Source organism: Musca autumnalis, unplaced genomic scaffold (assembly GCF_047663935.1).
Source record: "Musca autumnalis isolate F117 unplaced genomic scaffold, ASM4766393v1 scaffold_4, whole genome shotgun sequence".
Lineage (NCBI taxonomy): Eukaryota > Metazoa > Arthropoda > Insecta > Diptera > Muscidae > Musca > Musca autumnalis.
The window spans coordinates 71204370-71475702 of record NW_027411977.1 but is presented as its reverse complement, the minus strand read 5'-3'; the positions used below and the strand labels follow the sequence as shown (position 1 = coordinate 71475702).

The 271333-nt window shown below is 37.3% G+C and overlaps 2 protein-coding genes across 41 annotated transcripts; one reads left to right on the top strand and one right to left on the bottom strand.

Moving 5' to 3' along the window:
• Positions 1 to 15715: 15715 nt before the first annotated feature.
• On the bottom strand, positions 15716 to 114999 carry LOC141402870 (adipose-secreted signaling protein). Its single transcript, XM_073984956.1, has 2 exons — positions 114145 to 114999; positions 15716 to 16944 (listed from the first exon to the last, which is right to left on the bottom strand). Exons 1-2 carry the CDS (start codon positions 114176 to 114178, stop codon positions 16448 to 16450), a joined length of 531 nt encoding a protein of 176 aa, XP_073841057.1. The 5' UTR covers positions 114179 to 114999; the 3' UTR covers positions 15716 to 16447.
• Positions 115000 to 125236: 10237 nt separating this feature from the next.
• Gug (arginine-glutamic acid dipeptide repeats grunge) lies at positions 125237 to 268315 on the top strand. 40 transcript variants are annotated; one of them, XR_012412743.1, is made up of 18 exons: positions 125237 to 125385; positions 140361 to 141094; positions 141197 to 141359; positions 218049 to 218204; positions 229013 to 229199; positions 229279 to 229355; positions 236722 to 241972; positions 242056 to 242179; positions 242268 to 242412; positions 242489 to 242646; positions 249011 to 249070; positions 249497 to 249583; positions 249650 to 249767; positions 250635 to 250740; positions 259724 to 259818; positions 259872 to 259924; positions 260336 to 260916; positions 267804 to 268315. XR_012412743.1 is itself a non-coding variant. In XM_073984947.1 (17 exons), exons 3-16 carry the CDS (start codon positions 218142 to 218144, stop codon positions 260349 to 260351), a joined length of 6459 nt encoding a protein of 2152 aa, XP_073841048.1. In that variant the 5' UTR covers positions 125237 to 125385; positions 140361 to 141094; positions 218049 to 218141; the 3' UTR covers positions 260352 to 260383; positions 267804 to 268315. The 40 variants fall into 40 exon arrangements, 13 of the variants coding, with proteins under 13 accessions (XP_073841048.1, XP_073841046.1, XP_073841043.1 ...); XR_012412744.1 differs by lacking the exon at positions 141197 to 141359 and having other exon boundaries at positions 140361 to 140384; XR_012412750.1 differs by lacking the exon at positions 141197 to 141359 and having other exon boundaries at positions 218049 to 218189; positions 229013 to 229169.
• Positions 268316 to 271333: the final 3018 nt, after the last annotated feature.

Sequence of the window (271333 nt, the reverse complement as noted above, 5' to 3'; positions counted from 1 at the left end):
GTCCAATGCTGCTTTATAATCGACAAAAAGGTGGTAGGTGTCGATCTACATCTCTTGGGTCTTCTCCAGGATTTGCCGCAGGGTAAATATCTGGTCAATGGTGGACTTGCCAGGTCTAAAGCCGCATTGGTATGGTCCAATTATCTCGTTGACCATAGGCTTTAGTCGTTCGCACAATATCCCTGACACGATCTTGTAGGCAATAGGGAGTAGACTTATGCCCCTATAGTTAGAGCATACCGTCTTATCTCCCTTCTTGTGGACGGGGCACAGGATACTCAGGTTCCAATCGTCGGGTACTCGTTCTTCCTGCCAGATGGTGCTAACTAGCTGATGCATGCACCTTATCAGCGTGTCGCCTCCGGTTTTAAACAGCTCGGCTGGTAAGCCATCGGCTCCTGCTGCCTTATTATTCTTCAGCCGGTTTATTGCTGTCTTTACCTCATCTTGGCTGGGCGGTATACATTCAATACCATCTTCTAGGATTGGGACTGTGGTATCTTCGTCGTCTTCGCTGCTATTGGATACCAACAGATTTGAAAAATGTTCTTTCCATATCCTGAGTACAGTATCTGTATCAGTTACCAAATTACCTTGCTGGCCTCTACAGGAGGATGTGCCTGTTCCAAAGCCATCAGTTTGATGCTTGACTCTTTGGTAGAATTTTCGGACCTCATTCTGGCTCCTGTACATCTCGATTTTTTCACACCCCCGCTTTTCCATCTCTCTCTTTTTCCTGCGGAAAAGACGTTTCTCCTCTCTCCTTTTCTCCCTGTATCTCTCTCGTGCGCTACGCGTTGCTACGGATTGTAAAGTAGCCCTGAATGCCGCATTTTTCTCTTCGTTGGCAGCACGACACTCCTGATCATACCATGGATTCCTTGGTGGAGGTCTCTGGTATCCAAGTATGGATTTTGCGGCTGTTTGCATGGAGTGGGCAATGCTTTGCCATTGCGCTGATATGTTATCGGGATTAGGAGCGCTTTGATTAAGCAATTGGGCTAGTTGAGTGGAATATGCTGTGGCTATCTGCTGTTATTGCAGCTTACAGATGTCTAACATTCGTGTTGTGTCTGTTCGTACTTTTTTTGCTACGTTTAAGCGGTGCGTACCTTTGCTGCAAGAAGGTAGTTGTCCGAATCAATGTTTGCGCCTCGGAACGATCGTACATCCAACACGCTAGATGAATGTCTTCCATCTAACACAACGTGATCAATTTGATTACTTGTTCTTTGATCTGGAGACAGCCAGGTGCCCATATAAATATCGATATGATTAAATCTGGTACTGCTAACTACCATGTTTTTGCAGCTGCAAAGTCTATCAGCCTCATACCATTGGCAGATGTTTCACTGGGGAGACTGAATTTCCCAACTGTTGGGCCAAAGATATTCTCCTTTCCAGTTTGGCATTAAAATCGCCTAGAATGATTTTATTGTCATGGGCAGGGCAACGGTCATATGTTTATTCTAAGCGCCCGTAAAATATATCTTTGGTCAGTTCGTCCTTTTCTTCAGTGGGAGCATGAGCGCAAATAAAGCTGATGTTAAAGAATGTAGCTTTTATTCAAATTGCAGGAAGTCTTTCATTCACTGGAGTGAAGCTGGATACCAGATGTTTTAACCGCCGACCAACTACAAATCCGCAACCAAACTCTTGCTTTACGTCATGGCAGCTATAATACAGTGCGTCACCTTTAGGTGTTGTTGTGACGCCTTTCCCAATCCATCGTATTTCCTGTATGGCAGTAATATCGGCCTTGTACTTTTCAAGTACGTCTACCAATGCGAAGACTGCACCTTCTCTATGAAGAGTGCGAACATTCCAGGTGCAGATTCGCAGATCAAGGTCCTTAAAACGTTTGCGGGGTTCGTCAACTTTAGTGGGGTTTGTTTTTCTTTTCTTTCGTTTTTTCATAGTAAGCTTGTTTTTTTTCTAGGGGAGGGTTACTAACCCGACGCCCAAACCCAAGTTTTTAACGTTCTTATGGGTGAACGCGCGGCACATGTTAGCTCACTACCTTTAACGGGTGTAAAAGGCAGTTCCCCAGGTGACACCACGGGGAGGTCAGTGTCCACTTGAGATGAAAGAGGGACCAAGATAAATCCTGGGCTTTGCCATGTTAAAACCGGGCAGGACCGTTCCTTGGTATCTTCCATCCCCTACGTCAGGTTGTGCTGCTACTAAAGAAAAAAATGCAGCACACAAAGCAACCTTAGAATCAGTCTGGAAAAAGAGCAGGGTGGTCCCGCTACTGAAGCCAGGCAAAAATGAATCGTACAGACCGATTTCGCGCTTGCCGCCCGATTTCGCGCAATGACCCTTGGCATTAGTCCTCCCCAGCTTCAGAAATTGCTATCTCGTTGCCTATCATCAGCGCTGCACGCCATCTCCACACATATTAGTCGAGGCCTCATCCAGTGCAATCCGTATGATACAACAGTGATGGAGGTACTTGAGGCCGGCAAAGCTGACTGGTACTTTTTTTACCAGCTGGTCTAACTGGATGACCTTACAGGTGCGTTCGGCCTAAACATGTTGACAATAAACAAATTCATATTGAAAACGGGGAATTTTCTTTCAGAATAACAACTTATTACTTTTACCCTGATTATTATAAATCTTCTTTTATTATAGTTTGGATTTACCGAACAACGTTCCGGTTAATTAAAGTTAAAGTGATAATTAAATTTTAAGGAGGAGGTTCTTGGCACTAATTTTGAATGTAAAAATGACACGTTTAATGCCTCCAAATTGGTTTATTTTGCATTTTTAAATCCATTCGATAGTAAAAGTAAACATATAATAATGGCTCTTAGTTTGTTAATAAAATCCTATATATATATACAAATAAAACAAACATCGGTGTTAAGAAGTTGATGAGACAGTGGTTTATTTATCCAGACAAGTAAAAATAATATTTACAGTGGTTTTACTCTTAAATATTAATAAGAGCTGTTATATTTGCTTATGAATTTTGCATATATCTGGGTAATGTATGTATATTATATAACTTACATTTAATGTATATCAGGTGCAATAAATTTTGTAGTTCATATTAAGGATAAGGATACCATTCCTAGTGTATGTTTGCAAAAAAATATATAATCATTGGTCTGTTAATTTACTTTTGAAAATGGTAAAGCCGGCAAAAGTAGTAAAAGTTGTAAACTGCTCCCATATGAATTGCATGGTGTAAGAAGTAAAGGAACGCTTTTCGAGTAAAAAGTGGTAAAACTTGAAGATTCTTGAACGTAAAGGAACAGAGCCTATGTCATCCATAAGTTGTGTTTCATAACTAAATGGTTTCTAAATTTTCATCAGAGCAGGGCCCTATTCCACGAAACAACTTATCAACTTTTCATTTTGCACTTAGCTATATTTTTGACAATTCGCAAATTTTACCAGAGAACCTTTTTTTTTTTTTGATAAATGATAAGTTGAGTTTGCTAAGTTTTCAAAAAAATTATTGCTCTCCTTTTCATTTTTGTTCCACAAACGTCATCTTCTGCTAAGTGAAAAGTTGTTACTGCAAACTATATTTTGCTAAGATTTTGCAAAAAATTGTGCTCTTTCGTTCCACAGAAAACTTTGCATTTTGTTTTTGCAGGCCGAATTTTGATAAGTTTGCCTAAAATTTGCGGGGTAAACGTCCTCTTTGCCAATGTACACTGTTAAAACAAGTAAAGTTTTTAAAACGTTATGACGGGAGATCTTGTTCGGAAATACTGATAATACGGTAATGACAGGAAATTATAAGGATGGAATTAATTTTTGCGAACTTCCACTCTCCGAACCACCTCCTCTGAACTTCCACCCAAAAAACCATCGCCCTCAGAACTTCCACCCTGCGAACCACACACTTCTGAACTTCCACCCTGCGAACAACCCCATTCCAAACTTCCACCGTTCGAACTTCGACCCTGCGAACTTCCAACCTCCGAACAACCCCCTCCAAACCAACCCACAAGTCGATGTTTTTCGGTTTTACACTAAGACTAAACCCTCTTTATATTTTATTTGTATTTATTATACCCTCAGCCTTTAGGCTAAAGAGGGTATTTACACTTTGATACGACCAAAAATGTGCCTCATCGAAATAATGGTTTTAGACCCCAAGTATGTTTGTACGATATCCGTTTCAGACAATTTTGAGTAGATCTAGCAATGTCCGTCCGTCTGTCTGTCTGGCTGGCTGGTGCGCACGATAACTCTCGAACGGATCAATCGATTCGGTTCAAATTTTGGGTATCGAATTATTTTGTCCAGATTCGATTTAAGTTCGAAGATGGGCCATATAGGTCCACTCCTTCAGGTACCTCCCCCACAAATGTTCAAAAATTGTCGCAAAACTTGTGCGCACGACAACTCTTGTAGGGAATAACCGATTTGATCCATACTTTGCACATCGTGTAATTTATACCAAACTTAGATGAGGTTTCAATATGGACTCAATCGGTCCACTCCTTCGGGTACCTCCCACACAAAATTTCGGAAAAGTTCAGTTTAGGACCTGCTCTCGAATCGCTTTGATTTTTGTTTACGCAAGTTGTATTCGCTGCCCTCTATACGACGCTGTAAGTTTCATTAGGGGCAAGCCCATACTTCCTGAGGAAATAGCCTGAAAGTTACAAAAAACCCTCTGACACCGTGTGTAGTGGTTGGAGCGCAAGATAACTCTCGAACGAATCTGCCGATTCGGTCCAAAATTTGGCTTTCTTAATATTTTGTCCAAACTTAGTTCAAGTTCAAAGATGGATTATATCGGTCCACTCCTTCCGGTACCTCCCCCACAAAAGTTCGAAAATGTTCGGAAAATTTGTGCGTACGATAACTCTTGAAGGAAGTAACCGATTTGGTCATTTCTTTTGCACATTATGAAATTTCTACCAGACTTAGATGAGGTTCGAATATGGACTCAATCGGTAAACTCCTTCGAGTACCTCCCACACAAAATTTCGGAAAAGTTCAGTTTAGGACCTGCTCACGAATCGCCTTGGTTTTTGTTGTAACATCTTGTATTCACTGTCCCCTATACGAAGGTACAAGTTTCCTCAGGGGCAAGTCCATACTTCCTGAAAAATAGCATGAAAGTTGAAAAACAAACCCTATGACACCATGTTTACGGGTGGAAGCGCAAAATAATTCTCGAACGGAAATGCCGATTCCGGCCAAAATTTGGCCTTCGTAATATTGTTTCCAAACTTTGTTTAAGATCGTAGATAAGCCATATCGGTACACTCCTTCAGGTATCTACCCCACAAAAGTTAAAAAATATTCGGAAAAATTGTGCGCACGATAACTCTTGATGGGAGTGACCGATTTGGTCCATTCTTTACACATTCTCATAATATCTACCAGATATAGATCAGGTTCGAATATGGACTATATTTGTCCACTTCATCCCGTACCTCCCACACAAAATTTTGGATAAGTTCACTTTAAGACCTGCTATTGAATCACTTTGATTTTTGTTGAAGCAACTTACATTCGCTGCCTCAATTACGATGGTAAAAGTTATTTCAGGGGCAAGTCCATACTTCTTGAGAAAACAGCCCGAAGGGTGTAAAAACCCCCTATGGCACCCCCATGGTCTATGTCGGTCCATTCCTTTAGGTACCTTTTCCGCAAAAATTTTGAACTTTAATCCTAATCAACATTTTTGTCGGTTCATACGACCAAAATTTTGAAACCCCCTAAATACATAAGTTTTTTGTGAAAAAAGTGTTTCAATTTGCCCAGGCTGAGGGTATATCTCTTTCGGCAAAGCCGACTGATACTTTTTTACTTGTTTTTATTTTACTTTTATTTTAATTTATTTAATTTTTATTTTATTTTTATCTTATTTTAATTTATTTTGTTTTATTTTTTTCATTACTTATTGTTAATAGCACCAGTTTCTTTTAATTTTTGTTCTCGCGTCCCATTTTTACGTGTTTTATTTATCATTGCCAAGTAGAAAATAATGCGGAACAAATAGCATCCACACTTTGCAAGAGAACGGAGAGACTTAGCAAGATGGCGGAAAAAAGAAGTAAGAGAGTACAAAAACTTTGCGAAAGAGAACAGTAATACTGCTAAGAACAAAGAGAAACTGAAAAGTAATTTTGTGGAACAAAAAAAAAAAATATCACTTTTCAAAATAGCTACTTTTTGATAAGTGCAAAGTGAAAAGCGATAAGTTGTTTCTTGGAATAGGGCCCAGGTCGCCCCAGAAATAAAGCTCTATCTCGCTTGATCTAGGATCTAATGAAGTGCTTAATTTATACATTCCGCCGATTAATAGCTGTACTCCAGTTTATAGACCTAACATTAGACCGTTATTCACCATGAATTGTGTCATTCCGTACTAAGTAATCCCCCTTGTCAGTCCTATCTACTATATGGTGGTTAGGATGACACTTGCGGTAAGAAGTGCACCGAAAGCATGCCATTGTGTTGCTTTACCGGAAGAATATTTGTCTCCTCATGCAGATGATCCACAGAAAATATGAGGAGGCAACCTGTTACAGTTCTCAGGTCGGCATTCTGACAGGTTTGAATATTTTACTGTCGCGTTGCACTTATATTGTTGTCCACTTGATAGAGGACAAACTGTGCCAAAATTGGATCGTTTCGAAGTTGACGAAGGAGGAAAGAAGACAAAATAAAAATCATTTTTATTCAAAATCGAAATTCCCTGGTATAGTCGGCTGTATAGATGAACACATGTGCGCCTTGAATTTGCACTCAATTTATCAATTAATATTTCAAACTGTTGTTTTGTCGTTACTTTCACCACAATTGATACAAAAAATTTATGATGCAAAGAAAATTTTTATTTTCCTTTTTATTTTACTTCTTGTTTCTTCGAAAATTTTCACTGCAACTAAAAATAGGTGGTTGCTGAAAAATAGCCGTCAACTGAGATTCGCAACTTCAGTTGAAAGTTGCCACACATAATGTAATTTTGGCAACTGACAACGCCACTCAAAGATAATTGCTGTCGATAATCGACCCCTTAGTGCCGGATATTTGCAAAAAGGTGATAAGATCAGTCGTATGACTTCAACGAAGGTACCTGACGCCAAGATCGTACAATCATCCGCATTCGTTACGATCACAATGCCGTCTGAAAGGAACAGGTATTTGACAATATCAAAGATAAGTCAACCGCCACCATTACTGATCTATCACACCGGTTGTTCTGGTTGAGTCCTGGACTAATATGAAAATGGCGTGCAGCGCTGTTGCCGTGCTGTGCTGCTTACGGAAACCATGCTGATGTTCGGCAACTGGATAGATATTTTTGACTACGGGTGACAAAATTGAAATTGGTCTGTAACCTTTGCTGACATCCTTCGCTGGCTTCAGCAACGGGACCACGCTGCCAATTTTCCAGACTTCGCGAACGATGTGAGTGGCTAGCGACAGGTTGATAACTTTAGTGGGATACTCGACTCCCGGTTCATCCAGCTGTTTCAGCATTACCGTGGAGATTCGATCAGGACCAAAAGCTTTGGATAATTTAGCATTCTTGATGACATTCGCAGCATCATCCATTATAAATTGTGGAGGTTCATCTTCGGCAGGAAGTGATCTAATGCGACGTAGTACTGTTCTCTTCTACCACTCCCGACAAACTGTCGATTGAAATAACTTGCGCACCGTCGCCAAACGCGATTGAGGTTTTTTCTTTCTTTACTCCAAAGTTCGAGAGCGACTTAACCGTTGTCCACAATTCACTTATTCCGGCTCCAACGTTGTAACTCTTCACACGATTTAAACACTTCTTCTGCTCAATCTCACCAACCAACCTGTTAACTTCCGGTGTCAGCTCCTGTCTCAGGGGTCACTGGAGTTGTCAGGACGAAACTCATTTGCTAATCCTGTCGCCTCTGCTGGAAGTCTCGTCTCACTTCGGGTTTTCGACCAGCAGATGTATGGCGAGCGGCTGCAACAGTGATGATGTCTCGGAAAGTCCTTTATGCTACCCGAACATCAGAAAAGTTGGGCAGATTTCTGAAGCGGTGATTAGTGAACTCTATGACACTATACCAATTTGCTTTAATATGATTGATGAAAGTATGCGCCGTTCGGGAATTGATGAAGGCGGGTGGTTTGCTAATGGAGACGATTATGGCGAGATGGTCTGACCCAGGAGAAACGATGGTTCGGGATGTCCTTATTGACCTGCAAAACGTAGAGCTGTCAATCTGCTCAGCCAACACTATACCCATCTGTTCGTTTCCGAGGACCGAAGACCACAATTCACGATGAGCATTAAAGTCCTCCAAGGTCTATAACCCAGAGTACAGCTATTTATCAAAGGGATGTATACGTACAGCATACGAAAGCTGTAGTTGTTGTTGAGCTTGATTTACTGCACCGCCGCAACCTGGATATTCTTCCGACTCATGAATCCACTATTTCCTCGATCTTACCTCGTAGTCCAGTGCAATTAAATTGCAAAAATTATGCATTTTTAGGGATTGGAACAACAATGGCAGGTGTAAAGTGCTGCGTGAACGCTGCTGTTGTGAGAACAAAGGGGAGTTGCGTATTCTGATAATGACGACGACTCACTGGGGGCTGTGTTCTCGCAGCAACATCGACGAGTCCAGAAAAATCCCTGAAATGCACCCACTCCCAACATCTATTACATCTCACCGAAGTTTAAGAGCGGTGGATGTCCCGGCTCGGACCGAAAAGAATCTGGAGCAGTCATTTGGGATATGTTGCTCCCAACACAGAAAAAACGATACAAAGATGTGTACATTGAGCGGCAGACACGCAGGCCGGCACACTGGTGTTCTGTGGTCCCAGATCAATCCGGTACGAAAGAATCCGCTGACGTGGGATTGGATGTTGTAGCGAAGTAGAGGATCGGTATAGTTCATGAGTATCAAAACAATTCTAATACCAACAATTGTTATATGGAGATTAACTGTGCAGGGAGAATTCAAAACTAAAAAAAAAAACAGTATAAAAATGATGTTCCAATCTCTACAACTGATCAAAATGTCGGTGTCGTTAGGTGTGTATTAATTGAAATTACTACCTGCCAGTGCGAAAACTGCACCTATTTTATTCATCAACCACAATTTTAAGGTTTATATTCACAGATCGGGGTCCTTAAAACATTTTTGACGGTCAACCCATGGGTTGGTTACTACATGGAGAATATATTTAGAACAATATAAACAGGTAAAAAGTCGTTAAGTTCGGCCGGGCCGAACTTTTTATACTCTCCACCATAAAATAGTCTTAATTAAAATGGGATACGCAAAATGTTCGATCATGGATACGCCAAATGCCCAAATTATCTAATCTAAAAAATGTGTTCAACCAGGTGAAAGGTACCACCTATGGGACTATATCAAAGTGTCGGCCTATGTTTACAATTTTTGGTGGAAAAGTTTTATAACTGCAGGGAACTTCAAAAGTCAAATTACGGTTACAATGTAGCTAAGACAGTCAAAATACTGAAAGTCGGGAGGTACAGTTATATGAGAGCTATACCAAAACTTCGACCTATGTTTGTTGACGATTTTTAGTGAAGAAGTTTCATGGCTATTGAAAATTTTAATGTCAAATTACAGCTAGTTCGATGGTTGCCGGAGAAGTTTCGTGACCACGGTTAAAAATTGTAGCTAAAATCCTCAAAAGACCAAAAATCAGGCGGTATCGTTATATGGGGGCTACCCCAAAACGTAAACCTATGTTGACGATTTTTGGTGGAGAAGTTTCGAGACCACTGAGAACCTCAAATTTGAAATTACAGATAGTTCGGTTTAAAACTGTAGCTAAAATCCCCAAAATACCGAAAATCGGGAGGTACTGTTATATGGGGGCTATACCAAAACATGGATATATATTGACGATTTTTGATGGAGAAGTTTCGTGGCCACTGAGAACCTCAAATGTCAAATAACAGCTAGTTCGGTTAAAAATTGTAGCTAAAATCCTCGAAATACCGAAAATCGGGAGGTACCGTTATATGGGGGCTATACCAAAACGTGGACCTGTGTTGACAATTTTTGGTGGAGAAGTTTCGTGACTACAGAGAACCTCAAAAGTCAAATTACAGCTAGTTCGGTTGAAAATTGTAGTTAAACTTCTCAAAATACCGAAAATCGGGAGGTGCCGTTGTATGGGGGCCATACCAAAACATGGACCTATGTCCATAATTTTGGAATACAAGTTTGTTGATCAATATGAACCCTAAATGTCATAATATAGCTAATTCGGTTTGAAAATGTGATTAAAACGCCAAAATACCTGAAATCGGGAGGTACCGTTATATAGCCCATTATCGAACTTGAATAAACACAGTTTACAATGAATGATGTTGCGAATGCCATCAGGAACGCTAAATACTCTAAAGCGTTGGGCCCTGATGAAATCTCCATGGTAAAGCTGAAACAGCTGGATGTGCCGGGAGTGGAACATCTCACTAAAGTTCTCAAATTGTCGCTAGCCACGCTCATTGTTCCCGAAGTCTGGAAAGTGGGATGGGTGGTCCCCCTACGGATGCCAGCAAAAGTGAATCGTACAGGCCGATTTCGCTTTTGTCGCCCTTAGCACAGACCCTTGAGGCCTTAGTCCTCCCCAGTATCAGGATAAGCTAGCAAGTTGCTGATCGTCAGCATGCATTCCGTAAGCAGCACAGCACGACAGCAGCGTTGCACGCAATCTCCACATATATTTGTCAAGGACTCGACCAGAGACCGCCGTGTAATAGAACAGTGATGGTGGCGCTTGACTTATCAAAAGCCTTTGATACAGTCAGACACTCCACGCTGTTTAAGGGCACTGTGCAGACAACCCTCCGGCCAAGCCTGAAACGCCGGATAGTCAACTATATGTGTGGACGCCAGTCGTATGTGGAATTCAGGTACAAGAAGTCCAAACCCCGTAGAATGAAACAGGGGGTTCCCCAAGGTGGGGTGATATCTCCGGAACTGTTTAACCTATACCTCTCCTGTATTCCGCCCCCTCCAGACGGCATCGAGATCGTAACGTATGCGGATGATTGCACGATCCTGGCGTCAGGTACCTTCCTGAATGACATCTGTGAGAGACTAAACTCCTATTTAACCGATCTTATCAATTTTTTCCACGCGAGGAAAATGCAGATTTCAGCCACAAAATCTACAGCCACACTGTTCACCACATGGGCAGCGCAGTTTGGAGTAAAATTGAATGTCGTGGTCAACGGTAGCAGAATTCCGACCACAAACTGCTCGAAAATTTTAGGGGTCACATACGACCTATCAAAATGCCGCCCTGAGGACAGAAACAGGGAGGAGGCAAAGATTCTTCCAGTACAGCAACACCATGAGATGTTTTCGTTGCAGTACTTGCTCGGGTGTTACCGTGAAAGCCATCCAAATCACCATTTGGAGGGTAGGCCCGACACATTCAGGCTCATCAGGAAGGATATCGACGCTCTAGAGGGAGGGAGAGAACCCCTAGATGCATAGTGCGAATAAAGTCCTCGAAGTACATCCCCCATCTATCGCAGCTGAGGAGCATCAGCTACCACGACAAACCAGAGTAGTTTTTGCTCAATTACGCTCAGGATATTGCCTAAAATCTTATTGGGCGGAAATCGAACGCGCCAGTGGATCTGTGGTTACATCCCATCGAAGTAGCCACTTTCCTGGAACTGGAGATAGACCCAGAGCGAGATTGAACAGAAGAACGAACATACAAACATAATCGGGTATGTTCTGAGACACACTTCATCTCTCACTTCACGCCTCAAGCATTTTGTTCAACCTATTTACGCTGATTTTTCGAGTATTTTATGGACGGACTAGGGTGTACTCTTCTTTTTAAATACCCTAATGAATCTAAGCCCAAAAACTCGCAAAAAATAGGAGTTAACTGGGTGAACAAAATGCTTTAGGCGTGAAGTGAAAGGTGAAGTGAGTCTCAGAACATACCCGTTTAATAAACACTGTTACAACAACAACGGGTCACGTAGGGGATGAGAAATACCAAGGAACGGTCCTGACCGGCTTTAACCTGGCAAAGTCCAGGATTTATCTTGGTCCCTCTCTCATCTCAAGTGGACACTGACATCCCCGTGGTGTCACCTGGGGAGCGGCCTTTAACACCCGTTAAAGGTAGTGAGCTAACATGTGCCGCGCGTTCACCCATAAGAACGTTAAAAACTTGGGTTAGGGCGCCGGGTTAGTAACCCTCCCCTTGCAAAAGCAGCCTACTATGAAAAAAACAAAAGAAATGAAAAACAAATCCCTCTAAAGTTGACGACCACCGCAAACCTTTTAAGGACCATGATCTGCGAATCTGCACCTGGAATGTTCGCACACTTTATAGAGAAGGTGCAGTTTACGCATTGGCAGATGTACTTGAAAAGTACAAGGCCGACATTACTGCCATACAGGAAATACGATGGAACGGGAAAGGCGTCACAACAACATCTAAAGGTGACGCACTGTTTTATAGCTGCCATGACATAAAGCATGAGTTTGGTTGCGGATTTGTAGTTGGTCGGAGGTTAAAACACCTGGTCTCCAGTTTCACACCAGTGAATGAAAGATTTGCTACAATTCGAATAAAAGCAAAATTCTTAAACATTAGCTTTATATGTGCTCATGCTCCCACTGAAGACAAGGACGAACAGACCAAAGATATATTTTATGAGCGCTTAGAAGAAACATATGACCGTTGTCCAGTCCCCATAATGAAACATCGGACAATGGCATGAGGCTTATAGACTTTGCAGCGACAAAAATATGGTAGTTAGCAGCACCAGATTTAAACATCTCGACATCCATAAGGGCACCTGGCTGTCTCCAGATCAGAAAACAGGAAATCAAATTGTTCACGTTGTTATAGATGGAATACATTCATCGAGCGTGTTGGATGTGCGCTCGGAGCAAACATTGACTCGGACCATTGCCTAGTTGCAGCAAAGGTACGCACCCGGTTAAACGTAGCAAACAAAGTACGAACAGACACAAAACGCAAGTTAGAGATCGGTAAGCTGCAATCACAACAGATATCCACAGCATATTCCACTCAACTAGCCCAACTGCTTAATTAAAGCACTCCTCATCCCGATAATATATCAGCGCAATGGCAAAAGATTACCCAATCCATGCAAACAGCCGCAAAGTCCATACTTGGATTCCAGAGACCTCCACCAAGGAATCCATGGAATGTCGTGCTGCTACCGAAGAGAAAAATGCTGCATATGGGGCTACTTTACAATCCGTAGCAACGCGTAGCACACGAGAGAGATATTGGGAGAAAAGGAGAGAGGAGAAACGTCTTTTCTGCAGGAAAAAGAGAGACGATGATATCACAGATTCAATCTCAGAAGATGGAAGATGAATGTATACCGCCCAGCCAAGATGAGGTAAAGACAGCAATAAATGGGCTGAAGAATAATAAGGCAGCAGGAGCTGATGGCCTACCGGAGGCCACGCTGATAAGGTGTATGCATCAGCTAGTTAGCTCCATCTGGCAGGAAGAACGAGTACCCTGTGCCCATAAGAAAGGAGATAAGACTATATGCTCTAACTAAAGGGGCATAAGTCTACTCCCGATTGCCTACAAGATCGTGTCAGGGATATTGTGCGAACGACCAAAGCCTATGGTCAACGAGATAATTGGGCTATACCAATGCGGCTTTAGACCTGGCAAGTCCACCATTGACCAGATATTTACCCTGCGGCAAATCCTGGAGAAGACCCAAGAGATGCAGATCGAAACCTACCATCTTTTTGTCGATTATAAAGCAGCCTTCGACGGCCCACTGCATTCAAAGGTATTACAACCCATGTCTGAATTTGGTATCCCCGCTTTGTAAAATGACTCTAACTGACACAAGATCTTCAGTTAAAATAGGAAGGAACCTCTCCGAAGAGTTTTGTACCAAAAGAGGTTTCAGGCAAGGAGACAGCCTTTCGTGTGATCTCTTCAACATCCTGCTGGAAAAGGTTATTCGAGAGGCAAACGTCAAAAGAAGTGGTACAATCTACACCAATAGCCACATGTTACTTGCTTAGGCTGATGATATAGACATCATGGGACGATCAGTAAAAGAAGTAACTGATACCTTTATGAAGGTGAAGTGGGTCTGGCGGTAAACGGCGGGAAGACTAGTTGATGGTGTCGACGCGCAATGCGTCCATAGAGATCGGGCCAACTGTTGACGTTGGTTTCTATAATTTTGAGGTAGTAAAAGACTTCGTCTACCTCGGCACCGCCGTAAACACAACTAACGTTATCAGTTGTGAAATAAAAAGAAGAATTGTATTGGCTAACATATGCTACTTTGGCCTAAGTAAGCAGTTTAAAACCAAAGCCACATCTCGTCAAACAAAAATAACGGTTTACAAAACACTGATACTACCCATGCTGATGTATGGTTCCGAAGCCTGGGTACTTGCGCAAGGAGATAAGGCAGTGCTTGGTGTGTTTGAGAGAAAAATTCTTCGAAAGATCTACGGACCAATCTACGTTGACGGTGAATGTCGACGTCGCATGAACCACGAGCTGTATCAGCTATACAATGACATCATTATAGATAAACGTATGGAGATGCAGCGATTGCGTTGGCTAGGCCATATCATAAGAATGAGCGATGATGAACCCGCTAAAAAGGCGTATAAATATGAGCCGCTTGGCGGTGCACGCAGAATTGGCAGGCCAAAGAATAGATGGCGCAAACAAGTGGATGAAGAAATGACAAGGCGCGGTATTCCAGAAAGAGAAGCAATAGACAGAGATAAATGGAGATCTTTTCTTAGTTCGGCCTATAGAACAAATGTTCTGTAATGGGCCAGCTAAGGGGTAGTTTACACTATATGTAAATGTCATATGACACGAAATAAAAACATTCCATATGTACCCACGCAAGCAATGTGGAGACGTAATTTTATTACATTTTTGCTGGTGTGGACGCACAAAGTAAATGGCGTAAGGAAAATGCCCAATATTGCACATATTAGCGACTATATAACGATGGAAAATTTCATGTCATATGACCTTTACATATAGTGTAAACTACCCCTAAGTAAGTAAGTAAGTTACAACATCATCGAACTTAACCTGACTTTATAGGTTAGCAAATGAGTATTTCAATGCGTTACAAACAGAAAAACAAATTTAATATATCCTCCATATTATGTTGGAGGTAATAAAAAGATTTAATTTAGCTAAGATGTGATTCCCATTGCCATAAATATATGTCTGTTTCTCAAATGTATGTATGTATATCGACACCTCCAAATAATAGTATGCTAAGTCTAAAAAGTGAGTTTTGCAGGAGAAGCTCTCTAAGTTTGGAAATTTTTTTGAACTTCAGTACTATGCTAAGTCAATATTTGTTCATAACTCGGATTGACCGATCATTACCAAAATTAGACGGAATTTAAGTTAAAGGACGTTCGACATCTCCAAATAATAGTTTGCTAATTCTGAAAAGCGAGTTTTGCAGGACAAGCTCTAAAAGTTTGGAAATTTCTTTGACCTTCAGTACTATGCTAAGTAAATATTTGTTTATAACTTCTGTTCGGATTGTCCGATCATTACCAAAATTTGACAGAATTTAAGTTAAAGGACGTTAAATATAAAAATTTAAAAAACTTGAAAACATGCTAAGTCGAATTAGCATACTATTGTTTGGAGGCGTCGATATGTGTATGCAAAAATCGTGTTTAATATGTTGTTTTTTTGAATTGACGACTTGTGTATATTTTATTTAAGCAGCTTTAATTTATTTCTAATTTTAACAATGAAAAAACAGCTTACAAAGTTTAAATGTCATTTAATTTAAAATTAAAAAAAGAAATAAACATAAAATTTTTTGTTATAATTTTATTTAACAGACTATATTTATTCCATACATTTAAATGTTCAGTTGTTCCCATTAGCGTCTTGATTTAGTCGGTATTTAAAATATGTGTTTTTTTTTACAGTAAACGAATTAGTTTTATTGTTAATAAATACATTCATTTGTAATAATGAATGACATTTATTTTGTTTTGAATGACAGATTTAGAGTGAGAAAAATACATTTAAGAAAATGCTTAAGTTATAAATGTCTGGCATATTGAATTTGGTCGGATACTTATTGGGATTATTTTGTATAGATCATTATAATGAGGGTTATTTGGGAACTAAAAATTTTCTGTTTTTTAATTGTTTAGAATAAAATTTAATATTATATATATTTTTTTAATTTTGAACATAGGCACAATTGAGTTTTAGTTAAAGAAATGCCTCTTTAAAAAGGGTGACTTACGAACTAAGCAAAAAAAAAAAACAAAAAAATATTATTTAATTCATATTTATGTATATATTGTTTAATACATAATTAATTTATTAATAAAAGCTTTTGCATTCTCTGCGAATGCAGACAAAAATGGCCTTCTCTCTCCTCTCTGTCTCTCAGTTTCCTTGAATTTCAATCACAACACTTATGAATTTATGAGCTCTTGCTGAAACCGGGAAAATCTGATGCCTCCGATTCTTCATCCTGCTCAACACCTATGCAATGTATACCAGTACGCAGCATGGGAGTTCCTTTGCCCTTGCCCAGTACTCGGGCAGCAATTACCAGCTTCAGCATCTCCTTGTCATCATTGGAATTGACAATGTGCAGTGTTTCGCGTAACAGTTTCTCTTTGTAGGCAAAGAATTCAATTTTCATTTCATAGAAATCGTGTTCATCGTCTTTCACACCGGAGAAATCTGTTATCCGACAATGCAGGCTAGGAATTGTGTTGACGTCAGGCTTAAATTGTATATTGCTGAGGTCACCAAACAGGTTGCTGGGCAACTTTAGATCTATTGTATACCGGTGATTTATCTGTAGGAAGCCAAGACTGACAACTATCGTATCCCCGGCACGCTGATATGTGACACAGCTGTCATTTTCGAAATCATCCTTTAGGCTGGTGACATCGAAGTGGACGTGATGATCTGAAAAAAAGGAGAAAAACGGAAAATATTTACTTTGCGAAAATTATGAAAAAAATAAAATACAGTTATCAATTTTATTTTAGCCGTTACAGAAACAGAGGGGTTAATTTTTCCGCTGATAGATCCAAACTCTCTGTGCCATGTGGGTGCCACCGTGGTGCAATGGTGTGCACACCCGCCTTGCACGCTGAAGGTGGTGCGTTCGATTCCCCGACCAGTCAACATCAAATTTTCAACGGTGGCAAAATACCCCTCAGTAATGTTGGCGACATTTCCTAAGTATTTCAGCCATGTTAAACTTCTCTACAAGTGGTATCTTAAGACACGCCGTTCGGACTAGGCGATAAACAGTAGGTCTCAGTAGCCCGTTGAGCTAATATGAATCGGGGTGCACTCATTGATATGAGAGAAGTCTCCCTTGTCCCGTATGGGATGCTTGTGGAACAATTATATATAGATCCAAACTCTCTAGTCAATATTTAGTTGAGAATGGCGAATGAAATTATATCGCTGTAATAGAGGCCACAAAGAATACCCGCAATAGATAAATTGGACTTAACTGAACATAAGTGGACAAATTTGAACTTAGGTTCGGGTAAAATCGCAGTTGCATAGGTTACTATACACTCTTCGCGACTATAATAATAAAATTGAAATTGTCTCCTTTTCAAAAAAGAGATTACCATTGTGGGATGGTGCCAAAAGGGGTTTTGACGGACGTCATATATCGTATGGATTTGCCACCGAAATAGACCATTGTAATCGGCACAAAAAGGACTATCTTTTGAAAAAAAAAATCAAAACAATCTTCGAACAGCCCTAAACTGTACTTATGAGAAAGTTTTTGACCTTTTTTAGGAGACGTAGTTCAAGGAATTGTCGGATATAGTCCATCTTCGAATTTTATATGGCACGGACGCACTTTTTGCAGGGTTGCATGGGTGTCACCTCTTCATCCGGGCATGGCAGAGGTTTTGAAGTTGCTCCGCAAGCAGAATCGCAGTCTTTAGACCAGTAGTTTGAAATTTGTCAACACCTTCCAGGAAGATTGAAGAAGTGTCATTAAGTTCACGATGTATCGCGAGAGCGCGAATTGATATTAAATCTCTCTTCTTATTCTATTTTAAAGAACCCGCAAGCTCGATTAAAAAACTAGAAGTGCCTTAAATGGATATGGGATTCGACTAATTTCTTCTCCATCCTTACCCGTCCTTTGATTCTTAGCCTCTCCACCTTCCTATTCCTTCTGTCTCAGAGAGAAGTAGCTGTCTACAACAATTGCAGCTGTGTATCCTATAACGTAACCTAATCGGTACCTCAAGGACTACCTTCGTTAATATTTTCAACCCGAACAACCCTTTAATTGCACTTACGGAAAATGAATGTGGGAAAGGTACCAGAGTGGACCGATATAGAACATCTTAAAACGTTGTGTATATTTGGAAGAAATATTAAGATTTGTGAAATGGATACTCAATTCGAGAGTTATCGCTTAGTCTTTGGTCTAATGAGGGTCAAAAGATATATAATGGCTTTAGACCCAAGTATGTTTGAACGAAATCCGTCAGTCTGGATTTGGTCCAAACTATGGTTCTTGTAACATTTTTACCAAACTTCGTATGTAGACCGTTTCATAGATTCCTATACTCTGTCATTACCATCAACGCACACTAAACTCAACACCGGTCGGTAGGCATAGTGAACAAATTTAACTTCGATGTAATGAACAACAATCACTTGTCCGCCATAATTCTCATTCGCTTCTTCTTCTTTTCCGCTTAACTCCTTGAGGAGCACAAGGCCTCTAGAGATCTCTGAAACACAGTCTGAACATAAAATGCTCTCTCCCAGATACGTGGATCTTGCATCCTTGAACTCCTGCGAGAATTACATTTCTTTCGGTTCTTTCTTTGATGTTTCGGTAACAAAATTTGTCAGGATTTCTTCTTTGCTTCTGAGCACAAGGAAGAGCTTAGAGAGCTTGGCACTCAACAACAGCGGCTAAGCACGAGCGTAAACTTCTTGGATGCCTGTGGGCTCCACCGTTGACCTATAAACCCTATACTCCAAGTACTTTGAGTTGGTTCTTACAGATATTTTGGTAGTGCTACAGGTATTTCTTCCATGATGCGAGTTAGGGTTATACCGCCTACGATCGCTTCGCATTACTGCCCTGGTTTTATTTACCGCAGGTGTCGATCAATAGCCGACAAATTACGAATAGACGTGTGGCTCGTCCGCGGTCTCGATAATACTTAGCACGTTTCCAGTTCTTAGCAAGCTCCCAGCGCTCAGTACGCTCTATGCTTTTAGTAAGCTCCCTGTGCATAGCACGCTCCAAGGTCACAACCAGGTCAACGTTCTTAGCCACCTCCCACTAACCGATCTCATCCCCGACAGCAACCCGAATTGCTCAGAGCTGAGTCACACACCCAAAGATTGCCAATGGCTCGACAGCATCCGGATACTACCGCACCAAGCGATACACCCGACGATTGTCAACGAGCTAACAGTCACAGGAATAGCACAGAACCAAACCCGATTACCACCGAGATGACAGCAGCCAAATACTTCAGAGCCGAGGTACACATAAAACGATTACCACCGAGCTGTCAGCAGCCGAATACATCAGCGCCGATGCACACATACGATTACCATGTGTACACTGAGTTGTCGTCGTCCCCCAGCAGCAATGCACACGCAGCATTTAACACCAGCCGTTGTTGTTCCAATTCCTCAAAATGCTTCCTCTTTGCAATTTAATAGCAATGGACTCCGAGGCAAGATCGAGAAAACTTCATGTCAGATGAAATCATGGTCGCGGTGGTGCAGGAAACCAAGCTCAACAACAACTGCAGCATTGTTACAACGTACTGAGGAAGGATCGCAGCACCAAAAGTGGAGGCGCGGGATAAGCTTTCCTATTGCACCAGTCTGTTCAATACAGACCTATGTATCTCGCTTGAACCTGGCTCTTATGACCCGTACATGGAATGTATGCGGGTAACAGTCAGGTGTGGAACTGCCGAGGTAGAGTTGCTGAACGTATATATCCGGCCGAAAGATAGCTGTACCTCAGGTTATAGGCCCGACTGGACTTGGGGGACTTTAATGCTCATAATGAGTTGTGGCATTCGGTCCTCGCAAACGATCAGAGGGGTATAGTGTTGCCCGAGCAGATTGATAGCTCTACGTTTTGCACGTTCAATAAGGACGCCCCCGCCAGAATTAGCGGAGAGGGTCACAGTTCGCCTGAGATAACCCTCGTGTCACCTGGTTTGACAAATGACTTCACTTTGGATCAAACTAACTTCCCATAATTGCCTCCATCAGCAGTTCGTCCGATTTCATCACCTATGAATGCCGCAGTTTCGTTAATTATGGGACAGCTAATTGGCCGAATTTTTAGAGAGTTTACTAATCATCGTTTCAGAGATTAGCTAAATCCTTCTTATGTTCGTGTAGCAGAAATGACGTTCCGAGACATCATCACGGTTGCAGCCGCTCGCCATATACCTGCTGGTCGAATATCCTAAGTTGGACATAACTAGTCAGCGGAATTTTATGCACGTAGGGGATGGAAGATACCAAGCAACGGTCCTGACCGGTTTTAACATGGCAAAGCCCAGGATTTATCTTGGTCCCTCTTTCATCTCAAGTGGACACTGACCTCCCCGTGGTGTCACCTGGGGAACTGCCTTTAACACCCGTTAAAGGTAGTGAGTTAACATGTGCCGCGCGTTCACCCATAAGAACGTTAAAAACTTGGGTTTGGGCGTCGAGTTAGTAACCCTCCCCTAGAAAAAACAGCCTACTATGAAAAAACAAAAGAAAAGAAGAACAAATCCCTCTAAAGTTGACGAACCCCGCAAACGTTTTAAGGACCATGATCTGCGAATCTGCACCTGGAATGTTCGCACTCTTTATAGAGAAGGTGCAGTCTTCGCATTGGCAGACGTACTTGAAAAGTACAAGACCGATATTACTGCCATACAGGAAATACGATGGATTGGGAAAGGCGTCACAACAACACCTAAAGGAGACGCACTGTATTATAGCTGCCATGACGTAAAGCATGAGTTTGGTTGTGGATTCATAGTTAGTCGGAGACTAAAACATCTGGTATCCAGCTTCACCCCAGTGAATGAAAGACTTGCTGCAATTCGAATAAAAGCTAAATTCTTCAACATCAGCTTTATTTGCGCTCATGCTCCCACTGAAGAAAAGGACGAACAGACCAAAGATATATTTTACGAGCGCTTAGAAGAAACATATGACCGTTGCCCTGACCATGACATTAAAATCATTCTAGGCGATTTTAATGCCAAAATTGGTAAGGAGAATATCTTTGGCCCAACAGTCGGGAAATTCAGTCTCCAAAGTGAAACATCTGACAATGGTATGAGGCTGATAGACTTTGCAGCTGCAAAAAAACATGGTAGTTAGCAGTACCAGATTTAATCATCTCGATATTCATAAGGGCACCTGGCTGTCTCCAGATCAGAAAACAAGAAACCAAATTGATCATGTTGTGATAGATGGAAGACATTCATCGAGCGTGTTGGATGTACGATCGTTCCGAGGCGCAAACATTGATTCGGACCACTACCTTGTTGCAGCAAAAGTACGCACCCGGTTAAACGTAGCAAACAAAGTACGAACAGACACAACACGAAAGCTAGACATCGGTAAGCTGCAATCACAACAGATAGCCACAGCATATTCCCCTCAACTAGCCCAATTGCTTAATCAAAGCACTACTCATCCCGATAACATATCAGCGCAATGGCAAAGCATTGCTTACGCCATGCAAACAGCCGCAAAATCCATACTTGGATACCAGAGACCTCCACCAATGAATCCATGGTATGATGAGGAGTGTCGTGCTGCCACCGAAGAGAAAAATGCGGCATATAAGGCTACTTTACAATCCGTAGCAACGCGTAGCGCACGAGAGAGATACAGGGAGAAAAGGAGAGAGGAGAAACGTCTTTTCCGCAGGAAAAAGAGAGAGATGGAAAAGCGGGAGTGTGAAAAAGTCGAGATGTACAGGAGCCAGAATGAAATCCGAAAATTCTACCGAAGAGTCAAGCATCAAACTGATGGCTTTGGTACAGACACATCCTCCTGTAGAGACCAGCAAGGTAATTTGGTAACTGATACAGATGGTGTACTCAGGATATGGAAAGAACATTTTTCAAATCTGTTGGCATCCAATAGCAGCGAAGACGACGAAGATACCACAGTCCCAATCCCAGAAGATGGCATTGAATGTATACCGCCCAGCCAAGATGAGGTAAAGACAGCAATAAATCGGCTGAAGAATAATAAGGCAGCAGGGGCCGATGGCTTACCAGCCGAGCTGTTCAAAACCGGAGGCGACACGCTGATAAGGTGTATTCATCAGCTAGTTAGCACCATCTGGCAGGAAAAACGAGTACCCGAAGATTGGAACCTGAGTATCCTGTGCCCCGTCCACAAGAAGGGAGATAAGACTGTATGCTCTAACTATAGGCGCATAAGTCTACTCCCTATTGCCTACAAGATCGTGTCAGGGATATTGTGCGAACGACTAAAGCCTATGGTCAACGAGATAATTGGACCATACCAATGCGGCTTTAGACCTGGCAAGTCCACCATTGACCAGATATTTACCCTGCGGCAAATCCTGGAGAAGACCCAAGAGATGCAGATCGACACCTACCACCTTTTTGTCGATTATAAAGCAGCCTTCGACAGCCCGCTGCGTTCAAAGGTATTCCAAGCCATGTCTGAATTTGGTATTCCCGCAAAGCTCATCCGGCTTTGTAAAATGACTTTAACTGACACGAGGTCCTCAGTTAAAATAGGAAAGAACCTCTCCGAAGAGTTTGGTACCAAAAGAGGTTTCAGACAAGGAGACAGCGTTTCGTGTGACCTCTTCAACATCCTGCTAGAAAAGGTTATACGAGAGGCAAACGTCAAAAGAAGTGGCACAATCTACACCAATAGTCACATGTTACTTGCTTACGCTGATGATATAGACAACATGGGACGATCAGTAAAAGAAGTAACTGATACCGAAGGAGAATCGGCTAAAGTGGGTCTGGCAGTAAACGGTGAGAATTCCAAGTTGATGGTGTCGACGCGCAATGCGTCCATTGAGCTCGTACCAACTGTGGAAGTTGGTTCCTATAATTTTGAGGTAGTAAAAGACTTCGTCTACCTCGGCACCTCCGTAAACACAACAAACGACATCAGTTGTGAAATAAAAAGAAGAATTGTATTGGCCAACAGATGCTACTTTGGTTTAAGTAAGCAGTTTAAAAACAAAGCCACATCTCGTCAAACAAAAATAACGCTCTACAAAACACTGATACTACCCGTGAACCTATACTGACAAATTTCAAGTGGAAAGTTATATGCTTCCAACGAAGGTTTTATACAAAGTGTCACCCATTTAAGTGTGATGTTGAGGCCACAACCCTCAACATATCGGAAATCGGTAGGTACCGTTCTATGGAGGCTATATGAAGACGTGGACCCATGCGGACAAATTTCAGGTGTAAAGTTTCATACCCCTAACGAAGACTTAATACCACATTTCAGCCATTTCGGTGGGATTTTTAGGCCACAAATCCTTGTATATATTTTTGCATATGGTTTTGCATATGTTCATTTTATGCAAATATATAAAAATATGTCAAAATATGCACGATATGCAAAAATTTCTGGGCATAATTCGTTTTATTTTGTGATAAAACGAGTTTCTGTCTAAGCAGATTTTCTCTACGACCATCCTAACCATATATGCATTTGTATAGGATTCCGCTGTCTAGACATAACATAACAGCAACGGGACTAGCAAATGGGCGTGATGAGCTTTCCACCAAATGAGCTGACACTGGAAGTTAACAGGTTGGCCGATGAGCATAAGTGGAACAAGTGGTTAAATCATCTGAAGAGTTGCAACATTGAAGCCAGAATATGTGAATTGTGGGCAACCCTGGAAAGAAGGATAATAGGACTTCAGTCACGTTTGGCAAAGTTATGCTGGCTGATCCGATGAGGTGCCCAAGTTACTTCAATCGACAGTTTGTCGAGCACCCCGGGAGGGACAGGGCGAAGAGAAGAGTACTATGTCGCATTAGATATCTTCCTGTCGAGTATGAATCATCACAGTTTATAATACGAATGGAACCTCCGTGCTAATGCTGAAACAGCCCAGCATTAGAAACAGCTATTCAGTTGCCGATCATCAGGATGATGGTGGCCTTTGACTTATCAAAAACCTTAATGCTGTTTGAGGAGGACATCGGGCAGACAACTCTCTTGCCAAGTTTGAAACTTTTCATAATCAATTATATGTCCGCACGCCCGTCGTACGTGGGTTTCAGGAGCAAGAAGTCTAAGCCCAGTAGACTGAAACAGGGAGTTCCCCAAGGTGAGGTGATATCTCCAGAACAGTTTAACCTCTACCTCTCCTGTATTTCGCCCTCAGACGGCATTGATATAGTAATGTATGCGGATGATTGAACAATATTGGAGTATTGAAGAATTCAGCCGACCTCGTTAAAACCGCATGCAACACACTGATAAGGAGTATGCAACACATAGTTAGCACCATCTGCCATCAGGAAGAAACAAAACGAAAGCGAAACTCTGCCAAAGTCCCTTCTTGAACATAACCTTACCCCATCCCTTCAATAAATGAACACGATGACAACATGTGAAAACAATATGAAATTTTTGTAATAATTTATCAATTGGTTGGGACAAATTGGTTCTTAATCAATGTTAATATATTCACATGTCCAATTGCCCAACGTTCCCCTACCATTTTCTTTTCTCCAGCCCATGGTGTCAATAAACAATACATATGAATGAATGTTTGCTTGTATTTATTTTCATTCATATTGATTAAACAAATGGAAATATTTTCCCAACGATTGCAATATGGTCATGACAGACAAGCAGGCAGGCGGTCGGCCGGCCGGCCGGCAGTAGGGAGACAAGATTGTTTATTTGAGAAAATTGTATCGATTCGATTCGATTGTATTCGACGAAAATGAAAATGACCCACTTCCCTGCTGTTATGAATGAATTTACTCGCAGTGAGCTAATTGTTTATAGCATTGTGTAAATAAACAATTGAATAAAAATATACATACATATATAATATTTACATATGTATAAATACGACCGACAAATGGAGTACGGAAGTATTTTGAATATTTGAGTAGAAATTATTTAAGCAGCAATTGCCAACATTCAAAATAATAATAAATATAACAATTCTCCGTTAAAAAACGTTTTGAAAAGTATATTTTAAGCACTCTACTACTAAAAATTAAAACAATATTAGTTTTATTTTTTTTTTTCAAGCCAAATAAGAAAAATCCCAAAATGAACTTTTCACCATCATTAAAGTATGAAACTTTGAAATTAATGCAAATATGTATGACATTTAATGAAATACAATGTGAATAAAGTTTCAAATGCTCACTTTAACTTCAAGAATTGTGTGTGTGTTTTACTCTACGATAGCTGTGGCAAGAGCATCATCTGGTAGGTGATAAATGCCAATTACAAATGTATATATTCGTCGCCTTTCATGTGACTCAAAAGAAGGGTAATGACAGACACAGTGGCTATAAATAAAAGGAAATAAAATACCGTCATTAAACTCTTAGTCACTTACATGGCCTATAAATGTTCTCTATGGCCCAAGGGTGAATAAGAATATTTAACATTTTTATACAAACCGCTTGGGTTTCTATCCACAGAACAGAATTAGTGGATAATGACAAGCGAGGAACCCAAAATCCGCCAAATAACAAGAAGCAAGTGGAAATGGATAGACCATACGCTACGAAAGCCGCAGCATAGTATTGCTAGAATGGCTCTAGAATGGAACAATCAAGGTAGCAGACGCCTGGATGACCATGAAACACGTGGCGAAGAACGGTTCTGCAAGAAATAGAAAGGCTAACCGCAAACTTTGAAAATTTAAAAAAATATTTGTTACAATAAAGTAAGATGGTATTCTCTTGTAGAAGCTCTACGTTCCCACGCGGAATAAATAAATGAACGAGTAAAAAAGTATCAGTCGGCTATGCCGACAGCCTATGTGAACTGAAACTTTCATATACGGAGAGATCGAATGTATTTAGGGTATTTTCAGAATTTTGTTAGGGTCTTTTCAGAATTAAAATTAAAGTTCAAAAGTGTTGCGGAAGTGGATCTTATTTCGAGAGTCATATATTTATACCCTCAGCATTTATGCTAACGAGGGTATATACACTTTCATAGGGCAAAATGTGCCTCATCGAAATAATGGTTTTAGACCCCAAGTATGTTTGGACGACATGTGTTTCAGACAATTTGGAGTCGATTGGGCAATGTCCGTCCGTCTGTCTGTCTGGCTGGTGCGCACGATAACTCTCGAACGGTTGAACCGATTTGGTCCAAAAGTTGGCTATCGCAATATTTTGTCCAAACTTAGTTTAAGTTCGAAGATGGGTTATATCGGCCCACTCCTTCCGGTACCTCCCCCACAAAAGTTCGAAAATGTTTGGAAAATTTGTGCGCACAATAACTCTTGAAGGGAATAACCGACTTGGTCCATACTTAGCACATCGTGATATTTCTACCAAACTTAGATGAGGTTCCAATATGGACCAAATCGGTCCACACCTTCGGGTACCTCCCCCACAAAAGTTCAAAATTTTTCGGAAAAATTGTTCGTACGGTAACTCTTGAAGGGAGTGGCCGAATTGGTCCATACTTTACACATCCTAATATATCTACCACATATAAATAAGGTTCGAATATGGACTATATTTGTCTCCTCCTTCTGGTACCTCTCACACAAAATTTCGATATGTTCACATTAAGACCTGCTCTCGAATCACTTTGATTTCTGTTGAAGCGATTTGCATTCGCTACCTCCATTAGACGGTAAAACAGCCCGAAAGGTGTAAAAACCCCCTATGTCACCATATGTGGCTGTCGGAGAGAACGATAACTCTCGAAGTGTTCAACCGGTTTGGCCCAACATTTGGTCTTCGTCATATTATATCCAAACTTAGTTTCATGGGTCAATACCGGTCCACAACTTCCGGTACTTCTCCCCAATATTTAAAAAATGTCACTAAAATGCTAGGACGATGTCACTTGAATGGGGCAACCAATTTGGTTCAAACTTTGGACCTCCTAACATTTTGTCAAAATTTAGTTTAACTTCTAAAATGGCCCATATCGGACCTCCCTAAGGGTACCTCCCCCACAAGAGTTCAACATTTGTGTCTTAGTGCAGTTCATTTCTAATCCACATTTTTGTCGGCATGTTCAAAAAGGGCCACAAAATTCAGAAGAGACCTTAAATACATTCGATCTGTCCGTAGGTGAAAGTTTCACTTCACATTGGCTGAGGGTATATATCTGTCGGCAAAGCCGACTGACACTTTTTTACTTGTTTTGATAGATATCATTTCAGTGAGTCATCGTATAACTTTTGGAACAGTATGCCAGGAAGCATGAATTGTCCACGAAAACATAATATCGCTTTAAACAGGACCACGACGAACAGCACCGGTATACATTTCCAAAGGATCTTCGAACATACACTCAACTGCGCTTAGACACAAATGTTCAACCTACCCTAAGGAGAGGACAGATATAGGCCATTTTAGAATTTAAACTAAAGTTTTGGACCAAATTGGTTCCCCTTTCAAGAGATATCGTGCATACCATTTTAGTGACATTTTTAAATATTGGGGAGAAGTACCGGAAAGTTGTGGACCGGTATTACCCATTTTGGACCAAATCGGTAGTGGCTCTCCAGCCACTACATATGGCGCCATAGGTGTTTTTTGATCCCTTTCGGCCTTTTTTCTTTTTTTCAAGAAGTATGGACTTCGGCCTGAAAAAAACTTTGCCGACGTCAACAAATCGATCATCAACAAATCTATTCGAGAGCAGGTCTAAAAGTGAACTTATTCGAAATTTTATGTGGAGTGAACAAATATAGTTCATATTCGTACCTGATCTATATCTGGTAGATATATTAGGATGTGTAAAGAATGGACCAAATCAGTCACACCTTTCAAGAGTTATCATGCGCAGAATTTTTACGAACATTTTCGAAATTTTGTGGAGAGGTACCTGAATGAGTGGACAGATATGGTTTATCTTCGAACAAATTTTGGACCGAATCGGCAGATCCATTCGAGAGTTATCTGGGGCTCCAACCATTACACACGGTGTCATAGAGGTTTTTTGCACCTTTCAGGCGGTTTTCTCAAGAAGTATGAAGTTGGAACCTCATCTAAGTTTGGTAGAAATTTCACGATGTGCACGATGTATGAACCAAATAGGTTACTTCCTTCAAGAGTTATCATGGGCAAAAATTTTCCGAACATTTTCGAACTTTTGTGGGAGAGGTACCGGAAGAGGTACCGAAATTAAACTAAGCTTAGACAAAATATTACGTAAGCCAAATTTTGGACCGAATCGGTTCATCCGTTCGAGAGTTATCGTGGCCAGCCAGCCAGAAAGACATGGACAGACGGACGGACATTGCTAAATCAACTCCAAATTGTCTGAAACGGATTTCGTCCATAAATACTTGGGGTCTATCTAAAACCATTATTTCGATGAGACACATTTTGTCCGTATGAAAGTGCATATACCCTCGTTAGCAAAAATGCTGAGGGTATAATAAAAAAAATTGCGTTTCTCCTGATCAAGTCACAAGAAGACCAAATGAGCTTGTGATAGGTGTAAGACACTCATCAAGTGTTTTGGATGTACGATCGCTTTGAGTATCGACCCGTATCACAACTTTGTTGCAGCAATGGTTTTGCATCAAATTGAATGCCACAGCGGCGGGTTCTTCGCTACCGAATTGACCCGGAACCAACCACAGCGGATGCCACCTCAGTGTACACATGTTTGTATTTGTATCGTTTTTCTGTGTTGGGAGCAGGTTATCCTGAAATGCCTGCTCCGAATTCTTTTGGACCGTGCCGGGACGGACCCATGACCAATTTATTTGTTCTCAGTTTGTTACATCCGCATCCACCACACTAAAATTTCGGTGAGCCGCACACGCAGTACTTACCACCGTTGTTGTTAGAATCCCTAAAAATGCATCCTTTTTTGCAATTAAGTTGCAATAGACTCTGAGGTAAGATCGAGGAAATAGTGGATTTTATGAGTCGGTCATGGAGGTGCAGGAAGCCAAGTTCAACAACAACTATAGCTTACAGCGTTGTGAATGCTCATCATGTGTTATGGCACTCGGTCCTCGGAAATGACCAGAGGTATAGTGCTGCCTGAGCAGATTTATAGCTCTACGTTTTACACTGCCCTACTAGAATTATCTGATACTCCCACACTTCGCATGACATAACTATCGCATCACCTGATCTGACCAATGCACAGTGGATCCACCCATTGGCCAAAAATAAAAAAATTAATGTCAAAATTTTGGTACAACATCTGGCAACTCTGACAGCTATGACATGGACCTTTTTAAAAATATATTAGTTTGTGTTTCATTCGAACGCGATCTTCTTAAGAATAGCTTCAAACGTCGGAACATTTGACTAATATTTTTTGTTGTGAGTACAACTTATTTTTTAAGCGCAAGTAAATACATTCAAAATTTCGCGAAACTAATGCGTATAGCAAAATATTATAGTGGATTTTGAAGGAGAAAGTAAAAGCTTCATTTTCATTAAAAAATAGTGTTTTAGCGTGTTGTGGTATTCTAGTTATCTGCATATTTTCTTAGTGTATTTTGTAATGCCATTTCGATCATATACTTAAATTTGACCTAAGGTTTTAGTCGTGATGCCCACCAGTGCCCACCTCGGGCATAATTTTCCAAAGTAGGTCATAGGTTTAAGATTATTCAGTATTAAAATCAGCTGCCATCTAGTGTCAGACTATAAATGGTGGGTCGCTGACAAAAGTTGCCCTAGAATAGTGTTTCTATGGATATATTAGCGTATAACTCTGTTATCTAACCACGCACATTACCATAATTGGCGTCAGTGGCAAGATGAAGAAATTTTCTTCCAAATTTGTCTTACGTTGGCGGTACGTGCCTTCCGCTAAAGAACGCTAAAAGATATATATTAACAATTTTACCAATTTTCAGACAAAAATTTTGATTTTTAATCCGCTAAATTGGTTGGATTTTATGTTGTTTTGAAGATTGTTATGTTTGCTCAAGCCTATTTTTGCATCATAAGATAATCGGGACCTTTGTTCATGTCATTTTGTATTAACAGCATAAAACAATTCTCATCGTATACCCCTTCCAGAGGGGAAAGGGGGGAGAATGTTACGCTCGTGGTTTCTTAAAACACTCTACGCAGCAGCATAAAGCTGTAACCGGCGCATTGGCTTGATTTTTACACTCTAAATATTTTTGGCCACTTTCTCCATACAAGTGGATCTACTGTGCAATGACGTCAACTGGCAATCCCTACAATTGTCTCCATCAGCAGACCGCCAGATTTGATCACCTCTGAATGTCGCACGTTTATCAATCATGGGAAAGTTAATTGCCCAACCCTTGTGATGCAGAAAAGATGTTTCGGGACATCATCACAGCTGAAGCAGCTCGCTATACACCTGCTGGTCGAATACCCGAAGTGAGACTAAAAGAGAGAGAGACCAAATTGCCCAAGTGCGACCAAATTGCCCAGCAGAGCGTGATGATCTTTGTCGTGCCATCCCCAGTGACTCCAGATTAAGCCAGCTGACACTGGAAATTAACAGGTTGATCGGTGATCACTAGCGGAATAAATGGATCGTAAGTAATACACAACAGTTAAATCTTTCTCCAACCCTGGGAAGAAGGAAGATAGGATCATCAGAATTCATTTTCCCTGAACGCCTCACTTTTATGGTAATTGGCCTAGTTTCAGAGAGTTCACCAATCACCGTTTCAGAGAACTGACCAATCCTTTTGAACAGAAACAATGTTCCTGGACCAAACGAAATCTCCATGATAATGATGGGAAGTAGGCATGGTGGTGTCGCTACTGAATCCAAAGGAATAAGGATGTCAGCAACGATGAATCGTACAAACTGATCTCGATGTTGTCGTCCGTAGCAAGGACTGCCGAGGTTTTAATCCTGCCCAGTGTCAAAAATAGCTATCCGTTTTTCGATCAGTTTCCGGCATGAGTTTCGTAAGCAGTTCTGCACTACAACAGCGCTGCACGCTATCTCCACTAATACTTATTAGTCGAGGATGCAACCAGAACAACCCGTGTGATAGGATAATGACATTGGCAATCGACTTATCAAAAGCCTTTGATACTTTCAAGCACTTCACACTGTTTGAGGACGTCGAATTGATAACTCTTCGGTCAAGTTTGAAACGTTGGATTATCAAGTATGTGTATGTGTGGATGAGCAGTCGCAAGTGGAATTTAGGAACAAGAAGTCGAAGCCCTGTAGAATGAAACAGGGAGTGGGCTTATACCTCCGGAACTACGTAGCCTCCACTTTCCCTGTATTTAATACCCTCCAGACGCTATTGAGATCTTTTGCATAATATTCCATCTCATTGCGTCGAATTGCTTACCACAAGCCGACCTATCGTGTTATATGTGGTCATGATCTAGAGATAGGTCCAACCTTAGAAGACAGAACCTCTAGATCAGCAAGCCTATTAGTCATGTTTAAATAGCATTCGCAGATGCCATAAACAACTATCGTGTGGATGTGGTGCTCGGACTACATTCCACATCTATTGCAGCTGAAAATCATCAAACCAGAGTAGTTTTGACTGAACTACGTTCGGGATGGTACAGATGCATTAATTTCTGTAGGACGCATCAAATTCGATATAAGTAATTTCCAACCCACAGTGTTTGTATGAAATTACATTAAGAAAACATTATATTTCTATGGCGGCAGCAGCAGCAAACACGCTTCAAAATACGTTTTCCATCAAATGAACACGCACACAGACATACAGTATAATTTCCTATAGTAGAAGCTCTACGTAGCTGTTTAACACGTGTGAACGCATCGCAAGTTCTCATTAAACAACAACCAACAGCAAAAGAAAAACATCGTTAACAGATGTTCTATCTCAGTTCCGGCTTAGGAATGGATCGGGGATTTGTACACCATTCGTGTTAATTAATTTCGGTATTATTTATGTTTACACAGCCACTTAAAAAAACAGCAACGGAATCACAAACACGAAGATGAACATGAAATAAATCAGAATATGGCTACAGACACGTTCCATTATTTGAAAAAAAAACATCGTTGAGTGTGGGGGAATTTTTTTTTTTTTTTTTGGTCGGTAGGAAATAAGAATTAACAGTGAAATAAATTACAACAATAATTACTATTTACAATTTCAATAATTACAATTAAATATTTAAATCGTCTTAATTTGTCTGTAATTTACACTTGAGAAATTTAATGTGTGAAATGAATATAAGCGGTTTGGACATAGGCATTGGAATTCCCAGAATGTGAAGGAAGTAAAAGAGCAATTGGTGTGCTGCGAACATTTTGACCGCTACTTAAGGTACTGCAATAATAGTACCACTATTAAAAAATTTCTTTAATAAATCCAGGCATAAAGATCATATAGTGTCCTCAAAAAAATTCTGTAAAAAAATCCAGACATACAGACCTCAAAAAATTCTTTAGTAAATCCACGCCTCTAGACCTCTTAGAGTCCTCAAAAATTCTTTAATAAATCCATATGTAGAGACCTCTTAGGGTCCTCAAAAATTCTTTAATAAATCCATATGTAGAGACCTCTTAGGGTCCTCAAAAATTCTTTAGTAAATCCACGCTGAGATACCCCTTAAAATTTTTACATAATTCTTTAATAAATCCACGCTTAGAGACATCTTATAGTCCTCAAAATTTTTTTTTTTTTTAAATCAATGCTTAGAGACCTCTTATAGTCCTCAACATTTTTTTTTTTTAAATCAATGCTTAGAGACCTCTTATAGTCCTCAACATTTTTTTTTTTAAATCAATGCTTAGAGACCTCTTATAGTCCTCAACATTTTTTGTTTTTAAATCAATGCTTAGAGACCTCTTATAGTCCTCAACATTTTTTTTTTAAATCAATGCTTAGAGACCTCTTATAGTCCTCAACAATTTTTTTTTTTTAAATCCATGCTTAGAGACCTCTTAGAGTCCTCAAATAATTCTTTAATAAATCCACGCTTAGAGACCTCTTAGAGTCCTCAAATAATTCTTTAATAAATCCACGCTTAGAGACCTCTTAGAGTCCTCAAATAATTCTTTAATAAATCCACGCTTAGAAACCTCTTAGAGTCCTCAAATAATTCTTTAATAAATCCACGCTTAGAAACCTCTTAGAGTCCTCAAATAATTCTTTAATAAATCCACGCTTAGAGACCTCTTAGAGTCCTCAAATAATTCTTTAATAAATCCACGATTAGAGACCTCTTAGAGTCCTCAAATAATTCTTTAATAAATCCACGCTTAGAGACCTCTTAGAGTCCTCAAATAATTCTTTAATAAATCCACGCTTAGAGACCTCATAGAGTCCTCAAAAAATTCTTTAATAAATCCACGCTTAGAGACCTCTTAGAGTCCTCAAATAATTCTTTAATAAATCCACGCTTAGAGACCTCATAGAGTCCTCAAATAATTCTTTAATAAATCCACGCTTAGAGACCTCATAGAGTCCTCAAAAAATTCTTTAATAAATCCACGCTTAGAGACCTCTTAGAGTCCTCAAATAATTCTTTAATAAATCCACGCTTAGAGACCTCATAGAGTCCTCAAATAATTCTTTAATAAATCCACGCTTAGAGACCTCATAGAGTCCTCAAAAAATTCTTTAATAAATCCACGCTTAGAGACCTCTTAGAGTCCTCAAATAATTCTTTAATAAATCCACGCTTAGAGACCTCTTAGAGTCCTCAAATAATTCTTTAATAAATCCACGCTTAGAGACCTCTTAGAGTCCTCAAATAATTCTTTAATAAATCCACGCTTAGAGACCTCTTAGAGTCCTCAAATAATTCTTTAATAAATCCACGCTTAGAGACCTCTTAGAGTCCTCAAATAATTCTTTAATAAATCCACGCTTAGAGACCTCTTAGAGTCCTCAAATAATTCTTTAATAAATCCACGCTTAGAGACCTCTTAGAGTCCTCAAATAATTCTTTAATAAATCCACGCTTAGAGACCTCTTAGAGTCCTCAAATAATTCTTTAATAAATCCACGCTTAGAGACCTCTTAGAGTCTTCAAATAATTCTTTAATAAATCCACGCTTAGAGACCTCTTAGAGTCCTCAAATAATTCTTTAATAAATCCACGCTTAGAGACCTCTTAGAGTCCTCAAATAATTCTTTAATAAATCCACGCTTAGAGACCTCTTAGAGTCCTCAAATAATTCTTTAATAAATCCACGCTTAGAGACCTCTTAGAGTCCTCAAATAATTCTTTAATAAATCCACGCTTAGAGACCTCTTAGAGTCCTCAAATAATTCTTTAATAAATCCACGCTTAGAGACCTCATAGAGTCCTCAAAAAATTCTTTAATAAATCCACGCTTAGAGACCTCTTAGAGTCCTCAAATAATTCTTTAATAAATCCACGCTTAGAGACCTCTTAGAGTCCTCAAATAATTCTTTAATAAATCCACGCTTAGAGACCTCTTAGAGTCCTCAAATAATTCTTTAATAAATCCACGCTTAGAGACCTCTTAGAGTCCTCAAATAATTCTTTAATAAATCCACGCTTAGAGACCTCTTAGAGTCCTCAAATAATTCTTTAATAAATCCACGCTTAGAGACCTCTTAGAGTCCTCAAATAATTCTTTAATAAATCCACGCTTAGAGACCTCATAGAGTCCTCAAAAAATTCTTTAATAAATCCACGCTTAGAGACCTCTTAGAGTCCTCAAATAATTCTTTAATAAATCCACGCTTAGAGACCTCATAGAGTCCTCAAATAATTCTTTAATAAATCCACGCTTAGAGACCTCATAGAGTCCTCAAAAAATTCTTTAATAAATCCACGCTTAGAGACCTCTTAGAGTCCTCAAATAATTCTTTAATAAATCCACGCTTAGAGACCTCTTAGAGTCCTCAAATAATTCTTTAATAAATCCACGCTTAGAGACCTCTTAGAGCCCTCAAATAATTCTTTAATAAATCCACGCTTAGAGACCTCTTAGAGTCCTCAAATAATTCTTTAATAAATCCACGCTTAGAGACCTCTTAGAGTCCTCAAATAATTCTTTAATAAATCCACGCTTAGAGTCCTCATATTTATCTTTAAAAAATTCACGCTTAGAGACCTCTTAGAGTCCTCAAATAATTCTTTGATAAATCCACGCTTAGAGACCTCTTCGAGCCATCAAAAAATTCTTTAATAAATCCACGCTTAGAGACCTCTTCGAGCCATCAGAAAATTCTTTAATAAATCCACGCTTAAAGACCTTTTAGAGTCCTCACATTATTCTTTAATAAATCCACGCTTAGAGACCTTTTAGAGTCCTCACATTATTCTTTAATAAATCCACGCTTAGAGACCTCTTCGAGCCATCAAAAAATTCTTTAATAAATCCACGCTTAAAGACCTTTTAGAGTCCTCACATTATTCTTTAATAAATCCACGCTTAGAGACCTTTTAGAGTCCTCACATTATTCTTTAATAAATCCACGCTTAGAGAGAGACCTCTTCGAGCCCTCAAAAAATTCTTTAATAAATCCACGCTTAGAGAGAGAGACCTCTTCGAGCCCTCAAAAAATTCTTTAATAAATCCACGCTTAGAGAGAGACCTCTTCGAGCCCTCAAAAAATTCTTTAATAAATCCACGCTTAGAGAGAGACCTCTTCGAGCCCTCAAAAAATTCTTTAATAAATCCACGCTTAGAGAGAGACCTCTTCGAGCCCTCAAAAAATTCTTTAATAAATCCACGCTTAGAGAGACCTCTTCGAGCCCTCAAAAAATTCTTTAATAAATCCACGCTTAGAGAGAGACCTCTTCGAGCCCTCAAAAAATTCTTTAATAAATCCACGCTTAGAGAGAGACCTCTTCGAGCCCTCAAAAAATTCTTTAATAAATCCACGCTTAGAGAGAGACCTCTTCGAGCCCTCAAAAAATTCTTTAATAAATCCACGCTTAGAGAGAGACCTCTTCGAGCCCTCAAAAAATTCTTTAATAAATCCACGCTTAGAGAGAGACCTCTTCGAGCCCTCAAAAAATTCTTTAATAAATCCACGCTTAGAGAGAGACCTCTTCGAGCCCTCAAAAATTCTTTAATAAATCCACGCTTAGAGAGAGACCTCTTCGAGCCCTCAAAAAATTCTTTAATAAATCCACGCTTAGAGAGAGACCTCTTCGAGCCCTCAAAAAATTCTTTAATAAATCCACGCTTAGAGAGAGACCTCTTCGAGCCCTCAAAAAATTCTTTAATAAATCCACGCTTAGAGAGAGACCTCTTCGAGCCCTCAAAAAATTCTTTAATAAATCCACGCTTAGAGAGAGACCTCTTCGAGCCCTCAAAAAATTCTTTAACAAATCCACGCTTAGAGAGAGACCACCTCTTCGAGCCCTCAAAAAATTCTTTAATAAATCCACGCTTAGAGAGAGACCTCTTCGAGCCCTCAAAAAATTCTTTAATAAATCCACGCTTAGAGAGAGACCTCTTCGAGCCCTCAAAAAATTCTTTAACAAATCCACGCTTAGAGAGAGACCTCTTCGAGCCCTCAAAAAATTCTTTAATAAATCCACGCTTAGAGAGAGACCTCTTCGAGCCCTCAAAAAATTCTTTAATAAATCCACGCTTAGAGAGAGACCTCTTCGAGCCCTCAAAAAATTCTTTAATAAATCCACGCTTAGAGAGAGACCTCTTCGAGCCCTCAAAAAATTCTTTAACAAATCCACGCTTAGAGAGAGACCTCTTCGAGCCCTCAAAAAATTCTTTAATAAATCCACGCTTAGAGAGAGACCTCTTCGAGCCCTCAAAAAATTCTTTAATAAATCCACGCTTAGAGAGAGACCTCTTCGAGCCCTCAAAAAATTCTTTAATAAATCCACGCTTAGAGAGAGACCTCTTCGAGCCCTCAAAAAATTCTTTAATAAATCCACGCTTAGAGAGAGGCCTCTTCGAGCCCTCAAAAAATTCTTTAATAAATCCACGCTTAGAGAGAGACCTCTTCGAGCCCTCAAAAAATTCTTTAATAAATCCACGCTTAGAGAGAGACCTCTTCGAGCCCTCAAAAAATTCTTTAATAAATCCACGCTTAGAGAGAGGCCTCTTCGAGCCTTAAATAATTCTTTAATAAATCCACGCTTAGAGAACTCAAATAATTCTTTAATGAATCCACGCTTAGAGACCTCTTAGAGTCCTCAAATAATTCTTTAATGAATCCACGCTTAGAGACCTCTTAGAGTCCTCAAATAATTCTTTAATGAATCCACGCTTAGAGACCTCTTAGAGTCCTCAAATAATTCTTTAATGAATCCACGCTTAGAGACCTCTTAGAGTCCTCAAATAATTCTTTAATGAATCCACGCTTAGAGACCTCTTAGAGTCCTCAAATAATTCTTTAATAAATCCACGCTTAGAGACCTCAAATAATTCTTTAATAAATCCACGCTTAGAGACCTCAAATAATTCTTTAATGAATCCACGCTTAGAGACCTCTTAGAGTCCTCAAATAATTCTTTAATAAATCCACGCTTAGAGACCTCTTAGAGTCCTCAAATAATTCTTTAATAAATCCACGCTTAGAGACCTCAAATAATTCTTTAATAAATCCACGCTTAGAGACCTCAAATAATTCTTTAATAAATCCACGCTTAGAGACCTCAAATAATTCTTTAATAAATCCACGCTTAGAGACCTCAAATAATTCTTTAATAAATCCACGCTTAGAGACCTCAAATAATTCTTTAATAAATCCACGCTTAGAGACCTCAAATAATTCTTTAATAAATCCACGCTTAGAGACCTCAAATAATTCTTTAATAAATCCACGCTTAGAGACCTCTTAGAGTCCTCAAATAATTCTTTAATAAATCCACGCTTAGAGACCTCAAATAATTCTTTAATGAATCCACGCTTAGAGACCTCTTAGAGTCCTCAAATAATTCTTTAATGAATCCACGCTTAGAGACCTCTTAGAGTCCTCAAATAATTCTTTAATGAATCCACGCTTAGAGACCTCTTAGAGTCCTCAAATAATTCTTTAATAAATCCACGCTTAGAGACCTCTTAGAGTCCTCAAATAATTCTTTAATAAATCCACGCTTAGAGACCTCTTAGAGTCCTCAAATAATTCTTTAATAAATCCACGCTTAGAGACCTCAAATAATTCTTTAATGAATCCACGCTTAGAGACCTCTTAGAGTCCTCAAATAATTCTTTAATAAATCCACGCTTAGAGACCTCAAATAATTCTTTAATGAATCCACGCTTAGAGACCTCTTAGAGTCCTCAAATAATTCTTTAATGAATCCACGCTTAGAGACCTCTTAGAGTCCTCAAATAATTCTTTAATAAATCCACGCTTAGAGACCTCAAATAATTCTTTAATGAATCCACGCTTAGAGACCTCTTAGAGTCCTCAAATAATTCTTTAATAAATCCACGCTTAGAGACCTCTTAGAGTCCTGAAATAATTCTTTAGTAAATCAACGTTTTGAGGCCTCTTGAGACCTCACTGTTTCATTCTACGGGGGCTTCGACTACTTGTTCCTGAATTTCACGTTCTTCTGGCCTTCACACATATTGCTCCAATGTATATGGTGATGGCGTGCTGTGCTACGTACCGGAACCAATCGGCAACTGGATAGTTATCCCTGATGTTCGGGAGGAGTAAAGCCTTAAGCGTGTTTGCTTGCGAAATCGGTCTGTACGATTCACTTTTGCTGGCATCATTGCCTGACTTCAGTAGGAGGACCAACCTGTCCGTTTTCCAGACTTCGGGCGAGGTATGGATGGCTAGCAAGAGGCTGAAAAGTTTCGTAAGATACTCAAATCCCGGCTCATCCAGCTGTTTCAGCATTACAATGGAGATACCTTAAGTCCCTAACGCTTTGGATGATTTTGTGTTCCTAATGGAATTCTCCACGGCTGGTAGATATCCAATGTGACGTAGTACACTTCTCTTCGCCCTGTCAATCTCGGGGCGCTGGAAAAATTTTCGATTGAAATAAGTTGCTCGCCTCTTTGGATCAGTCGGTGTAGCGCCGGTAAACATGACTGAAGTCCTATATTCTATCTTCTATTGTTCGAGAGTAACTTATCCCTTACCCACAATTCACAACTCTTCAGATGATCTAGCCCCTTGTTCCGCTTATGCTCACCGACCATCCTGTTAACTTCCAGTGTCAGCTCCCTAACTCTAGGGTCACTAGGTTTGGCTCATCGCGATCATTATTAACTCTTCCGACTCGCACTTCGGGTAATCGAAAAGCAGAAATCGCCACCAAACCTGACTGAGGTCCTATCTTCGTTCTTTCCAGGTTTCGAGAGTTGCCCACAATTCCCTAATTTCGGCTCCAGTGTTGCTGGTGCTCATCGACCAACCTGTTATCTACCAGTACAGGTCCCTAACTCTGGGGTCACTAGGGATAGCTCGACAATGCTAGGATAGCTCCGGCCGTTTCTGTTGGGAATTTGTCTCACTTCGGGTAAATTTGGTCTCCTTTCTGCTTCTCGAAAATCAGATGGGTTGGACAGTTCTCTAAAGCGGTGATTTATGAAGTCGATTAGAATTGATGAAAAAGTGACGTTCAGAGGTTATGAAGTCAGGCTGTCTGCTGATGGAGACGATAATAGGGAGATGGTCTGATCCAGAGAAACGACAGGTGACGTCATTTGTCAGACCAGGTGACGAACTATGTCACTCTACGCTAATTATGGTAGGGCGTCCTCATTGACTGTGCAGAAAGTACAGCTATAAACTGCTCAGCCAGCACTATAATCCTCCGGTCGTTTTCGAGGACCAAATCCGCAACTCAAGATGAGCATTTAAATCTACTAAGACCAGACGGTTATGACCTCATAAAAGCGGTTAATGTTGGGTGTAAAGTATTGAGTACAGCTATTGATAGCCCAGTGGAGGGGGGTAGGGGAGTGTGTTCATAGAGCTTTTGGGTCACTATCTATCAGGTACCGTTGCAAAATGCGGCCGCGAGGACCATCTGCTGAACAAAGTTTTTTTGGAATTGGACCAGTGTAGTCAATATTGATCCGTTTTTATACCCTCAGCCTTTAGGCTAAAGTCGTACCTTCTCGAAATAATGGTCGTAGTCCCCAAGTATGTTTGGACAAAATCCGTTTCATTTGGTGTGGATTTATTCATGTCCGCTCTTCTGTCTGGCTGGCTGGTCTGTCTGATCGAACGGATCAACCGATTTGTTTCAAACTTATTGGTTCGAAGATAGGTCCAAAACTTCCGGTACAAAACCTACAAAAGTTCAAACTTTTTCGCTAAAATGGTGTGAACGATAACACTCGAAGTGAGTAACCGAATTGGTCATAACTTTGCATTTGGTAATATTACTTTCAGACATAGATCATGTTTGAATATGGACTAAATCGGTATACTCCTTCGTATACCACAAAAAAAAGTTAGAAAGAGTACGTTTAACAGCTCCATACTTCCGGAGATAATGTCCAAAAAGTTCCAAAAAAGCCTGCCTGCACCAACTAAACTGGTTAGTGCGTAAGATAACTCTCGAAGGGAGAAACCGATTTGGTCTAAACGTTGTAAATCGTAGTATTTCTTACGGACTGGGATTATGTTCGAATATTGGCCACATCGGACCACTTTTTCGTGTACCTTTCACACAAAGTTTGGAAAGAGTACAGGTTAACAGCTCATCTCGGATATTTTTGAAATGTTTTGCAACAATTCTTCTTGTGCGTCCTGTTACGACTGTGCAATTTTTCGTGGGCAAGTCCATACTTGCTGAGATAATGGGCAAAAAGTTCCAAAAAAGCCTGCCTGCACCAAAAAAACTGGTTAGTAAGTAAGATAACTCTCTATGGGAGAAACCGATTTGATGCAACAGTTTTACATCGTATTATTTTTTACAGTCTCGGATTATGTCCGAATATTGGCCACATCGGACCACTTTTTCGTGTACCTCTCAAACAAGAGAAAGAGTACAGCTGTTAAGCTCGTCTCGGATCGTTTTGATTTGTTTCGCCCCAATTTAAAACGGCGCAATTTTTTTGGGGGTCAGTCCATACTTCCTGAGATGATGGACCAGCAGCTCGAAAAAAAGCCTGCCGGCACATACTTTCTGCGATAATGGACCAACCGCTCCAAAAAAAAGCCAATACTTCCTTTATATTATGGACCGGCAAGTGTTATTGAATCTCGAAATGTATGTGAAATGTATTGTATACAAACACGGTGCTCTTGAAACAATTTTAAATGGAAGGTGCTTACACCTTGGAAGTTTTTGCGGATAATACACAGTGTTCATAGATGAGGATAAACTACAGTGTTCATAGATGAGAAAATGTTGTAGCTGTGAAAATTCTCCAGAGGATGGACGTTTATCATTTGTTCCCAGCCTGTACCATTTTTGTGATAAAGAAGCTCAGTTTACATTTTTAGGTTTTTTTTGTTAGGGTTTCGATATGGGACCTGACAAAATCTCAAAGCTGTGAAAATTCTCTACAAGACTGGCTTAAGTAACTTATCCTGAGTTATAACTTTTTTTATTAGATATATAAGTTTAACTTGGGAATTTTCAGTCATGACATTGTTTTATAAAGGGGCGATACAGAATTGAATTGAATTTGAATTGTCCCAATTTGAACTTCTATATCTCAAAAACGGTAAAGTCGACGAGAATACCATAAAGGTCGATCTTGTAGAGAATTTTCATAGCTACAACATTTTCTTTAGTCCCATTTTGATAGGACTTGCGGTTTCTAAGCAATAAACATTGTAGTTTCAGAATCCGCAAAAACTTCCGAGGTGTAAGCACCTCCCATTTAAAATTTTTTCAAGAGCACCGTGCAAATTTATATCTACAAATGTACGAGTATGTACATAAATTCTCAATATTCATATGAGTTATGGCTAGGTAACGAAATCGTTAATGATTTGTTGAAGTAGCGATAAACAGCTGCTGAAGTGTATGAAAAATTGGCAACAATCCAATTGGACAGAAGAACAATACAATACCCAAACACACAAATATAAATACAAATACCGACATACGAGTATGGACGTAGTTTGTTCAACATAAACAAATCAATTTTGACGAAGATGAATTCTTTTGATATATGTACGTATGTATGTCTTTTCTTTGCAAATATTTGCAGACACATGTTGAATGTTGAACGAAATGTTCCGCTCTTCCTCTATGTTCTCACACCATTTTGTTGTTTTTTTTTTTTGGCATGAAATGCTGAGGAATTGTCCGTTATCTAAATTAAGCAACAATTAAATAAAGCTGCGAACACAATATGACTTTATTTTTATTCACCTAATAAACCAAATTCAATGGGTCAATAGAAGAAGTCAATGGTAATGCTTTCAGACTTATGTACATGTGTTCTCAATGTCTACCCTTGAGAATAGATTTAGATTAATATGACCTGTTGGGGGAGCAAAAGCACGCAACAACAACAGTGTCATGTTATTTTTAAGGCGTCACGCGATTTTTGTTTTCAAATGTTTTTTTATTGGAAATAAAAGTCTTTCAAATGAATCAATTCAATATTATGTTTGTTAGTGGGCATATATGGCGGCTGTTTCAATTATAGACGGAGACCGAGTATTTGTTTGCCATAAAATATTATCATTCAGAAGTCTACACTTCCCATTGCTAGGAAACCGCAATACCTATCGAAATGAATCTGTAGAAAATGTTGTAGAGAATTATCACAGCTACAACATTTTCTTTAGTCCCATTTCGATAGGGATTACATTTTCCAAGCAAAATCCTGAAAACCTATAAAAAATCTAAAAATGTGACCTTTGTGATCGATTTATTCAAAAATCGCTTCGGCCTATTTTTTGTTTTTTGATTTTTCGCATTTATGAACATAGTAGTTTCAGAATCCGCCAAAACTTTGTCCCAATTTGAACTTCTATATCTCAAAAATGGTAAAACCTAGGAAAAAGCCATAAGGCTCAATCTTGTAGAGAATATTTACAGCTACAACATTTTCTCCTATCCCATTTCGATAGGGCTTGGGGTTTCCCAACAAAATCCTTAAAACCTAAAAAACCATAAAAATTTAACCTTTGACCGCGATTTATATAAAAATCAATCCGGCGATTTTTTTGTTTGTTATTTTTCTCATCTATGAATCCCCAAAAACTCCCCAGGTGTACGCTCCTTTCATTTAAAAAATGTAGCGAAATGTACCTAATGGAAATAATGGTTTAAGACCTCAAGTACGTTTGGACGAAGCCATGTCCGTACGGCCGACTGTCTGTTTGGCTGGCTGTAGTCCAAGAAGTTCGAAGAAGGGCCATATCGGTTCATTCGTTCACTAACCCCAAAAACTCCCCAGGTGTACGCTCCTTTCATTTAAAAAATGTACCAAAATGTACCTCATGGAAAAAATGGTTTAAGACCTCAAGTACTTTTGGACGACGTCATGTCCGTACGCCCGACTGCCTGTCTGGCTGGCTGAATGAAGTCCAAGAAGTTTGAAGATGGACCACATCGGTTCACTCCTTCGGGTACCTTCCCCACAAAATTTCATAAAAGTTGTGTGCTCACAAGAACTCTTGAAGGCAGTAACCGATTTGGTCCATACTTTGTACATCGAAGCAGTGTCCGTCCACCCGTCTGTCTGTCTGGCTAGCTGAAGTCCAACAAGTTCGAAGATTGGCCATATCGGTCCACTCCTTCGGGTACCTTCCCCACAAAAGTTCAAAACTTTTCGCTAAAATGGTGCTCACAATAACTCTCGAAAGCAGTGACCGACTCGGTCCATACTTTGCACATTGTAATATTTCTTGCAGATATCAGGTTCAAATATGTACAATATCGGTACGACGGTACAACTTTTTTGAGGGACAGGTTCAAACTTTCTGACGTCATTTGTCAGACCAGGTGACGAACTATGTCACTCTACGCTATTTATGGTAGGGCTTCCTCATTGACTGAGCAAAAAGTGCAGCTATAAATCTGCTTAGCCAGCACTATAACCCTCTGGTCGTTTTCGAGGACCAAATCTGCATCTCAAGATGAGCATTTAAATCTATCAAGACCACACGGTTATGACCTCACAAAAGCGGCTAATATTGGGTGTAAAGTCTGAGTACAGCTATTGATAGCCCAGTGAAGGGGGTAGGGGAGTGTGTTCTTAGAGCTTTGGTTCACTATCTATCAGGTACCGTTGCAAAATGGGGCCGCGGGGACCACCTGCTGAACAAAGTTTGTTTGGAATGGACCAATGTAGTCAATATTGCTCCGTTTTTATACCCTTTCTGAGAAAATTACCTGAAAGCTGTAAAAACCCTTACAACTTTCAAATTGTATACTGGGTTTGTTTCAAACTTTGCATATCGTAATATTTCTGCTAATCTTAGACAAAGTTCGAAGATGGTACTTATCGGTCCGCTCCTTCAAGTACCTCCCCCACTAAAGTTAAAAAAAATATTCGCTAACAAGGTACGCACGATATCTCATAAACAAGCAACCGATTTTGTCCAACATTCGTAGTATTTTATACAAAACTAAGTTTAATTTCGAAAATGGGTCATATCGGTCCACTCCTTAGGGTACCTCCCTCACAAAAGTTCAACATTTTTCTTTATGTGCAATTTAAGGTCCGATCAAGAATCCTTTGCAAAATTTTACCGAAGGAACTCGATGGTACGATGGTGTGGTCCAGCGATATTATGTTTTTTCGTGGACAAATCCATGCATCCTGATATATTGGTCCAAAAGATCTAAATTATACACTGACCAACTGAAATGACTGGGAGATGCATTCGACCATGACTCCAGAGTTCGTAACGTTTTTGTGTTTTGGACATATCCCTGAATGTCTTTTCCGAATTTCATTGGTCCTCCCTCCGGGAAACCCCAGGAGCAATTTGGATGTCCCCAGTTTGTCTCATTCGTATCCAACACATTCAAACTTCAGTAAAATGCAATGCTCTGGAGTCGTCAATGTGAGGACTACTACAGGGACTATGTTGCTTGCATGCCGTGAGAACTCAGCCACAAGTGAGTCCTCGTCATCAGAATACAAGACTCACTTTCCTTCCCCCAATGGCAACCGATCAAGTAGTACTTAACACCGGTCGTTGCTGTGTCAATACCTGGAAATGCATACTTTTTGTAATGCCGAGGTAAGATCGAAGATATAGTTGACTATATGAGTTGGAGGAATATAATGGATTCAATACGGACCTATCTCGCATTAGCCTGGTTCTAATGTACTGTAAGTATGGTGGTAACAGTCAGGAGTGCCTGGGGGTAAAGTTGCTTAAAGTATACAACCCCTCGATTAATAGCGGCACTAATAACATTAGTCCGCTTTTAAAACGTGATATTGGAATGTTCTTAGGGGACTTTAATGCTCCTCATAAGTTGTGGTGTTCGGTCCTTAGTATAGAGCTCGCTAAGCAAATTGTTAGCTCTTGGTTTTGCAATGAGGTCAATAAGGATGCTTCTACCACAATTAGCGAAGAGCCAAGTTCTCCAGACTAACTATGATGTAAAGTAAACTGACTCAACACGAGCGTTATACATATATACAGATGTAACCATTGTGTCACCTTGTCTGACAAGTGACGTCACCTTGCAATTCGTTGTTTTTCATGGGTCAGACTATCTCCCTATAATTATCTCCATTAGCATATCGCTTCACTTCATAATCTGAGATTTCTTGACCACAACGAGTGGGAGGGCGAAGTGAAGAGTACCATGTTGTATTAGATATCTTCCCGTCGAGGAGGAACCACCACAATTTACAAAGGATAAGGTTGCAAATGCCATCAGGAACGCTAAATCATCCAAAGTGTTAGGCCCTGAGAGTAGATCCATTGCAAAGCTAAAACAGCTGGATTAGCCGAGAGATCTTACGAAAGTTCTCAACCTGTCGCTCTAGCTACCCACATCATCGCCGAGGTCTAGACAGGTGTTCCCGCTACTGCAGGGTACTCCCGCTACTGCAGCCAGGCAATGATACCAGCAAAGGAGAATCGTACAGTACAAGTCGTGAGATAGGACAGTGTTGGTGGCGTTCCTTTGAGTGCTTGACAGTAACTCCACGCTGTTTAAGGACATCGAGCAGATTACTACTCTACGGCCAAGTTTAAAACGTTGAATAGTCAATTATATGTGGGGACGCCGGACATACGTGGTATTCAGGAATAATAAGTCGAAGCCCCAAGTTTGGTAAAATATCCCTAAATTTTTAACCTCTACCTTTCCTACATTCCACCCCCTTCAGATGCTATTATTATCTTTACGTATGCGTATGATTGTATAATCTTGGTGTCAGCTACCTTCTCTAATGTTATTTGTAAAAGGCTGAATTCCTATTTGATCGATCTTACCGCATGAGGAATATGCAAATATTCGCAACTAAGTCTACAGCTACTCTGTTCACCACATCGACTGTGGAGATGAGCACAATGTTGAAGATTGTAACTTCCGCAAACATAAATGCAACATGATGGAACAGTATTCAAACTACTGAGAACTACCTCCTCATGTCATCAGTAAATCATGCGTGTCAGGAGGGACCTTCATTATCTAATAAGAGAGCTCCAACGATATAAGAGAAAAAATCAGTATGCCTATCAGGCAGGTTTGAATAGCACACAATAGTTGTTTCTGCACCTGATGTCTTCGGCGTACATCTCCCATATACCATAGCTGAAGATGTCAACTGCAACGACAAACCCGGACAAACCCGAACAGTTTTGACTCAACGTCCAGAATGGTGCATCCGTCTAAATGTCTATAGGACAAGGATTGAAGACACCAGCGAACTCCAGACCTCGATGTAGGGCCAGTTTGGACATCTTTCGCGAGCGAAACCCAATGGCGGAACTTGTAAGTGGTTTAAAACAGGGTGCTTCGGGTTACTACAGGATGTGTGAAGATGTCGAGTGTGTATCATTAACATGAGGAGTCTAGGATACTGTCAGTAAGCTAACATAATTTATTGTCGGTACGCTATATCTAGGTACTGTCGGTACGCTAACATAACTTATTGCTTCTTAGACATTTTCTACTGCCAAGCCATGCCAATCATTACATTGTGATGCAGGATCCTACTCCACACCACATCTGAAAGAATATTTGGCTCTACCGACCAGGCATCCAAGCAGACAACTGACATCTCCCCTAGAAATGTTAGTTTTTGTGGTGCAGTATTTCATTCTCGCTGAAAACACTTCGGTTTGGCAGAAGATTGTCGGAGATTGAATCGTGTCATGATTGTCGAGCATTGGACAGCGCCGTGGTAAGTGCTCGATTGTTACAGTATCCTCTTCACCTGCAGTAGTCAAGTTTTGTTTTTTTGTTTTCATTTGCAAGACATTGCTATTATTCTGCAGTGACCTGTGATTATTCCCACCGTTAATTTCAGCTCGGATTTCTTCATGGAAAGCAGAGATGTTGTTCTTCGATTGGAGAGGATGGGCCAGATTGCCTTAAATATTTTACAGCTAGGTTCGTTGTTCCAAATTTGGCTATTCTTGTCTCGATATCTTAGTTCCAACTTCCACATGAAATTACACAAGGGTGACTTGATTGAGTTGTCGACTTCAATATCGGTTGACTTCAATTAGAAACGCTCCAATTCATCCGCTATTTCATTACACTTCATGTTGCAATGACCCGGGACCCCACACAAAGTGCGAATGACTTTAGAGCTTCCAAGGTATTCTTACAGTCCAAAACTGCTGCAGATTTGATAGGGCCACATAAGTCATCGTTGTACAGTGATAAAAACGTCCGCCTTGCACTCAGAAGGTGCGGCAATATTGTGGTGTGCCCCTGGAGTCAGACTTCCGAATGGAACTCTCACCAATATTTTAGCTTGGTTGTCCTGCTGCTGAGCTTTCCGTCAATCCAATAGAGCCAATGTGTTCTTCGTAGGCACGGTGGTGCCGAAGATTTTCGGCAATTTACAAACACACGACCCGAACGCAATGAAAGGCTGTACAAACAAGTAAAAAAGTATCAGTCGGCTTTGCCGACAGAGATGTACCCTCACCAATGTGAAGTGAAACTTTCACCTATTCGATCTGTCCGAATGTATTTAAAGTCTCTTCAGAATTTTGTGGCCCTTTTTGGACATTTGAACTTGGCGACAAAAATGTGGATTAGGAATTAACTGCACTAAGACACAAATGTTGAACTTTTGTGGGGGAGGTACCCTTAGAGAGGACCGATATGGGCCATTTTAAAAGATAAACTATATTTTGACAAATATTAGGAGATCCAAAGTTTGGACCAAATTGGTTACCCCATTCAAGTGATATCGTCCTAGCATTTTAGTGAAATTTTTTAAATATTGTGGAGAAGTACCGGAAGTTGTGGACCTGTATTGCCCCATGAAACTAAGTTTGGATATAATATGACGAAGACCAAATGTTGGACCAAATCGGTTGAACAGTTCGAGAGTTATCGTGCTCTCCGACCGCCACATATGGTGACATAGGGCTGTTTTCCCAAGAAATACGGACTTGCCCCTGAAAAAACTTTTACCGTCGTAATGGAGGTAGCGAATGCAAATCGCTTCAACAAAAATCAAAGTGATTCAAGAGCAGGTCTTAAAGTGAACTTATCCGAAATTTTGTGTGAGAGGTACCAGAAGGAGTAGACAAATATAGCCCATATTCAAAGCCGATCTATATCTGGTAGATATATTAGGATGTGCAAAGTATGGATTACATCGGTCACTCCCTTCAAGAGTTATGGTGCGCACAATTTTTCCGAAAATTTTTGAACTTTTGTGGGGGAGGTACCTGAAGGATTTAAATTTAAACTATGTTTGGACAAAATAATACGAAGGCCAAATTGTGAACCTAATCGGCAGATCCGTTCGAGAGTTATCTTGCGCTCCAACAACTACACACGGTGTCATAAGGGCTTTTTGCATATTTCAGGCTATTTTTTCAGGAAGTATGGACTTCCCCCTGATGAAACTTGTACCATCGTATAGGGGGCAGTGAATACAAGTTGCTACAGCAAAATTGAAAGCGAGTCGAGAGCAGCTCCTAAACTGAACTTTTCCGAAATTTTGTGTGGGAGGTACCCGAAGGAGTGGGCCGATTGAGTCTATATTGACAAATTATCTAAGTCTGGTACACATTTTACGATGGGCAAAGTATGGACCAAATCGGTTACACCCTTCAAAAGTTATCGTGCGTACAAATTTTCCGAACATTTTCGAACTTTTGTGGGGGAGGTACCGGAAGGAGTGGACCGATATAGCTCATCTTCGAACTTAAACTAAGTTTGGACAAAATATTACGAAAGCCAAAATTTGAACCGAATCGGTTCATCCCTTCGAGAGTTATCGTGCGCTCCAGCCAGCCAGACAGACAGACAGACGGACGGACATTGCTCAATCGACTCCAAATTGTCTGAAACACATTTCGTCCAAACATACTTGGGGTCTAAAACCATTATTTCGATGAGGCCCATTTTGCCCGTATGAAAGTGTATATACTCTTCATAGCCTAAAGGCTGAGGGTATAATGATCTTCGCCTAAGGGGAAAAATTTTCAAATAAAGTTAAATTTCGAAAATGGGTCATATTAGTCCACTACTTAGGGTACCTCCCTCACAAAAGTTCAACATTTTTGTTTAAGTGCAGTTTAAGGTCTGTTCGAGGATTCTTTTGGAAATTTTTACCGAAAGTACTCTTTGTGGTCCTTTTTACAGCGATATTATGTTTTTTCGTGGGCAAATCCATGCGTCCTGATCTAAATTATATGTTAACCAACTGAAAAGATTGGGAGATGCATTCGGCCATGACTCCAGAGTTCCTATCGATTTTCTGTGTTTTGAACATATCCTGGAATGTCAGTTCCGAATTCCATTGGTCCGTGCGGGGTGAAAGGTAACCCCAGGACGAATTTTGATGTGACCGGCTTGTCACATTCGCTTCCAACACACTCAAACTTCAGTAAAATGCAATATATGTCGGGAGTGAGTGCATCTCAGGGTTTGCTCTGGAGTCGTCAATGTGAGGACTACTACAGGGACTATTTTGCTTTCATGCCGAATTAGCCTGGTTCTAATGTACCGTACATGAAAAGTATGGTGGTAATAGACAGGTGTGGAACTGCCAGGGTTTAGTTTTGCTTAACGTATACAACCCGTCGATTAATAGTTGTACTCACAACATTAACCATCGTGTCACATTGTCTGACAAGTGACGTCGCCAGACAATTCGCTGTTTTTCATAGGTCACACTATCTCCCTATAATTGTCTCCATTAGGAGATCGCTTCACTTTATAATCTGAAATTTGTTGAACACACCGGGAGTGAGAGGGCGAAGTTAAGAGTACCATGTTGTATTAGATATGTTCCCGCCGATGAGGAACCACCACAATTTACAAAGGATAAGGTTGCAAATGCCATCAGGAACGCTAAATCATTCAAAGCGTTATGCCCTGAGAGTATATCAATTGCAAAGCTAAAGCAGCTGGATCTTACGAAAGTTCTCAACTTGTCGCTCTAGCTACCCACATCATTAATCTCTACCCTTCCTACATTCCACCCCATTCAGATGCTATTATCATCTTTACGTATGCGTATGATGATATAATCTTGGTGTCAGCTACCTTCTCCGCATGAGGAATGTGCAAATATTCGCCACTAAGGCTACTCTGTTCACCACATGGACTGTGGAGATGTTGAAGATTGTGAGTTCCGCAAACATAAATGCAACAAGATGAAGAGTATTCTAACTCCGCCCTGAGAACTGCAATTGTGTGCCTCCTCATGTCATCAGTGAATCATGCTTGTCAGGAGGGACCTTCATGATATATCGAGAGAGAGGTCCAACGATATAAGAGATATCTATCGGGTAGATATCTTAACGAAAGTTGTATGAAGTGGTTGACATAATTTCGGAACGAAATGTCTTAGCGACATCGGATCGATTTCGGTCCGATTTCGTAACGAAATCTGAAGAAAATCCTTGGGAAATTCCGAAAGGAAATTTCTTTCCGACATTCGTTCCGAAATCGGAACGAAATCGGTACAAAATCTGAACTATTTCCCTTCCGAAAAATCTTTTAGATATCGGAACGAAATCTGAACGACTTTGCTTCCGAAATTGTTCAGACGTGTCGGACATCAGACATTTAGTTTGCTGGGAAAACTAGTTTTGATTTGTTTTTGTTTTGAAGCTTGGGCACTAACGCACTAACTCACTGACACACTTTTATACGCCTGGACAATTTTGAAAGGAAATAGTTCAGATTTTGTACCAATTTCGTTCCAATATCGGAGCGAATGTCGGAAATAAATGTAAATTCCGAATTTCCCAATTTCTTCAGATCGATTTCGCTTCGACATTTCGCTACGAAATTATGTCAACCACTTCATACAACTTCCGTTAAAATATCATACGATTTCGGATCCCGCATCCAACGTAGCGTCGAAATTTTCTTCCGATTTCGTTACGATGTCGGTATGATTGGTTTGCTGGGAAGTTTCCAATAGTTTGAATACATTCAATTTTTGGCCTGCTCTTTTCTTGGTCAACCATGGTATCGAGCAAATTAAGGCAAAGTGACTCACGTGAGCGTAAATTTACTCTCGATCACCACCAATTAGAGTCTACACAAATTGCGATCGATAGTGAATTTACGCTCACGTGAGCCACATTGCCTTACTCTGTTGAAGTGGAAACGCCTAAGTTAGTGGGGCATTATGGATGGATTCAAGCTTAACTTTATTAAAGGCACATTCTATGTCAATAAAGGCTGTTAACGTATAGTTTGAGCCTTCCATATTTCTCTCGATAAAATCCACGACGTTATTCAGTGCAGTCTACCTCGATTTACCTTTGATATAGGCATGTTGGGCAGAATAGACACAGACAAGCTTTGAAAATGTGTTCCAGATGTGGGATCAATATCTAAACTGCAGGACCGGAAAGCTGGTGGCATCATCGACTGATTATTTTTTTCCTTTCGTTCATTCTTTTCGAAATATCGCCTTTTAATTTCTAACGATTTCGGCTATTAACTTAGAACAGTTACAGCATTATACCAGTGATGGCCACCAACAACAACTTTCCTATGCCCGCGGGCATACGACACACACGTACACTGTAAACACATTCGTTGGGTTAACGCATTGTTTATGTTTTCACTCACACTAGCGCAAGTTATAATCTGCAAATGTGTGTTCTTGGCCATCACTGCATTATACTAATGAGGTAACCTTCAAAATTTTGTATAGAATTTTTTTTTCGTTTTACGTTTCCCTGTACCCAAACGTGAAATTATTGAATCCCTTGTCGATGTCACCATTTTACCTCTGTGTGCTCCCATATCGTCATTTTACTTTGGTTATTCGCATTATCGGCATTATTCATGTTAGAAGCAAATGTTAATTTCCCGTTATTTGGTTTCTTCCATCTCTTCTTCCGAATAATTTCGTAACAAATTTGAGTAACCTTTCAACTAACTGAAATGTTCTTATGACGCCTTTATAGCCATTCGAAAAGAAAAACGAAATAACAAAATAGGTTTTGCAGTTCTTAACAAATAAACCGAAAAGGAAAAGTGTGTAGTTTTCTTGCTTAGGTTAAGCGGGGCCAAGGTTAAACACATTTTGAATGGCTCTTTACATTCGATTTGCAATTAAAATGTTGTGGTTATTTTGTGGTAACACTTTTTTTCAAACACACACATTCACACGTTTTGTTGCTTACAAATCAATTTACAAAACTAAGTGTATTATCGAATGCGAATCTGTCTTGCGGTTAGGCAAATAATGGGAAATTAAAGGATGGGAATATATTGTTGTGGAAATAAGTCAACTATTTTTATTGCGAGCTAATACTTCAACCTTCTATAGATGTTTTCGAAGAATATTCAAGTAGGCACAAGAATGACAACTTCTGGGAAGGCGTACCAAAGAGAAAGAGAATATTTTTCAAACTAAGAAAGCTAATTATATTCTCAGTCTTAACGTTAACTAGGGTATATACACTTTGGACCCGAAGTATGTTTGGATGAAATCCGTTTCAGGTAGACTGCCCCGCAGTCCTGCCAACAGCAATCGTTGCTGTTCCAATTCTATAAAATGCACCATTTTTAAATTTAATTGCAATTGTATCCGAAGTAAGATCGAGAAATAGTTGGTTATAGGCCAAACAATGGTTATAGGCCGTTTTTGGAAGGTTATAAACGACTTGTCTTAGGGGACTCATACACAGAGGCTTTACCACGGCTGTTGTCATTTTTTTTTAATCTTACCACTAATGGTGTCCATATGAGCACATACGTGCTCAATTTTTAATATTTCGACACAAAGGTACTTACTTTGACCACTGTACGTTGTCAATTCTGGAAACCGTTGACATCATCTCGTTGTCAAATTGACAACGGCTTGCTAATTTTGACCACAAGCGGGGTTGATACACTGTCGACAACGGATGTGGTCAGTTTGACCACGTATGGTGTAATTTTTTCTCTGGGTGTAATGAGTTGTGGGCCTACCTACCCTAACACAATTGGAAGCAAGTACCATAATTCGCCAGACATTACCTTCGTGTCACCTGGTCTGAAAAATAACATCACATGACAATCCGTTGTTTCTCTTCGGTAAGACCATCGCCTTAACTAAAATCGTTTCCATGAGAAGACCGCTTGACTTCATCACCTCTGAACCCCGCACTTTCATCAATCAAATTGTCCTGCATTTACAGAGTTCACCAATCACCGCTTCAGAAAGCTGTCCTAACCTTCTAATGTTCGGATAACACAGGATGTTCCGCGACATCATTACAGCTGCAGCTGCTCGCAATATAACTGCTGGTCGAATACCCGAATCGAGATCAAAGTTCCCAGCATAGACGGTGGGACTAGTAAATGTGTGTGCTAAGCTTCACCGAGCCAATCCTAGTGACCCCAGAGTTAGGAAGCTTTTACTGGAAGTTAATAGGATTGTCGCTGATCCCAGGCCGAACAAGTGGCTTGATCATTTATAGAGTTGCAATATTGTAGCCTGGATTAGTTAATTGTGGGCAACGGTTAAGTGACTCCCGAACCCTCAGAGAGTTCACCAATCACCGCTTCAGAGAACTGCCCAATCCTTCTGATGTTCGGGTAGCGGAAAGGACGTTCTGAAACTTCATCGCTGCTGCAGCCGCTCGCCATATACCTGCTGGTTGAATACCCCAAATAAGACCGAACTTCCCAGCAGAGGCGACGGGACAAGCAAATGAGCGTGATGAGCTTCGACGAGCCAATCCCAGTGAACCCAGAGTCAGGGAGCTGTCACTAGAAATTAACAAGCTGGTCGGCGAGCATAAGCGGAACAAGTGGTTGAATCATCTGAAGAGTTGCAACATTGGTGCCGGTTTAAGTGAATTGTGGGCAACGGTTATGTCACTCTCGAACCCCGGAAGAAGGGAAGATAGGACCTCAGTTACGTTTGGCGATGTTACGCTGACTGATATGAAGAGGTGCCCAATTATTTTAATCGACAATTTGTCGAGGGGATTGACAGGGCGAAGAGAAGAGTACTACGTCCCCTTCGATATCTTCCAGCGGAGGAGAAACCACCACAATTTGCAATGGATTAGGAAAGCTAAATCATCCAAAGCGTTAGGCCCTCGCTGTATATCAATGGTTATGCTGAAAAAGCTGGATGAGCCGGGAGATGAGTATATTATGACAGTTGAACATGATTTATATCTCGTAGAAATATTACAATGGATGTATGGTCCAAATCGGTTACTGATTTCGATAGTTATCGTACGCACCATTTTATTGAAAAGTTTTGTACTTTTGTGAGGAAGGTACCTGAAGGAGTAGACCGATATGGCTTATCTTCGAATTTCATCAATCATGGGAAAGCTAGATTCAGAGAGTTTACTAATCACCGCTTCACAGATCTCCCCAATGCGCAATTTATTTTAATCGACAGTTTGTCTTGCGCCAAGAACTATCACAATTTGCAATGGATGATAAGCCGAGTCGCTAGCCAACCACATCATTCCGGGAGTCTAGAAAATAGCCAGAGTGGTTCCGCTATTGAAGCCAGGCAAGGATGCCAGTAAAGGTGAATCGACAGACCGATTTCGCTTTTGTCGCCCGCAGCAAAGACCCTTAAAGCTTTAGTCCTCCCCAGTGTCAGAAATAGCTATCCAGTTGCCGATCATCATCATGGGTTCAGTAAGAAGCATAGCGCTACACAAGCGCTGCATTGCAGAAACACGAGCGATAAGACAGTGTTGGTTGCTCTCGACCTATAAAAAGCCTTTAATCGTGTCAAACACTCCACGCTGTTTGAGGACATCGAGCGGGTAGTCTGCTCAAGTCCGGTCAAGTGTAAAATGTTGGATAATCAATTATAAGTGTAGACGACAGTCCTAAGTGAAATTCAGGAACAAGAAGTCCAAGTACCGTGAAGTGAAATAGGGAATTCCCCAAGACGGGGTGAACTCCTCTACCTCTTCTGTATTCCACACTCTTCAGACGGCATTTAAATCGTAACATATGCGGATGATTGTACGATCTTGACGCCAGGTACCGTCTCTGATGTCATTTGTGAAAGGCTGAAGTCCTAATTTGACTTGTCTTAGCACCTTTCTCCACGCGAGGTGTATGCAAATATGAACCACTAAATATACCTCCACTCTGTTCACCACATGGACGGCAGAAGTGAAAACACTGTTGAATGTCATGGTCGATGAAAGCAGAATTTCGACCTCAAACTCTCCCACAAGTCTAGGGGTCACATTCGACAGCATGTTCATGTCGTCCACGCATGCCACGAGGTCTTCTTATAGAAAAGCAGGACGTCTTCTCATAGAAGAGCAGAAGGTCCTCTCATAGAAGGGCAGGATGTCTTCTCATAAAAGGGCAAGATGTCTTCGCATAGAAGAGCAGGAGGTCGTCTCATAGAAGATCAGGACGTTTGCATATAGAAGGGCAGGAGGTCTTGTTATACAAGAGCAGGAGGTCTTCCCATAAAAGAGCAGAAGGTCATCTCATAGAGGTGCCGTAAGTTTGTATATAGAAGGACAGGAGGTCTTCTTATAGAAGAATATTCTTATGCAAGAGCAAGACGTCTTCTCATTCTTATGCAAGAGCAAGACGTCTTCTCCGTCCGTCTGTCTGTCTGTCTGGCTGGCTGGAGCGCACGATAACTCTCGAACGGATGAACCGATTCGGTTCAAATTTTGGCTTTCGTAATATTTTGCCCAAACTTAGTTTAAGTTCGAAGACGAGCTATATCGGTTCACTCCTTCCGGTACCTACCCCACAAAAGTTCGAAAATATTCGGAAAATTTGTGCGCACGATAACTCTTGAAGGGAGTAACCGATTTGGTCCATACTTTGCCCATCGCGGAGCGTGTACCAGACTTAGATTAGGTTTTAATATGGACTCAATCGGTCCACTCCGTCGGGTACCTCCCACACAAAAATTTGGAAAAGTTCACTTTAGGACCATCTCTCGAATCGCTTTGATTTTTGCTTTAGCAACTTCTATTCACTGCCCTCCATACGACGGTATAAGTTTCATCAGGGGCAAGTCCATACTTCCTGAGAAAATAGCCTGAAAGTTGCAAAAAACACCTATGACACCGTGTGAGGAGGTTGGAGGGCAAAATAACTCTCGAACAGTTCTGCCGATTCGTTCCAAGTTTGGCCTTAGTAATATTTTGTCCAAACATAGTTTAAGTTCGAAGATATGCCATATCGGTCCACTCCTTCAGGTACGTCCCCCACAAAAGTTCAAAAATGTTCGGAAAAATTGTGCGTACGATAACTCTTGAAGAGAGTGGCCGAATTGGACCATACTTTACACATCCTAATATATCTACCAGATATAGATCAGGTTCAAATATGGACTATATTTGTCCACTCCATCCGGTACCTCCCACACAAAATTCGGATACATGTTCACTTTAAGACCTGCTTTCGAATCACTTTGATTTTTGTTGAAGCAACTTGCATTCGCTGCCTCAATTGCGATGGTAAAAGTTGTTTCAGGGGCAAGTCCATACTTCCTGAGCAAACATCCCTGAAGTTGTAAAAAACCCCTCTGGTACCATATGTAGTGGCTGCAGATCCATTCTTTTTAGTATCTCCTCCGCAAAACTTTTGATCTTTAATCCTAATCAACATTTTTATCAGTTCAAATGCCCAACATTTTTAAAACTCCCTAAATACATGCGTTTTTTGTGAAAAAATTGTTTCAATATACACAGGCTGAGGGTATATCTCTGTCGGCAAAGCCGACTGATACTTTTTTACTTGTTAGATAACACTTCAGGGAAAAATACAAAAATTATTAAAAAAGGGTACCCATAGGTATTTTGCCTTAAAACGGGCTTCAAAAACTGCCTATGCCCTATGACATAGAATCACCGAAAGGTTTAATAGTTCCAGGCTTAGAGCCCTTAAATACTTCTTGAATAAAAACACGCTTTGAGACCTCTTAGAATCTTCAAATAATTCTTCAATAATTCCACTTTTATAGCCCTCAATTATTTCTTGAAAAAAAAAACATTTTGAGACCTCTTAAGAGTCTTCAGATAATTCTCAAATATTTCTTGAATAAAAACACGCTGTGAAACATCTTAGAGTCCTCAGATAATTCGTTAATAATTCTGCGCTTAAAGCCCTCAAACAATTGTTGAATAATAACACCTATGAAAATAATATTTACTTTAGAAATAGGGATATGTTCGTAGTCTGCACCACTTCAGATATTGTTTTTTTTTACAGTCATAGGCTCGGGTTATTTTAGACTAACTTTAAGCGACAAACACGTTTAACTCTGTTGAACGGGTATTTATCAAAGCATTATTTACACAGAAAAAATGTTTGCCATTTGATAAAAAAAAAAATTCAAAGATTCAATAAAAAATTTATCGATTTTCCGGCGATAAAAAATTGTCATATTGACAAAATTCGATAAAATTATTTGATCACAAAGTAAAAATAAAACTGATAAAATATTTCACATATTGACAAAAATATTTATCAAAATATTCCACATATTCCATTTTATCAGTTCAATATAAAAAAATCGATAAATATTTTAGTCAATATGTGAAATATTTTATCAGTTGTATTTTTACTTTGTGATCAAATAATTTTATTGAATTTCGTCAATATGATAATTTTTTTCATTATTTAGTCATTATTTAGGTTAGGGGGAGGTCAAAATTCTTTGGAAATCTAAGTCGAAAAAATGTTCATCTTTGGCACAACCTAGATTGTGCCAAAGACCGAGGAACATTGAAACATATTATGAGCCATAGTTACCCAATTAATGTACCCTCTTGTAATACATAGTATTTGTAACCTGTTTTCGCCGTCCAATCAAATAAAATAAAACATTTTTGGAATGCCCTCAAACTGCAAATCCGAAAATATATTTTCTGTACGTGAATTTTATACAAAATTATATTTTGCATTGCAAAACATTCCAGACGGCCTTTCGATGTGGATGTCATAAATTCTAATGACTTTGTAGCGCCAGACTTCAAATTTATTGTTTATTGCGTTCACGAAAGTGTGCTTCGAACTAATTTGCTACAACAAACAAACAATTAAATTCAGATTTATTTTAAATGTTATATTTAATTCTCATGCATCTGCAATAAAACAAGGGGTGGAAATATGGTTGGCAGGTAGGTAGGTAGGTTGATAATGGATGGAAGAATATCAACTGAATGAATACGGCTTTGCTTTCATTCATTCACATTGATGCCATGAATGGTTGGTAGTATTCGCATGTAGTTCCAATGGAAGGGAGGAAACAAAATTTTCATATAAAATGAACAACATTAAAAATAATATAATATACTTTATACTTGGTTATTTGCCGCAGGTTTTGGTTGTTTTGTTTTTTTTTTTTTTTTGGTTCCTTGCTCTGGGCATTATGCCAATGAGGCAAGTGACAGGAGTGTACTTGTGTTAATATAAAATAAATAAAAACGTAGTGTACTTTTATTTGTTTTTAAAATGAAACTTATTAATAGAATATGCGGAACGGATTCTGACATTTGTTTTTCTTGCCAAATTGTTTTTTTTTTTTTTTTGTTTTTTGTTTTTACAATAACCATTTAAACATTTACATAGAAAAAACATGAATTTTAATAATTTTAAGTAATTTTAAGTACAAACCTCAAAAACACGCTGTGAGACATCTTAGAATCCTTAAACAATTCTTTATTTTTTCCACGCTTATATTCCTCAAATAATTCTTGAATAAAAACAAGCTTTGATGCCTCACAGAATCCTCTTATAATTCTTTAATAATTCTACACTTAAGCCCATAAATAATAACACGCTTTGAGACCTCTTAAAGTCCTGCGATAATTCCACGATTGGCCTTCAAATAATTCTTGAATAAAACACGCTACGCTGTAAGCCCTCTTTGATTCTTCAAATAATTTTTAATAAATTCACGTTTAGAGCCACTAAATAATTCTTCAATTCAAACATGTTGTAAGATCTCTCAGAGTTCTCAAATATTTCTTTAATAAAAATACGCTTTGAGACCTCTCAGAGTCTTCAAATAATTCTTTAATAAATCCATGCTTAGAGCTCTCAAAAATTCTTGAATAAAAACACACATGGATACAGCTAAAAGTCCTCAAGAATTCTTGAATAAAAACACGCTTTGAGACCATAAATAATTCCACGCTTAGAGCTCTCAAAAATTTCTTAAATAAAAACAACCTTAAGACAATCTTAAAATCCTCAAATAATTCTTTATTCGTTCCAAAATAAAAACTCTCCTCAAAAGGGTCCTCAATTCTTAAATAATTCCAGGGTTGGAGCCCTCAAATACGTTTTGAATAAAACCACGCTTTAAGACCTGATAGAGCCATCAAATAAGTTTTGAATAAAACCACGCTTTGAGACCTGATAGAGCCATCAAATAAGTTTTGAATAAAACCACGCTTTGAGACCTGATAGAGCCATCAAATAAGTTTTGAATAAAACCACGCTTTGAGACCTGATAGAGCCATCAAATAATTTTTGAATAAAACCAGGCTTTGAGACCTGATAGAGCCATCAAATAATTTTTGAATAAAACCACGCTTTGAGACCTGATAGAGCCATCAAATAATTTTTGAATAAAACCACGCTTTGAGACCTGATAGAGCCATCAAATAAGTCTTTAATAATTCCACGCTTGGATCCCTCAAATAATTCTTTTAAGAAATCTTAGAGCCTCAAATATTTTGTTTAAATAAATCCTCGCTTAGATACCTCTAACAGTCCTCAAACAATTCCTTAATAAATCAACTCTAAGATACCTCTAATAGTCCTCAACAAATTCTGGAATAAAAGTACACTTTGACACCTCTTAGATTCCTCAAATAATTATTTTATCAATTCACGCTAAGATACCTCTTGGAGTCCTCAAATAATTCTTTTATAAATCCACGATACCTCTTAGAATCCTCAAATGATTCTTCTATAAAACCACGCTATGATACCTCTAATAGACCTCAAAAACTTCTGGAATAAAAACACACTTCAATTCCTCTTAGAGGCTTGAATAAACACACGCTTTGAGGCCTCTTAGAGTTCTCAAATAATTCTTTAATAAATCCAAGCTTAGGCACCTCTAATATTCCTCAAAAAATTATTGAATTATTCCACGCTTTGAGATTTCTTAGAGTCCTCAAATACTTATTTAATAAATCCAGGCTTTAAGCCATCAAATAATTCTTGAATAATTACACACACATTGAGACCTCTTAGAGCCCTCAAATCATTCTTGAATAAAAACAAGATTTTAGTTTTCTTAGAGTCCGCAAATAATTCTTGAATAAAAACACGCTAAGATACCTCTAATAGCCCCCAAAAACAAGTTTAATAATTCTCCACTTAGTGACATCTAAGAAGTACCCAAAAATTATAGAATAAAAATAATGTTTGAGTCTTCTTAGACTTCTCCAATAATTCTTTAATAAATCCACGCTTATAGCCAGCAAATAATTCTTGAATATATAGAGTCCTCAAATCATTCTTAAGATCTCTTAGAGTCCTCAACTAATTCTTTAATAATTCCTCGTTTATGGCCCTCAAATAATTCTCCAATAATAACACGCTTTGAGACCTCTTAAATTCCTCCAATAACACTGTGCAACATTTTTATGGCGACTTTGTGCAAACAATTCGAATTCTTAACACTTTGGATCACTCCTCCAAATATACTTCGGTTCTAAACTTCCTTACAAACATTCTTGGGTTCCAAAACCAAGGTGTATACACCCTCGTTAGCCTGAAGGCTACCTATAATGATAAATATTGGATTTTGTATTAAAATCTTTCAGAATATTAATTTGAAACATCTTTGTTTATATAGACAAAAACCTCAATTAATTGAAGCATGGAATAAATAATATGGCGCAGATACAATTTCATGTTTTTTTAAAAACCTCCCATTAAAAAGATGTACAATGGAATATAAAAAGGTTAATATAATTACATTTATCGACCCAGCATTAAACAATATCTATTATAAATTCATTAACTGTTAATAACATTGACAGAGGCCAACCTGACAACAACTAATTACAGCTTTAAAGCAATTACTTAAATAATATTTATTTTTTAATATTAATTATAATGAAGTTTTTTTTGGTATTTTAATTAAGTTATAACAGAATAATTAATGAGTATCGCAGTGGCATGTAGAAAACGTGATAGCAATTTGATATGAAAGCAACATCAATAGGGTACAGGTACTGCAATACATGAGAGTCTGATTTCGGTCCACGCCACTACCAACTACAAATATCAATTACTTTAACCGAAGAAGAGAAAATTTACACAAGCAATATCAACATTAATTCAATAAATGTACGTATGTGAAACATCCGCCGCTAAAGGATTAAAAATAACTCGGAAATTTTATTACCTCTCAATAACTGACTGTCAAATGTCTGTTCCCAAAGTCAATCATGTCAAAACAATGTATGTATATTAGGGATATAACCAAAAAAATACCACGCCAGTACCATGTGCGGTATATTGTCCTGGTAACGAAAACGCGTGTTTTACTTCGATTTGGTGAAAAAAAGTTTCCGCACCGACTACGATTTCTAAAGCCCTCATGATTTTGCAAAAAAGTTATAACCCTAATGTATATATGTTATACCTACGTTCAAACCTTATTTTTAATAGTTTATGATAGTGATGGGTGGACTGTGGAGGGTGGATTCTGAGGCATAACATACTTAAATGATGCTGTCAACAGTGGGGGGCTGATATATAAATATGAAACATATCAATATTAAAAAATGAGGGAAATGCACTTGCCAGAAAAAAACATGGTTTGCAAATTACATTGTTGTTGGGGGGGATGTGTTTCAATATCACTTTGCAAAACCCCTTTCAGATGACGTAGAAAACTGAGTAATCTGACACTATGCAGAAATGTTAAATATACATTACAACATTGTAAAATATAATGAGAGAGTGCAAACACATTGCATTACATCAATGGGGTTGGACCAGCAGATGTGTTGCTGCTAAACAAACATGTCAGCAGGCAAGGTGTTTAGTTCAGATTTATTAAATTGTTTCGGTGTCACTTTACAATTTACAACCAATATATTTAATACATTTTTATGAGAGATTATAAATGTAATGAAACACAATTTGGTTTTAAAGAAGCAAAAGGAACCAGAGAAGCACTATTCTGCGTACAAGTGTTGGTCCAAAAATGTAGAAGTGTCCATAAAGACGTTTTTATGTGCTTCATCGACTACGAGAAGGCATTTGACACCGTACAACATGACAAGCTCATTGATATTTTGGCGTCAATTGGAATAGGGGGAAAAGAAATTAGATGCATTAAAAGTCTGTATTGGCACCAAACCGCACATGTTAATATCAACGGAGAAATGACGGAAGAAATATCTATATCCAAAGGAGTAAGACAGGGTTGTACTCTGTCCCCACTACTGTTTAATATATACTCGGAAAAAATATTCAAAGAAGCAATAAATAACACTAAAGAAGGAATCCTCATAAATAATGCTTATATAAACAATATTAGATACGCTGACGATACTACACTAATAGCAGACAGCCTATCAGGTTTACAAAATCTTGTCAACAGACTAACTGCGTGTAGTGAAAGATATGGATTAAAATTAAACATCAAGAAAACTAAATATATGATAATAAGCAGAAAAAACAATTACGAAAACATTAATATAATAATTCACAACACTCCACTCGAGAGAGTGTCGAGCTTCAAATATCTCGGGTTCTCAATAAATGATCAGTGGGATAACTCCAAAGAAATTAAATGCCGGATAGAAATGGCAAGAGACGCCTTTCACAAATATAGAAAAGTTTTGACAAGTCATGATATTAACATCACAACAAAGACAAGGTTCATAAAAGCCTACATATGGCCAGTACTGTTATACGCAACGGAAGTATGGACTATAAAAGCAGTAGACGTCAAGCGATTAGAAGCATTCGAAATGTGGATATATCGGAGAATTCTTAAAATCCCATGGATAGCTCACGTGCCAAATGACGAGGTCCTACGCAGATTAAACAGAACAAGAGAACTCTTCAATCATATAAAAAGGAGAAAAATTGCATATCTTGGGCATATAATGCGAAACTCAAAATACCACATTCTACAATCAATTCTACAAGCCAGTATAGAAGGAAAGCGTAGCAGAGGAAGACAAGAGATGTCCTGGCTCCAAAATATTCAACAATGGACAGAATTCCGAAATGCAGAAAATTTAATAAGTGTCGCAAGAAATAGAGAATTATTTTCATATTTTGTCAATGATATATAAAATATTATACATGAAATGTAATATGGTCGCTAACATTCGAATATCGAATATGCAATAAAGAAGAAGAAGATAAATGTAAGAGCATGTAAACATGACAATAGTTGGGTGGGCCGCTAGTAGTCAACTGGGTAAATTGATAAAGCGTTTAGGGGCCAAATTGTCCTTTAAAATAAAGTAAATTATTATCGAGGCTTCAGAGTCCTCAAATAATTCTTTAATAAATTGAGAGATCTCAAATAATTCTTTAATAGTTCCACGCCTAGAGATCTCAAATAATTCTTTAATAATTCCACGCCTAGAGATCTCAAATAATTCTTTAATAATTCCACGCCTGGAGACCTCAAATAAATCTTTAATAGATCCCTACCTAGATACCTCTTGCAGTCCTTAAATAATTCCTTAACAAATCCACGCTTAGAGACCTCTTAGAGTCCTAAAATAATTCCTTAACACATCCACACTTAGAGACCTCTTAGAATCCACAAATAATTCTTTAATAATTCCACGTCTAGACACTTCAAATGATTCGTTAATAATCCCACGCCTAGATATCTTTAGTAAATCCCCGCTAAGAGACCTCTTAAAATCCCAAAATATTTCTTTAATAATTCCACGCCTAGATATCTGTAATAATTCTTTAGTAAATCCCCTCTTAGAGACCTCTTAAAATCCCAAAATATTTCTTTAATAATTCCACGCCTAGAGTCTTCAAATAACTCTTTAATAGGTCCCCACATAGAGGCCTCTTGCAGTCCTAAAATAATTCCTTAACTAATCCACGCTTAGAGACCTCTTAGGGTCCTAAAATAATTCCTTAACTAATCCACGCTTAGAGACCTCTTAGGGTCCTAAAATAATTCCTTAACTAATCCACGCTTAGAGACCTCTTAGGGTCCTAAAATAATTCCTTAACTAATCCACGCTTAGAGACCTCTTAGGGTCCTAAAATAATTCCTTAACTAATCCACACTTAGAGACCTCTTAGGGTCCTAAATAATTCCTTAACTAATCCACGCTTAGAGACCTCTTAGGGTTCTAAAATAATTCCTTAACTAATCCTGGGGAGCTGCCTTTAACACCCTTTAAAGGTAGTGAGCTAACATGTGCCGCGCGTTCACTCATAAGAACGTCAAAAACTTGGGTTTGGGCGTCGGGCTAGTAACCCCTCCCCTATAAAAAAGCAGCCTACTACGAAAAAACGAAAGAAAAGGAAAACAAATCCCTCTAAAGTTGACGACCCCCGCAAACGTTATAAGGACCATGATCTGCGAATCTGCACCTGGAATGTTCGCACTCTTTATAGAGAAGGTGCAGTTTACGCGCTGGCAGATGTACTTGAAAAGTACAAGGCCGACATTACTGCCATACAGGAAATACGATGGACTGGGAAAGATGCCACAACAACACCTAAAGGTGGAGCACTGTATTATAGCTGCCATGACACAAAGCATGAGTTTGGTTGCGGTTTTGTAGTTGGTCAGAGGTTAAAACATCTGGTCTCCAGCTTCACCCCAGTGAATGAAAGACTTGCTACAATTCGATTAAAAGCAAAATTCTTCAACATCAGCTTTATCTGCGCTCATGCTCCAATCGAAGACAGGGACGAACAGACCAAAGATATATTCTACGCGAGCGCTTAGAAGAAACATATGACCGTTGTTCTGGCCATGACATTAAAATTGTTCTAGGCGATTTTAATGCCAAAATTGGAAAGGAGAATATCTTTGGACAAACAGTCGGAAAATTCAGTCTATATAGTCAAACATCAGACAATGGAATGAGGCTGATAGACTTCGCAGCGGCAAAAAACATGGTAGTTAGCAGTACCAGATTTAAGCATCTCGATATTCATAAGGGCACATGGCTGTCTCCAGACCAAAGAACAATAAATCAAATTAATCACGTTGTGATAGATGGAAGACATTCATCGAGCGTGTTGGATGTACGATCGTTCCGGGGAGCAAACATAGATTCGGACCACTACCTTGTTGCCGCAAAGGTACGCACCCGCTTAAACATAGCAAACAAAGTACGAACAGACACAACACGAAAGTTGGACATCGCTAAGCTGCAAACACAACAGATAGCCACAGCATATTCCACTCAACTGACCCAATTGCTTAATGAAAGCGCTTCTCGTCCCGATAACATATCAGCACAATGGCAAAATATTGCCCACTCCATGCAAACAGCCGCAAAATCAGTACTTGGATACCAGAGACCTCCACAAAGGAATTCATGGTATGACCAGGAGTGCCGTGCTGCTACCGAAGAAAAAAAATACGGCACATAGGGCTACTTTACAATCAGTAGCAACGCGTAGCGCACGAGAGAGGTATCGGGAGAAAAGGAGAGAGGAGAAACGTCTTTTCCGCTGGAAAAAGAGAGAGATGGAAAAGAGGGAGTGTGAACAAATAGAGATATACAGGAGACAGAACGAAGTCCGAAAATTCTACCAAAGAGTCAAGCATCAGGCATATCCTTCTGTAGAGAATAATAAGGCGGCAGGAGCAGATGGCCTACCAGACGAGCTGTTCAAAACCGGAGGCGACACGCTGATAAGGTGTATGCATCAGCTAGTTAGCACCATCTGGCAGGAAGAACGCGTACCCGACGATTGGAACATGAGAATCCTATGTCCAGTCCACAAGAAGGGTGATAAGACTGTGTGCTCCAATTACAGGGGCATAAGTCTGCTCCCTATTGCATATAAGATAGTATCTGGCATATTGTGTGAGAGACGAAAGCCTATGGTCAATGAAATTATTGGACCCTATCAGTGCGGCTTTAGACCTGGCAAATCCACCATTGACCAGATATTTACCTTGAGACAGATCCTGAAAAAGACCCAAGAAATGCAGATCGACACCTTCCATCTTTTCGTCGATTATAAAGCAGCATTCGACAGCCCTATACGTTCAAAGGTGTTCCAAGCCATGTCAGATTTTGGTATTCCTGCAAAGCTCATTCGGCTTAGTAGAATGACATTAACTGAGACGAGATCCTCAGTTAAAATAGGAAAGAACCTCTCCGAAGAGTTTGGTACGAAAAGAGGTTTCAGACAAGGAGACGGCCTGTCGTGTGATCTATTCAACATCCTGCTGGAAAGGTCATACGAGACGCGAAGGTCAAAGGAAATGGAACGATATACACGAACAGCCATATGTTACTGGTTTATGCCGACGACATTGACATCATGGGTCGATCGGTAAAGGAAGTAACTGACACCTTTGCAAAAGTCGAAAGAGAATCTGCTTAAGTTGGTCTGGCAGTAAACGGCGAAAAAAACCAAGTTGATGGTATCGACGCGTAATATGTCCACAAACCCCGCACTATCTGTGAATTTTGGTACCTACAATTTTGAGGTAGTAAAGGACTTCGTCTACCTCGGCACCTCGGCATAAACACAACAAATAACATCAGTTGTGAAATACGAAGAAGAATAGTGTTGGCTAACAGATGCTACTTTGGGCTGAGTAAGCAGTTTAGGAATAAAGCCACCTCTCGTCAAACAAAAATAACACTTTACAAAACACTGATACTACCCATGCTAATGTATGGTTCCGAAGCATGGGTACTTGCTCAAGCAGATAAGGCAGTGCTTGGTGTGTTCGAGAGAAAAATTCTTCGAAAGATCTACGGGCCAATCTGTGTTGATGGCGAATATCGGCGTCGTATGAACAACGAGCTGTATCAACTATACAATGACATCAATGTAGTTGAACGAATCGAGATACAACGATTGCGATGGCTAAGCCATGTTATAAGAATGAGTGATGATGAAAAGGCGTACAAATACGGGCCGCATGGAGGTTCTCACAGATATGGAAGGCCAAAGTTTCCTTGGAGCGAACAAGTGAAACGAGATATCAGAAAGCTACATATCCCAGATTGGGAAAATACAGCAGCAAACAGAGAGGAGTGGAGATTTTTTCTTAGTTCGGCTTATGGAACAAATGTTCTGTAAAAGGCCAGCTAAGTAAGTAAGTAAGTAAGATACCTCAAATAATTCTTTGATAATTCCACGCCTGGAGATCTAAAAGAATTCCACGCCTAGAGATCTCAAATAATTCTTTAATAATTCCAAGCCTAGAGACCTCAATAATTCTACGCCTGGAGACCTTAAATAATTCTTTAATATTTCTACGCCTGGAGACCTTAAATAATTCTTTAATATTTCTACGCCTGGAGACCTTAAATAATTCTTTAATAATTCCACGCCTAGAGACCTCAAATAATTCTTTAATAATTCCACGCCTAGAGACCTCAAGTCAACCTTTAATAATTCCACGCCTAGAGACCTCAAGTCAACCTTTAATAATTCCACGCCTAGAGACCTCAAATAATTCTTTGATAATTACACGCCTAGAGACCTCAAGTCAACCTTTAATAATTCCACGCCTAGAGATCTCAAATAATTCTTTAATAATTCCACGCCTAGAGATCTCAAATAATTCTTTAATAGTTCCACGCCTAGAGATCTCAAATAATTATTTAATAATTCCACGTCTAGATACCTTAAATAATCACGGTGCGCCTTAACTAATTTTAAATGAAAGGTGCTTACACCTGGGAAGTTTTTGCAGATTCTGAAACTACAGTGCTCATAGATGAGAAATATCAAGAAACAAAAAAAATCGCCGGAGGGATTTTCAAATAAATCGCGATTTAAGTTCACATTTTTAGGGGTTCTTTAGGTTTTCACGATTTTCACCGCGAGCCCTATGTAAATGAGCCTAAAGAAGATCTTGTAGCTGTGAAAATTCTCCACAAGATTGACCTTTATGATACTTTCGTAGGTTTCACCGTTTTTGAGTTATAGAAGTCCAAATTGAGACAATGCACTGACTGTATCGCCTCCTTATAAAACAATGTCATTACTGCAATTTCCCAAATAAAACTTTTATATCTTGAAAATGGTACAACCTAGGAATAAATAAATCATCCAGTCTTGTAGAGAATTTTCACAGCTTCAACATTTTCTTTAGTCCCATTTTGATATGACTTGCGGTTTCCAAGCAAAATCTTGAAGACTTAAGATAAAAACCTAAAAATTGGAAGTGAACCTCTATATCTCAAAAATGGTAAAACCTACGAAAAAACCTAAAGGTCAGTCTTGTAGAGAATTTTCACAGCTACAACATTTTCTTTAGACTTATTTCGATACGACCTGCGGTTTCCAAGCAAAATCGTGAAAACCTAAAAAAACTCTAAAATTGTGAATTTTGATCGCGATTTATTTAAAAATCCCTTTCTCGATTTTTTCTGTTTTCTTTATTTTTCTTATCCATGAACATTGCTGTTTCAGAATCCGCAAAATCTTCCCATGTGTAAGCGGTTCTCATCAAAAGTTAGTTAAGGCGCACTGAGCATGATATTGTTTTATAAGGAGGCGATACAGTCAGTGCATTGTCTCAATTTGAACTTCTATATCTCAAAAACGGTAAAACCTACGAAAATATCGTAAAGGGCAATCTTGAGGCGAATTTACACGGCTACAAGATCTTCTTTAGGCCCATTTACATACGACTCGCGGTTTCCAAGCAAAATCGTGAAAACCTAAAGAACCCCTAAAAATGTGAACTTAAATCGCGATTTATTTGAAAATCCCTCCGGCGATTTTTTTGCTTCTTGATATTTCTCATCTATGAGCATTGTAGTTTCAGAATCTGCAAAAACTTCCCAGGTGTAAGCACCTTTCATTTAAATTTGGTTAAGGCACAGCGTGTAATTCATTAATAATTCCACGCCTAGAGACCTCAAATAATTCTTTAATAATTCCACGCCTAGAGACCTCAAATAATTCTTTAATAATTCCACGCCTAGAGACCGCAAATAATTCTTTAATATATCCCCACGTAGAGACCCCTTAGAGTCCTAAAATAATTTTTTAATAAATCAGCGCGTAGAGAACTCTTAGAATCCACAAATAATATTTGAATAATTCCACGCCTAGACACCTCAAATAATTCTTTAAAAACTCCACGCCTAGAGTCCTCAAATATTTTTTTCAATCCAAGCTTACGGACCTCTTAGAGTCATCAAATAATTTTTTAAAAAATCCAAGATTAGAGATCTTAAGGAGTCCTCAAATAATTCTTTAATAAATCCCCGCTTAGAGTCCTAAAATAATTCTTTAATAAATTCCACTTAGAGAACTCTTAGAGTCCTCAAATAATTCCTTAACAAATCCACGCTTAGAGTCCCCAAATATTAAAAAAACAAGTAAAAAAGTATCAGTCGGCTTTGCCGACAGAGATATACCCTCAGCATGTGTATATTGAAACAATTTTTTCCCAAAAACGTATGTATTTAGGGGGTTTTTAAAATTTTGGGCGTTTGAACCGACAAAAATGTTGATTAGGATTAAAGATCAAAAGTTTTGCGGAGGATATACTAAAAGGAAAGGATCGACATTGACCATTATGGAAGTGGATCTCCAGCCACTACATATGGTGCCATAGGGGGTTTTTACACCCTTCGAGCTGTTTGCTCAAGAAGTATGGACTTGCCCCTGAAAAACGTTTACCATAGTAATTGAGGCAGCGAATGTAAGTTGCTTCTACAAAAATCAAAGTGATTCGATAGCAGGTCTTAAAGTGAACTTATCCGAAATTTTGTGTGGGATGTGCCGGATGGATTGGACAAATATAGTCCATATTTGAACCTTATTTATATCTAGTAAATATATTAGGATGTGTAAAGTATGGACCAATTCGGCCACTCCCTTTAAGAGTTACCGTATGAACAAATTTTCCGAACATTTTTGAACTTTTGTGGGGGAGGTACATGAAGGAGGGGACCGATATGGCTTATCTTCAAACTTAGACTATGGTTGGACAAAATATTACTAAGGCCAAATTTTGGACCGAATCGGCAGATCCGTTCTAGAGTTATTTTGCGCTCCAACCACCTCACACGGTGTCATAGGGGTTTTTTACAACTTTCAGGCTATTTTCTCAGGAAGTATGGACTTGCCCCTAATGAAACTTGTACCGTCGTATGGAGGGCAGTGAATACAAGTTGCTAAAACAAAAATCACGGTGATTCGAGAGATGGCCCTAAACTGAACTTTTCCGAAATTCTGTGTGGGAGGTACTCGAAGGAGTGGGCCGTTTAAGACCATATTGGAACCTCATCTTCCTCTTGTAGAATGTTTACGATATACAAAGTATGGACCAAATCGGTTACTCCCTTCAAGAGTTATCGTGCGGACAATTTTTCCGAAAATTTTTGAACTTTTGTGGGGGAGGTACCTGAAGGAGTGGGCCGATATGGCCCATCTTCGAACTTAAATCAAATCTGGACAAAATATTTCGATACCCAAAATTTGAACCGAATCGATTGATCCGTTCGAGAGTTATCGTGCGCACCAGCCAGCCAGCCAGCCAGCCAGACAGACAGACGGACAGACAGACAGACGGACGGACGTTGCTAGATCGACTCAAAATTGTCTAAAACGGATATCGTACAAACATACTTGGGGTCTAAAAAAATTATTTCGATGAGGCACATTTTTGGTCGTATCAAAGTGTAAATACCCTCTTTAGCCTAAAGGCTGAGGGTATATAAACCGCTAGAACCTTCTTAGAGCCCTCTTTAATAAATCCGCGCTTAGAAACTTCTTCGAGTCCTCAAATAATTCTTTAATAAATCCACGCAGAAAATTCCTCGATTTCAGATCTTTTTCCGCTTTTTATACCCTCAGCATTTGTGCTAACGAGGGTGTATACACTTTCATACGGGCAAAATGTGCCTCATCGAAATAATGGTTTTAGACCCCAAGTATGTTTGGACGAAATGTGTTTGAGACAATTTGGAGTCGATTTAGCAATGTCCGTCCGTCTGTCGGTCTGGCTGGTGCGCACGATAACTCACGAACGGCCTTCGTAATATTTTGTCCAAACTTAATTTAAGTTCGAAGATGGGCCATATCGGTCCACTCCTTCCGGTACCTCCCCCACAAAAGTTCGAAAATGTTCGGAAAATTTGTGAGCACGATAACTCTTGAAGGAAGTAACAAATTTGGCCCATACTTTGAACATCGTAAAATTTCGACAATACTTAGACGAGGTTCCAATATGAACTCAATCGGTCCACTCCTTCGGGTACCTCCCACACAAAATTTCGGAAAAGGTCAGTTTAGGACCTGTTCTCGACTCACTTTGATTTTTGTTGCAGCAACTTGTATTCACTGCCCCCCATACGACGGTACAAGTTTCATAAGGGACAAGTCCATACTTCTGAGAAAATAGCCTGAAAGGTACAAATAACCCCTATGACACCGGGTGTAGTGGTTGGTGCGCAAGATAACTCTCGAACGGATCTGCAGATTCGGTCCAAAATGTGGCCTTCTTAATATTTTGTGCAAACTTAGCTTAAGTTCGAAGATAAGCCATATAGGTCCACTCCTTCAGGTACCTCCGCCACAAAAGTTCAAAAATGTTCGGAAAAATTGTGCGCACGATAATTCTTGATGGGAGTGACCGATTTGGTCCATAGTTTACACATCCTAATAAATCTACCAGGTATAGATCAGTTTCGAATATGGACTATATTTGCTCAATGCTTCGGGTACCTCCCACACAAAATTTTGGATAAATTCACTTTAAGAACTGCTCTCGAATCACTTTGATTTTTGTTGCAGCAACTTGTATTCGTTGCCTCAATTACGATAGTAAAATTTTTTTAGGGGCAAGTCCATACTTCTTGAGAAAATAGCCCGAAAGTTGTAAAAAACCCTATGGCACCATATGTAGTGGCTGGAGAGCTCGAACCGAATACTGCGTTCGTCCACACTTTGGATATTTTAATATTTCTTTGAATATTAGATGAAATTCGAATGTGGTGCTAATAGGTCTACTCCTTCCTGTACCTCCCCCACAAAAGTTCGAAAATATTCGCTAAAATGGTACGCACGAAGTCTCATAGACTTTGCAACCGATTTGTCAAAACTTAGTTTACGTTCAAATGTGGGCCCTATCGGTCCAATCCTTGTGGTACCACCCACAAAAATGTTCAACATTTTTGTGTGGTTAAGGGTGTGTTCGTGGATCCTTTGGACATTTTACCAAAGGTTATCCTAGTTGCCCTGTCATAAAAAAGCCCTATCTATCGATATCCCCGCAAATGTTTGAGCTTTAATCCTATTTATACTTTTGTCGGTTCATACGCCCAAAAATTTTGAAAACCCCCCTAAATACATACGATTTTTGGGAAAAAAGTACTTCAATCCACACAGGCTGAGGGTATATCTCTGTCGGCAAAGCCGACTGATACTTCTTTACTTGTTTTTAATGATTGTTCATTATCTTTTATGTGGACCCTGTGGCGTATGATAAGTATTTATTAGCTAATATTAATTAGTAGCGTATGATTGGTGTCGTTACTTATACGTTAAGGAGTCTAACAGTTTACTATTGATAGTAATGACACATCGGGCCATATTATTGTCTCATTCATAACATGCCAACATTACTAACTCAGCATAATTAACTAGAATATATTATGTTAGTTCCTTCAAAGGCTTTAAACTGATGTTCTGAGTACTAATACCGTCTTGTGAAATTATTTTATAATGAGGTTTACATTTTAAGTTTTTTCCAAGAAAATTTCATTTACAATATTTACACCAGGTTTTTTCTCACTTTTTCTTTGGGAAATGCGGAAACATGCATTTCTCCTCTCTACCCTTCCCCCAATGCCTTTATGCATATTAAACAATTTCAAAGTGAAAGAAATTGACACACATGCATGCTGTAAATGACGTTTGCCTAAATCCTATTTATCTTTTGTAGCCAGAGGACAACATGCACAAATAAGCTGCACTTTATTCTCTGCATTCTGTTGTAGACAATAAACAAGTGTTTGCTTTGATATCAAAAGGTTTACATGGGTTCAATGAGATGCCATTTGACCTTTAAAGAGGTGAGAACAAGGTTGATGGATAAACAATGCATTGTAATATGCGACTGACACAATACATATATTTATACATATGCAAAATGTGCTAAATAATGAAGAAAAATGTAAAAAATCTGAATTTAAATTAAATCTCAAACAAACACACATTTTCTATTCTCTAAATATTTTGTAGTTCATCTTAAATATTTGATGCTCTTTCAATTTTAAAGATTATATAACTTGAATATATTAATATAATAAAAAGGATTATGATTCCTAACTAATTACATTTGGTATTGTTATGGACATTTTCAATTATTTTCTCCTTTTTTGTTTCCTCCTTTTCTTCGGAAGGGAGGTATTTAAAAGATGTATTGATTACTATGAATTTCCTAAGAGTTCTTTACAACAAAATCTCAAGTATTTCCTTATAATGTGATAAAAATCATTTGCTTGCGCTTGCTTAAACAAAAGTCAAGTATGCCTTTGCATCGTATTTTAAAGAAAAGTTCAGTAAACTTTTAACAACAACAACTACTTCAAAGCAATTTATTCAGTTTGTATATTAAAGAAAGACAGCTCGCAAAAAAATTCTTAAAAAAAAGAATGTGTCACAGTGATGTTAAAAGAAATCCACACAGAAATCGGATGTATTAACCATTAACCTTATACCCAAAAAGGGTGTATGCACTTTGATAAGAAAAATACCTCAGTTAGATCGCAACTGTTGATTTAGGCTGACTTCATAAATGTAAGCAAAGCAAAAGAAAGATGTTTGCCCACACTGACTTGTCGAAAAATGACAGGTCATTATACTGCATTTATGAGCGCTCACAATTGCATTCAGAAAATTACAAATAATTTTGAAATTAATATTTATGAACACTCCTCACTCATCCGACATTTTTAATATATATCACACCTGTTCAACAAACTTTTTATTAAACAAGTAAGAAAAGCGTTATGATCGGCCGGGTCGAACTTTTTATACCCTCCACCACGAACTGTATTGAAGTGAATAGGAACAATTAGGTTAATTTCGTTTAGGAAAGTACTAAACTCTTTTATTGCAGGAATAGTACATATGTCTCAACTGATAATACTGCTTTCAAAACAGCTCATGTGGGGGCGACATTTTTGTTCTTTCCAAAACATGAACCAATATTTAAAATTTTCTGAATTGAGCGAAATACATAAAATTGGCCGGGTGCCACCGTGGTGCAATGGTATGCACACCCGCCTTGCACACATAAGGTCGTGGGTTCGATTCCCCGGCCAGGCAACATCAAAACACTTTTCAACGGTGGCAAAATACCCTTCGGCGACATTTCCTGAGTATTTCAGCCATGTAAAACTTCTCTACAAAAGTGGTGTCTTAGACACGCCGTTCGGACTCGGCGATAAACTGTAGGTCCCATATCATTGAGCTTAATATGAATCGGGGTGCACTCATTGATATGAGACAAGTCTCCCTTGTCCCTTATGGGATGTTTGTGGAACAATTATTATTATTATACATAAAATTGGCCAATATCGACTAGATCTAAACCTGGATATTCTGGATTTGGATAGTTAACAACATCGGGAGCACCGTTCGATGTAGGCAGTATAAAACGTTGACCTTTACCGACGAAATTCTTGAGAAAAGTTTCGTAACTCCAGCGAATACTAAATACCAAAATTTCCACAACCTTCAAAATACAGAAAATAGGGAATTATCGTTCTATGGATGCTATACTAAGGCGTGGACCTGTACCGACAATTTTCTGGGGGAAAGATTTATACCCCCAACGAAATTAGTCTTCTACCAGTTAGTTAGTCTACCACAACCTTGGAAAAACCGAAAATCGGGAGGTAAGTTCTATGGGGGCTATATAATGGTGTGGACTTATAGCAACATATTTTATATGGAACGTTTAATGCCCGAAATGGAGAGCAAATTCCAAATTTCAGCCATTTCGGTGGATTAATGTGGCCACAACCTTCAAAATACCGAAAATCGGGAGGAACCGTTCTATGGGGGCTATATGAAGGCGTAGACCTATACCTATAAATTTCTGGGGGAAAGTTTTATGCCCCCAACGAAGAGTTAATACCAAATTTCAGCCATTTTGGTGTGATAATGAGGCTAAAACCTTCAAGATACCGAAAATCGGGAGATATCGTCCTATGGGGGCTATATCGAAACGTGGTCGAAATATTGCATATAGTTTTTACAGAATGTGACTTTTTCAAGGCGCGATATCTCTGGAGCCGTTGGTCGAAAAAAATTCTGAAAATATACTGAAATGTTTTGTTGATGAGAAGCATCAGCACAGCAAAAAATAAAGGAAATCAAAAACCTTATATTAAAACTGTGGCCGATTTCACTCAGAAATCCCCATATATAGTTTGGGGGGTCTACAATGATTATTTCGAGTAGATACAAACGGAATGACAAACTTAAAAACGATACATCAATAATCATCAACTCCAGCTACTGTAGAAATCTCCCATTGTTTTGTCTACTTTTTCGTCAAAAAGTACCGTTATGTTTCTCTCTTCATGTCTTCAAAGTAACTACGTTGTATCAACGAAATATACTTATTTCTAGTTGCATCAACACGTGTTTCAGGCATTTAGATCGCAATTTATATACCCCCAGCCTTTATGCTAATGTTACTTTTTGGCATAGATCGGGTTCGAACATGGACTATATCGGTCCACTCTTTCGGTTACCTCCCACACAGCATATTATCATCCTTGCGGACCACAGTGTCACGACAGCGGTCAAAAATGGTTAAAACGATGATGAGAGTCGATAGAAAACATCCCAATTAGAAGGATTTTCAATTTTGGCATTGATACCTCAAATAATCCTTTAATAATTGCACGCCTAGAGGCGTCAAATAATATTTAATAATTCCAGGCCTAAAGACCTCAAATAATTCCTTAATAATTCCACGCCTAGAGACCTCAAAAAATTCTTTAAAAATTCCACGCCTAGAGACCACAAGTAATTTTTTAATAATTCCACGCCTAGAGGCCTCAAATAATCTTTAATAATTCCAAGCCTAGCGTCATTAACCCACTTAGCGCCGCGATTTTTTTTTTGCTAGAAAACTTAAATTTTTTTATGAAAATGATATTTTTGCGACTTTTGAGACGTATAGTTTTCCTGCAATCGTGCCTTCTTTTCAAAGTCCCGAAAACTTTGAAGGGTAATATGGGAGTATTCTTCCATGCCAATCCCTTCACGCAGAAAAATATATGTTAGAAATATGTTTGGATCCAAACAAATATTTGTTTGGGACTGTTTGGAGACAAACATAATTTGTTTGTGCCCAAACAAATATATGTTTGCAACATTCTGTAACATATCTCAATTTTATATGTTTGGGTACCAACATATTTTTTATGTTAGAACATATTTTTTATGGGTGGAGAGGATTTTTGTCAAAGAGAATAACAACAGGGCTCTCGCAGCTGCGGAATGCTGGTTTATAATAAAGACCTGTGTGCGGTGACGCGGGCGTTTCGTGATGTGTATGCGTAAAACACGTGTGTTTCGTGCTTCGTTGTTGTTAACCAACGTAGCAAGCGAAGAGGAAATGAAAAAAATGGTATTAATTATGTTGGTCTTTTTTCATCAGTGTTCTAGAGAACATCGTTGAGTAAAGACGGTAAAGTGAGTGAATAAATCAGTGTTTTGTCTTTTCTTAAAGAAATTGTGTTTATTAGTGAATTAAATGTCCAATACATTTTATAATTGAATCAAAAAGGTGAATGGAAATATTTTATTGGACAAGAAAGAAATCGCATTTAATATTGGTAATTACATCAATACATTTTTTATATACATACATACATATGTATATTTTAAATATGGATGTACCTATTTATTACATTATATAATCATTTGACTCCAGATGCCGATTTCCCGCTGATGATTGCAACTTTGAAGAAAATGTGTTTCATTTCACAACTAAGGAGAAGCGTTCAACGATGTTTCTATATAATTTTTTCTTTTTAAAAGTGCAACTTTTTATAAGTTATTTCATTCAGTTTTTCTTTTATTAAAGTGTGTTATGTATTTCTTTGGAATTTTGTATGTACCTATGTGTCTTTGTTGTTATTCCTTTTTTCTATGCCCTTCAATAAAAAACACCACCATTTATAAATGTGTATATATGTTAGAAACAACCAGCGAGCGCTTGCTGAGAGCAAGTGAGCATACATTTCAATGTGTTTCACATTGACATTTACGCTCCCTTGCTCTCAGAAAGCGCCCACTGGTGCATGTGTTTGCTTTTTTTGTGGCTTTTCGGTTTGTATTTGTTTGCACCCAAACATATATTTGTTTGCAGGACCCAAACATATGTTATGTTTGGGACTGCTTGCAAACAAATATATGTTTGCTGCAAAATATGTTTGGGACATATACGTGCTGAGTCGACATGACTATGTGTGTCCGTCCGTCCGTCTGTCCATCTAAACCAGTACCGACCAAGAAGAGAGAAGACAAAAATGTGAATGTATTAAAAACATTGGCAATTTATGACAGTGTGTTAGTAAGTTTGTATGCCCACTAGCTATAAAACCAAAACAAATCAAAACATTTGTTCTCTCATGCACGCTCTTTCTTTGCGTTCGGCATGGATCTAAACCACAGCCGACCAAGAAGAGGGCACAAAAAATTCTCAATATTTGCAACATTTGACAGTGTGTTAGTAACGTTGTATGCACGCATGCCGCAAAACAAAAACAAATCAAAACATTTGTGTGCTCTTTCTTTGCGTTCGGGTCTTGTGTGTGTGATTTGCCGAAAAACTTCGTAATCTCAACAATACCAACGAACGGCATGGATCTAAACCTTGCAATCACACTACAGGTCGCAATTTTAATCCGATCGTCACCAAATTTAGGGTGTTGATGAAGGTCCCGGAGGGAAAGAAGCCTATTGATTTTGGTGATGATCGGATAATATTCAGGGGTCGGAGTGGGCAAAAAACTTATTTGGAGAAAAAGTCAACATTTTATTTCAAAGCGAAAATCTGCGCCTCTATATGGGGTATATCAAAGCTAATGAAAGTAGAAAATATCACCTTTGCAACGATGTGACGTAGATTGTCGTAGGTGGTCAAACATCGAAGATATCGCAATAACCGCTAATAAAACCCATCTTTACATTTTAGCGATTTTAATAATAATTAGGAATATCACAGCTTTGGTTGGGGCCCTTCCAAAAACAAAGACTGACTCTGAAAGTAGAAAATACCATCTTTAAAATGATGCAAAGTAGGTTGTCATAGGTGGTCAAACAACAGAGATATAGCAATAGTCGGTAATGCATCCTTTTTTCTATTTTTTGTGCAATTACACTACAGGTCGGAATTTTGATCGGATCCTCAAGAAATTTTGGGGGTTGATGGGGTCTGACAGAAAAAGAAGCATACTGATGGTTGCCGTACATCCCACTTTTCCATTTTTTTATTTGATTTGTACTGACGATGCGCAATTTGAGTTGAGGATTTTTTGAAAGTACGGATCGATTTTGATGCCCTATATGGAGTTTTACTTATGTGGTCTGCTTAAAAGATAAGGTCTGCTAGTTTAGGGCTACAATATTGCCAAAGGCGCTAAGCTATCCCAATTTTCATATTTTGAATTTTACCAGTCAAAAGCTTATGCACAGGGGTAGTGGTGTAGGGTATCACATAGTCGGCCCCGACCCGACTATAGCCTTGGCTCACTTGTTATATTTGTTGCTAGGGGAAGCCAGAACGTCCTGAATTACCTCTCGCACTATTATTAGTAGTCTTTGAGGTCTGTGTTACAATGATATAAATTCCACCCAAGGATTATTATGGCGTAGACTGTGTTTATTGCCTCTGTCAGTGGAATCTACTTATGCCAACTACTACCCTATAAAAATTTACACTGGAAATTTCCAAAAACTTATTTTCCCACTACTTTTACCACCACTATTTTTTATAGTTCTGTTTAAAAAAATAACTTTAGGTCCACAAATCCTGTACAGCCTTAAGCTGAGGTTATTTAGCTGTCTATAAAGATGTAAGATTCTGTTTTCATTTGTTTTATGTAAAAAATTCCAAAAAAAAATCCTTTGAAATGTTGCTGCTCCTTAGCATAAATTTTGAAATTCTCAAAACAAAACAAAACATTGAGTTTATACTGAAACTGATTTTGTGCAGGACATAATTTACTCTTTCAACAAACATTCTCGCCATTGTGACCAAAAACTAGCAGCATTCATGTGAAATTTGTCATTCACCAAAAAAAGAAAACAATTCCCTTCATCACTGTGCCAAGGCAATGCATGCATGAATACTAGTAATGATGGTTAGTGGTGGTGATGCTATTGCGCTGCTATTCATAACTATTGCATCAAAGATGCAAGAAGAAGAACCAGAAGTAAATGCAATTTTTTTTTTTTGAATTGCACTCGAAAGTGTATTTGTACACTGTACCGACTCACTTACATGCTCGCTCATTCATTCAGTCACTCACTTATTCATTGGCATGTATCTTCTTTGTTTGGTTTAAGTTGCAGCAGAAGCACAACAATAACAACACAAAGGGATTCAAATTATCTCCAAACCATGAAATACGTGATGACTCGGCTGCTCTGGGGGATTTTATTCAAACATGTTTCGTTTTTCTCTAGAACAATGAAGGTAACTACTTCACCGGACGCCAAACGTTAGTAAATCATTTTCCATTTGAATAAAAATTGACAGTGAAATTAACTCTCGTTGCATTGAAATAACAACTGAAGCTTAAATATGAATATGCATTTAAATAAATAGTAATTGGAATTTCAGTAAATTCTACTGAAGAAATAATGTTCAGCATTCAGTATAAAACTGAATAAAAGAATTAATTAATGTATTTTCTTTTTTATACAAACCTGGTTGCAAGGTATCTAAAGCAATCTGGCCTGTGGTCTCTCGTCGTAGAACGACCTCCCTCCTCTAACTTGATAAATTAGGAATAAAAATCGCGGTGGGACTTATAATAGGTCGTCGTAGAACGACCTCCCTCCTCTCACTTGAAAAGTTAGGGATAAAAATCGCGGTGGCACTTATAATAGGTCACTACTGAGTGAGATCCCTAACTTCGAAATGGGATGACAGAGGCATTAACTACTGCAGACTTTGCGAAGATTCGGAGGAGATAGAAACTGTCGAACATCTACTCTGCAGGTGTTCCATGTTGCAAACAAGAAGACACCGAATACTGGGTAGATGTGAGATAGATACTCTGGCCCTTCCTATCTAACATAGATCCCATTTTCCTACTCAACTTTGCCAAGCACCTATCGTGACTTGGCAAGGTTCCTAACTAACATAATTATATGCTAATTCTGTTCTATCTCTTATCCAATCAATCCACCCTCATATAGCCAGGCTGGCTTTTATTGATTTGTTTGCATTGTCTAACATTCTTTGTGCAAACATTAAAAGTGAAGTGTCATCCGATGTGTTAAAAGAAAATCCCAAACAAAGAGAAACATGTGCATATTTCAATAAACCACCAGCGGCGCGGCAAGCGAACGAATGATAGAACCTACCCATTTCTACTGGCGGTTGGTGGAAACCACTTGTTTTGTTTCATTTTTGTGCATTCAACGTTGGTAAACTAAATCTTTTTTTTTCATTTTTTGCACACAAATTGTATCATATTCGTGTGAAATCAATTTACTCGAATTCTGATATTGAATTTCCATTGCCATGGGTGGTAACATTTTCAATGTTCACACACCGATAATCCGCAATATTTTTGGGGTATTGAATGAATGAATGTTGTGGGATGCAATTTCTTCTCTGGGAGCAGTAAATGTGGCTGCAGGCTATGTATAAGTACATTGTGGACAACGGTTAAGTCACTCTCGAACCCCGGAAGGAGGTATGGCAGGATCTCAGTCACGTTTGGCGACGTTAGGTTGACTGACCCGAAGAGGTGCGCAAGTTATTTCAATCGACAGTTTGTCGAGCACCTCGAGAGTGACAGGGCGAAGGAACCACCACAGTTTACAATGGATGATGTTGCCAATGCCATCGGGAACGCTAAATCATCCAAAGCGTTGGGCGCTGATGGAATCTCCATGGTAATGCTGAAGCAGCTAGATGAGCCGGGAGCGGAGTATCTCACTAAAGTTCTCAACTTATCGCTATCCACCCTCATTGTTTCCGAAGTCTGGAAAATGGGCAGGGTGGTCCCACTACGGAAGCTCGGCAAGGATGCCAGCAAAAGTGAATCGTACAGGCCGATTTCGCTTTTGTCGCCCGTACCAAAGACCCTTGAGGCCTAAGTCCTGCCCAGTATCAGAAATAGCTATCAAGTTGCCGATCATCAGCATGGATTCCGTAAGCAGCACAGCACGACAACTGCGCTGCACGCCATTACCACACATATTTGTCAAGGACTCAACCAGAGACGGCCGTGCGATAGAACAGTGATGGTGGCGCTTGACTTATAAAAAGCCTTTGATACAGTCAGGCACTCCACGCTTTTTAAGGACATTAAGCAGGCAGCCCTCCGGCCAAGCTTGAAACGTTGGATAGTCAATTATATGTGTGGACGCCATTCTGGAACAAGAAGTCCAAACCTCGTAGAGTGAAACAGGGAGTTCCCCAAATGTGGGGTGATATCTCCGGAACTGTTTAACCTCTACCTTTCCTGTATTCCGCCCACTTCAGAGGGCATCGATATCGTAACGTATGCGGATGATTGCACGATCCTGGCGTCGGGTACCTATCCTGATGGCATCTGTGAGAGACTGAACAGCTATTTAACCGATCTTACCACCTTTTTCCATTCGAGGAATATGCAGATTTCCGCCAAAAAATCAACAACCACTCTGTTCACCACATGGACAGCGCAGATTGGATGAGAACTGAATGTCGTGGTCGACGGTAGCAGAATTCCGACCACAAACTGCCCCCCAGCTATCTGCTACAAACTGAAAAGTAGGAACAAGGTCCTCAAGTTCCTAGCCGGCAGCACTTGGGGTGTAAATAAAGAAACCCTGTTGACCACATATAACGCAATAGGTCGGTCTGTGGTAAGCTATGCGGCGCCAGTCTGGTCCCCGAGATTATGGGATACGAATTGGAAAAAGATTCAAACTTGCCAGAATGCCGCCCTGAGAACAGCAACAGGGTGGCTCCTCAAATCTTCAATGGACCATTTACATGAGGAGGCAAAGATTCTTCCAGTAAAGCAACACAATGAGATGCTTTCGTTGCAGTACCTGCTTGGATGTTACCGTGTGAGCCATTCCAATCAGCATCTTGTGGGTAGGCCCGACACATTCAGGTAGATCAGGAAGGATATCCATGCTCTAGAGGTAGAGGTCCAACGATACAGGAGAGAACCCCTAGATCAATCAAACATAGCAAGCAGATTTAAATAGTATTCACACGGATGCAGTTACCAAGGCCTTAAGGAATTATAGTGTGATTAAAGTCCTCGAAATACATCCCCCATCTATTGCAGCTGAGGAGCGTAAGCTGCCACGACAAACCAGAGTAGTTTTAGCTCAACTACACTCGGGATGTTGCAGTCGCCTAAATTCTTATTGGGCGGAAATCGACCGCGCCGTGCATGGCATGGGCCCGCACGACACAAAACACCTTTTCAACTGCCCAGCCAAACTTACTCATCTAACTCCAGTGGATTTGTGGTTACATCCCATCGAAGCAGCCACTTTCCTGGAACTGGAGATAGACCCAGAGCCAGATTGGACAGAAGAACGAACACACAAACATAATAACAAACACTGTTACAACAACCACAACAACTACTTTTAGGAAAATTCTACCAGGACATGATGGGTATCATTGGAGGTAGCTGTCTCGATAAGCTTTCCAATGGTACCTATGTTGTCCTGGCAGAATTTTCCTTAAAGGATTTGTGGTCAAAACAGGTATCCTCATTGCAGGGTCATTCCCAAAAACAGTAAATATCGCGACATCGCGCTAAGTTTTTTTTTTAAGATTTTATTAGCTCGGGTGATTGCTGTCTCGATAAGCTTTCCAATGTTGTCGCGGCAGAATTTTTCTTTAAAGATCTAAAAAGGGATTTTTTTATAAAGAAAATCATTTTTGAATAGTTCTGTTAACTATAACACTGCTCTGCTAACGCGCTGTTAACATAGGCGTTAACAGAGCGCTTTGTGTCTCCGCTAGAGTGGTTTGTGTCGTCGCTAATTAAATACGAATTTACATTAATGAACATGAAAACCAAGCCACTGTGCACCAACGGACTATAGACCAATTAGCCTATCTTCCTTTCTACTAAAGACTCTTGAAACATTATCGGACCTTCAACTTAGATCTAGCTTTTGCAGGGCCAAGATTTTCAAAGCACAACATGCCTACACCAAAGAGAGGTCTATCAAAACCGCATTACACGACGTAGTGGGGTACATCGATAAAATCATGATGAGATAGAACTTCACACTCTCTGCCTCGATATTGAGGGAACGTTTAACAACGCTCCTTGATCCTGATCCATGGGTATCTCCTCTACCCTGACGGGGTGATTCGATGAGATCCTTAAAGGCAGAATCATTAACTCAAGATTAGGAGAGAGTTCCATTAGGAAATCGATTACTAGGGGAATAAAATGGGCGATAGACAGCTTCCAGCCCTATAAATCTCCTGGACCGGATGGCATCATAACGGCTATGCTGCAAAACGCGGCTTTTTCGGAACTGGCAACCATAAAGGAGATCTACAGGGCCTGCCTGCGTTTATCGTACATACCTAACCCATGGAAGGAGGTAACGGTGACTTACATTCCCAAAGCTGGGAAACCAAGTCACACACTACCTAACGACTATAGACCTATTAGTCGTTCTTCCTTCCTCCTCAAAGCTCTAGAGAGACTACTCGACTACGACATCCGGTCTCATCTAGATGCCAATATTATAAGCAACTCGCAGCACGCCTATATTAAAGGCAAGTCAGTGGACACCGCCTTACGCGAGGTGGTTGGATATATTGAGAGGAATATGGAGGGTTCGTGCTTCACACTTGCAGCCTTCCTCGATATAGAGGGAGCCATCAACAATGTGAATCTGGAATCCATCCATAATTCACTCACTAACGCAGGAGTTTCCTCTATCCTTGTTAAGTGGGTTGATGAGATGCTGAAAAGCAGAATCACCCCTTCTCTGGCTCCTTGTAATAAACGAATTTCTTGCGAAATTCAACCAGCTAATGACCAAGGTGGTAGCCTACGCTGACGATGTTGTTATCCTCATAAGCGGCAAATTCTTGCCGACCATATAAGTGCTTATGCAACGTGCTTTAGTGCAGCTGTCTCGCTGGGCTCGCGCCAATGGACTTGGTGTGAATCCAGCAAAAACAAAGCTCGTACTCTACACGAAGAAGCGCAAAATTCCCGATTTATCTTTACCAAAGCTGGACGGTGTTGCCCTAAAACTTTCATCGGCAGCCAAATAACTCGGCGTTATCCTGGACCAACGTCTAAATTGGAAAAGGAACACTGAGGAGAGGGCTAAGAGGGATTTTATGGTACTCTATTCCTCCAAGAACTCCATTGGTAAAAGTTGGGGTCTCAGACCAAAGATCATACACTGGTTGTATGATACGGTGGTTCTCCCCATTCTTACCTATGGCGGGCTTGTCTGGTGGCATGCTCTCGGGAACAGTGCACTTCTGTCCAAACTATCTAGTGTTCAAAGAACCGCATCTCTGCTAATCTCTGGTGCCATCAGAAGCACACCTCAAGCCGCCCTGAATGTGATACTTGATCTCCAACCTCTGGACATCACTATCCACTTTCAGGCGGCGAGGACGGACGGCTTTCAGGCTTAGAGAGTCAGGTGTGTGGCAGTGTTCACGATCTGGACATGCAAAGGTCCTCTCCCCTTTCATCGAATTACTTGAGTTTAGTGGATCCAATCGCGTCAGTGATTATATACCAACTGTACTTAACTTCAACCAAATTAACGTAACATTTCCAAGCAGAGATGCCTGGTCTAGTGGTAGACCTCCTCTTGGCGGTCTGGCCATCTATACAGACGGCTCCAAGATGGAGGATGGCACAGGTGCCGGGGTCTTCTGCGAAACCCCACAAATTAAGCAATCCTTCAAACTCAACGATAACTGCAGCGTTTTTCAGGCAGAGATTTTTGCAATAAAGAAAGCAGTGGAGTTGGTCAAAGAACTTGGGAGCAGCCTCAAAGGGCCGGTGACTATTTTTGTCGATAGTCAAGCGGCCCTTAAGGCCCTCAAGTCGTGGACCATAAATTCAAAAGCTATCCTCGAATGCAAAAACGCTCTGCTTGAAGTACGTGATATCGTTGGACTTTGCTGGGTTCCAGGACACAGTGATATAGAGGGAAACGAAGAGGTGGATTAACTAGCACGGGGTGGCTATCAGTCGATTGACTTACCAGTTGAGTCATCTACCAGACCACCAAAGTGCTACTACATCCGAAAACTTCGCGGTTTCTTTCTTGAGAAGGCAGGGCAAACGGAACTGGTTGCAAGGTATCCAAGGCAATCTGGCCCAGCTTCTCCCAACATAGAACCAACTCTCTCTTCTCACTAAACAAGTTAGGGATAAATACCACTGTAGGACTTATTACCGGTCATAACATGGTCAGGTCCCTAACTTCTAGATGGGACAACAGTAGTGTAGACTACTTTAGGCTATGTCAAGATCCAGAAGAAAGAGAGACTGTCGAACATCTACTATGTAGGTGCCCCTCGCTATTCACGAGGAGACATCGAATCTTCGGTAGATGTGAGATAAATACTCTGACTTTCTTCTCCGGCATAGACCCCATCTACATATACCAGTTTGCCAAAAATCTCACTTTGCTTGGCAAACAAAACTAATCAATTACGTTTCTATTCTTCTTCACACAGGGGGATAGAAATCGGTTCAACTATGAACTACACCTTCAGCGGGCACACGCCCACATCCACAGTACATCACTCCACTACATCAACATCTTCACCACAACCCCAGCAGCCACACACCCATATCCAGTATTCATCACATACATCACACCAAACCACACCAGCAAAACCAGTAATAGACCAACCACCGTATTTTCACCAGTAAACACATATTACGCATAACATCAACCACAATAAAACACTCTACTTCAACAAACCTGCAATTAACCACCTCAAATAGACCAGTCACCACACACAACAATTTGATTATAAACTGGCATCTATCATCATCACAACCTAATCAACAATACACCAACAACTCTACAATAGACCAACCACAACACACAACCTTTCTAAGGATGATCACAATGGACCTCAAGGTCTCCGAGTGAAGTAGCTGCCAACAACGGTAGCTGCGCGTCCTAAAACCAAACCAAACTAGGGGAAGTACTTTCACCGCTGCTTTGGCTCTTTGTAATAAATTCAGTACTGAAGGATTTCAAAAATTTGGGAACTAAGATCATTGCATATGTCGACGATGTAATAATCTTTATAAGCGGCAAATTGGTTTCGGTTTTGGATGCTATGGAATTAAGTCTGTCGACGGAAGCAAAATATCTGGGGGTAATCCTTGATCACCAATTGCGTTGGAAGAGGAACATTGAAGTGCGCACAAAGAAAGGTTACTCGTGGAAGATTTCAATAGGTAAAAGTTGGGGCTTAATACCTCGGGTTATACATTGGATATATAAAACTGTGGTCTGTCCCGTCTTATCCTTCTATTTCCTCCTTCTCTTTCTTAACTACCAATCTTCTACTTATAGCACCTTTCAATCTATATTTTATTGTCTACTTACAGGATGAACACAATGGACCTTTGACCACCTTAAACCTAACCTTTTCTTTTTTGGGGAACTGCAAAATACCGTCCTCCCGTAAAAGAGTGTGAAATAATCAACAACTTATTTATTATTATTTTATTAGGTATACTAAAGCAAATTTTTCCAACTAAATTTCCGAGTGTTAACAATTTAATTGCTACCCCAACAGATTTCTAAATGGAATTGATTAAAAGTTTCCATTGACCATCACTATTAACTGGCAATCTTATCTACATTCGCATAAAGGCGGAATGTGTATATCTTAGAAACGTCGAATGTTTCGTGATTTCCATGTCGACATTCATTAAAATGTTGTTGTGTTTTGTTTTTTGTTTGTGTTTCCTTTTATTTGTTAACAACTGCATTAAATAAAACGTAAAAATAAACAGAAAACAACAACGAATAGAATATTTTTTTCCATTTCAGTGACCGACCACTTGAAGAAACAAGCGCACGTGATACAAAACAACATACCGTGAATATTTATTTTTAAATGTATCGATCGGAGGGTTGGCATCGAACAAAAAAACCCCCTGCTGCATTGTTAAATAACCCAGCTATGGGAATAAAATGAATTTCAGTTTGAAATGTAGAAAATTGTAATCGTGCCGCACCACACAAAGTTTTCAAATTGACTGTCGTTGTTGAACTACCGACGACCACAGAGTGTTTTGACAGGTGACGATTTAGAATTTCTACGGATTGCATTCGGGGGGAAGAGAAAAATTATTACATTAATTATAGCCCAACACAAATATCATTGCCCATTAATCCTCTGCATTGCTATAGAATCCATACAGAGTACACACATCCACGAAGGGACAAGGGAGATTGTTCTCATATCAATGAGTGCACGCCGATTCATCTTGGCTCAATGATATGGGACCTAATTTTTAACACCGAGTCCAAACGGCGTGTCTTATGACATCACTTGTAGAAAAGATTTTTCATGGCTGATATACTCAGTAAACGTAAATCAGCTTTACACTGAGAGGATTAGTCACCACAGAAAATGTTGATGTTCTGGTCAGGGATTGAACTGCAGACATTCTGAGTGCAGGGCGGATCGCACCACGGTGGAGGTTCATAAGCAATAGCTTGCTGATAATGACCTACATAATAAATAAATCCCACACCTGGCTGGTTCTATGCACTGTATTGGCTAGGAGGAATCTTCTACCGTTACCAGTATTGGTCGTATATTTTTTCGCCATGTGAGCGGCATTGCCTTTTTTGAGCTCATTTCATCTGTGACGAAATAGAGCAAAAAAAACACCAGGCCATTTTATTGATTCGGCTCTGACTCCAGCTCCAAGTTCAGAAAGGACGCCAGCTGAATAGGATCACTCCAAAGTGAGAATGGAGTCAGGTTAGTCCGGTTGGCTGGGCAGTAAAAAGGTGCTGCATAGTATGCGTTCCGGTGCCGCATGCTGGGCAGAGGCGTCTGCACCAACCAGATCTTAGTTGTGCCAACACGACTCCCGTTTGCCTTGGCAGCTGTTGATCTACCGCTGCCACGGGTGGTGGATGATCTTCGAGGACGATATTCGCACTATTGGCTTCTAAAGCCTCAGCAAGCGCATCCGTGTGAATATCTCTCAAACCTGCCTGATAAGAAAGTTAATCTAGGGGTTATCTTTTATATCTCTGGACCTCCCTTTCCAGATCACGATAATCCTCCCTGAAGACATGAGGTGACACCCAGTACCTGTTGTTCTCAGGGCAGCATTCTGGCAGATTTGTAAGTTATCCCATTGCGTGTCACTTACGTTAGCAAACCACGCTGGCGCCGCATATCTTCCCAGCAACCCATTCGTACCGACATCTTAACGAAATCGGAACAAAATTCGGACGATACGTCCGATGTCTGATCCGAAATCGTAACGATATCTTAACGAAAGTTGTATGAAGTGGTTAACATAATTTCGGAACGAAATGTCGGTGCGGCATCGTATCGATTTCGATCCGATTTCGTAACGAAATCTGAAGAAAATCCTTTGGAAATTCGGAAAGGAAATTTCTTTCCGACATTCGTTCCGAAATCGGTACAAAATCTGAACTATTTCCGCTCCGAAAAATCGTTTAGAAATCGGAACGAAATCTGAACGACGTTGCTTCCGAAATTGTTCAGACGTGTCGGAACTGCGACATTTGGTTTGCTGGGATACCACAAGCCGACCTATCGCGTTGTATGTGGTTAACAAGGTTTCTCTGTCCGCATCCCAAGTGCTGCCGGCTAATCATCCGCGTTCGCAATCAATGCCGTCGGGAGGGCGTGGAATTGCAGAAAGGTAGAGGGTAAACAGTTCCGGAGATATCACTCCTCCTTGGGGAACTCCCTGCTTCACTCTACGGGGTTTGGACTTCCTGTCTCTGAATTCCACGTATGACTGGCGACCACACAAATAGTTGATGACCCAGCGTTTCAGACAAGATCGGAGGGTAGTATTCTCGATATCCTCGAACAGCCTAGCATGGCTGGCCGTATCAAACGCTTTGGTCAGGTACAATGTTGCCATCACTGTTTTGTGGCATGGTTTGTCCTGGTTGAGACTTCGGCCAATATACATATGTGGAATTGGCATGCAGTGCTCTTGTGGTGAGTAGTTCTTGTTGTTGTAGCAACACAAATATGTTCCAGATTCAAAAATTGTTCAATCTGGACTGGCTGCGTCCATAAAGAATCAGGAGATAGGTTAGTCGGGTTAATTGGGCTGCTAATCATATGCAGCGTGTCGTGTGTCCCAAATCCACATACCGGGTGTCGTGGCTTCAATTCTTGCCCAATATGAATTGAGGCGGCTAAATCGTCAAAATCTTAACTGGACTAAAAACCTTTTTGTTTGCCTTAACAGCTGGCGTTCTTCTGCTGCGATGATCTGATTTATGTACTGCCTGCGCAACTGCATCAATGTGAATGTGATCAAAGCCTGCCTGATAGTTTTATTGGCCTAGATGTTCCCGTTTATACATACCTTTGGGCCTCTATTCCTAAATCATGAAAATTTCTCCTGACCTGCCAGGGTGGGGAAAGCCTGTCCATTGAATCGTGACAGGGATGCTCACTGCAATTTTGTGCTGATGCACCGGTAAAACCTTCGTCTTCTCATGAAGATAGTCCACTACCTTCATTCTGGCAGGTTTGAATATTCTCCCACTGTATAGCGCAAACATTTGCACTGACCAATATGTTCAGGGGGACGCAGAATAAGCTTAGTAGAGGAGACTTGTCTTCCTTATACACCAGGCTGAGCAGTACAGACATATCTAGCTTGAACTTGATTGTAGTGACCTAATGCATGACATATATCTGTAAAGTGTGAGAATGTCGAGGTAGAGTAACCTAGTGTTGCTCACCATGACAATTGCCATTCCGTCCTAGGCAATCACCATTGGACCGCTCACCGAGCAAATTTATGGGTCCACTTTTTACACAGTGAATGAAGACGCTACCACGAGTATATGAGAAGATTGCCCACAGCTCCCCAAACATCACCATTGCATCACCCAGTCTAATAATTCACGTGTCCTGGTAACCCGCCATTTCTCTTGGATCAGACTATTTGCCAATCATTGTGTCCGTTAACAGACCACCCGACGTAATAACCAGTGACCGCGGTACTTTTCTGAAGCATGGAAAAGCTTATTGGTAAGAGTTCAAAGAAGAGAGCTGCCCATTTCCCCAAATCCTCGACTAGCGAAGAGAATTTTCCGGAATATAATCACTGGTCGAATGCCCGAAATCAGACCAAATTTCCCAGCAGAGGCCGTGGGGCCAACAAATGAGAGTTATGAGCTTCGTTGTACGAAACCTGAAGGCCCAAAAGTTAGAAAACGTAGTCTTGAAGTCAAGTGACCCGTAGGCGAACATAAGCGGAAAAAGTGGCTAGACCACCTGAAGCAATGAGACACTGGTATGGGATTAAGTAAATATTAGGTAAAGGTTAAATCACTCTCGAATCCGGGAAAGAAGATTGATAGAACGGCTGCTAGTTTCAAGCAGAGCTCCGATTTACTCGCGAGTGAATAGTGGGAGGGAGGTGGTAGGTTTTTTGGGTGCAATTTTTTTGGCGAGAGTGGGGCAAGTTTATTTGGGAGTGGGGTAAGTTTCTCTTTGATGGAGGGGATGGGGCAAGTTGCCCCCACCAAACTGCTCGAATTCGAGAAGAGTTTCACTCGCGAGTGGAATTCGAGCGAGTATTCGGATCTCTGGTTTCAACGGCATGACAGCGAGAGATCCGAAGAGGTGCGTGTTTTATTTTCACCAGCAGATAGATAGCCCAACAGTGATTGGGTGAAGAGTAGTGTGCTACGCCCTACCAGCCGAGAAGGTATCACTACAATTGACGATAAGCGATGATGCAATGGTCATCCGAAACGCAAAATCACCCAAAGCGTTGGGTCCAATGCCCAACTTTAAGAAACCGGGCAAGGATGCAAGCAGAGGAGAATCGTACAGGCCGATCTCCATCTTGTTGTCAGTAGCAAATATTTTAGAGGTACTACTCCTCTCCATTATGAGAACATGGATTCCGGAATATGTCCAATAGCAGCATTACACTCCGTATCCACACAGGCTGTGCGACCGAACAGTTATGGCGGCGCTTGACTTATGGTAGGCCTTCGACACCGTCAACCATGCCAAGCTGTTCGAGACATATACATATAAGTCTTTCCAGCCGTATTAGTCCATTCAAAATAGACATGCGTATAACTTGTGCTAACGAAGTTATTCAGGGTCAAAGGTCACTTTTTGAATTCCTTATTCAGTTTTTTTTTTTCTCAAAAACGCCTCAATTCACCTGAATATCTACCACCACAACTACTTTGGTCAATAAAACATTTCTTCGATTCGAAAGAAAAATCAATGAAACAATGTTACCTAAGAAAGTGTTACAAAAAAGACATTTTTCTTATGACACATTCATTCTACTTAGAGTGTGCTTAGCACACTCACTACATATCTCAATGCGTGTCTTGCAATGTGCCTCTTTAATTTAATTGATGAGATTATTTAAATTTAACACTAATCTCAATTGTCTTAGAAACAAAGAAAAGAAAACATAACATTTTGTGATTAGATAAATAACATTTTGACATGCTGGCGCATTCGAGCAACGCATGTTGGTTGGTTGGTTGGTACACACTACGAGGTATGCTTATCAACATGTGATATTCATAAATAAACAAAAACCATGTATGAGTCTTTCCAGGTAGAATACGATTTTTTGGTGTAGACTGTGCGACCCAAATATACTCGTTCGTGTATCAGTTTCAGTAACCTGGTTCTGGATACCTGTAGCTTGTGAGGACGACTTAATCATACTATCTAAATTTATATACACCCAATATATTGGGGTAGTTAGGGGGTCGTCCCCACAAGCGCATAGCGATGGAAACTTGATCACAAGCTAGCGAAATCGCCTGTGACATTACCTGTTCGGTACCGAAAAGAGTGATCAGTGATCAATATTCCCGGCGGACAAAAAACTGACTACAACAAGTAAAAAAATATCAGTCGACTTGGCCGACAGAGATATACCTTCAGCCTGTGTATATTGAAACAATTTTTCCCAAAAAAAAACGTATGTATACAGGGGGTTTTAAAATTTTTCGGCGTATAAACCGACAAAAATGTTGATTAGGATTAAAGAGCAAAAGTTTTGCGGAGGAGATACTTAAAGAAATGGATCGACATTGACCATTATGGAAGTGGATCTCCAGCCACTACATATGGTGTCATAGGGGGTTTTTACAACCTTCGGGCTGTTTACTCACGAAGTGTGGACTTGCCCCTGAAAAAAAACTTTTAACATCGTAATTGAGGCAGCGAATGCAAGTTGCTCCAACAAAAATCAAAGTGATTCGATAGCAGGTCTTAAAGTGAACTTGTCCGAAATTTTGTGTGGGAGGTGCCGGATGGAGTGGACAAATATAGCCCGTATTTGAACCTGATCTATATCTGGTAGATATATTAGGATGTGTAAAGTATGGACAAATTCGGCTACTCCCTTCAAGAGTTAACGTACGAACAATTTTTTCGAACAGTTTTGAACTTTTGTGGAGTGAAGGAGTGGACCGATATGGCTTATCTTCGAACTTAAACTATCTTTGGACAAAATAATTCTAAAGCCAAATTTTGGACCCATTCGGCAGATCCGTTCGAGAGTTATCTCGCGCTCCAACCACCTCGCACGGTGTCATAGGGGTTTTGTACAACTTTCAGGCTATTTTCTCAGGAAGTATGGGCTTGCCCCCGATGAAACTTGTACCGTTGTATGGGGGGCAGTGAATACAAGTTTATAAAATAAAAATCAAAGCTATTCGAGAGCAGTTACTAAACTGAACTTATCCGAAATTTTGTGTGGGAGGTACCGGAAGGAGTGGACCGATATAACCCATCTTCGAACTTAAACTAAGTTTGGACAAAATATTACGAAAGCCAAATTTTGGACCGAATCGGTTGATCCGTTCGAGAGTTATCGTGCGCACCAGCCAGCCAGACAGACGGACAGACAGACAGACGGACGGACATTGCTCAATCGACTCCAAATTGTCTGAAACACATTTCGTCCAAACATACTTGGGGTCTAAAACCATTATTTCGATGAGTTACATTTTGCCCGTATGAAAGTGTTCCAGAAAAATGGCTGCTTCGATGGGATGTAGCCACAGATCCACTGGAGTTAGATGGGTAGGTTTGGCGGGGCAGTCGAAAAGATGTTCTGTGTCGTGCGGGCCCATGCCGCATACTGGGCAGATCTCTTGCACGGCGCAATCGATTTCCGCCCAATAAGAATTTAGGCGACTGTAATATCCCTCCAGCTAACGCTCCTCAGCTGCGATTGATGGGGGATGTACTCCGAGTACTTTATTCACACTATAATTGCTTAAGGCCTTGGCAACTGCGTCCGTGTGAATGTTATTCAAACCTGCTTGATATGCTTGTTGATCTAGGGGTTCTCTCCTGTATCGTTGGACCTCTCCCTCTAGAGCATGAATATCCTTCCTGATCTGCCTGAATGTGTCGGGCCTACCCACAAGATGGTGATTGGGATGGCTTACATGGTAACATCCAAGCAGGTACTGCGACGAAAGCATCTCATTGTGTTGCTTTACTGGAAGAATCTTTGCCTCCTCATGTATATGGTCCACTGAAGATTTGAGGAGGCACCCTGTTGCTGTTCTCAGGGCGGCATTCTGGCAAGTTTGAATCTTTTTCCAATTCGTATCACATAATCTCGGGGACCAGACTTACCACAGACAGACCTATCGCGTTATATGTGGTCAACAAGGTTTCTTTATCTGCACCCCAAGTGCTGCCGGCCTTGTTCCTACTTTTCAACTTGTCGCAGAATGTAGGTGTAGTATCGAATGTGACCCCTAAAATTTTAGGGCAGTTTGTGGTCGGAAGTCTACTAACGTCGACCACGACATTCAACTCACGTCCAAACTGCGCTGTCCATGAGATGAACAGAGTGGCTGTAAATTTTTTGGCGGGAATCTGCATATTCTGCATATTGTTCAGTCTCTCACAGATGTCATCAGGATAGGTACCCGACGGCAGGATCGTGCAATCATCCGCATACGTTACGATATCGATGCCGTCTGGAGGGGGCGGAATACAGGAGATGTAGAGGTTAAACAGTTCCGGAGATATCACCCCACCATGGGGGACTCCCTGTTTCACTCTACGGGGTTTGGACTTCTTATTCCTGAATTCCACGTACGGCTGGCGTCCACACAACGTTTCAAGCTTGGCCGGAGGGTTGTCTGCTCAATGTCCTCAAACAGCGTGGAGTGCCTGACTGTATCAAAGGCTGTGCTGCTTACGGAATCCATGCTGATGGTCGGCAACTTGATAGCTATTTCTGATACGGGGGAGGAGTAAGACCTCATGTGTCTTTGCTACGGGCGACAAAAGCGAAATCGGCCTGTACGATTCACTTTTGCTGGCATCCTTGCCTGCCCATTTTCCAGACTTCGGGAACAACGAGGGTGGTTGAGAACTTTAGTGAGATACTCCAATTCCGGCTCATCCAGCTGCTTCAGCATTACCATGGAGATTCCATCAGGGCCCAACGCTTTGGATGATTTAGCGTTTTTGATGCCGTTGACAACATCATCCATTGTAAATTGTGGTGGTTCATCCTCGGCAGGAAGAGATCTGATGCGACGTAATACTCTTCTCTTCGCCCTGTCACTCTCGGGGTGCTCGACAAGCAGTCGATTGAAATTATTTGCGCACCTCTTCGGGTCAGTCAACGTAACGTCGCCAAACGTGACTGAGGTCCTATCTTCCTTTCTTCCAGGGTTCGAGAGTGACTTAACCGTTGCCCACAATTCACCTATGCCGGCTCCAATGTTGCAACTCTTCACATGATTTAACCATTTGTTCCGCTTATGCTCGCCGACCAGTCTGTTAACTTCCAGTGTCAGCTCCCTGACTCTGGGGTCATTGGGGTTGGCACGACGAAGCTCATCACGCTCATTTGCTAATCTTGTCGCCTCTGCTGGTTTGGTCTTACTTTGGGTATTCGACCAGCAGGGATATGGCGAGCGGCTGCAGCAGTAATGATTTCTCGGTACGTCCTTTCCGTTACCCGAACATCAGAAGGATTGGGCAATTCTCTGAAGCGGTGATTGGTGAACTCGCTGAAACTCGGGCAATCAGCTTTCTAGTGATTGACAAATGTGCGGCTTTCAGAGGTGATGAAGTTGTGTGGTCTGCTAACGGAGACAATTATGGGGAGATGGTCTGATCCAAGGGAAATGACGGGTTGCCAGGTAACGTCATTTGTCAGACCAGGTGACATGATGGTTATGTCTGGCGAGGTGTGACACTCTCCACTAATTCTGGTAGGGGCGTCCTCATTGACCGTGCAAAACGTAGAGCTATCAATCTTCTCAGCCAGCGCTGTACCTCTCTGGTCGTTTCCGAGGGCCGAATGCCACATCTCATGATGATGATGAGTCCACCAGGACCAGACGATTATGACCTTCCAAAAGCGGGCTAATGTTAGGCACGTAATCTGAGATACAGCTATTTCTCGGCGGGATGTAGCTATTTCTCGGCAACTCTCTCTCGGCAGTTCCACACCTGACTGCTACCCACATACATTCCATGTACGGGTCATTAGAGACAGGCTCAAGCGAGATAGGTCTGTATTGGACAGACTGGTGCAATATGAAAGCTAATCCCTTAGCACATTGTAACCATCACAATGCTCTAAGCTGTGGTTGTCGTTCAGCTTGGTTTCTTGCACCATCGCGACCTTGATGTTCTTCCGACTCATGAAATCTACTATTTCCTCGATCTTACCTCGGAGTCCATTGCAATTAAATTGCAAAAAGGATGCATTCTCTGGGATTGGGACAACAAGGGCTGTCGAGGGGACTGCTAGGGAGTTTCGTAGTCAGATGACGAGGGAGTTTCGTAATCCGACGACGACGACTCACTGGGGACTGTGTTCACGCAGCATGAAGCAACATAGTCCCTGTCGTAGTCCCTCACGTGGACAAGTCCAGAGCAACCCCTTAGATGCACCCACTCCTGACATCTATTGCATCTCACCGAAGGTTGGATGTGGGTGAAGATGCGGATGTGACAAACTGAGCACAGATATATTGGTCCTGGGTTTTCCTCCGTCCCGGCACGGACCAAAAGAATTCGGAGCAGGCATTCCGGGATATGCTGCTCCCAACACAGAAAAACGAAACAAATACAAACATATGTACACTGAGGTGGCAGCCGCTGGCTAGAACGATGATCTCGTGTTGTTCCGGGTCAATCCGGTACGAAAAAATCCGCTGCCGTGGGATTGACCGATTGTCAACATGTTTTGGATCCAACGAGAACAAAGCTTTTTTTAACGGACAGGTGTTCATGCAATATCGATTGTATGCTGGTGGAAAAAATACCTAAGGATGCCTCTATCTCACGGTATGTCACATGTCGGTTTTGCATTATCAGTTCACGCACGGCATCAATTTTTTCTGGCACAAAGACAAGTTTAAGGACGACCTTCGTTTTTGAGCGAGCGCCTTCCACCACTTTTTGCAAAATTGATTTTTTCACGTTATTTTTCAATAAATGTTCGTAAGTGAAACCGTACTGGGTACGTTTGATAATTTATTTTATGTGCGACCCAAAAACTCCCCTTCCATAGAATTTATTATTTAAGTTTATTTAAAATTGCCACAAAATTGCAAAACACTTTTCAACGGTAATACTCAGGAAATGTCGCCAACATTACTGAGGGGTATATTGCCCTCAGTAATGTTGGCGACATTTCCTGAGTATTTCAGCCATGTAAAACTTCTCTACAAAAGTGGTGTCTTAGACAAGCCGTTCGGACTCGGCGATAAACTGTAGGTCCCATATCATTGAGCTAAATATGAATCGGGGTGCACTCATTAATATGAGGGAAGTCTCCCTTGTCCCTTATGGGATGTTTGTGGAACAATTATATATATTATAAAATGTAAATGACCAAATGAGGCAAGTTATTTCTTTTACCGAAGTTAAATGGCTCTACGCGAAATACATTTTATACCGAAAATTGGTTACAATCCCTACCCTAACAAACACTTTTCGTTTAAGCCAATTATCGAATAAATTCTCATAAATTATAAAACCTTCCAGAATAGCGGTTGTATCACATTTTCTTATACATTACGTGCCTCATTTTTTTCCATCTTCCCTATTTTATTTGGAATGATACGTATTTTTTAATAATCATAACACAGTTGCATAATAATCATGTTCATGTTAAACCCATATCAAGGAGGACGAGAAGAAGAAGAAAAAAGAATGAAAATGAATTTAACGTTGATGGTTATGAGAATGACACAAACTTCAAAAACATAATATGAAGAATAATAAAAATCCAGGGTTCGTCCAGGGAACTAGAACGTCGTCACAACATACGACACCAGCACTCATTCACAGACCAACCAACTAACCAACTGATGTGAATAAACATTGGTTATTATGGAATGAACAAAAAATGCTTAGGATCTCCATGAAAGACGGGTGGGTGGTGAAATGGGCGAGCACATGTTGCAAAGAATATTTGAAATATGGTTAAAGCGTAAATAACAGGTAAAACGGAAACCAAAAGAATAACAAAGAAAAAACAACAACTAAAGCGAAAACGATAAAACGATGGGTGTTACGACAAGTCAATGCGGAAGTTCAAAACATAATCAAGGCGAAAAATACATTTCCTTGTTGAAACGTGTCTAAGGACACTTAGTGTCAGACACAACAGGGTGTAGTGACAGCATCGAGTGTGTGTGTGTGTGTGTGTGGATTTGGGTGAGAGGACAAAAGCACAAAAGTTAAGGGTTCTTATTTATTTTTATTGGCTAGTTGTTGCATTTGTTGCTGTCGTTGTTGACGTTTAATTGTTACAATTAAAATAACTTGTTGTTTGTGAGGCAATTTCATTTTGTGTTATTAGCAGTTAACACGAGGAGGTCACAATACCATCTGGGAAATAACATGGCTTGATTGGTTGCCACCGTGATGCAAGAGATAGCATGTCCTACTTATGTGGAAAAGTTCATGAGTTCAAGCATTCCAATAAACAGTCTTTCATTTTGTAGAATGTAATAGCAATAGATGTCGGAAGTCCAGAGATATCCCTTTGATGTACGATCTATCTAAGGGATAGCTCTGGGCTCGTAGATGGAAGGGACTACGTTGTTCTGCATGCTGCGTAATCACAGCCCTCAGTGATACGAGACTCCTCCGCAGCCGGTGGTCGTTGATGTTTCAATCCCTGAAAATACATTTTTTTAATGGTCTCGGAAGTAAGATCGAAGGAAATAACGTAAGAGTATCACGATCGCGGCGGTGTGGGAAACTAATCTCAACAGCAACTGCTGCTTACAGCGTTGTGGAGGTTACTATGTACTTAGGAAAGATCGCACCCCCACAAGTGTAAGTGAGGGACCAGCATCCCTTTTGCACCAGTCTGTTCAATACAGATCTATCTAGCTTGAACCTGACTTTGATAACACCTACACGTACTGTATGGGGTAGCAATCAGGTGTGGAACTGCCGAGATATAGTTGCTTAACGTATACATCCCGCCGATTAATAGCTGTACTTCAGGTTATAGACCCAACATTAGCCCACTCTTAGAAGGTCATAACCGACCCGTAGTACATGGACTGTATGGGGTAGCAGACAGGTGAGGAACTGCCGAGGTATAGTTGCTTAATGCCGATTAATAGCTGTACTTCAGGTTATAAACCCAACATTAGCCCACTCTTAGAAGGTCATAACTGACCCGTAGTACATGGACTGTATGGGGTAGCAGTCAGGTGTGAAACTGCAAATGTGGTGTAGCTTAACGTACAGGGTGTTTTTTAGGCTAGATAGAACTTTAAATTGTAAAAAGTAACACAAAAAATTAAATTTTGATGAAACTTTTTTTTATTTGTTTCAGTATACTCTGACAAATCATCATGAATAGACTCACGCTTGAACAACGCTACGAAATTATCCAAATTTACTTTGAAAATCAGTCGTCGATTCGCGCAACTTATAGACGACTTCGTCATTTGTATTGTGTTCAGCGATAAGGCGCATTTTTGGCTTAACGGGTTTGTTAATAAGCAAAATTGCCGCATATGGAGTGAGATCAATCCACAAGAGACCCTACAGACTCCATTACATCCAGAAAAATGCACCGTATGGTGCGGTTTTCACGCTGGTGGCATCATCGGACTTTATTTCTTCAAAAATGAGGCCGGAGCTCGCGTTACGGTCAATGGAGATCGTTACCGCACCATGATCAATGATTTTTTGTTTGAAAATATGGATGACATTGATCCGGAGGAGATGTGGTTTCAACAGGATGGCGCTACGTGCCATACGGCGAACGCAACCATCGACTTATTGAAATCAAAATTTGGCGATAAGTTGATTTCGAGAAGTGGACCTGTCAATTGGCCTCCAAGGTCGTGCGATTTGACACCTCTCGATTATTTCCTGTGGGGCTACGTGAAGTCACTGGTTTATGCTGATAAACCAGCAACAATTGATGCCTTGGAGGCCAGCATTGTTCGTGTTATTCGTGACATACGGCCAGCAGTGCTCGAAAAAGTGGCCAAAAATTGGACGTCCAGAATGCACTTCGTCAAGAACAGCCGCGGAAATCATTTTCAAATGTTAATGTCACGTATTGATCTTTCGAATAAAAAAAAATTTGATTACAATTTAATTTTTTGTGTTATTTTTTACAATTTCAAGTTTTATCGGGCTTAATAAAACACCCTTTATATATCCATGAAAAGCTGTACTCCAGAGTCGCGACAGGTTTTAGGTGATTTTAATGCTCGACATGAGTTGAGGCATTCGGTCCTAGGTAATGACCAGAGGGTGGTTTCGCTGGCTGAGGAGATTGATTGCTCTACGTGTTGATGTTTTTTGAAATATCATAACAGTCTGTTCGTTTTTCTGCTTAATCCAGCTCTAGGAATGTGGCTGCTTTCATTGGTTGTAAAAACAAAGCTACTGGAATTCCGACCACAAACTGCCACAAAATTCTAGGGGTCATATTCGACACTTCGTTCACGTCGTCCGTGAATGCTGCAGCTATATGCGACAAACTGATATCTACGAACAAGGTTCTCAAGTCCCTAGCCGGCAGCACTTGGGGTGTAGATAAAGCAACCTATTGACCACATATAACGCGATAGGTCAGTCTGTTGTAAGCAATGCGGCGCCAGTTTGGTCCCTGAATTTATGCGATTCAAGATTGTCAGAATGCCGGCCTGAGAACAGCAACAGGGTGCCTCCTTAAGTCTTCAGTGGACCATCTACATGAGGAGGCAAAGATTCTTCCAGTAAAGCAACACAATGAGATGCTCTCATTGTAGTACTTGCTCGGATGTTATCGTGAGAGTCATCCCAATCACCATCTGGTGGGTAGGCCCGACACATTCAAGCAAATCAAGGAGAATATCCACGATCTAGAGGCAGAGGTCCAACGATACAGGAGAGAACCCCTAGATCAACTGGCATATCAAGCAGGCTCAAATAAAAGAAGCAAATATGGTGTGAATAAAGTCCTCGGAATATATCCCCCATCTATCGCAACACCGTTCAGGATATTGCAGTCGCTTAAATACCTATTGGACAAGTATCGATAGCACCGTGCAAAACATATGCCTAGTACACAACACACAGCATCTTTTCAACTGTCCATGTTTTGTCAGACCATCGTGTTATCTCGTCTGACAAATAACACTACCTAGCAACCCGTCCTTACTCTTGTGTCAGTCCATCTCACTATAATTACCTCCATCAACTAATCGCCCTTTTACGTCACCTCTGAACGCTGCACTTTCATCGATCATGGGAAAGCTAATTGGCCTAGTTTCAGAGAGTTCACTAATCACCGCTTCAGAGATCTGCCCAACTCTTCTGATGTTTGCGTAACAGAAAGGACGTTCCGACCCATCATCACTGCTGCAGCCGCTCGCCATATACCTGACTGGTTGAATACCCGTAAGATGTAACTTCACAGCAAAGGCGACGGGACTAGCAAATTAGCGTCATGAGCTTCGTTGTGCCAACCCCAGTGACCACAGAGTCAGGGAGCTGACACATGAAGTTAAGGCTGATCGGCAAGCATAAGCGGAATAAATTAATAAATCATCAGAAGAGTTGCAACATTGTTGCCGGAATAAGTGAATTGTGGGCAAGGTTTAAGTCACTCTCTAACCCTGGAAAGAAGAAAAATAGCATCACAATCACGTTTGGAGACGTTACCCTGGCTAATCCATAGAGATGCGCAAGTTATTTTTATCGACAATTTGTCGAGCACACCAGGAGACAATGCGAAGAAAAGAGTACATGATCCCATCTTGCCGAGAAGGACCCTTCAATACCGTTGACCATGCCAAGCTTTTCGAGAACACGGAGAAGACCTTCCTCCGATCCTATTTGTATAATGAAGGAAGTCAGAAATAAGTATTCGAAGATCCGTAGCTTGAAAAGAGAATTCCCGAAGACGAGTTGATACCTCCGGAACTGTTCAACATCTAACTATCTGAAATTCCACACCCTACAGACGGCATATAGATTGTGATAGATGCGAAGAATGTACGATCTTGGTGTCGGGTCCTATCGTCGGTGACATATGTGATAGGATAAATATTTACCTAACTGACTTAGTTGTTGAAGTTGGTTCCTATAATTTTGAGGTAGTAAAAGATTTCGTATACCTCGGCACCGCCGTAAACACAACAAACGACATCAGTTGTGAAATAAAAAGAAGAATTGTATTGGCCAACAGATGCTACTTTGGCTTAAGTAAGCAGTTGAAAAACAAAGCCACTTCTCGTCAAACAAAAATAACGCTTTACAAAACACTGATACTACCCGTGCTGATATATGGTTCCGAAGTCTGGGTATTTGCGCAAGCAGATAAGGTAGTGTTTGGCGTGTTTGAGAGAAAAATTCTTCGAAAGATCTGACCAATCTGCGTTGACGGTGAATATCGACGTCGTATGAACCACGAGCTGTATCTGCTATTCAACGACATCAATATAGTTAAACTTATCGAGATGCAGCGATTGCGTTGGCTAGGCCATATAAGAATGAGCGATGATGAACCCGCTAAAAAGGCGTATAAATTCGGGCCACATGGCTTGCACGCTGAATTGGCAGGCCAAAGAAAAGATGGCGCAAACAAGTGGATGAAGAGATGACAAAGCGCGGTATTCCAGAAAGCGAAGCACTAAACAGAGATAATTGGAGATTTTTTTTAGTTCGGCCTATGGAACAAATGTTCTGTAATGGGCCAGCTAAGTAAGTAATTAACTGACTTAGTAGAGTTCCCCACCTGAACACGTGAGACTTCTCACATATCAATGAGTGACACTGACATTCAGAGTCCAAGGAGAGTGTGAATACAATTGCACCCTATCACCTGATCTCCTGAACACCTTCAAAAAGGCTCCTTCTGAACATGTTGAGGGAAGGTGTCCTGATTCCGACCACTAAGTCGTCCGAACAAGCAACTGATATTTTCGATAAGACCAGAAATGGGGATAAGTTACGCGATTCGCCGGTTGGCAGCTGAAAGCTACTGAAAAAGAAACCTTGTTGACCTTCGCCTCTTTTAAAGCAATGTGGTATGCCAGTGTGGTATGCAAATGTTAACGCTACTCAGTGGAAGTATATATAAACCTCCTGATGACACCAGTGGGCCATTTGCAATGGGTCGTGTAAAAATTTTGTTTAAAAAGTCCACGTTTTATGGTCAATGGGTCGTGTAAAAATTTTGTTTAAAAAGTCCACGTTTTATGGTCAATGGGTCGTGTAAAAATTTTGTTTAAAAAGTCCACGTTTTATGGTCTATGGGTCGGGGAAAAATTTTGTTTAAAAAGTCCACGTTTTTTGGTCAATGGGTCGTGTAAAAATTTTGTTTAAAAAATCCACGTTTTATGGTCTATGGGTCGTGAAAAAATTTGTTTTAAAAATGCACGTTTTAAGGTCTACGGGTCGTGTACAAATTTTGTTTAAAAAATCCAGGTTTTATGGTCTATGGGTCGAGCAAAAATTTTGTTTAAAAATCCACGTTTTATGGTCTATGAGTCGTGGAAAATTTTTGTTTAAAAAATCCATGTTTTATGATCTATGGGTCGAGGAATTTTTTTGTTTAAAAAATTCACGTTTTATGGTCATAGGGTCGTAGAAAAATTTTGTTTAAAAAGTCCACGTTTATGGTCAATGGGTCGAGGAAATATTTTATTTAAAATTCCCTAACATAATGTTGTGTACAAACGGGAACTTCAACGAGCCTATCAAGCAGTTTAAAAATATTGTGTGAATGCCATACTCGGAGACAGACTACACCCTTCATGCATCAACAAAAAAAAAAAACTATTGACATACGTTCCGTTGAACGGCATCAATTTGTATTGGGCCCGAATTGACAGTACGATACTCAATACATGGCCTCATGAGGACTTGGGCAGAACGATACGCTGTAACTGCCCAGCTAAACCAACCAACCTGTCCAACTATTATCCAAGTTGCCGAATATTTAAACTTGGCCACATAAAAAGCAGAACCAGATAACTGAAAACCATGCACGAATGAACGTTATTACTTTGGTAAAAGGATAACAACAATACGACTTTAGATCTGACAAGGCCATCGTCGATCATCTACGTACATACATACATATATACTACATTTAACATTTGATGTATACTACATTTGAAGAAGTAACTGCTACTGTCTGTAGATCCAACCGTACTGTAACGGGCGTCCAACAGGTGTTGGATCTGTCTATTAACTATTTATGTCCAACGTTTTCAGGAATTTCCCACAAAAACGCTCAAAATTTTACACCTACTTTATCCAGTTTAAGGTCTGTATTTGTATAGTTTTCTTTCCAAGAAGTCCATACTTTCCGATATAAAGATAAACCCCAACACTAAATGTATTCTTTCAAATTTCAAGAATGAGGTTTTTGTTTACGGATATGCTCATAGATTGTGAAAATTGGTCTCGTTTGAATGCATCCGGAAAAACTGCAAACTTTCCACTACACCTAGCCACAAACAAGCTTTTCGACGCTTTAAAGGCAATTGGTGCAGGAGCCTGACATTTTATTTTATTTTAAGAATTTAAATCTTCGCAAAGTCAATTAGTTTTCAGATGCTATCCTAGTGCTATGTTATTTTGTTTACACACATGCATACACTCTGTCATGAATACTGAGGAAACTATTATGCACTACAAAACAAAACAACAACACACACATTTACCGAAAGAAAGGAGGCAAAATAACCAACCGGTGACCTTTTAAGACAAACACTCTGCCACAAAACAAACAAACAAACCAACCGACCAATATTGTGGTCTAACGCGATGATATTGGAAAATATTTTGCTGAAATTTGAGGGAAACCAAAGAAAGAAAAGAAAACTCTGCAATATGCAACGTCAAAAACAACGATGAAATTATACATACATACATACTCGTGCATGTATTATGTAGTTGACCTTGTGGGTCTTAAACTTGTCAATAAGCAGTTATTTTGTAATGGTAATGACAACACATATCGGCACACGCCTCCATGTACTTGGAAATGACTGTGAAAGACGTAAGAATATAATAATAATAATTGTTATAACAATTTAAGGTCATTTTATTAAATTATTCCTTGAAATCTTCACTAAGGTTCTTGATTGCCCATAAGTGAGAACGTTTCGTCTGTCAAACTACATGTTGGGGTTTATCTATTTCTCTACTTTAGGGACGGCATGTGCCACAATAATGCTAGGAATTGTTTTGAATTCGTGCTGGAAATGAGATGATTTTGGGGCAATGGGGTGCCTTGGTTGCTCCATCATAGAAAACTTAACAACCTAATGATAACACAAAGTAGGCGTCTGCAACATCAGAGCATAACACTCAATCGCAATCTCCTCCACAGACACAAATATTGATGTTTACATTAGCCATCAATGTCATATGACCCGAAATAAAAACATTCAATATCTACCCACACAGACAATGTGGAGACGTAATTTCACTGCATTTTTGGTGGTGTGGACGCAAAAAGTAAATGGCGTAAGGAAAATCCCCAATATTGTACACCTTAGCGACTGTTTAACGATGGAAAATTTCAGGTCATATGACATTGATGGCTAGTGTATACACCCCTTTAACAGGCTTCAACAAAATACCCAACCATTTTGACATTTGGGTAACATGAGGAGTATAAGAAGAGGCATCCAAGCCGAGGAGGTACCACCACAATTTACGATGGGCGATGTTGCAGATGTCATCCGAAACGCGAGATTATCCAAAGCATGGGCCCATACCGAATATCCCGAAATTGAATATTTAACAAGTGTCATCAACCTATCGTTAGCCACCCATATTGTACCAGAAGCCTGAAAAGTTGACAGGGTGGTCCCGCTACTGAAGCCTGGCAAGGATGCCGGCAGAGGTGAGTCGTACAGGCCGATTTCACTCCTTTCGCCATTAGCAAATATTCTAGAGGCACTACTCCTCCTCATGATGAGTAGCAGTTTTCAAGTTGGCCAATATTAACATGGATTCCGCAAATGCATGGAGTGTATGCACACATATCAGTAGAGGACTGAACCCGAACAAGTCGTGCGACAGGACAGCCATGGTGCCACTTAACCTATCGAAGGCCTTCGGTACCGTCCACCATGGACGCCAGTCGTTTGTGGATCTCAACAACAAGAAGTCAAAAACCCGTAGAGTGAAACAGTGAGTTCTACAAGACGAGGTGATATCTCGGGAACTGTTTGACTTCTACCTTTCTAAAATTCAACACATATGTGATAGCTTAAATGTCTACATAGCTGACATAATGCAGAGGAATATGAAAATATCCGCCGCTAAATCCACTGGGCATATCTTTCCTTTACCGATAGTATTCGGAAAAATGTGAAATATTTACCACAGATAGTGCTTTTTATGCAGATTCCAACGCTGTATAATTTTTGTTGGGGAAATGTATACTACCCCAGATATGGGCCTCTGAAGTTCCCGAAAATCCATTGTTAAAGGTCGTCTACCTAGAGAAAAAATTTAATTTAAAAGAAAATTTTGTTCCCGTTCCTGAGATTGGCTCCTGTCCATAGGAGAAAGTCTCAAATTCCCGGCCGAAGGCCGGCTATTATATGAAACTTACGATTTAAGAAAAAAATTGCAAACTGTCGTTAAAGGAAATTTGTTCCATCCACTGTCAGTCTCTTCAAAAATGCCGTTCTGAGGTCTGCAACAGGGTGCCTCCTCATGACACCAGTGGACCATCTTCATGAGGAGACGATGCAGTGCCTTATTGAATGTTATCGCAGTGAGCATCCTTGTCACGCTTTAATGGTCAGTCTTCGCCCACTCAGGCACTTCAGGAGAGATCTTCATGATCTAGAGAGAGAGGTTCAAAGGTATAAAAAAGACTAACGAGCCTATTAGGCAGACTTAAAAAGTATTCACACTGATATAGTCGTGAAGGCACTACAGAGATACGCCAGCTGCTAAGGCAAACGCGACTACTTTAAGCCCAGTTACGATCCGAATGAGGCTGCCGCCTCAATTCGTAATGGACCCGAATTAATACCACGAAACCCAACACATACCCTTCATGTGAATTGGGACCACACGACACGCTGCATTTGCTTATCTGCCCAGCTAACTCAGCCAGTCCAGGTTGCTGAATTTTTGAGTCTGCATGCAGAGGAACCAGAAACTTATAACTGAAATAATATACCGATATCGTCCGAAAAAAACGAAACAAAACATTTTCTGTCCTTTGAAAAAGTTCCCTGCTCTGTTTCTCTAAACTACTATCTATACGATACAGAGGAATCAGAAATAATACACGAACATATTTGCCACCGTGGTGCAATGGTATGCACGCCCGCCTTGCACGCAGAAGGTCGGGGGTTCGATTCCCCGGCCAAACAACATCAAACATTTCAGCCTTGAAAAACTTCTCCACAAGTGGTGTCTTAAGACACGCTGTTCGGACTCGGCGATAAACAGTAGGTCCCATATCATTGAGCTAAATACGAATCGGGGTGCACTCATTGATATGAGAGAAGTCTCCCTTGTCTCGTATGGGATGTTGTGGAACAATGTTTTGTTTTTTTGTTTTTTTTTTTTATATTTGCGTTGCTACAACAACAGCGACTGTCGTGTGAATGCGGTCTCGAAGAACATCCCCATCCAATACAGCTGTGGAGCGCAAGCTGTCACTACCTACCAGGGTAGTTTTGGCTCAAAAAAATCCTATAGGGCAAGGATCAATGACACCGTACACAACATCTACACACTGCACCCGTTCACCTTTGAATAACTATGGCTGACTTCCGTATAGTCAGATGCTTGGCAAATGTCTGAAGTATTGTGTTTCATAACGCCGTAATACTTAACAAATGGTAGCTATGTGTTTCAAAACGTCACAATTGCGCATTTATAACGCAGGTAAAAAGCAATATGTATAATTTTTATTTCTGATGCATTTAATTGTATTTTCGAGGAACAATGTATGAGTGTGCAACTGAAATATTTTGACGAAGTTTAAAAAATACAAAGAATCTGACGATACGGAAGTCAGCCTATCTGTTGCACTGAGTTACGGCTAAAGCATTAGGCTCGGTTCGGGACCAAATTTTTCCAACAAGTAGCTCTTGTAACCCTGATCACAAATGTGTACAACATTTATGGGGGAAGCCCATACTTCCCGAGATATGTGCCTCTGAAGTCCCCTTCCATTCCAGAGATTTGCACCTGTCCATAGAAGAAAGTCTTAAATCCCCGGGCAAAGGCCGGCTACTTAGAGAAAAATGTATAATTTAAAAGAAATGTTTGTTCCCGTTCCGGAGATTTGCACCTGTCCATAGGAGATAGTCTTAAATCCCCGGACGAATACTGGCAATTTAGAAAAAAATAGTTAAAGAAAAGTTTACTATTATTCCATAAGATTCACAATGGTACCCATATTATCATTATCCGTTAAAAATGGCAAAGTTATATACAAAGGATTGTTCGGAACTTCAGAGGCCCATATCTCGGCAAGTATAGACTTCCGCAATAAGTTTTATATAGATTCGTGATCAGGGTTACGAGACCTAACTGTGGAAAAAAAATTTGAACACTATCCGAGCTTGATGCTTAAACTCAACTCACTCCCCAGTGATATGAATGTGTGATCAAAGTTAAGCAAGACTTACGCAACTCCCGCCGCTAGGAAAACGTCCAGATTGAGGTTGGTTCTGGGCCAATCCATGGGATTGCATCGTAATAATTGTTTTAGACTCCACATATTTATACCCTACACCGCTATGTGGGGAGGGTATTATATGTTGGTTTTGGCCAAAAAGTTTGTAACGCATCGAAATAATGGTCGTAGACCCATACTTATATATACCAAAATGAATGTCTCGACGAGCTGAGTCGATCTGGCTATGTGTGTCCGTCCATCCGTCCGTCCGTCTGTCCATCTAAACCTTGTAATCACGCTACAGGTCGCAATTTTGATCGGATCGTCACGAAATTTTGGATGTTGATGGTGGTCCCGGAGGGGAAGAAGCCTATTGATTTTGGTGATGGTCGGATAATATTTAGGGGTCGGAATGGGCAAAAAATGTATGTGGATAAAAAGACAACGTTTTTTTCCAAAGCGAATATCTCAGCTTCTATACGGGGTATACCAAAAGCAAAACCTGGCAAGGAAAGTAGAAAATATCACCTTTACAACGATGTGAAGTAGGTTGTCAAACAACAGAGATATCGCAATAGTCCGTAATGCATCTCTTTTTCCATTTTTGTGCAATCACACTACGAAATTTTGATCGGATCCTCACGAAATTTTGGGGGTTGATGGGGGTCTAACAGAGAAAGAAGCCTATTTATTGATGGTTGGCATACAACCCACTTTTCCATTTTTTATTTGAGTTATTCTGACGATGCACTTAAATGCGTTTCAAAAAAATTTACCTGTGTTAATGAAGACATTCAGAGCAAAGGCGCTAAGCTATCCCAATTTTAATATTTTGAATTTTATTAGTCAAAAGCTTATGAACGGGGGTAGTGGTGTAGGGTATTACATAGTCGGCCCCGACCCGACTATAGCCTTGGCTCACTTGTTTTTATTATATTATTATGTATTTAATATATGGCCTGTTCCCATACTTTATAAAGTGGTAAAAGTCGTAAAAGTTGTAAAAGTCGTAAACGATTTTCATATAAATTTTGTGTACGGGAACGCAAAATGTGTAAAAGTGGTAAAAATTGTAAAAACTTTTTAGTTCTGGAACAGAGCTATAATTTTAATAGACTTTATTATAAGTCAGGATTTTTGTCTTGAGATACGCTTATTTGGCATAATACTATTATGAATGAATCTTGAAATAAATAAATATTTCAACCGTATGTCTGGTTGAAGGGCATGATAACTCTTGAACGGATTAAACCATTTGGTTCAAACATAGTACAGCCTTATGTTTCATTTTGGAATTTTTACCACTGAAAAAAGTACTGGAACAGAGCTGCTATTATTTCTTTTCCAGTTAATATTTGGTCTGTTCCAGAACTGCAAGAACCTACTAATTTTTACTACTTTTTCCGATAACATAAAGGAAAAAATGTTATCGTAGCAAAAAATAGTAGCTTCTTGCAGGTTCTTCTGGAACAGAGCATTTTTCTTATATGGTCTTAATTAGAGCTGGCAAATTATCGATATTCCTAACATTACATATTTTCGATATTTAATTTCAAAAAATCGATAGCTATCGATATTATCGTTAATTTGCCATCACCACTAATTTGGAAATAAAAATGGCGGGTAATTTCTATGTTTGTCCCGGGCCACACTAGAGTAGTTTCATTGAAATTTTGACATGAAATTATGCGTCTATAGATCGAGTTCCATAGTAGAGTAAAATCATGAAATTGCTGTAGTGGGGAATTCAACCTAAGAACACCTAATTTCATGAAAATTTTTAATGAAATTCACTCTAGTGTGGACCGGAACTTTATACCCTCGGCATTTATGCTAACGGGGGTATATACACTTTCATACGGGCAAAATGTGCCTCATCGAAATAATGGTTTTAGACCCAAAGTATGTTTGGACGAAATGTGTTTCAGACAATTTGGAGTTGATTTAGCCATTTCCGTCCGTATGTCTGTCTGGCTGGCTGGTGCGCACGATAGCTCTCGAACGGACCAACCGATCCGGTCCAAAATTTGGCTTTCGTAATATTTTGTTCAAACTTAGTTTAAGTTCGAAGATGGGTTATATCGGTCCACTCCTTCCGGTACCTCCCCCACAATAGTTCGAAAATGTTCGGAAAATTTATGGGCATGATATGGACTCAATCGGTCCACTCCTTCGGGTACCTCCCACACAAAATTTCGGAAAAGTTCAGTTTAGGACCTGCTCTCGAATCGCTTTGATTTTTGTTGTAACAACTTGTATTCACTGTCCGCCATCCGACGGTACAAGTTTCATCAGGCGCAAGTCCATACTTCCTGAGCAAATAGCCTGAAAGGTGCAAACAAAACCTCTATGACACCGTGTGTAGTGGTTGGAGCGCAAGATAAATCTCGAAGGGATCTGCCAATTCGGTCCAAAATTTGGCCTTCTTAATATTTTGTCCAAACATATGTCCTTCAGGTACCTCCCTCACAAAAGTTCAAAAATGGAACAAGCTGAGTTGATGCACTATGCTCAAAAAAATTTTTTTTAATTGTATTTTTTTAAGTAGCCGGCCTTCGGCCGTGATTTTAAGACTTTCTCCTGTGGACAGGTGCAAATCTAGGGCACGGGAACAACTTTTTTTAATTTAAAATTTTTCTCTTATCAGCTGGCGTTTAACAAAGGTATTTTTGGAACTTCAAAGGCCCATATCTCGGGAAGTATGGACTTCCGCAACAAATGTTATATATATTTGTGATCAGGGTGACGAGATCTACCTGTGATAAAATTTCATTTCGATCCGAGCATAGTTGGCCAGCTCATTTTATGCCCAAAAATGTTCGGAAATATTGTACGCACGATAACTCTTGAAGGGAGTGACCGATGTAATCCACACTCTGCACATCCTATTATATCTACCAGACATAGATCAGGTTCAAATATGGACCGTATTTGTCTACTCCTTCTGGTACCTCCCACACAAAAATTTCGGATAAGTTCACTTTAAGACCTGCTCTCGAATCACTATGATTTTTGTTGAAGCGATTTGCATTCGCTACCTCCATAACGACGGTAAAAGTTATTTCAGGGGCAATTCCATATTTCTTGGGAAAACTGCCCGAAAGGTGTTAAAAACCCTATGCCACGATAACTGTTCAACCGATTTGGTCCAACATTTGGTCTTCGTCATATGTTATCCAAACTTAGTTTCATGGGGCAATACCGGACCACAACTTCCGATACTTCTTCCCCAATAAAATGTCACTAAAATCCTAGGACGATATCCTTTGAATTGGTCAACCAATTTGGTCCAAACTTTGGTTCTCCTAATATTTTGTCAAAATTTAGTTTAACTTCTAAAAAGGCCTATATCGGTCCTCCCTAAGGGTACCTCCCCCACCACAAAAGTTCAACATTTGTGTCTAAGTGCAGTTAGTTCCTAATCCACATTTTTTGTCGGCAAGTTCAAATGTTCAAAAAGGGCCACAAAATTCTGAAAAGACCATAAACACCTTCGATCTGTCCGTAGATGAAAGTTCCAATTCACATAGGCTAAGGGTATATCTCTGTCGGCAAAGCCGACTGACACTTTTTTACTTCTTTTGTTGACATTTTGCACAAGTGCTGCACAGAAATATAAAGGAGAAAAAACAATTGCTTTTATTTAATAAAAATACACAAAAATACAAATGAGTTTTCCGAAAAATGTTTACGTGTGACTTCGGACTTACTTTCTAGGTCCGCTAATATCAATGGACAAAACTAGGTATGATTTTTTTCTTTATTCAAATATAACATGCCGACTACTGGATCATATCATGCAGACTATTGGGTAATGGTGCCGACTACTGGTGAAAAAACAGTATTTCACTAAAATTTTAATTTTTGCATGTTGAACAGAAATAATCAAAACAATTGTTTATATAATCTAAAACTGCACAAAATAACGAATCATAACAACTTAAATTCAATTTGATTGGACGGAATGACATACGGCTAAAGATACGAGAATCCTTAAAGTGCCGACTACTGGTGCACTTACCCTATCTATATTAAATTTTTAAAAAATAACCGATACTATCGATAGTGCCATCGATTTTTTGCCAGCTCTAGTCTAAATGCACAATCATCGACTAGCTTAACCAACCTTCGGATGCAGACAGTTTCCAAAAATTGATCAACATTTTTTAATTAGTATGTTTTCCAATAAGACACATGCTAAATGGGTCTAATTATCAAACAATGATATTTCTACATGGTTTCATACTTAGAAAATATCTTTTAAGCAAATCAATACCATCTACAATAAATTATTGTTGTCATGTTGATTTGTTATGGCCTATATTAGTATCCCCCTCCCTTTTCCAGATATTTTTTCCGAGATAATACTTGAGATATATATTACTTGAGAAAAGGTCGTTTAAGATGGATTCAATAAGATATTTTAACATTATCATTGTTATATATATCAACCGTATTCTATTCATTCTGTAAAAAGGCTAAGCTGGCAGAAAAGTCGTTAGTTTATTGAACTATAAAGTCGGATACAGCTTAGCACCAACTACTACTGTAGTTTATTTCTGTTTCTTTATATACCAAATACGTAGTTATGCAAATAAAAGCAATCAATATCAGTTAATCCCTCAATATTTTGTTTATTTATGAATGGCGTCACGTGAAAAACAATAATACAAATATACACATGTACCAGCAAATATTTTCAAAGCTAAAAAAAGATATTTGTAGTAGCTTCTTTTTTCTACACTTACCTCCAGCCTGATCTAATGTTGCTCCTTGTGACATTTTTTTTATTCTGCTCTTATCTCCGCTTTCAAAAATTAATTCCAAAGGTAAATTTAACAAGCTACACCGCGCCGAGTGTAATGTGGATTTAGTTTGGCTTTTAAATATGAAATTCTTTGTTTATTTTGTTAATTAGAAAGAACTATAACAACTGTTGTTTGTTGTTATAGTTTTTTGTTTATTTATGATTGTAACCAAAAATAAATCAGCACCAAAGTCTTGGAAACTGGGAACCATAAAATAATATAGGCAAACTCAAACGTCGTATAATGAAACACACACACGTTATGACAAACTCAAATAACTGGAGTATGTGTAGTATAGAGTTGGACCAGCCCAGCCGGTAACTAGAATTCTTGCGTAGTGTATTATTTGCTTAAAATGTCCTTGAAAGGGAGAGATTTGATTTTTTCTCTAAACAGCGATGACACAATCGTCTTAACACAGATAAAATCACTCCAATTTATTTTTTTCTTTCACTTCCGATATTTTTGATTGGAGCCAACGCGAAGTTCAAGGTCGTTGCACTTTGCCGTTTGTTATTTTTTGTTGTTGTTATAGCCCCCGCTTATAAAAGGTATGCAAAATGATGTGCAATTATTTTTCTTAACTCATACACAGCAAATATGAGCACATTTTTTTTCCTTCTATATTATTTGATTCATTCAACCTTCACGAATAATGTAATTCTTTTGTTATTTTAATATTATTTGACAATTTATTTTTAAATGCCACACTACTAAATCGCACGAACAAAACAAAACGCATCCAACACCTTCGCTGATTTGTTCACATAGAAAGTTAAAAGTCGACTATTTAGTTAAAGGTAAAAATCGGAAGATCGAAAAGGAAAAGTCGACTTTTCATTTCGATATGTATCAAATTATCGAAATTCTACGTTATCCAATAAGATGCTAGAGAGAGAAGAAGAATGGTAGGGATCTGTAATCAGGAAAAGAGTTATTGCAAATCAACGGCGTTTAATATCGTTTTATATAAATATGTGTCACCTTGTGTGTACAGTACAAAGTTCGTTATTTCTTTTGTAACCCCAGCAAAAAATTTTGGAAGTTGTGCAATTGGAGTTAGGATTTCACAACATCTTTCGATGTAGTTCAACAGAGTTATGAAAATGCACTCCGTTCGATACATTTTATAAGCATTTGCTGTAGCGATCCCTACAGAAAAAAACAGTTGGTTGATCCCTACACATTTCCTCAAAAGATAAACAAGTGTGTATACATTTCGAAGAATTTGTTATAAAATAAAGAAATAACAAGTTAGCTCTGTTCCTTTACGTGCAAGAATCTTCAAGCTTTGCAACTTTTTAATCGAAAAGCGTTCCTTTACTTCAGACACCATACAATTCATATGGAAGTAGATTACAACTTTTGCTACTTTTGCCAGTTTTACCATTTTCAAAAGTAAAGGAACAGACCACTTAAGTTGCGAACATTTTTGCGGTAATTCACGAGACGGAAATTTTTAATGGAGTGGAGTTGGAGTCCATGTCGAAAGCTGAACTAGTGATGGGAAGGCAACATACAAAAACTTTAGGATGATGAAAGAAAATCAGATGCGCTTGGATTAAATCGAGAACGGAGGAAGTAAGCTCAAATGTGATTGAATTTAATGGAAACTTTTTTAATTTGTGTTTATATAATAAAGTTCTTGTTTTACACAAATAATAAATGCATTTTATTTATTTTGGGATATTTCGCAATGGCTTGCATTGTAATTGCATCTTTAGACTGATTAAAAATGCAATCCAAAGAATGCATATAAATTATATCCAAAGCACTGCATCTTAAACCGTGATTTGGATCGAAAATGGAGTGCATCCTATCTGTGTGCTGTGGAAGCAAAATGGAGTGCATCCTAGCTGCGCTCTCTCTTGTAAAATTCATAAGTGAATTCATAGGAAAAGATGTACTCCAACGGCAAATGTACCGTACACTTGTAATGTAATGTACAAGTGTACAGTACATTTGCCGTTGGAGTACATCTTTTCCTACCCAGCAAAAAATTTTGGAAGTTGTGCAATTGGAGTTATGATTTCACAACATCTTTCAATGTAGTCCAACAGAGTTATGAAAAATGCACTCCGTTCGATACATTTTATAAGTAGTTGCTGTAGAGATCCCTACACAAAAAAACAGTTGGTTGATCTGTACACATTTCCCCAAAAGATAAACAAGAGTGTATACATTTCGAAGAATTTGTTATAAAATAAAGATATAACGACTTAAGTTGCGAACATTTTTGCGGTAATTCAAGAGATGGAAATTTTTATTCGAGTGGAGTTGGAGTCCATGTCGAAAGCTGAACTAGTGATGGGAAGGCAACATAAAAAAACTTTAGGATGATGAAAGAAATCAGAGGCACTTGGATTAAATCGAGAACAGAGGAAGTAAGCTCAAATGTGATTGAATTAAATGGAAACTTTTCTTATTTGCGTTTAGTCCCGGTCCACACTAGCGTGAGTTTCATTAAAAAATTTCATAAATTTAGGTGTTCTTAGAGCGAATTCCCCACTACAGCAATTTTATGATTTTACTCTACCATGGAGGTCGATCTAGAGACGCACAATTTAATGCATTTTTTTCAATGAAATCACTCTAGTGTGGACCGGGACTTATATAATAAAGTTCTTTGTGTTCTTGTTTTACACAAATAATAAATGCATTTTATTTATTTTGGGATATTTCGCAATGGCTTGCATTTTAAATGCATCTTTATGCTAATGTTTGGTTTACATTCGGCGTCGTTTCGTGATTTCGAAGGCGTTTCGTGATTTCGCGCGGAATCAAGCTAAATTTATCATGATTTCGCATACAAAAATGAAATCTCATTTCGTGATTTCAGCGAAATCAACATCGAAATCACAGTACACATGATATACAACCCTGGTTTTGTCTAAAAAAGTACCAAAAGTTGCAACACTTTTCTCGTATCATAATAAATAAGAAGATGGTCAATTGCTGCAACAAAAAATTTTAGTATCAAAATTTGTAAACCATGTGACAAAATTATTAAATTACTTTGTTACAATCATGGCAGAATTACCAGGTAGTGGTATCACACCAGCTGATCGAATATGAAAAGTCAAATCCCTTTATAAAAAAAATTATTTTTGTTGTAATTTCCCCAACAACATCATGGTAGAACAAATACAAGGTAAAGTTAATACTACAACAAATACAACTCGAACAACAACCACAAAGGAATTTATTTTTGTTTGTAACGTTACTGCCAGATGTATTTGTAAACAAAACAAGGAAATGTCTATAAATTATTGGAATTTAAAAAACTAATAATTTTTCACATTTGGTTGAATATTTTGGAAAACATGAATGAAAATTCGTTACATTTTCAATTTTTATGGTTCCACATCATTCCACTAAATGCATAAATTCTCGCAGAAAGTAGAATTCTTGCAGAAAAGTTTGGGGTCGCTGGAAATTCATAGAAAAAGGAGAAGCTGTTTCAATGTTTTGTTTTAGAAATCAAAGAAGCACATGTTTATTAGGGCTTTATTTTTTTAAATTTTAACAAAATACCTCACATATTATCAAACGTTGTATCGCCTCTACAAGCGGTGATTTACTGCGCGGCTTATCGTTCGAACTTGGAGGAGGTTACATATCATTGATATGAAGAAGTCTTTCTGGGAAATGTTTTTTTCCGAATGATATATTTTTTTTCCCAAAAAATATATACCCCTAATGTACATCGAAATAGAAATGAATGTATAACATGTCATATGAAATTTGAAACTAACACTACAACCCAGTTCAGTCAGCTGGGTAAAGTTGAGCAATCTAGTTCCCGGAGCGGATCGATCTTTCTAGTTCCTTTTCCCAAAAGAAACTAGTTCCTTAAAGTAGTTCCATAGTTCCAAATAGTTCCGACATCGATATAGTTCAACGAATTTTTCTCTTTCTTCGCTCTTTTCATTCCAAATAGTTCCGAGACCGAAATTGTTCAACGAATCTTTCTCGTTCATCGATCTTTTCGTTCCAAATAGTTCCGAGACCGAAACAGTTCCACGAATCTTTCTCTTTCGTCGCTCTTTTTGTTTTTTTGTTTCGTTCCAAATAGTTCCGAGACCGAAATGTTTTCATTGTTTGGTGGATGAATTGACATAAGAATAAATAAATTGAAGCGAACAAACAGCAACAACGAAAGATCGACGTAGGCGTTAAATTGAAGGAACGAGAAAACGAAAGGAACTATAGTAACTATAGGAACTATATAAACGCAAGAGCTGGATATAGTTCCAATAGTTCCTTGTCCGGAATAGTTCCTTGGAACTAGTTCGTTCCGGAACTACACAACTCTACAGCTGGGCATTGCTGCTACCTTTTCTTGTTCTACCATGCAACAACATAAAGAAATTTTTGACATAACATATTCAAAATTTTACGATGCCACTACCTGGGTAATTGTTTCATGGTTACAATGCTATTTTTTATTGTGTTCCCGTACTTTTCTAATGGCGAGCGAATTGTCAAAAATTGCTTCCTCATACAAATTTCTTAAAAAATTCGGGAATGGAAAAATGACGAAAATTGCAGAAACTCCTGCATAAATGTCAAAATCAACGTATCAGCTATCATATTAGATGCCAATGAAAATACTTGCTGCTAGTTTCTACTAGGCCAAAATTGTAGGGCTGAAAACAGGAGAAGAAGGTGTTATTCGGCGCTATTTTTGTTTAAAGAAAAGTGCATGTCTTACTAGATTTCGGAGTACGGGAACGCATTTTTAGCACTAAACGGGAAAACTACTGCATAAGAACAAGAATAATGTATTTGGAAACATAATGAACACAATAATCCCATTTATTGGTTCTGAGCACAACATTTATCTATCAAAATTTATTATTATGATGTATCAACGATAAAATCATTTTTTTATTTTTCATTTGTTAGAATTAATACAATATATAGATAATTTTACGATCATTTTCCAAATAAAGTTGTAAAGTTCTATATTTTTATATTTTTGATGATTAATTCAATTTACAACAACTTGTTAAAATTCATGTTCGATCAGCAGCGCATATGCATCTACCTTGATCATTGTGATATGTTTGAAATCAACAAAAAATGAGTGTGAACACCGGGGTGTATTTCAGGATTTCGTGAAATCCAGTGGATTTTGGAGCGCTAGTGTAAACTTGGCATAAGTTTACATTTACGAAATCCACTCGATTTCAACTGTCAATTCCATAGATCAAACGTCAAATTATTAAAAATGCAATCCGAAGAATGCATATAAATTCAATCCAAAGAACTGCATCTTAAGTTGTGATTTGGATCGAAAATGGAGTGCATCCTAGCTGTGTGCTCTGGAAGCGAAAGGAGTGCATCATAGCTGCGCGCTCCCTTGTAAAATTTATAAGTAAATTCACAGGAAAAATGTACTCCAACGGCAAATGTACCGTACACTCGTAAGCCCTCGGCACATACGGTCCGTCTATTGACACGTTGGGACACGCGTTGTCCCAAAACAGTTTAATTATGTTTAACTTTAATGCGTCAGCCATATTGTTGTTTTTCAAAAAACTTGGCGTCACTTACACATTTTTCATGTGGTTGTTGTAGCGCGACGCTCAACGCACCGTATGTGCCGAGCGCTGTAGTGATTCAACTGCATCCGTGGATTCAAACTTTTTGCTGGGTAGGAAAAGATGTAATCCAAGTCCCAATTTACATTAGGCGAGTTTACTTGCGGCAATTGTCAGTTTGTAGGTGAGAGAGGGTGCTGAGAGGTAAAGGGTTACCATATGCCTCACCTCTCTCTCCTACAAAATGAGAATTGCCGCAAGTAAACTCGCCCAATGTAAATTGGGACCAACGGCAAATGTACTGTACACTTGCAGTGATTCAACTGCATCCGTGGATACAAACTTTTTGCTGGGTGATTCAACTGCATCCGCGGATGCAGTATCCACGGATGCAAACTTTTTCCTGGGAACTTTCAACTGCATCCGCGGATGCAGTATCCACGGATGCAAACTTTTTCCTGGGAAATTACTCTACAGCCACACGTTGAAACTTTCATACGAAACTTTCATAGTTTTTGGGAGAGCGGAGATGAAGGAGCTCCTTCACCACCGCTATCTACAAAAACCTGTGAAAGTTTCAACGTGTGTCTTTAGAGATATTTACCAAGTCCCGGTCCACACTAGCGTGAATTTCATTAAAAAATTTCATGAAATTAGGAGTTCTTAATTCGAATTCCCCACTACAGCAATTTTATGATTTTACTCATGGTAGAATAAGAAAAGGTAGCAGCAATACACAGCTGACTGAACTGGGTTGTAACGTTAGTGTCAAATTTCATATGACATTTTATACATTTATTTCTATTTCGATGTACATTAGGGACATATATTTTTTGAGAAAAAATACATCTTCTTCTTTGATTTCCAAAACAAACATTGAAACAGCTTCTCCTTTTTCTATGACTTTCCAGCGACCCCAAACTTTTCTGCAAGAATTCTACTTTCTGCGAGAATTTATGCATTTAGTGGAATGATGTGGAAACATAAAAATTTAAAATGTAACGAATTTTCATTCATGTTTTCCAAAATATTCAACCAAATGTGAAAAACTATTAGTTTTTTAAATTCCAATAATTTATAGACATTTCCTTGTTTTGTTTACAAATACAACTGGCAGTAACGTTACAAACAAAAAAAAAATCCTTTGTGGTTGTTGTTCGAGATGTATTTGTTGTAGTATTAACTTTACCTTATATTTGTTCTACCATAGATTTTACTCTACAAATAAATTTTACTTTACAAATAAATCCTCTGGAAGTGGGTTAACATATCAATATTTCAGTGAAATTGTTGTTTGCGTGGACTGGGACTAATGGTCCCGGCACATACGGGAATAAAAGATTAAAAAAGTGCTGCCAGGTTTCAGTTTTTTTTATTCTTCTACCAGAAATAAGACAAAACTTTACTCAAACGTTGGCTGTATTTTTAAGTTTTATTCAGCTCATTAGACATATCAGATTTGGTGCATGACACAATTATGCCCTAAACACATCTAACGTTTGAGTAAAGTTTTGTGTCATTTCTGGTAGATGAATAAAAGGGAAAGTGCTGCCAAGTTTCAACTTTTCTTTATTCTTCAACAAGAAATGACACAAAACTTTACTCTAAAGCGCTCGGCACATACAGTGCGTTGAGCGTCGCGCTACAACAACCACATGAAAAATGTGTAAGTGATGCCAAGTTTTTTTGAAAAACAACAACATGGCTGACGCATTAAAGTTAAACATAATTTAACTGTTTTGGGACAACGCGTGTCCCAACGTGTCACTAAACGGACCGTATGTGCCGAGGGCTTAAAGCCCTCGGCACATACGGTCCGTTTAGTGACACGTTGGGACACGCGTTGTCCCAAAACAGTTTAATTATGTTTAACTTTAATGCGTCAGTCATATTGTTGTTTTTCAAAAAACTTGGCATCACTTACACTTTTTTCATGTGGTTGTTGTAACGCAACGCTCAACGCACCGTATGTGCCGAGCGCTTAACGTTGGATGTGTTTTCAGCTAAACTCCTTAGTCCCGTTCTACACTAGAGTGATTTCATTGAAAAAACTGCATGAAATTATGCGTCTCTAGATCGACTTCCATAGTAGAGTAAAATCATAAAATTGCTGTAGTGGGGAATTCGATTTAAGAACGCCTAATTTCATGAAATTTTTTAATGAAATTAACGCTAGTGTGGACCGGGACTTAAAGGCCTGGATACATAAGAAGCGTGGCATTCTTGCTTAAGTCATATCTGATAAAAGACTAAATACCAAGTTCGACCTAATAAAAAGATTTTAGAATAACATTTGAAATAGGTCGAACTTGTGCCAAGTTTACCCTTGCGCTCTAAAACTCAATGGATTTCACGAAATCCTGAAATACACCCCGGTGTTTACACTTATTTTTGCTTGATTTCAAACATATCACAATAATCAAGGTAGATGCATAGGCGCAGCTGATCGAACAAGAATTTTCAAAACAAGTTGTTGTAAATTGAATTAGTCATCAAAAATATACGACAATATAGAACTTTACAATTTTTTTCGAAAATTATCGTGTTAATTGTGAATGAAAATATAATAAAAAAAATGATTTTATCGTTGAGACATTATAATATTAAATTATGATAGATAAATGTTGTGTTTATAATTTGCAAAATACTACTCTCTGGAAGTAGTTTTCCCGTTTAGTGCTAAAATGCGTTACCGTACGAAGAAATCTAGCATGACTTGCACTTCTCTTTAAACAAAAATGGCACCGAATAACACCCTATTCTCCTGTTGTCTGCCATACATGGCATAGTAGAAACTAGCAACATCATCTAAATACGATAGCTGATACGTTGATTTTGAAATTTTTACTGCAGTTTTAGCAATTTCCGCCATTTTTCCGTTCCCGTATTTTTTTAGAAATTTTTATGGGGAAGCAATTTTTGACAATTCGCGATTTTTTTCTAACATTACCATTAAAAAAGTACGGGAACACAATGAAAAATAGCATTGTAACAAATTAATTTAATATTTTTTCACATTGTTTACAAATTTTGATACTAAAATTTTTTGTTGCACCAACTGACCATCTACCTTGTTTATTGTGATACGTGAAAAGTGTTGCAACTTTTGGTACTTTTTGAGGCAAAAACAGGGTTGTATACCTGTGTACTGTGATTTCGTTGAAATCACGAAATGAGATGATTTCATTTTTGTATGCGAAATCATGATACATTTTGCTTGATTCCGTGCGAAATCATGAAAAGACGACGAATGTAAACCAAACATTGGTCTTTAGTCATTTACCAGATATGACTTATAGCACGGATACACTACAGCTTTTTGCCGGTCAAATCTGACCAGATTTGCCATACAAAAATTAAATCCTCTCACGGCTGGGTTTATTTTAAATCCAGCACAAATCCACCAAAAATGCAGTGTTGTATTCGATGTATGTGCAAAAAATTCAACTATGCTTAAAAAGTACGAAAAGTTGCAAATGTTTTTACAACAGAGTTTGACGTGTTTTACACTTTTACGATTAGTCGTATAAGATATTATGGCCTTTATAAATCTAAAGTTATTTGAAAATCATAAAATTATTTATTTTTTTACATTAGACACTTTTTTAACAAAAAGTACCATGGTACAAAAATGTATCCCTGCGTGTAAAATATACGAATATGAGCAAAGAGGGAGACGATATCTCATACGAGAAATCGTACAGGTGTAAAACACGACTTTATTACTTTTTCGGTAAATGTTTTCTTTGCTCACTATTTATGCATTTTGTCCCATATTTTTTGTTTTCCAATCAGTACTGTTTAAATGCTTGTTGTAATGCATCAATAGTTACCATTTTAATTTTTGGAAACTATTTTTTTGATATTTATGTGTTATTTTGTATGTATACGTAAACAAACATCAGCTGACAGTTTATATCCTCGAAAAGCTAAGTGTAACCAGCAAAGATTAACCAACTGGATCTATTAAACCCAGTGGGTTAACCTTCAATAGTGTAACCGGAGTTTTAAGCAAGAATGCCATGCTTCCGTCTTTAAGTGAAAAGTCAAAGCATACGAAAATCGTATTTCAGCACACATTAAGCCGCGTAGAAAACTTTCACAAACAAATGACCTTCGTCCTAATAAGACAACAATAAATAGGAGCTTATTTTAATTTTTTTCGTAATACTTGGTTTACATTTACGAAATCCACTCGATTTCAACTGCCTATTCCATTGCATAAACGTCAAATGAAATCATATGGATTTCAGATGTGATTTCATTTGACGTAAACACAAAGGAATTGCCAGTTGAAATCGACTGGATTTCGTAAATGTAAACCAAGTAACATGTGTAAACATAGTACATTTACGAAATCCACTCGATTTCAACTGTCAATTCCATTGCTCAAACGTCAAATGAAATCCCATCGATTTCAGATGAGTTTTCATTTGACGTATACACAAAGGAATTGACAGATGAAATCGAGTGGATTTCGTAAATGTAAACATAGTATTACTATAAGCCTTATAACCTATCATTAAATTTAACGTGTTACCATGTCGCCTAAGATTTGTCGTACAATATGTCGATCATGCCATATTTCCACTAAAATACATTTCATTAGAATAATTTGTGGTTTTCGTTAACATTCTCTAGAGTACATCTTATAAAACAATTGTTGGGCCATTGACAACAATTTTTTAAACATATATTTTGTGAATTTTTTAATAATTCTCTTTTTTGCTGTTTATTGCTTTTGCCTTCGATTCCTTGCTTTAAGTTGGCACCATTTATTTTCGTTTTGTTTTAAAATCTTCTTCGGCATTGGCAGCACTTTCCGTAGAGTAGCTACACTACTAATTTTTGCAACCGTGTATAATACAAAATGGTTGCCAGTTTTTTCGTGCGCGGAGAAAAAAATTAGCTCTTTTGGGAAAGGAAAAATTTGGCAAAATTTGTGTTTAAATATAACAAATTTTTAAAAAACAATAAGCAGACAAGTGCCAAGTGTTCCATATTCATAAAATTAAAACAAAATTGCAAGACGTAAACGCAAATTACAAGGCAATTGATCAGTGAAATGAAATAGATTACTACAGCAAGAAGCACGAAGGAAGAAAAAATCTTGCACAAAAAAAGTCATTAAAACAAAAAAAGAATGAGAGTATAGAAGCAGGAAAAAAATAAATGAAAAATATATATGCAAAACATAAAAATAAAGTGATGAAATGAAAACCCAAGCAATAATACAATAGAATAGAGAATGTACAAAAAGTGAAGTGTGTGTGTCGTATGTTTGGGCGAGTGTTAAGCCCTCGGCACATACGGTCCGTTTAGTGACACGTTGGGACACGCGTTGTCCCAAAACAGTTAAATTATGTTTAACTTTAATGCGTCAGCCATGTTGTTGTTTTTCAAAAAAACTTGGCATCACTTACACATTTTTCATGTGGTTGTTGTAGCGCGACGCTCAACGCACTGTATGTGCCGAGCGCTTAAAACTGCAAAATAAAAAGTTTTGGCAAATTATGATTTTCTTGTAGTGGAAGTCGGTGGCCAAACAACAATTTAGTGGTATATTTTATTGTTGTACGATTATGCACTAATGAAAAGCAAATAAGGAATAACAAAGGAAAATCTTTGGCAAAAGGTTAGAAGAGAATAAATTAAGAGGCGCTTAAAAATTAAGCTATTTATACCAAAAAATACAATACAAAAAGCACGCACTACACCGAACCTCTTCTGTCGCATTTAACCACAATACACTCACACATACAGCTGCATGAAGTTCATCATTTTCGTTTTGTACAAACAAAAACGCACGGACGGCAACGCACACCATTAAACAAAACGAAACGTCATGGTTGGAGAAGGTTGTGGGAACATGGTTTGGATGCGGTGCGGCGTAACAAAGTGTGCTTTGTTCTATTTTGCTTAATTTTTTTAGACCATTAAGATATTTATTACAAATTAATATAGGGAGCAGATTGATTGATTGCTAGTGATGTGTGAATAAAAAGGGAGGGAGATACTCTCCAGTAAATTAAAAAATCGGAAACTATTGTAAAAATCATTAAGTCACTGCAATCTTGGCGATTTCATAAGTGTGGTACTTCTAAAGATTTACCCAAAAGAAAATAGACATTTCTCTCCCTATTGGATTGGCAGCACTGGTTGGTCGGTCGGGCAAAACTCTGAACAATCATGTTGTAGGGTGTTATGCATGCATAACGACGACGAGACGCTGGTGATGATGAAAACATATGCAAGTACTTTCAAATGAAATGGATGGATAGATTGATGTGTGTTCAAATAATTTTTAAGTGCCTCCTAAGTCATAAAAATACAAAAACAACAACAAACTCAATTGCAATAACTAAAACCAAAAACAACAACAATGGCTGCGGGAATAAAAGCCACTTCAATACAAAAAACATTTATTTCTTCGTACTTTTTCGTTGTTGTTTGGATCACTCATTGGTCTGTCGGCCACCATTGTCGGTCGGTCGTTTGTTTGTTGTAAGTGAAAAATCCGGAAAAATACAAAACCTACATCTTCTTCCATCACCTCTTTTTTATTTTTTTTTAGAATTCTTGGCTATATTGTTGCTTCTTCTTATTCTATTTACGAGAAAGCATAAGAGGAAGAAAAAAGAAGCAGAAGTACACATCTCTGTTAACAACGATGAAATCTGCCGTTTTTAACAAGAAAATTCATCAAAACAACTCCAACAAAAACAATAGCTAGCCGGGAGGAAGTAAAGTAACTGGCATAGAGAGCCAGCTATTTTTTGCTGTTGTGCTCCTTCAATGCTTTGTGCCAGCATCATCCCAACAAGAAGACCCATCCATCCATAGTTGGTTGGTGTCGTCCATACAAATTTTCGTCTTCGTTAGTTGAGTTCTTTTCATAACCACTGTGTGTGAGAATGTGTGTGTGTGTGTGCATGACTGTGAGTGAAGTGTATTAAGAGAGAAAGCCAAAGAACAAAAGAAAAACAATTTCTTTTTCTGCTTATTTCCAAGTTGTTGTTGCTTTTGGTTTTTCGTTAATAACAATGAAATGAAAAAAAGATGATAAAAATGAATCCTGTTTTCAGATGAGATGATGTGCACTGCTTTTAGTGCTGCAACAAACACATCATTGCTTTTATCATCATGAGGAGCATAGATAGCAAGCAAGCTAGAGTTCTTCTTTGGTTCCTTGCTGTTGTTGTATAGTTTTTAGTCCTTACCTAACTACCACCACCCCACCCTCTTCCTGTTGTATACAAATAGTAGCCATAGCTGTTCGCCAGTTGTTGTTTCCTTTGATTTCAGTGGTGGCGATGGTGGTGGTGGCACTGCCAACCATTCTCATTGTTGGGGTGAATCCAAAAGCCGAAGCGATCAACGAGCAAACGATAGACTCACTACTCACCATTCGACCAAACGAAACAACACCAACCGACCGACAACCGTCATTTGTTTAGGCGGCCATACATCGCTCGCAGTAGTAGTACGTCACACGTTCGTCTTCTCCATTCTACACTTACTTTAGCCTCGCTAATGATTATGATGATGGTTGAAGTTGATGAATGAAATGCCATAAAACACATAAAAAAGATTCTCATATTAATTTGTTAAACAACAAATTGTAATGTTCTTCCATTCTTCGGCGTTCACTGGCTTTCTTTACTTCTGGCCGACATTTGTGTCGTGTCGTTGTTGTTGTTTGTATTCACAAAAAAAAAAAAAAAAAAAACAATACACACTGCATGGGGTAGCATGAACAAATGTATACGAGGGGGAGAGGTGTGTGTTGTATGGTATGGAAAGCATTTGTTGTTGTTGCTTTTTGGCTAAACATTTTAAGAAGACCAATTAGAAAACGTTACGCGTAATTCTGTAATTCTTTATGAACCACTTGTCCCAATTTTTTAAATTGTGTGTCCATTTTCCATACTCAGAATAATTTGAACATAAATATCTTTTAAAATTTTTACCATAGTACCTAGTCCTTGTTATGCTGATCATTTATCTAACTAACCAACTTATGTGAGCTTACAAAGAAAGTTTGGAGCAAGTGTCGTTTAGGGGCACCTCTCGGATCGGTCCGAAATGTTTACCATAGGTAGCCCTTGGGGCCCTGATTCCCTGATGGGGGAAGCCCATACTTCCTGAGATATGGGTCTTGACATTTGGGAGATTTCGTACTTGTAAAACCTTTATGTTGTGTATGGGCAGCTCTGGGATCGGGCTGAAATTTACGATAGCCCGAGATATGGGTCTTGACTTTTTACTTTTATCACCATTATTTTTAAAACCTATGCAATATGGGACTCGTTTTAAAGCTCACGAAGAGTACTTTCCAATGCCGCCAATAATTATTAACGGCAATTAGATTATCTAATAATAATTTATTAAATTATTATTGGGCTACACGATCAAAACTCTCCTTTAAATTGAAAGTGTTTTTAAGTAGCCAGCCTTTGGCCGGGGATTTAAGACTTTCTCCTATGGACAGGGACAAAAGTGGGCTACGCGATCAAAACTCTCTCTTAAATTGAAAGTGTTCTTAAGTAGCCGGCCTACTCTACCATTGTATTGCACTTGTACTCGCACTAGGTGCCATTGCAAAATAACCTATCTGCACTGTCGGAACCTTATTCCTATTTCTCAGTTTTATACAAATAGCTGTGGGGTTAGCAATTGAGTTAAACATACTTCAAATATGACCCCAATGACGTTGGGGTAGTTCGTGGTCGGAATTGTTTTGCCTGTATAGGTTGACCTACATACACTGCTGCTCAAAATAATAGATAGGGTAAGTGCACCAATAGTCGGCACTTTAAGGATTTGCCTAACATCAATCCTTCGCCATTCCGAGAAAAATTTGGCCAATTGCAATGAAATAAACCTTATTTGAAATCTTACCAATACCACTTTCCTAACAAAATTTGGAATACAGGACTTTAATACTTAAATTATCTCAGGTGATATTTCGTAGCATACATTCATTGTTTTTACCAATAACTATTTACCACAATGCACAGTGGTCCCACTTGTGTGGAAAGGAGCGTCAAGAATAGTTCTAATCGAGCTATCGCCTCGAAAACATAGTTTAATGACGAGCCCAAAAGAGAGAAAAAAAATTTTGTGGTTGTATGTCCACATTTGGCTGTAGCCTTCATATAAAGTCACCGCCCGATTTTTTATATTTCGACGATTTAGCCAAATTTTCCAATCGGTTTGGCTGTAATTTTTCATTTTGTGTCCTTAGGGGACAACATACCTCCTTGCAACAAATGTTTATTATAAGTCCAAGTTTAGATATAGGTCCCATATAAACGTACCTTCCGATATTCGTTATTTCGACAATTTTAGCCAGATCTTCTAACCGAGTTAGCTTAGCTGTAATTTTGCATTTTGAGTTTTGAGGGAGCAACATATCGTCGGTGTCATGCTTAAGTGTTCCATACGCCATTTTTGACATTTTGGGTTACAGGTACCTTTCAAAGTCGGTTTTCCTCTATCTCTTATAGTTCTCGAGATATAGAAATGTCAATATGTTCCATATCCACTTTGGACGCTGCTTTTTTGTTCCATATCCATAAAGTCTGCCGTATGGAACAAAAGAACTTTGAACTTTTTTGTTCCATATCCATACCGTTTGGCGTATGGAACAAAAAAGACAAAAACGAATTGTTCCTCACAAAAAATGATGGCGTTTGGAACAAAAAATTACCCAATTTTTCAAGTTGCGGACAATGTGGCGTATGGAACAAATTGTTTTAAACGACTAGGTTTAAAAACTGAAGAAGAATATTTCTTAAATCAAGATATTTTAAAATATTGTATTGTTATTTGAAACTAAAATTTATTTTTGCTTAAATTTAACGCCTCCCGCTTAATAAAATACATGTAAGATAATTAAAATTTCAGAAAATGAATTAAAATATAATTTTATTGCAATTATGAATAGCTCAAGGAACGATTATTGATTTTTTCGAAATAATTAAACGATGAAATAAGACAATAAAAAAAGCTAATAAAAAGTATACTTTTCAAATGTGGAGGAGCCCACTCCTTAAATAAATCACGGTGTGCCTTAACCAAATTTAAATGGAAGGTGCTTACACATGGGAAGTTTTTGCAGATTCTGAAACTACAGTGCTCATAGATCAGAAATATCAAGAAACAAAAAATCGCCGGAGGGATTTTCAAATAAATCGCGATTTAAGTTCACATTTTAGGGGTTCTTTAAGTTTTCACAATTTTGCTTGGAAACCGCGAGTTCTATGTAAATTGGCCTAAAGAAAATGTTGTAGCTGTGAAAATTCACCACAAGATTGACCTTTATGATAATTTCGTAGATTTTACCGTTTTTGAGATATAGAAGTTCAAATTGAGACAATGCACTATCAAAATTCACAATTTTAGGGTTTTTTTAAGTTTTCACGATTTTGATTGGAAACCGCAAGTCGTATCGAAATGATTCTAAAGAAAATGATGTAGCTTTGAAAATTTTCTACAAGACTGACCTTTAGGTTTTTTCGTAGGTTTTACAATTTTTGAGATATAGAGGTTCAGTTCAAATTTTTAGGTTTTTATCTTAAGTCTTCAAGATTTAGCTTGGAAACCGCACGTCATATCAAAATGGGACTAAAGAAAATGTTGAAGCTGTTAAAATTCTCTACAAGATTGGATGATTTATTTTTTCTTAGGTGGTACCATTTTCAAGATATATGAGTTTAATTTGGGAAATTGCAGTAATGACATTGTTTTATAGAGAGGCTATACAGTCAGTGCATTGTCTCAATTTGAACTTCTATATCTCAAAAACGATAAATCTTACGAAAATATCACAATGGTCAATCTTGTGGAAAATTTTCACAGCTACAACATTTTCCTTAGGCCCATTTACGTAGGACTCGCGGTTTCCAAGCAAAATTGTGAAAACCTAAAGGAACCCTAAAAATCTCTTAAATCGCGATTTATTTGAAAATCCCTCCGGCGATTTTTTTGTTTCTTGATATTTCTCATCTATGAGCATTGTAGTTTCAGAGTCTGCAAAAACTTCCCAGGTGTAAGCACTTTTCATTTAAAATTAGTTAAGGCGCACCGTGAAATGCAAAGGAAACATAAAACAATGGTCCCTAAAGCATTTATTTTCTACTGCTACTGTGTTATTGAAGCCCTCGAATTTTCAGCTCTACTTCACATAACGGAGGTGGAACAAAATTGATCAAAAGTTTGTTAAAATGTGACATAAAGTGTTCCATGTGACACAAATTGTCAAAAACATGAAAAAAGGATCCTATGGAACAAATCAACAACCTTTTGCATTTATAAAAATTGACCATAACTTCTAGACAATAACAGATATCTGACTAAAATAAACTCCCAATATATTCTTTGAGTTTATTAAAATAGAACTAAAGACCTGTATTTAAAAAAAATATGGACTTGCCCTTACTGGGCAAACATTAGTAAAACTCAACATAAATTTATAGTAATGATATTAAAAATAGCATAAAAAGTCATTTACAAAGAATTTATTTATAAAAATTGACCATAACTTCTAGACAATAACAGATATCTGACTAAAATAAACTCCCAATATATTCTTTGAGTTTATTAAAATAGAACTAAAGACCTGTATTTAAAAAAAATATGGACTTGCCCTTACTGGGCAAACATTAGTAAAACTCAACATAAATTTATAGTAATGATATTAAAAATAGCATAAAAAGTCATTTACAAAGAATTTATTTTTAAGGAAGTTGGGAAACGATTTATGAATTTGTTTAATTTTGGAAATGTTACTTTTACCTTTTCAATTTTTTATAATTTCACTCATAAGCTACGATTTTTTTTGCAGATCTATTTTTCGTTTTTAAGGCAACACATACAAATCTCAACTACTTCGACTTAGCTTGAAAAATAATACTGGATATTAAAAATTTAATGTGTTTAGAGGATATTTATTTATTTGAAAATTTTGCCTTTTTTAAACGAAGATCATTTTTGTATTAATTTTTTTTAATTCTTTTTTTTAATTCTTTAATCGAGCTTTTATGATCTATAATGCAAGTGAAAAAGGAAAGCCGACGATTCGAACGCACACACCCACCACTATGTGACATGCATGTTTCGCCTTCGGTAAAGGCTCTTCAGACATATCGGATGTGGAGCGGCTTCGCTATCCTCGAACTTTTCTTATTTTCAAATGCAATTATTTCAATCGCAATCAAATTTGTCGCCATAATTCTTTCGATTTCCGTCCACGGGCGGAACCACAGTGCAATGTTATCATTCTAGAGGGAAATAATATCAAACGCAATAAAAGTCAACAGACATAAGAATCCAAATGCGAAATCATGAAATATTTGGAAAATGTTAGGAATGACTTTTAACGAAAATTTTTGGTGAAAAATGTTCTCAAAAGACTTCACATCCTTTTCCCTATTAAAGTAGCATAAACCGACTTTTAATGGAAGATTTATTGATTAACAATAATTTCAAAGGGTAAATGGGCCCAACGGATTCATATTTTCCATTGTACGGATGAATCTACATGGGTGAAACAAGGTTTCTTCAATAGCGTACTGGAACCTTCATTGGCTCGAGTACGATGACGACATTTATTGGAGAGAAATTTACGATAGTGATTTTGTTTGAAAGAAAATGGTTAGATGTACTATATAAAGATTTAACCATTAAAAGCAAGTCCAGTTTAAGGCCCACGCTGTTATTTGAAAACAAGGTGACCCCCCCATGACTTTCACCATTGCAGGTATCCTTCTAGTTCACTTCAAGCTATAGACTTCAGTGTTGTTTCACTTTTGAAAATAGCCAGAATATTATCCGAGTCCATGGTTGTTGTATCGAGTTCCAGGGTTATTTACCTAAGAAAATAAGTCAAATCCCTGCAGTGAAGTGGCTAGATTCTAAGACACAATATAAAGAAAACATTTAATATTGCTTTCTTGGCCATTAACAACATCTTACGAATATGTAGTAAACTCTATGTATGGAATGATTATCAAGGCAACTAACCTAACATTATTTTTCAAAATTTTATTTCATTCGTGTTTCAAATATCACTACCAAAAATCTATACATTTACAGAGTTTATACTTGCGTTTATTTATTTAACAGCGATAAAACAATGGCTGCGTGCGTGCAATGAATAAAAATACAGGAATTAACACCTCAACCCCTGTAGCGAAAACATACCCTTGGCTTTGCACAGCTGTTCTATCGTTTTGAGATTACATATTTCCATCAATTACATGTTGTACATCGCCTTATTCGTTGATGTGCTGAACGAATTGTTTTGTTGCGGTTAGAATTTGAAAAGAAGGGTGCCTTAGATAATTGAGTACTTTAAGCGCCATTGATAGTGTAAACCATGTGTTTGCTATATTGTTTTCATTTATAATAATAATGTTGGAAAATCTATAGTTGGATACGGTAGTTGAGTTAGAAATTTGGAATGCAAATAATTTTGGGATACTGTAATGGAGGACATGCTAATGCCGGAGAGAAAAAACGTTTTGTCTACAATTTCATGATGAAGCAATTACCGAAAATTGAATGCAAGCCAAAATTTGTCAATCTATCGAAGACAAGGACGATCACGCCAAGGATCACTTTCCTGACCACGCCATAAAATATGTTATATGAGGTTGCTATAATTAAAAGGTAGAATTTCAACGATTATATGCGTAAATTCCCACACAAAATTAAAAAAAATCAAAAGTTCAGATTAAGCACATGTATTGGTTCGTTTTGAATTTTTTTAACTGGTTGTCCTCGGGCCGCTGTAACGGTAACATAATTTTTGGGTAAGTCCATACTGCCTGACATAACAACCGAAACGCTCTGAAAACCCCTGTCGGCTGCAACTAAAATAACTGATAAACTGATCAATTCCAACCGCTAACTACTCCAAAGCGCTGGTGGTCACATTCCGCAGCTTATACAGGTTGTCCGCTCATGCCACAGCTATCAGCTATCCTTAGCCGCAGCACTTGCGAAGCAGATAAAGAAACATTGTTAACCACATACAACAAATAGGTTGGTCTATGGTAAGCTATTCTGCGCCAGTGTAGTTTGGTCAGCGTAAGTGATGGAATGACTTGCGAACTTGCCAGTGCAGTTGCAGCAATGAAAACCGCAACAGGGTGTCTCCTCATTTATTCCGTGGACCATTTACATGAGGAGACTAAGATCTTGGTGGTGCGTCGAGACACCAGATATTGCAATATTTGCTTGCATGCTATAGGCAATTGTCCAGGAATGTCAGGAAAGATTTTCATGATCTAAAGAGAGAGGTCCAACGATACAAGAGAGAACTCCTCATCAACAGTCTTACCAGGTAGGTTTGAGGGATATAAAAGGCTTTCGCATGAATACCACAACTGAAATCCGGTTGGTGTAGGCAACTTTATTCTTACTGGGCCTGGACTGATGGCACAACTCTGAACATCTGTCCAACATGTAATACCAACAGTCCGCATCATACGCTGCACCTTTTCAAATGCTCATCCAAACCAACTCACCTAACTCCACTCTTATAAAACAGCAATAACTTTGTTTTTGCCTATGGCCAAATTTATTGCCATGCGGCCCGAATTTATACGCCTTTTTAGAGGGTTCATCATCACTCATTCTTATTATATGGCCTAGCCAACGCAATCGCTGCATCTCGATACGTTTAACTATATTGATGTCGTTGTATAGCAGATACAGCTTGTGGTGCATACGACGTTGATATTCACCGTCAACTCAGATTTGCCCGTAGATATTTCGAAGAATTTTTCTCTCAAACACGCCAAGCACTGCCTTATCTGCTTGAGCAAGTACCCAGCTTCGGAACCATACATCAGCACGGGTAGTATCAGTGTTTTGTAAAGCGTTATTTTTGTTTGACGAGTAGTGGCTTTGTTTTTAAACTGCTTACATAAGCCAATGTAGCATCTAATACTTCTTTCTATTTCACATCTGATGTTATTTGTTGTGTTTACGGCGGTGCCGAGGTAGAACAAGTCTGTTACTACCCCACAATTATTGGAACCATCTTCAACAGTTGGTCCGAGCTCAATGGACGCATTGGCTTACTGTTAGAACTATATAAATAAACATGTGGCTTTTGGCCTCCTTCTTAACATCAGACTAAATTGCTTAGGATCAGACTAAATTGCTGCAGGAATACTGCTAGCACCTGTCTAATTGATCATAATTGTTTAACAATAGAACTGTGTGCATGTAGACTATATCGGTCCCGTCCTTCCGGTACTTCCCACACAAAATTTGGGAAAATATCAGTCTAACAGCTCATCTCGGATTTAAATTTTGTTTAGTTTGCATTTCTTGCAGCCGCTGTTACGACCGCGCAATTTTTTTTCGGGGGCAAGTCCATACTTCCTGAGATAATGGCCCAAAATTTCCAAAAGCCTGCCGGCACCATCTAATCTGCGTAGCAGGAAAGACAGCCTTCGAAGGGAGAAACCGATTTGGTCCAAATGTTTTACGCCGTATTATTTCTTACAGGCTAGAATTATGCCCAAATATTGACTACATCGGACCATCCTTTCGGGTACCTCCCACACAAAGATTGGAAAGAGTGCAGTATGTGATAGTTTTTTTTTTTTAATTTTTGGTAACATGCTGTGTATGCGGCCCTAGTTAAGTAGGTACAATTTGTTTCGGAGGCAAATCCATACTTCTTGAGAAATTTGCCGAAAAACTCAAAAAACCTCTATAGACGTCAGATATATTCTGTTTCTTACTTGTACTCTCCATACTTCTCTCGTTAAAAACCCGCCATAGCTGATGTCTGTGAAAAGTAAATTCATAAACAACTATAGCGTCTCTAACCATTTTTATACCCTCAGCATTTATGCTAACGACGAGGGTATATACACTTTCATACGGGCAAAATGTGCCTCATCGAAATAATGGTTTTAGACCCCAAGTATGTTTGGACGAAATGTGTTTCAGACAATTTGGAGTCGATTGAGCAATGTCCGTCCGTCTGTCTGTCTGTCTGGCTGGAGCGCACGATAACTCTCGAACGGATAAACCGATTCGGTTCAAATTTTGGCTTTCGTAATATTTTACCCAAACTTAGTTTAAGTTCGAAGCTGGGCTATGGTACCACTCCTTTCGGTACCTCCCCACAAAAGTTCTACAATGTTCGGAAAATTTGTGCGTACGATAACTCTTGAAGGGAGTAACCGATTTGGTCCATACTTTTCCCACCGTGAAATGTGTACCAGTCTTAGATAAGACGAGGACGAGGAGGAGTTAGAGACGATCGAGCACATCTTGTGTCGTTGTCCAGCAATGGCTGGTAGACGGCATAGGTTAGTAGGTGCTCACTTCCCACCGTGTCTAACTTTCTACTCAACTGTGGAGCCTGCTGTGATCTACAACATCATCAAAAATCTGAAGTGGCTGGGACAGCGCAACCTGAACGCGTAAATAAATTCAACTATTCTGCCTACCATTAAAAATAAATTTTTCTCCTACACTAAAACTTTCACTCCACTCTTAAACATTCTTGTAATCTACTCGTTCTTTCACTGCGCTAACAACTTTCTCTTTTTATTTTTTTCCCCTATCCTCCCTTTTTTCACCTCCTTTTCTCCTGTAGCTCTTTTCTACTGGATGATCACAATGGACCGGAAGGTCTCCGAGTGACGCAGTCACAATTAGTGACTGCACATCCCCTAATCTACCTAACCTAGACTCAATTGGTCCACTCCTTCGGGTACCTCCCCCACAAAATTTTGGAAAAGTTCAGTTTAGGGCCATCTCTCGAATCGCTTTGATTTTTGTTTTAGAAACTTGTATTTACTGCCCTTCATACGACGGTACAAGTTTCATCAGGAGCAAGTCCATTATTCCTGAGAAAATAGCCTTAAAGTTGCAAAAAAACCCTATGACACCGTGGGAGGTGGTTGGAACGCAAGATAACTCTCGAACGGATCTGCAGATTCGGTCCAAAATTTGCCATTCGTAATATTTTGTCCAAACATAGTTTAAATTCGAAGATACGCCATATCGGTCCACTCCTTCAGGTACCTTCCCCACAAAAGTTCAAAAATGTTCGAAAAAATTGTGCGCACGATAACTCTTGAAGGGAGTGACCGATGTAATACATACTTTGCACATCCTAATATATCTACCAGATATAGATCAGGTTCGAATATGGACTATATTTGTTTTGTTCACTCCTTCGGGTACCTCCCACACAAAATTTTGGATAAATTCGCTTTAAAACCTGTTCTTGAATCACTTTGATTTGTATTAAAGCGATTTGCATTCACTACCTCCATTAGACGGTAAACGTTTTTTCAGGGGCGAGTCCGTATTTCTTGGGAAAACGGCCCGAAAGGTGTAAAAACCCCCTATGTCACCATATGTGGCGGTCGGAGACCACGATAACTCTCGAACTGTTCAACCGATTTGGTCCAACATTTGGTCTTCGTCATATTATATCCAAACTTAGTTCCATGGGGCAATACCGGTCCACAACTTCCGGTACTTCTCCCCAATATTTGGGCAACCAATTTGGTTCAAACTTTGGATCTCCTAATATTTGTCAACATTTAGTTTAACTTCTAAATTGGCCCATATCGGTCCTTTTAGAGTTTCAGAATGTTCTAAAGAATTGTTGAGAACTTTATTTGGAAGATGTTTGTAAAAGGTTACTTGTCTCAACTCCCCATAGTTTAGCCGATACTGACCAGAATTTCAGCAATTATGTAACATTTTCTATATTTTATAGATTTTGATGCTCTAGATGGAGTTTTTCTTATGTGGTTTTTAAAAAGATAAGTTCTACTAGTTTTGGGATACAATATTGCTTAAGACAGCAAGGCCAAATTCCTATTCATTTCTGAGATAAAGGCCTGATAAATGCAAAAAAGTGTAAATTTAGCCCGGTTTAGATGAGGCCATAAAATCCGAACTGGATCTGCCAGGACAAAACCCTACTAGGGTTTTTGTAGTCTAAGTATGTACTTTCAAAAAATGCATACTAGAAGTCGATTGCATTATCAGTGTTGCATAGTGTAATCAAAATGCCTATCTTCTTGGAGCCGAGATATCGGCAATTATATATATGCCGAAGGGACCCAAATAGTAAATGATCCATTTATTTTATTTAGTTTTTGTCATAATTTAATGTGATTTTTTACTTAAATTTGTGTTTTTATCGTACAACGATTTTCAGTGTTGGTAAGCGTCTAAATAAAAATGGGTAGAGGCGCTATAGTTGATTACGAATTTATTTTCACAGACATCTATAGCGGTATTCTCGCTATAATAAAAAAGTATGTCTTTTGTTTAGTCTGTTTCATGGAAAATTTAGTCTCACTGTTTGTGATAACTATTAACAATATATAATAGTTTCACAAACGTCCCAGACGGAAAAGGGAGACTTCTTTCATATCATATTAGCTCAATGGTATGGGACCTACACTTTATCGCCGAGTCCGAAGGGCGTGTCTTAAGACACCACTTGAACAGAAGTTTTACATGGCTGAAATATTCAGAAAATGTCGCCAACATTTCTGTGGGGTATGTTTATGATAACTACCGCCCCCAAACACATAATAATAAATGTTAAACCAGTAAGGAAAGGCTCAAAGTCGGGCGGGGCCGACTATATAATACCCTACACCACTGTGAATATGTAAAATATGTATATATGGAAGCTAAATCCAAATCAGAACAGATTTTGATATAATTTTTCACATTTATTTGTAGACCAAATTCCGTCACATAGTCCAAATTTCATCAAAATTGGACATATATAGCGTGTTTCGTGCATCAAATACCTCAAATCCGTCGAAAATATATATGGGAGCTATATCCAAATCTGAACCGATTTCGATATGATTCGCCACAGTTATTTCTAGACTAACCACCGTCACGTTATCAGCATAAACCAGTGACTTCACGTAGCCCCACAGGAAATAATCGAGAGGTGTCAAATCGCACGACCTTGGAGGCCAATTGACAGGTCCACTTCTCGAAATCAACTTATCGCCAAATTTTGATTTCAATAAGTCGATGGTTGCGTTCGCCGTATGGCACGTAGCGCCATCCAGTTGAAACCACATCTCCTCCGGATCAATGTCATCCATATTTTCAAGCAAAAAATCATTGATCATGGTGCGGTAACGATCTCCATTGACCGTAGAAATAAGGTCCGATGATGCCACCAGCGTGAAAACCGCACCATACGGTGCATTTTTCTGGATGTAATGGAGTCTGTAGGGTCTCTTGTGGATTGGTCTCACTCCATATGCGGCAATTTTGCTTATTAACAAACCCGTTAAGCCAAAAACGCGCCTCATCGCTGAACACAATTTTGCGATAAAACAACGGGTCATTTGCCAACTGCTCTAGAGCGAATCGACGACTGATTTTCAAAGTAAATTTGGATAATTTCGTAGCATTGTTCAAGCGTGAGTCTATTCATGATGATTTGTCAGAGTATACTGAAACAAATAAAAAAAAGTTTCATCAAAATTTAATTTTTTGTGTTACTTTTTACAATTTAAAGTTCTATCTAGCTTAAAAAAACACCCTGTATGAAAGCTATATCCAAATCTTAACCGATTTCGATATAATTTGGCACACTTATTTCTATGCCAAATCCCGGCAAACATTCCAAATTTTATTGAAATCGTAGATATACTGAACCGATTTCTATATAATTTGACACACTTATTTCTAGACTAAATACCGCCGCACATTCCAAATATAATTGAACTCGGACATATATAGCGTGTTTCGTGCACCAAATTCCTTAAATCGGGCGAAAATATATATGGGGGCTATATCCAAATCTAAACCGATTTTTATATAATTTGGCACACTTATTTCTAGACTAAATTCCGTCGCACATTACAAATATCATAGAAATCGGACATATATAGCGTATTTTGTGCACCAAATGCCTTAAATCGGGCGAAGATATATATGGGGGCTATATCCAAATCTGAACCGATTTTTACCAAAATAAATAGCTTTCGTCCTTTGGCCAAAAAACTATCTTCCCCAATTTTCATGGGAATCGGACAATAATGCGACCTGTACTTTGTTTACAAAAGTACATGGACAGACGGACAGACAGACGGACATGCGTAAATCGACTCAGAAAGTGATTCTATGTATATCCCTAAAAGGAACTATGGGTCTATCTCGTTTCCTTTTGCATGTTACAAACTAATGCACAAATACATAATATCCCTTACCACAAAGTGGTGTAGGGTATAAAAAAGATGATTTAAATATAGCATATTACGTTTGATTATGGCTTCATTAAAACAAAAGCTGTGACTAATTCAAGATTTAAATCGACTTTAAGATCGGTATATCTATCAAATACTTAACTGCTGGAAACAATCATTTAAATTGTAATGCTCATCACTTTTAATAAAAATGATTATATCTACACTAAGTTATGTACTTTTAAACGACTAATAAATAATGCATTGATTTTCAATTAACTTTATACCGGAATTTGCATTAAAAGTTTTAATTTCAAATTTACATTAATTAATAATGACGTACTATATAATTAATTTAATTTCTTATTGTCGTCTCTTCTTCTTTCAGATTTATTATTAAACACACAACACAGTAAGAGAGAAAATTAAACATTGTTAAACAATCGAAGAAAGCACAAAAATGGAGTCGCGTTAATTATGGATTACAGTGAATATAAAAATAGGTTTAATGTTCAGGATTTATCTACGCAATTAATGGAATTTCTTAAAATACCACCACCCACAACGTATTCTTCCCCCTCATCCATACAGACAAGGGCTGATGTCATCTCTTTAACATCTCATCAACAAGCCATATATCCCACTAACCGGTAATCTTAAATAACTGACCGGATTAGTAGATTGTCAGTGTAATTTTTATTATTGGCAAACGTTATCATCGAAATCATCATCATCATAAACGGCAACGACGACGACAACGGCATCGTTATTACAATTACTCGACACATTTTCCTCTTTTTCCGGAATTGATTTTCTTGAAACGTGAAACTTAATCGTCAACAGTCGTCTGGCAGCTGCTTGCCTGGCAACTTTTTTCGACGACAACAAACCATTGGATTTATCAATTGCCCAGCATATCCTTTGGCGTTTTGTGGGTGTACACGACGACAGCTATCGAAGACGAAGACGAGTGAACGACCCTGTGTCTGACTAATTCGTCGTGTTTCCTTTTTTCTTTAAAACGAATTGTTTGCCAGAAATATAAAGAAGGTCCATTAAATAAGCATCAGTATCAACGTTTTGCAACGCTTTGTATTTCCTTCTTTTACTCTTTGTTATATGGTAAGTTGAGTTTCCTTTCCTTTTCGTTTCGTTTTGTTTGCTTTTTTTATTTGTTTTTGTGTGTTTCTTTTTTGTTCTTCTTCTTCTTTGTTGTATTTCAAGGAATTTCATAATATGGCTTTTGTGTATAAAGTTTGCCTTTGCAATTCTCAATGAACACACAAGAAAGACAGCTAGGCGAAGGAGGGGACGAGGCATGCAAGAGGAGTGTTGGCTGAGCAATAAAAGTCTTTTGACAAGGCAGCTGACTACACTTTTTTTGAGGGTGGGTTTGGGCGAAAACAATTTAATTCACAAAGTTTTGCTTTGATTCAATTCACTTGGGTTGTGTTACTGTTTTCACATCCTTTTTCATCCGTTTAATATGTTTCAAGTGGTGGCCTTTTAACATTCTATAATCTTTTAATTAGTGTTTTATTTTATGGACATAATTTTATTATAACGAACACACACACACAGAGAGATATAGAGAAAGAGAGAGAAAGGTACCACTTAATTATAGTTTTTATTTATGCATGTTGTTGTATACGGGTATAATATAAATTTGTTGCTGTAGCTAGCTGTGGTTTAGTCTATTAAAATAAGTTGGGCATAAAGTTTTGCCACATGCCAGAAATATTTTATTCATATTTTTCCATTGGAACAATACGTAGAGGAGCTATGGCAGTTTAGTTATGGTACATACCACATTTCCTTTTTGCTTTTCATGGGAAATCCTTAGTGTATCCATAATGAATTCAAAGTTGTATTCCGATAAATTGCTCGTGATTATTCGTATTACTAATTTCAGAACGGATTTCGGAGCAAGTTGAGTTTAAGCATTAAGCTCGGAAAAAATTATAATTTTTTTTATATAGCCGGCCTTCGGCCGGGGATTTAAGACTTTCTGCTATGGACAGGAGCCAATCTAGGGAACGGGAGCAACATTTTCTTTTAAATTAAAATTTTTCTCTAAGTAGCCGACATTTAACAAGGGAATTTTCGGAACTTCGGAGGCCCATATATCGAGAAGTATGGACTTCCGCAAAAATTGTTATATATATTTGTGATCAGGGTAACGAGACCTACCTGTGGAAAAAATTTGGTATCGATCCGAGCTTAATGCTTAAACTCATCTTAAGCCCGGATTTCTTCAAAGAAAGTATGGAGGGAAGTGGTTCTTCGTTTGAAGAGGATTGGCCAGATTGCCATGGAAACCTTGCAGATGTGTTCGTTGTGACAAATTTGACTAGCTTTATTCCGATAGCTTTGTTCTCGCAGCAGCATGATGTTAGGTTAGGTTATAGGATGCGCAGCTGCTGTAAGTAGCAGCCACTCCACTCGCAGACCTTGTGGTCCATTGTGATCATCCTGGGTGTTGAGTAGTGTTGAAAGTTGGTATGTAGTTGATGGTTGTAGGTGAAGTAAGTAGTTGCAGATCCGGTTGTGGTGATGATAGATACTGGTGAGATGGAGATGGAGATTAGTTTTGGATAGGAGAAAGTAGATAGAAAGTGAAGAGACAGGGAAGAAGTAGAATGGTAATAAGAGAGTGAAGGAGATGAAACAGATGATATTAAGAAGGTAGATTAACTAATATACTTAAGTTAACCCGCTCCATAGTCATTTAAGGCCTCTGCAGTATGTTAGCAAGGCTGTGGGGTCGGAAGAGGAGAAGTGAGACAGGGATTCCGTCGTGTGAACGCCAAAAAGTGCCTGTGCCTTTTGGCCCTAAATCTGGGACACAGACAGAGAAGATGTTCAATTGTCTCCGTCTCCTCCACGTCCTCACACAGTCTACAGTAGTCACTGCTGCTGTTATCCCATTTGCAAGTCATAGATCTAATATTGCAGTGACCAGTAATGATCCCAACAACAACTCTGATCTCCGACTTGCACAACGACAGAAGGGAAACAGTTCTACGCGCCGAGATTACCGGCCAGATTGACTTTGCAACCCGACATCCAGGAGCATCTCGCCAAATTCTTTTGGTTTTATCAACGTAGAACCTGGTGAGTTTGTCTATGATATGACAAAGCGGAGGTTTCACACCAACCTCTACTTGCATGTTGGTTGATTGTGATCCCCGCCTCGCCGCCAGTTCATCCACAATCTCATTTCCCTCAACACCACAGTGACCAGGTACGCAACAAAATCTTACTGACATACCACAGGTTTTCAAGATAGACCTACAATATCGAACGATCCTAGACTTTATAGTGAAAGACCCTACTGCTTTTAGCGCTGCCTGGCTGTCTACATATATAGTGACTGCCCTGTTTGCTAAGTCCGTCCTTCCCTTCCCGGCCTTCAATATTGCAAAGACCTCTGCCTGGAAAACACAACAGTTGTCATTAAACGAGTACCTAATGTTCAGTTCATCAGAGTACAGACCAGCACCAGTGCCATCTTCCATCTTCGACCCATCAATGAAGATAGATAGATAGGCTATCAGGAATTGGTCTGCACTGAACCCATTCATCCCTATCGGGTATTAAAACGTCAGGTATAGTGAAGTCAAGAGTTGGTAAAATGTAATCGGTCTCACCCCCTCTGTTTCCAAGCACTAGCTGACTACTCAACCTTTTCCAACCTTTCCTTTCCTTTTTCCATTCGAGGAATATGCAGATTTCCCCCACAAAATCTACAGTCACTCTGTTCACCACATGGACAGCGCAGTTTGGACGTGAGTTGAATGTCGTGGTCGACGGTAGCAGAATTCCGACCACAAACTGCCCTAAAATTTTAGGGGTCACATTCGACACTACATTCACGTCGTGCGCACACGCCACAGCTATCTGCGACAAGTTGAAAAGTAGGAACAAGGTCCTCAAGTCCCTGGCCGGCAGCACTTGGGGTGCAGATAAAGAAACCTTGTTGGCCACGTATAACGCGATAGGTCGGTCTGTGGTAAGCTATGCGGCTCCAGTCTGGTCCCCGAGATTGTGTGATTCGAACTGGAAAAAGATTCAAACTTGCCAGAATGCCGCCCTGAGAACAGCGACAGGGTGCCTCCTCAAATCTTCAGTGGACCATCTACATGAGGAGGCAAAAATTCTTCCTGTAAAGCAACACAATGAGATGCTTTCGTTGCAGTACCTGCTTGGATGTTATCGTGTGAGCCATCCCAATCACCATCTTATGGGTAGGCCCGACCCATCTAACTCCAGTGGATCTGTGGCTACATCCCATCGAAGCAGCCACTTTTCTGGAACTGGAAATAGACCCAGAGCCAGATTGAACAGAGGAACGAACAAATAAACATAACAAAAACACTGTTACAACAACAACAACTCAACCGCTGTAGAACCTTTGCATGACCAAGCAATGAGCAACGCCACATGTCAACTTCCCTAAGCCTCAAGGCACACCTGGAGGCCTGATACTGTACCAAAATGTCCAGAGGTTGGATATTTAAAACAGCATTCAGCGCCGCCTGGGGTGCGCTTTTAATAGCTCCAGTAATAAGAATTGGCGCGGCACGTTGTACACTACTTGGCTTAGAAAGGTTTGATTTATTGCTGAGTGCGTGCCACCAAATAAGACAACCATAGGTTAGGATAGGACAAACCACAGTCCTATACAGCCAGTGTATTACGTGTGGTTTGAGAGCCCAGCTCTTACCTATGGTATTCTTGCAAGGATATAGTGCAATTAAACCTCTGTTTGTTCGCTCCTCGGTATTCCTCTTCCAACAAAGCTTGTGGTCGAGGACCACACCAAGATACTTTCCTTCCGTGGAGAGGCTTAGTTGCACGTGGAACGAAAGCAGCAATCTTTCTCTTCCTGGTGAAAAGTACCAGCTCTGTTTTCGTCGGATTCACACCAAGTCCATAATGGTGGGCCAAACGTGAGAGCTTCACTAGAGCACCTTGCATAAGTTCAGACAGCGTAGATAAGAATTTCCCGCTAATTAGAATGACTACGTCATCCGCATACGCAACCACCTTGGTTTTTAGCTTGTCAACCTCCGTAAGTATCCCGTTCAGTACCAGAAGCCACAGCAGGGGTGATAAAACTCCTCCCTGTGCCGTTCCCCTGGTGATCGACTTCTTTATAGAACTCTCTCCTAGGCTTGAATTGATTAGCCTAATATCAAGCATTCTATCGATCCAATTTATTAGAATTGAGGGGACACCTAGTGATTCTAGAGCAGAGTGAATTGATTCAAGTTTCACGTTATTAAACGCGCCTTCTATTTCTAAGAAAGCAACTAAGGTGAAACTTGAATCATCCATATTCTTCTCTATACAACCCACAACCTCGTGTAGCGCAGTGTCTGTCGATTTCCCTTTTATGTAAGCATGTTGAGAGTTGCTTACAAGGTCATGATTTATATATGATCTGATTTCCAGCATGAAGTTGCTTGATCGAGTTTTCGATTGCAACATTGAATCAAGACCCAACATAAAGTTACGATTTATTTTATGGTACCCAAGGCGTAATTACAATCCAAAACTGCTACAGACTTAATAGAGCTCGACTTGAGGGATTTAAGGACCGCTTAACTATCGATGTATATAGTCACAGGTCTAATCATTTCCCTTTTCATAACGCTTATTAGTCCATATTTACATTAGGCAATTTTCCTTGCGGCAATTGTCAGTTTGATGGTGAGAGAGGTGAGGCATATGGTAATCCTTTGCCTCTAAAACCATCTCTTATCAAACTGACAATTGCCCCAAGGAAAATTGCCTAATGTAAAAAGATTTGGTCTTGGAAGACACTACAAATTTCGATTAATTTATATAAGAGTCGTAGGTTGAGGGTATCCTATAGCCCTCTTCTGTTCATGTTTGCAAGTTTGTTTTTTCCGCTTAATCTGGCTCTCGATCTATCTCCAGGTCTGGGAATATGATTGCTTTGGTTGGTTGTAACCGGTGGACCACACTGGTGGTCAATAAGGTTTCTTTGTCGACACCCCGGGTGCTGTAGGCTAGGGATTCGAGGACCTTGATTCTACATCTTAACTTGTCGAATCTTCGTTGTAGCGCAGACGAGGTGAACATGCTATCGAATGTTACCCCTGGGACCTTGGGGCAGTTAGTGGTCCACATATTTACCAGGACATTGAACTCTGTTTTCACCTCTGCTGTCCATGGGGTGAACAACAGAGTTGCCGTAGATTTAGTGGAGGATATTTGCATATTCCTCGCGTGGGAAATTGTGGTAAGATAGACCAATTAGGAGTTTAGCCTTACACAAATGACATCATGGAAGGTACCCGACGCCAAGATCGTACAATCATCAGCGTAGGTAACAATACCAATGTTAGCTGGAGTGGGCGGAATATGGAAAAGATAGAGGTTAAACCTTTACGGAAATATTACCCCACCTTGGGGGAACTCCCCGTTTCACTCTACGGGGCTTTGACTTCTTGTTTTTTGTTTCAAACTTGTAGTGATGTGCTGCTTACGGAACCCATGATGATGATTGGCAACTGGATAGATATTTCTGATGCTGGAGAGTATTTAAGCCTCAAATCAAAGCAAAATCGGCATGAACGACTTACCTTTGTTTGCATCCTTGCCTGGCTCAGTAGCGGCGGGACCACACTGCCCATTTTCCAGACTTCGGTGGTTAGAGACAAGTTGAGATCTTTTGTAAAATACTCAGCTCCCCCCGACTCATCCAGATGTTTCAGTATTACAACTGAGATACTGATTTTTGGATGATTTAGTGTTCCTGATGGCATTTGAAACATCATCAATTGTAAATTGTGGTAGTTCCTTCTGCTACACAGTACGCTTCTTTTCAATCAGCAACTCAGGGCGTGCACGAAAAATTTTCGATTAAAAAACTTGCGCACTTATCCGGGCCAGTCAGCTTAACGTCGCCGAACGTTACACGTCCTATTTTCTTTCTTTCTGGCCCAAAAATCACTAATTACGGCTCGAATGTTGCAAATCTAGCCGCTTCTTCCGCTTGTGCTCACCGACCAACCTAACTTAACTTCCAATGCCAGCACCCTAGCTCTGGAATCACTGGTATGGACTTGGCGAAAGCTCATCACGCTTACTTGTTAGTCCCGCTACTTATGCTGGGTATAACAAGTCGTTGCAGCTGTGATGATGTCCCAAAAGAACCTTTCTGCTATCCGAACATCAAAAGAGTTGGGCACTTCCCATGATTGCTGAAAGTGCACCGTTCAGAGGTTGGACGGTCTGCTAATGGAAAGAACATTAAGAGAAACGACGCCACCTGGCATCACTTGTCAGACCAGGTGATACAATGGTTGTGTCTGACGAACTATGGCGCTCTCCGCTAATTCTGGCACGGGTGTCCTCATTGACCGTGCAAAACGTAGAGCTATCAATCTGCTCAGTCAAGACCGAATGCCACAACTCATAATGAGAATTAATGTCCCCTAAGACCAGTCGGTTATAATTTTCCAAAAGCCTGCGAATGTTGGGCCTATAACCTAAAGTAGAGCTATTAATCGGCGGGAGGTATATATTAAGCAACTCTACCTCAGCAGTACCACTCCTGGTTAATATATTCCACTTATGGGTCATTGTGATAGGGGTGTGTTGTACAGACTGGTGGATCAGGAATACTAGTATTATATCTTCGGACCTAAACAATCCGGCGTAGACATTTCGGGATTGGCTGCTCCCAACACGGAGAAACGATACAAATACATACAAAAGTACAATGAGGTGATTGCCGCTGGCCGGAACGCTGATGTAGTTTGGATTCGGGTCAATCCGGTGTCCAAGAACGTGCCGTCGAGGTCCGGTATGGTGGCAGAGCCTTCTGATAAAGAAGGTGGTAAGGCCACAAGGCATGAATCACCCATGGGAAGTTGAGCCAAATCAATATCGCTTCCGATGTGTCCTATAACCTAAAGTACAGCTATTAATCGGCTGGATGTATGCGTTAAGCAACTCTATCTCGGCAGTTCCACTCCTGATACCCACCCCCATATATTCCATTTATGGGTCATTGTGATAGGGGTGTATTGTACAGACTGGCGGATCAGGAATGCTAGTATTATACCTCCGGACCTAAAGAATCCGGCGTAGACATTTCGATTTTGGCCGCTCCCAACACGGAGAAACGATACAAATACATACAAAAGTACACTGAGGTGACGGCCGCTGGCCGGAACTCTGATGTACTGTGTTTTCGGGTCAATCCGGAGTCGAAGACCCTGCCGTCGAGGGCCGGTACGATGGCTGATAAAGAAGATGGTAAGGCCACACGGCATGAATCACCCATGGGAAGTTCAGCCAAATCAATATCGCTTCTGATGTGGCCTTTAGGCGCTATAGTTGTTGATGATGAACTCAATTTGCCCTCTAAGGACATCGGGATGAAATAGCATTTGTTGAGATCAGGAGTTCTCTTGTTGAGATCGGGATTATTCCTTACACCCTCTCTCGATCAACTTCCTGAGTTAGCACTCTTTTCATTAACCATCTGATTTACGACACTACACCATTTTCATATGTACTTCCAAGAATTTGAGTTGTGTTTGGATTATTGGCATACCGATTGCAATAATTAGTTGCCCTTCCGTATAATTTTTTGTCTCATGCTTCCTTGGCTTTGGCAGAGTTGGAGGTCTGTGGATTCAGCGAATCGTCCATATTATCGATAGGTTCTTCGGGATTATCCGACACCAAAGCATCACCGGATGGAGGGTTATTAGCTAGACTAGAAGTAGGGACATGGATCACTGTGGTGTCCATATCTTCCTTCTCCTCAGTCAGCGATAATTTTTCACAAATTTCATCCGGTATGCTTTCCTCCTTGAGTGTCAAGAGGACGCTTTCCTCAATTAAATTGAGGAGTACTAGGCTCTGTCTGTTCAAACTGTAATTTATATGGTCTAGTTCCGGAGTGTCGTCCCCGTCCATATTTTCAGTCCGCTTTGTAGCAGAGTTAGAGCTGCTGGCCGTAACATTAGGGGAATCGTTGTCAATGTCCATATTCGTAAGTGTCAGGGATAGTGAGGAGGTTGCACTTGTGAGTGTAAAGACTGAGGGTGCCAAGGCATCCACACCTACATCAGTTGAAGATTCATCTTGAGGTTTTTTGGTTTTTGGTTTTTTGTTTAAATTTTGAATGTCCATGGGATATTGAGTTGTGGAGGAGCTGAGGTCTACCGCGGCATATCCTCCTTACCACGGCAAGGGCATGATAATTACTCGTTGAGTCGCCCAGGTATCAACGAGACTCCATTCAAATACAGTTGGTACCCTAACTGCAAACCTTGAGAACACCAATGGGCACGTGGTCGCTTAACACCCCGGTGTTAGGGGATCTCAGCAATTTTTTATTTGGTAGTAGATCGCTAGATACACTATGGGTTTTCAGTGCACTGTTTGGTTTGTGACAGTGGAGATGGATAACCTTTGGTCGGAAGATTGTGGCGTCTAGCTCCCGCATCGCGTCAAGACCGTTATCCCGGCGGTAAAATGCCAAATAATACTAAACAAAAACAACATGATACCATGACAAGACTCACACGAGATCAGTCAAAAAAAGGTCATTTAAAAAAGTACCTCTAATTGGATCACCCTTTATATTTGGGTTTTCGAATTACAAAGAAAATGTTTCGAATTAACTGCATCCGGCCTCGGAAGTCTAAATCTGTCGACTCCGGCCGATGGACAGTCCTCTTGGATTTGCGGCGGTCCTAACTACATATCATTAGTGTTTTCTACTGTTTTAAAATTTTCTGCTATGCACTTCAATAGGTCGACAAATAAGAATCCAATTCTAGCGGAAACAAATTTCAAATCAAAACTTGTAATTCAATTCAAGTATAATAAAAAAATAAATAAAAAATACTTTCGCTTTTGAGTTTCTTCCGTTATGCAAATTTCAAATATTCATTTGTTGCTTTCTTTGTTGTCGTTATTTTTATTAACTGACAGTTTATATTATTTTTAACAATTAAGCAAAATGCAGCAGTCACTACCCGACTTGACTCTACCCACTAAACACTCTTTAATATAGTATGAACATGAGCTTTTGCTGTATGTTTTTTGTTGTTTATGGATTTTGCCATTAAAGTTTGTTAGAAATTAATTACTACAAAACAACAAGAACAACAACACAATTGAGACTAACCGTGGATAAACTAAACGACCGATAATGATTGGCAGTGGCAAATTGCACAATTATAAATTTACATAGCTAACCAATCGACTATCAAATAATGTTATTAAAGCAACAACAACAACAGCAACTACACACACACACACACTTAATCTACTTAGAGTTGCTCTTAGCCATGTCACCATATCGCGCCGCTAAGCAGTAGCGATTGTTTGAACGAAATAAAATGCATGTTTTTGTAATTCAATATTGTTATTTTATTCATATCGTGGCGGCCGTGGCGCTCCTGCTGTTTATTTTACTAAGGCGGTTAATTTGAAATGTATTCATTAAGTCAAACAGTCTGCCTGTCAATCGTTGACGTTGCCATCATCATCGCGGTGTATGTGCGTTTTTAGTTACATTTTGCAAGTTTTTACTATCATCCGAAAAGAAAGCGGCAAAGGCACAGTGGGAAGATTTTAACAACAAAAATATTGGAAAAAAAAACAAACAACGAACGATATATGTCGGCGGCTCAGAACCAATCCTTGAAGGTGGTATTGGATGTACACCAGCAAGCCGGGTCTAGGTCAAGGCAGCCAACTGTAGAATAGCAAGGCAACAGAAGCCAATGCATTACCTGATTAGCTGAAGGCATTCTGATAAAGGGGTATGCTTCATTTAATAAAACGGCTACAACGTATGATGTATGAAAAAATTTGGCCATATCAATGCGATCTTTACTTGGCAAATCCAAAATCTACCAGATCATTACCTTACGCTAAAACAAATCGATAAACATAACATTTTCGTCGATATTTTTAATCCTACGTGGTCAAAGGTATTCCCATCTATAACTTTGTAGCAAGCTACATTAACACGTGACAGTCTATTATGGAACCTTGCTAGAGATGATAATATCACAAAACAGCAAATGTCAATTATACTGTCACTAACTAGTCTTGAACACATGTTGAATGTTAGATACTCCAAGTTTGAGGTTTTGAGCAATTTTTTTCTGCATACTTCGAAACCGTAATTGGCAATAAAAGGATAGGACTGGTCATTAGATGCTACTTTGGACTGAAAAAAACTTTCTCGCCAGCCAAAACTTTGATGAAATGCTCATGAAAGTCGACATTCATCTCAAAATCTAACATCCGTTGCCTGAACCGCCAGCTCACACTCTCGCCCACTCATATATTTGTGCAACTTTGTACTTCGGAAAGGAAACTCCCGTTCACTTTTTAGAAACTGGTACAGCTTTAGGCACTCCTGATTTAACAAAATTCGATTTCTTAACTTAACTCCTTTGAAGAGAAAGGCACTGTCTGTCGCCCTGGTTTAACGTTGAAAAACCAATGATAGTCCTGAGTCCACCCAGCTTTGACTTGCAACCAATAGCTGCCGCTACTTCCCACTTCTGCCTCAATTCTATTCTAAATATCTCCCTTTCTTCTACAACATCATATTCTATTTCTCTCCTTTCAGCAATCTCTTCAGCTAATAACACCCCCCCAGGATGAACACAATGGACCATAAGGTCTCCGAGTGGAGTGACCGTCGATTACGTTGACGGTTACGCGTCCTTTAACCTAACCTAACCTAATAGCTGCCGCTGGTTTGCACATGATTGTTTTTCGCACATGTCCATGAGCTTTGAAAATTGCCTCTCTTGAGTCGGCGTTAATCTTTTCAGTGCTACGTTGTTTCTCATAAGATTTTTAGCCAAGAGCGACTGCGTAGGATGTAGATGGGGTAATAGTCTGCGAGACCATAGTCTTCTTAGATGAAGGCTGTATGAACACTCGGAAGACTAAACCCGTTCCACAGGTTTTGACTGTGGCCACTGATTCGCCTTCTTATCACAATACACTGGTTTCCCTGACAGGTCGGGATATGTTCTTACCTCCGTTTGCTTTTCCTTTAATTTTGCGTCACCTTTATGGATCGCATTTGGTTTCTGGTGTGCTCTTTTCATCTCATCTCCTGGGTTTGTCTTAAGATTTCAAACTGTCTGAGGCAACACCCTTCGCCGTTTCCACCATTTTGCTCAAGGCCGACTTCTCCTGGGAAACATTGGAGAGTTAGCGGATCGATTTACCGGAAGGAAGATTTTGTTCAACGTGGATTTCGCAACTAGGCTTATCCTGACATAGTAAATTTGCTTCTCGAAATTTGGATCTCTATCCAGGAATTTGCGGACCATCGATTTGACTAACGTTGGGTCGTCCTTGATCTCTACACCTGATGTCAAAGCCTCTGTGACATATTACCTTGGAAGTCGTTTTTTACATTTAGGTAGCGATATAGGACTAGCTGGAATCAGGGTTTCTGCAAGTCGTGCTCCCAAGTACATTTTCCCAGCTTCCATGTTAAACTGGTCTTCCTCACTGGACTTGGCCGGAAACACCATGGTGTTCAACTCATCGTCCGGCTAGGGTAAGACTGAGTAACCTATCTTCTGGCAAATTGTTTTGTTTTCTCTCTTCTGGTCGAGGAGTTCCCTGCTCTGTTTCTTTTACCCGGAGATGGATATTCTTTTAAGGCTATAGAGGATAGGGCGGAATGAATGTCGTCCCTGCCCAAGACTTAGTTGCTTTCTGCCGAAGATTGGTTTTCATCACTCTTGGCTCTATCATTGGGCATATCATTGTCGCAGGTGCAGTTGTAGGTGCCAATGCATAAAATGAACTCCACGGAAATCCCGACGGCTAAGGGAGACGACGGCAACTCGGGAAAACGGGCCAAGTAGGAGTATAGCAACTACCTTATACCCGTCTACCAATACTCCCTTGTGGTCAATAAAGAGTTCGTTCAGTTCTTCCACAAAGAATCACTCAAGTTCGTCTATAATGACTCACTTCAGCTCGTCAAAAAGGACTCACCTTAGTTCGCCAAAAAAATCTCTTCAGCTCGTCTATAAAGACACCCTTCAGTTCGTCTATAAAGACTTCCTTCAGCTCGCCTATAAAGACTCGCTTCAGCTTGTCTATAAAGACTCCCTTCAGCTCGCCTATAAAGACTCGCTTCAGCTTGTCTATAAACACTCCCTTCAGCTCGTCTATAAAGACTCCCTACCGCCTAGACTCCCTTCAGCTCGTCTATAAAGACTCCCTTCAGCTCGTCTATAAAGACTCCCTTCAGCTCGTCTATAAAGACTCCCTTCAGCTCGTCTATAAAGACTCCCTTCAGCTCGTCTATAAAGACTCCCTTCAGCTCGTCTATAAAGACTCCCTTCAGCTTGTCTATAAAGACTTCCTTCAGCTCGTCTATAAAGACTCCCTTCAGCTCGTCTATAAAAACTCCCTTCAGCTCGTCAATAAAGACTCCCTACCGCTCGTCTATAAAGACTCCCTACCGTTCGTCTATAAAGACTCCCTTCAGCTCGTCTATAAAGACTCCCTTCAGCTCGTCTATAAAGACTCCCTTCAGCTCGTCTATAAAGACTCTCTTCAGCTCGTCTATAAAGACTCCCTTCAGCTTGTCTATAAAGACTTCCTTCAGCTCGTCTATAAAGACTCCCTTCAGCTCGTCTATAAAAACTCCCTTCAGCTCGTCAATAAAGACTCCCTACCGCTCGTCTATAAAGACTCCCTACCGTTCGTCTATAAAGACTCCCTTCAGCTCGTCTATAAAGACTCCCTTCAGCTCGTCTATAAAGACTCCCTTCAGCTCGTCTATAAAGACTCCCTTCAGCTCGTCTATAAAGACTCCCTTCAGCTCGTCTATAAAGACTCCCTTCAGCTCGTCTATAAAGACTCCCTTCAGCTCGTCTATAAAGATTCCCTTCAGCTCGTCTATAAAGACTCCCTACCGCTCGTCTATAAAGACTCCCTACCGCTCGTCTATAAAGACTCCCTACCGCTCGTCTATAAAGACTCCCTACCGCTCGTCTATAAAGACTCCCCACCGCTAGTCTATAAAGACTCCCTACCGCTCGTCTATAAAGACTCCCTACCGCTCGTCTATAAAGACTCCCTACCGCTCGTCTATAAAGACTCCCTACCGCTCGTCTATAAAGACTCCCTACCGCTCGTCTATAAAGACTCCCTACCGCTCGTCTATAAAGACTCCCTACCGCTCGTCTATAAAGACTCCCTACCGCTCGTCTATAAAGACTCCCTACCGCTCGTCTATAAAGACTCTCTTCAGCTCGTCTATAAAGACTCCCTTCATCTCGTCTATAAAGACTCCCTTCAGCTCGTCTATAAAGACTCCATTCAGCTCGTATATAAAGACTCCCTTCAGCTTGTCTATAAAGGCTCCCTCCTGCTCGTCTATAAAGTCTCCCTACCGCTCGTTTATAAAGACTCCCTACCGCTCGTCTATAAAGACTCCCTACCGCTCGTTTATAAAGACTCCCTACCGCTCGTCTATAAAGACTCCCTACCGCTCGTCTATAAAGACTCCCTACCGCTCGTCTATAAAGACTGCCTTCAGCTCGTCTATAAAGACTGCCTTCAGCTCGTCTATAAAGACTGCCTTCAGCTCGTCTATAAAGACTCACTTCAGCTCGTCTATAAAGACTCACTTCAGCTCGTCTATAAAGACTCACTTCAGCTCGTCTATAAAGACTCCCTTCAGCTCGTCTATAAAGACTCCCTTTAGCTCGTCTATAAAGACACCCTTTAGCTCGTCTATAAAGACTCCCTTTAGCTCGTCTATATAGACTCCCTTCAGCTCGCCTATAAAGACTCCCTTCAGCTCGTCCATAAAGACTCCCTTCAGCTCGTCTATAAAGACTCCCTTCAGCTCGTCTATAAAGACTCCCTTCAGCTCGTCTATAAAGACTCCCTTCAGCTCGCCTATAAAGACTCCCTTTAGCTCGTCTATAAAGACTCCCTTCAGCTCGTCTATAAAGACTCCCTTCAGCTCGTCTATAAAGACTCCCTTCAGCTCGTCTATAAAGACTCCCTTCAGCTCGTCTATAAAGACTCCCTTCAGCTCGTCTATAAAGACTCCCTTCAGCTCGTCTATAAAGACTCACTTCAGCTCGTCTATAAAGATTGCCTTCAGCTCGTCTATAAAGACTCACTTCAGCTCGTCTATAAAGACTGCCTTCAGCTCGTATATAAAGACTGCCTTCAGCTCGTATATAAAGACTGCCTTCAGCTCGTCTATAAAGACTCACTTCAGCTCGTATATAAAGACTGCCTTCAGCTCGTCTATAAAGACTCCCTTCAGCTCGTCTATAAAGACTGCCTTCAGCTCGTCTATAAAGACTCCCTTCAGCTCGTCTATAAAGACTCCCTTCAGCTCGTCTATAAAGACTTCCTTCAGCTCGTCTATAAAGACTCCCTTCAGCTCGTCTATAAAGACTTCCTTCAGCTCGTCTATAAAGACTCCCTTCAGCTCGTCTATAAAGACTCCCTTCAGCTCGTCTATAAAGACTCCCTTCAGCTCGTCTATAAAGACTCCTCTTGAATCTTCTATTAACACTCCATTCAGCTCGTCTCGTAACATTTCATTTGTAATTCGATTATTCTATTTATAATTCATAAAATTTTATTTGTAATTCCAATTTTTCCATTTGTAATTCGAATTATTCTACACCTTCTTCAGATGTAATTCGAATGTTTTTAATTGTAATTCGAGAATTATACTTCTAATTCGTAAAATTTAATTTGTAATTCTTGAATTTCATTTGTATTTCGGATTATTTCACTTGTAATTCAAATTAATCAATTTGTTATTCGTATTATTCCTTTTGTAATTCGAATTATTTCATTTGTAATTCGAATTATTCTATTTGTAATTCGAAATATTCTATTTGCGATTCGAATTATTCAATTTGTAATTCGAATTATTCCATTTGTAATTCGAATTATTCCATTTGTTATTCGAATTCTATTCGTAATTCGAATTATTTTATTTGAAATTCGATGTATTCCATTTGTAATTCGAATCATTTTATTTGTAATTCGAAAAAGCCAGATATAAAATCAATACAAAAAATATTTAGTAACTTTTTTTGTTTCGAATTACAAATTGAATACGTCAAATTTCAAATGTAATAATTCGATTTATTCCATTTGTAATTCGAATTATTTTATTTGAAATTCGAAGTTTTCAATTTGTAATTCGAATTATTTTATTTGAAAGTTGAAGTTTTCAATTTGTAATTCGAATCATTTTATTTGTATGTAATTCAAAAAAGTCAGATATAAAATCCATACAAAAAATATTTTGTAATTTTTTGTTTCGAATTAAAAACAAAATGATTCGAATTACAAATGGAATAATTCGAATAACAAATTGAATCATTCGAACTACAAGTGAAATAATCCGAATTACAAATGGATTTCTCGAATTACAAATGAAATGTTACGAATTACAACTAAAATAGGTTTCGAATTATATCTGAAAAAGGTGTATTTGTAGTTCGAATTATTCCATTTGAAATTCGAATTATTCCATTTGTGTTTGTAATTCGAATTGTTCTATTTGTAATTCGAATTAATTTGTTTGTAATTCGAATTATTTTATTTTGTATAGGTACGAATTTTTCCATTTGTAAATGGAATGATTCAAATTACAATATAAATGTAAATGTACAAATGGAATCCTCAAATTACAAATAAAATGTTACGAATTACAAAAAGGATCCTGGAATAGTTGTAATTCCAATGATTCGAATAACATCTGAAAAATGTGTATAAAGATTCCCTTCAGTCCTCATGTTGCGTGTCACGCGGGTACATTATTTTTATCATGTAAGTGGCCGTCATAACATGGCCGCATCACGCGTGACACGTTACGTTTTTTTTAAGTAATTACATTTATTTTCATGCCACTGTGTTTTGGCCCTTCAACCCCCCATTCTCCCCTTGGCCAGATTATTGACAGCACTGTGGTTGCTGTTGTTGTTGTTATTATTGCTAATGTTATTTTTGCATCACTTTACACACTTTATTAATTTACAGTATTTTGTTTTGTTTGCGATTCGTTTGATGTCTGTCCGTTTGTGTGTAGTATTATTTTTGTTGTTGTTGTTGGTTTTTAACACAAGACTACATTGTGTTGTTGTGTATTGCCGTCTGTCTGTGTTGTGTTTTTCAATGGGCGTGAAAAAAGTAATAACATAAATGGATTATAAAATAAATAAAGCGTAGCCAGGCAGCCAGCCACAAACTGTCTGGGTATCACTGTCTTATTTGGGGCTTTACACGTTCCTAGCTCTGAATTTTTGTTTTAATATCAACTGCACACGGTAGAATGAATGTGCCATAAAGTATGGGTAGATGATTTGTTTTCAAAAATATTGTCGAAATGTGTGGAAAATTTTGATTATACTTGGGGATCAATTTGAAATTTGTCTATGACATCAGAAAATATGGAATTGTTTTTTGTAAAAAGTGTTGGGTATTATCAAGAATATTGTGAATATCTTTATCAGAATTACATTTTTCATTTAAGTAATCCCCTTAAAATATTTGAAATTTTAGGGAATACACGTCATTGGTAAATAGGTTCTTTTTATTGTTCTAAATTTTTTCCCCTTTTCTCTCTTCCTCCCTAATAAATATAAACATATTGGGATTTGATTTATTAAAAGCTGCTTTTATAAATGACCAATAAATGAGTATTAATTACTAAGCCATAATTTAATTTGTCATAAATGCCATATATGGATGAGTATTTACATAAATATGTTTGTACAAACAATATGTATGTTATTATTATGGGATAAATGGCAGTTTAATTCCAAAAGCGGGATTAAACTATTATCGAATTTATTCTCCATGACTAGAGAACTATAAATTAAAAGGAAGAGTATGTACAATTATTATCACACAAATTGGACATTTAGGATGATTACACTTTGGTATTTTTGGATTGAATGTAAATTGTTCCTTATACTTTAGTGGCAATTTCCGAGAATAACCTAAGTATGTTTGTGTTTTTTTCATTCAATTTTTCAGTTAATTAAAAACAAAATAAATTTATTTAACAAATGATTCACACATACAAACACACCCCAATCAAGTTAAGTGCACAATCTAAGTAGCACCCCATCAACAAAAATACTTATCACACCAAAGTCAGTCATTTAATGAATTATGAATTTCATTCTTGATTGTAAAACTTGAATATCAACAACATTAATTGTTTGCCAATCAAGTGGTGGCGGAGTTTTGTTGCGTCACACTGAACACAATATTTCATATTAATTTCAAATTTATTCATTGCTGTTGAAAAAAAAAATCGTCATAAAAAAAGACAAATATCATAATTAAAATGTTATTAAAAACAATTTGCAATAACAAATATTTTAACACTTGTAGTACATATTTTTGAAGGGGGAGAAGTAATTTTGGACGGAGATATATTTATTTCTATGTCAAACCGTGGCAAAAATTAAACACCTGATTTTATGCAATATATTTGTACAGTAGGGTTATGAATTTTTTACATCTGTATATCCCTGTATCATGGCGTGATAAGTTTCTACATAAGATTACATAAAATCTTTATTATAAGGTGATTCGGTGAAAAAACCTCACAAATATGAGGGCATATGAGCAATTTGAAAAATGAAGTCACTGTAAGTAGATATGTGGGTGAATATTGCGAAAAGACTTGTTTTTGGGGGTCGAAAACGGCAAAGGGCGAAAATGGGTTTAAATAAGTATTTTTCGGCTTATACTGTCGATCTCCGGCTAGGCAACATCAAATTTTCAACGGTGGCAAAATACCCCTCAGTAATGTTGCGACATTTCCTGAGTATTTCAGCCATGTAAAGCTTCTCTGCAAGTGGTGTCTTAGGACATGCCGTTCAGACTCGGTGATAAACTGTAGGTCCCATATCATTGAGCTAATGTGAAAAGGGGTGCACTCATTGGTATGAGAGAAGTCTCCCTTGTCCCCCCTGGGATGTTTGTGGAACTATTATTATAACCCAGCAAAAATTTGGATCAGATAGTAACCCTTTACAAAGTAATGTAAACAAGCTTCTTTTCGCATTACAAGTAATCTAAAAAATTTACAAGGTAAACCTACTTACTTTACTCGTCACTAAGTAATGAGGACGGTGGCACAGTGTGTCTGTGTCCGACTATAAATCCTAGGGTTGTGTGTTCAACGCTCACCGTCGGCACGCGCGTTTTTGACAAAAACAAAAACTTTTTGTTAATTAAAAAATTTAAGTTCTTAAGCAAGCCTTAATGTTCGTGTGCGTGGCACAGTGTGTAGTGCGTTCGACTAGAAATCAGAGGGTTCGTGTGTTCAACTCGGGCAGGGAGCGAAATGAAATAAAGTAAAATAAAAGTAAAAAGTGTGCTTTTCAACTTCTACTGGCCACAGAATAACTAGTTATTCTAGTGTACATAAAATAACTAGAAACTGAGTGCGGCATGCCCTTGTAAAAATAATGTGGAAGAAAAGAGGTTTGAGAGTAGTTACGGCTGGCAAAAGTCCCTTACGAAACCCATGATTTTGGGAGGACTTTTTTTCCTGGGTATATACACTTTCATACGGGCAAAATGTGCCTCATCGAAATAATGGTTTTAGACCCCAAGTATGTTTGGACGAAGTGTGTTTCAGACAATTTGGAGTCGATTGAGCAATGACCGGCCGTCCGTCCGTTTGTCTGGCTGGAGCGCACGATAACTCTCGAACGGATGAACCGATTCGGTCCAAAATTTGGCTTTCATAATATTTTGTCCAAACTTAGTTTAAGTTCGAAGACGGGTTATATCGGTCCACTCCTTCCGGTACCTCCCCCACAAAAGTTCGAAAATGTTCGTAAAATTTGTACGTACGATAACTCTTGAAGGGAGTAACCGACTTGGTCCATACTTTACACATCGTGAAACTGCTACCAGACTTAGATTAGGTTCCAATATGGACTCAATCGGTCCACTCCTTCGGGAACCTTCCACACAAAATTTCGGATAAGTTCACTTTAGGACCTGCTCTCGAATCGCTTTGATTTTTATTGCAGCAACTTGTATTCACTGCCCCCGTTCGACGGTACAAGTTTCATCAGGGGCAAGTCCATACTTCCTGAGAAAATAGCCCGAAAGTTGCAAAAAAACCCCTATGACACCGTGGGTGTGTTTGGAGCGCAAGATAACTCTCGAACGGATCTGCCGATTCTGTCCAAAATTTGGCCTTAGTAATATTTTGTACAACCATAGTTTATGTTCGAAAATAAAGCCATATCGGTACACTCCTTCAGGTACCTCCCCCACAAAAGTTCAAAAATGTTCGGAAAAATCGTTCGTACGGTAACTCTTGAAAGGAGTGGCCGATTTGGTCCATACTTTACACATCCTAATATATCTACCAGATATAGATCAGTTTCTAATATGGACTATATTTGTCCACTCCATCCGGTACCTCCCACACAAAATATCGGACAAGTTCATTTTAAGACCTGCTATCGAATCACTTTGATTTTTGTTGAAGCAACTTGCATTCGATGCCTCAATTACGACGGTAAAAGTTTTGTTCAGGGGCAAGTCCATACTTCTTGAGAAAACAGTCCGAAGAGTGTAAAAAATCCCTTTGGCATCAAATGTAGTGGCTTGAGATCCACTTCCATAATGGTCTATGTCGATCCATTCCTTTAAGTATCTCCTCCGCAAAACTTTCGATCTTTAATCCTAATCAAAATGTCTGTCGGTTCATATGCCCAAAATTTTTACATATGTTTGTGGGAAAAAAATTGTTTCAATATAGACAGGCTAAGGGTATACATCTGTCGGCAAAACCGACTGATGTTTTTTACTTGTCTACTTTTAGAATGCCTCTGCTGTAGAAAAATGTAAAAATAACGATAATTTTATTAAAAATTTTGCGAATGCAAATTGCTTCAACAAAAATCAAAGCGATTCGAGACAGGTCTTAAAGTGAACTTATCCGAAATTTTGTGTTGGAGATACCCGAAGGAGTGAACAAATATATACCATATTCGAACCTGATCTATATCTGGTAGGAATATTAGGATGTGTAAAGAATGGATCAAATCGGTCACACCCTTCAAGAGTTTATCGTGCGCACAATTTTTCCGAACATTTTTTGAACTTTTGTGGGGGAGGTACCTGAGCTAGTGGGCCGATATGTCTTATCTTCGAACTTAAACTAAGTTTGCACAAAATATTACGTTGGCCAAGTTTGGGACCGAATCAGCAGATCCGTTCGAGATTTATCTGGCGCTCCAACCACTACACACGGTGTCGTAGGGATTTTTTGCAGCTTTCAGGCTATTTTCTCAGGAAGTATGGACTTGCCCTTGATGAAGCTTGTACCACCGTATTGGGTGAATGAATACAAGATGTTACAACAAAAGTCAAAGCGATTAGTGAACAGGTCCTAAACTGAACTTTTCCGAAATTTTGTGTGGGAGGTAACCGAAGGAGTGGGCCGATAGAGTCCATATTTCAACCTCATCTACGTCTGGTGGAAATTTCCCCATGTGCAAAGTATGAACTATATCGGTTAAACGCTTCAGGAGTTATCGCGCACAAAATTTCCGAACATTCTGGAAATTTTGGGGGGAGGTACCGGAAGGAGTTGGCCGATATAACCCATCTTCGAACTTAAGCTATGTTTGGCCATCATATTTCGAAGTGGAAAATTTGGTTCGAATCGGTTGATCCGTTCGAGAGTTATCGTGCGCACCAGCCACACAGACGGACAAATCAACTCCAAATTGTCTGAAAGGAATGTCGTCCAAACATACTTGAGGTGTCAACCATTATTTCGATGAGGCACATTTTGCCCGTATGAACCCAGCAAAATGTTCGATGCCAAAGATGCCATTCAATCATTGGTGCAAGTGATCTGGCATGTCATCTTTTTAGCATCTTCAGCGATGAAATTTATATGAGCGTGGACTATTCATTTTTGGATCCAAAGCATGTCATTTACACCAATGCCTGGACATGTAATTTTAACCAATGCTTTGGCATATCATTGCCACCAATGCTTTGGCATGTCATATCCACCAATGCTTTGGCATGTCATCTTCGCCAACCCTTTGCAATGACACTATCATTACGCCGAGAGTTTTAACAACTTTGGTTGTGATTTCGAGTCTCCGACAACATCAAGCCTAGAAAAATGTGTATACATAAATAAAAACAAAAAATTCATAACTATTGGATCGATGGAATGGGTTCAAATGCTATTGAAAAGATAGGATCTTTCACGACTTCCTTTGCATGGGTTCAAATGCTGATGAAAACATCGGATCTTTCACTACTTCCTTTGCATTGGTTCAAATGCGAATGAAAAGATCGGATCTTTCACTACTTCGTTTGAACTAATGCAAAAGATGCCATGAAATCACGTCATCGCATGGAACCCCTTCCTTAAAATTTTGCTGTAAAAGAGTGTATACCCTTGTTAGCATAGATGCTGAGGGTATAATCATCGAGATATTCGGAAGCGAAATCTATTTCCGACATTTCGCTCCGAATTCGGAACGAAATATGAACCAAATGGTTAAAAAAATCCCTTACGAAAAACAAAGAGAAATTGAAAAAAAATTTTTTGGAAAGTGTTTCGGAATTGGTCCAGACATGTTGTACATCCGACATTTGGTTTTTTTGCGTGGAAATGGCGGAGTTTGCAGTTAACGTGGTCACGGTATATGTAAATCGTTAAATGTAAAATCTAAAATGTTTTTCAATCCAGTTATCATTGTTTTGGCACCGGGCACAGCAATATTGAAGGCAAGGAGACAGTTCGTCGGTGTCATGCTTAAGTGTTCCATACGCCATTTTTGACTTTTTGAGATACAGGTGGTTTCTAGGGGGTTTCGGTCTGCTCTTTGTGAATTTTTTATTGGTTTTCTCCTATTTGCACTAGTTTCCGAGATATTCACGCTTCGACGTGAAAGCTTAAACTTATTTCAGTTATGTAATTAATATTTTAAAACCTTACAAGTTTAAAAAGACATTTCAACAAGTAAAAAAGTATCAGTCGGCTTTGCCGACAGAGATATACCCTCAGCCTGTGTGAAGTGAAACACTTTTTTTCCAAAAACGTATATATTTAAGGGGTTTTGAAGATTTTAAGCGTATAAACCGACAAATATCTCGTGTACTATTTTAGCTAATATTATCGAACTTTAGTGGGGGAGGTACCGGAAGGAGTGGACCTACAAACACCACCTTCGAATTGTCGTGCTCTCCAGAAACTACATGGTGCCATAGAGGGTTTTTACATTTTTAGGGTTGTTTTCTCAAGAAGTATGGACTTGCCCCTGAAAAGATTTTTACCGTCGTAACTGAGGCAGTGAATGAAAGTTGCTTCAACAAAAATCAAATTGATTCCAGAGCAGTTCTTAAAGTGAACTTATCCAAAATTTTGTGTGCGAGGTACCCGAAGGAGTGGACAAATGTAGTCCATATTCGAGCCTGATATATATTTGGTAGATATACTGGGATGGGTAAAGCATGGACCAAATCGGTCACTACCATCAAAAGTTATCATGCGCAGAATTTTTCCGAACATTTTTGAACTCTTGGGGGGAGGTACCTGAAGGAGTAGACTGATATGGCTTATCTCCGAACTTAAACTAAGTTTGGACAAAATTTTACGAAGTCCAAATTTTGGACCGAATCGGCAGATCTGTTCAAGAGTTATCTTGCGCTCCAACTACTACACACGGTGTCATAGGGGTTCCTCGTAACTTTCAGGCTATTTTCTCAGGAAGTATGGACTTGACCCTGATGAAAGTTGTACTGTCGTATAGAGGACAGTGAATAGATGTTACTACAACAAAAATCAAAGCGATTCGTGAACAGGTCCTGAACTGAACTTTTCCGAAATTTGGTGTGGGAGATACCCGAAGGAGTGGACCGATTGAGTCCATATTGTAACTTCATCTAAGTCTTGTAGAAAATTCATGATGAGCAAAGTATGGACCAAATCGGTTATTTCATTCAAGAGTTATCGTGCGCACAAACTTTCCGAACATTTTCGAACTTTTGTGGGGGAGGTACCGGAAGGAGTGGACCTATGTAGCTCATCTTCGAACTTAAACTAAGTCTCTACAGGATCAAAGGCCTCAGTTTGATGTTTCACCCTTTGATAAATCTTTCTGAGTTTATTCAGACTTTTCTGTACACGCCGATTCTTTAACACCCTATTAAAAGGCGAGAGATGTCGGGAAAATTAGATACGATATATCTTTTTCTCGATATCTACGGCCGATGTCGATATATTCGTATGGGTTCCTTTCTTACAATTTTTTACAGCTGCCATAACCTAGCCATTGGTCATATAAGTTTTCGGGAGGAAAATTCCTTTTGTGAATAAATCATCCCCAATGCCACACTAAATTTGAAAAATTGCATTACAAAACATTTCTAATTCAAGTTCAAATATTTTTCAATATTACCTTAATCGTATTTACCAATTTATCTGTCTCTGGAAACATAATCCCTTAACATTTCTTTTACTGAATACTTTAAATACTTCATAAATATTACCAAGAACTAATCGTATGAATAATGAAAACAATAACAAACAACCAAACACTGTAAAAAAGTAGAAAAAAAAAACATAACATAACAAAATGAATATGCTGAAAAGAGAAACCCAAAGCAGAAGGAAAACAAATGATGAAGGTATCTTAACCGACAATCTGTTTAACAACTTTATGAGCAAATCCAACATAAATCGGATGGAATGCCAGTGGCATTTGTGTGTAGATGTATGTACTTTAGTTGGTTTCCATCACTTCCATTGACTTGGCTTCTCTTGCTTGCTAACACTTTATTAAATCCCTCCATTTTTGTTGTTGTCGTTGTTGCTATTTTATGTTATGAACGATTCACTGAGTGAGTGACTGGCTTGGCTGTCTGACGAACACAACGAATGGTTAGTTGGTCGACTGACTGCTTGCTATTGCACGAGTTACTCCCGAATCCAGTCAACATCATTGTAGTCGTCTTCATCATCGACTTATACCGAATAATGTGTGGCTATCAACAGCAGCAAAAAGGGGGGAACAAGAAAAATGAAGTGAAAAAAATCTCCACACTTCTCAAAACAAATCACTTCATTTTCTCTGTTAGCAATAAAAACTTTCATCATAAATTCTGTTTTCGGTTTGCATGATATTCGTTTTGTTGTCGTCGTTTTAGTTGCAACTACATTTACTCTTCTTGCCAATATTTTGGAAGGAATTTTTTGTTATTTGTTTTTTTTTCTGTATTCGTTAGTATTCCCCAACAAAATAGATTTCTCAATTTTTTCTGTCTCTCTCTTCCTTTAATCTTGGCCAAAGTATTTTTTCCTTTTCCTCTGCTCTCCATCACATTCTAAGTTGTTGGTTTTGGAGAAGCATTTTCGTCCATTCAACACACCACCATCTGCCAGCCATTTGTTGTAATTCTCCATAACTCCATTAAAGCGACTCGAATGCCTGCCTTCTTGGCCAAAGTATTTTTTCCTTTTCCTCTGCTCTCCATCACATTCTAAGTTGTTGGTTTTGGAGAAGCATTTTCGTCCATTCAACACACCACCATCTGCCAGCCATTTGTTGTAATTCTCCATAACTCCATTAAAGCGACTCGAATGTATATGTTTAATATCAACAATTTTCGTTGTTGTTTTTTTTTCCTCTGAGGGACGTGTTGTATACTGTCGGCATGAATGGTAGGATATCATAATTTTCCTATTAGATGACAATATTGAGAATAATTTCATGACAAACAAACTAAGCGTATCATTTCAAAGTGTTGCGGAAAACATTTGGTGTTGATGGTGGGAGGGAAAGCATTTTTGTTGAGCATAAAAATGGTAATTAATTGATATTTTGTCACCAATAAAAGTAACATTTGGGAAGTTGTAAAAGTAAATGATTGGAGCAAAATTTAGTGAGATGATTGAAAGTTAGGTCAGGAGTTGGTTAGATTGAAGAGAAGGGCGAGGAATCTCGTCACTAAAGAACGATTCCTATGGAAGCGTATTACCTATATGGAAAGATTACCATGTAGTATCCGATCGAATTGCAATTTTCGAATTTCGAAAAAAACTGAGTTGTGCTGAATTATGTTAGGTTTGTGCACATTTGTGCCGAAATTTTCCAAATTCGAAAAAATGCAATTTTCGAACATCAAAAGAAAAACAAAAATTGTGCTCAGTTTATGCTCATTTGTGCTGCAAAAATTTGTTTGATATCTCATACCATTTTCAAAAAAAAAAAAAAAATCGTTAGTTTCGAAAATATGACAAAATTGCAATTTTCGAATTTCGATGGCTTTCGTAATATTTTGTCCAAACTTAGTTTAATTTCGAAGATGGGTTATATCGGTCCACTCTTTCCGGTACCTCCCCCACAAATGTTCGGAAATGTTCGAAAAATTTGTTCGCACGATAACTCTTAAAGGAAGTAACCGATTTGGTCCATACTTTGCACATCATGAATTTTCTACAAGACTTAGATGAAGTTACAATATGGACTCAATCGGTCCACTTCTTCGGGTACCTCCCACACAAAATTTCGGAATAGTTCAGTTTTGGACCAGCTCTTGAATCGCTTCGATTTTTGGTGTAGCAACTTGTATTCACTGCCCCCATACGACGCTATAAATTTCATCAGGGGCAAGTCCATACTTTCTGAGAAAATAGCCTGAAAGGTACAAAAACCCCTATGACGCCGTGTGTAGTGGTTGGAGCCCAAGATAATTCCCGAACGGATCTGCCCATTCGGTCCAAAATTTGGTCTTCGTAATATTTTGTTCAAACTTAGTTTAAGTTCGAAGAAAAACCATATCGGTCCACTCCTTCAGGTACCTCCCCCACAAAAGTTCAAAAATGTTCGGAAAGACTGTGCGCACGATAACTTTTGAAGGAAGTAACCGGTTTGGGCCATACTTTGCACATCGTGAAATTTCTACCAAACTTAGATGAGGTTCCAATATGGACTCTATCGGTAAACTCCTTCCGGTACCTCCCACACAAAATTTCGGAAAAGTTCAGTTTAGGATCTGCTCTCGCATCGCCTTGGTTTTTGTTGTAGCAACTTGTATTCACTGTCCCCCATACGAAGGTACAAGTTGCATCAGAGGCAAGTCCACACTTCTTGAGAAAATAGCATTAAAGGTTCAAAAAACCCCTATGACGCCGTGTGTAGTGGTTGGAGCCCAAGATAATTCCCGAATGGATCTGCCGATTCGGTCCAAAATTTGGTCTTCGTAATATTTTGTTCAAACTTAGTTTAAGTTCGAAGAAAAACCATATCGGTCCACTCCTTCAGGTACCTCCCCCACAAAAGTTCAAAAATGTTCGGAAAGACTGTGTGCACCATTTGGTCCATACTTTGCACATCCTAATATGTCTGCCAAATATAGATCAGGTTCGAATATGGACTATATTAGTCCACTCCTTCGGGTACTTCCCACACAAAATTTCGGTTAAATTCACTTTAAGACCTACTCTCGAATCAATTTGATTTTTGTTGAAGCATCTTGCATTCGCTGCCTCAATTACGGCAGTAAAAGTTTCTTCAGAGGCAAATTCATACTTCTTGAGAAAATAGCCCGAAACCGTATGCAGTGGCTGGTGAGCTTGAACCGCTTTCGTGCACACTTTGGATATCGTAATATTTCTTCGAATATTAGATGAAATTCGAAGGTGGTGCTTATAAGTCCACTCCTTCCGGTACCTCCCCCACAAAAGCTCGAAAATATTCCCTAAAATAGTACGCGCGATTTCTCATAGACATAGCAAACGATTTGGTCCAAACTTTTGATCTCTAAATATTGCCGAAACTTAGTTTACGTTCAAATTTGGCCCTATTTGTCCAATCCATGTGGTACCACCCACCCACACAAATGTTCAACATTTTTAAGTGGTTAAGGATCTGTTCGAGGATCCTTTGGAAATTTTTACCGAAGGTTTACAACGATATTATGTTTTTCGTAGGCCCCCGTAGATATCCCCGCACATTTTTGAGCTTTAATCCTATCCATAGTTTTGTCGGTTCATACGTCTAAAATTTTGTATTTTATATTTTTATATTTTATATTTTATATTTTATATTTTATATTTTATATTTTATATTTTATATTTTATATTTTATATTTTATATTTTATATTTTTATATTTTATATTTTATATTTTATATTTTATATTTTATATTTTATATTTTATATTTTATATTTTATATTTTTATATTTTATATTTTATATTTTATATTTTATATTTTATATTTTATATTTTATATTTTATATTTTATATTTTATATTTTATATTTTATATTTTATATTTTATATTTTATATTTTATATTTTATATTTTATATTTTATATTTTATATTTTATATTTTATATTTTATATTTTATATTTTATATTTTATATTTTATATTTTATATTTTATATTTTATATTTTATATTTTATATTTTATATTTTATATTTTATATTTTATATTTTATATTTTATATTTTATATTTTATATTTTATATTTTATATTTTATATTTTATATTTTATATTTTATATTTTATATTTTATATTTTATATTTTATATTTTATATTTTATATTTTATATTTTATATTTTATATTTTATATTTTATATTTTATATTTTATATTTTATATTTTATATTTTATATTTTATATTTTATATTTTATATTTTATATTTTATATTTTATATTTTATATTTTATATTTTATATTTTATATTTTATATTTAATATTTTATATTTTATATTTTATATTTTATATTTTATATTTTATATTTTATATTTTATATTTTATATTTTATATTTTATATTTTATATTTTATATTTTATATTTTATATTTTATATTTTATATTTTATATTTTATATTTTATATTTTATATTTCATATTTTATATTTTATATTTTATATTTTATATTTTATATTTTATATTTTATATTTTATATTTTATATTTTATATTTTATATTTTATATTTTATATTTTATATTTTATATTTTATATTTTATATTTTATATTTTATATTTTATATTTTATATTTTATATTTTATATTTTATATTTTATATTTTATATTTTATATTTTATATTTTATATTTTATATTTTATATTTTATATTTTATATTTTATATTTTATATTTTATATTTTATATTTTATATTTTATATTTTATATTTTATATTTTATATTTTATATTTTATATTTTATATTTTATATTTTATATTTTATATTTTATATTTTATATTTTATATTTTATATTTTATATTTTATATTTTATATTTTATATTTTATATTTTATATTTTATATTTTATATTTTATATTTTATATTTTATATTTTATATTTTATATTTTATATTTTATATTTTATATTTTATATTTTATATTTTATATTTTATATTTTATATTTTATATTTTATATTTTATATTTTATATTTTATATTTTATATTTTATATTTTATATTTTATATTTTATATTTTATATTTTATATTTTATATTTTATATTTTATATTTTATATTTTATATTTTATATTTTATATTTTATATTTTATATTTTATATTTTATATTTTATATTTTATATTTTATATTTTATATTTTATATTTTATATTTTATATTTTATATTTTATATTTTATATTTTATATTTTATATTTTATATTTTATATTTTATATTTTATATTTTATATTTTATATTTTATATTTTATATTTTATATTTTATATTTTATATTTTATATTTTATATTTTATATTTTATATTTTATATTTTATATTTTATATTTTATATTTTATATTTTATATTTTATATTTTATATTTTATATTTTATATTTTATATTTTATATTTTATATTTTATATTTTATATTTTATATTTTATATTTTATATTTTATATTTTATATTTTATATTTTATATTTTATATTTTATATTTTATATTTTATATTTTATATTTTATATTTTATATTTTATATTTTATATTTTATATTTTATATTTTATATTTTATATTTTATATTTTATATTTTATATTTTATATTTTATATTTTATATTTTATATTTTATATTTTATATTTTATATTTTATATTTTATATTTTATATTTTATATTTTATATTTTATATTTTATATTTTATATTTTATATTTTATATTTTATATTTTATATTTTATATTTTATATTTTATATTTTATATTTTATATTTTATATTTTATATTTTATATTTTATATTTTATATTTTATATTTTATATTTTATATTTTATATTTTATATTTTATATTTTATATTTTATATTTTATATTTTATATTTTATATTTTATATTTTATATTTTATATTTTATTTTTATATTTTATATTTTATATTTTATATTTTATATTTTATATTTTATATTTTATATTTTATATTTTATATTTTATATTTTATATTTTATATTTTATATTTTATATTTTATATTTTATATTTTATATTTTATATTTTATATTTTATATTTTATATTTTATATTTTATATTTTATATTTTATATTTTATATTTTATATTTTATATTTTATATTTTATATTTTATATTTTATATTTTATATTTTATATTTTATATTTTATATTTTATATTTTATATTTTATATTTTATATTTTATATTTTATATTTTATATTTTATATTTTATATTTTATATTTTATATTTTATATTTTATATTTTATATTTTATATTTTATATTTTATATTTTATATTTTATATTTTATATTTTATATTTTATATTTTATATTTTATATTTTATATTTTATATTTTATATTTTATATTTTATATTTTATATTTTATATTTTATATTTTATATTTTATATTTTATATTTTATATTTTATATTTTATATTTTATATTTTATATTTTATATTTTATATTTTATATTTTATATTTTATATTTTATATTTTATATTTTATATTTTATATTTTATATTTTATATTTTATATTTTATATTTTATATTTTATATTTTATATTTTATATTTTATATTTTATATTTTATATTTTATATTTTATATTTTATATTTTATATTTTATATTTTATTATTTTATATTTTATATTTTATATTTTATATTTTATATTTTATATTTTATATTTTATATTTTATATTTTATATTTTATATTTTATATTTTATATTTTATATTTTATATTTTATATTTTATATTTTATATTTTATATTTTATATTTTATATTTTATATTTTATATTTTATATTTTATATTTTATATTTTATATTTTATATTTTATATTTTATATTTTATATTTTATATTTTATATTTTATATTTTATATTTTATATTTTATATTTTATATTTTATATTTTATATTTTATATTTTATATTTTATATTTTATATTTTATATTTTATATTTTATATTTTATATTTTATATTTTATATTTTATATTTTATATTTTATATTTTATATTTTATATTTTATATTTTTATATTTTATATTTTATATTTTATATTTTATATTTTATATTTTATATTTTATATTTTATATTTTATATTTTATATTTTATATTTTATATTTTATATTTTATATTTTATATTTTATATTTTATATTTTATATTTTTATATTTTATATTTTATATTTTATATTTTTATATTTTATATTTTATATTTTATATTTTATATTTTATATTTTATATTTTATATTTTATATTTTATATTTTATATTTTATATTTTATATTTTATATTTTATATTTTATATTTTATATTTTATATTTTATATTTTATATTTTATATTTTATATTTTATATTTTATATTTTATATTTTATATTTTATATTTTATATTTTATATTTTATATTTTATATTTTATATTTTATATTTTATATTTTATATTTTATATTTTATATTTTATATTTTATATTTTATATTTTATATTTTATATTTTATATTTTATATTTTATATTTTATATTTTATATTTTATATTTTATATTTTATATTTTATATTTTATATTTTATATTTTATATTTTATATTTTATATTTTATATTTTATATTTTATATTTTATATTTTATATTTTATATTTTATATTTTATATTTTATATTTTATATTTTATATTTTATATTTTATATTTTATATTTTATATTTTATATTTTATATTTTATATTTTATATTTTATATTTTATATTTTATATTTTATATTTTATATTTTATATTTTATATTTTATATTTTATATTTTATATTTTATATTTTATATTTTATATTTTATATTTTATATTTTATATTTTATATTTTATATTTTATATTTTATATTTTATATTTTATATTTTATATTTTATATTTTATATTTTATATTTTATATTTTATATTTTATATTTTATATTTTATATTTTATATTTTATATTTTATATTTTATATTTTATATTTTATATTTTATATTTTATATTTTATATTTTATATTTTATATTTTATATTTTATATTTTATATTTTATATTTTATATTTTATATTTTATATTTTATATTTTATATTTTATATTTTATATTTTATATTTTATATTTTATATTTTATATTTTATATTTTATATTTTATATTTTATATTTTATATTTTATATTTTATATTTTATATTTTATATTTTATATTTTATATTTTATATTTTATATTTTATATTTTATATTTTATATTTTATATTTTATATTTTATATTTTATATTTTATATTTTATATTTTATATTTTATATTTTATATTTTTATATTTTATATTTTATATTTTATATTTTATATTTTATATTTTATATTTTATATTTTATATTTTATATTTTATATTTTATATTTTATATTTTATATTTTATATTTTATATTTTATATTTTATATTTTATATTTTATATTTTATATTTTATATTTTATATTTTATATTTTATATTTTATATTTTATATTTTATATTTTATATTTTATATTTTATATTTTATATTTTATATTTTATATTTTATATTTTATATTTTATATTTTATATTTTATATTTTATATTTTATATTTTATATTTTATATTTTATATTTTATATTTTATATTTTATATTTTATATTTTATATTTTATATTTTATATTTTATATTTTATATTTTATATTTTATATTTTATATTTTATATTTTATATTTTATATTTTATATTTTTAATTTTATATTTTATATTTTATATTTTATATTTTATATTTTATATTTTATATTTTATATTTTATATTTTATATTTTATATTTTTATATTTTATATTTTATATTTTATATTTTATATTTTATATTTTATATTTTATATTTTATATTTTATATTTTATATTTTATATTTTATATTTTATATTTTATATTTTATATTTTATATTTTATATTTTATATTTTATATTTTATATTTTATATTTTATATTTTATATTTTATATTTTATATTTTATATTTTATATTTTATATTTTATATTTTATATTTTATATTTTATATTTTATATTTTATATTTTATATTTTATATTTTATATTTTATATTTTATATTTTATATTTTATATTTTATATTTTATATTTTATATTTTATATTTTATATTTTATATTTTATATTTTATATTTTATATTTTATATTTTATATTTTATATTTTATATTTTTATATTTTATATTTTATATTTTATATTTTATATTTTATATTTTATATTTTATATTTTATATTTTATATTTTATATTTTATATTTTATATTTTATATTTTATATTTTATATTTTATATTTTATATTTTATATTTTATATTTTATATTTTATATTTTATATTTTATATTTTATATTTTATATTTTATATTTTATATTTTATATTTTATATTTTATATTTTATATTTTATATTTTATATTTTATATTTTATATTTTATATTTTATATTTTATATTTTATATTTTATATTTTATATTTTATATTTTATATTTTATATTTTATATTTTATATTTTATATTTTATATTTTATATTTTATATTTTATATTTTATATTTTATATTTTATATTTTATATTTTATATTTTATATTTTATATTTTATATTTTATATTTTATATTTTATATTTTATATTTTATATTTTATATTTTATATTTTATATTTTATATTTTATATTTTATATTTTATATTTTATATTTTATATTTTATATTTTATATTTTATATTTTATATTTTATATTTTATATTTTATATTTTATATTTTATATTTTATATTTTATATTTTATATTTTATATTTTATATTTTATATTTTATATTTTATATTTTATATTTTATATTTTATATTTTATATTTTATATTTTATATTTTATATTTTATATTTTATATTTTATATTTTATATTTTATATTTTATATTTTATATTTTATATTTTATATTTTATATTTTATATTTTATATTTTATATTTTATATTTTATATTTTATATTTTATATTTTATATTTTATATTTTATATTTTATATTTTATATTTTATATTTTATATTTTATATTTTATATTTTATATTTTATATTTTATATTTTATATTTTATATTTTATATTTTATATTTTATATTTTATATTTTATATTTTATATTTTATATTTTATATTTTATATTTTATATTTTATATTTTATATTTTATATTTTATATTTTATATTTTATATTTTATATTTTATATTTTATATTTTATATTTTATATTTTATATTTTATATTTTATATTTTATATTTTATATTTTATATTTTATATTTTATATTTTATATTTTATATTTTATATTTTATATTTTATATTTTATATTTTATATTTTATATTTTATATTTTATATTTTATATTTTATATTTTATATTTTATATTTTATATTTTATATTTTATATTTTATATTTTATATTTTATATTTTATATTTTATATTTTATATTTTATATTTTATATTTTATATTTTATATTTTATATTTTATATTTTATATTTTATATTTTATATTTTATATTTTATATTTTATATTTTATATTTTATATTTTATATTTTATATTTTATATTTTATATTTTATATTTTATATTTTATATTTTATATTTTATATTTTATATTTTATATTTTATATTTTATATTTTATATTTTATATTTTATATTTTATATTTTATATTTTATATTTTATATTTTATATTTTATATTTTATATTTTATATTTTATATTTTATATTTTATATTTTATATTTTATATTTTATATTTTATATTTTATATTTTATATTTTATATTTTATATTTTATATTTTATATTTTATATTTTATATTTTATATTTTATATTTTATATTTTATATTTTATATTTTATATTTTATATTTTATATTTTATATTTTATATTTTATATTTTATATTTTATATTTTATATTTTATATTTTATATTTTATATTTTATATTTTATATTTTATATTTTATATTTTATATTTTATATTTTATATTTTATATTTTATATTTTATATTTTATATTTTATATTTTATATTTTATATTTTATATTTTATATTTTATATTTTATATTTTATATTTTATATTTTATATTTTATATTTTATATTTTATATTTTATATTTTATATTTTATATTTTATATTTTATATTTTATATTTTATATTTTATATTTTATATTTTATATTTTATATTTTATATTTTATATTTTATATTTTATATTTTATATTTTATATTTTATATTTTATATTTTATATTTTATATTTTATATTTTATATTTTATATTTTATATTTTATATTTTATATTTTATATTTTATATTTTATATTTTATATTTTATATTTTATATTTTATATTTTATATTTTATATTTTATATTTTATATTTTATATTTTATATTTTATATTTTATATTTTATATTTTATATTTTATATTTTATATTTTATATTTTTATATTTTTATATTTTTATATTTTATATTTTATATTTTATATTTTATATTTTATATTTTATATTTTATATTTTATATTTTATATTTTATATTTTATATTTTATATTTTATATTTTATATTTTATATTTTATATTTTATATTTTATATTTTATATTTTATATTTTTATATTTTTATATTTTATATTTTATATTTTATATTTTATATTTTATATTTTATATTTTATATTTTATATTTTATATTTTATATTTTATATTTTATATTTTATATTTTATATTTTATATTTTATATTTTATATTTTATATTTTATATTTTATATTTTATATTTTATATTTTATATTTTATATTTTATATTTTATATTTTATATTTTATATTTTATATTTTATATTTTATATTTTATATTTTATATTTTATATTTTATATTTTATATTTTATATTTTATATTTTATATTTTATATTTTATATTTTATATTTTATATTTTATATTTTATATTTTATATTTTATATTTTATATTTTATATTTTATATTTTATATTTTATATTTTATATTTTATATTTTATATTTTATATTTTATATTTTATATTTTATATTTTATATTTTATATTTTATATTTTATATTTTATATTTTATATTTTATATTTTATATTTTATATTTTATATTTTATATTTTATATTTTATATTTTATATTTTATATTTTATATTTTATATTTTATATTTTATATTTTATATTTTATATTTTATATTTTATATTTTATATTTTATATTTTATATTTTATATTTTATATTTTATATTTTATATTTTATATTTTATATTTTATATTTTATATTTTATATTTTATATTTTATATTTTATATTTTATATTTTATATTTTATATTTTATATTTTATATTTTATATTTTATATTTTATATTTTATATTTTATATTTTATATTTTATATTTTATATTTTATATTTTATATTTTATATTTTATATTTTATATTTTATATTTTATATTTTATATTTTATATTTTATATTTTATATTTTATATTTTATATTTTATATTTTATATTTTATATTTTATATTTTATATTTTATATTTTATATTTTATATTTTATATTTTATATTTTATATTTTATATTTTATATTTTATATTTTATATTTTATATTTTATATTTTATATTTTATATTTTATATTTTATATTTTATATTTTATATTTTATATTTTATATTTTATATTTTATATTTTATATTTTATATTTTATATTTTATATTTTATATTTTATATTTTATATTTTATATTTTATATTTTATATTTTATATTTTATATTTTATATTTTATATTTTATATTTTATATTTTATATTTTATATTTTATATTTTATATTTTATATTTTATATTTTATATTTTATATTTTATATTTTATATTTTATATTTTATATTTTATATTTTATATTTTATATTTTATATTTTATATTTTATATTTTATATTTTATATTTTATATTTTATATTTTATATTTTATATTTTATATTTTATATTTTATATTTTATATTTTATACTTTATTTTTTATATTTTATATTTTATATTTTATATTTTATATTTTATATTTTATATTTTATATTTTATATTTTATATTTTATATTTTATATTTTATATTTCATATTTTATATTTTATATTTTATATTTTATATTTTGTATTTTGTATTTTGTATTTTGTATTTTATATTTTATTTTATTAAAAAATAAAAAAAAATATATTGCAAAAAAATATGGGTTCTGTTTTATTTTGTATTATTTATCCGTATAATGGATCATCCGTACTTCCTCCGGTCCTCCATCGTTTCCACTTTTTCGAGTTCCAACTGTGTATTATATTTTATGCCTGTCATTTGATGACATTTTTATTTGCACTTCATTTGATCATTTGTCAAAACTTCTTTCATTTAAAACCGGTATACACATTGAAATCGCCATAGCGTGTGTGGTTTTGCTAATCAGGAAATATTGTATTACACAAACAACACAATTTTAAACTAATTGACATTATCGCACATTAAACACGTCCAATCTGGGCTGATGAATTTTTAATTAGACATTTATTATAATTTGTGTTTTATTTTGTTGTTGTTGTAGTCGTTTTCTTTTAAATTGTCGGTGGTTGGTAATTTCTTGTCTTTGGCATACAAATTGATTTTATTAAAATAAATTAATTTATATTTTTTCTTCTTTATTTTTAGGTAAGTTTATCACCGAATAACAATTCTCACAAGTAATGGTGAGTTTTATGTTTAATTAACTTTATTTCGTTCAAATGTTTCCATATAAATTGTCAATTGTAATGCAAATCCCCATTAACAATATTTACAATTTTGTGGAGCACACGGCTTGTCATGTTTATTACTCTGTTCAGTTGCCATTTGAAGCAAATGTTTTACATTTTGGTCATTGAGATTTCAATGGCACTTTATCAGTTTTAATAGCAAAATTTGTGTGTTGTAGGAGGGGTGTTTATATAAAGTAGGGTTATAAAACAATGTCAGGGTACAGACTTCTCAAACCTATGTTGAGAATGAAATAAATAAAAGAAATAAATTTTGGACTTTATTATGCCGAAGTCAATCAAGATTATTCATACTTATTATGACAAAATCCCCCTACAGAAGGATCTTTAAAATATGTATTTTATAACAAAAGTACAGCACGCTCTCAATTAAAGGATTTAATGAATTATTAACAAAAATATTCATTAATGCAATCTGTAAATGAATCTAATTTGGAACATACAACACGCCTTTACTTCTTTAATCCGCTCCATAAATTCCACCCCAAACAAATCATTCACATGATGGGGGGAATACTACAGTTTTTTTCTTTCCCTCTTTTCAAATTCGTTTTGTAGACGAATGAGAATGAAAGCGAGCGTATCTACTTAGTATACAACAAACACAGATGCTACAACTGAGATTTCGTTTTGCCAATGAATTTTTATGTAGCCACCAATTTTCATTTATTTTTATCCCTGCCGGCATAAGGACTAACTTTTCATTGGTGTTGCTTGGTGTTATTGTAAATTGTTGTTTGTTAGTTACAGAGCAAATCTGTTGTCTATCATTTAATAAAGGCAACTTCATCTTGTTATAATATATTTAAAAAACCATCACCATTTCGCATTTTTGCCTACAGGGATATTAGCCATACCATAACAGCCATCATCATTTTATGACTCTGTATTGGGGTGTTGCGTCGTACTACATGGTTTGGATATGTCTAATTGTTTGATGAGTTACTTAAATATTTATTTAACTGTCAATTAAATTTGTTTTGGGATTTCATTTCTTTTTGTTTCTTTCCCCCTTTTTTTTGGGAACATGGCTGACTGCTCTGATTGCTTATCAAGATAAAAATAAAAAAATCTCCTTGTGATGGAAGCTTGAATGTGTAAAAGGGATTTTGAAGTTTTTCACAACTTTCTTTCATTTGTTTTTTTGTGGTTACACAATTAAATGCTATATAACATTATGGACGTTATTTAGAGTTTATTCGTCCATACTCAACATACAAAATATAAAGGATATGTGGATATACATTGGGATGATGACTTCTTGACTTCGTCTTTCGACAGAGATATACCCTCAGCCTATGTGAATTCAAACTTTCATTTACGAACGGATCGAAAGTATTTAGGGTATTTTCAGAATTTTGGTAGCCCATTTTGGACATTTGAACTTGCCAACAAAAATGGAGGAAGTACTTAAAGGAATGGACCAACTAGTCCTTTAAGGAAGAGTATCTTATTTTAGGGCCATATATTTTCAATAGATATCGCGCCCACTAATCATTTCAGTGGGTCATCGTACAAATTTGAACCAGTATGCCAGGAAGCATGGACTTGTCCACGGAAAACATAATATCGCTGTAAACATGACCACAACGAACAGCATCGGTATACATTTCCAAAGGATCTTCGAAAAAACCCTAAACTGCACTTAGACACAAATGTTGAACTTTTGTGGGGGATGTACCCTAAGGAGATGACCGATATGGGACATTTTAGAAGTTAAACTAAATTTGGAAAATGTATTAGTAGATCAAAAGTTTGGACCTTCAAGAGATATCGTGCATACCAAATCGGTTGATCAGTTCGAGGGTTATCGTACTCTCCATCCTCTACATATAGTGCCATAGGGGTTTCTACACCTTTCGGGCTGTTTTCTCCATAAGTATGGACTTGCCCCTGAAAGAACTTTTGGCGTCGTAATTGAGGCAACAAATGCAAGTTGCTTCAACAAAAATCAAAGTGATTCGAGAGAAGGTCTTAAAGTGAACTTATCCGACATTTTGTGTGGGAGGTACCCGAAGGAGTGAACAACTATAGTTCAAATTCAGACCTGATCTGTATCTGGTAGATATATTGGGATGTGTAAAGTATGGACCAAATCATCAATCCCATCAAGAGTTATCGTGCGCACTATTTGTTCGAACATTTTGAACTTTTATGGGGGAGGTACCTGCAGGAGTGGACCGATCTTCGAACTAAAACTAAGTTTGGAAAAAGTATAACGAAGGCCAAATTTTTGACCGAATCGACAGATCCGTTCGAGAGTTATTTTGATCGGAGTCACTACACACGGTGTCATAGGTTTTTTTTGCAACTTTCAGGCTATTTTCTCAGGAAGTATGGATTTGCCACTTATACCGTCGTATTCGAGAGCAGGTCCCAAACTGAACTATTCCGATATTTTGTGTGGTAGGTACCCGAAGGAGTAAACAACTATAGTCCAAATTCAGACCTGATCTATATCTGGTAGATATATTGGGATGTGTAAAGTATGGACCTAATCATCAATCCCATCAAGATTTATCGTGCACACTATTTGTCCGAACATTTTGAACTTTTATGGGGGAGGTACCTGCAGGAGTGGACCGATATGGCTTATCTTCGAACTTAAACTAAGTTTGGAAAAGGTATTACAAAGGCCAAATTTTGGACCGAATCGACAGATCCGTTCGAGAGTTAGTTAGAGTTAGTGGGAGCCACTACACACGGTGTCATATGGGTTTTTTGCAATTTTCAGGCTATTTTCTCAGGAAGTATGTATTTTCCCCTGATGAAAATTATACCGTCGTATGGAAGGCAGTGAATACAAGTTGTTACAATAAAAATCAAAGCGATTCGAGAGCAGGTCCCAAACTGAACTATTCCGATATTTTGTGTGGTAGGTACCCTAAGGAGTGGACCGATTGAGTCCATATTGGAACATCATCTAAGTCGGATAGAAATTTCACGATGTGCAAAGAATGGACCAAATCGATTAATTCCTTCAAGAGTTAACGTGAGCACAAATTTCCCGAACATTTCCGAACTTTTGTGGGGGAGGTACCGGAAGGAGTGGACCGACATAACCCATCTTCGAACTTGAACTAAGTTTGGACAAAATATTACAAAGTTTGGACCGAATCGGTTGATCCGTTCGAGAGTTATCGTGCGCTCCAGCCAGACAGATAGACAGACGGACGAGCATGGCTAAATCAACTCCAAATTGTCTGAAACACATTTCGTCCAAACATACTTGGGGTCTAAAACCATTATTTCGATGAGGCACATTTTGCCCGTATGAAAGTGTATATGTATACCCTCGTTAGCATAAATGCTGAGGGTATAATCAAAAGATTTTGAGTTGTCATCGAAAAATTTTATATGAAAATACGTTTATCCCTTCAAAAGTTACAGAATTTTGGCCAGGAAAAAACAATTCTGAACCACTATGCTACGGTGACCAACTTAATTAGCTTAAGTGCACGGTAACTGTCGAATGGAGTGACTCCAAACATATATCAAGTTCCTACAATATATTTTTTTTTGTGGGGAAACATACTTTCGGTGATATAAGCTCCGAAATGCACCAGTATTTAGGACCACTTCATCCCATACCCGCGCAAAAGTGATATTAAGTCCAGGTTTCTACTTCAGGTAGTTTTTGTGGCCTCTATATGATTCTTGATTAGTCATAGGTTTACTGTCAACAAAAGCGATTGAGATCAGCTTATTAATGGGATAAATAAAGCTGAAATTTGCAGTTTCCATTTTTCGCTGTAACCAATCCCGTCTGCTGACACTGTCCGTCCGTAGTTCTTGTGGACACTAGATATACATTTCATCAATATCAGCCGTCTATGGCCCCATTTGACTTCAAACATCTGTCTGGGGAGTCTGCAGTATTAATGAGGGAGGATACGTGTCATTTTATGTTCCTAAATTTTTACGTTCATATTATTGATGTCCAGGCTGCTTCTCAGTACATAATTTCGAATTAAGTACATTAGATTCACATATTTTTTCGTATCTGTTTATATTTTACATATTTTGTGAAAAATTTCCATTAATGTTCTTCGTGGTCATTAGCTAAAAGTTATTAATTTATTAATAGACATATTATGGCAGACATAAAAATATGAAGAGGATATTAACAAAGAACAGAAGAAACTGCGGACAAATTAATTGCCACTTATTCACCCAGTTGTTCATATGGCAAATAGCTTTATAATCAACTAAAAACTGTCATATGTCATATTTTCATATTTTATTGGCAAATTAAAATAACACAAGTTAGCAAAATATATTTTTCATAGCATATATACATATACATATATGAAAAAAAGTAAGAACAAAAATTCCACGAACATTCTTGGTGGATAAGGGGGAGGGAGCCTTAAATATGTGCAAGCCGAATCCATTTTAAACTAAATGATATTGGATCCACTTTTGAACATAGTACTTTTAAAATTTAAGTAACTGCCGGGATTCAGGTTCCCATTTTGTTTAAAATATTTCAGAAACTATCACCAAAAAGTGCATATAGCCTATTTTCCTAGCAATTCAAAACCTCAAAGTCTCACTTAATTGGAAGTTAATTAAAATTCCACCACATATTATGCAGATGTCAAATGAAACACTATTTTATTATTTATGGCTTATCGATATGACAAGAATATTTATTCCCAATTCATTCCTGTAAACTAACACGTATCATTGATGATGACAACAAATCGTCGGTGGTCGGGGGGTGGTAAGGTTTTAATTGTATTATAATAATTGTAATTGCTACGTATGTAGATAATTATTCTTCAATAGCTTTATAAATTTATTTTACTCATTGCCAACACATTCACATACGTTTATTGAACAATTATTGGGTTAATAGTGTTACACAGTGTTTTGAGTTCAAAAAAAAATTAGTAAAGAAAAAAATTATGGTGTTAAACTTTTATTTTTCTTTAAAGTTTTCTTTATGAAGGTTTTTACCCCTAATTGTTGTGGCTTTTGTATCCTCTCAAAACACTGTGCTATTATTCATTCGTCTTTAGTTTCTGTATATCTAGTTTGCCAAACTGAAATATACACCGTTTTACATCTCTTCACTGCTACCCTCTCTTATCACTTGCCTCGTTTTAATGTTCAGGGTAATTGAATAATTAAATTCATATTTGCTGTTGTTGGGGTTTTGTGTTGAAAGCCTCACATTATTGGCGTTAATACTTATGAATAATAATAATAAACATACTTAATATACACACATGGCTGTGTACATATACATATATTAATTTATTACAATGGATGTGTATTAGCGTGTTGAGCAAAAATATAAAAAAATAAATTATATGAAATATGAATAATAAATCATAAAAATTATGTTAAAAATATAAAAGATAAAATATTAAATATAAAATACTGAATATAAAACAAATACAGTATAAAATATAAAATAAAAAATATAAAATATTAAAATATAATATGTAAAAAATAAAATATAAATTATGAAATATAAGATACAAAATATAAAATAAAATATAGAATATAAAAAAAATAAAATTAAAAATATAAAAATATAAAATATATAATACAAAATATATAAAAAGTAAAATCTAAAATATATAATATAAAATACAAAGTATTAAATATAAAATAAAATATAAAAATAAAATAAAATATAAAAATAAAATAAAATATAAATATAAAATTACAGATATAAAATAAACAATATGAAATATAGAATATAAAATAAAATATAGAATATAAAAAAATAATATATGAAATATAAAATATAAAATTTTAAAAATATGAAGTATAAATATAGAATTACGAGTAAAACTATAAAATAAACGATATAAAATATAAACTATTAAATATAAATTATAAAAAATATAAAATACAAAATATATCAAATATAAAAATAAAAATCAAATGTCGTTCGTGGGTAATGGCATCAGTTGAGAACGGCTGGACTGATTTGGATAATTCTTTTTTTGAAATGTTCGTCATAACCCAACTTAGGTTTTTATGCCCACTTTTTATACCCTCAGCATTTATGCTAACGAGAGTGTTTAGGTGAGGGAGGGGAAATCCATAGGCTTCGATAACTCGGTAAAAGAAATTATGAGCGGTGGGGGTGAAAAGAATAAGAAAATAAAACACAAGCAGTATCAGTTTAAATATTAAATAATAAGCTGGTGTATTGGTGTAATTCTTTTCTCTTAACAACAAAGATTACCTTGTAATCTGGGGTGGCGACACAGGCCTGTTAGTACAACAAAGATTACCAATTGTAATCTGGGGTGGCGACAGAGGCCGGTTAGTAAACGCGAAGACGTTAGAGTTAATGCGCGACAAGTTAACTATTCAAAGGTTGGTCGACTAGTGAACGCAGAGGTTCTTGCAATCGCAGAGGATTGCAGCGATCGCAGAGGGTCTGAGTCGATTTATACTACTACAATTACATATTCCAATGAGAGAAAACTCAACAACCACCGCTCGTTGGCATCTGCGCTCTACGGTGTCCGCAGAGGGATTGTGCAGAGGAGATGCCCGATGACGTCAATCAGCATCCGGGATCGACTGAGCTCGGGAAGTTGAGTTGGAATGTATCAAACCTAAACAGAGGGTATATACACTTTCAAACGGGCAAAATGTGCCTCATCGAAATAATGGATTTAGACTCCAAGTATGTTTGGACAAAATGTGTTTCAGACAATTTGGAGTCGATTGAGCAATGTCCGTCCGTCTGTCTGTCTGGTTGGCTGGAGCGCACGATAACTCTCGAACGGATCAACCGATTCGGTCCAAAATTTGGCTTTCGTAATATTTTTTCCAAACTTAGTTTGAAGTTCGAAAATGGATTATACCGATCCACTCCTTCCGGTACCACCCCCCACAAAAGTTCGGAAAATTTGTGCGCACGATAACTCTTGAAGGAAGTAACCGATTTGACCCATACTTTGCACATTGCGAAATTTCTACTAAACTTAGATGAGGCTCCAAAATGGTATCAATCGGTCCACTCCTTCGGGTACCTCCCACAGAAAATTTCGGATTAGTTCAGATTAGGACCTGCTCTCGAATCGCTTTGATTTTTGTTGCAACAACTTGTATTCATTGCCCCCCATGCGACGGTACAGGTTTCATCAGGGGCAAGTCCACACTTCCTGAGAAAATAGCCTGAAAGCTGCAAAAAGCCCCTATAACACCGTGTGTAGTGGATGGAGCGCAAGATAACTCGTGAACAGATCTGCCGATTCGGTCCAAAATTTGGCCTTCGTAATATTTTGTCCAAACATAGTTTAAATTCGAAGATAGGCCATATCGGTCCACTCCTTCAGGTACCTCCCCCACAAACGTTCAAAAATGTTCGGAAAATTGTGCGCACAATAACTCTTGAAGGGAGTGGCCGATGTAATCCATACTTTGCACATACTAATATATCTACCAGATATAGATCAGGTTCGAATATGGACTATATGTGTCTACTCCTTCTGGTACCTCTCACATACAATTTCGGATAAGTTCACTTTAAGACCTGCTCTCGAATCACTTTGATTTTTGTTGAAGCGATTTGCATTCGCTACCTCCAATACGACGGTAAAAGTTTTTTCAGTGGCAAGTCCATATTTCTTAGGAAAACAGCCCGAAAGGTGTAAAAAATCCCTATGTCGCCATATGCTAGGACGATATCACCTGAATGGGGCAACTAATTTGGCCCAAATCTCCTAATATTTTGTCAAAATTCAGTTTAACTTCTAAAATGGTCCATATCGGTCCTCCCTAAAGGTACCTCCCCCACAAATGTTCAACATTTGTGTCTTAGCGCAGTTAATTCCTAATCCACCTTTTTGTCGGCAAGTTCAAATGTCCAAAAAGGGCCACAAAATTCTGAAGAGACCTCACTTCACATTGGCTGAGGGTATATATTGGTCGGCAAAGCCGACTGACAGTTTTTTACTTGTTTCAATTTTAATCTTCTCTACAAAAACTACTGACCTGATTTTCCTGAAATCGTCATGGCCCCCGGTGAAAATAGGCTACATAATTGGTTGAGTTTCGAAAGGGGTGGGACATAAACGATAATAAATCCTAAACAGCATCAATGGGCGAACAAACCCGACAAAGTCTGTAAGATAAAAGAAAGGCTACAGACAAAATCTGTTGATAAATTTAAATAAAATCCTCCTCGGTTTGACAATGGACCGAAGAAGTGAGGTATAAAATATCTACTTTTGAATTGCCAAGCATAAAGTCCATAAAAATTAATTAAAACTCATTACGACGGGCCAACAACGCGGACCGAGTCTGCTAGTATAAAATAATAAAGATAAATATTTTTTATACCCTACACCACTATGTGGGGAGGGTATTATAAGTTGGTTTTGGCCAAAAAGTTTGTAACGCATCGAAATAATGGTCGTAGACCCATACTTGTATATACCAAAATGAATGTCTCGACGAGCTGAGTCGATCTGGCTATGTGTGTCCGGTACAGGTCGCAATTTTGATCGGATCGTCACGAAATTTTGGATGTTGATGGGGGTCCCGGAGAAGAAGAAGCCTATTGATTTTGGTGATGGTCGGATAATATTTAGGGGTCGGAAAGGGCAAAAAACTTAGGTGGATAAAAAGACAACGTTTTTTTCCAAAGCGAATATCTCAGCTTCTATATGGGGTATACCAAAAGCAAAATCTGACAATGAAAGCAGAAAATATCACCTTTCGAATGATGTAAAGTAGGTGCTCGTAGGTGATCAAACAACGAAGATATCACAATAGTAGCAAATAAAACCCCAATTTTAATTTTTGCGATTTTAATTATATTGACGAATATCACAGCTTTGGTTGAAAATTTTCCAAAAGCAAAGCCTGACTATGAAAGTAGAAGATCCCGTCTTTACAATGATGCAAACTAGGTCGGCGTAGGTAACCAGATAACGGAGATATTGCAATAGTCGGTAATACATCCCATTTTTCTATTTTTTTGGAACTCACGCTACAGGTCGCAATTTTGATCGGATCGTCACGAAAATTTGAGGGTTAATGGGGGTCTCACAGATGAAGAAGCCTATTGATTTTGGTGATGGTCGGATAATATTTAGGGGTCGGAATGGGCAAACACTTATTTGGAGAAAAGTCAACATTTTATTTCAAAGCCAATATCTCTGTTTCTTTAAGAGGTATATCAAAAGCAAAACCTGGCCAGGAAGGTAGAAAATATCACCTTTACAACGATGTAAAGTAGGTTGTCGTAGGTGGCCAAACAGCAGTGATATGGCAATAGTCGATAATGCATCCCATTTTCCGATTTTTTTGTAATCACGCTACAGGTCGCAATTTTGATCGGATCGTCACGAAATTTTGGGGGTTAATGGGGGTCCCAAAGGGAAAGAAGCCTATTGATTTTGATGATGGTGGGATAATATTCAGGGGTCGGAATGGGCAAACACTTATTTGGAGAAAGGTCAACGTTTTATTTCAAAGCCAATATCTCTGTTTCTTTAAGAGGTATATCAAAAGCAAAACCTGGCAAGGAAAGTAGAAAATATAACTTTTCCAGCGATGTAAATTAGGTTGTCGTAGGTGGTCAAATAGCAGAGATATGGCAATAGTCGATAATGCATCCCATTTTCCGATTATTTTGTAATCACGCCACAGGTTGCAATTTTGATCGGATCGTCACGAAATTTTAGGGGTTAATGGGGGTTCCACAGAGGAAGAAGCCTACTGATTTTAATTATGGTCGGATAATATTTAGGGGTCGGAATGGGGAAAAACTCATGTGGAGACAAACTTTAATTCTTTGTGAATATATCGGCTTCTAGTAGGGGTATTCCAACGGCAAAACCTGTCAATGGAAGAAGAAAATATTACCTTTACATTGGCGTAAAGCAAGTTGGCGAAGGTGGTCAAACAAGAGAGATACCACAATAGTCGGTAATGCATCCAATTCTTCCTTTTTTGCAATCAAGCTACAGGCCGTAATTTTGAGAGAGAGAAAGAGTTATATTATTTTTGGTGGTAGTCGGATTATATTTCCTAAAATAAATGTTTACCAGTGAAAACTTATGCACAGGGGTAGTGGTGTAGGGTATCACATGGTCGGCCCCGTCCCGACTATAGCCTTTGCTCACTTGTTTTTAAATAATAAAATATAAAATAAAATAAATAAAATATAAAATCATAATATACAGCCCAATTACGAATGTATCTCACTTACTCATTTAAATTGAAACGGCAGAAAGGCAAAACTCACATGGAGTTGACATTCATAACCGTCCTGATACTAAAAAATAATGAAAAATTAATGTTATTACATCTTAATATTTGAATTGTGTATGCACCCTAATAAATCACATTCCTTGTGTTTATCGTTATATGTATGTACATGAGTATATTCATGTTGTGCAGTCATTTTGAATTAAGTGCCCGCTCGCTCGTTCGCATGCTGCCCACCCATATAACAAATTTGTAAAACAAAACAATATATTGAACACAACAAAATAAAACAAAAAGGAATAAAAATAAAACCGAGAAACAAAACTGAAAACCCCATCACAAAATGTGTGAACTCGCTCGCTCGCACACAAGAAAGAAAACGACAACCGCAAATATTCCTACTAAAAAATATCGACAAGCTGCTGAATGACTGACTGACTCACTGGCTGATAAACAGACAGACGGACAGACCACACAACAGACGATACAAGAGGCTGACAACGACGTGACTGCCAACTAAAAATTTTTTAGAGAGACTACCCAGCCAACAATTTTTGCCGATGGCTCTGATATCAGATTTTTTTCCGCGATTTCGAAACCGTTCTTTCCGATTATTTTCCGAGTGCTCTGCACAATCTCGGAAGGGAAATTTTGATTTGTTTTCTTTCCGATTAGTTTCCGAGTACTCTGCACATAATCTGAAAGAATTTTTGATCTGTGTATTTTTCTCGCGAGCAAAAATCCCGAACTCTGGTTGAGAGTTGATTCTATACAAACAACGCCAGCGGCAAGGGAAATTTCTTTGCTTTGTTTGCATGCTGTACCTTGGTTTTTAGTTATTTCGCAGCAGTTAAGTGAGTAAGACGTAGCGGAACAAATTATTTTGTGTTTTAAAACAAATTAAAATTGGAAGTTTGCATACACATTTTGTAAAAACCTGTTTATAATAACAAATATTGTTAATTCTATTTTAGATACGCCAAATAAAGAACAACATCGTGATGACACATGGAAACTTTATTAGGAAAAGTTGTGTTTTATAATATTGCAAACACACAATATCAGCGGCCAGCAGCAATGAATACTATGAAATCCAACTTGTGAAGATGATGAAATAAAGAATAAAAAAATTCCGAAATATAAATCACCGGAATTTTTTCCGATTTTCGGATAAAACCTTACGAAAATATTCAGATTTTTTTCCATATATCGGATAAAATATCCGATAATCTTCCGATTTTTTTCCGAATATCGGATCAAACATCCGATAATCTTCCGATTTTTTTCCGAATATCGGATCAAACATCCGATAATCTTCCGATTTTTTTCCGAATATCGGATCAAACATCCGATAATTTTCCGATTTTTTCCGAATATCGGATCAAACATCCGATAATCTTCCGAATTTTTTCCGATTTTCGAATGTTCCTTCCGAGTTTTTTCCGAAATTGTGCAGATAATCGAAAATTCCCTTAAAATTTCCCTTTTTTTCATTCGAGTTTTTTTGCGAATTCGTTCAGAATTCGGAAAGAAACTCTAATATTCCTTCCGATTTTTTTCCGATAAAACTTTCCGAATTCGTGGGCACCTTCACACAATTTTGTTCCGATTTCTGAACGAATTCGACATCAGAATCGCATACTTGTGCAGAGTTTCGTTCCGAATTCGGAAAAAAATCGGAAAAAATTGTTAGCTGGGTAACCGACGACTTTTATTCATTCCTACATACCTACTATACATACATCATTATTGTGTGTATAAACGTCGAAACAAAATAAGCAGAAAATCGTTTTGGCTTTTGTGTTCAGATTTAATGTTTTTTTTTTTGCTGCTTGCGTACTTTTTTCTTGTTCATTCGCCACGGTTTGTAAAAGATTAACATTTGTGGGTATTGATGGTGGGGGATGGCTGGCAGGAGGAGGGTTGTTGGTCTATGCATCGTCTGTCTGTCTGTCTGTTTTTGTTTGTGTGTTCATATCCATTACATTTTAATAATAATAAACATATTTTTATTAACATAAAATTAACACATAACAAACCCATTTGTATTGAAAATATATTATTATACTAGACAACGAAACCATTAAATATACAACTAATTAAGAGGTGTCAATCTTTGAGTATTTTGTGGCGAACTAAATTTCAATTTTTTTCTACTCATTATTCATATGAAATTTAATACGATTTGGGTATCGTGTAAAAGCTGTTCATACGTTATCGCATTAACAAAATCATGAAATATCTTAACACTGGAATTATAGAAAACGATACAAGAAAAAAAACACACATCACAGAGTCATCATCATACCGATGAACATAACAAAACTTTTTGGTATTCAAATTATATTCTCTCGGATTGTAGATTTATACCCTTACCATTTACATTCATGTATTCATATCAATGATGAAGTGGTTTATATCCTTAATATTGTTGTTTTTTCAATAAAAGAAGAGTAGACAATGAAACTGTAGGAAATAGAATAAGAGTTGGGTAATCTAGTTACTAGATCACTATACTAGTTCCAAAACCTATGAGTAACTTCATGAAATCTAACGTGTGATATGATATTACGTATACGCACTTTGTTCATTTAATAATAAACATATTTTGTATTATGATATGGGCCATTGGAACTGCGTAGTTAACTATATAGTTCCATATAGTTCGTTTGGCACAACTCCGAATAGAACAGGTATGAAACGGTAGGCAATACAAGTAGTCTGCCAAAAGAAGAAAGAGTTCCTAAAGAGAGTAACTTTAGATTAAAAACAATAAAGAATGTATCAGCTGTGCTGACGAAGATATACCCCCACCTTCTCCCGGAATTTTTCGGTATAGATCAAAGCCTTCATATAGCCCCAATAGAACGGTACCTCCCAATTTTCGGTATTTGAAAGGTTGCGGCCTCAATATTCCTCCGAAATGGCTAAAATTTGGTATTTAGTCTTCGCTGGGGGTATACAACTTTCTCCCAGAATTTTATCGCTGTAGGCCCATGCCTTCATAAAGCCCCAATAGAACGGTACCTCCCAATTTTCGGTATTTGGAAGGTTGTGGCCTAAATATTCCTCCGAAATGGCTAACATTTGGTATTTAGTCTTTGCTGGGGGTATACAATTTTCCCCCGGAATTTTTTCGGTACAGGTCCACGCCTTCATATAGCCCCCATTGAACGGTACGTCCCGATTTTCGGTATTTTGCAGGTTGTGGCCTCAATATTCCTCCGAAATGGCTAACATTTGGTATTTAGTCTTTGCTGGGGGTATACAACTTTCCCCCGGAATTTTTTTGGTACAGGTCCACGCCTTAATATAGCCTCCATAGAACGGTACCTCTCGATTTTTGGTAATTTTGAAGGTTGTGGCCTCAAAATTCCTCCGAAATGGCTAACGTTTGGTATTTAGTCTTTGCTGGGGGTATAAAACTTTCCCCCGGAATTTTTTCGGTATAGGTCCACGCCTTCATATAGCCCCCATAGAACGATACCTACGGTATTTTGAAGGTTGTGGCCTCAATATTCCTCCGAAATGTTTAACGGTACCTCCCGATTTTCGGTAATTTTGAAGGTTGTGGCCTCAAAATTCCTCCGAAATGGTTAACGTTTGGTATTTAGTCTTTGCTGGGGGTATAAAACTTCCCCCGGAATTTTTTCGGTATAGGTCCACGCCTTCATATAGCCCCCATAGAACGATACCTACGATATTTTGAAGGTTGTGGCCTCAATATTTCTCCGAAATGGCTAACGGTACCTCCCGATTTTCGGTATTTTTAAGGTTGTTGCCTCAATATTCCTCCGAAATGGCTCAAGTGTGGTATATAGTCTTTGCTGGGGGTATACAACTTTCCCCCGGGATTTTTTAGGTACATGTCCACGCCTTCATATAGCCCCCATAGAACGATACCTCCGGTATTTTAAAGGTTGTGCCCTCAATATTCCTCCGAAATGGCTAAATTTGGTGTTTAGTCTTCGCTGCGGGTATAAAAATTTCCCCCGGGATTTTTTAGGTACAGGTCCACGCCTTCATATAGCCCCCATAGAACGCTACCTCTTGAAAGTTTGTGGTCTCAATATTATTTCGAAATGGCTAAAGTGTGGTATATAGTCTTTGCTGGGGGTATAAAACTTTTCCGCAGAATTTTTTCTGTATAGGTCTACGCCTTCATATAGCTGAGGCACATTTTTGGTCGTATCAAAGTGTATAAATCCTCTTAAGCCTATAGGCTAAGCGTATAACAAATTTGGACTGCAGTTGAATGTCTATTCGAGCAACGTTTTCAAATTCTTACCATGTTAAGTGCTTGTGGTCCTGATTACAACGACATATTATCTGAAATAACGTAGTTTATTCGGTTGATTTTAATGCATGTTGCTCTTTTACTTCGACGATGGTTTCGCAGTGTTATACTCTTCGCCGCTTCTGAGGTAGTGGATAGAGTGTTTTAGATCTCCTTTGGAACATCCTTCTTTTTGTGATTCAGCCACTCCTGGCTCCTTCTAAACTTACGTAATTGAGCCCCTGACGCAATTTATTCTTCTTTATCTCCGTCTATAGCCATCACCATTGTCATGTCCCTTTTAAAAGTGACTAACCGAATTGGTCAACAATTTTCACATTGTAATATTTCTTTCAAACAAACATAGATTAGATTGGAATAGGAACTATATCTATCGATCCACTCCTCCAGGTACTCCTTTTCGCAAAAGCGTAAGCTAGGGTTGTGCTCGCGGCATATATGCAACGGCATATTTTGTTTTTCTGGGGCAAGTCACAATTCCTGTAATTCAAAAGTTCCTCAAAACACTGCCGGCACCAACAGTGATAACAAATAACTGGTGAGCACTATAACCTGCGAATTGAGTATCGGAGTTGCCCGAAACTTTGCATTTTTTTAACAGTAGATCAATTTCCATTTAAGTACGGTTTTATGTGCCGTTCGAGGACAGTCGAAACTATTACTTGTTTTTAGCGAGACTTCTTGGGCAAATCCGAGCTTGATGACATAATGGTCTAAAAGCTTTAAAAAGTCGTACGGTGACCAATTAAAACGGGAGAATTGACTAATCTTTGCAAATCGTTATATTTATACTCTCAGTGTTTAGGTTAAAGAGGGTACATACACATTGATACGACCAAAATTGTGCTTCATCAAATAATAGTTTTAAACCCCAAGTATATTTGGACGAAATCCATTATAGACAATGGGGTGGGGTGAGTCTCGTCTCGGATTGTTTTGGTATTTTTTGCAACAAATTCTTCTTGCGGGCCCAATTTTTTCGGGGACAAGTTCATACTTCCTGAGATAATGGCCCAAGAGCTCCAAAAAACCTGCCGGCACAACAAGACTGTATAATAAGTAAGAGAACCCTCAAATGGAGAAACCGATTTGGTCCAAACGTTGTACATCATATTATTTCTTACAGAAAAGGATTATGTCAAAATAGTATATAAAAATATTACAAATACATCGGACCACTTTCTCTGGTACCTCCCATACAAAGTTTAGAAAGAGAGCAGTTTAAGTACTTGTTTGGCAGCATGTTGTGTATACGGCTCCAGTTAAGACTGGAAATTGAGCGAAATAATCCGCTGCCGTGGGATTGGGTATATCTCTGTTGGCACAGTTAACTGATACTTTCTTACTTGTTTCTTCAAGCATTAATCAATTTCAAAGATGGACTATACATATTCTGGTACCTCCATCACAAAATTGTACAATTGTCGCATATTTGCACCATTTTCGTGGTCAAGTCCAAGCTTCCAAAGGAGTGAATCCGCAAATTAGATCCAGTTCCAAGACGGACCATTTTGATCCATTCCATCAAGTACCTACAGTTTTGCCACACACCCACAGACGCCATTCATACCTAAATGACGGAATAAATTCAAAATTAGTTTTGTTATTTTCAGAACTTTTTTCGTTATAGCAATTTCCATCAATTGTTAATATGGATTTTATTCATTTTTGAGGGGTGTACGAATATGAATTTTTCATACTGCATGTTTACAGTACACCACCCTGTGGTAAGGGTATTATGTGTTAGTGCAATTGTATGTAACATGCCTATGGTAAGGAGATAGATCCATAGTTCCTTCTAGGGATATACATAGAATCACTTTCTGAGTCGATTTATGTCCGTCCGTTCGCAACATACTGGTCGCATTTATTATTCGATGTGGCTGAAAATTGGGGAATATCATTTTTTAGCCTAATGAAGAACGCTATTGCTTTTGGTGAAAATCGGTTCAGATTTGGATATAGCTCCCATATAAATTTTCGGACGATTTTTGGTATTTGGTGCACGAATAACGTTATATATGTCCGATCTCAATGAAATATGGAATTTGGTCTAGTAATAAGAGTGCCAAATTTTATCGAAATTGTTTCCGATTTGGATATAGCTCCCGTATATATTTTCGCCCGATTTCAATAAAAATTGAAATGTGTGACGGAATTTGATCTAGAAATAAGTGTCCCAAATTATATCAAAATCGGTTCTGATTTGAATATAGCTCCCATATATATTTTTGGCCGATTTTTGGTATTTGGTGCACGAAACACGTTATATATGCATGTCCGACCTCAATAAAATATGAAATGTGCTAAATTTGAAAAAAACCCTAATAAGCATGTGCTTCTTTCATTTCAAAAACAAAAAAATTGAACTAGCTTCTCCTTTTTCAATGAATTTCCAGCAACCTCAAACATTTTTATAAGAATTCTACTTTCTGCGAGAAATTATCAATTAAGTGGAATGATGTGGAAACATTCAAATTGAAAATGTAACGAATTTTCATTCATGTTTTCCAAAATATTCAATCAAATGTAAAACATTATTAGTTTTTTAAATTCAAATAATTTATAGACATATCCTTATTTTGTTTACATATAACTTTGACACTAACATTACAAACAAAAACTAACATTACAAACAAAAATTTCTATGTGGTTGTTGTTGAGTTGTATTTGTTGTAGTATTTACTTTACCTTATATTTGTTCTACCATGCATAGTAATTAGGAAAATACGCATTTGTGCCTGGTAAAATTTTAAAGAAATAACCCATTATTTTTTTCCTACTGGTAATGCAAAAAAGTAGGTCCCAAATGGTTACCTATAATTTTAGTTTCATTTGGTTGCAATAATTTTTTGTTACACCTAGAGCTTGAATTAAAAAAGCGGAATATTTTCTCATTTTATCTAAATATTCACAAGTCCAATTCACATATCATTAGAAATCAAATTAAAATATTTTCCCGCGGCCTTTAACTTTTTATCCGGTAGCACACACACAATATGTCAAAGCCAAACGACGCTTTGTCTTGAAAATATTTCAAAAATAAATTTATGCCCCTACTTTGAAGTGTTGTAAATTATTCTTTTCAACATTTTATTAAAAATATATAAAAGTCTGCTTTTGGCCGGCCGCCTGCCTTGCTTAGTTGAAAAGAACCCCTCGCACAATCGCTCACAATCCCCTAACGTTGAAAAATGAATGACTATTCAAAGAATTTAAAGAACTAACGAAAAAAAGACATTTAAACACAAAAATAAGTTAAACAAAGAAGATTAAGAACAAAAAAGAAACACATCGTCTACAAATTAAAGAACATTAAAATGTCATGGCAGTAGCAAAACTGAGAAATTTGTCGTTTTGACATGTGCCGCCGCTGTGATGACGGTGGTGTTGTTGCGGCGCTCCGTGCGCCCTGCTACCGTCCACCGTCCGCTGTCGTCACTTTTTGTTGCCATTTGTTTTATTTTATCGCACACAACACAACATTTTACTGTTAATTTAGAAGTGAGTGCTCGCTGGCTCAATTAATTTATATTAATTTATTCATAATTTGCCTCGTACCCTCTTTGGGGTCTTTTTTCGTTGTCGTCGACGTTGATGTGAACAGGGAAATTCATTCGGGTTGGGTTACCAGGTTTGCAGTTTGTGTAGCTTTTTTACTCTGGCACCCCTCTTTACAGCAGGGATGGGAAAATGTGATGGAATAGATTAAGGGGATTTTTGATCTTGAAATAAGTTTAAGTAGATTAAAAAAAAAAGATTTTAGGTCAAGGTTTACAAAAGAAAATTGTGACAATTTTCTTGCAGCAACTGCGTATTTGTAGGTTATAGAAGGTGTTGAGAGTAAAGGGTTCCCTTATGCCTCATCTCTATTTCTCTTCCCATCAAACTGACAATTGCCGTAAGGAAAATTGCTGTTTGTAAATCTGGACGTAACTAATATACCTAGTTCTCTTTTGTAAACATTGACTGAAAATCTTTTCATTTTTTCATTGCAAAACTTTCAGTGTTTTTTTAACCACTTAACTTTCCATCCCTGCATTGTGTTGTGTCTGTGGGGGCATAATTTTCCTTTTCGTTAATTTTGTGCGGTTTGGTGGACTAACTACACGTCTCTTATGGTTTGTATTCATCTGTCCGTATGTCTGTCTGTCGGTGTTTTCTTTCTGGGTTTTATTTTAATTAAAAAATACTGGCATTTAGTGTCAGAACCATTCGTATTACACGATTAAAACGATGTTTATTGATTTGTCGGCTAAGTGAAAGAGACGGAAAGTATTTATCACAAAAAAAGGAACAAAAATCTGAATATTTTTCAAGGTAAAAAAAAAAACGTATACAGTGGTTACATGGAACAAACGAATAATGTAACAATCTGCTGGTCACGTAATTAGCTTCTCCGCCTTGAGATTTTCTTTCTTATGCTCTAAATATGGTTTTATTGCATGAAAATCTTTCAGGGGGCAGTTAAGAAATATTTCAGTTAAGATTTCCTGGAATACTTCCATTTTAGTTATATAGTGTCATCTGCAATATTACTGACAACAATAAGAGGAATATTTTGACATAAAAGCAGTAACTCTCATTAAAGGAATATTTTTATCCCTCAGCCTTTAGGATACGACCAAAAATTTTTCTCATCGAAATAATCGTTATAGACCACAAGTGTGTTTGGACGAAATCCGTTTCAGACAATTTAGAGCCGATTAACAATGTCCGTCCGTCTGTCTGACTCGGCCGGATCAAACTTTAAGTATCGTAATATTTTGTCCAAAATTAGTTTAAGTTCTAAGAAGGTCCATATCGGTCCACCCCTTCCGGTACCTCATCCCGCACGATAAATAGATAATGGCCCAAAAGTTCCAAAAAGCCTGCCGGCACCAAGTAAACTAGTTAGCACGTAAGATAATCCTCAAAGGAGAACCGATTTGGTCCAAACGTTGTACATCGTATTATTTCTAACAGACTCGGATTATGTTCGAATATTGACCACATCGGATCACCCTTTCTGGTACCTGTCACACACAAAGTTTGGAAAGAGTTTCATTTTTATCGGGGCAAGTACATACTTCCTGAGAAATTTGCCCAAAAAACCCCTATAGACATCAGGAGTATTGTGTTTACTTCATTTATTTAGGTCCGAGGCTGAGGGCATATCTCTGTCGGCACAGCTGACTGATACTTTCTTACTCTTTTTTTATAAAACGGCTTGAAATTTAAATATCATCATCTATTCAAAAAGAAAATTTTGACTATGGAAACATATGTATAAAGTTTTAACACTCTACACCATTTTGACATGTAATTCGAAAAATTTCAGTTGTAATTTGATTATTTCATTTGAATTTCGAAACATTTCACTTGTAGTTTGAGAATTCCAATTGAATTTCGAATTATTTCATTTGTAATTTAAGAATTCTAATTGAAATTCAAATTTGTTCATTTGTAATTCGAATTATTTCATTTGTAATTCGAATATTTCCATTTGTAATTTGAATCGATTTTTCGATTTTCCAATTTTGGCCTAATACTAAAAATGCGTTTTTTCGGTCTGGCGATTATTTCAGTTGTCATTAAAGTCGACTTTCGACTTTTTGATAACAGCAGAATATCGACTATAATCGATTATTCGTCGATTTTTCGAGTTTTGTTTGGAATATTTGCACATATGATGACCGCAGAAAATCGACTATAATCGATGATTCGTCGGTTTTCGAGTTTTCTTTGGAACATTTGGTGCATATGATTTTGTAGCTATCAGAAAACTGCAAAACCAAAATCTATCACAAGATAATCGGTTATGCGATTTTCCCTCTAGTCAAAAGCCGACTATGACTTTTAGACTTTTGAGTGCAAAAAAACGATTAATCGATTATTCGAATGTCGACTTACCAATCCCGTTTCAGAAAATTTTGAGTCGATTTAGTCATGTCCGTCTGTCTGGTGCGCATGGTAACTCTCGAATGAATCAACCGGTTCGAACCAAATTTTGCACTTCGTAATATTTTGTCCAAACTTAGTATAAGTTCGTAGATAGGACATATTGGTCTACTCCTTCGGGTACCACTCCCAAAAACAATTTCAAAAATTTTCTGTAAAATAGTGTGAACGATAATTCTCGATGGGAGCAATCGGCGTGGTCCAAACTTTGCACATAGTATTATTCATTCCAGATATAGATCGGGTTTGACTATGGACTATATCGGTCCACTCCTTCGGGAACCTCCCAAACAAAATCGTTCTGAAATTTTTTTTCGTAAGGTGTGGTACCCTTTTCGACTATAATTTTTTTTCTTGGGCAAGTCCATAATTCCTGAGATAATAAGCTAAAAATTTTAAGAAACCCTGACCAACTAAACTGGAAAATTCACAAGATAACTCCAGCATGGAGTTTCTGATTGGTTCAAACTTTGCACATAGTATTATTCAGAGTTCGAAAATAAACAGTACACTAACATAGTGTACCGCTCCGAGTACAGTATCACTAAAATATTTTTAGCGTTAGTGTTCCGGAACACAAACACTAAAAAATATTTTAGTGATACTGTTCCGGAGCACAACGATAAACGTAGTGTACCACATTTTGGTACACTAAAAACGTTGGGTACCGCAGTCGGAACACTAAAAATCTTAGTGCTCCGCAGTCGGAGCACTAAAAATCGTAGTGCTCCGCAGCCGGAACACTAAAAATCGTAGTGCTCCGCAGTCGGAGCACTAAAAATCGTAGTGTTCCGCAGTCGGAGCACTAAAAACTCGTTGTGTACCACATGTCGAAACACTAAAAAATAACGTAATGATAATGTACAATATACGAGTTTATTATGATTTGCAAGGAAAAATAAATATTTATAATTTTGGTGATAAGTACAAACTAAGACATAAAAACTCAGATACACCTCTTAAATCCATGTATGTATACATATTAATTAATAACGTTGGGAACTTAAGTAGAAAATATGAAAAACATTGATTCGGTTGTTGTACAATGGCGCGCTACAAATTGTAGTGTTCTAACTGTGGATACATGAGTTTATTATGGTTTGTGAGGAAAATTAAATATTTTATAATTTTTTTTTTAATAAATACAAATTAAAAAATAAAATCTAATAGAACGCGTGAAAAACGCCTGATTTGATTTTTGGACAATGGATCAATAAAAATCGTAGTGTTCGGCTGCGGAGCACTAAAAATAGTAGTGTTCGGTTGTGGACCACTAAAAATCGTAGTGTTCCCACTGACAGATCACTAAAAATCGTAGTGTTCCGACTGCCGGATCTCTAAAAATCGCAACAATGCAACAATAAAAATCGTAGTGTTCGGCTACGCAGTACTAAAAATCGTAGTGTTCACTAAAAACCGTAGTGTTCCGACTGCCGGGTCACTAAAAATTTTAGTGTTCCGACTGCCGGATCTCTAAAAATCGAAAGTCCTCACACTACGATTTTTAGTGATCCGGCAGTAGGAACACTACGATTTTTAGTGGTCCACAACCGAACACTACGATTTTTAGTGCTCCACAGTCGAATACTACGATTTAGTGCTCCATTGTCCAAAAATCAAATCATATATTTTACACATTTACTTCTAATTTTTATTTAATAATATTTATTTATTTATCCTAAAAACATAAAATATTTAATTTCCCTCATAAATCATAATAAACAGACGATTACCTTAACGTTATTTTTAGCGTTTCGGCTCGTGGTACGCTACGATTTTTAGTGTTCCGACAGTCGGAACACTACGATGTTTAATGTTCTGCAGTCGAACACTACGAATTTTAGTGCTCCATTGTCCAATAACAAAACCAAACAAACATGGATGTAACATTTTATCTCAATTAATCAAATTTAACCAAATATTTCATTTTCCAAAGAAAACATAATTCCTTTGTTATTTTTTAGTGTTCCAACATGTGGTGCACTACGATTTTTAGTGATCCGGCAGTCGGTACTCTAAAATTTTTAGTGCTCCACAGTCGGAACACTAAAATTTTTAGTGCTCCGCAGTCGGAGCACTACGATTTTTAGTGCTCCGGCAGTCGGAACACTAACATTTTTAGTGCTCCGCAGTCGGAACACTACGATTTTTAGTCCTCCGCAGTCGGAGCACTACGATTTTTAGTGCTCCGGCATGCGGTACACTACGATTATCGTTGTGTTCCGGTACAGTATCACTAAAATATTTGTTAGTGTTTGTGTTCCGGAGCGGTACACTATCGTAGTGTACCTATCCACCTTGGTACGGTACAGAACGGTACGGTACAATACCATAGTGTTTATTTTCGAACACTGGTATTATTTCATTCAGTCATGTATCAGGTTGAAATAGGCAGTATATCGATCCTGTTCTTGGGTACCTCCCGCACAAAATTTGGCAAAAGTGCAGTTTGAGGATTTGTCTCAGATCTATTTGAATTTTTTTGCAGAAGGTTGTTTCCCAATTACAACGGTACATTTTTTCCGGAGTAAGTACATACTTCCTGAGATAATGACTTTTCAAATGTAATTCGAAGAAGAAGAATTTCAGTTGCAATTCGAAACATTTCACTTGTAATTTTAGAATTCCAATTGAATTTCGAATAATTTCAATTGTAATTTAAGAATTCTAATTATTTATTTGTTTTTTTTTTTTTTTTTTTTGTATTGAAGTTTCAATCTCATTTGATTGTTTTTAAGTCTGGAGTATTACCCCAATGGCTTAAACTTCATCATTACTTTCTGTTACAGAGAGTAATGTTTTTTGAAACGAACTGACAGTGTTGCAAAATTTAACTGATCGCTACCAATATCATGATTTTATCCCGGCGAAGCGAATTACCAATTCGCTTTTCAGCATTTTGAAATGATGCCTTTTTTTAGCGAAAAAACCGAACTCTTTAAGTGTCTAGTATTCTCAAATACATAAGAATTGGAACAAATTTCCTTTAGCGGCACCTGGCGCAAAAATTCGGCATTCTCATCACATGTAGTTCTTTTGGCCCTGATTTCAACGGTGTATAGCATTTGTCCAGGAAATGTATACTCCCCGAGATAAAGGCCTCGAAAGTTATTCTATGGACAGGTAAATAAAATTTTTCCCTAAGTAGCCGGCCTTCGGCCAGGGATGGACAGTTGCAAATCTCGGGTATGGGAAAAGAATACGTTTCCGGGACAAAAATTATACATCGTTGGAATCAGAAATAAAAGCGCTACCTGTGGTGAAAATTTTTTCTTAGGTGCCGCTAAAGGAAATTTAAGCCTAAGAATTTCACTCACTTTTCGGCTTTCCCAAAAAACATCAGAACAAAAATATTTGCAAACAACTATCAGCACGTATCAGCTAAGAACTCATTGAGTTCTGTAAGTTGAAAAAAATAAACATCACCACAGTTGCCTATGAGTGAGTGTTGTTGGAATTTATTTCAAATTCCCCTGCGCATGCCATCCGCTGTTTTTGTTTGTTTTGTTTTGGTTGAAGTTTCAATCTCATTTTATCGTTTCTTTTTATACCCTAAAGGACACTGTGGTAAGAGGTATTATGTCTTTGTGCATTTGTATGTAACATGCAAAAGGAAACGAAATAGACCCATAGTTCCTTTTGGGGATATACATATATTCACTTTCTGAGTCGATTTATGCATGTCCGTCCGTCTGGGGAATATATTTTTTTTTAGGCATAGGAAGAACGCTATTTCTTTTGGTGAAAATCGGTTCATATTTGGATATAGCTCTCATATATATTTTCGGCCGATTTGACGTATTTGCTGCACAATACACGCTATATACGTCCGATTTTGATGAAATGTGAAATATGTGACTGAATTCGCTCTGAAAATAGATGTGCCAAATTACATCGAAATCGGTTCAGATTTTGATATAGCTTCCATATATATTTTCGTCTGATTTGACGTATTTGCTGCACCAAACACGCAATATAGGCCCAATTTTGATGAAATATGCGGTGTGCGACTGAATTCGGTCTAAAAATAAATATCACAAATTATATCGAAATCGGTTCAGATTTGGATATAGCTCCCATATATATTTTCGGACGATTTCACGTATTTTCTGTACCAAATACGCTATATATTTCCGATTTCGATGAAATTTGGAATGTGTGACGGAATTCGGTCTAGAAATAAATGTGCCAAATTATATCGAAATCGGTTCAGATTTGGATATAGCTCCGATTTATATTTTACATATTCACAGTGGTGTAGGGTATCATATAGTCGGACCCGCCCGACTTTGATCCTTTCCTTACTGGTTTTAAATTGTTGTTATGGGTCCGAACGGCGAACAACTTTTGTAGAGAGGTTTACAAGGTTGTGGGGGTTGCACCACGGTGTGCCTCCCATACACGTTTTAAATATTTACAAAAAATGTTAAATAAAATCCATGCAAATGTTTTAAAAAAATTTAACACCCTCAGTACGGTGCTCTTGAATCAAATTTAAATGGAAGGTGCTTACACCTGGGAAGTTTTTGCTTATTCTGAAACTACAATGTTCGTAGATGAGAAAAATCAAAAAAAAAAAAAAAAAAAAAAAAAAAAAAAACAAGTAAAAAAGTGTCAGTCGGCTTTGCCGACAGAACGATACCCTCAGCCAATGTGAAGCGAAACTTTCACCTCCGGACAGATCGAATGTATTTAAGGTCTCTTTAGAATTTTGTGGCCCTTTTGGACTTTTGAACTTGCCGACAAAAATGTGGATTAGGAATTAACTGCACTAAGACACAAATGTTGAACTTTTGTAGGGCAGGTACCCTTAGGGAGGACCGATATGGGCCATTTTAGACTAAACTAAAATATTAGGAGATCCAAAGCATTTTAGTGACCTTTTTAAATATTGGGGAGAAGTACCGAAAGTTGTGGACCTGTATGGCCCATGAAACTAAGTTTGGAGATAATATGACGAAGACCAAATGTTGGACCAAATCGGTTGAACAGTTCGAGAGTTATCGTCCTCTCCGACCGGGCTGTTTTCCCAAGAAATATGGACTTGCCCCTGAAAAAACTTTTACCGTTGTAATGGAGGTAGCGAATGCAAATCGCTTCAACAAAAATCAAAGTGATTCGAGAGCAGGTCTTAAAGTGAACTTATCCGAAATTTTGTGTGAGAGGTACTAGAAGAAGTAGACAAATATTGTCCATATTCGAACCTGATCTATATCTGGTAGATATATTAGGATGTGCAAAGTTAGGATTACATCGATCACTCCCTTTAGGAGTTATCGTGCGCACAATTTTTCCGAACATTTTTGAACTTTTGTGGGGGAGGTACCTGAAGGAGTGGACCGATATGGCTTACCTTCGAATTAATCTACCTTACCTTCGAAATTAATCTGGCGAAGACTAAATACCAAATATCAGCTACATTGGTTGTTTAATGTGGCTAAAACCTTGAAAATACCGAAAATCGGGCGATACCGTTCTATTGGAGCTTTATCAAAACGTGGACCTATGTACATAATTTTTATCAGAAAAGTTTTTTTGGTCCATTGGGAACCCTCAATGCAAGATTTGGGCGTGAAACATATGTAAAATCTTCAAAATTCCGAAAATCGGTAGGTACCGTTATATGGGGTCTATATCAAAACGTGGACCTATGTCCATAATTTTTATCGGAAAAGTGTTTTGTAAAGTGGAAACCCCGCATCTCAAAATTCAACCAATTTGGTAGATAAGTTTAGCTAAAATATTCAAAATACCGAAACATTTAGAAGTACCATTGCATGGGGACTATCCCAAAACGTTGACCGACCTTCCCAATTTTTTTGCTCTCGACATTGTTAGTGAACTATTAGTATTTATACCAAAATACATCTGACAACGCCAACTCCTTTTATATTTGGCCACCGTTTATTTGATCTCGCGACATAGTGCAGCGTTTTTTGAGGTTACGCGACATTATCTCGGAATCTATGGACTTGCCCTCGAAAAAAATTGCAATGACGTAACGGGGGCCGCTCGAACATCCTGTTACAAAAAATTTCATAACGATTCGTGAGATGTCACTAAACTGCACATATTTCAAATTTTGTGTGGGAGGTACCTGAAGGAGTGGACCCTTCGGTTACTCTGGACAAAATATTTCGATACCCAAAATTTGAACCGAATCGATTGATCCGTTCGAGAGTTATCGTGCGCACCAGCCAGCCAGCCAGACAGACAGACGGACGGACATTGCTAGATCTACTCAAAATTGTCTGAAACGGAAATCGTACAAACATACTTGGGGTCTAAAACCATTATTTCGATGAGGCACATTTTTGGTCGTATCAAAGTGTAAATACCCTCTTTAGCCTAAAGGCTGAGGATATAATAACTCTTGAAGGAAGTAACCGATTTGGTCCATACTTTGCAAATCGTAAAATGTCTACCAGACTTAGATGAAGTTCCAATATATACTCAATCGGTCCACTCCTTCCGGTACCTCCCACACAAAATGTCGGATAAGTTCAGTTTAGGACCAGCTCTCGAATCGCTTCGATCTTTGTGTTAGCAACAAGTTTCATCAGGAGCAAGTCCATACTTCCTGAGAAAATAGCCTGAAAGTTGCACAAAACCCCTATGACACCGTGTGAGGTGGTTGGAGTGCAAGATAACTCTCGAACGGATCTGCCGATTCGCTCCAAAATTTGGCCTTAGTAATATTTTGTCCAAACATAAAGTAAGTTCGAAGATAAGCCATATCGGTCCACTCCTTCAGGTACCTCCCCCACAAAAGTTCAAAAATGTTCGGAAAATTTGTGCGTACGATAACTATTGAAGGGAGTAACCGATTTGGTCCATACTTTACACATCCTAATATATCTACCAGATGTATATATATCAGGTTTAAATATGGACTATATTTGTCCACTTCATCCGGTACCTCCCACTCAAAATTTCGGATAAGTTCACTTTAAGACCTGTTATCGTATCACTTTGATTTTTGTTGAGGGTATATCTCTTGTTTACTAGTTTTTTTATAAAACGGCTTGAAATTTAAATATCATCATCTATTCAAAAAGATATTTTTGAATAGGGAACAAACGTTTCCTAGAACAACAGGAGTTTGATAGTAATTCGAACGAATTTGGATTCAAATCGTCTTAGAGAAACGGGCTATAAGTTCTAAACTCCATAGGCTGTGTTTATTTTAGCTTAGCTGTCGACAAAGCCTGCTGATTCTTTTTAAATTGTTATTATGGGGTCCGAACGGCGAACAACTTTTTTAGAGATATTTTACAAGGCAGTGGGGGTTTTCCCACCGTTGCAACATTTTTTATATGTCTAGCCTGGGAATAGAACCATGCGCAAGCCAACTAAAAATTGCACCACTGTGTGCCTCCCATACACGTTTTAAATATTTACAAAAAAATTTAAATAAAATCCATGTAAATATTTTCAAAAATGTAACACCCTCAGCTTATAATTGTCTCACTTTTGCTTATGGTTTTCTACATTTAATCGTGTTATGAGAATTGGTAACACTTAAGTACGTAAACTAAGTCGATGTTTTCTCAAAATCTGTACCATTTAACAGAACATCAGCAGCAAGCAAAATGTTCATTCAACACTGTGCCCTCTCAGAACATTGTTATACACTAAAGGGGGGAGGCGGGGCTGCCTGCGGCTAATGAATAGCAAACTGACTTGTTCAAATGTCTCCCTTTGCCACGCCGCCGCCATTCAACCCAACCACACACAATCAATCCAGACCAACTTTATTGTTTGCTGCGCCTGGCTTGACTGCTGTTTGAAATATGCATATTGGTTGTGGTGGAGAAGCAGGAGGAGAAGGTTCATGATTGGTTTTCCATTTCTACGAAATATTTGTTCGAGAAGTTGTGTGAATGAATTTTTAAATGAAATGAAAACAATCTATAAATCGGCTTTGTTGTCTTGTTGCGGATTTTTTTTTTGCTTAAATGTTTTCTTTTTTTCACACAGAGGAATCAATGTCTCTTGGGGGCTTTATTTTTATTGGATATATTGATTTCAATTTGTGTGTGTTTAGAGTAATCGTTTTTGTTGTTATTGTGCCTGACAAACTTTGTGTATAGAGAGATTTAAAGGCATATTTCCAGTATTTACCTGACAAATGATTAATTGGATTTAAACAGGGATAAATGAATTTTTCTTTTGCCCTGTTTGCAGTTTACTGTGCCACAAGTCATGGGACTTCAGAGGACCTTTTGAATAGATCGATAATCACTCATTACTATGTAATGAGTATGATGGCACCGAGCGTGTGTGTCTCCAACTTTAATTTCGAGAGTAGTTAGTTCAACACTCACCGTCGACGCAGAAAACACAGTATAGGTCTCGACGCTTAAGTCATTCATTATACCCTCAGCATTTATGCTAACTTTCATACGGGCAAAATGTGCCTCATCGAAATTATGGTTTTAGACCCCAAGTATGTTTGGACGAAATGTGTTTCAGGCAATTTGGAGTTGATTTTGGCTCGAGTGCAAAATTTGGCTTTCGTAATATTTTGTCCAAACTTAGTTTAAGTTCGAAGATGGGTTATGTATATCGGAAATGTTCGGAAAATTTGTGCGCACGATAACTCTTAAAGGGAGTAACCGATTTGGTCCATTCTTTGCATATCGTGAAATTCCTACAAGACTTAGGTAAGGTTCTAATATGGACTCAATCAGTCCACAGCTTCGGGTACCTCCCACATAAAATTTCGGAAAAGTTCAGTTTAGGACCTGCTCTCGAATCGCTTTGATTTTTGTTGTAGCAACTTGTATTCACTGCCCCCATACGAAGTTATAAGTTTCATCAGGGGCGAGTCCATACTTCCTGAGCAAATAGCCTGAAAGGTACAAAAAAACCCCTATGACACCGTGTGTAGTGGTTGAAGCGTAAGATAACTCTCGAACCGATCTGCCGATTCGGTCCAAAATGTGGCCTTCGTAATATTTTGTGCAAACACAGTTTAAGTTCGAAGATAAGCCATATCGGTCCACTCCTTCAGGTCCTCCCCCACAAAAGCTCAAAAATGTTTGGAAAAATTGTGCGCACGATAACTCTTGACGGGAGTGTTCGATTTGGTCCATACTTTACACATCCTAATATATCTACCAGATATAGATCAGGTTCGAATAGAAACTATATTTCTTCACTCCTTCGGGTACCTCCCACACAAAATTTTGGATAAGTTCACTTTAAAACCTGCTCCCGAATCACTTTAGTTTTTGTTGAAGCAACTTCCATTCGCTGCCTCAATTACGACAGTAAAAGTATTTTTATAGGCAAGTCCATACTTCTTGAGAAAACAGCCCGAAAATTGTAAAAAAAACTCCTATGGCACCATATGTAGTGGCTGGAGACCTCGAACCGATTGCTGCGTCCGTCTGCACTTTGGATATCGTAATATATCTTCGAATATTATATGAAATTCGAAGGTGGTGCTTGTCGGTCCACTCCTTCCGGTACCTCCCCCACAAAAGTTCGAAAATATTTCTTAAAATGGTACGCGCGATTTCTCATAGACGTAGCAACCGAATTGGTCCAAACTTTGGATCTCTAAATATTGTTGAAACTTTGTTTATGTTCAAATTTGGGCCCTATCTGTCCAATCCTTGTGGTACCAACCACACAAATGTTCAACATTTTTGTGTGGTTACGGGTTTGTTCGAGGATCCTTTGGACATTTTTCCGAAGGTTTTCCTAGTGGCCCTGTTTACAGCGATATTATGTTTTCCGTAGGCTAGTGTGATAAAAAAACCCCTATCTCTCGTTATCCCCGCAAATTTTTGAGCTTTAATCCTATCAATACTTTTGTCGGTTCATACACCCAAAATTTTGAAAACCCCCTAAATACATACGGTTTTTTTTCTTCAATGCACACAGGCTGAGGGTACATCTCTGTAGGCAAAGCCGACTGATACTTTTTTACTTGTTTTTTTCATAGGCAGGTCAAGTTTGAAGACTTATTGGTATATAACGGTACCTACCGATTTAAGGTATTTTGAGTATTTTAGCTACATTTTACTCCCAAATTTGGCACTTGGAGTTTCAAGAGATCAAAAAACTTCTGCACCAAAATTGGTGAAGCTAGTTCCACGTTTTGGTATAGGTCTCATATAAGGGTATATATAAGATAACTCCATTATTTTGACCATAATTTTGACCGAATTACTGATGATTTGACATTTGAAGTTCCCAATGACCAAAAAGCTACATTTTCTGACAGAATTACCTGCAAATTGACATTTGAGGTTTCCAATAACCAAAAACTTATCCTCTAAAAATTGCCGATATAGGTCCACGTTTTGGTATAGCCTTTTTAGCTACATTTGCAGTCCATATTAGCTATAATTTATCATTTAGGGTAATCAAGAAGATATTCCCACAAAAATTATGGACATAGGTCCACGTTTTATTGTAGCCCCCTCATATAGCAGTACCGACCGACCGCTTTTGTTACTTGTTTGTTTCTAAGAAAGGTTCCTGAACTAGCACAGAGGAGTTCGGCAGCAGCAGTTTTTCAATAATGCATCTGAGAGGTGAATAGAGCTGAGATAACCCTCGATCAGCAACCTACATTTTCTGATATCCCCGTAAGAATCAACCTTGTGTCTGAGATTGCATCCCTCAGATAATTCGGATCTGGCGTCTTACAGCTTTGCCGTCATACTTCGGGTTAGACGAACAAGATTTCTGCGAAGAAGATTCCCCACTACTCTTACTGACTTCGCAAGCGTATAAGTTTGTTGAGAAATTGTGCTGACTGAAGGGAAGCATAGAAACAGGCAGATGGATCAGTTGTAACAATGTCGACATCTTTGTGGCGGCTGCCGTTCCTCATAAGATATCATTCTCCTCACGATCACTTGTCGTAATTTCGGATTGATATGATGTGGAGTTACGGCCTTTGAAGAGGTTTGAGTCTTTGTTGAATCATTTCTCTTTGCCCTCTATCTTAACTCCATCATCCTGGTATGGTGTTTGGAAATGCAGCAGATAAGGAGCCCAGCAAAACAAGTTTTTTCTTTCGGCTTTAACACAGTCTTTTTGCAACATTGTGACCTAGCCGCACTGGTCGAAGAATCGACGGTAACGACACTTCCATGTTTGCGATTGGGTCATAACCTTGGAATCCGTCCTGCTTCTAGAATGGTTGGTTCCCACAGTCATCCCCTTCATAGGGGTGTCGACAATGCGGTTCAGTAGAACATATCTGGTCAGCATACTTTCCGATGATTTGGGATAAAGTAACCTAACTGGAGGTGGAAACATGGATCACTGTACTATTAATATCATCTTCCTCGTCCATCAGTGTCGTCCAAATGTCGCCCGATATGTTTTCTTCCCTGAAACTTTGGAGAACTTTTCCCTCGATGAGTTTGAGCAGAACCCTGATCTGATCTGTCTGATATTAGGGGAGTAGCTGTCGTTGTCTAAAAGCAATGGCTTGTCGGGTTTATCCGGTTTTATCAAGTCTAGCCCAATGGAACAGGACGGTTCAGCATCCTTTCTGACGATTTGGGATAAATTATCCTGACTGGAGGTGGAAACATGGGTCACTGTAATGTCCATAGCTGTAAGTTATCGTGCTCTTCACCAATTTTAGTTCGTGTTTGGAGTGGTTTTAGAGGTTTTGGAACATTATATAAGGAAGTAAGCAGAATTGACAATAATTGTCACTCGAAGTTCGCCATATGGTATCATTATTTGGTCTTTTCCTGAGGAGACATTTTTGCTTAAACAGTGGTTTTTGTACGTCAAAAATCACCACAAGTAGCGGGAAAACCACCAACTTGGCACCCCTGAGTACCAGATGTTTTTTTATTGGATTGACTATCTGAGAAACCATTGTCTTCGCGGGAGGAAGGCTGCGATCGTTCGGACGAGCTTTACAGTTTCTATTTGCTGTAGAACTTATCAGTCAGCTCAACCACCTTATCTTCCCTACAGCCTGTGCCTATAACAGACCGTTCTTTAGCTTTACCCTTGCCTATCGGTCTTGAGTTGGGCTTTGAAGCAGAATCTTTCACCAATTGTTCATCATTAGGATCTCGCATGGTTGTGGGATAATTTCTTTGGCCTTATTTATAGCTTTCGGGTTCGATTTTGACGTCGGAACAGAACCAAACTCTATGACATTGTTTTGTCTCTTCTTTGTGCATGAGTTTGCTTCTATGTGCCTAAATTTTTCGGGTTTTGTCAAAAGTGCACATTTTCGTATCACGCTCGGTTTTGGGTTTGGGTTCGTTGGCCTTATTCATACCTTTTGGGTGTGAAATCGGCTTCGAAACAGATTAGGACAGATTTCGTCTCTTCTACTATCATGTTCGCACTTCTGCAGTCTCCTTAGATGATTTGGGGAGTAAGATCTTCCCACCTGATACTCACATCTAGGCGCATGAGGATGAATAGTTTCGCATTTCCTCATGTGCCTGAGTTTACTTCTGATGAAGGCGATTTCCTTCGTTTCCGAAGACTTTTTTATTGGCATGTCGATATAGAAACAGTAGGAAATGGTTTTGCTGTCAGTTGCATTTCAGAGTTCAGCTCACATCGTCAGCCAAAGTCAAATTAAGTAGCATGACCTAGTTCTGGTCATTTGGAACAAGCCTTTCCTATTGTTCGAGGAGTTGTCTACTTTACTTCTCTAAACTGTCCTCAATAGTCCCTTGTTGGTTGTCCCCGCCCATAGTTTCGCTCCTGTCGGCGCAAGTTTGTTTGCATCCACCTGAAACTCACGACCTGCGCATCAGGATAAAATTATTTTATACCATACAAATCTGCTTCTTCATCAGATTTCCTTCTCAGTGTGCAGTACACGCACGTCACTTTTGTAATACTTTGTATCCCTAACTTCCGCAGAATTTCTGTCATTAGAGACATTGATCGGTGTTGGATTCTCCTTAGAGTCTCCATCGCCTGCAAATTTCGCAGTTGCATCCTGCATCCGAAGTTTTTCGGCATATGCCGATATAGGATCACCTGAAAATTATGTTGCTGCCAGTTGAGCTCCCGAGTTCATCTTATTGTCGGTCAAGGTCAGATCGAGTAGCATGTCCTTTGAGGATAGGTCCTGGTTATGTTCATCTAAAATAAGCCTTTCCAAATTGTCTTCTTTCTTTCTATCCTGAATAGTCTTGAGAGTCCCTTGTAGGTCGTCTTAGATCATAGTTTCGGTCCTGAAGAAGACCGGAAACTTACGACTTGGTGCTTCAGGATTAATTCTTTCGAATTTCTTCATGTATTCAAGTGTGCTTCTTATGAAGAAGACTTCCTTCTCAGTGTGACAATTTGTGTCTCTACCCACGAATTTGCAGAATTACAGCAGCTCCCTAATACTTTGCATCTTTTAACTTCAGTGGCATTTCCGTCATTAAAGGCATTGGACGCCTGTTGGATTCTTCTTAGAGTCTCCACCATGTAAATTTTGCTGCTGCATTCGCATGTGATGATATAATGACAGCTGGAAATGGTGTTGCTACCAGTTGAGCTCTTAAGTTTCACCGTTCTTGCTTCTATTATTTTACAAAAAGATCCGCCGGACCCTTATTGTTCCCGAAGTCTGGAAAATGGACAGGGTGGTCCCGCTACTGAAGCCAGACAAGAATGCCAGCAAAGAGGAATCGTACAGGCCGATTTCGCTTTTGTCACCTGTAGCGAAGACCCTTGAGGCCTTAGTCCTCCCCAGCATTAGAAATAGCTATCAAGTTGCTGATCATCAACATGGATTCCGTAAGCAGCACAGCACGACAACAGCGCTGCACGCCATCTCCGCATATTTTTGTCGAGGACTAAACCTGGAGCGGCCGTGTGATAGAACAGTGATGGTAGCGCTTGACTTATCAAAAGCCTTTGATACTGTCAAGCACTCCACGCTGTTCGAGGACATCCAGCAGACAACCCTCCGGCCAAGCTTGAAACGTTGGATAATCAACTATATGTGTGGTCGCCAGTCGTATGTGGAATTCAGGAACAAGAAATCCAAGCCCCGTAGAGTGAAACAGGGAGTTCCCCAAGGAGGGGTGATATCTCCGGAATTGTTTAACCTCTACCTGTATTCCGCCCCCTCCAGACGGCATTGAGATCGTAACGTAAGCGGATGATTGTACGATCCTGGCGTCAGGTACCTACCCTGATGACATCTGTGAGAGACTGAACTCCTATTAAACCGATCTTACCACCTTTTACCACGCGAGGAATATGCAGAGTCCCAATTTACATTGGGCGAGTTTACTTGCGGCAATTGTCATTTTGTAGGAGAGAGAGGTGAGGCATATGGTAACCCTTTGCCTCTCAGCATCCTCTCTCACCTACAAGCTGACAATTGCCGCAAGTAAACTCGCCCAATGTAAATTGGGACAGATATCCGCTACTAAATCGACGGCCACTCTGTTCACCATATGAACGGCTCAGTATAGAAGAGAGTTGAATATCCTGGTCGATGGTAACAGAATTCCGACCACAAACTGCCCCAAAATTCTAGGGGTCACATTCGACATCACTTTAACGTCGTCCGTGCATGCCACAACTATCTGTGATAAACAGAAATGTAGGAACAAGGTCCTCAAGTCCCTAGCCGGCAGCACTTGGGGTGCAGATAAAAAAACCTTGTTGACCACGTGTAAAGCGATAGGTCGGTCTGTGGTAAGCTATGCGGCGCCAGTTTGGTCCCCGAATTTATGTGACACACAGTGGGATAAGATTCAAATTTGTCAGAACGCCGCCCTGAGAACAGCAACAGGGTGCCTACTCAAATCTACAGTGGACCATCTACATGAGGAGGAATTTATGTGACACGCAGTGGGATAAGATTCAAATTTGTCAGAACGCCGACCTGAGAACAGCAACAGGGTGCCTACTCAAATCTACAGTGGACCATCTACATGAGGAGGCAAAGATTCTTCCAGTACGACAACATAATGAGATGCTATCGTTGCAGTACTTGCTCGGGTGTTACCATAAGAGCCATCCCAATCAACATCTGCTGGCCACCGATACACCCAGGCATATCAAGAAGGATATTCATGCTCTAGAGACGATGGTCCAACAATATAGGAGATAACCTCTAGATCAACAGGCATATCAGGCAGGTTTGAACAGCATTCACACGGACACAGTTGCTAAGACCATAAACAATTATTGTGTGAATGCAGCTGAAGAGCTTCAGCTGTCACGACAAACCAGAGTAGTTTTGGCTCAATTACGCTCGGGATATTGCAGTCGCCTAAATTCCTATTGGGCGGGAATCGGTCGCACCGTGCAAGACATCTGCCCGGTATGCGGCATGAGCCCGCACGATACTAAGCACCTATTCAACTGCCCCGCCAAGCCTACTCATCTGACTCCAGTGGATCTTTGGTTACATCCCATAGAAGTTGGCTACTTCCTGAAACTGGAGATAGACCCAGAGTCAGATTGAACAGGAGAACGAACATACAGACATAATAATAAAACACTGTTACAACAACAACAAAATGGTGGGTGTGTGGTTTCGAATCTTCGGCTTTCCTTTTTCACTTGCAAAAAATCATCGGCCATAAAGCTCGACTCCAATGCCAAATTATATTTAGTAGTTTATATTTATATGCTCTTTAGATATTAGGCTGAGGGTATACAAATCTAACCAATAGCTATTGTCAGCTTGTGAAAATGACCATTAATATTATTTGTGTTTTTCTTTTTTTTTCAAATAGAGAAATCAATAATCAGATTACATTCATAGATTAACATAACGATTTTTAATTGTCAATCTCTGTTTATGATTTTATGATCGACGACGACAAACCACGACGATGCCGGACAACAACTACATTGTTTGTTGTTTTTACCATTTATTTGTCCAACAATAATAATAATCAGTCATTCATTACTTTGAATATTTGCCGCTCTATTTGCTAGTTCGCTTTCCTTGCAATGGCTTTAAAAGTCAAATCTTATCAGCAAACATTTGCTGGCACGAACCTCTAAGTATTTTTGTGAGTAGGGGTACATACATACAAACATACATTCATATTTATTGTTGTTGAAATGACCTCATTTATGCCAAGTACATACAACAGATTCATAGCCAATTGATGTGATAAGCTTCTCCACCACCTCCATCCCTCCTTCTGCTCCTAACTATATAATGTTAATAATTCAACAGGCAATCACTTGAGTTGAGTGGTGAAAACTTTTATTTTATTGCTTTAATCTCAGCTTCTTTTGAAGATTTTTGTTGCCAAATGGAAAAGCGAAATCAATCATTATGGGTTCAAGTTTTAAATCTTATCAGTTAATAAATAATTGGTTGCCTACGAATATAAAAAAAAAATATTTCACATTTGCTTCCCTCAAAAGTGACGAATATGTAATATAATATAATACAATTTGCACAAAAATACTTCCCCAAACTTGATTAAGCAATTACAGTCGAACTTCTTTGTAACGAATAATTATCTATAACCAATCTTTTTATAAAATAAAAACATGATTTCTCACACAAAATACTCTCTTTATAACGTATTTTCTCTGTAACGTAGCGATTCTTCGTGCCCAACAGCTGCACGCAGAGAAAAAAATATGATTGATCCAACAATATTCGAAGAGAAAAATATGTATTGTAAAGATATTGTTAAATTCCAAATGTAGTATTGTGATTCCAACAATTGGGTTTTGTTAAATCTAAAAATAGTTTTTGTCAACTGGACAATAGTTCTCTCTTTTCTTCGACAATTTTTTCTCTTCTCTCGCTCTGTTTAATTATTCCTTATGTTGTGGTGGGTGTCTTTGTTGTCAGCCAATGCAGCAAACCATGTATTGTGTTCATCAATGATTGCAATATTATACGCGACATTTTTATCCAAGTTATGTGAAAAGTGTATATGAGAAGTACAGTGTTGGTCACAGAATTAGCACACCCCGTTGGGGCAAAATGATTTCAGTCAGCTAAGAGTTTTGATAGGGTAAATTGAAATATTTTCGTAAACAAAATCCTTTTCTATAATGTATTTAACATATTTAATGATATAAGTGGATAGTATTATCAGTGGTTTTTTGAAAATAAAAGTTTTGTGAAGACGCCCAAATTATCAAGGGGACATGTAATTAGCACAGCCTAAGATTTTTAATTTAATTCAATTAATATACAAAAATTAATTTATTTTGATGTTAATTCGTATTCAAAACGTATTGAACAAATCATTTTTTGAAAGAAAAAATTATTTATCACCTGGGGATCTCAAAATATATCCCAATAGCGGACCATTTTTCGTAATGAACACTTAAACGTCAGAAAGTCGCCAAAACTTTAAAAACAAATGTACAATTGGATCTGAAACTATTGGAATTGTTAACCGATTACCGAAATTTAAATATAAAGTACAAAAAATTTTCAAAAAGTGTTTAAGGTCGATGATTCATTCAAGAAAATTTTCGATTTGTATGGGGTTTATAGAAAAAAGATCAATAAAATGCACCCTTATGTGAAGAAGGATCGACTTATAACACCATTTGTAATTCAAAATTACACGTCTTAATAACACCAAGGACCTATCATTACAAAACTGCCAACCAAGCACTAGATGAACACGTAGCACATGGGTATGTTTAATGGTATAACCCCTTTCTGACCATTAAGGATTTTGAGGTTTGCTGAAATTGGTTAAAATCCCTGAAAGTAGGCATATACTATTCAAGATAAATGTTTTCTGGATTATTGATTTTAAATTTAATCGGTTTAAGCTCCGGGAAACATATTTTCTTGCGGTCTCACTAGACTATCTCCCATTTGCCTTTTGTTTAGAAATTAATTGAAATTTGCGTAGGTACCATAGAGATGAACATAGGTTTATCGTGGCATACACCACGACATATCGGTAAAATTTAGTCCAGATGGATAAGTATTTATAAAATCAATAGCTCAAAGCATCATATTCCAGTTTTTTAATGAAAATTTTTGTGTCAAACGGACTTTGCAGATGCAAACTGCTGGTGGGTACATCCCACTATTCGCAAATTTACAAAGTTGAACAAGAATATGATGTTTCTATGAACTACTTGCCTCAATGAACTTGTTTACATGTGAGAAAATCGATAAAAAACACTAAAAAAATGAAATTTCCAACAGTCCTTGGGACCCAAGGTGTACCCCATACAACTTCCTTCTGACACTGAAATTTCGGAGACTGGTGGAGAGTATAACTAGCAGACTGGAACTTATTCCCAAGCGAAAGGGATTTAAAAATGAATATGGACTAAAATATTGAAACTATTCACAATATTAGTGAACTTGTTTACATGTGAGAAAATCGATAAAAAACACTAAAAAAAATGAAATTTCCAACAGTCCTTGGGACCCAAGGTGTACCCCATACAACTTCCTTCTGACACTGAAATTTCGGAGACTGGTGGAGAGTATAACTAGCAGACTGGAACTTATTCCCAAGCGAAAGGGATTTAAAAATGAATATGGACTAAAATATTGAAACTATTCACAATATTAGTGATTCTTTTAAGGTGTGCTAATTACGTGTCCAGTGAATTTAGGACATTTTTTACATTTTTGGAGGTTATTCAAATTGACAGTTATGATTCAGTTTCTGTATTGCGTTGTATTCTTTAAGCATACTACTGAGAATATATTAGTACAAATACTTTATTAAATACAACTACTTTTGAAGGTATTTTTAGGCAAAATAAATGTTGGTAGTGGGGTGTGCTAATTGTGTGACCAACACTGTATAAACACTCAAATCAAAAATTTCTGGGCTGGTTTTCTGGGTCGACAATACTTTTTGTAAACAAAATTAGATTATGATAGTTCCTACAATCGGTATTGTTAACGATTTTTACAATATTGCGGAAATTCTAAAGTTGTTTTTGTTTTCTATGTTTGGAGCAAAACATGGTTTTTTTTGGATTTGGATTACAATGCTTGAACAAAACAAATACATTTTTGGAACCAAAACAGATATTTTTGTTCCAACAAAAGCGAAAAATATTTTTTATCTGCGTGTACATTATAGAGAAGTTCGACTGCATGAACAAATAATTTTATTTGTTTTTTTTTTCTTTTAATTTATTTGTTCATTAAGTTGTAATTTACTTTAAGCCTCACTCCTCTCTCTCTCTCTCGCCAACAAACTGAGAATTGCCAAAAACAATATTGCCTAAATTGGTACATACGCCAAGATTTTCATTTTATTTCATTTAATTTATATTTCAATTTTTGTTGTCATTGTTGTTTTTGTTCTTCTTAAACTCCCTCCTACCTTCTTTCCCATAAAACTTTATAGCCCTATATAAAATATAACAACACTTCCTTCCATCTCTTCATAAAAAATTGTTTAACTTTATTATTAATAAAAATGTTTGTTGTTTCACTTTTTCTTGTCTCATTGCAGAACAAATTCATTGATTGCATTGATTTTAATTTCATTACAACGGGGGCAATAAAAAGGCTTAACACTGGACCGTAAAAGTGTTTTTGAAGGGTAATGGCGGCCTCCACTCAAGGAGAAATTCGAGTGGGTCCCGGCCACCAGGTAAACGATGTCTATGTACGTACATAAATCAAATCACATAAACCGAATCATGGTAACACCAACAAAAAAAAAAATCTCTGCACTCTCTTTGTGTGTGATTAACTCTAGTTTTTTTGTTTGTTTTGTTTGTTAGCTTGTTTAGTATTTTTTGTTTGTTTGTTTAACTCTATTTCCTCCTTTCTTTGCTGCTACATCTTTTGTTCCTTGTCATCTTTTCATATATTCGAATTTTATTCTATTGTTTAATGTTTTTAAAATTAAACGATTATAACTTCTGTAAAAACTGAAATATCTAACCTTTTCATTACCCAATATGTCTCTGGCCGAAAGTCATATGGAGTTGTTGACGATTTCTCTAACCGAAACGTCGGAAGAAAACCTGATGCTTTTGCTGACTTTCGGATCGAATTCATCACAATCTCTGATGAAGTAGTGTACCGTCTTTCGTACAGATATCATTTTGAAAAAGCTTAAGCAACTCTGATTTTAGCTGACTTTTTGCACAGAATTTGGAAGTAAATATTCGGAATGAGAGTTAACATTGTAAATATATACTAGGACGGGGCGATTTGTATGGAAGGACAAAAAACCTCAATAGAAAATCCGTTGTGAAAAAATAAGTTATGCCTGTTTACATTTTCACAACTTTTACCGTTATAAAACAATAAAACGAAGTGACCCAAACGAACCAAAGTATTTTCGTTGTCCACGGATCCCAACACGATAGAATTGTTGCATTAGAACGTCCGAATATTTCTCTGGTCACAGTGTCAAAACTGACAAGGTCAAAACTGACAGAAGGTGTGTTCCAAAACTTTGCGATGTACTAGAGAGTTATTAACTATTGTCTTGGCTACAATTGTTTGTCTTAGTGTTGGATCAAAAGTCTCAATGGTTTGGCTGTTATGTCAAAATATCCAAAAAAGTGGAGAAAAAAACTTCAAGTAAAAATCGGGAGGTTCGATTTTCACAGTAGATATATGATCTATTAGACTTTTTTGCTCAGTACAGTCCCAGGTATCAGAAACGCGACGCGCCCATTGAGGGTTTCAAATCGCCCCGGCCTAATATATACTCTCAGTCTTTAGGCTAAAGCGGTATATCGACCAAAAATGTGTCTCATTGAAATAATGTTTTTAGACCCCAAGTATGTTGGGACGAATTCTGTTTCAGATAATATGGAGTCGATTTAGCCATGTCCGTCCTATTCTTCTGTCTGGCTTGTGCGCACGATAACTCTAAATGAAGCAACCGATCAGGTCAACTTCGTCCGGTACCTTCCCCACAAATGTTCAAAAATTTTCGCTAAAATGGTGCGCACTATAACTCTCGATGGGAGTAACCAAATTGGTCATAACTTTGCATATGATAATATTACTTCCAGGCATAGATCGGATTCGAATATATCGGTCCCATCTTTCGGATACTTTCCACAAAAAAATTCGGAAAAAGTGCAGTTCCAGATCTCCTCTCGGATCGTTTTGATTTTTCTCAACAGGTTGACCTTGCGACCTTGTGCATTTGCCTGTAACACATAAAAGGAAACGAAACAGACCCATAGTTCCTTTTGGGGATATACATATAATCACTATCTGAGTCGATTTATGCATGTCCGTCTGTCCATGTATTTTTGTTCGCAACGTACAGGTCGCGTTTTTGTCCGATTCAGCTAAAAATTGGGGAATATATTTTTTAGTCGTAGGAAGAACGCTATTGCTTTTGGTGGAAATCGGTTCAGATTTGGATATAGCTCTCATATATATATTCGGGCGATTTGACCAAACACGCTATATACGTCCGATTTTGAAGAAATTTGGAATATGTGACTGAATTCGGTCTAAAAATAAATGTGCCAAATTACATCGGAATGGGTTAAAATTTGGATATAGCTCCCATATATATTTTCGGCCGATTTGACGTATTTGCTGCACCAAACACGCTATATAGTTCCGATTTTGATGAAATTTGGGATGTGTGACTGCATTCAATCTAGAAATAAGTATGCCAAATTATCGGTTCAGATTTGCATATAGCTCCCATATATATTTTCGCCCGATTTCAGGTATTTGCTGCACCAAACACGCTATATATGTTTGATTTCGATGAAATATGGAATGTGTGACTGAATTCGGTCTAAAAATAAATGTACCAAATTACATCGGAATCGGTACAGATTTGGATATAGCTGCCATACTATATATTTTCGGCCGATTTGACGTATTTGCTGCACCAAACACGCTATATACGTCCGATTTTGATGACATTTGGAATGTGTGACTGAACTCGGTCTAGAAATAAGCGTGTCGAATTATATCGGAATCGGTTCAGATTTGGATATAGCTCCCATATATATTTTTTGCCCGATTTGACGTATTTGCTGCACCAAACACCATATTATATAGAAATCAGTCTAAATTGATATTAATTTATTATTTATTTATTTATTTATTTATTTATTTATTTATTTATTTATTTATTTATTTATTTATTTATTTATTTATTTATTTATTTATTTATTTATTTATTTATTTATTTATTTATTTATTTATTTATTTATTTATTTATTTATTTATTTATTTATTTATTTATTTATTTATTTATTTATTTATTTATTTATTTATTTATTTATTTATTTATATATTTATTTATTTTTTTATTTATTTATTTATTTATTTGTATGTATGTATTTATTTTTTTATTTATACGTTGCGATAAAAGCCTATTGGCCAATTGGCATCGCAACACCTATCACCTATATAAATGTTACATATTCACAGTGGTGTAGGGTATCATATAGTCGGCCCCGCACGACTATGATCCTTTCCTTACTGTTTTTTTCGGGTGCAAGATCATTCTACCTGAGATAATGACCTGACGGTTCTACGACACCTTGACGGTCTAAAGTTTGGACATTGTATTACTTCATTTAGTCATGAATAAGGTTGGAATATGGACTATATCGGTTCATTGAGAGTTGAACCAAGTAGCCTTTTGCAACAATTTTCCAAATAATGTCCTTAGCAATTCTTCAGAATATTCTGAAACTGTAAAACATATATTTCATGTTGTTTAGACGGTATTTCATATCATACTTTCTACAAAACATATTTTAAACAACGTTCACACAGGCTGTTTATTCTCATATTTGAAATTTCAATGTATTACACGGTGCTCTTGAAGCAACTTTAAATGGAAGGTGCTTACACCTCGGAAGTGGTTGCGGATTCTGAAACTACAATGATCGTAGGTGAGAAAAATCCAAAAACAAAGAAAAAACCCGGAGCGCTTTTAAAATAAATCGCGATTCAAGATGACATTTTTAGAGTTTTTTTTTTAGGATTTGCGATTTTGCTTGGAAACCGCAGTACCTATCCGAATAGGACTAAAGACAATGTTGTAGCTATTCTCTACAAGATTGGCCTTTAGTGTATTTTTGTAGGGTTTACTGTTTTTGAGATATAGAAGTTCAAATTGGGACAATGCATTGACTGTATCGTCTCCTTATAAAACAGTGTCATGACTACAATTTCCCAACTTAAACTTATATATCTCAAAAATGGTACAACCTAGGAAAAAGATACGAAAGCCAATCTTGTAGAGAAGTTTCACAGCTACAACATTTTCTTTAGTCCCATACCAATAAGACTTGAGGTTTTTAAGCAAAATCTTGAAGACCTGTGAAAAAAATTTGAATGATTAATCTGAACTTACATATCTCAAAAACGGTTAAACCTACGAAAATATTATGCAGGCCAATTTTGTACAAAATTGTCACTGCTGCAACATTTTCTTTAGTCCCATTTCGATAGGACTTGCGGTTTTTTTAGCAAAATCGCGAACAACTAAAAAAAAAAACTAAAAATGTGACCGCGATTTATTTAAAAATCCTTCCAGCGTTTTTTCTTGTTTTTGGATTTTTCTCACCTATGAACATTGCTGTTTCAAAATCCGCAAAAACTTAAGGCTCACCATGTATGACATTGTTTCATAAGGTAGCGTTACAGTCAATACATTGTCCCAATTTGAACTTCTATATCTCAATAACGGTAAAAGCTAAGAAATTATCATAAATAAAAGTCTTGTAGAGAATTTTCATAGCTACAATATTTTATTTAGTCTCATTTTGATAGGACTTGCGGCTTCCAAGCAAAATTGTGAAAACCTAAAAAACCCTAAAAATGTCAATTTGAATCGCGATTTATTTATATTTAAAAAGCGCTCCGGCGTTTTTTTTTTATTTTTCTCATCTGTGATCATTGTAGTTTCAAATTTTCTTTGAAAAATATGACAGAAACAACGCGATAGAGGAATTTTACAACAATGATATGTTCTGAAGTGGTTTGTATTACATTCCAGCGAATATTTTTCCCAAAGATAACATTAAGACAAATTTGACGGTTTTGGAGATACGCTGCGAAATATATACAAATCAAGGAAAATACATTTTAACGAAAAAAATCAAACAACTCCAAGCTAAAATATGCTCTCTAAATAAATCATTTTAGCATTTTTGCCATAAAATATTGAATTTGGACCAATGCTTCTTGCAACTGGATGTACGTTTTGAAAATTTTGTGATGGCCGATGTTGTCTATATTCGAACCTGAAATGTCTCGATGATTTTAATCCCTTCAAGAGTTAGCTTGCAGACAATTTTAGCGAAAATTTTGGACATATATCTCTTCCGTGGGAATTGAATTCCGGTCTGATTTCGAGGGACCGATAGTAATTTTCGGATAACCGGTGTATGAATTATCGCGATTCTACTGAAGTTCCACTAAACTTCTAATAATTTGGGCAGTGTGAGCGACTGAACTCTCTATTGTGGTAGATTCCAAATTTCAGTCAAACCCGTAATGCTCTTAACATTCCATATATAATACTTTTAGGCAGGAGGTTGTTGGCATTACCCATGTCCCAGAACCCAAAAACTTTTAAAAGTTTTCATATTTTTAAAGGACATTTAAAAAATAAATATCAAAATTATTAGATTCTTTCATGTTCTGGACCGGAGAAATATATTGCCATATGTTGATTTTTTGTTATGATTTTTTATATTATTTCTTATTGTCAACACAATAACTCTCTTCCTCGCCACTGTCAACTAGAATTGAGTCCCAGCTTTTGTTTTTAATGACAGATGACACAATGTTTTAATTTAATATTGGGCTATCGTATTAATGTATTTATGATTGCAAATACCATTTAATTAATTGTGGGTAAATGTTAACAAATTGTGATTAAAGGGAAATGCGATTCTTTATAATTATTACTCAGATCAAAATAACAATAATAAATGGTATGCAAATCAAATGACATGTTCAATACATTTTTAAGAGAAACTGAAATACACACATTTTTATTTATTAATTGCATGAAAATTGATTACCATTTCAATTGTTTGCAATTAAAAAAAAAAATGTATAATTAAGTGCCTTCAATTTATTTGTCATTCACACGCCTCTTTGTCATGGGTATCAATAATAATTAGGATGTTATTGAATTGAATAATAATATACATATGTATTTCAACACTATACTTTAAGGGCATTGTATAATGGGAGAAATTGTTTGATGAGTATAATATTAAGAATAGATTTTGAAGGGTTAAAGATTTTTCGGTTTAGGGGGCGGTTTCCAATAAGACATTTCGAAACCAAATTCGTTCAAACTACTGCCAAACTTCTCATTTTTAGAAATATTTAAAGCTTATTATGTGATGCTGTGGTAATTCTTTAATATATTTTTTGCAAGAACAAGTGTTTTTATTTTTAAAAAAAATATGTTTGTAAATACGTAACATTTTTTAAGAAATTGATATGTTCGCGAATCCGTTGAGACTTTTCATAAGTATTTTTCCATCATCGCAAAGGGTAACGATTTTGTAAACAATAATAGGTTATAGCAGCTTAATATATGAAGCCGCGATATTTTTAGAATTTTTTCTAATTAAGTTCAAAGTTAGTTACAAAGCAGATTTGTACCAAAAATCATTGATGTATCATTTTTTTTATTTTTTTTTTTTTGTAATGGAAAAGTCAATTTTGGAAATTTTTCGTGATATACCCGAATTGAAACTTTCATCTACGGACAGATCGAATATTTAGAGTCTTTTCAGAATTTTTGGACATTTGAACTTGCCGACAAAAATGTGGATTAGGATTAATATGGGCCTTTTTAGAAGTTAAACTAAATTTGGGCAAAATATAAGAAGATCAAAAGTTTGGACAAAATTGTTTGCCCCGTTCAAGAGATATCGTGCATACCATTTTAGTGACATTATTTTAAATATTGGGGTGAAGTACCGTAAGTTGTGGACCGGTATTGCCCATCTTTGAATTGAAACTAAGTTTGGACAAAATATGACGAAGGCCCAATTTTGGACCAAATTTTGATCAGTTCGAGAGTTATTGTGCTCTCCAGCCACTACATATGGTGTTATTGGGTTATTTTTTATAACTTTCGGGCTGTTTTCTCAAGAAGTATGGACTGGGGCAGCAAATGCAAGTAGCTTCAACAAAAATCATTGTTGTTGTAAAAAACAAAACAAAAATGCATATGGAAGAAGAAAAGTTCGAGGACAACGAAGCCGCTCCACATCCGATATGTCTGAGGAGACTTTACCAAAGTCGAAACATGTCATGTCACATAGTGGTGGGTGTGTGGGTTCGAATCGTCGTCGGCTTTCCTTTTTCACTTGCATTATTGATTGATCATCAAGCTCGATTCCAACGAGAAAATTAATTAAAAATTAATACTAACAAGTAAATAGTGTCAGTCGGCTTTGCCGACAGATATATACCCTCAGCCAATGTGAAGTGAAACTTTCACCTACGGACAGATCGAATGTATTTAAAAGGTCTATTCAGAATTTTGCGGCCCTTTTTGGACATTTGAACTTGTCGACAAAAATGTGAATTAGGAATTCACTGCACTAAGACACAAATGTTAAACTTTTGTGGGGTAGGTACCCTTAGGGAGGACCGATATGGGCCATTTTAGAATTTAAACTAAATTTTGACAAAATATTAGGAGATCCAAAGTTTGTACCAAGTTGGTTGCCCCTTCAAGTGATATCGTCCTAGCATTTTAGTGGCATTATGTAAATATTGGGGAGAAGTACCGGAAGTTTTGGACCGGTATTGCCCCATGAAACTAAGTTTGGATATAATATGACGAAGACCAAATGTTAGACCGCCACATATGGTGACATAGGGATTTTTTTACACTTTTCAGGCTGTTTTCCAAAGAAATATGGAATTGCCCCTGAAAAATCTTTAACCGTCATAATGGAGGTAGCGAATGCAAATAGCTTCAACAACAAGTAAAAAAGTGTCAGTCGGCTTTGCCGACAGATATATACCCTCAGCTAATGTAAAGCGAAACTTTCACCTCCGGACAGATCGAATGTATTTAAGGTCACTTCAGAATTTTGCGGCCTTTTTTGGACATTTGAACTTGCCGACAAAAATGTGGATTAGGAATTAACTGCACTAAGACACAAATGTTGAACTTTTATAGAGCAGTTACTCTTAGGGAGGACCGATATGGGCCATTTTAGAAGTTAAACTAAATTTTGATAAAATATTTGGAGATCAAAAGTTTGGACCAAATTGGTTGTCCCATTCAAGTGATATCGTCCTAACATTTTAGTGACATTTTTTAAATATTGGGGAGAAGTACCGGAAGTTGGGGACCGGTATTGCCCCATGAAACTAAGTTTGGATATAATATGACGAAGACCAAATGTTGGACCAAACCGGTTGAACAGTTTGAGAGTTATCGTGCTCTCCGACCGCCACATATGGTGACATAGGGGATTTTACACCTTTCGGGCTGTTTTCCCAAGAAATATGGACTAGCCCCTGAGAAAACTTTTACCGTCGTAATGGAGGTAGCGAATGCAAATCGCTTCTACAAAAATCAAAGTGATTCGAGAGCAGGTCTTAAAGTGAACTTATCCGAAATTTTGTGTGAGAGGTACCAGAAGGAGTAGACAAATATAGTCCATATTCGAACGTGATCTATATCTGGTAGATATATTAGGATGTGCAAAGTATAGATTACATCGGTCATTCGCTTCAAGAGTTATCTTGCGCAAATTTTTTCCGAAAAATTTTGAAGTTTTGTGGGGAATTGGGGGAGGTAGTGGACCGATATAGCCTATCTTCGAATTTAAACTATGTTTTGATAAAATATTACGAAGGCCAAATTTTGGACCGAATCGACAGATCCGTTCGAGAGTTACCTTGCGCTCCAACCACTACGAAAGGTGTCATAGGGGCTTTTTGCACCTTTCCATATATTTTCTCAGGAAGTATGCACTTGCCCCTGATGAAACTTGTACCGTCGTATGGGGAGAAGTGAATGCAAGTTGTTACAACAAAAATCAAAGCGATTCGAGAGCAGGTCCTAAACTAAACATATCCGAAATTTTGAGTGGGAGGTTTCCGAAGGAGTGGGCCGATTGAGTCCATATTGGAACCTCATCTAAGTCTGGTAGAAATTTCACGATGTGCAAAGTATGGACCAAATCGGTTACTCCCTATAAGAGTTACCATGCGCATAAATTTTCCGAACATTTTGGAACTTTTGTGGGGGAGGTACCGGAAGGAGTGGACCGATATAGCTCATCTTCGAACTTAAACTAAGTTTGGACAAAATATTACGAAAGCCAAAATTTGAACCGAATCGGCTAATCTTTGAACTTAAACTAAGTTTGGACAAAATATTACGAAGGCCAAGTGTTGGAACGAATCGGCAGATCGTTCGAGAGCTATCTTGCGTTCCAACCACTACACATGGTGTCATAGGGGTTTTTTTTTGCACATTTCAAGCTATTTTCTCTGGAAGTATGGACTTGCACCTGAAAAAAAATTTACCGTCGTAATTGAGGCAGCAAATGCAAGTAGCTTTAACAAAAAATCAAAGTGATTCGAGAGCAGGTCTTAATGTGAACTTATGCGAAATTTTGAGCGATAGGTACCCGAAGGAGTGCACAAATATAGTCCATATTTGAACCTGATCTATTTGGTAGATATATTGGGATGTGCAAAGTATGGACCAAATCGGTCAGTCCCTTCAAGAGCTATATTACGCACATTTTTTAACTTTTGTGGAGGTGGTGCCTGAAGGAGAGGACCAACTCGGTTTGTCCGTTTGAGAGCTATCTTGCGCTCCAACCACTACACACGGTGTCATAGGGGTTTTTTTTGCAACTTTCAGGCTACTTTCTCAGGAAGTATCGACTTGCCCCTGATAAAAGTTGTACCTTCGTATGGGGGCAGTGAATACAAGTTGTTGCAACAAGATCGAAGCGATTCGAGAGCTGGTCCTAAACTTTACTTTTCCGAAATTTTGTGTGGGTGGTACCCGAAGAAGTGGACCGATTGTGTCCATACTAGAACCTATTCTAAGTCTGGTAGAAATTTCACGATGTGCAAAGTATGGACCAAATCGCTTACTCCCTTTTAGAGTTATCGTGCTCACAAATTTTCCGAACATTTTCCAACTTTTGTGGGGGAGATAGCGGAATCCATTTTCGAACTTAAACTAAGTTTGGACAAAATATTACGAAAGCCAAAGTTTGGACTAAATTGGTTCGAGAGTTATCGTGCCCACCAGCCAGCCAGACATACAGACAAACGGACATTGCTAAATCGAACTTTTGTGGAGGAGGTACCGGAAGGAGTTGACTGATATAAACCACCTTCGAACTTAAACTAAGTTTGGGCAAACTATGACGAAAGTCAAAATTTGTACCAAATCGGTTAATTCGTTCAAGAGTTATCGTGTGCTCCAGCCAGCCAGACAGACGGACGGACATTGCTAAATTAACTCCAAATTGTCTGAAACGGATTTCGTCCAAACATACTTGGGGTCTAAAACCATTATTTCGATATATACCATCGTTAGCACAAATTCTGAGGGTATAATAATTTCATGAAGAATTGGAAAGGGAAATCTGTCTTGATCAATTCACAGCCCTGACTTACCTAGTCGATTGTGGAAGATTGAACAGATTTCAACCTTTCCGAGATTTGAAATACTCTCTACGATGTTAAATGACAGGTTTTTGTGCTATCACCTTCTGCTTGAACTTGGCACTTTAAGGATACCAAAAATTCCAGCTGCGCGTTCACGTATCCATGTGTCTTCTTATTAACTGCGGGAATTATTTCGCCCATCTTTATTGTCAATGATAACAATTTTAGTTACTTGTCTCTGATCTATTTCCCTAACATTTATTTAGCAAATAATAACAACAATAGCAACACTTAATAACCATTTCAATTAAATTATAACACCAATAACCCTCTTGCTTTCTTTAATTTCCAATCTAACAATACTTATGTGTTTTCTTTGAAAACAATTTTCTTTGAAAACAATTTTCTTTGAAAACAATTTTCTTTTAATTTTTTCCCACAATTTCTCTTACACTAAATTTGTTATTAATTTCTACTAATTTGAAATGTTTTTTCCTTTATCACCCATCATATATGTCATTTCGCAACATGCACCACACACCCACCTCCAAACATCCGTTTCTACTATTATCATCATCACTACCACCACATCAACAACTACCAACAAATCAATCATCCTATCTACTACAACTACCACTACTATATCCACACATTGAACAATCGACAACAACAACAACAAAAATAAATTTAAAACTTTCTACTCTACGTGATATTTCTCCTACTCCTACCTCCATATGCACTGCTTCACCAACAAAACCAAAAATAAAAAAAAAAACACTTCCAAAACCCCTCAAAATCTCTTAAAAAATACCACTACAACAAACACAACAACAAAAGGCAAAACTGCCCGATTATAATCCAATTTCAAGCTTCCCCGTTGATAAGGAAAACGACGAAAGAGAATTAGAAATACCAAGATGGAGTCCCGGTGCTATGGCAGATGGAGATCTTTTAATGTTCTTGCGTGCAGCTCGTTCAATGGCTGCATTTCAAGGTAAATATCCACCGGAAGAAATACTAAAAAGTAATGACACACACAACCCTTACACACTTGACCAGAGATTCTAATCAATTTTTGTATTTCTCTGTCTTTTCTATTGCAGGAATGTGTGATGGTGGTCTAGAAGAAGGTATTGTAGCAGCAACACGTGATGATACAACAATTAATGCACATGATGTTGTAAGTATATAAATTTACTGATTTGGGTATATAAATTTACTAATGGGGAAATGAGACATGTTGAAACTATAAACGATATTGGAACAGCGACTTAGCAATTTAGCAGACCACTGAAAAATTGAAATCAGAATAGTCATTTGTTTGCAGACAGTTTAAGTTCATGTTCAGGTATAGCCCCCATATAAAGGTACAGTCCCATTTATTTTGCAGGTTAAACCACATTTCCACAACTTTCTACAAAGTAAAAAGTAAGCCAATGTTAAAGTCGTGACTGGACTATTTGATACCCTACTCCACGATAAACAGTAGGTCCCATCTCATTGAGTTAATATGAATCGGGGTGTACTCATTGATATTAGAGAAGTCTTCCTTGACCCTATGTTTATACCCTCAGTATTTATGCTAACAAAGGTAAATACACTTTTATACGGGCAAAATGTGCTTCATCGAAATAATGGTTTTAGACCCCAAGTATGTTTGGACGAAATCCGTTTCAGACAATTTGGAGTTGATTTAGCCGTGTCCGTCCGTCTCACTGTATGGCTGGCTGGAGCGAGCCCACGATAACTCTTGAACGAATCAACTGATTTGGTACAAATTTTGGATTTCGTTTGCCCAAACTTAGTTTGAGTTCGAAGGTGGGTTATATCGGCCAACTCCTTCCGGTACCTCCCCCACAAAAGTTCGGAAAATTTGTGCGCACGATAACTTTTTAACGGAGTATCTGGTTTGGTCGTGAAATTTATACCGGACTTAGATGAGGTTCCAATATGGACCTTCGGGTACCTCCCACACAAAATTTCGAAAAAGTTCAGTTTAAGATCTGCTATCGAATCGCTTTGATTTTTGTTGTAACAACTTGTATTCACTGTCCCCCCATACGACGGTACAATTTTCATCAGGGGCAAGTCCATACTTCCTGCGAAAATAGCCTGAAAGATGAAAAAAAACCCTATGACACCGTGTGTACGGGTTGGAGCGCAAGATAACTCTCGAGCGGATACAAACTTTAGTTTAAGTTCGAAGGTGGGTTATATCGGTCAACTCCTTCCGGTACCTCCCCCACAAAAGTTCGAAAATGTTGGGAAAATTTGTGCGCACGATAACTCTTGAAGGGAGTATCTGGTTTGGTCCAAACTTTGCACATCGTGAAATTTCTACCGGACTTAGATGAGGTTCCAATATGGACTCAGTCGGTCCGCTCCTTCGGGTACCTCCCACACAAAATTTCGGAAAAGTTCAGTTTAAGATCTGCTCTCGAATCGCTTTGATTTTTGTTGTAACAACTTGTATTCACTGCCCCCCATACGACGGTACAATTTTCATCAGGGGCAAGTCCATACTTCCTGAGAAAATAGCCTGAAAGGTGCAAAAAAACCCCTATGACACCGTGTGTACTGGTTGGAGCGCAAGATACCTCTCGAACGGATCCAAACTTTGTTTAACTTAGTTTTGTCCAAACTTAGTTTAAGTTCGAAGATAAGCCATATCGGTGCACTCCTTCAGGTACCTCCCCCACAAAAGTTCAAAAATGTTTGGAAAAATTTTTCGCACAATAACTCTTCAAGGGAATGACCTCTATGGTTTATACTTTGCACATCCTAATATATCTACCAGATATACATCAGGTTCGAATATAGACAATATTTGTCCACTCCTTCGGGTACCTCCCACACAAAATTTTGGATAAGTTTACTTTAAGACCTGCTCAACTTGCATTCGCTGCTTCAATTATGACGGTAAAAGTTTTTTCAGGGGCAAGTCTATACTTCATGAGAAAACAAACTTAATTTCTGTTCGATTATGGGCAATACCGGTCCACAACTTCCAGTGCTTCCCCCAATATTTAAAAAATATCACCAAAATGGTATGTACGATATCTCTTGAACTGGGCAACCAATTTGGTCCAAACGGTGGATCTCCTAATATTTTGTCCAAATTTAGTTTTACTTCTAAAATGGCCCGCCATATCGGTCCCCTCCTTAATGTACCTCCCCCACAAGAAGTTCAACATTTGTGTCTAATTGCAGTTTTGGTAGGGTCTGTTCGATGATCCTTTGAAAATGTATACCGATGCTGTTCGTTGTGGCCCCTTTTAATGCGATATTATGTTTTCCGTGGACAAGTCCATTCTTCCTGGCATACTTACTTAACTGGCCCATTACAGAACATTTGTTCTATAGGCCGAACTAATAAAAGATCTCCATTTCTCTCTGTCTATTGCTTCTCTTTCTGGAATACCGCGCCTTGTCATCTCTTCATCCACTTGTTTGCGCCATCTATTCTTTGGCCTGCCAATTCTGCGTGCACCGCCAAGCAGCCTAGCCAACGCAAACGCTGCATCTCAATACGTTTAACAATATTGATGTCGTTGTATAGCAGTAACAGCTCGTGGTTCATGCGATATTCACCGTCAACGCAGATTGGTCCGTAGATCTTTCGAAGAATTTTTCTCTCAAACACACCCAGCACTGCCTTATCTACTTGCGCAAGTACCCAGGCTTCGGAACCATACATCAGCACGGTGTTTTGTAAAGCGTTATATTTGTTTGACGAGATGTGGCTTTGCTTTTAAACTGCTTACTTAGGCCAAAGTAGCATCTGTTAGCCAATACAATTTTTTTTATTACACAACTGATGTCGTTTGTTGTGTTTACGGCGGTGCCGAGGTATACAAAGTCTTTCACTACCTCAAAATTATAGGAACCAACTTCAACAGTTAGTCCCATCTCAATGGACGCATTGCGCGTCGACACCATCAGCTTGGTCTTCTCGCCGTTTACCGCCAGACCCACTTTAGCAGATTCTCCTTCGACCTTCATAAAGGTATCAGTTACTTCTTTTACTGATCGTCCCATGATGTCTATATCATCAGCATAATTAAGTAACATGTGGCTATTGGTGTAGATTGTGTCACTTCTTTTGACGTTTGCCTCTCGTATAACCTTTTCCAGCAGAATGTTGAAGAGATCACAGGAGAGGCTGTCTCCTTGCCTGAAACCTCTTTTGGTACAAAATTCTTCGGAGAGGTTCTTTCCTATTTTAACTGAGGATCTCGTGTCAGTTAAAGTCATTTTACAAAGCCGAATGAGCTTTGCGGGGATACCAAATTCAGACATGGCCTGGAATACCTTTGAACGTAGTGGGCTGTCGAAGGCTGCTTTATAATCGACAAAAAGGTGGTAGGTGTCCTGTCATACTGATCCAAAAGTTATACGATGACCCACTGAAGTGACTAGTGGACGCGATATCTATCGAAAGATATGACTCCCAAAATAAGATCCACTTCCGTAATGTACCATGTCGGTAAATTTCTTTAAGTGCCTCTTCCGCAACACTTTTGCACTTTAATCCTAATCTACATTTCTGTTGGCATCTGTACGTAGATGGAAGTTTAAATTCACATAAGCTGATGGCATATCTCTGTCGACTGCTACTTTTTTACTTGTTGATCTTTGAAATAATTTCTCAGGAAGTATGGACTTGTCCCAAAAAAATGTACCGTTGTAACTAGGGCCGCATCACAACGTGTTCCCAAAAAATTGAAAACGATCCCAAACGAGTCCTTAAACTGTACTTTTTTCAAAATTTGTAAGTCAAGTACCTGAAAGAGTGGTACCGATGTAGTCAATATTCTGACATAATTTGGGGTTGTAAGAAAAAATACGATGTACAACGTTTGCACCAAATCGGGTTCTCCCATCGAGGGTTATCATACGTACTTCCCTTTATAGTTGGTGCTGGCAGGCTTTTTGGAAATTTTGGGCCATTATCTCACGGAGTATGGACTTGCCCCCGGAGAAAATAGAGCCGTAATAACAGGGCCCGCAAGAAGAACTTTTTTGAAAATGTTTCAAAACGATCCCAAACGAGCTGTTAAACTGCACTTTTCCCAATTGTTGTGTGGGAGGTACTCGAACGACTGGACCGATATACTAGATGAAGTAACACGATATGCAACGTTTGGACCAATAAAAACTCCCTGCGAGAGTTATATTGGGGATTTGCCATTTTAGTTTCTGCCATCATGGTTTTTTGGAGCTTTTGGTCCATAATGTCACTACTACAATATTTTCTTCAGTCCCATTTCGATTCCTCCAGCGATTTTTTCTTGTTTTTGGATTTTTCTCATCTATGAACATTTCTGTTTCAGAATCCGCAAAAACTTCCCAGGTGTAAGCGGTTTTCATTCAAAGTTAGTTAAGCGACAATTTGGAGTTGATCTAGCAGTGTCCGTCCGTTAGTCTGGCTTGTACGTGCGATCACTCTGATTTGCTCAAAATGTTGTTCATCGTATAAATTTTTCAAACTTACATCAAATTCGAAGACTTCTGATTCCACTTCTTCTGGCGCTTCACCAAAAAAGATTAAGGGCTTTTCGAGAATAGTTTTCAAATTTTTATCAAAGGCATTCTTTGCGGCCATGATCGTTAGCAAGTCCTTACGTCCTGTCATAGTGTCACGAAAGTTTTAAAAACCCTTTGGCCATAAAATAAAATGTTACCTGAGCTTTGACAATTTTCCTCATGCGTTTAATTTATTTGAGAAGCGATCAGAAGTGTAGTTGTTTCATTTGTATCAGTGATTTTGTGATTTTTTATACCCTCCAGCGTATTATGGGGCTATAAAACTGTTCGTTGGGGATATAAAACTTTTATACAGAAATTGTCGGTACAGGTCCACCCCTTCATATAGCTCCCATACATAGAACGGTATCTCCGGATTTTCGGTATTTTGAAGGTAGTGGCCTCAATATCCCACCGAAATTACTAAAATTTGGTATTTAGTCTTCGTTGGGGGTATACAACTTTCAAACGTTTTAACCTCTTCCTCTCCTGTGTTCCGCCCCCTTCAGACGGCATCGAGATAGTAACGTATGCGGATGATTGCATGATCCTGGCGTCGGGTACCTATCCTGATGACATTTGTGAGAGACTGAACAACTATTTAACCGATCTTACCACCTTTTTCCATTTGAGGAATATGCAGATTTCCGCCACAAAATCAACAACCACTCTGTTCACCACATGGACAGCGCAGTTTGGAAGAGAATTGAATGTCGTGGTCGACGGTAGCGGAATTCCGACCACAAACTGCCCCAACATTTTAGGGGTCACATTCGACACTACTTTTACATCGTGCGCGCACTCCACAGCTATCTGCGACAAACTGAAAAGTATTAACAAAGTCCTCTAGTCCCTAGCCGGCAGCAATTGGCGTGCAGATAAAGAAACCTTGTTGACCACATATAACGCGATAGGTCGGTCTGTGGTAAGCTATGCGGCACCAGTCTGGTCCCCGAGATTATGTGATACGAATTGGAAAAAGATTCAAACATGCCAGAATGCTGCCCTGAGAACAGCAACAGGGTGCATCCTCAAATCTTCGGTGGACCATCTACATGAGGAGGCAAAGATTCTTCCAGTAAAGCAACAGAATGAGATGCTTTCGTTGCAGTACCTGCTTGGATGTTACCGTGTGAGCCATCCCAATCACCATCTTGTGGGTAGGCCGGGGACATACAGGCTGATCAGGAATGATATCCATGCTCTAGAAGGAGAGGTCCAACGATACAGGAGAGAAGGTTTAAATAGTATTCACACGGACGCAGTTGCCAAGGCCTTAAGCATTTATAGTGTGAATAAAGTCCTCGAAGTACATCCCCCATCTATTGCAGCTGAGGAGCGTCAGCTGCTACGACAAACTAGAGTAGTTTTTGCTCAACTACGCTCGGCATATTGCAGTCGCCTAAATTCATATTGGGCGGAAATCGACCGCGCTGTGCAAGACATCTGCCCAGTATGTGGCATGGGCCCGCACGATACAAAACACCTTTTCAACTGCCCATCCAACCCTACTCATCTAACTCCAGTGGATCTGATTGAAGAGAGCCAGAGCCAGATTGAACAAAAGAACGAACATACAAACATTATAACAAACACTGTTACAACAACAACAACCGATTGTGGATGTCATCTTTTGTTTATCCGCTGTCACAGATGGTGGAGATCTACGAGAACGATGTAAAGCAATGATGAACACGAAGATAGCATTTGTAAGGTGAATCGTACGAAAACGTAAAGGCCAGTGCCCGTCTTGTTCATCTATGACGGTGGTGCTCAAAATATTTTGTACATTAGTTTTCCTTTCCTAGCCCACGGCAGATGAGAATAAAGATAACGTATGTTCTCTTGTAACGTACATGGATAATCTTGGCTGATTTATGATCTAGACTCTAGATTCTAGGTAGAGGTTATCTTTACTCTCGATCTTTTGTGTTGTATGTTTTTTTTCTTTATCTGTTCTCCAAAGGCTGTGTGCTATTCATACTTCTTATCTCATCGCAGATATCTGTGGCATCCACGGACTTATATCAGCTATCGAATGTGACCTCCATGACTTTGGCTTAATTCAGCTCCAGTCATCTGTACTCTACATCAATGTCATAAATAACTTTCTCTGTTATTGGATCTTTGTTGGAATCTTCAACAGGCTCCGATATACGAACTTCGAGTGCCGGGACTGTTACCAGTAGGGTACTTGAGTCCATTTCTCTAACCTCCACATTACCTCCAATATCAGTAGTGGTCAACTCGTCATCCGATAAAATCAGATCGAGTAACATTCGAATACTACTGATCATTTCCCATATTCTAGCTGGGGTATTCTTGCAGAGAACGTAATTATCTAGAACATGAAACAACTGCCGACTCTGTGTGATTATTACCTCAAGAAGAGTGACCAGATGGTTCAAATCAATGCTGTTTAGTCTTAGGTTTTACAACAAAAACATTTGTAAAACAAACACAAACTTTAATGTCATACTCATTTTCTTATCTTCGAAATTCAATGTTGGTGTGCGACGGAGTGGGGGACACCAAATAATGTTGTGCGGTAGATAATTTTGTAAAGAATCATTAAAAATCATTAATGCCTGAAATATTAGAAATGTTTGAAAATGTTTAATTTTAAGATAATTGTTTATTATATTGATCTTGATTAGAAAAATAGTTGGACATATTTTTTCGGTTGACTGATAATATACATTGAATAGCTGATGATTTTTCCTAAAAATTAATATTTTCATTTTATGGCGAGCTTGTGCAAGAGCAGTCTGAAAAATACTTCAACAATTTTAAAACAAAAAAACGTCTGTATATGACGCAACTTATTCACCATGGAAATGGAAGAGAATCCAAATAATCCTGATTTTCCATACTTTAAAACATATACGTATTTTATTGAAATGGATGATGGAAAAATATTTCCCATTGGCAAACCAACTTATAATGTATTAAATTTGCACTTTTTGTTTAATAGTGAATTTTTATTGAACTCCGTCTCTTACTTTGTTTCCTTTTTTTAGTTACACGATAATGGTTATGATCCTGGTAAAGCATTGCAAGCACTTGTAAAAGCCCCCCTAACTAAGAGCATCGAAAAGAAGTGGTGCGAAGACGAAATCAAGAAGTTCATTAAAGGTCTGAGACAATTTGGAAAGAATTTTTTTAGAATCCAAAAGGATTTACTGCCACACAAAGAGACACCGGAATTAGTTGAATTCTACTATTTGTGGAAGAAGACACCCAGCGCTAATAGTAATCGCCCGCATCGTAGACGACGCCAAAGTGCTTTGCGTCGCAATCGTGTTACACGGGCCAGCAATACGCCTCCGAAAAAGGAGGACACACCCGAACCGCAATCTGCTGCATCTGCCTCGACAACGACGACAACGACGGCGACGACGACGGCGTCGACGGCGGCCGCAGACAAAGGTCGCGCTTCGCCAGTTGTCACCAAGGAAGAGACAAGTTCTCTGACCGAGGACGACGTAAGCGAGTGCGACAGCGATTCAAGTTTGACCCATAAAAGGGATGAATCACCGTCTAGAATGAGGACGAGAAACAAACAACAAACGACAACGGGAGGAGCGGCCAAATGCGACCAAACACAGGTCACACAACCCCAGCCAACGGCAAATGGCAAACGGCCAAAACGTGGATCAGAAACGCCAGACAATGTTGCGGCAGCGGCAGCTGTTGCAGCAGCAGCGACTGGTGCAGGAGTCACGAGTGATGGTCCCAAAACACCCACAAAACCACCAGTATCGGAGGGCAGTGCAGCCAATAAACGAAAGACCGGCCGCCAAGAGACACCAAATAAGAAGAAACGAAACGATACTGAGGGATCTGCCACCGGCGGTAGCTCTACAAACACCGACAACCAGGATGAATCAACCGATAACAGTGCCCCTGTGCCCACTACCGCTATTTCAATATCGAAAGACAAGCGCAAGCGGGCCGAGAGTCCGGTCGAAAGCACAAACTCCGACAGTCGTTCGGATTCCGCCATGGATGATGGCGAGTCTACCAATACAGATACCAACGAACAGCACTCAAACAAAGACAGTAAAGAAAGCAGCACTTCTAGCAAGGAAGAAAGTAGTAGTGGCAATAGTGAACTTGATTCCGCCAAGAGCGATAAGAATGTGATCCAGAAAACCGAAGCCAAGCAGATTCTCGATGCCGACATTAAGGATAAAATCAAGAATGTCGACGAGGAGACAAACATCCAAGCGCCATCATCAATGCCGAACGCCACAATGGTTTCCGTTACCGAAAATAGTCTCAAAGACACAAAACCACCCAAAGAAGATCCCTTAGCAATATCACCAGCGAAGCCGCCGGTGGCGCCATGTGCTCCCGTGGCAGTCGTTAATAATCCTCCAGCGCAGCCAACAACAGCTCTTCCTCCACTTAAGGTACCAACTGTTGAGGCCCTCAATGCTTCTGTCGATCGAAAAGTCGAAATTGGCAAATTGGAAATGATGGACACTGATATGCCCAAGGACATGTTAAAGAAACTAGCCAATATGAAGCAAGAAATAGGAACGCCTCCACAAAGTGCGCAGTCGCTACAACCTCCACCGACTCAACCAATAATGCCGGAGGTAATGTACTTCAAGAAAGAGCCAAAGGATGCCGTTATGGATGCTGTTTGTAATCAAAATAGCAATGAGCCTCAAGATCTCAAAGTTAAGATTGAGGTTAAAAATGAAGATATAAAGCCTCCAGTTATGGGTCTACCACCACCTGGTCAGCAAGGTCCCCAAACACCAATGTCTCTTACAACTAAGAGGGCTGGAGATGGAGCGGAAGGGGGTCCACCACTACAGTTACCACCGCCGGGACATTTGCAGCATTCTCTTGTTGGCGGTCCACCACCTGGGTATATTGTTGAGGGAGGTCATCTCAAATTTGCACCTCCACCACCAACACAAACAAATCAACAGCAGCCACCACAACTACCGCCATCATCTATGGCCAACGATAATAATAGTGGGCCACCACCACCGCCTAACAACAATAGTGGTCCCCCTCCATCAGCAACTGGTCCTTTGCATCCGCCTCAGCAAAAGTATCCTGGGGAATTGGAACACAAATTCCCAGATGGTATAAAATACGAACCTGGAAAGTTTGTTCCACAGGATTTGAAATATCCACCACCACAATCGATGGAATCTCTTAAATACAGTCAGGAAATGCATGCTGCAGCAGCAGCTGGTAAATTCGATATGAAGTTTATGATCGATCCCCACACAGGTAAATTTCCGGGTGATATTTCGTCTCCCCATGGGCCTCCATCGTCTGGTAAACCATACCCTGGTGGTGGCGAGGCTGCATCGAAAATGCAAGACCTTAAAGGTGGATTTCCGCCTCCCAGTCTGGGCCCACCTCCGGTTAGCAGTGCCGCAACACCAACTAGTGATAATCCTCCCCAACACAAATTCATTGGGGGTCCACAGGATCCTCCACCACCTCCGACACATGGTCAACCTCCTGGCGCTACACCTCCACCCGGCATTGTAATGCCCAAGCCTCACTATGAGCATCAAGTGCAACACCCAATGGCTCGGCCGCCATTTGAAACAGCTGCAGGCCTTATGATGAAATATGGCGATCCAATGGTGGGAAAGTATGGTCCACAAGATCTGAAATATCCACCACTGCAAGGCCCTCCTACGGATATGAGTACCGGTGGCAATATGAAACCATCTCCATATGGTGAGAACCTAATAAAACCAGTGCCGTATGGCAGTGGGGGACCTCATGATGTTGGTTTAAAATATCCCCCTTCGGAAAGTCCTATTGATGCTTCGGCTCGTTCCACTCCCGGACAAGATAGTCAAAGCAGTAATAGTAGTTCCCTGCCTTCAACACAACAACAATTCCAGTCACCACATCCCTCACCACATATGCCATCACCCGCAGGAGGCGGTCTACCGCCTGGTATGCATCCACAAAATTTAATTTCACCGCATGGTGGTCCTTTGTCAATGCCACCATCATCGCATCAGAGTCAGGTACCACCAGGTGGTGCTGCTCCCCCACAAGGCTCCACACCTGGAAGTGGCGCCGGATCCCAATCGCAAGGTATAATACACCACCCAACACCAACATCAGCAAGTGGAAGTGGCGGACCTCAAGGCCTACATCATCCCAGCCATATGCCATCTTCTACAGCACCTCCCACATCAGCGGGTGGTTCTGGACCTCCACACAGTATTTCCTCGATGGCTCCTTCGGGAATGCATCCTCAGCATTTGCCTTCTGGGCATTTGCCGCAATTGCACAGACCGCATGCCGAATTACCACCTGGAGCTGGTGGTCCTATGCATCCACATGCACCCATACCACTCTCCTTGCAAAATCATGATCCACGTAACGGTCCGCCCCTTTCACTATCCAGCCATGGTTTGGGACCACATAGCCAACAGTCACAGACGTCTCAACTTTCCTCGGGTACTGTACGAACTCCATCACCAGCACAACCCCATCCACAGCGTCTAGGTATGCACGATGATAGATCCAGCGGCATAGGTCCCCAGTCTTCACAGTTACGTGATCCACCCACGTCGCAGTCATCGTCATCAGTTGGCCCACCACCGCAGCAATCACCACATACACATCGCACGTCCCCATTACCGGGTTTGGCCAGCAATGTTCCACCAGGACTCATTGGGCATCCAATGCCCATTCACCCGCATTTGGCCCATTTACCACCTGGTCATCCGGCGCATGCTGCACACCACATGCTTCCACATTCTCTAACTGGGTTAGGACCTGGAGCAGGTCCTTTGGCTTTGTTGGCTGGACCACCATCTCTCAATAGTTTGCCTGAATCAGGTCTTAGTCGAAGAACGCCACCAGCGTCACACATGCAATCTGGACAACAACCACCGGTTTCTTCAGCCAGTGGTCCAATGCCTTCACATGGCTCCAATCCCCCTCCAGTTTCTGCAGCTACCTCTATGTCGACAACCAGCACCGTTCCATCGTCAGCATTTAGTCGAGCCAGCCCCAGTGTGTCAAGCAATTCGGCTGCTGGCGGTCCGGGTGGATCACTTGGCGGTCCACCACATCCAGGTAGTGGTGGCGGTAGTAATTCGGGAACTCCCAGTGGACTTAACACTTCAGCTGGGGGTGCTCATCGCTCCTCTTCGCCGGCATCAAGTGTTGGCAGTCTTAGTCGACAGAGCCCCTTGCATCCGGTACCACAATCTCCGTTAAGCCATCACCCATCATCTTCTGCCCTCTCGGCAGCTGCTGCAGCAGTTGCTGAACGTGATAGACATGCTCTGCTACGCCAGCAATCTCCGCACATGACACCGCCACCAGTATCAAGTGCTTCCGGTCTAATGGCAAGTCCCCTGAGTAAAATGTACGGGCCACAGTCTGGTCAGCGTGGCCTAGGCGCATCGCCTCCGCCGCATTTGCGACCAGGTGCATCACCGCCGGTGATACGTCATCCCCAAATGCCACTGCCGTTACCGCTTTTACCTGCTGGGGCTGGAATGCCACCGATTGGAGTTCATCCAGGACAATCTCCATATCCTCATCCGCTGTTACACCCCTCCATGTTTTATTCGCCGCATCATCATAGTCCGTTTAATTCGCCCTATGGCTATGGTCCGTATGGACCTGGTTTCCCTGCGTATATCAAACCACCGGGTCCGGGTGGTTCTTTGGAACAGGCAGTGATGGCTGCTGCCCACCACCAAGGATTGCAAGGACCACCACCGACACGGCCGGATGATCCAGCATTGGCTGCGGCAGTGGAAAAGCAAAAACAACAACAAATGCAACAGCAAGCCCAGCAGCAACAACAGCATCTACAGCACCAACAACACCTGCAGCATCAACAGCAACAGCAGCAACAACAGCAACAACAACAGCAGCAACAACATCAACAGCAGCAACAGCAACAACAACAGCAGCAACAACAACAGCAGCAGCAACAACATCAACAGCAACAACAGCAACAGAATAAACCGCCAACGCCAAAGACGCCCCAAGGCAATAGTAACGGTAATGGTGGACCACCCGGACCACCAGGTCCACAAACAACACCTACTGGTTTACCGCCAGCAGGATACCCAGGTTCTCATATTCCAGGCTATCCACCGCCACCGCATGTATCACCGTTCCAAGATGTGGTTAAACCACCGCACTTGATGCAACCCACATCGCATATGGATGCTTTGAGAGCCCATGCACATTCGGCTAATTCTGGTTTGGTCGGTCCACAACAATCCCATCATCATCCAACAGAGCCATGTAAGATTTATTTCCTAAGAACTTCCATTCCATTTTTTTATCGAACTTGTCGTCATTTGCTATTTTTTGTCTTTACTTTGCAGTACCCATTGAGATTGAGCCTGATCCTGAACCGGAAATACCTAGTCCAACACACAATATACCACGTGGTCCTAGTCCTGAAGCTAAACCGGATGATACTGAGTGTCATCGATCACAGTCTGCAATGTAAGTAGAAAAACATATTTATCTCCGTTTTTATTTGTCATTCTAAAAATATGAATTCCTGACTTTTTCATTTTGTCCCCTTTTGCAGTTTTGTACGTCACATTGATCGTGGAGATTATAATTCATGTACAAGAACTGATTTGATATTTAAACCAGTCGCTGATTCTAAATTGGCACGTAAACGTGAAGATCGTGATCGTAAATTAGCCGAAAAGGAAAGAGAGCGACGCCAGGTATGTCTAGCAAGTTTGATGATTTGCGTTTCATTCTGATGTGTCTGTGTTTCTTTTATCTCACCAATTATCATAGCAACAACAAATGCAACAGCAACAACAACAGCAACAAGCTGTTGCTGCTCAACAGGCGGCCCAACAAGCTAAACTTAAAGCTGAACTTAAACCTCCCTATAGTGATACACCAGCCCTGCGACAACTATCCGAATATGCAAGACCACATGTTGGTTTCAGGTATGTAGTGATTGTTACAGACAACAACATCCACACCATCCTTTAGGTGTTAATTAGATTGTGGAGAAATCCTGACAACTTTATGAGATTGTAATTCCGAATTTTATATAGAAAACATGTCCTTTAGGATTGTTTTATATTTGTGTAATAAGTTCTAGGTAGTGTTTTATGTCATCTAGAGGTTGATGTATTCGATGCCTGAATTATTAAGTAATGAGAAAGTATAAAAACCCCTGAATACCCTGGAATTTGGGAGCTTACTTTTAAAGTCAACATCCAGGCGGGCATAAGCGGAAGATGTGCTTAGACCACCTGAAACAATGCAACAGTTATCCTGGTTCGCACGATAACTCTGGAAACGATCCTTTTATTTTGTCAAAATGTGGATAAAGTTCGAGATGGGGCATATCGGTTCCTCCCAACAGAAATACAACATTTTTCTACATTAGAGGGAAGTAATCGATTTGGCCCAGACTTTGATCATCGTAATATTTTTGCATCAGGCTGTCTTCGGACCCCTATTACGAAGTTTTCAGGGGCAAGTCATAATAACATTGTCGTCTCTATTTAAAATGGCTGATGAAAACGACAGATTACAAATTGATTATCCGATTTAATGAAAACGCTTGCACTGCAAGACCCGCTTCTAATTCCAAAAAGGTCTATATCGGACAACATCTTCCGGTAACTCACTCACAAAAGTTTAAAATTTTCGAGAATTGTTTTGAAACATTAACCGAATATCATGCTTCCCGAATAATGGTCCAATTTTTAATTTTTATACCCTTAGCCTAACGGTTAACAAGGGTATATACACTTTCACACAATAGCTCTCGAACGAATAAATCGATTTGGTTCAACATTTGACCTTCGAAATATTTTGTCCAAACTAAGTTTAAGTTCGTAGATGAGCCATATCGGTCCACTCCTTCAGGTACAATCCACGGCAGCGGGTTCTTTCGTACCGGATTGACCCGGAACAACACAAAACCAATGTTCCGACCAGCGGCTGCCACCTCAGTGTGTACATGTTCGTATTTGTTTCGTGTTTCTGTATTGGGAGCAGCATATCCCGGAATGCCTGCTCCGAATTCTATTGGTCCGAGCCGGAACGGAGGAAAACCCAGGACCAATATATCTGTGCTCAGTTTGTCACATCCACATCCAACCTTCGGTGAGATGCAATAGATGTCAGGAGTGGGTGCATCTAAGGGGTTGCTCTGGACTCGTCAACGTGGGGTACTACGACAGGGACTATGTTGCTGCATGCTGTGTGAACACAGTCCCCAGTGAGTCGTCGTCGGATTACGAGACTCCCTCGTCGTCTGATTACGAAACTCCCCCGCAGTCCCCTCGACAACAAGCGCACACGCAGCCTTTAACACCAGCCGTTGTTGTCCCAATCCCCGAAAATGCAGCCTTTTTGCAATTGAATTGCAATGGACTCCGAGGTAAGATCGAGGAGATAGTAGATTTTATGAATCGGAAGAACATCAAGGTCGTGGCGGTGCAGGAAACCAAGCTGAACAACAACCACAGCTTAGAGCATTGTGATGGTTACAATGTTCTGAGAAAAGATCGCACCAGAAGTGGAGGTGGGGGATTGGCTTTCCTATTGCACCAGTCTGTCCAATACAGACCTATCTCGCTTGAGCCTGTCTCTAATGAGACCCGTACATGGAATGGATGGGGTTACCAGTCAGGTGTGGAGCTGGCGAGATAGAGTTGCTGAATGTATACATCCCGCCGAGAAATAGCTGTATCCCTGATTATAGGCCTGACGTTAGCCCGCTCTTGCAAGGTCATAATCGTCTGGTCCTGGGGGATTTTAATGCGCATCATGAGATGTGGCATTCGGCCCTCGGAAACGACCAGAGAGGTACTGCGCTGGCTGAGCAGATTGATAGATCTACGTTTTGCACGGTCAATGAGGACGCCCCTACCAGAATTAGAGGAGAGTGTCACAGTTCGCCTGACATAACCATCGTGTCACCTGGTCTGACAAATTACGTTACCTGGCAACCCGTTATTTCCCTTGGATCAGACCATCTCCCCATAATTGTCTCCATTAGTAGACCACCCGACTTCATCACCTCTGAACGCCGCACGTTCGTCAATCATAAAAAAGCTGATTTCAGAGAGTTCACCAATCACCGCTTCAGAGAATTGCCCAATCCTTCTGATGTTCGGGTAGCGGAAAGGACCTTCCGTGACATTATCACTGCTGCAGCCGCTCGCCATATCCCTGCTGGTCGAATACCCGAAGTAAAGGACTCAACTAGAGACGGCCGTGCGATAGAACAGTGATTGTGGCGCTTGAATTATCAAAAGCCTTTGATACAGTCAGGCTTGAAACATTGGATAGTCAACTATATGTGTGGACGCCAGTCGTACGTGGAATTCAGGAATAAGATATCCAAACCCCATAGAGTGAAACATGGAGTTCCCCAAGGTGGGGTGATATCTCCGGAACTGTTTAACCTCTACCTCTCCTGTATTCCACCCCCTCCAGACGGCATTGAGATCGTGACGTATGCGGATGATTGCACAATCCTGGCGTCGGGTACCTATCCTGATGACATCTGTGAGAGACTGAACAACTATTTAACCGATCTTACCACCTTTTTCCATTCGAGGAATATGCAGATTTCCCCCACAAAATCTACAGCCACTTTGTTCACCACATGGACAGCGCAGTTTGGACGTGAGTTGAATGTCGTGGTCGACGGTAGCAGAATTCCGACCACAAACTGCCCTAAAATTTTAGAGGTCACATTCGACACTACATTCACGTCGTGCGCACACGCCACAGCTATCTGCGACAAGTTGAAAAGTAGGAACAAGGTCCTCAAGTCCCTGGCCGGAAGCACTTGGGGTGCAGATAAAGAAACCTTGTTGGCCACGTATAACGCGATAGGTCGGTCTGTGGTAAGCTATGCGGCTCCAGTCTGGTCCCCGGGATTGTGTGATTCGAACTGGAAAAAGATTCAAACTTGCCAGAATGCCGCCCTGAGAACAGCGACAGGGTGCCTCCTCAAATCTTCAGTGGACCATCTACATGAAGAGGCAAAAATTCTTCCTGTAAAGCAACACAATAAGATGCTTTCGTTGCAGTACCTGCTTGGATGTTATCGTGTGAGCCATCCCAATCACCATCTTGTGGGTAGGACCGGCCCATTCAGGGAGATCAGGAAGGATATTCATGCTCTAGAGGGAGAGGTCCCCTAGATCAACAAGCGTATCAAGCAGGTTTAAATAGTATTCACACGGATGCAGTTGCCAAGGCCTTAAGCAATTATAGTGTGAATAAGGTCCTCGAAATACATCCCTCATCTATCGCAGCTGAGGAGCGTCAGCTGCCACGACAAACCAGAGTAGTTTTGGCTCAACTACGCTCGGGATATTGCAGTCGCCTAAATTCTTATTGGGCGGAAATCGACCGCGCCGTGCAACACATCTGCCCAGTATGTGGCATGGGCCCGCACGACACAAAACACCTTGTCAAATGCCCAGCCATACCCACTCATCTAACCCCCGTGGATCTGTGGTTACATCCCATCGAAGGAGCCACTTTCCTGGTACTGGAGATAGACCCAGGGCCAGATTAAACAGAGGAACGAACATACAAACATAATAACAAACACTGTTACAACAACAACAATAATCGAAAATAATCCGTATTAAGAAAGATTTTAGGGTTTATGTTTTCGTTATCGACCTTGACCAATTAAAAAAAATAGCCATACGGACCACCCACAGTGGCCAATTTTCCGAATAACCTGGCAAAAACTCTAAGAATGGTATTTATGTCTGTTTGGGTCGCTGGACTCATTTTTCATATTCAGCCCTATAATGAATGTAAACTCCCCGTGAATTTTGTCTCTCTGCCGTTACAACTTATAGGAGAGAATGAGAAAACTCACGGGGAGTTGATATTTTTGATTGGGCTAATTTAATCCTCATTCTGGTCATTAAAGTGGTCTATTTGGTCCATTCTCCTATAAAATGGGATCGTATAAGATCAAAATATTCTACGAAATTGTCATAAAATTTTACTATAGGGGTCTTAATTTACTGCCATAATTGAATACGAAAAAAAAAATTATAATTTCGGGCAATATTTAATTAACTTACTTAGCTGGCCTATTACAGAACACTTGTTCCATAGACCGAACTAAGAAAAGATCTCCAATTCTCTCTGTTTAGTGCTTCGCTTCCTGTTGTATAGCAGATACAGCTCGTGGTTCTGTTACTTCTCTTACTGATCGTCCCATGATGTCTATATCATCAGCATAAGCAAGTAACATGTGGCTATTGGTGTAGATTGTGCCACTTCTTTTGACGTTTGCCTCTCGTATAACCTTTTCTAGCAGGATGTTGAAAAGATCACACGAAAGGCTGTCTCCTTGCCTGAAACCTCTTTTGGTACAAAACGCTTCGGAGAGATTCTTTCCTATTTTAACTGAAGATCTTGTGTCAGTTAGAGTCATTTTACAAAGCCGAATGAGCTTTGCGGGGATACCAAATTCAGACATGGCTTGGAATACCTTTGAACGTAGCGGGCTGTCGAAGGCTGTTTTATAATCGACAAAAAGGTGGTCTTCCCCAGGATTTGCCGCAGGGTAAATATCTGGTCAATTGGTATGGTCCAATTATTTCGTTGACCATAGGCTTTAGTCGTTCGCACAATATCCCTGACACTATCTTGTAGGCGATAGGGAGAACACTTATGCCCCTATAGTTGAAGCATAATGTCTTATCTCCTTTCTTATGGACGGGATACAGGATGCACAGGTTCCAATCGTCGGGTACGCGTTCTTCCTGCCAGATGGAGCTAACTAGCTGATGCATACACCTTATCAGCGTGTCGCATCCGGTTTTAAACAGCTCGGCTGGTAGGCCATCAGCTCCTGCTGCCTTATTATTCTTCAGCCGGTTTATTGCTGTCTTTACCTCATCTTGGCCGGGTGGTATACATTCAATACAATCCTCTTGGATTGGGATATGGGATATTTAATTAACACCAATTGTTAAAAAACGAACATTTCATTGGCAACACTGAAAATTTTAAACACAATTACAAAAAAAAAAATTAAAAACTGTTGCTAATTTTTGGATGTATTAATCGTTTTATAAACGACTAAAATTTGAGATTACGAAACATGGCGAATACATTTTCAAGAAGTGCCACTTTTTTTTTTTTTTTTTATTATTATTATTTATTCATTTCAAAGCCAAGCCAAATGGCCATATATGGCTAGTATACTACAATAAATACAATGTACATTTCTTAAATGCTAACAATAATTTAAAAAAAAATTAAAATTAAAATTAAAAATAAATTGATTTGAATGACATCTACTCTGGTTTTAAAATTTATAATTAGAAATATAATTTAATTAATTCATTTACAAAGATAATTTATGCAAAAAAATTCAGCTACTCTCAAATAGAATGAATGAAAAAAATATCAGTTCATAAGGATAACTTAATTTATGTTAACATCAAACGTTAATAAAATCAGAGATTGTGTTAAATGTTGTTGTGTTAAATTTAATGATTCATAAACAACATAAAAATATAATTTAAAATCAACATATAAATACAAAGTTGAAAATACATATTTCACAAAATTTGCCTGATGAAGTTTACTCAAGTGAGTTCAGGTGTCGGAGGAGATTTTTTCGATATGAGTATTGAGATGAATTAAAGATTCTTAAGCCAAGCGGGAGAGAGTTATAAACCCTAGTTACTCTTACATGGAATGAACGCTCCAAAATTGGAGATAACGTTGGAAAAATAAGTTGCGGATTTCGTATGTGCTTCGAAAACTTAAAAAAGTTTAACAAAAAAAGAGGACATTGCAATTTGTCTAATTTGTGTAAATTTATATATGCATTTTTTTTTTGATAAATTGGCCAATGTGGGTCCAAAAACAAAACAAAATTTGCACTGGAAAGTTGCAAGACATCTTTTGACACCGTCGAAGCTATTTATTTTTAAAATTAGGAATCTGTTCATTGTAAATTTAGTTAGATCCACCACTTCCGTTTTTCATATCGCCGGTAGGGACTAAATGTTAATATTACCGAATGAATTACAATCTTATAAAATTATAAACGATCAAATCATCAGATATTTTATTTTCTGATTTTGGCAAAAATGTATAATCTATGATTTTAGTTTCTGTTTATAATTTTTTAGAATAACTATTCTTGTTGTTGCTGTATCCCTAGTTCTTTTATACATGCAAACATAAAAGAGTTTTTCATTTTAGTTATCGTCAATTGAGTTCGAGTCAGAGTTCATAGAGTAAAAAAAAAATAAAATGTCTTAATAATTTGTTTTTTTTTAATAATTTCAGTCCTGTTGAACAGATGGTACCCTATCATCATCCAATGGGACCCATGTACAGTAGAGAAAGGTACATATATACGCACATATTCAATAACAATTATTTACTTAACAAATTGCATTGTCATTCATTAATTGTTTTTTGATACTTACTATTATTATTTTTTCGCTTTTTTCTCATTTGCTTTGGTTTTATGTGCCGCCTATTCATTAATTCATTCGTTTAATCATTTAATGGCCCGCCCTATGGGGCCAAGAAATGTTACAAAACAATAACATTACATTTCATATAACATTGGCCTTTAATACTCATTTTTTTCCTTTTTAGCTTTTTTAATTTTTTTGCTTATTTCTTTGCTTTTTGATTTTTTGCATGTTTGTTTTATATTACATTTTGCCATTTCATTATTTTAACGCTTCCATTTCGTGTAAAAATCGTCGTATAGAGTGTGTCCAAACAATTTTTTTTAAATCATATTGTTTTACTAATTTATAGAGAACTGGAAGAGCTTAAAAACGCACAAGCTGCTGCAGCTGCTGGCCAATCACGTTTAGATCCACATTGGATGGAATACTATAGACGGTATGTCTTTCGCTAAGCAATTTTATGTGTTTATGGTTTCTTATTTGTTTTTGTTTATCGTTACAGTGGCATACATCCCTCGCAGTTCCCCCTATATCCAAATCCTGCAGCTATATCACAAATGGAAAGAGAACGTTTGGGTATACCACCACATCATGTTGCGCTCGATCCCAGTGAACATATGGTAAGTACATTGGAACAAAGCAAGAAATGCATATATTACCAAATTTATTTATTGACATTCATTCATTTGTTTATTTTATTTTTTGTTATATAAGAAGAAGTCACAGTATTTTATTTTTGTTGTAAATATAATATTAAACAAAAACTTGCATATCAACAACAATCATTCAATCACTCAATCGTATTTGGAACTATAATAGTAAACGAATCAAATTTTGTGTTTTATTTTTATGCGAATTAACCAAAAAAAAAAAAAAAAAACTACCAAGAATCAAGTTTCGCGTCACTGTTTTACCGCCAGTTTGTTTTTTTGTTCTCTTAAAAATAAAATTAAAGCCAAAATTTTGGAATACATAAAACTAAAGTTTGTGTCATTTTACCTCTCATCCCTAACATAACATGCAAATTTTCATCATCTTAACAACAAATTGATTTTGGCGTTAAGTCAAAAAACAAAATTTCAATTAAGCCTAAATTATCACTTATGTACATCAATAACACCCAATAATATTTAACAGCAACATTTCCATTGTGTTTTTTAAATGTTTTTGGCAAAACAATTAACCAACAATAATGCACTTTGTTCGTTCAAGTTCTAACCTCCTCATCTAATGTTTCAAAACAACAGCTTTCTCCTAACCAATTAATAAATAAAAAAAAACATTGCAATAAATCTCCTTCTACCTCACCACAAAAAAACTGCCTACTTGAGCTGTTTGTTGTCATGTTCTCTTCTCACATGTAATGTAAGAAATTGAAATGATTTTCGAAACATTTGATTTTTTTTTTTTGTGAAACACTATGACACTAAAACTGGGAATTCGCCACGTACCCTCTCTTTTTTTGTTTTGAAATTATGAATTTTCAGATACGATTGACGAGAGAATATCATGCACATGCGCATTCTCATACTCATTTACATTTGCCTTTGCCCCCACAGCCGCAACCACCAGAGGCCGGATTTCAACTACCACGTGAGTTTGTGTAAAATTTTAAAGCAGTAACTATTTGAGAATATTAACAAATGCAAAGTTAATTAGTTTATTTAATTTGTTTTTTAAGTTATGATATTGTAATAACATATTGATATGGAAAATTTACAGTTAAGGTGGCTTAAATTACTCAAAACAAAAGTAAAAGCTGATCCTCAGTTGACATCACAGGATACAGGATCAATACAAGGCCCGATTTTTGATATGTTAAGGTCTATCAGAGACATTTTCTTTGAAAAGCTTTAATATGAATATGTTAAAGATATTTAACTATGAAATGACCAGTGTAAAAAAGTTCACCAGACACGTAAACAGAGATACTACCTTTCGATTAGGTTTAACAACGCACAGCCACCTAATAACCAGTGACGGTATCGCACGGAGACCTTTGGTCCATTGTGTTCACCCTTTATAGGTTTGAGGATGATAAAGATATTACTACATGGTTATTTTATTGGTTGTTGATATTGAGAGTAAAGATGAAGAAATATCCGTTCTATGGTTTAACTTGGAATAAGAAGAGAGTAAGAAAGTAAGAGAGTGGTTAGGTGTTTTTGCCAAGCTATGATAGGTTTTTGATAAATTTTGAGCAGTGTAATGGCATCTCTGTCTAATAACACTGTGCAACAAAATTCAATTTTTTTCAAAATGATGGGAAAAATCGAGTACATTATGAAAGTAGAGCTAAAAAAATGAGACACGTGTATCGGCGTTTTTAAAGTTTACGTCGGAAAGTAATCAAAATAGGCGGGGCAATTTCCGCCCATTTTTAATTTCTTCGAAATATTCGAATTAAGATATCTTGGAATCCTTGCATTTCAGGTATATAGTGTCTTTGGCAATTTTACTCAGGAGGGTATGGGGAATATTTTTGATAAAAATGTTAACCCTCATGCGGTTCATCAAAGGGGTCTTTTTTGTCCTTTTTTTGAAAATCTTTCAAAAACTCCTTAAAAATGTGATCGTATCAAATCCAAATATTCTACAAAATTGTTCGCCATAAAATTTTACTATAGGTCTCAGAATACACCAAATCTGTAACTCTTGTCTAATCGCCAGGAATCTCTAAAAATGAAAAACACGTTTTAGGGTTAAAGTCGGACTTCATCTGAGTTTATTCAAAATTGTCCCACAAAAAATAATTTTAGAGAGATGATGTCAGAGACAAAAATATTCTTCATCAATTTTCACTATGGGTCTCAAAAGAAATGAAATGTCTATTTACATTTTATAGCATGAAAATATCAGTAACAATTTTGCTGAAAAAACATGAAAATATTTCCCAATTTTTTTGATGAAAAATTTTTCCTTCTTTTTTCGAGTTGGTACATGGAAGTAATATGAAACTTGGTTATAGGTGAAAAGTGTCAAAGGATGAAAAATTCTACACAAAATTTCACTATGAGTTTTAAAATAAACCACATATCTATGTGTACTATTTCCTTAAAAAAATTTGATTACAAATTTATATATATTAGGATGAAATTATATGTTTTAATTTTGGACTGTTAATTTTACATAATTCCATACTGGATCAAAATCTAGCAAAATCGTTTACTTTTTGGGAATATTGTTAAAGAAAGAAATGTTCCAAAAGAAATTTCATTGTGAGTCTCTGAATAAAAGAAATCTGTAACCATAACGTATAACATTCTTAGCAGCCCTTGTTTTTGGTGTAGGGTTTAGGGCCGTATTTTACAATTTTTAACCAGATTGTCGTTTTGATTAAAAAATATAAATATCTTATTGATGGTTTTTCGTTATAAATTCATACAGAAGATGTTGTGTGTTCAATTTAAATAGCTTTAAAAATATTTGTAGTGAATATATATATTTGAAAAATATAGAAAACCAAGATCGGACCTGCCAAAATTGCGTATTTTTAATACATTTAACTTAAATTACGTATTTAGGATAAGCCATTGGTTGCTTATATTGTATGTGAAAATACATTAGACGTCTAAGGCTATGGTCCAGTGAAAATATAGGTGTCATATGGGCTCTCACATGTACAATTTGGTGTGGTCCAAAAAACTACAATGATGGGACTCACTCCTACTTTGGTGGCATTTACGTAATTAACTATAGCATGGTTTATTTTAAAACTCATAGTGAAATTTTGTGTAGAATTTTTCATCCTTTGACACTTTTCACCTATAACCAAGTTTCATATTACTTCCATGTACCAACTCGAAAAAAGAAGGAAAAATTTTTCATCAAAAAAATTGGGAAATATTTTCATGTTTTTTCAGCAAAATTGTTACTGATATTTTCATGCTATAAAATGTAAATAGACATTTCATTTCTTTGGAGACCCATAGTGAAATTTGATGAAGAATATTTTTGTCTCTGACATCATCTCTCTCTCTTGTGGGACAATTTTGAAAAAACTCAGATGAAGTCCGACTTTAACCCTAAAACGGGTTTTTCATTTTTAGAGATTCCTGGCGATTAGACAAGAGTTACAGATTTGGTGTATTCTGAGACCTATAGTACAATTTTATGGCGAACAATTTTGTAGAATATTTGGATTCGATACGACCACATTTTAAAGGAGTTTTTGAAAGATTTTCAAAAAAAGGACAAAAAAGACCCCTTTGATGAACCGCATGAGGGTTAAAATTTTTACCAAAAATATTCCCCATACCCTCCTCAGTAAAGTTGCCAAAGACACTATATACCTGAAATGCAAGGATTCCAAGATATCTTAATTCGAATATTTCGAAGAAATTAAAAATGGGCGGAAATTGCCCCGCCTATTTTGGTTACTTTCCGACGTAAACTTTATAAACGCCGATACACGTGTCTCATATTTTTAGCTCTACTTTCATAATCTACTCGATTTTCCTTGTCATTTTTTTTTGTTGTCGCACAGTGTAATAGGATGAGAGTGTCTATATTGTATCTACCCAGAAGTCGATGTCTTCTTGTATGCTATAAGGGACACTTACAAAGTAGATGCTCCACTGTTTCTTGCTCTTCTGCATCTCTACATTATCTTTAGTATTTAACGCCACTGTCATCCCATGTTGATATTAGAGACCTAACTCTACAATGACCCCGTAATAAGTTTCACCGTCTTCTTCATCTTCATCCCTAATTTAACGAGTGAGAGAAGATTCTAAATGGTCCTACGTTGGGAAATCACAGGCCAAATTGTTTTGGATACCCTACCTAACTAGCTCTGTTGGTTTTTATAGCCTCAGCCTTTAAGCTAGGGTATATACACTTTGATACGAAAAATGTCTGTCTGTCTGTTTGGCTTGTCGCACGAAAACTCTCGAACAGTTCAACCGATTCGGTCCAAAATTTGGCTTTCGTAATATTTTGTCCAAACTTAGTTTAAGTTCGAATATGGGACATATCGGTCCACTTCTTCTGGTACCTCCCCCACAAAAGTTCAAAATTTTTCTCTAAAAAGGAACTATAACTCTCGATGCGAGCAATCGATTTGGTCAAAACTTTGCACATCGTATTATTCCTTTCAGATATAGATCTGGTTCGAATATGAACTATATCTGTCCACACCTTCGGGTACCTCCCACACAAAATTCGGATAAAGTGAAGTTTAAGGGCTACTCTCGGATGGGTTTGCAATTTTTTTCAGTAAGTTTTCCTTGCGGCTCCTTTTATGCCGGTACAATTTTTTTCTTAAGGAAGTCCATACTTCCTGAGATATTGGCCTAAAAGCTCCAAGAAACCCTGACGGCACCAACCATAATGGCAAATCCGCAAGATAATCCTCGCAGGAAATTTCTGATTGGTGCAGGCTTTGCACATCGTATTATGTCATCCAGTCCAGTATGGGATTGAAATCTAGACTATATCGGTCCACTCCTTCGGGTACCTCCCACACAAAAATTGGGATAAAGTGAAGTTTAAGAGCTCATCACGGATCGTTTTGAAATTTTTTTCATTAATTTTTTTTTGTGGGTCGCTTTACGACGGTACAATTTTTTGCCGGAGTAAGTCAATAATTCCTGAGATATTGGCCAAAAAGCTCCAAGAAACCCTGACGGCACCAACCAAAATGACAAATCCGCAAGATAATCCTCACATGGAGTTTTTGATCATCCAGTCCAGTATGGGATTAAAATATAGACTATATCGGTCCACTCCTCACACATACAATTCGGATAAAGTGAAGTTTAGGAGCTCCTCTCGCATCGTTTTGACTCTTTTTCAGTAGATTGTTGGAGCGGCCTCATTTACAATGGTACATTTTGTTCCGGAGTAAGTCAATACTTCCTAAGATAATGGCCCAGAAGCTTTAAAACCCTGTCGGATATTGTGCAAGATAACTCTAAAACTTTTTCAAAAATTTATTTCAAACTTTTTTTAACATAATTTAATATTTTGAGTCCTTTATGGGGAAGTTTGGTTGCCAGAAATGTTTGGTATAAGCCCACGTTACGGTACCTACAGATTTTAAAGCAAACTCGTGATATAAAATCAATATATTTTATATACGGCATAATTATTGTGTTTGTTTTAGATTTGTTGTTTTTTTCTTGGTCAGTGGCTGAGGGTATTTCTCCGTCAGCACAGCTGACTGATACGTCCTTACTTGTTTGATATCAATAATCTCTGCTTGAAAGAAGCTGAAGCTATCATTAAGCTTATATGAACAATTGATTAATGAATTGTGGCAGTAGATACCAGATCCATCTTGGATCCGAATGTGTATATTGCCAGACCGTCCAAAAGAGAATTACCTTCAGGCCAAAAGTCACTGCTTAAAATAAAACTGAGGATCTTTAAGTCCATCACATATCTAATATATGGAATTCGACAAGTTCCTGACGCTCGAAGCCTAAAATCGATCCTCAAGACCTCAATCTGCTTTATTGAAGTAGCAGTTTGTATGTTTTTTGTATCGACAATACCACGACCCCTGTCGAAAGTAACCGAACGAAATAGAAAATTGTGTGCCGCATAGATTTTATTGGAATTAAAGACGTTCCAACATAATTAACTGGTGTTGCTGCAGCAGCTCAACATTCGTTACACAATGGACTGAAGTGTGAGACGTTGGCCGATAAAAGCTCGAGTCAGTCGGATCGCATAAACCATGGTTCATTCTGAAAAGAGATAAGATATATGGGAGAAACGATATAGGATGGAAAAGCAAGATGGAGATAGTAATGATCAGAAGAAGACAAGGAAGAATGGAGAAGAAATTAGTCGATAGGATGGAAAAGGAAGATGGAGATAGTAACGATCAGAAGAAGACAAGGAAGAATGGAGAAGAAATAAGTCGAACGATTAATAAGATCTAAAAGTTCCAACCCCATAGCCATTTAAGGCTTCTTGCAGTATTTTACCAGGACCACAATTTCTGTGGAAGGGAAGTAAGAAAACGATCCAATCTCTCAAAAAGTTCCAGACGACCTTCAGAGAATCTTTACAGTGCGGATTTGTATGATATTATCGCCGGACTCCTTTTGCATGTGTTATAGGTGTTCGACATAGCAACACCATATTTTTAGGTAATATGTATTAGATGCAATAACTCCCCAGGACCCTGCAAGGAATTTAAAAACATCAGTCACCAAATCGATCGAAGGCCACCCTTTACTTCATCAGTAGAGAAAAAGTGCCAGATCAAATAAACGTAATGGTCGATGAGTATACAATCTCGAACACTTCTTCTTTTCCTTGAGAAGCATTGGATCTCATTGTAGTAGAGGTTTCTGAAACACTGTCTCAAGATGGAAGTGCTCCCTCTCAGACACATGGAGCTTGTCGCAATTGTGGGAGAATTTGACATATCGTCGGTGTCCTGCTTAAGTGTTCCATATACCATCTGTCACCAAGGCCTTTCTTCCCCAAGAGGAATTTTCCGTGTCCCAGACTTTCACCTCCATTTTGTTGCACAGTGTTATCTAATCTAATCTAAAAAATGTGTTCAGCTAGGTGAAAGGTACCACCTACGGGGCTATATCAAAGAGTCAACCTATCTTTAAATTTTTTGGCGGAAAAGTTTTATAGCTGCAGGGAACTTCAAGAGTCAAATTGAGGGTAGTTTCATCAAAACAATGTAGACCCTCAAAAATGGACCCATGTTGACGAATTTTAGTGAATAAATTTCGTGACCACTGAAAATTCCCTAAAATCGGGAGGTACAGTTATATGGGGGATATACCAAAACATGGACTTATATTGACGATTATTTTTGAATAACAAAATTGTAGCTAAAATTCTCAAAATACCGATCATTACAGCTAGTTCGGTTAAAAATTGCAGCTAAAATTCTCAAAATACCGAAAATCGGGAGATACCGTTATATGGGGGCTATACCAAAACATTGACCTATGTTGACGATGTTTCGTTGGAGATGTTTCATGACCACTGAGAACCTCAAATGGCAAATTACAGCTAGTTCAGTTAAAAATTGTAGCTAAAATTCTCAAAATATCGAAAATCGGGAGATACGGTTATAAGAGGGCCATATCAAAACATGGACCTATGTTGACGATGTTTGGTGGAGATGTTTCATGACCACTGAGAACCTCAAATGTCAAATTGCAGATAGTTCGGTTAAAAATTGTGGCTAAAATTCTCAAAATACCGAAAATCGGGAGGTACCGTTTATGGGGACTATACCAAAACATGAACCTATGCCCATATCCTTTGGGATATAAGTTTGTTGATCACTAGGAACCCTAAGTGCCAAATTATAGCTAATTCGGTCTGCAAATGTGGCGAAGACCGTCAAAATACCTCAAATCCGGAGGTACCGTTATATGGGAGCTATACCAAAGAGTGGACCGATATAGTCCATCTTCGAACTTGACCTGCCTATGTAAAAAAGACCCTCGGGTGCAAAATTTCAGCACTCTATCTCAATTAGTGCGGACGCTAGAGTGATTATAACAGACGGACATGGCTAGATCGTCTTAGAATTTTATCCTGATCAAGAATATATATACTTTATATGGTCGCAAATGATTAGTTCGATGTGTTACAAACGGAATGACAAACTTAATATACCCTCCATACTATGGTGGAGGGTATAAAAAGAATATTACTCAAGGGAGTTGGTGTTTACAAGCTTTTGAATGCTGGTTTTGGCAGTCCGTCCCAGATATTGACCAGAGAGGCCCAGCGCAGATTCGAGTCTGTAAATCAAAGCAGATTAGAGTCTCTAAATCAAAGCACTTTTCAATGACATTAAGAATGACTCAGTGGCAGAAACATTGTTGACCACTCTAAAGCGAAAATGCCCAGGGTCGTGGAGTCTAAGTCGGTTTAGCTATGACCATATGACGTTATCTTGAGATATAGGGAATTGAATTGAGACATGGAGCTGAAATTTTAAACTATAAATAGGTTTTTTAGGTTCGATGTGGATCAAAGTTAAAAAATAAAAATTGTGGACATATGACCACGTTTTGTAGTAGCCTCCATCTAACGGTTCGACTAGATTTCATTTTCTTGTCGAATAAGATATAATTATGCATTTAGGGTTACTAATCGTCAAGTAGGGTTCTTAACCCAGATATGCCCAGCGTCCTATATATAGGACACACAAAATTCTTGCTAATTTGATATGTTATGTTTATCAAAGTACCGTTTATTTCTTGGGATATTATGTGATTCCATTATTTTGAGCTACTATTTTTGAGTTTTGAGGTCTAGTTCATCGAAGTTGCCACCTATCGCTTAGTTTTTACAATGATTTGCGTTATGACCGATTAATTATTGGATAGTTTTATAACGAAAACATACACGATGTGGAGCCTACTACGAAAAAACGTTAACTAGATGCCGAAAAGGTGTCTTTGGACTATATGTCAAATGTTTTGTGTCCCATAACTCCCAGTTATAAGATAAAACCCTGTGTCCAAAAGTGGCCTCAAAAACCACTTTTTTCAAAAAATTTTTAAAAAACATATAAACATACTGTTATTATTTCACATTTGCTTCTAAAATAATATAAAAATACTTTTAAAATGATCACGATCAAGCAATGGGCATATCTGGGTTAATGGTCCATCTAAAATTGTAGGCATTGGTACTTTCGGAACAGAAAAAAAGAACTAATATTTTCATATTAGCTCAGAATATTTCATGGTGGAGGGTATAAAAAGTTCCGCCCCGACGAACTTAACGCTTTTTTGTATGTTTTTCATTAGCTATGGAGTACCAGTTTTCTTAACGAACTAGAGTAATACGCAGGAGATTTTCAGCAGAATTGTCCTGCTTGAAAGCATTAACAGGGTGTCTCGTTGTCCTCTATAGTTCAACAGCACGAGGGGACGAATTATTTTAGTCTTGCGATGACAAAAATGTATATTGTTAAAGCAATATATACAAAACATTTCTTAAATCAGACATAGTCACGTTCTTTGGGGTCGAAATGAAAACTGCACAAAGGTTGAAGCAAGCGATTCGAACAAAGGTTGGAGAATATGACATAAGTCTTTAAAATGCAAAGGGTATCTACATAGATTCACCTTGATTATGAAATTTAAATTGAAGATTAATACAGTCGACAGACGACTCTATAACGAATAGCTATCTTTATAACGTTTTTAATTTTTAACATAGTAATTCTTTATCCTTACCAGCTACATTATAGAGAAGTTCGACTGTTGTTCCTAAATCTCAGGAAGAAATATCTGTATAAAAACCCTATGCTTTGTTTTTGTTAATATTCTCAGTAGTGTAATATTATGTAAATTGTTCATCAATTGTAATAAAAACGTATTTTTCTTTTATCTTCTTTTACATTCATTGTGAATTGTCCTGTCTCTTAATTGTGCTGTGAACGAAACATTTATCATCATCCTGCATCATCTTTGAATCAATCGAAAAAACCCCTCATACATTGTGTAAATTTGTCTATGTAAAAATGTGTGTGTCTCTGTGTTCGTGCCGGTTCATGGCGGCTGAAAATGGCGATGGCAACAACAATAAAAACTTCCTGCTCTCTAAAAACCACAAACTACAACAACAACAGCGAATGTTGGTCAATTTCCACGTCCAAATATGCTTATGCCTAGGGAGCCCCACTCAGATGTCTTGCTGCGAATGTCTTATGCTGATCAACTTCAGGTTTTCCATTACCCTCGATAAAACTTTTTTACTCATTAATTACATATATACAGTATTTACAGGCCGCTGAATTCCAGCGTCAGTCGTTACATGATCAATATTTCCGGTAAGTAAAGCAAAGCAATATGGAGCAATTGGAAAGAAATGAATATGAAGAAGAAACAAACGAAAAGAAAACGACGACAAGAGTTGGCCAAAAGTTAAAAAGGACAACCGTTTTTTTTTTAATTTGAAAAAGTTTTATTTATTTGAAACACACAATCATCATCTAATTTCGTTATTGTGGGATTTTCATTCAAAGTATTTTCGTTTTAAAAATGTTTTGAATGTGAAATTACTTGGATTTTAGCATAAAAATGAAATAAAAAAAATTGGATGTGGTTGTGTGTATGATGAGCTTTGTCGTTGAAATGTTTATAATATTTTCTTTTGTTTTTTTAGTTATTATAAAATTTCCAAATTTTCATTAAAAAAAAGAAGAAAATCAAATTCAATTAATTTCTTTTCGTTTCAACAGACAAAGGCCCCGGTAAATGGACTAAAGCAACTTTATTGCTCCCACAAAGTAAACACAAAGTCGTCGTTCGTTCGTTTCTCAGCAATCAACAAGTCGATCAAATCAATCAAACAGCCAATGCCATGCATCATCCCCCCGCCATTGATCCATCAGCCATCCAACCCATCAATCATTGCTTTCGTTTGTTTGTTACACTGTATGTTTTCTATTTAATATCCTCTCTTCACCATATAACATTTTTATGTGAACCGAAACGAATATAATCATTAATTACTTTTTAAAATTATAAAAAAGAAGAGAACAATAATTAGAGAAAAAAGATACACATTGTAAAATCACTGTAGCCACCTGTATAAAGTTATAACAACTGCATCTGCATTTGATCGGCAATCATCATCATCCAAACATTCTTTCATCACAAATGCAATTAATTTGTTTTGAATCGTTCATAAATGCACCATACATTGTAATCGATTGTCGTACATGCCATTTATCGTGATAGTGATCATCAGAAACAAAAGAGTATCAATTTATTATCATTCAATACATCATCAACATTATAATAAATTTTATATAGAAATGTTAGTATATTTGAAAAAATTATGGATTTAAAAATGGTTTTGTGAATGTTTAGTAAAAATATTTAAAAGAAACCCCATACACAATTAATTTAATTTAGCTTCAAATGTTTGTGAAACATTGTTTTATAAATCTTTGCACTGAACATCAAGAACTGACTGAATCATGTATGAATCTAAACCTTTGTGATTATCCTGAGATAACGGTTGGACCAAAGAAGAGTGCAGAGCACAGGATATGTTTGAAAATGAAAAACGGAGATTCGGATGTTCTATGGAAAAGAGTTTTTGAGTGATGAGATCCTGCAGAGTCTACTGGAGAACGAGGTTAAAGATGAATAATCACAAAGCCTTTAAAAGTCAAAATTGGTTTCATCACTTGCAAGCGCTGAGAAAAAAAAAAAACAACGACGCAGCCTGTGACTGCGGTCTGTAACTTGCAAATTTTGCAAAATTGCAAAAAAAAAGATTGTGCTCAAGTGAGAGACCTAAAAAATTTTTTTGATCGATTTATGGCGAAAAACTCTAAATTTTTTTTATTTAAAATCGAAATTTTGACTTTGACAGCTGACCATTTTTTTAAATTGAAATTTTTTAATTTCATTTCGCTTAAGGACAAGATTTTTAGGTTCTTAATGATCCCGCAAAAACATATGCTGATCGGTTTATTCGTGGTCGAGCTACAGTGGGCACCGATAACTGCTTCAGTAAAAACAGTATTTCGTAGACGGTCACTTGCCAAAACAATGCGCAATATTTTTCTCAAAAAAAAAAAAAAAAAATAATCTAAAAGTTGCTCAAGCTGTAGCCTTTCAGATGAAAACAAAATCTTATAAAAATGTTTGGTAGATTACTTGTAAAAAATGAATGAAAAATGTTTTTTTTTTCGTGCTCAATAAGTTGGTTCAGTAACGGCAATTCTTATTAGGCAAGGATGGACACTGGTGTGCAAAACATTTGTCCACATGGTACAATCCGCACAACACACTGGACCTTTTCAACTGTACAGCTAAAGCGAATCAACTAATCTGTGACGCTATTTAACCGACTTGATCAGTTTTTTTTTCAATTCTTCAAGCAAGAGTAATACCTTTCTGAAATTCCACTCCCTCCCACTGTCTTTCAGAAAATTTCGTAAGTGGACGATTTTCGTTCATAGCTTCAGGAACAACACAATGGAAAAATATTCAAACCTCAAGGTCAGCAAAAAAATGTTTCTCACGACTTTTCTTGTAGTCGACTTAGATGAGAAGGCAAAGACTATCTGTGAACCGAGACAAAAATGCTGACGATTGTGTGTTTGCCACCATCTTATGGATGCCACTCCCTGGTAGGGAGAGAAAGGCAAATGTAGTGAGAGAGAGAACCTCTAGATCAACAGTCATCTCTAGCATGGAGTTGGCGTATTTGTTATAGTGATAAGCACTCGGGTGCAATATGTTGTGTCATTCCGTCCTAGGTAATGACTAAAGGGGTATAAACCTCTAGTCCAGACCATCTCCTGAATGCATCGCCTCTGACCGCCTCAATTTTATCAACAATCTCATGGCAGCGGATTCATTGTCAAATGCGTATCGGCCAGCAGCTACCAACCCAGCATCAAAGCTATGCTGCTACAACAACAATTTTATCAACCATGTGAAACGCCAAGTATCGGTCCACACTAGAGTAATTTCACTGAAATTTTGACATGAAATTCAAAAAAAAAAAAAAAAAATGTAATAAAAATGGTCTGTCTGCTTCATACGAATATTGCACCAAAGCAAAGATGACGAAAAATTAAACCGTGCACACTATTTTCTAGAAATTATGCGTTTTTCCAAAAAAAAAAAAAAAAGAACAAGTAAAAAAAGTATCAGTCGGCTTGGCCGACAGAGATATACCCTCAGCCTCTGTATATTGAAAAAAATTTTGAACGTACGAACCGACAAAAATGTTGATTAGATTAAAGAGCAGAAGTTTTACGGGGAATTACTTAAAGGAATGGATCAACATTGAACATTATGGAAGTCGATCTCCAGCCACTACATATGGTGCCATAGGGGGGTTTTACTCCCTTCGGGCTGTCTGCTTAAGAAGTGTGGTTTTGCCCCTGAAAAAACTTTTACCATCATAATTGAGGCAGCGAATGCAAGTGGCTTCAACAAAAATAAAAGTGATTCGATAGCAGGTCTTAAAGTGAACTTATCCGAAATTTTGTTTGGGAGGTACTGGATGAAGTGGACAAATATAGTCCATATTTGAACCTGATCTATATCCGGTAGATATATTAAGATGTGTAAGGTATGGACTAATTCGGCCACTCCCTTCAAGAGTTACCGTACGAAAAATTTTTCCAAACATTTTTGAACTTTTGTGGGGGAGGTTCTTGAATGAGTGGACCGATATGGCTTATCTTCGAACTTAAACTATGTTTGGACGATATATTACGAAGGCCAAATTTTGGACCCAATCAGCAGATCCGTTGGAGAGTTATCTTGCGCTCCAACCACATCACACGGTGTCATAGGGGTTTTGTGAAACTTTCAGGCTATTTTCTCAGGAAGTTTGGACTTGCCCCTGATGAAACTTGTACCGTCGTATGGGGGACAGTGAATACAAGTTGCTAAAAGCGATTCGAGAGCAGGTCCTAAACTGAACTTATCCGAAATTTTGTGTGGGAGGTACCCGAAGGAGTAGACCTATTGAGTCCATATTGGAACCTCATCTAAGTCTGGTACATATTTCACGATGGGCAAAGTATGAACCAAATCGGTTACTCATTTCAATAGTTATCGGGCGCACAAATTTTCCGAACATTTTCGAACTTTTGTGGAGGAGGTACCGGAAGGAGTGGACCGATATAGCCCATCTTCGAACTTAAACTAAGTTTGGGCAAAATATTACGAAAGCCAAAATTTGAACCGAATCGGTTCATCCGTTCGAGAGTTATCGTGCGCTCCAGCCAGCAGGACAGACAGACAGACAGACGGACGGACATGGCTAGATCGACTCCAAATTGTCTGAAACACATTTCGTCCAAACATACTTGGGGTCTAAAACCATTATTTCGATGAGGCACATTTTCATCGTATCAAAGTTTATATACCCTCCTTAGCCTAAAGGCTGAGGGTATAAAAACTCAGAATTTCGTGTCCCGGGACTAATTGGTCTAGTTTCAGAAAATTCACCACTTCAGAAAATTGTCAAAACTTATGATGTTCGGCATCGAGATCGTAACGTATGCGGGTGATTGCAGAATTCCGACCACAAACTGCCCCAAAATTTTAGGGGTCACATTCGACACTACTTTCACATCGTGCGCGCACGCCACAGCAAATTGAAAAGTAGGAACAAGGTCCTCAAGTCCCTAGCCGGTAGCACTTGGGGTGCAGATAAAGAAACCTTGTTGACCACATATAACGCGATACGTCGTTCTGTGGTAAGCTATGCGGCGCCAGTCTGGTCCCCGAGATTAAGTGATACGAATTGGAAAAAGATTCAAACTTGTCAGAATGCCGCCCTGAGAACAGCAACAGGGTGCCTCCTCAAATCTTCAGTGGACCATCTACATGAGAAGGCAAAGAATCTTTCAGTAAAGCAACACAATGAGATGCTATCATTGCAGTACCTGCTTGGATGTTACCAAGTGAGCCATCCCAATTACCATCTTGTGGGTAGGCCCGACACATTCAGGCAGATCAGGAAGGATATCCATGCTCTAGAGGGAGAGGTCCAACGATACAGGAGAGAAGCCCTAGATCAACAAGCATATCAAGCAGGTTTAAATAGTATTTACACGGATGCAGTTGCCAAGGCTTAAGCAATTATAGTGTGAATAAAGTCCTCGAAATACATCCCCCATCTATAGCAGCTAAGGAGCGTCAGCTGCCACGACAAACTAGAGTAGTTTTGTATCAACTACGCTCGGGATTATTATTGGGCGGAAATCCACCGCGCCGTGCAAGACATCTGCCCAGTATGTGGCATGGGCCCGCACGACACAAAACACCTTTTCAACTGCCCAGCCAAACCTACTCATCTAACTCCAGTGGATCTGTGGTTACATCCCATCGAAGCAGCCACTTTCCTGGAACTGGAGATAGACCCAGAGCCAGATTGAACAGAAGAACGAACATACAAACATAATAACAAACACTGTTCCAACAACAACAACAACCCCAGAGTCAGGGAGCTGACACTGCAAGTTGACAGGTTGATTGGTGAGTGTAAGCGTAAGCGAAAGCGTGGCTAGAAAATTGGAGCCTGAATAATAAAATTATGGACAACGGTTAAGTCACTCTCGAACCCGGGAAGTTGAAAGATAGAACGTCAAGTTATTTTAATCGAAAATTTGTCGAGCAACGAGGGAGTGACAGTGCGAAGATAAGAGTACTATGTCGCATGGGATCTCTTCATACCGCGGAAGAATCACAAATTACAATGGATAATGTTGCAAATGCCGTTAGGAAGGCTAAATCATCGAAAGCGTTGGTTCCTGACAGAATATCCGTGGTAATGAAGGGAGTTGAGTATCACTCCAAAGCTTTCAACCTGTCGTTAGTCCTCCAAATCGTACTGATCCATTCGTACTGCTGCTGAAGCCAGGCAAGTAAACCAGCAATGGCGAATCGTACAACAGTCCAATTTCGTTTTTGTCGTCAGTAGTAAAGACTCTTAAGGCTTTACTCCTTCCTAGCATCAGAAACACCTATCCAAATGTCGTTCATCAGCATGGGTTTCGTAAACAGAATAGCACTACAACAGCGGCGCACGTCATCTTCACACATATCAGTCGAGAACCCAAGAAAATAAGCCGTGCGATTAGACAGTGTTGGTGCCACTTCAGTACTGTCAAATGCTCTACACTTTTTGAGGACATCGAGCAGACTACCCTCTGGTAAAGTTTTAAACGTTGTACGTACTTGGAAATCAGAAACAGAATAATCAATTATATGTATGAACTCCAGTTGTGATTGAAATTTTGGAACAAGAAGTCCAACCACCGTAGATTAAAACAGGGAGTTACACAATCTGGGGTGATATTTCCCGAACAGTTTTACCTCCTGTATGCGGGTGATTTTACGATTTGGCGTCGGGTACCCTCCCTAATGTCATTTATAAAAGTTTGGTGGCGATTATTCAAATATCCGCTACGCTATACGCCACTCTGATCACCTCATGTACTGCGTTTATGAGCACTGAGATGAATGTCCATGTCGATGGTAACAGAATTCCGACCACTAATTACTCCAAGATTCAGTATGATGACGTCGTTCGCGTAAGCCACATCTACGCCAAGGTGAGATGTAAGAACACGGTCCTCAAGTACCTAGTAGTTGTGCCAGTGTGGTCAACGAATATAAGTGCAACCCCATGGAAAAATATTCAAACCTGCCAGGACGCTGTCCTGAGAACTGCAATTACATGAGGAGGCAAAGATTCTTCCAGTAAAGCAATACAATGGCATGCTTTCGTTGCAGTACTTACTCGGGTGTTATCGTGAGAGCCATCCTAATCACCACATGATGGATAGGATTCCCTCACCAAGACAAGTAAGGGATCTTCATGATCTAGAAAGTGGGGCCAAACGTTACAAGAGAGAACCCTCTAGATCAACAAGCCTATCAAGCAGGTTTTTGTTTTAGGTTTGATGAGGCAAATATTCTTCCAGTACAGCAACACAATGAGACGCTTTCGTTACAGTACTTGCTTGGGTGTTACCGTGAGAGCCATCCCAATCACCATCTGGTAGGAAGACCCGACACATCAGGAAGGATATCCACGCTCTAGAGGGAGAGGTCCAACGATACAGGAGAGAATCCGTAGATCAACAGGCAAATCAAGTCTTCTATCGCAGCTGAGGAGCGTCAGCTGCCACGACAAACCAGATACGTTTTGGCCTCACTACGCTCGGGATATTGCAGTCTTATTGGGCGGAAATCGATCGCGCCGTGCAAGACATCTGCCTAGTATGCGGCATGGGCCCGCACGAAACAAAACACCTTTTCAACTGCCCCACCAAACCTGCTCATCTAACTCCAGTGGATCTGTAGCTACATCCCATCGAAGCAGCCACTTTACTGGAACGGGAGATGGACCCAGAACCAGATTGAACAGAAGAACGAACATAGAAACATAGTAATAAACACTGTTACAACAACAATAAAGCAGGTTTTAAGATTAATCACACAGATGTAGTCGCAGATTCCATAAACAACTATTGTGTGATTGCTGTCCTCGGAGAACATCGACCCCATCAATCGTAGCTGAAGAACGTCAGCTGCCACGACAAACCAGAGTAGTTTGGCTTAACTAAATTCGAAAATGGTGCAGAGGTCCCATCAAAACATAGTGTTTATAGATAAGTTGTTCTAAGCTGAAATACTTAGTAAATGTAGACCAACATCCCGCTAACGGTTTGTTTTAACCACCATTGAAAATGTTTAATTGTCACGCCTAGAAACACTGAACACCGGTACTCAGTGCGTAATGAAGAGACGGAAATGTTAATCATCATTGCACCCTGGTAGCACCCATGTACTTCAAATCCACGGATAACATATTCCGAACTCCATGAGTAAATGGTCTCTTATGGTCTGTTTCTCTAAGACTTCTGCTTTTTGACAAATATTGGATTTATATTTGTTTTCATTCAAATATTTTCTACAACAACAGGAGTTTGGCAGTAATTTGAACGAATTTAAATTCGAATCGTCTTAGAGAAACAGGCCATTAGAATTTCAAGCACAGACAAGTATTGTAATATGTATAACTTTCACCCCGTGAAGTGAAGGTTTTACAAATAGATTTCATTAAAAAAAAAACTAATTGCAAAACCATTTTTAAATGCAAAATTACAAATCAATTCAAATTGTTTGAACTAAATTTTCATACAATTTCTTTTACAGAAATCAATTGCGTTGAACCATTATCTGCTAAGCAATATGATGTATTATGGTGGTTACATACCCTATGGAGGATATCATCACCATTAGCTTCATCATCAACATCATCAGGTGCAGCAGGATTTTCAAGTTGGCGTTGGTGATGAAATCGAACGAATCGAATCGAACAACCCAAACCCCAAAACCCCCAATAATGTTCATTATTTTTATTTATGTTTATGCTAGAGTATTTTTTTGTTTATAGATTTGTTTTGTTTTATTTGATTTGTTTCGCCACCTATTTAAGAAAACAAAATGAAAGAAAATGAGAGAAAATGTAAAATATTTTTGATAGACAATGCTCGGATTTACCGAGTGCCCTAAAAATTGAAAAAAAAAAAAAAAATAATTGAAAGAAAAAAAGATATATAGAAAAACAGAACAATTAATATTAATATTAAACAAGAAAAACTTTATATTATCAATAAGATACTATTACTTGGCTGGCACTTGTCTTTATTATTTTTTTACAAAAATGAAAAGGAAAACACACACACACAACACAAATAAACATAAACCTAAGTAATATAAATACCATGACTCATACAAAATACACTTAATATTATCTATAGGAATTCTCTATCTCTCTCTCAAAAAGAGCTAATGTATTAAAGGACATCATATGTATTAACTATTAACAACAAAACCACAACAGCAACAAAAAGGTAACCATAATAATTATAAGCTTAAATACTTAATTGAATACAATCTAGGATAATAACAATAATAATCTTAGCTATACAATAAAAACAAAAGAAAGAAAAACAACAAAAACAAAATGCTAATAAACACACACAATAGCATAAGTAAATAAATGTTCATTTTAATATTTAAGAAATAAATTTAAATTGAAAATAGAATTTGTGTTAAGTTTTTAGTTTAAGTAAATTGTGAGACATAGGCATTTGTCGTCATAAACAACAAACAAACTAATCATAAAAAATAGTATACACGTTTTCTTTTCAAAACATATAAGGCGCTTCACACACACACATACACCCAATTTTTATTAATCTCCCGTTGTATAAAATTAAAAGAAAAAGAAAAAACTGAAAAACAATTATAATCACTACATTATACAAACATATTTAGTCATACCAATGTAATTATAACAAAACACACAATTATTTAGATGTATTATTATTTCCCTTCTCCTTACCCATCCCACATAGTTTATTTGTAATTTACTTTTACTTATCCCTTTCCCACTCAATTTAAATTTCTTCAACTATATGTATACACATAACAAACAAACAAAATAAATAAATAAAACTTAAAAACAAAGTAGTTTATATAACAACAAATACGCCAATATTTTTTTATTTGATATTGAACTATGAATTGGTAACAATAATTATCACAGTGTTGCTTGGGAATTTAACATATTTAAGGTTTTTCAAACGATGAAATCTGTAATTCGGATATTGCTTTGTGTGATTTATCCTTACATACCTACAGGGGCTCAAGATGGAACATTTGTTTCTTAGGCCGTTTTGAGAATGTGTTGCCAACCGTTACCATATATTTCTTCTCAATTTTGACTACCTGTTAGTGTTGTAACAGCGTCTAATATATTTGTGTGTTCCTTTTTTTCTTAATATGGACCTTTCACCAGGTCTAGTAATGTGGTGGCATTAAAAGGTTGTAGCCACAAAACTATTGAAGTTAGCTGAATAGCTTTGCAGGGTATTTTAATATATGTACACAGTGTGTCGTTTTACACAGTGTCACCAATCTTTGCCCCTATAGGAATTTAAACCGCTACGCCCAATACGGAACGTAGTACAATGGTTCAGAACTAGATTTTTTCTGGCCAAACCCCATTTTTTGTCGTAACCGATTGTTAATAGGTTTGTCCTCGTACTTACTAAATGTTGCTGAAACACATTTTTCAGCAACTTTTTCTTTATACAACTGTCAGTTTTAGAAACATTAGTAATAATTATTACAAATTATCGAGTACGCAGACAGGCATAATGTTTAAATTTAATTTGATAGTAATCATAGTCCATATTTACGTTAGGCAATTTTCCTTGCGGCAATTGTCAGCTTGTAGGTGTGAGATGGTGTTGAGAGGCAAAGGGTTACCATTTGCCTCATCTCTATCCATCAAACTGACTATTGCCCCAAGGAAAATTGCCTAATGTAAATATGGACATATTGAAACTAAGGAAATCACAAAAGTAGGTCAAAATATTGGAAGTTGTGGGCGTGGTGTGATCCTAAAGAGCACAATTTTTCCCCATTTTGGAAAACACGTAAACACGTACAATTGACATTTCTTTAGTACTGTTATGCCAACTGACATTTGCGAAGAAAACAAGAAAAATACATTATAAAACAATTAGAAACAGTAAAAAAGTGTCAGTCGGCTTTGCCGACAGATATATACCCTCAGCCAATGTGAAGTGAAACTTTCACCTACGAACAGATCGAAAGTATTTAAGGTCTTTTCAGAATTTTGTGGCCCTTTTTGGACATTTGAACTTGCCGACAAAACTGTGGATTAGGAATTAACTGCACTAAGACACAAATGTTGAACCTTTGTGGGGGAGGTACCCTTAGGGAGGACCGATATGGGCCATTTTAGAAGTTAAACTAAATTTTGACAAAATATTTGGACCAAATTGGTTGCCCCATTCAAGTGATATCGTCCTAGCATTTTAGTGAAATTTTTTAAATATTGGGGAGAAGTACCGGAAGTTGTGGACCGGTATTGCCCCATGAAACTAAATTTGGATATAATATGACGAAGACCAACTGTTGGACCAAATCGGTTGAACAGTTCGAGAGTTATCGTGGCATAGAATTTTTTTACAACTTTTCGGGCTGTTTTCCCAAGAAATATGGACTTGCCCCTGAAATAACTTTTACCGTCGTAATGGAGGTAGCGAATGCAAATCGCTTCAACAAAAATCAAAGTGATTCGAGAGCAGGTCTTAAAGTGAACTTATCCGAAATTTTGTGTGGGAGTAGACAAATATAGTCCATATTTGAACCTGATCTATGTCTGGTAGATATAGGATGTGCAGAGTATGGATTACATCGGTCACTCCCTTTAAGAGTTATCGTGCGCACAATTTTTCCGAACATTTTTGAACTTTTGTAAGGGAGGTGCCTGAAGGAGTGGACCGATATGGTTTATCTTCGAACTTAAACAATGTTTGGACAAAATATTACGAAGGCCAAATTTTGGACCGAATTGGCAGATCCGTTCGAAATTTATCTTGCGCTCCAACCACTACACACGGTGTCATAGGGGTTGTTCTGCCCCTTTCAGGCTATTTGCTCAGGAAGTATGGACTTGCCCTTGATGAAACTTGCACCGTCGTATGGCGGACAGTGAATACAAGTTGTTACAACAAAAATCAAAGCGAGTCGAGAGCAGGTCCTAAACTGAACTTTTCCGAAATTTTGTGTGGGAGGTACCCGAAGGAGTGGACCGATTGAGTCCATATTGGTCTGTTAGAAATTTCACGATGTACAAAGTATGG

Excerpts from the sequence above, each read along its gene's own strand:
- Gug (XM_073984940.1), top strand. The coding sequence starts at position 218,142 with ATGGCGGCCTCCACTCAAGGAGAAATTCGAGTGGGTCCCGGCCACCAG. Across the intron at positions 242,180-242,267 it reads CATCGATCACAGTCTGCAAT|TTTTGTACGTCACATTGATC; the intron begins GTAAGTAGAAAA and ends CCCCTTTTGCAG. Across the intron at positions 250,741-259,723 it reads GGCCGGATTTCAACTACCAC|CGAATGTTGGTCAATTTCCA; the intron begins GTGAGTTTGTGT and ends CAACAACAACAG.
- LOC141402870 (XM_073984956.1), bottom strand. The coding sequence starts at position 114,178 with ATGTCACAAGGAGCAACATTAGATCAGGCTGGAG. Across the intron at positions 16,945-114,144 it reads AACATTAGATCAGGCTGGAG|ATCATCACGTCCACTTCGAT; the intron begins GTAAGTGTAGAA and ends CCTTTTTTTCAG.